Genomic DNA, 262861 nt, shown 5'->3' on the forward strand with positions numbered 1-262861 from the left:
ATGCAGGCCTCCAAGTCCACCAAGCTGGTAATGTGACCAGCCCAAACACTGATCCGCTGCCATACTTGAGTTATAGTCTAATTCTCCATCCTCACAGTCTAAGTCAAACTGGAAATCCTCACTGCCCCACTCATATATTGGAGAAGAGAACTCCCTCTCTGCTATCATCTGCCTAGCCTCAAGACATACTAGCTCAAGTTCACTGGGTTCCTCCTCTCCACTACGAAATTCTCTGCTCATCATCTCACCAATCTCAGCAAGACAGAGACCAGAAGCAGCAGCTTCCTTCAGAAAAATTGTACACAGTACCAAAACCCGAAGACAAGCTTCACGGATCATGGGTAGCTCCATCCTAAGCATTTCACAGTCTTTTATCGGATCAAGATTTTCAATATACTTGAGCTCATCATCTGAAAATGGGATTGACGCTTGAGGCCAATGAATCCACTCAAAGTACGGATCCTCTAAAGTTTCCGGCAAACAAAGACCGTGATCTATAGGAATAAGCTCCACTTGTCCAAAACTTCCTATTCCGTCAAGTTTCCGAACTAAGAGATTCCCAGCATGCCTATCCGTATTAAAAATCCTAATATCTAAAATACCTATACGATGAACAGCCGCGACAGGGAAACTAGAAGTCCCATGATCACTGGCATCAAAATCATGTGGAATGAATTGTTGGAAGGAAGCAATTTTACTAACTGCCTTTTTCTTGTGAGCCTGAGGCTTGTTACCATTCACCCAATCATTTACATTGAAGATTGAGTGAGTGATCTTCACTAAGGCTGTCGGAGGCACGTTTGCAAAATGTTCGTAGTCAAGAAGATAAGCTGCAACTTCTCTGAATCCAGTCTCCCCAACACGCACAGAGCGCTTAAATCCAGGTTGTCCAAGAGCTTTTCCAACAAAACCTTTTGGATTATTTGGTGCAAAAGGTTCTTCATCAGTAGGCTTCACAATTGCGACACTTTCACCTTTCCCGTTCCTAAAATAGTACGCACCACCAAGCCCACCATGAACAGGAATCGGATCAATACCCAACTTTATACCTTTCACAATCTCTTTGACTAACCGTCTCGTGCCAGCAAAATGATCTGGATGCCCTAATATCTCAATAGGTCCACTCTGGTCCCTAAGACGGAGATCCTTCCCAGTGGGCGAGAGACATGGAGTAGATGAACTTCTGTGCAACAGATTTCTCGTGAGGAGAAGAGGAGAATCATTTCGAATGGCACTAAGATCATTCTTCAGTATCACATCCCCAAATGTTAGGGAGCTCTCCTCTGTGGGAATATTGAGGGCAAGCTGCAACCTCCTTTTCACCGTATGAGCATTGTCACTACGATCTAATTCCATTCCCAGGACACATCCCGTATCAGTTTGCACAAAAACTTGTCTCCTTCCAACTGGCTGTTTTTCTTCCATTCCATTTTTTGAGCGGTAAGCCCTGCTGAGTGGGCTCTTGAGTGCTGCAACTGCCATTTGAGTCTGAACTGGACTGTCCAACTTCCGTGACATTAAATAATGAAGGAAAAGGACGTGTTTGCAGCCAAATGACCGAGATGGTCAAGGAAGAGAAATGAATCCCTCCCAAGAAGGCGCCCAACCCAAAACAGAATGATGGTTGAACAAAACCAGAGTCTAGGACCTCGAATAATCATTAATAGATAGGAGAAGCCTCAATCCTTGCCATCGTTCTCAAAGAAACAATACTCCGAGACCGAAAACACACCACAGACAAAAGGATGCAGCCGAACACTGTATCTACAGATTCATCTCGCCAGATTCACAGTACCAGATAGTCTGCAGAAATATAACAAAGAAAACAAAATCAACACTTGACCAGAAGAAGCAAGAATATTGATACAGAATTAACTTCAATTGGAAGAGAGTCCAAAGAAAAGATGAATTTGACTAGACTCGACAATTAAGAATCCCAACCCTCGAGCTGGGAATGAGATTTGATAAAAAGATGCAAGCATCAAGAACCCAAACTGATGCATTATTTACGGTCCTTTTCCATAAGAAACCAAATTCGTTGTAAGATCAAAATATCAATATTTGCAGAAGCCCGCTAGAATTAACTACACATTCTTCGATTAACTCATACGTCGTCCAGAGTTGGCAAAAGAAAGGGCGAACAGTTCTCTATTAAAGTAAAACTACAAGGGCCCGGGAACAAAATTTCAACGATAGGTTCTTCCTGACATAAAGAACGAGGAAGAAGAAGGATCTTTTCTCTAACCACATCATCATGAAATCAAACAAATGATCGGAACGAAATCCTCATTCGCGGACAAGAACAAATCTCAACAGTTAAACGAAATCTGTGAAAGGTGCACCTTCTCCCCCCCTCCCCCCTCTCCTCGGGGCAGGAGAGAATATCCAAAAGAGACCAAAGCTCAATACGACGTTCTGGAGTGGAGACTGATCAGAGAAATGAAATTCAACAATGAGAAGCAAGTAAAAGAGAGAGAAAAAAAGGCATCATTCATTTAACTCATACTAAAAAAAAAAAAAACAAACATTACTCGGTGAGAATAACAAAATCGAAGAAAGAACTCACCAGAACTATATAGATCTTTCAAGATCCGATACAAGAACGAATCAGATTCACCACTAAAATCGTCGCTATCCGTGAATCGATGCGGCAAGAACTTTGCAAAAAACAGAGAATGAGAAGGCTTCAATGAATCAAATCGAATCGAATCAAATCAAATCAAATCCAAGAAAATGGCATCAAACAATCGTCGGAGCTAAGTGATGATAGTTGTCGTCGTAATGAACGAAAAGCTATAAAAAAAACAAAAAATTCAGACAAAAATCCGTTCGCAGTTTCTCCTTCCTTTCCCTCGCTTTTGTTTCTCCTTTTATTCTCCGTTCTCTCTGTTGCGCTTCACAGAAATTCGTCTTCTTGGAATGTTCTTTAACTCGAGTGAGAGAAGCCTGGTTAAAATAGCTAACCCTGGTTAGATGCCGACCCACTCTCTCTCTGCCCTTTACGGTTCGAAGACTCTCGAAGGGGTGGGAGAGCCGTCGGATGAAGAGAGTATTGGAATTAAGGACCGTCGGATGAAGGGGACATTGAGGTGGCGACAAGATATTCGTGAATGCGTGGCAAGGTCACCGTCGAAGGGTGGACACCTGGTGTAATCAGCGACTGGGTAGGGCGGGTTTTCTTTTTTTGAGTTTGGGCCTTCGAATCTCTAGTTCTGCGTACTACCCAGTTTCCTGCCCAATCTGACCGTCCATTTTAATGACCATTGAATTTACCAAATTGTCCTTCTTTTTTTTTTTTCTTTTTTTTTTTTGCCTTTTTTCTTTTTCTTTGGTTATTTTAGTTAAATAAAATAAATTATTACACTTTAAATCAACACCAACCTCTCTACCACTTTTAAAACATCTATTTTTTTTTCCTGAACTTGAATTTAAAAACATAAAAACATTAATTTCTTAATATCTCCACACTCAAGTCTATTTTCGTCATTAATTTTTTATAAACTTTAACCATCCAATACCATCCATTTATATTAGACAGTTAAATATAAAACGACAATGAAATTATTCATTTTCTCGAGCTCAAAATTCAAATTTCTATTTGAATATATTGTAAATTTACTTATATACCCCCATACAACTGAAAATTATGAAGTAGGGCCCATCTTACTTCCATTCCACTAAGAACAATCATTTAAAAATCTTATTAAATTATCAGAACTAAATAAAGTATAAATAAAATAAAAAGATGGAAGGCATAGCAAATCAAATCAAATCAATAAAGAACAAAGAAGACTATTACAAAAATTAAAAAGATATACAATATATATATATATATATATATATGAAGTAATATAATAAAGTATTTTATAATAGATACAATTACCAAAAAGCCCCGGAAGAATAAGCAAAACAGTGAATGAAAAGCGGTTTTTTAAAATTAATTTCGTCAAAAGAATTGGAGAGAATATGATTGCAAAATGGCCTTTTATTATTTTTCAAACCTTCTTTTGCTTTTGCTTTTGCTTTTTTCTTATTATAATAATAATAATTTTGTTGGCTTTTTTATAATTTAGAAACTGTCATTTTATATTTGGCATGCCAGCTGGCTGTTCAAGCCCACCTGTCAATTTCTATTTTTTTTTTAATTAAAAAATGAAATAGCCTTAATTGGGTTATTGAAGTAGAATTTTAATTTGTAATAATTTAATATTTATATATTTTAAAATGATAACAATTTCGTCAAATTATTTTATTTCATAGATTAATTATATAAATGGATAATGAATAAATGTGTGATGGGAACATTTTCTTGAGGATAGAAAGGGATGGAAGGGGCACGTGGAGGTTAAGAGTGTCGGAGAGTTTGACCAATGGAAATGGAGATGCAGCTGAGTCAGCGTCCACGCATGAACGAGTCACGTGCTGTTTCCGGATGGCACGATGCCCAATGCCAATACACGACACTACACGACACGACAATATTACTTGTTTGTAATTCCTTCTAAAATTTTATGTCCTACGTGTTGGTATTATCCTCCCACGTGTCTTTTGATTCTTCCAAACTCCGGCGTGGACAAGACAACCTTAGCTCACGGGTTTCTCCCTTCAAACCTTCATTTCTGAAATTCTTAAATCTAAATTCTTCAATTAAAAAAATATATATACATACATATATACATGTGCATATCTTTGGGTTCTTATTTTAAAAAAATTATAAATAAATAAATAAATCGTTTTCCATCGGTGATCACCATCATGAAAACTATAAATTCAACTTTAGAGAGTAGAACTCACACGAAGACAAATAAACTCTTGAGCTTACCAGTGACACAATATCTAACACTAAAAAATGTAAATAGATCTGAAAATATTATTACTCAACCAAACAATGAGTTAAGAATGAGAAATAAAATTGGGATTGAAGATACCATATTCGTTGATATTCACAAAGTTTAACACAAGATACCAACTAATAAAATAAAATATTTATTCCATAACTAATATATTTTTCAAATATTAATTGATTAGCTTGATTAATTCAAACTATCAATAAGTTGCATTAAATTCTGACAACCAGCAATAACAAATGTGATGAAGATCAAAGTGACGGTGGCGCCCATGATATTTCTGTCGATTTCGATGGTGAAAAGTTTGAGTTAGGCTAAAATGCAAGTGAGAATAAGAAAAAATATGTTAATGGACAAAGTGGCACCAATAGATACCTTTTCAACCCTGTTAACGGTATATGAAAGCAACATCGATACTAGAAAAATAGGGACAAAGATTCAGTCGATTATAAAAGGCGCGTGCCCATTGCAACAAATGGAGGAAAAATTATGCACGAGACCAACAAAAAATAAGAACAAGAAACCAATACTAACTATCGAGTTAGGCATACAAGTACTCTATTAAAGAGAAATATTATGCGAATATATTGATACATTTATTTAAGTTAATAGGGTTAAAATTGATGTAATCAACCAAGTTTATGGTTTAAATTAATAAAATTAAAAATTTATAATTAAAATTGATATAACCAGCAAAGTTTATGATAAAAAAAAAGATTTTTTTTTTCTAATATTAATCTCGAGTTTAAATATAGAATTGAAGAAGGAAACCAAACATTCATTACGAAGGGAAAGAAGCTTTTCCCTAATAGACTCATTTTAAAACTTCAAAAGAAGCTTAAAAAAGAAAGTCCAAAGAGACTAATATCTGCTAGCAGTAAGCTACCGTTGTTACAAATGGTATTAGAGTTAGACATCGGGCTGTATGTCAGGAAGGATGTTGGGCTCCGGTGAAGGTGGATTGTGAGATCCCACAATCGGATAGAGAGGGGAACGAAGAATTTTAAAACCTTAAAGGGAAACCTAAAGAAGACAATCTTTGCTAGCAATGAACTTGAACTGAAAAATGTCCTTTTCTACCTAGAGGTCAATTTACAAGTCCAAAACTGAAAAATTGGCACTTTATGAGGAGGACGGACTACAACATCAACGTGTTCTACACAGAAAAGCGTATCAGAAGTATTTGGATGCCAGAGTTTATATATCTACGGAAGAATCAATGAATAGACAGTAGGGGTTCCTCGTTCCTTACCGTTACGAAAAAGTTGAATCCCGGTCCGAAGTTCCGAGGACTTTGATGAGAAAAGCGTAGTCGTAAGCTGTCTCTTCACATCCACCATAGAGACCACCTTCACCAAAGTGTCCTCCAACCATATTGGTCTTCAAAATTGCAGAAGTCGAACAACGACAGCATGTCGTGTCTCGGATTTTTGCCACCCATTTGGCAGCTTCCCATACTCCAACCCTGAGGATGAAGTTCAACAGTTTCCAGCATATGTTTATCGGAATCGAAGCATGAACAAATAAATATGCAAATGTGATAACAGTGTAAGCAGTTGAAAGGAGAAAAGAATTTACCTTGCATCACGGAATGAGGCTGTGACAAGCATTGGAGGATAACAACTTCCCTTAGAGATATTGTCGTAAGGAGAGTAGCTCAAGATAGACTCAAACTGCATTGCTATCTCTGGGTTTCCGAATTCTTCATAGTCGAGAATGGTGAGTGGTAAACTGGGATCTAGTAGCGTGTTACATATGTCGAGAAACGGAACCTGAAAAATATTACCAAAACTTTATTCGCCATAACTAAATATATGACAATAACAGCAGAACAAGCTCACTGCTAGCAAATATTGTACTTTTGGGTTTCCTCTCAAGGTTTTAAAATGCGTCTACTATGGAGAGGGTCTAGCCCTACTCGGACCAGTGCCTCGCACCGTCCACCGTCCGGTGACTGGCTCTGATATCATTTGTAACAACCCAAGCCCACCATTAACAGATATTGTCCTCTTTGGGTTTTCCTTTTTGGGCTTCCTGTTGTGAGATCCCACCTCGAATGGAGAGGGGAATAAAACATTCCTTACAAGGGTGTGGTAACATCTGTCTAGTAGACGTGTTTTAAAACCTTGAAAGGAAAGCTTAAAGAGGACAATATCTGCTAGCGGTGGACTTGGGCTATTACAAATGGTATCAGAGCCAGACACTGGGCAGTGTGCCAGCGAGAACGTTGGGCCTCTAACAGAGGCGTTTTAAAGCCTCTCCCTAACAGATGTATTTTTAACACCGTGAGACTGACGACGCTACGTAACAGGCCAAAGTGAACAATATCTACTAGCGGTGGGTTTGGGCTATTATGGTAATGTCATTAGAGAGGCCTGATATTGCAGTGTAGTATCAAAGAGAGAAGACATTAGTGATGGTCTTTCAAGATGCATTTCCTATCTACTTTACAAGATGTGAAGACCAATGAGTAAGCAAGTGTATGGCTCAAACTAACCTTCAAAATGGCTGCTCCAAACAGGTCAGGATGCATGTTGATAGCAGCTCCAACAAGCAGGCCTCCTGCACTGTATCCAATGGAACCCAGCCGATCCTTATGAACATAGCCATTATCAATGAGAAAATTCGCACAAAAGATAAAGTCTTGTATTGAGTTTTGTTTCTCAAGCCCACTCCCACATCTATGCCATGAAGAATCACCACCACCACCTCCCCTGCACACCCAATCAAGGTTCTAAACTAAGCTTCAATGCAAGAAAACGAAACAAAAAACCTGTTTATAACGATAAAAACTACCTGATATCTGCAAATGCCAGCACGAAACCACGATCAAGTAAACTCAGGCGAGAAGGACACCAACTTTTATCAAGAACCTCACCATATGCTCCATACCCTTGTAGAACTCCGGGTGACCGTCCTTTCTGAAAAGTCGAAGGGGAATACAATATGGTCAAGGGTACTCTGATTCCATCATGTGATATAACTTCCTTCCTCTCACAACAGTATGAATCAGAAAAGTCCTTCCAAGTTTCGGATTCACGAGTCTCGAAGTTTTCTCTTTTGTTTTGCGAAACTTTCTCGATATCCGACGCATCTGGTTGATATGTTTTAAGTTTAACATCATGCTTAACTTCTACTTCCTCTTGTTGAATGATCGAGAAGACCCTTTTAGACATATCATAATCAACAATCAAATCAGGCATCTGGTAGTTCCAAGAGATGACAGAAACTTCAGTAAGTACATGCTAAGAGATTCTATGAATATGCATGAATGTAAGATTATAAAGTAATACCACTGGAGACGAAAGCACCACACGGTATAACGAGCTCGTGAAGTCATGGTTCGATCCTGGAGCTACGCTGCAGGAGTTTGAGGGAAGAGGGAAAAACCATGGGTCGAGTTTCTCGATCTCCAAACGATGCTACAGAACAAGTAGATATGAGATGATATATAAAATTTGTTATACAGCTTATTTAGCAATAGAACAAGCCAAGAAAGACAAACACAATACCTTATGATTAGCATCTAAAGGCAAATTGATTGAACATAACATTGGAACACCATTCTTATTGACAAAAAGCACAAGATGTCCACTAAAAACGTCCATGTCCTGTATACTGAAATCTTCGCTTTGAAGGACGGTATCCTAAAATATACACACGTGACGAGCAAAACAACGATAAATAAAGGGGTGTGGCGCTGATATCATATGTGGTACAAGTCGAGCATAAAAGTAACCTGCCAATTTGCTGACTTGATATCTTCAACTCGACATTGAGCTACGTAATAATCTTCCTTCGAACAATCCCCTTTCTTTTCAAGAGGAGCATTTGTTAGGATATAAAAGAAACCACGATGATGTTCCAGAAAGTATTGAATACCCGGAATGCGTTTGTGTATTCTTTGCAAACCGCTTAACGAGTTGTTAGCATCTATAATATAAACCTGGGTTGACAAACCAGTAAAGTTTCAGAATAAAAGTCTAAAGCTGGCTTAATTAAGATCTTCTTGAAAAAAGGGAACCTTCCTCAGAAGAAGTCCTCGAGTTCGAATTCACGGTTATGAACTTCCCATCTTTCGTACTCGTTATGTCGACACAATAGTTGGGATCATTTTCAACAAACACCAAGACATCTTCTTCGGTGTCGCTGAATCCAAGTTTTGTGGAGAAAACCCTGTCGAATGTCAGGTAAATGTTAGGTAAATGAAGTTCTTGAAAAGAAGGTTAAGAATGATGAGAGAAATTTGCCTGTAAGGCCTCTGATTCTCATCTGCTTGTGTGTAGAAAAGTGTCCTGCCTTCTTCCGCCCAAGCCAAACTTACAACTCCCTCCTGTAACTTGGGAATCATCAGTCCACTTCTCAGGTCTTTAATCTGAAGCATGAAGTGTTCACTGCCTGTAATATCAACTGTGTATGCTAGAAAGTTGTGGTCTGGTGAAACACGACAAGTTCCCACATGAACATAGCCTGCAAATATGAGCAACTCATCGTAAAATTTAAGGAAATGTCATAATTCTGATAGCTAAGTATGAATGAAAATGAAAATTAACTGGATGAACAAAACTTACCATATTGTTTAGCAATTTCATTCCAATCAAGTAAAACTTCCTCCTGCTTCCCAGAATTTCCTTTAGCAAATTGGGTAAGTTTCTTTAACCAATTGGTTTTCTCGTTCTGTAACCTGCGGCATAGAACTGGGTATTCCTTCCCCTCCGGGATGTATTGGTAGTAAAACCTGATCAGGTGGAACGATACATTTAGGTTCAACCATGGCCGACCATCAAGAGACTTAACGCAATGAAAACGCTAAGAGGCATTGCGAAACCAAATAAAAAGAAACACATTTCGAGGGAGGAGAAAGGGCAGACCAGGGTCCCCAAGGCTCAGGAGGAGTGGAAACCTTGGTGGGTATTCGACTCGTCATCTCGGAGAAGAGCCGCCGCTGCAGAATCTGAGTGTCGGCCATGAAAGCATCGGCATACAAGTTTTCTCGACGGAGGAAGTCGGCGAGATCAGGGTCGGCGGTGTTGGCCATCCAGTGGTAGGGATCTTGTAGCGTAATGCCATGAACTGAGTGAGTGAAAGGAACTTTTTTAGCAGCAGGTGGGGATTCGGAAGGCAGTGAGAAGATACGTTCTTTGCAGAGAGAGGAGAATAACGAAGAAGACGCTATGGAGGAAGAAAGGATGGCTTTTCTAGTGAAGCATTTGGGTTTTAGCAGGGATTTAAGAGCCATGGTGATTGAAAATGGCGGCGCAGCAATAATATTGCATTCATATATAATGTTGTGCAGATACCCAAAAAACAAAAAACCAAAATTTGGAAGATTTGTTTGAAAAATCACTCAACTTTAAAATAGAATTGATCTGTAAATTCTGTATAAACTGCAAGCAAGGGAAAACCAGTCATCCCCATCAACCAATGACAGTGTTGTTTATACAATTGAATAGAATTTAATGATATTTTTAGAAACAACAATCTTCTTCTTCTTCCTTTCTCGTTTTTGGGAATGAAACAACCTGTAATACACTTTCTCGTTTAGTATTTCACCACGAATTTCTTCTCAACAGCCCGTTCTTTTTGTCATGGAAGCCAAGCCATGATCCTATTAAAAACCCCATCTTCCCTGTTGCATCTTCTCCTTGTTGTGCTTTATGTTCTAACTTGTGGCTTTTGCCTTGGAATTTTCTTCTTCGACATCCTGTATGCAGCCATGAAGTTTGCAGATTAGTTTAAAATTGGGAGCTGGCATAGTGTGACTATGTGGGAAGACCAAAAGGGAAGCATAAACTGACCGAGTTTTCAATCTTGTCGAAGTCATCATCGAAGCTTTCGTCACCATCATCTGGAAAAGAAATGACAACCAACATAAATATAAGTTCAGAAGGGGCCGGCTGTTAGAGCGTAGTTTGGCGGCCATTTTAAGAGGACAGGAATTAGTTTTCGCCCATTCTGTATTTTAGCAGTTGACAAGTGCATCCATTTACTTAAGTATGGTAATTTTTAAAAGGTCCCCACCATGAGACTAAACTGGATTCTGGGGTAAGAATTTTGCTGATGGAAGACCCCAAGGAGAGTAGCGTGTAGACCGAAACTAGTTAAATCGTCAAATGAATCGGATTCGGGGGAAGGTAATATAAGGGGCTTCGGCTCAGAGGAGGATCAACCTGAAAGAGGTTGTCAGGTCCTCTTGTGCCACCTTCTCGAGACTGCCTTTCTAAAGAAAGGAGGAGGAGTTTTTTCCTTAATAGACTTTGCTACGATCCATTGAAGAAAAAAGAAAGTCTAGAGTCTGGGGTGCCCCCCTTCTCGAGAGGATTTAAATTTACCTGCACCTCCTGCGTCACTGTCTTCAAGATCTCCCAAAAGAAAAGTATCCAAGTCTTGATCAGCAGACGACGGTTTGGAAGCTGTACCCTTCAGGTTCTTTTCCGCCTCTTCAACTTTTTCAGAGGCTCCAACCGACGGAGTTTGCTTGGCTTCATCATCAGCTTTTCGTTGTTCTTCAGATTTCAGCTTAATCTCTTCCATGTATTTCTTCTCGTATCTGTATATTTTAACCATTGAGGGTGTAAACCAGAATCATTTGATGATAAGTTAAGAAAATGAAATTAGATGCAGCAACCTGACAACAATTTAATTGTCAGTGTGATACTTATTCTATATGGTATATTATGTCAGGCTATACCACCGTAGTACAACTTTCATGATTCCTAAAATTCTTATACCTTCAAATGTATTAATCACGTGTTTTTTCTAAACAAAAAACCTTGTATTATATATGTAAGCCAAATTGGTGCATACAACAACAGGGTTTGGTAGAAACTATCTTCCATAGTGATGAAGTCGACAATTAAATTTCTCAACATGATAGAAACACTGTATTAGATGCTTAGCATGTGGTGGCATATTTCTTCAATAAGAAACAACGAAGCATTCAAGATTGATCTTAAGATTAGGCGGAAGGAGCTTCAATTAAAAGAAATGCAACTTACGGAGCAACATGACTGCTAACAAGTGTAAAATATATCCTCCAGAATATCCTTTCTTTCATAATTCTCGGACATAGTTCATATCTTAATCTTGAAATTTCCTGCAAAAGAAATCAGAAATAAGGGCGTTTTTTTAAATTGTATTTGGATGAAAATACGATTCAATTATGACTATCCAGCTAAAATGAATTCGACGATCTACTGTTGCTGATGAACCTGGACAAAAGCTAACAACTCTAAACTGACAGATGAATCAAGTGCAGCTAAAATTTATGTGTTCATCTGGGTCCGGGGTAACATTTCTGCATCATCTAGGATCAACAGTAACTAAAATTCTTGAAATAATCTCTCAAGCTTTCGGCATTACCACAGGCAAGAATTGGATTTCCAAACACTAACAAATATCTTAAGACAAGGCCACTTGGTACCCGTTAACCGATTGATATGAAAGGAACAAGCATTAAGCAATTGTATCAGTCCAATTCATCATTTCACAAGGGAGAAATGAAGACCACCAAAGTGAAAAGGCAACAAGTTGTGGTGTTTCCATTGTTTAACATAAGAACGGTTCTTTCTCCCATATGCCTCTTCACAATTCTTGCTTGTCGCACAAGTTCTCGTTTAAGAGGATGAGATCCATCTCTACTTAGCATGTGCGAGGCACCACCACAAATTAAATATACAGAAAAGGCTGGACGCCAGACTTTTGATTTTGAAAAGCATATTCAACAATAGCTTTTGAAAGTAGCAAGAGTGAATTTTATTTCGGACGAAGATATTTGCAATGATGCAAATGAGGTTTAGAACCAGAAAAATCAAATATAAATTTAGAAAAGCAATGGACAGAAAATAAAAACCAAGTTTTCAGCCGAATCGTGATTTAGTTGAATTGAAGGACTCGGCTTGGTTCCCACCGTATTCAACCGTATGTTTTTCAATTATCTAAAAAATGTAGTTTTATTTGAAAGGGAACAGCGCAATATCCCCAGAATGATAAACAATTGGAAACCAAAGAAACAAATCACTAGAAACAAGAAATTCTAGCCAGATGCTACATGATTTGATTGAGTTTAACTAATATTACGAGGATATGAAACTTTTTTATTTCACCTTGACATTGGTGAGAACCAACGTTGCATGCTGTTCTTGCCATTCCGTCAGATCCTTGCGCACATTCGAGGCTGTAACCGCAACGTCAGACGCTTCCGGTTCGTCTACATTAATCATAAAAAAACAATCCGCATCAATTACGCATATAGAATAATTACCAATCCAAAAATTGACCATCACATTCACCAAAACTGCTCCTACCTTGGATCGGAAAGTTCTGGAAAGTAGTTGGAGTGAAGCCACTCACAAATTCTCTCAGATCGTCGTTGAGGCAAAACCTTTCAAGCTCGGACTGAGAATGAGGCGAGGGAGCAGATAAATTGGGAATGGAAATGGAAGAAAGCTGAGGAGGAATAATGTCGGCGACGTTGAGTGATTTGAGGTGATCGGCCTGCTTGATGGCGACCGTTTTGATGAGATCAGCAGTCTTGGAGGCCTCAGCGGCGAGCTCCTTGGACTTTTTGGCAGTTTCCGAGACCAATTCGGAGAGTGTGGAGGTCGACGTTAAGGTCTGGGATTTCTTAGCCGCTTCTTCAGCGAACGATCTCGCTCTCTTCCATAAATCCTCCATTGACTCTTCTTCTTCTTCTTCTTCTTGCTTCGTTTCTCTCTGCTCTGCTCCGTCCACTATCGTTACCGGTACACGCTTTATTTACATTTACAACCCTTTATTCCGCTAAATTAATTATTTGGATTCTCCATTTTTGGGCTTTGGCCCATTTACATTCCTGCTAATTTAATGATTTGGACCCTCCATTTATGGGCTTAGGCCCATTTATTTTCCTACTAATTTAATTATTTGGACTCTCCATTTCTGGGCTTCGGCCCATTTATTTTCCCGCTAGATTAATTAATCGGATTGTCCTTTTTGGGCTTCGGCCCATTTATTTTCCCGCTAAATTATTAAACATGTTTTTTTTTTTTTGCTCAAATAAAATATAATTAAATAAAAGAAGCATTAAAATAATGTTTTGAATTAAACTATTGTTTAATAGAGAAATGATAGTTACATACATCCACAGACCTCCAAGTGGGTCCCTCTAATTTAATAATTTTAATTATAGTAAGCCTCTAAACTAGTCTGCCATTTTGTCGGCCATAACATATGGGTAAGAATGCAAATCCTTCATTTTCTTGGGTTAAAATTGGAAAAGGAAAAAAATGAAGGGGTTAGATTAGAAATTGAGATAACTTCAAGGACGTTGGCGAGACATGTTATGTACGGGACGGCGCCGTTTTATGTGAGCGTAGTCCATTGTGAAAAACCGCGACGACATGTCGTCCACATTCCCCCACTTTCTCCCCTTCCCTTTGTTTTCCTCCCTTTTATAAGCCTGACCTGTAAATATGACGATTAAATTAATACCATATCTCAAATGCATTCATTAAAAAATATTACCAAATATTCACTTCCAACACGATGAACGATAATTGACATGTACTCATTTTAGACAGAAATTCAATCTACAAACTCTGACCGCTTATTGATATGACAACATAATGAACGATAATTAAAATGTACTTATTACACCGCTTATTGATGGGACGAACACGATGAACGAATGACTAAAGTAAAAGGCCAACTAATCAAAACAAATGATATTCAGGAAGTGATTTGAGAACAAAAATGGCAGGAAAAATATCTGAAAGTGAAGATATGTATCAAAAATGTGAAAAAGAAAGTACATTTATTTAATGTATTGTTACTCAAAAATGGCAAGCCCACAAATTTTCCATCTTCAAGGAAGCAATGTTGCAGCAGTTTTTAGTCAAAGAACTGGCAAGATTTACAGATATGACAGGAATGAGTTATTTAAGAACCTGCATACTTTTGGGTTTTCTTTGAAATTGCATACCTGAAACATTTTCCTTCAGCTCATCTTCTTGTTTGGAAGCTTGGAATCCGTGAGCTTCAACAACCTGTTTCCAGTAAAATCATCAGTGATGTATATCACAACTTCAACAGCAGAGAAAGAACACAGATAGAACAATGCCCAGATGGTTTAGAACAGTTGGACATTAACAATGAAAAACTTAGTTCAAAAATCGTTTTACGAATTAGAAAAGTCATTCCAAACCGGCTCTATGATTATGTTCGTAATGTTCTTTTATAACTTATTTCAAAAGCATTCTCAAACAAACCTTCGCTTCTTCCAACATTTTGAACTTCCTTGACAAAACGAGACGAGGAGAATGCACTGCTGCTTCAGTTACTGCAAGATCACAAATAACTCCATTATTCTCAGAGAGAAGAACAAAGAACAAAGTGTAGAAGAAGGAGAGAGACATGACTGAGTATACACACCTTGCAAGGGAGAAGACTGGTCAAGAGCATGCGAGGAAGCAAAAGGTACCGAGAGAATCAATAGAGAAACACAGCAAAGCATGGCCATGAGTATCAAACCCATATCTGAAGAGTATAAGACTTCCTGCCTATGTGTGTGGCCAAACAAATATATATAATACACAAAGAGAAACAGAGAGAGAAAGAGGAAAACAATATGTTATTGTTCACTTTTGGGGAGGATGGCTTTACACAATTCAGGTAACTCTTGTCACCACTATACGCAGTCACTTTTTTGTTTATATATTATTCTATAGCAGTGTTGAGCACCACAAGTTTTTCCCACTCCACCAACCAAAGGCTTTTCTTTCTAAGAAATTTATTTTTCTTTCACGTTGTGTTTGGTCTAGCTAAAGCATGAAAACACTCGGGCAAGCCAATAAGGGCGCAACCCAACTGACTGAGACCTTTTACAGTCACCATGCTGGTTAAGAACAAGTAAAACAAAGTTGATCTGCAGCCTTTTCATTTTTATAATCACTCAGTGTTCGAACCAACAAACATGTATTTCAGCTAATCTTGTAAAATGGCCTTACATTATGTAAACATTCTCTGTAAGATAAGCAGAAATGGCCCTTTTTTTGAAAACTGAAATTCTAAGAACTTGTTGATATTGCATATGAAAGAGAGCCAGACAAATGAAGGTAAAGCGGTAAAGATTGACTATATTTATGTGACTCGGCAGGAAAAAACTTGGGTAAAATGCATATTTTAGACACTAAACCTATGGGTATAAATTAGTAGAAGCTTTCAGAATCTACAGCATAGAAGGCCTTGTCTCCAACCCCGAAGCTTCCGTAGATGTTTCTGATCAGCTTTAGCCATTCTAACAGGACTACTGTTCCATTCGGATTGTAATCTGCAGGAAGATAAACATTTTGCTCCCATTAATTCCGGACTATAATGATTAGAAGAAATATGTACACATTAAGAGATATCAAGAGTTTTACATGGGAAAGGCAAAGGAACGGGTGCTGGTCGTGCTGCTATCGGAACGACGAGAGATGCTGCCGGAGTAACCTATATGGCCTGAATTGGACAACAGACTCCCCAAAGATACCATAGAAGAGACACTTGCTTCACCTACGCCATGTTGAACTTGGCTTGAAACTAAATGACTATCAGAATTCCCAACTTCTGCCTTATGTGAGTCTTCATATTCCACTCGTAGCAAGTCTTCATACTCCATACGTTTCGGGTTACTACAATAATCGTAACAATGTGCTTGACATTTGTCAGTTGAAGCTAAGCGGTTGGAGCTGCTAGTCTCTAGGCAATCCACCGAGGCACTGGTCGAAGGAGCTGAAGAGTTCAAGTCACCATTATCACAATGCTCCAGTCCATCACTAGCTGTGGATGCAAAAGAATTGAAATCAAAAGTAATGTTTCCTTTGTCCATTTTACTATTGTATGATATATCCTCCGCAGAATCGTTATTTTTTGACTCTTCAGTTGCTAGATCTGAAGAAGCAACTTCTGATATTGCTTCTCTGGTGTCACTATAAGATTCTTCAGCTACACGTGCCAAAACAGGGACTTCCAAAACCTGCATGAGAACAAACAAAATACAGTCACCTTCTAACACAATTCCCACAAGCATAATTACATCATGACTATAGTTGAAAGAGCCAACAAGAACTCAAATTAAAAGTTTCAGTCATAGCCAACCCCCACCCCAACATTCTTTGGCTACAACTAGAGAGTTTTAAACTAACATACTGATAACAACGTCCAGAGCTCCAAGAGATCCATACAATTAATTGTGCATAACACTCGACGAATGATAATGCGAGCTAGAAACAAGAACAGTAATGAAAGTCTCAACTAAAGACAGTGATACATGTTTTTGACGTAGGTTGAACATCCATTATGCCAAATGAAAAAACATACCTGTTCAGACTGAGGGTTAGGCTCATTCTTATTGTTGGTCATTGGCTTTACGCTCTCTGTAAACAAGTCTGTCATTGGAAGATTTAGTATATCATTGTCAGTAAAATAATCCACATCATATTCTGCCTCGGGTGTTCTAGCCAAATCCTCGAAATCGCTTTGATTGGGTGAATCCTTTTTGCCAAAAGATTCCGAATGCTCTGAATCGTCAGAAGCAAACATATCTCCTTCCTCCAGCGTTCTTGCCAACTCGTCCTTCCAATCTTCCTCAGGAGGGAGAATGACACAGACAGCCTTCTCATCCAAACTACTACTACCACACAAGAGCTTATCCCGAGAAGGTACTCCGTCGTCAATACAAATATCCTTCACAATATTGCAGCTGTTTTCTTTGTAACGAACTATGAGTTCAGGAAGTTGACATTCAACAATACTCTTTTCCATGTATAACTCCGAGTCTTCCTCAAACAAGTCTACTTTAGAAGAATTAGTGAGTGATGGCACAAAGGCTTTAACTTCGTCAAATTCATTAAGATCATCAAGACCTACAACAGTATTCTTGTGATTGGCATCCTCGTTACCTTTGAGAAGACCTGTAAAATCTTTATGATCTTCCAGCTTCATCCCACCAGAATCAAGAGCATCGTTATCGCACTCAAAAGACTTGGGAATAAACTTGGGGCTAGCATCTGAATGGGAAACTACAGGCTCGCCCTCTGTAAAAGAAATAAAATATAAATCCCAAGGAAAACATTATTTTCTTTGACTTTTTATGGGCAGTGGCAAAGGGGAAGAATATGAGATTTACCAACTTTCATGATTCACATGGACTGTTCAAATGGAATTTGTCAAGACATGCATCAAAGTTGGCTTGGTATGGCTATATTTGGAGTCTGTCATTCATGGGCTAGAAAAGTAAAGTGAAAAAACTAAGTCAAAACCTTCCACCATCGTACAATTACACAATAAATTATCAATTTACATAGCAGAAGGTCAGCTCAAGAAGTATAAAAGAGGCCAACTTTTAAGTTCCAAGTCACAATTAGAAAGTTTTCGTAGCAATGGTTCCCAGAAGTCAAAAAAACAAGATTATCATTCCACCGACTATAAGCAGGGAAAGGAAAAAAAAGAAGCCACTCGATCACTTTCACTACTTAGAATCAAGAACTCGTGGTGCTTTTCTAATATATTATCCCACATCGCAAGGGAGATCCAGTTAAGAACTTAATTTCCAAGGGGTAGATTAAATACCCTAAACAATAACCTGTACACATGGAATTTCAGTGTCCTGTTCATACAAAAAGACAGAAATTTTGAATTTATGAAAACTTCTTAAATCTGAAAGGAAAAACAAAACCCAAATCAAAATATTAAATCGAAGTGTATCCGATATCGGCCCCTCTCAAAGTACCCACCACCCTTTTTTGTCTGGTAGTCCCAATTAGATCCGACCATCTTGTAAGTTAATCTTAAAATTAGAAGCAGAAAACTACAAACAAAGCTGAAAGAAAATTCAAAAGAACTGAGAGAAAACCCATATAGGAATTCACCAATTCTGTGCATTGCTGGGTGGAATCAAAAGAGAGAATCCAAATCATGGTATGAATCAGAAATTTAACTAACAAAGCAGATCTAATTAACCCCATTAAAAAAATGCTACATCTGTTGACTTATATAAGAGCTACAAAAGGGAAATCCCAAATGATCATGGAAGAGAGGTTATCCAGTTGGTGCTTCAAACAAAAGGGGTTAAAAATAAATGGAGAAGAAAAGCATAAAGTGGAAAATGATTGAGGAACCATAATCCCTTGCACATCAGTTAATACAGAAACAAGAAAAGAGAAATGAAGATGAAAGAAAGGGAGAGAAAACCTTGAGGCCTAGAGGAACAGAGGAAAATGCACTCCACAATATGTTACAGCAACTGTACAGAACCCCCCAAAGCAACCAGAAACGAAGAGGGGCGCCTGAATAGACATCAAAGATTATTACGACAGGCAGATGAGAGAAGGAATAAATGGGGTATGGACATAGAGAGGGGGAGAAATGAGTTGTTATTATCTGTTTCACTGATTGAAGGTCAACCATGAAAGCCACTGTCTCTCTCTCTCTCTCTCTCTGCAATTAATAAGGGGGAAGTGAACGGCTAGTAAAATGGGTTGTTTTTTAGCACTTCCATGCATTCTCCAACCCTTTTTAAATTCTTTTTTAAAACTAAAACCCAGATTCAAGAACTTCCCACCTCCCCAAACATGGAAATATTTTCCCGGAAAAACGAAAAAGAATGATACCTCACGCTCACACATACACACAACATTCAAATTTCAGAGCGGCTAAAAATTTGTTTTACCTAACACGATTGATTCTGGTTTCCAATCCCGAAGAAGCCGCTGTGATATATCTTTTTTAAAATCGATTGAGCAGCAATCCCGAATACCCTCCTGCAGTCACTCCCGGTAAAATTGGAGAGAGCTTGATTTGATTAGACCATCCTCATCTAAAATTAACCGAGAATCAACTGTTGAGAGACACCTTTTCTGGAGCTGACAATCATGTCAGAAAGTGTACCCTAGAGGGCTTTTTTCTCTTGCTCCAAAGTCAAAACCGGACATGTTTCCATTTCCACCACTCCAAAAGCAACCGCCGGAGAATTTATATTTGTTTTTGTTAATCGGTTCTTCTTTTTTGCCGGCCAAAGTGAGAACAGGGGGAACTAGCTGGACGGAGTTGTTTCCTTGGGAGTGCGATTAGAGTACTCTACCAGGCTGGAGTTAATGTGCTTGATTTCGGCTGCTGCTTCATTCCCTCGTCTCTTTGGATTTTACCCGAAACCTCTGTTCTGCGCAGGTTTCCGGATCAGAAGCGGCCCCCTCTTTTTCTCTATGTTTTTGTGTGTCCGTTTTTCTTTGCTATCATTCTGATTTGGGCATTGGGATTCTCAATAGCTTCCCCATTTTTATATGATCACTCCGATATCATGGTGAACACAACTCTACACAGTGGTGTGATATTGTCCACTTTGAACATAAGCTTTCATGATTTGAATTAGTCCATTAAGGGGAGACATTAGCTGATCAAGGGGAGACCTATTTTGTTTGAGAGGAGGTGTTGGAGGATGAAAATCTCACATCAACTAATTTAGAGAATGATTATGAATTTATAATCAAGAATATTATCTCTGTTACACGATCTTTTGGGAAGTCTAAAGCAAAGACATGAGAGCTTATGATCAAAGTAGACAACATCATTTTGTGGAGAATTATGTTCGTTTAACAAGTATTGTCATATTTTTTTTATGTATCACTAATATTGGTTACAAGCGTTAAATATTTTTCATTTTTTTTACCAAAAAATGTCAATAAATAAATTGAACCTGTTCGAATTATCATATTTTTCATTTTTTTTACCAAAAAATGTCAATAAATAAATTGAACCCGTTCGAATTATCATATTTTTCATTTTTTTTACCAAAAAATGTCAATAAATAAATTGAACCTGTTCGAATTATCATATTTTTCATTTTTTTTACCAAAAAATGTCAATAAATAAATTGAACCCGTTCGAATTATCATATTTTTCATTTTTTTTACCAAAAAATGTCAATAAATAAATTGAACCTGTTCGAATTATCATATTTTTCATTTTTTTTACCAAAAAATGTCAATAAATAAATTGAACCCGTTCGAATTATCATATTTTTCATTTTTTTTACCAAAAAATGTCAATAAATAAATTGAACCTGTTCGAATTATCGGGTGAGAGTAGGATGGAGAAATATAAAGGTTTAAAAAGTAAAATAAGTTCATATTACAAATATGATATGATGAATATCCACGTGGAATTTTTTTTTTATATAAAAAAAGTTATCTCATTACCATTTCCATTGACATATTTGTCTGATTGTCACTTGAAGTTATTATTCGATTACATTTAGGTCTTCGCTAGCTCTAACTTTTATTATTATTATTATTATTATTATTAATTAATTAAACTCTTTGGGAAAATTTTGTTTGATAATTTTTTAAAGCAATTTTGGATTGTTTCACGCAAATCGTTTCTAATGATCCAACCTAGTAATAAAATAGTATTATATGGAAACTATTTGTTTAAGTAAATTTGTAATATAAAATGACACGTATGCATGTGAGAATTGACACATGATGTGGCATGTCCACGCATTCTCATGAGCCATGTGGCTTGTGTTGAGTAGCTTCCTTCTTCCCATCTCAATCAACATTCTTTCACCAATTACCTATCGACATCAGCTTCATTGTTTTAAAACGTGTTTACTAGCGAGAAATTTCCACACCCTTATAAGAATGTTTTGTTCTCCTTTCCAACGAACGTGAGATCTCACAATTCACCCCCTTGAGGACCTATCGTCCTCACTAGCACACCGTCCCATGACAAGCTCTGATACCATTTGTAACAATACAAGTCTACTACTAGATTGTTCGCTTTGGCCCATTATATATCATCATTAGCCTCACGATTTTAAAACGCGTCTACTAAGAAGAGGTTTTCACACCCTTAAAAGGAAGGTTTCGGATCTCACAATGTGACTTAAGTGTTGACCTGATACAACTTAACGACAAAAATATTGGATATGAAACTGAGAACGATCGGAAACAGAGACCGAGCAGTTGTAAAAGAACCTAAAATGAAGTTAGGATTGGAAAGGTAGGCAGGCATGATAAAAGGGAAGCGAAAAAAGGAGCAAGAAATGTAGGCGTAGGGTCCTCAGAGAATCCATGGGAAAGAAGACATCATGAACAACTGACTGTCTGTTTGTCTGTAAGGAAGGGGGAAGGGAAGAAAGAGAGACAAAGATTATGTTGTGTTTGGAGTTTATAGTCAAAACGCAACCTTAATACTGCAAAACGACAGGAACAGAGAATAGAAGTAGAGATGGGTTCAAATGAGTAAGGACAAAAACAAGAACACAAGAGACCATTTTATCAGAGCCGGTCGGCCACCCAATTTTCCACTCCTACTCAAGATCTTCCTTCCCTTACAACATTCAAAGGCAATGTTGATAGATAATAGAATAGAAAGCAAATGTGCCTGCAACTCTATAACCAAGTTCAATACATATGACTAAATGATAATCCAGACCTTAAAGATTCGTTTCATTCGCATTTTCGGGGTCGTTGATACCTCGTAAGTACAAAACATAGTAAAAATACCTCGACTCGGCGTACCTTGAGGCTAACTGTCCCTGTCACAACCTCACGACCTTAACTAGCTCGCACATGGATGTCCGAACCACTTGGCTGTTGAGACTTCTGGGACCGTAAGCAGCGAATTGTATATGCTTGGTAGAATTTTCGGGGAGGAGAACTTTGTATTACTAGAAAGGATGTAGAATTACGTTCTTCATTTTTCATTGAGTGTCGACATATATATATATATATAGATAACTTGGGACATTCCCCAACGTCATTCATGTACTTAATTAAACATTATTATTCATGTATGAACCTAATACATGTAACTAAGAATGCATGTATTATCTACCCATGAATCTTCATGTACATGTATCTACTCATAATGTACCTATGAGGGACTATTCATCGTCAAGATACTTGCATCATAGAAATCATGGGCTATCTATCAACTTGACGTGAAGTCGGCTTTCTTACGTGGAAAGCTTTAAGAAGTGTAAGTGAAGCAATCAAATGATTTGATGTAGAAAGATAAAAGAGGATAAAGTATATAGGTTGAAGAAAGCTCTGAATCAAGCTCCGAAGGCAAAGTACTCTGGCATTGATTCACATTTTGAAAAGATGGGATTCGTTTTAGGTGAAGAATGAAAAGGGAGGTTCATTCAATTGCATGCTGATGATTTAGTACTTACTCGCAATAATGAAAGAATGTTTGAAGTTTTTAAGAAGAATTTTAAATAACAGATCTTGGTCAAATGAGATATTTCTCATTTTTTGGAGTAGAAGTTACTCAAACGGTAGTTGACAACTTTATCTATTAGAAGAAATAGGCTGATATGAACCAAAAGATCAATCTTGCTTGTGGAGTGATTCGAATCTCAATCAAGTGTTTTTGTCTTGAGATATTTGATCAACCAGAATCATTCAAGCTTGACATGATCGATCTTGCTTGTGGAGTGATTCGAATCTCAAACAATATTCTTGTCTTGAGATATTCGATCAACAAGTTAATCCAAATCTTACCCCTCTTGTAGTTGATTTCTTATCCTATCATTGGCTCTCAAAGGGGTGCTTAAATGTTTTAAAGTGGATGAGCGCACATTTGGAACTCCATCAGAATTGGGTTTGAAGCTACACAAAGATGTTTTAGGACGAGAGGTTAATAATAATTACTTTACCTCAACAAGACCAAACATCATAAACGATGTTAGCATGATAAATAGGTACATGGAGCATCCAATGGCTATTACTATGCAGGTGATATGAATATGAATGATCACAAAAGCACTTCAAGAAGTGTTTTCAGGATAAGTTTAGGAGTGATGTTCAAGGAAACAGCCTATTGTGACACTCCCCACTACAAAAACAGATCACTTCCGTTATTATCTACCTAATTTGTCAACTATCAAGTTGTCTAAAAATCTTGTGTTGCACTAGATCTATGTTCGGTTTCATTTCTTGAGTAATTTGTGTAAAGAAGGCATTGTTGAGCTCGATTTTTATCGAAGTGATGAGCAAAACGTATATCTATTCACGAACCCCTTAAAACCACCATTGTTCGAGAAGAGTCACTTATAGGTGAGTGAGTAGATACATGTACATGAAGATTCATTGGTTGACAACAAATTGTTATGTGCATTCTTCTTAGTGACATGTATTAGGTTCGAAGCCAAAGCACCTCTTGCATTGATGCAAACAAGCAATTGACACAGACAAGAAAGTCAATTCATCAGACAGATATTTCTCACTATCCAAAATGCCTAAAAACTTCAATTCATTCTCAAATTGGAACCGGGAAACTTGATATTTCAAAACAAAAGAGTTCTTAGAAGGTCAAGATTGCAAATTACCGACCTGGGTCATCGAGAAATCAACTAGAAATGAAGCTGGACATGCATGTGCCACATGATTCCGAGAGTTTCGACTGAACCCCTCAGCTGCAGAGACCCAACCTCATCGAGGGTATCGTAAGCGACGGCGGTGGCACAAGGCCATGGCATTCGAGGGGGGAAATGGGTGATTCGGGAAACAGAATCCGATTGATTACAGAAGCTGTTGATGTCGGCTTCAGGCCCAAATACTTTGCTTCAGGCCCCACCCCCAGGTGTCAACATGGGTCGGTGTTTAATCACCTGTTTGGGCTTTGGGTAATATCCACCGACGTGGTTTAAAATTGGATTGTATTCACATCATATTCACTCAGTTCAACGTTCAAAAAGAAAAAAAAGCAAGAGAAGAAGAAGCCTTGAATTAATCTTAATAAGCTACTCGAGAAGACAATGGCAGTAGATATTTTGTCATGTGATATCTACACATAACATCTCATCGTCTCTATTTGAAAGTCTCACATCGACTAATTTAGAAAATAATTTTCATCTTTGTTTGAAAGTTTCACATCGACTAATTTAGAAAATGATCGTGAGTTTATAATCAATGCTCAAAGTGAACAACAGTAATTTCTAATAATCCCATATATGATATGTATGGGGCCAAAAAGCGAATTAATTCTGAGAGAGATCAATATCAAGAAAGTTGGGGGTCATAGATCTTGGAAAGCGCTTGCAGAACATGAACTTGAGACCTCAATTGCATAATATAATCCGCCGTTTTTAAGAATAGCCGGTCCGGTTTCAGCCTCCGTCCTCCGGGGATGAGCCGCTGCAGCTTTCTCAACTTCATGTGGACGGAGCTGCCGCCGCCGCCGCCGTGCCGTCCGCCGCGCCTCCCTCTCCTCTGCCACTTCACCTTCGCAATCCCTCTGGTCTCATCACAATTGTAATATTCCATTTCCAAGAATAAAACGAATCGGGAATTTTTGGAATTGGAAGAGAGAGTTTGTTGATGTGTCCCTCATCCCTTCAATATATATATATATATATATATATATATATAATGAAAGCATGTGACACATTAATATATATATATATATTATATTACATCAAATATAAATTCCTTAATGAAACTTGTTTATTTATTAAATATTATTTTCTTAAAACTTATTAATAATTAATATTAGAAAAAGAAAAAAAGCTAATTTTCGACTTATTATCTGAATATAAAGTACTCGAAGAGATTTAAATCTTTATAATAAAAAATGAAATTCAATTGGAAAAAGAAAGAGATTAAGTTGTTTTGTCGTTATGTAAGCATGGTGTGGGGCCCAGGATGGTTGGATTTGAACGACCCACACACGTGTCTGACAGCTAGGTTTGGGTGCCCACGCCAACGCCACCCACTACTCTTTCTTTCACTTACCTTTCTGTCCTCGTAGTCCCCGAATCACCTCTTTACCACACGTGTCCTGATACGATCGCCTACATCCAACGGTCCAAATTCCACATCTTATTCATTTTCTTTATTTATAATATTATTATTATTATCGATCCAGCTAAATTTAGAGGTAGGCCCCATCTTCAGGGGTTAGCTAGCTGTGAAGGAAGTTGGGCGCACATGTCTGGGCCGGAACCAAAATGTTATCTTCCAGCCAGTTTTCTTGGATCAAATCGTTGGGCCATGGCCCACCCCCACTACTTTCCAACCCTCCCGATCCGATCTCACCACTAGTAGATATGATCCTCTTTAGTCTGTTACATATCGTCGTCAGCCTCATCATATTAGACCGATCAGTGCTTGACACCGTCTATTAAAAAGGGGTTTTCTCTCCGATCTCACAATAATAATTATGTTAATTGATTAATAACATTTTAATTGTAATTTAATCATGTTCCCATTTGCTAATTTGGCAATCAAACATTCATAATTTATATTTAAATTATGAATAACTTTAAAAGCTTTCATATCCTATAGTCAATATATGTCACGATTCTACAAGTGGACTGCCAGATGTGTTATCCAATTTTTATTTATATTATATATTTCAAATCAATTCATTTATGTCATTAAAATGTCATTGATTCAATTAATAAATTCTTTATTCCGACAAAAAGTAAAGTTATTTAAGATGGTTTTTTTTCAGCCTATGAAATTAGAGTTATTTTAAATTTTATTTTTCATAAAATTAAGAGTTAAAATTTTCATATTTTTATTGAGGTAATTATTTAAAATTTTGATTTTAACCACACGTATAACACGTGTGATAATTTCACGAGATTTTTAATACTGACATTATATAATTATTTTTGAAATCTCTAACCATCATTTGAGTTTTATTTAATGATAAAAAAGACTTTAATTAGGTTTATGAAATAAAATAATATATCATTGAATATAACGTGTCAGATTGGAAGGTAGCGAGACATGTGAGGGACCACATGAGCACTGAAATTAGTCGTGGTTCCAAGCCCTGAACTTGAGGTTATGCAATGGCTGGTGGGCTGCGGCTGTTCCCTATGCTTCACTCCAACCTCGCATAGGGCATTCACTTAGCCCATCCATTTTCTTCCCTCACGCACTGTTTTTCACGCGTTTAATGGAACTATGTTTAGGCTTGTGTACTTGTTATTTCGAGCTTTCTATTAAGGTTTTTAAAATGAGTATGTTAGAGAGTGGTTTCCACACCCATATAAAGAATGTTTCGTTCCTTTTATTTAACAGGATATGTATGTGTGCGTGTAGGTATTGTGGAACTGCTCAATAACCAATGTGGCAATAACCCTGAAGGGACCAAGATCGTGCTATATGCCAGTGAAGACGTTGGGCCTTAAAGGGGGTGGATTGTGAGATCCCACGTTGGTTGAAGAGGGGAATAAAACATTCTTTATATTCTTTATAAGGATGTGGAAACCTCTCCCTAGTAGACGCGTTTTAAAAACCTTGAGGGGTGCCCAAAAGTGAAAGCACAAACATGACAATATCTGCTAGTGGTATACTTGAGCTGTTACAATAAATGAAATGAGATCATATCGGAATCAGAGTGATGGTGAAGATAGGATAACTAAGAAAGACTTAAAAGGAAATGAAAGTTAATACGAATACCAACAAGGTAACTTAATCGTAGAAACTCTATGGTTAAGTATGTTTTGCCTGAAGTAATTTCATATTAGGTGACCTCCTGTCAAATATGCTGGATGACTCGTATTGGTCTATGGGGATGGTTTTCACTTTTAAGAAGCAAGAAGTATGCACATTCGTTAGGTATTGGGTTAGCCCGCCCGACAATAACCCATTTGAAAGCCGAGTTTCGAGCTAATCATTATTGGGCTCCTTGGTGACAAATTGCCAAAGCCCCAAAACTCACTCACCTGCAAATGTCTTAAATGAAGTATGACATGTTTTATTAATTTATCCGAAATGTCATATGTTTTCTAAATGTTTATTTTTTTAGTTTTTAACATTGAGAAATTGATTGCAACATAAAATGCCGATCATAAAACAAATGGATACAAATTCAAAGGTTTTTGGAAAGACACTATCGCTTAGGTTGCTACTTCATCTACCCGATCTAATAACTACTAAATAGCCGAACACATGAAAATGCGTTTAACAATAGCAAAATAAGAAGACAAACCGTCCACTTTTAAAATGATAATTAGTATTCTATCTATTAAATTATGCTAAAACCCACGAAAATCTGAAGATAATTAGAATATGGCTAAGCGAAGAAATCGAGTAAGAGAGCTATTTCCTCAAGAGAACAACATCGATACTGGTTGTAGCTAAACCAGAAGTCCAACATGATTAGTGTCTCAACGTCTGAACACTACAACTCAGACGAAGCAACGCTTTAGTCAACTATATCCCCTTAATTCTGCTCGATGCTAATTTAGGCGAGAAAAATAATAGGTAGAACCGAGAAAAAAAAAAAAAAACTAAGATTAATTAATATCCTGATATGATGATAAAGGCAGTGTCACATTAAAAGAAGCAAAAAGAAAAAGAACTAAACTCCATGATTATGGGAGGTGGTAGTTATATCACAATCATGATAACGACGGAGGAGTTGTGAATAAACCACCTGATCGTCGTCGTTGTCGTCGTCGTCGTCATGATTCTCTACTTTCGCAACCTTTTCCATTGCCAAAAGCTCCAAAGTTCTCTGCGCCGAGCTCTCCGACTGATGCTGATGGGGACGTACCACCACCTCTTCTCCTGCCGGCGCCACCACTGACGGTAGCTTTGCCAGCAGCGCTTCCAAACTACTCATAGATGGCGTTATTCTTAGCTGCTGGTTGAAATTATTGTACATTAAATTCTCAACCGGACCTCCCAACCCGCTCCCTTGGAACCACCCCATCTCCGGGCTCTCGTACGCCGTTGCGGTGGATGCCCCGACATCAGGAAAAGAAGGAATCGATGAACATAGAGGATGAGGCAATAGAACACCCGGAATGCTTTCGATGTAGCATAATTTCTTTCGTAATTGTACTATGAAACTCAAGTCTTCCGTCACCTATAACACAAATTAAACGTTTATATATTTTAATCTCTAATATTTACAAATGTAACAAACAAGGCCATACCTTTTGAACCGCTCCCAATTGGACAACACCTTCTTTCACCGCAATCAAAGCAATAGTCTGAATAAAAACATTATCATATTAATTTAAGCACAACTCAATATTACTTATTTAAATAACGACGCGGGTTTGGTACCTTTATGCCCGACTGAAATTGAGCTTCCCAGGTACGAGGATGCTGGAAAAAAAAAAAAACAATAAAAATTAGAAATTTTTAAGTGGGTTTCAATTTTGTGCATGGATTATGAATTATGTAATAATTACTTACGGAGTCGGCGGAGTTTTGCCATGTGGGTAAGAATTTAATGTCTTGATTATCATTGGGTTCATTATGAATCCATTTATGGCTTCGATCCGCCGCCACTTTTCCGATCAATCTGCAACACCAAATTAATTAAAGTTTGGATTTTTAAAATTATTGTTTAAAGAAACTAATTACCCTTCTCCATAATTGTAGATCTCGTGTGACATCTTGAAGAACAGCTCCGGTTGTAAACCCCGACATGGTTGTACACCATACACCACCGACGGCGCCGGAAAGTCTCCGGCAGCCTCCGACGCAGCAAAATTACAGAAACCATCTTCCCACACCAAAATCCTACGCAGAAACATCATAATTTGAGGTAAATTGCATAATCCATAAAGAACCCAAATGATAGAACATACCAATTTCTCCAATTTCCTCTTGACCGATCAAAAGCTCCTTGATTTTCCCATCTGTAAAAGAAGAACAAATTAAAAGTGGGAAAAAAAATGTAAAAAATTAGAGAAAAAAGAGTACTTTGGAGGTGGGTAATTGCGAGGGAGGATCCGCCAAAACACTGCATAGACCCATTGCGAGCTATGATGAACACATAGGCTTCTAAGAGTGTGTTGAAGAAGATGAGTAGTGGCTAACAAGCTAAGGCTCTGTTCCATTATAAATGAAGATTACCACAAAATGGGAGGTTGAAAGAGAGGGTAAAGAATATAAAGGAAGGGTTTTTGAGGGTAATAAAAGGGTCCTACGGGGTCTGGATTGGGTCAGTATTGGTTCCCCACTAAAGGGTTTTGCTCAGAATATCTATCAGTGGTTCTCAAATTTGATATTATTGTTGTTGGTTTGGTTGTTTTGTTTTTTCAAAAGATTTAATGATAATGTAGGAGAAGGGTACTTAGAATTGTGGGGGATCAGATGTGTGAGTTCAAACTGGGTGGGCTGCAACCATATCATTGTCACCTAGACTTATACTGTTTATCTTATTTATTCTTCATTGTTTCTCATCATGTTTTTCGGGATTAAATTACTCTTATCGGTTAATAGAAGCAGACATAGCTAGTAGCATAGGAGCTAACTCGATGTTTGTGGCTTTGTGTCACACTCGAGTAATCTAATATGTAGTTCCACACGTTCCAACACTTCATTGCTGATCGTGAAAGCTATGAACAATATGACATTTAGGTTAGGTTGTCACGAAAAAGAAAGACAAAAATGAGAAAGAGCTTGTTTAAGGTTTTGGTGAGCTTGTTAGGTACTAACTAGTAGTAGTAACTGTTGAGGATTGTTGGGAGTGAGTCACGCACCGACTAATTTAGAAAATAATCATGGGTTTATTAGCCTTTTCGTTTGTTTCGAGAAATATATCGATCAATTCCGATTATTTCTTTTTCTATTGATTCTTTTCCGATCGAGATGTATGGATCTATGGGCCTATGTGTCTATATAGATCTTGTTCATGGGTTAACGAAAATGTGTAAAAGCTCTATTTGCCTCTGTCATTCTCTTCCTTCTTACGTATGGCATCACCACCCCCTTTGGCAGTCTCCACTAATTCAGAACTTAATTTTGAAAGCCATAGTTCGACCCGGACGTTTTCGGGATGCCCCTAATAACCATGGCAAGTGTTTTTCCTTGTGTGGAGAAATGATCCTTTGGTATGAGTTTTTTTGGGAAGTCCAAAGCAAAACCACAAGAGCTTATGCTCAAAGCGGACAATATCATACTATTACGGAGAATCGTAATTCCTAGTAATAACTCCTATCGTTGTTGAAGCTTTCTCTTTAAGACTTTTCACTCCGATTATCGTTATTCGAGTGATATCATAGAGAATCTTTCTTTTTGTTCAAGTTGTGAGTGTAATCCCGTCTTTCTTGTAGCTTTGTTCGGTTTGTTTGATGACATCGATTAGTATAAAGGAAAGGTGATTAATTAAACAAGTTAATCTTAAGATGTCACTCCCTCTCCCAGCTTATCCTTGTAAAGAAAAAAGGGAGCTTTCCATGATTGCACTCACAGTCTGACACCAAAGGTCCAAAGAAAGTTTAATGGCAGTCTCTGTTATGCTCCTTTGACCAACTTTTTGGCATTTTAACCTACAATTTTGCTTTAATTACACTTGCACCAATTTAACAACCCCATATCTCTATTGGTATTAAANTATTGTCGAGATATGTAGAGGATGATTATCAACCCACATCGGTCTTGGCCCGTTACGTATTATCGTCAACTTCATAATTTCAAAACTCGTCTATTAGGGAGGGGTTTCTATATCTTATAAATAATGTTTCGTTCCATTCTTCAATCATGGATCTCACAATCCACCCATAGGGGGCTTAGTGTCCTTGCTCGCACGCACCTCAATGTCTAACTGTGATACTATTTGTATCAGCCCAAACCCACCACTATTGGATATTGTTTGTTTTAGCTTATTACGTATCGTCATTAACCTTACGATTTTAAAACGCGTCTGTTAGGAACAGATTTCTTCACCCTTAAGAAGCCTAGCGTTCTCGCTGGCACACAACTCGATGTCTAGCTCTGATACTATTTGTAACAGCCCAAGCCCACCGCTATTAGATATTATTCGTTTTAGCCTATTACTTATCGTCATTAATCTCACTGTTTTAAGACACGTCTGTTAAGGAGAGATTTATACACCCTTATCAGTAATGTTTCATTTCCATCTGCAACACGTGTGAGATCTCACAATCTACCCTTAGGGAGCCTAGCATACTCATTGGCACACCGCCCGGTGTTTGTCTTTGATACAATTTATAACAACTCAAGGCCACCGTTTGCTTTGATTCATTACGTATCGTCATTAGTCTCACAGTTTAAAACACGTCTATTAGGGAAAGGTTTCTACACTCTCAAGAGGTCTAGCATCCTCGTTGGCACACTGTCGGTATCTGGCTCTGATACCATTTATGACAACCCAAGCCCACCGCTAGCAGATATTGTCTACTTTAGCCTATTACTTATCATAATTAACCTCACAGTTTTAAAACGCGTCTGTTAGGGAGAGGATTCTAGACTCTAACAAGTAATGTTTTGTTTCCATCTCCAACCGGTGTTGGATCTCACAATCCACTCTTAGGGGACCTAGCATCCTCGCTGGCACACCGCCCAGTGTTTATCTTTGATACCGCCCACCACTAGCAGATATTGTCTGCTTTGATCCGTTACGTATTGTCATTAGTCTCACAATTTTAAAACGCGTTTATTAGAGAGAGGTTTCCACAAGTTTTATAAAAAAAACATCAATACATTAGCTTAAGATCGTAGATTCAATGATCNAAAAAAAAAAAAAAAAAAAAAAAAAAAAAAAAAAAACAGCTCCCTTCCCATACCTCTGTCCCCATCTCCCATTTATTTATTTCAAAATTATTTGGTGTAAAGACGATGGGCTGAGTGAAGGATACGCTATGTATATAATTGTGGGGTAATTTTGGTTTTACGAGTTTAGGGTAAAAAAGATGTCTTTTTTAGCAACACAAGCTGGCAAAGCAGCAGAATTTTTTTTACAGAGCTGGTAATTTTTTGTTGTTGCAGGTTGCAGTTGTGGGTATTGAGAGAAGTTGATATATTTTGTTGACTCTGCAGATAACCTTTTGTTCCTCTCAGTTAAAAACAACCCAAAGTTGAAGTTTTTATCTTTTCCTGTTTTTACAGTGTTAGTATGAGTATGAATATTAACCCCAAGTGGGTTAATGAAGAAGAGTTCAATAATTTAGTTGTTTGAAGGCATGGCAGCAACCGGGTATTGACTAAGGTTGTGAAAGGTATTAAAGGGTAAAAAGTGGGAAGGGGTTGGAGGCTGGAGGTAGCTATCACTGTTACCATGCAAAGCTATCAGGCTTTGAAAAGAGAGATATTAAAAGAAAGGAAACAATTGAAGTCCTTATGGAAAGAAAAGGTGATGGCGATGGATTGGAGGTTTTGAATGTGTAAGAAAAATCAAATGCCTACAAAAGGGTCTGCCATCTCATTTTGAGTTCAACACAACCTCTCACTTACTCCATAACCCTAATCAATAAAACATACAAACAAAGTAAGGGAAAGGGAGTTCGGTGGGTTGAGAAGATTTGTGTGTGTGTGCGTATGCATAAACCCTACTTATTGTTCTTCAACTTATGAACTTCATGGCTTCTTCACTTGACCTAATTGACCACATGAGGTCACTGTTACGTGAGGTTTCTACACCTTTCTAAGGAATGTTTTGTTTCCCTTTTCAATCGATATGAGATCTTACAATCCACCCCTTTGGGTCCCAGTGTCCTCACTAGTACGTTACTCGGTGTCTGGCTCTAACACCATTTGTAACAGCTCGAGGCCACTGCTAAAAGATATTGTCTGTTTTGGCTCATTATGTATTGTCGTTAGCCTCACGGTTTTAAAATGCGTTTATTATGGAGATGTTTCTACACCCTTATAAGGAATGCTTTGTTTCCCTCTTCAATCGATATGAGATCTTACAATCCACCCCCTTGGGTCCCAGTGTTCTCACTGGTACGTTACTCGATGTCTGGCTCTAATACCATTTGTAACAACTCGAGGCCACTGCTAAAAGATATTGTCTGTTTTGGCTTATTATGTATTGTCGTTAGCCTCATGGTTTTAAAATGCGTCTATTAGGGAGAGCCCTTATAAGGAATGCTTTGTTTCTCTCTTCAATCGATATGAGATCTTACAATTCACCCCCTTTGGGTCCTAGTGTCCTTAATGGTACGTTACCCAGTGTCTGACTCTAATATCATTTGTAACAGTTTGAGGCAGCCGCTAAAAGATATTGTCTGTTTTGGCTCGTTATGTATTGTCGTTAGCCTCACGGTTTTAAAATGTGTTTATTAGGGAGAAGTTTCTACACCCTTATAAACAATGCTTTATTTCCCTCCCCCAGTCGATATGAGATCTTACAATCCACCCCCTTGGGTCCCTGTGTCCCCACTTGTACGTTACCCAGTGTCTGACTCTAATATCATTTGTAACAGTTCGAGACCACCATTAGAAGATATTGTTTGTTTTGGCTCGTTACGTATTAGGGAGAGGTTTCCACACCCTTATAAGGAATCTTACAATCTATCTCCTTGGAACCCAGTGTCCTCGCTCGCACATCGCTCAGTGTCTAGCTCTAGTACCATTTGTAACAACTTGAGGCCATCGTTAGAAGATATTGTCTGTTTTGGCTCGTTACGTATTGTTGTTAGCTCACGGTTTTAAAATGCATCTATTAGGGAAAGGTTTCCACACCCTTATAAGGAATGTTTCGTTACACTCTCCAATCAATGTGTGATCTCACACAAACCCTAAAAGAACCCTAAAAGAAGCAAGTTTTCAATGAATCAACAAGCAACCCTATTCTTACTCGCATGATTTCCAAGCACAAAATACTAGGATATTCTCAAGACCCATTGATACAGATACGATCATAGTTCATTACATATCTCTCATTTACTCGAACATCAGAGTTAAAGAATACGAATGACTCGATAAACAACCCAATCCGAATGTGGTTTATAAAGATAGGAAATGGAGAGGAGTAGGTGTTTTAATTTGATGATATGAATGTGGAGAGAGTTGTTGGGGGGAGAAGTGGGAAGGGATTTATTTGATGATGTTGGGAGCTTTAGTGAACAGTGGTGTGATAGTGACTCCATTATTATAATTATAAGCTAAGGCATACGGAGATGGAATTGGCATCTTCAGCCAGCTCTCTCTGTAGCTTCAGGACAACTTGACTGTGTTTCGTGGGACACCACCCCACAAAGATAGGTACGTTTTATCTCTCATCTTCCACTCTTCAATAAATTTATCCCTCCACTCTCTTTAATGCAAACCATATATATTCATTCACAGTCACAACACCACAACACCACTGTTTCGAACTCGAACTCGAACTCGAACCAAAACCGATCTGAATCGACCCATTTACACCTCTAATTACGAAGACGAGCTTTATTCTGTGTTGTAGGAGAGGGGTTGGACCCAATGAATTGGAGGGGATGTGAATTATACTGAATGTTTTTTGGTGTGTTGTCCACAGGAGAAACATTACAAATTGGAATCCAGTGTTAGGCCACTATCACTTGGAGAGCCCACCACATCAAACAGTAAACATTAATGATTAACACAAAAACCATAAGGGTTTTGAAGGGAGACCCCCCTTTACCCCCCACCTTCAAAATTCCTACTTTATTTGCACTACAAATTATTAAACCTAACTATTACACTTGCTCGAGTGTATATCCCAACATCTTAACTTCTTTGTTCGACACTTAAGAACTCGATTAACCTGTTTAAAAGTTAAGATAGGAGCATGAATTTGATACCACTTATCGACCCACTTTGAGTTGTTCGATATTTGAGGATTCTATTGTCATTGTCATGGCTAAGTTTAGAGCATGACTCTGATACCATGTTAGAAATCATGACTCTCTACAATGGTATGATATATGATATTCCCAGAAGGCCTCATATTGCTTTGGGCTTCCCAAAAGGCCTCATATCAATGGAGATGTATTCCTCTACTTATAAACCAACGATTATTCCCTAAATTAACCAATGTGGGACTCACTCCCAACAATCCTCAACAATATCGTCCTTCTTGGGTTTCTCTTTTCGAGCTTTCTCCCGATGTTTTTAAAATGCGACTGCTAGGGAGAGTTTTTCACATCCTTATAAAGAATGTTTCATTCTCCTCCCCTACCGACGTTAGATCTCACAATAAGCTCGTGACTTTATTTTTGGAAAACTCATGGAGATGATGTCTCTTACTTATATTCAACCGAGACTCTAACACAATTTTCTTAATATTTTGAAAAGTCTATTAAAGTTTTGTTAAAATTCATATTAAATACATGTTTTTAGAAACATGTGACATTTGGATGTTTTAAGAAACATATATGTTTTTTAAGAAACAAGAAAACATAACAAATTTGTTACCTGATTAATAGGGTCTTAATTGACAGAATTTGAGATTAGAAACATATAGTCTCAAGTGGTTGATCATGTTATTGGATAAAGGGATGATTGGCCCAGATTTATAAACAACACAACATTCGGAGGATCTGGGCTAGCTACTCATGTCTGCCCCCAACAAGACCAATATTATTCTATACGTATAAAAAGAAAAAACAACCACAGCTTCAACTAAAACTAAAACTTAAACATGATTTTGAGCATAAGCTCTCATAGCAATGGAGATAATATTCATCACTTATAAACTCATGATCTTCCACTAAATTAACCAATGTGGGACTCGCTCCCAATAATTGTCAACAATCCTCCGCTCGAACAAAGTACACTATAAGTCGGGACTCACTCCCAATAATCCTGAAGAGATTGAAATCATGATGCTCCTGAAAATGAGTGTTATTTTGAAATGATCTGATTGGAGAAACGTAGAAAAAAAAATTAAAATAGACAGACATTTCAAAATGATAAAATACTAATATAGCATTGACATAATAATTATAAAGTATAGTTTGAAATAAAAGTTGGGTAAATCCACATTATAATATAGTTTGGTTTACATTATAGTTTAGAGAAATGTGGATAACCCTAAGAAAGAAATGGGAAGTGAGAAAGATGAGAGGCACGACGGAGACTTGGGTGTGTGTTCGGGGCTGGGCATTTGATGACGCCAGAGTGCACGGCCAGGCCATGGCGGGGCCGACACCCAGTTAGGGTCAACTTCTGATGCCGCCCTTCGAACTCGTCTCTTCCACTAAATAATAATTATAATAATCTTAAATACATTTTATTTTTATAAGTTTAGCACTAAATAATAATAATCTTAATGCCGCCCTCCAAAGTTTTAATGGTATTTTCACACTAGGGCTAAATTAATAAGATTGTAACTGCTTATGCTCGTACTTAATGTCTTTGTTGGTACAATGTTTGGTGTCTGACTCCCGATACGATTTGTAACATCCAAATCCACGGTTAATAGATATTATCTACTTTAATCCGTTATGTATCGTCGTCAGCCTCCAGTAGACACTAGAAAGAAGTTTCCACTCGTTTATAAGAAATGTTTCATTTTCCTCCCTAACCCATCGAATATCAAAAAAAGAAAAAAAAAAAAAAAACTCATGCTCTTGAACTTTGAAAAGACTTATTAATACTGTTTTGAAATTTTAAAAATAGCATTAACACAATCACTTTTCAAAAAAAAAAAATAATTTTTTTTGTGTAGGAAAATATATTGACGAAAACCAAACCATGCATCGACACCTTATATATTATTTGAAGAGCATGAATAATTTAATTATTTGTTCTATCGTACGTCCACGTAAACTTAACAACTCAGATGTAATTACTTAGAAATTGTAGGGATAAATTAAGATCACACGATCATAACCCAAAAACTAAAATTATAGTTTCTAAAACGTTATAGAAAAAAGCATTTGATTGGATAAAATGAACATGATATGGTTGAGATAGACTTAGGGTACGTAGGTTATGTTGTAGAATTATGGTATAAGCATTGGAGTATCTGTGGCTGCACATATCACTTAGCCTTCCAGCATTTGAAAGGGCTAATAATGCACTTATGAAGGCCCTTTGCTTATTTTAGATAATAATATTGCTTCAAATAATTTCATATTTCTCTGCACACAAAAGCCACCGACCTTTTATCATTTCAAGTCCTTCCAAAACTATATAATATATTCCCATTATATTTAATTATATTAACGTTTTAATATTATTTTTGTTTTCCTAAGTAAAACGCGTCAAATGAAAATAAAGTAATACTTAAACTTAGTACCGAACCAAGAATTCTCTTTTCTTATCATCAATATTCGAGACCCAGGATTCTATTTTATCATCAATCCAATCACTGTTTCCATTTTTTATTTTTCTTATCAATGAATATATCTCTTTATTTGTATGACTTAGACGTCTCGTATTTTTTGAAAAAGCGATTCGATTGATGGGATTGAGATTGATATTTCAATTTTTCTTCTTCAAACATATTGATTTGATTTGGAGGACGGGTATTTTTTTTCATAAGGGACGGTCCCCTTCTAGGCCTCATGGAGAATGGTTAAATAAGAGACTTCGGCTCGTAAGAGGATAAACTTGAAAGCGGTTGTCAGGACCCTTTGTGCCACCTTAGATACGAAAGGAGGAGGACCCATTGAAGAAAAAAGAGAGTCTAGAGAATAGAGGATGCCCCTTATGAATTCCCATTTTTAGATAATTTCAAGAGAATAGAGGAAGTCAAGTTGACGAGGGCTCGTGTCTGATTGGTAGCTGGTTTGAGAGGATGATCAACCACACTGAAACTGTGCACGGTTCAAACCCATATGAAAGGCAACAGATGAGAGTTTTTCACAACGGGTGAAAGTCTAATAGTCTAACAAAGCTACGTGGAGTAGAAGACTTATGGGTCGTGAACTTTCTCGTAAGATCGAGCCGTTTAAACATGGTTGGTGACGTAATTTTTGGAGTGGGGCCTTTCTCAATGTCGGCCAAGCAAATTTTGGGCTAAAGAATTCCAGCCTTGTTGTGCGAAGCTGATTTGTCATATTCCTGATTAAAAAAAAAAAAGAGAGCTTGGAATGACTCCTTGACGTCGGGTCTAATGTTTTACACAAAAACCAACCCAATATCTAGTCAGCTTATTCTCACGTCAGCCTTTAAAATAATCACCCAAAATTCGAGCCGCTGCTTCTATTTCTCAAGTAGCTGCACGATGTCATGAAAGGCTACCTTTGTGGAGCATAAATAAGAGCCACCCAGCTGCTCTTTTCACAATTTGAACCTTGCATGCCTGTGAGACATGGAAGTTAAGAAGCAAATATGGGGTGTGGTTCCATTTTTGGCGATGGTGAGCTTGGAAGGCTGCACCATTGCATTAACCATAATGGCCAAAACAGCCATTACTTATGGAATGACCACTTTTGTATTTGTTGTGTACACAAACGCTGTTGCTTCCATTGTTCTTCTTCCTTATTCCTTTATCTTTCATTACAATGAGAGGTTCCAATCCCATTTTAACTCCTTGGTTTACTTGATTAAGCAACGCCACTCTTAAAGTTCTTAACTTTAATTTGTTGGTTGGTTCTTGCAGGACGGAGTTTCAACAATCTTTGTTCTCCTTTCCTCTTTTCCTCCGAGTCTTTCTCTTGGGTTTAATAGGGTTTGTCCTCTCTCTCGCCTATAATTCACCTATGTTTTGATACCATTATGTATTGAACTCATTATATTGTGTGTAGGATATGTGTATCTCAAAACCTAGCATTTTTGGGACTAAGCTACAGCTCTCCTATTGTTGTGTGCGCAATGGGTCTTATGCTTCCGGCCATTTCCTTCGTACTTTCGATCATTCTCGGGTAATCTTTTGAAATATATATGTGAGATTCTATGTTCGTTGGAGAGGGTAATGAAGCATTCTTTATAAGAGTGTAGAAACCTCTCCTTAATGGATGCGTTTTAAAACCTTGGGAGAAAGCCCAAAAAGAACAATATTTACTGAAGGTGAGTTTGAGCTGTTACAAATGGTATCAGAGCTAGACATTGGGGTAGTGTGCCGGCGAGGATGTTACACATCAGTTGGATTGGGGAACGAAACACTTCTTATGAGGGTGTAGAAACCTCTTTGTACTGGGCTTGAACTGTTACAAATGGTATTAGAGACAGACAACATGCAGTGTGCCAGCTAGGACGTTGGTTCACAAGGAGGGTGGATTGTGAGATCCCACATCGATTGAAGAGGAGAACGAAACATTCTTTATAAGGGTGTGGAAACCTTTGGATTGTGAGATCCCACATCGATTAAAGAAGAGAACGAAACATTCTTTCTAAGGGTGTAGAAATCTTTCTCTAACGGATACGTTTTAAAACCTTGAGGGGAAGCCCGAAAAAGAAAGTCTAAAGAGGACAATAAGGCTTGGATTATTACAAATGATATTAGAGCTAGACACTGGGCGGTGTGCCAATGAGGACGCTGGGCCTACAAGGGGGTAGATTGTGAGATCCCACATCGATTGAAGAGTAGAACGAAACATTCTTTATAAGGGTGTGGAAACCTCTCTCTCTCATGTATATGTTTTAAAACCTTGAGGGGAAGCCCGAAAAAGAAAGTCCAAAGAGAACAATAGGGCTTAGACGGTTACAAATGATATTAGAGCTAGACACCGGGCGGTGTGCCAATGAGGACGTTAGGCCTATAAGGGAGGTGGATTGTGAGATCCCACATCGGTTGGAGAACGAAACAAAACATTTCTTGTGTGGAAAGTCTCTCTAACAAACGCGTTTTAAAGTCTTGGATATTGTGATTGTTATTATATGGACTAATATGGTTTGAGATGATTCAGGAGGACAAAAATCAACTGGAAAAGCCCCAGCTTCATTACCAAAGTAGTAGGGACAATGATATCAGTTTTAGGAGCAACATCAGAGGAGCTTTACATAGGCCCAGCAGTGCGTCAACATCCATCCTCCTCTTCACATTTACAATTCAAACACAAGCTTCTAGTCTTCACCTCCACAACAGATCGCTGGATCATGGGTGGCCTCTTACTAGCAGCTGCTTCCTTATGCGTCTCAATATGGAACATCATTCAGGTTCATACGAACAACATTACACAATCCCATGATGTTTTTTTTTGCATTAAACTTGACACCCTTTTGTGTTCTCCTCCTTTTGGTCAGCTGGGAGTAATAAAACAATACCCTCAAGTCATGAAAGTTGCCTCCTTTTATAGTTTGGTGGGCACCTTACTCTCTGCAGCAGTGGGCTTCTTTGTAGTCAACGATTCAAGCGCATGGACAATCAAATCCAGCTTCGACCTCTTTCTCATTATTGCAACAGTAAGAAACACATAATTAACTCAATAGAGATGTTGTTTTAGACTGTTTCTGAATGAAAAAGATGAACTTTGTAGGGAATTTTCAGCAGTTTGATTCGAAACCGAGTGCAAATATGGTGCATGCAAATGAAAGGGCCATATTACGTGCCCATGTTCAAGCCTTTTGGCATTCTTTTTGCTACCTTCTTTGGCGTCACCTTCTTTGGAGACACTTTTCACTATGGAAGGTACTAACTTTTTTCCTCGGCCCAACGCTAGTAAATATTGTAATCTTTTAAACTTTACTTTAAAGCTTTAAAATACGTCTGCTATGGAAAGGTTTCCACATTTTTATAAAGGGTGTTTCATTCTCCTTCCCAACGAATGAATATTATAATTAGATTAACCTTTTAAGCGGGAATGATTGGCAGTGTGATGGCAGCATTTATAGCTGGAATGGGATATTTGACAGTAATGTGGGGGCAAATCATCGAAGATAATGGAGTGGGTGAAGACAAAGATGACAAGAATAATGACCATTTGTCTTCTGCCAAACTTCCACTTCTGGACGAAGAATCAAAAGTGTAACAACGTATATATATATATATATATATATATATATATATATAAAAAGATGATCAGGAACAGTTATTTTGAATGAAATTCTGATCAGAAGAACCCTATCGCTTTCTTAGAATCTCAGGGTTGAAATCAAATGTAGATATATTATTGTTATTGTGCCGTGTTAAATGGGATCCTTATGTTTTGAATGTGATGTTATTACTACAATAATTTTGGATTATGATGTCTCTTTCATAATGTTATTGAATTCATACTAAATCGTTATCTTTCTAAATGTCACGGTAGGGTGGTAGGGTACAATGATGATTGTGCAACGAAGACAATTTAGAATTACTACTAATGTTATTTTATATATTATTATGATGACAACTCTGAACTTATATCGTTTCTAATTCCACGTGTAATAAACTTTATTTTTTAGTTTAGTATTATAGCTGAGTTATGTTCATGTTCAAATTAGAAAACGAGATGTCATCAAAGTTCCATATTAATGTCATGTGAGATCCCTTGTCGATTGAAGAGGGGAAGAACGAAGCATTTCTTATAAGAGTAGAGTGTAAAAATCTCTTTTAGTAGTCTTGTTTTAAAATCATGGGACTGACGATGATACATAACGAGCCAAAGTGGACAATATCTACTGACGGTGGGCTTGAATTGTTACAAATGGTATCAAAGCCAGACACTATGCAGTGTGCTAATGAGAACACTGGACCCTTGTGAGATCCCACATCTGTTGGAGAGGGGAAGAACGAAACATTTCTTACCCCAAAGTGGAATTGACCGATGGTAGTTGGTCGAAGCTCCAGTAGGTAGCCACTCCCTTCTCAGGGAACCGTACGTGAGACTTCCGTATCATATGGCTCCGTCCCGAGCTTCCTCGGCCCTTGTCATTAGACTGTAGAAACCTCTCTCTAGTAGACGCGTATTAAAATCGTGAGACTGATAACGATACATAACGAGCCAAAACGGACAATATCTACTAGCAGTGGGCTTGAGCTCTTACAAATGATATTAGAGCCAGACATCAAGCGGTGTGCCAGCGAGGATACTAGGTCCTCAAGGGGGTGGGGATTGTGAGATCCCACCTCGGTTGGAAATGAGAAGAAACATTTTTTATAAGGGCGTAGAAACCTCTCCCTAATGGACGCGCTTTAAAATCATGAGACTGAGACGATACGTAACGAATTAATAGACAATATCTGCTAGTGGCACCCATAACAACAGCCAGCAACAGCAACAGGTGACAGGCTTCATACGTCACTGGTTCCTTATAAATAACCTTCCATACATCTCACCACAACCATCTCAAAGACATCAACCGCAAGCTACTCCATCAGCCGCTGGCTGTACTCATAAACCAATTCATTTGATTTGATTGTGTGAGACAAGGTTCTGGGGGATTTATAATTGGACGAGGCAGCAGAATGGTTTAGAGCTCAATCGAAAGCGTGCTTGCTGTCGGGTCAACGGTAGACGACAACGAGGATGTCTCAGCCATCAAGAATTTGAGCATTGGAAAGATCCTGCACAAAACAAACAGAAGAGTGAAACTCAAAGAATTTGATCATTGGAAGAATTTTTTCAGAAAAGAACCAATATTAAGAACTTCCAAACCTGCACTTACCCACGTTTGCTGCATAATTTAACACGATTAGAACGGGGGAAGGTTCGTCTTCTTCGTCGCCTCTCCTGCATAAAAGCTTTGCTGCATAGCATATCTCTCCTGAGTAAGCAACATAGCACATATACTTTTTCATGTAAGAACAGATACTGTAGGATCTAATTCAGCTCCCAATCCGGCTCATGATCATCATGAATGATCTTTCCACCGGCTGCTGTAAGTGCATCTACAAGATTCTTTATCTATATAAAATATCATCTAAATCTTCACTGTCGTTACTTCATTTCCCGGATTAACGACTTCCAGCATCTGATAAGAGACTACAGAATCGGATGAACCTTTGTCAGTGGTGGATGAGTCCATGACTTCGTGAACGAATCGCTGATACCATTTTAAGATTACAGCAGAGAGGAATGAAGTTCTTGATCATAAAGTAATATTTTTCTCAGTAATCAGTGATAGCTCAAGCCCAAACCCACCGCTAGCAGATATGTCCACTTTAGCCCGTTACAAATCACCGTCAGTTTCACAATTTTGAAATGCGTCTACTATGGAGAGGGTCTAGCCCTACTCCGACCAATGCCTCACACCGTCAGGTGACTAGCTTTGATACAATTTGTAACAACCCAAGCCTACCTCTAACAAATATTGTTCACTTTGGCCCATTACATATCGCCGTCAGCCTCACGGTCTTGAAATGCGTCTGCTACGGAGAGGTTTCCACACCCTTGTAAGGAATGCTTCGTTCTCCTCTCCAACCAATGTGTGACTTCTCGACAGCTACTTAGAGTTACAGTATCTGATCAGATAGTTTTAACTTTCTTCAGCAACCATCCAATAACATAAAGATCTAAACCAAACATAATGATGGAAAAGATTGAATTCCAACTTGAACAACTATATTTTCTTGACAAAAGATAATCAAGAAAGAAGTTACAGTATCTAATCTACAAATATGTACAGAGTAATTTAGTTGCAAACCTTAGCTTTACGGAGGAAAAAGAAAAATATGTTATTCACCTCAGCAGAACGTGGAACAATTTGTCTATGCAAATAGAAAATTCATTCCTCAACAGAAAATGGTGCATCTGACTCAGGACTGCGCATGGTGATGGCAGGAAGCTCCTTGCACATCAAGTGCTTGCGCCTCTGCAGCATCAACAAGCTTATTATGGTATCCGTCTGCACAACGGTGTAGCCAGCTTTTGTATACATATTGAAAGGAGCTGTGTCAATCATTCTACAATGCAGGAACACCTCCCTTGAGGTACTCATTTGTGAGATCAATTCCTCACCAGCCTTCAAAAGATGCCACCCAATACCCCTCCTGAAAGTTCCACAGTTTCACCTAATATGAGTCTATTATACTTGATGCAATCTCAGGGACAAACCCAGTTCAGAATGGTGAGGATTATAGCAAGCTAAGCCTTAACAATTATAGCCAGTTGAACATGAACAAATGGTTGCAGAACATAATTGTGATGTAAATATACCTCCGAAGCTCCTTTTTAACAGTCATGTTGCATATGTAAGGCGAATCCTTGGGAGGTGTAGGAGTGGGGGGAGATGCATTGGCACCTCGCTTGTCAAAGGACACCTCCACTGTGCCGGCCAGCTCTTCAGCCTCCTCTTCTTCCCCATTTTTGCCTTTATAAAACCCAATAAGTGTAGCGGTATGGGGCATCAAGGCCCTTCGTTCAATCAAATACTGTTTCACCAAAAATCTCAGCAAAGAAATATAGCCAGAAGGCCAGAACATGGACTCCGCAAATGACTCCGCTAGCAACCCAACAGTGGCATCAAGTTCACAATCCCTCATAACCCGAACCCACATCGACCCAGATTCCAATTCCTGGAAATACTCAAAATCCCCAAGCAACTTGAGCCTCTCGTACTCATCGTTGGTCAGAAATCGACCAGTCCGAAGTGGGTCTTCGAGAAGCGAAGAATCCAATGTCGTGGGCGATGAACCAAGCGGAGCTGATGAGGTTTTGAAGAACTGATTCTGAGTTTTGAGCAAAAGGGGAAATGGGTACGAAGAAATGGGCAGAGCGGGAAAAGATCGATGGTGTATGAAGTGGCGCGGAAGAAGACGATGGCGGTGTAGATCCAAAGGGAACGAGAAGGAGGAGGCTATGGCCATAGAATGCAGAGCTCGCTAATTTCAGGGGAATCGATAAGATTCGATTGTATTGTCATCGCTGATTATTAATTAAACATCGATTCGTGGAATAATGCTAATCAAGTCAAAAACACTAAAATTCATGGACCATAAAACACAAAAAAACTTAATATCATAAGGTTTTTCCCGGAAATTTCTGCTGGGTTTCTCTAAATTTTGAACGTTAATTTTTATATCACGCAAGTATTTCTAGGGATCAACTGATGATGTACAAATAAAGTTATTAAATTTTTTAAAATTTTAACAAAAATACAAAATTGTTATTAAAATTTTGAAAATTTAGACAACTTTTATAGCAAATATTACTAAAAATTAGAGTTAAATTTATACATTAGGTAAATAAATAAATAAATAAATAAATATATATATATATATTTTTTAAGAGCAAAACAAATACAATTTTGATTATTAATGATAAATAAATTTAAATTTTGAATTAAAATAAATATAATATTTAATTAAATGGACTTGATTTTAAAAAGAAAAAAATCTAATAAACAAATTTAAATTAGAAAAAAAAAGGGAAAATTTTAAAGATTTTTTTTTTGTTTGGTGTAATTATTGAAAATAAAAATGTATTTATATATTTAAACACGTGATTAATAATTAGATAAGTAGAGTTATTTTATATTAGTGTTTTGAAATAAAATAGTGTAAAGAAAAGCCCTAATTGAGATGAAGATTGGAGAATTCAGTCTTACCCAACTCCTTTAGGAGGAGGAAGAGCTGTTCAATTTTTGTAGAAGAGGAAGGAGAAAATGGCACTGGACAGCGGCAATGGGGATGACTTCTCTGTTGGGTCATTCTTCTCAATCAAGACGACCTTAGGGGATGAATTTCAAGCACAAGTCATTACCTTTGACCGCCCCTCCAACATCCTCGTCCTTCATATCCTTTCTGGGTTTCTAGCTTTTTGTGTTAATCAATCTGGGTTCTTGAATTCCTTAACTTCGTTTCTGTTCTCTTTGTCTTGGATTGACACAGGAAGGTTCGAAACCAGGACCTCGTAGGAACATAAGGCTGCTGAAAGCCAATTATATAAAAGAATTTTCGTTTTTGGGACATGGGGAAGATCCTCTTGATCTCAAAAACTGTTACCTTGATCTCAATACTCTCCGTGCTAGAGAGGAACTCGCCATTAGGTACCTCAATAATCTGTTCTAAATTTTTGTGGGTTTTCGTTGCTTAATCGTGATTTTAGTTGTTTCTGTTCAATTACATGTTCTGTTTCTCCTTTGGTCGTACTGGGTTTTGCAGGCAAGCAGAAATAGAGGCGGAGAGAATAGGAGTGGGTGTGACAAGCGAGGCGCAAAGTATTTTTGACGCCTTGTCTAAAACGTAAGTTTAGTTGTCCTTTGTTGGTAGGAATATTTGGAAAGTGTACTTCGATTTATTTTCTACTATTTTTAGTCCATGTCCACGCATTTATGTAACATGTGGCAATTTTATCAGTTTTCTTTGTCATGCAAAATGTTCCTATTGGTTTCACATTAAGAGAATCCATGAATGCTCTTATATGTTTCTTTATGTGCGTTGGGTTGACAAACTTGTTCACGGGTCATTGCAAGCGGGCATTGGTTACAATGGAACGGAATCACTCCCTGCAGCTCTTCTGTTGAAGTTCTTTTAAAAGCTTATGTTACAATGGAATGGAAATTTTTTTATTATTGTGATGAGTAATTGGATCATGGAACCAATATTTCTAATGAGTTTGTGGTACTTTTATGGACGTTGTTAAGGTATTGATGACAACTAGGAAGTCTGATAATGGTCTGCTTGATGTTTTAATATCTTTGGTTAGTTATCATATTAGATCCCACATGGTTTATAGAGAGGAATGAGTGCCAGCAAGGATGTTGGTCTTGAAGGGGGTGGATTGTGAAATCCTACGTCGGTTGGAGAGAGGAACGAGTGCCAGCGAGGACGCTGAGCTCTTAAGGGGGGTGGATTATGAGTCCCACATCAGTTGGAGAGGAGAATGAAACATTTTTTATAAGGAGGGGAAGCCCGAAAGGGAAAGCCCAAAGAGGACAATACTTGCTAGCGGTGGGCTTGGGGTGTTACATATCACTTATATTCAAAAGACCACGGTGCATTATTGTGCCATATATTTCCTATAGTGTTCACAATGGACGAGATGGAATTGATTTATTCTCTTAGGAGCATTGAAATATGAATATCATTGTCCAAGTCGGTCAGCATAGTACTTTTTTCTCTCTGAACATTTGCCTCAGTGTTTCTGGGGTAATGGAAAACAAAGAAATCATGCTATAACTCTTAAGAAGTCTTTGAATGATATAACATTAAGGCTTTACTTTTTTCCCTAAACTATGTATGGTAGTTCTTACATCTTTTGGTTTCTATGATATTGTTCTTGGTCCGAACTTTTTGAATGCCGTGATAGTTGTATACTAGCACCACTAGAGTAGTTTTACATATAATTGCTTTCCAACATTTTTGGAACTTATTTACTTTTGTCATTCCCAATGCCAAAGTCATAGTTGGTATTATTGTGATGCAAGTTCCTTGATTTGAAGTTGGAATGACTATGTTAGTTTAAGTTCAATTAGGTATTTTAAGAACTTAATTTTTTCAGCCCTGCCTGGTCTTTTTCTCCTGTTATGGAGTAAAAATTAGAGAATGGTTTGGGCACCTGGTGGGGTTGCAAACCCAAGTAAGCTCATCTGATGATCTAATTTTGTGAGGCATGTTCATACAGAATTTCAGATACTACCGAAACGAATCGTGATAGGCTTTAATCTTCTCAAACTTTCTATAGTATTGATCATTTTCTCTTGCTGTTTCAGCTGTATAATTTTTCTACTTCGTAGACTCTGCACTATTGTTTTGATATTCTGACTAAGGCGATCAGTGCAATCCTAGGCTTCCTGTTCGCTGGGACAAGACTGTGATAGTTGTAATGAATGAAGTACGTGTTAGCAGTCCCTATCTACCAGAATCTGTTTCTGGAGGCACCCCTGCTGCCAATGAGCGGGTGAAGAAAGTGGTAAGCATCTATTAGTAATGTTCTTAACCATGGATATTACTAGCTTTTCACTTCTTTCCTTGCAATGCCTTGCACAAACCTCTTTACCTATACATTCTTTTGTTCTCTTAAAGCTTGAACTGGAGAGGAAGCGGTTGCAAGTTCGCGGAGGTGGTGGTCAGTGATGGTTATTGATCCTTATCCTTCTTTTCTGGGTGATAGGCGATTACCGGTACTGTACCGAGCCTTTTGCTAATGAGGGGAAGGTACAATCTCTTTTAGAGGCATCTCCATGTCAGCAATCATGAAGGGATTTAGTGTTTGAGTGGTACCTAATCTGTTGCCGAAGTTTTTATGTTTACTGAACTTCTGGTGGTCGATTTTTTCCTGTTTATGGACTGCACTGGACACACCCTGGCAAAGCTTTTTGGGTGTCCATGTTTAAGGTTTCCAAGATTTGCTCTGTTGCAATCTATCAAAATTGAAATGAGCAAAGTCAGATGTAATAACTGCCCACCTTTTATTCAACCATAATGTCTTACCTCTCAACTTTTTTGTGTTTACTATCAAACATCATGAACACGTGTTTGACGTAATTGATGCGCTGGGCGTCTAATCGTTTGAGGTTTAAGATCATCTCTATATTTGTTATCTGCTCCTCTTTCATTCTCATTAGTTAGAGTAGAGAATATTTTGTGAAATTACATTTTTCAGATGGAAGCTTCAACAGGGTACTTGGTATGGCGCCAAAAGAACGCTGAATTTTCCTTTTTCATACCCTTTCTTTCCCCCTTTGTTATGATGTCCTTTACTTTTACTAATGGCCCCATTATAGGTTGCTTCTTTATTCCTCTTTTGAATTTGGTAAGCTGATTCTTAAGCCTTACGCTGTGATATTTGGAAATGGAAAGAAATGTTTTTGGGCCATCTGGTTCAGGGAATCAAATGATATCATTTTATCTGCCCTTTCTCCCCTCAAGGACGGCCGACTTTGAAGGCATTCAAAGAAAAGACCTCTTAACATTGATTTGTAGGCACTCATTAACATTGATTCTTCTTTAATGGAATCGTATTCTTTTAAGTTGACACCACTGACCAAAATAAGGAATTTGATACGGATCCTTTCGAGTCATTAGCAGAATTTTATGTCTGAATCGAACAAATTACTTACCAAACAATAATAAACCAATCTAAATTAGGATGCAATATGTGAGATTTCACATTGGTTTGGGAGGAAAACGAAGCATTCTTCATGATGCGTTTTAAAAACCTTGAGGGGAAGTCTGAAGGAGAAAACCCAAAAAAGACAGTATCTCGATAGGTTTGGGCCGGTTATACAATCTCACTCAATTCATTTAGTTTCCAGAGAACCTGCTCTTGGAGGGTGTGTTACTGCCAAATTTTACACATGGGTTTGAATTTTTGTTATCTTATGAATTGTTGTAATTGGTGAATGCAAACCAGAATCCTCGCTGGCCTGCTGCAATCTCAGTCGCTGAAACAAGTCTCCAGGCAAGAGGGCCTGTCTGCATTTGACAATACATGGCAAGAGGGTAAAGTCTCAAGAGCCATTTTCATAACGCATGTAAGCTTATTTTCTGGTGAGACTTGAAGCATCAGAAACTTGATACTTGGGGATGTTTTTTTTTTCTGGTATGATAAACAAGAAAAGATCAGAGCTGAATGATCTGAACTCCAAAGAAGTTGTTTTTTCTTTAGCAAGTAGAGGGTAATTGCTTAAACTAAGTGCATAGATTCGCAGAGTAGATGGTGGGGAAAGCTTTCAATACAAGACTTCATCTTTATTAACGAACTAGGATGCTTTTTTGGTTTTAGGCTACAGATAGGCGTGATGGTTTCTTTCTTACTTCAAGAGAGGTATCACTCTTTTTGCTTCTTTTCATATCTCTAATTCACCTTTATGTTTCCATGTCCTACAAACCCAAGTGAGTTTTGAGCTGTAAAAACTCATTTTTCCATGTTCACACTCCCAAGTTTCTTCCAAGTTCTTTCACTCCAATTGCTTGCCTTCTGAAACTTTGGCTCCTGTTTGATTTTGGTGTTCTATTTCTTGGTTTTCGTGTGGGATAAAGACATAACTTTGATCTGGAAGTTTGACTTGTTGGTATTTTGCCTTATGTTCGTACTTCTTGGGTTTTTAAGAATTCAAGAAGTTTGAGTTTTTATTTATAACATTAGAAGACAATACTTGGGATAAGAGCAGTGGATTATTTAGAAGAGGGGAAGGAGAAGAAAAAGAAGCATGGCAGGAGGTGGAACGTCTGCACCACCGCCAAAACAGGAGGAGCTGCAGCCACACCCAGTAAGAGAGCAGCTACCAAATGTTTCATATTGCATAACCAGTCCTCCTCCATGGCGTAAGTTCCTCAAGTTTTCACTTTTTCCTTACCTCATTGTTAAATACATAGCTGTTCTTAAGAAGAATATTTAGCTTTTTAATGAGGTTTTGATCTTCAAACCTCACTTCAAGTTTGTCCTCTAATGTTTTTATATCCATATTTATTTGTTTGCATATTCTAACCTCCATTGTTCTAAATCTGAAATGCAGCCGAAGCAATTCTACTTGGTTTCCAACATTACTTGGTCATGCTGGGAACAACAGTGCTAATTCCAACCTCTCTGGTTCCCCAAATGGGAGGAGGAAATGTAAGCTTACAATTATTTCTTGTTTCTTGATGAATGTTAAATGTAAATCTCAATTATATTACTGCAAAAATTCATTTCAGGAGGAGAAAGCAAAGATGATCCAAACACTGCTTTTTGTTGCTGGTTTAAACACATTGCTCCAAACGTTTTTCGGTACTCGTTTACCTGCAGTAATTGGAGCGTCGTACTCCTATGTGCCGACAACAATTTCAATCATTTTGGCGGGTCGATATAGTGACATTGTGAATCCCCAGGAGGTAACCTCGTTGATTGATATCATCTACTACAATAATCTCACTCTCATGTCCTCATTTAACTCGAGATAACTCTGACTTATCTGATCCGTAATGTATATCAGAAATTCGAGAAAATTATGCGTGGAATTCAGGGTGCCCTCATTGTTGCCTCAACTCTTCAGATTGTCGTCGGTTTTAGCGGCCTTTGGCGAAATGTTGCAAGGTTTGTCTTCAGCCTGTTGTACTTCTATGAAGCTTTTCAGGGGGTGCAAATCCCTGTACAGTGAGTTTCAATCGTAACTCTTTTTGACTCTTGTAATCCAAAAGCATGCTCTTTTGTACTTGTTCAGGTTATTGAGCCCACTCTCTACTGTTCCTTTGGTGGCCTTGTCAGGATTTGGGTTATATGAATTGGGTTTCCCAGTGGTATGTATTTTGTAACTGTTCGAAGGAAACTGAAGAACTCAATTCTCTCTTTGTAGTCTCCTTCTTACAGCATGTTCTTGTTTGTCTTGTAGCTGTCAAAATGTGTGGAGATTGGGCTTCCACAGCTCATCCTTCTGGTGGTATTCTCACAGGTACAAGCAAATCTTTCAAGCACCAATCATGACTGAAGGATCTTCGAGTAATTTCGCTTTTGATCTCGCTCGCTCAAGATAAGATTTGGATCTTATTAAACGTAGAATCTAAATTGTTTTGCAGTATATACCTCATTTGATAAATGGCGAAAGACACGTATTCGACCGTTTTGCTGTTATATTTTCAATTCTGATTGTTTGGATGTATGCTCACCTACTCACTGTGGGTGGTGCATATAAGAATGTGGGTGTAAAGACTCAACTAAGCTGTCGTACTGATCGTGCTGGAATTATAGGCGGTTCTCCATGGTAAGACTAAAATCTAAAATCAACTCTCCTGTTTCCTGTCATGTTCTATTTTCATTCGAAAGTTTGCATATAAAACGTCGGTATGCATGAATACGTCGTTCAACTGATACTCGAACTGATAATAGGATTAGTATCCCATATCCCTTTCAATGGGGTGCACCCACATTTGATGCTGGAGAAGCTTTTGCAATGATGGCTGCTTCATTTGTTGCACTCGTAGAGGTTTTTTTCCATTATTTTCGTGACCTTACGAGCATTTATTTGTCGTAAACTTAGACATCATTGCTTACATTTGGAACAATGTTTTTGGTGTGTGACAGTCTACTGGTGCCTTCTTTGCTGTGTCTAGATATGCTAGTGCAACTCCTCTCCCGCCATCTATTCTTAGCCGTGGTGTCGGTTGGCAGGTACTTAAAGTTACTTCCTACAAGAGAAAATGTGCAAAACAATCATATATTTGAAAATTTTGCTTGTTCTTATTCTGTTTCCTGATGATCTTAGGGAGTGGCCATCTTGTTTTCTGGTATATTTGGCACAGGAAATGGATCGTCAGTAGCCATGTAAGATCTCTGCAACAACTAAGACTAAGAGATTTGATTCATTAACCTGTCTTTCTTTACTAACATCATGAACCATCTCGTAACTTCTCCATACAGTGAAAACGCCGGGTTGTTAGCATTAACGCGTGTCGGTAGCCGTAGAGTGGTTCAAATATCTGCTGGTTTTATGATTTTCTTTTCCATTCTGGGTAAGATAAGAGAAGTCCATGTTCCATTGATCACTGTCATCTTTTTAGCTCTGTACTAACATTATGGATACGGATGCGTATCAGGAAAATTTGGAGCCGTTTTCGCTTCAATCCCTGCGCCGATAATTGCAGCTCTGTACTGCTTTTTCTTTGCCTATGTTGGTATGTTTTTTTGAAGTTGAGAATTCTCTGCTATATTCATATCAGAATGCTTAACTTTGTCTGGTTTAAATCAATGGTGCAAGAGCAGGTTCAGCTGGCCTTAGCTTCCTTCAGTTTTGTAATCTCAACAGTTTTAGGATCAAGTTCATATTAGGCTTCTCTATCTTCATGGGGCTCTCAATTCCTCAGTACTTCAACGAGTACACCGCTGTTAACGGTTACGGTCCGGTCCACACGAAAGCAAGATGGGTATGATTCAGTCTCCTACCACTTTTATATCAGCATCAAAACCATTTGATAATCAGTGATTTAGTCAGTTTTGAACTCCTTGTTTCAGTTCAATGATATGATCAACGTGCCGTTCGCATCCGAGCCATTTGTTGCTGGATTTTTGGCTCTGTTCCTCGACGTTACGTTACACAAAGACAATGCAGCAACAAAGGACAGAGGAATGCAGTGGTGGAATAAATTCCGCTCGTTCAAGACCGATACAAGAAGCGAAGAATTCTATTCTCTTCCTTTCAACCTCAACAAGTTTTTCCCATCTGTTTGACTTCACTCCAGATTAAATGGTTTTGCTGTCTTGACATCGAGTTGAAGGCTATGCCTATATTCACTGTGAGATTTACAACACCACTCCCTTTTCACTCTAATTAAAGCATGATGGACAAACACAGCAATGTGATAGCGTAGAATGCCTCATAGTACCTGCCTTTTTATTCCATTTTTTCCTTGAGAAAAAAAGCCATAAGTTTCAAAGGGCTTGTTGTAACAGTCCAAGCCCACTGCTAATAAATATTATCCATTTTGACTCGTTACGTATCGTTATCTAAGAGATTTCTACGTGCAGATACTTTAGAAGGAACCGAGTAGGAAACAGAGGCACAGAAGTGTGGATGCATTGAAACCTCTCAATCCCATGGGCTTGTGGGTGTGGCAGGGCATTGGGGTTAGGGAGTTGGGTCCCATAGTGGGGATTGTTTTGTAATGGAAAGGAGTATTAAAGAAAAAAGAGCTAAAAAACACAAGAGATTACCACTAAATTAACCTCCAATCTGAAACCAAAAAGTGTGTGTTAAAAGACACGTGATTAGCCTAACATGTTCCTTCCAAATGTCCTCTAAACCAGAGGCAAAAGCTTGTGTGATGTGATCAAATCCATGGCTTAGTTGGGTGACAACCTGACCATTTCTAACTGTAATGTCACTCTCTGATTGCTCAAACAATCGTGGGACGTGGAGGGTGATGTTCTTTGCCCACCCTTAATAATTCAGCCTTCATTCTTCCTTTTTCTTTCTTTCTCTCCTCTAGCATACACTTTTTAAAAACCTTGAAAGGGAAAGCTTAAAGAGGACAAGGGAAAGCTCCTCTAGCATACACTAGCCGGCTGTTACATTAGTTTTAGAGCCAGACACTAGGCGATGTGTCAGCGAGGACATTGAGCCCCAATGGGGTGGACATCGAGAGGTGTGCCAGCAAAGACGCTAGGCCCCCAAGGGAGGTGGATTGTGAGATCTCACATAAATTAGACAGGGGACAAGTACCAGTGAGGACGCTGAGCCCGGTGGATTGTGAGATCCCAATTAGAGAGGGGAACAAGTGCCAGCAAGTACGCTGTGTCCCGAAGGTGGGTGAATTGTGAGATTCCACATCGATTGGAGAGGAGAGGAGAACAAGTGCTAACGAGGACGCTGAGCCCCGAAGGTGGATGGATTATGACATCCCACATTGATTGGAGAAGGGAACGAGTATCAGTGAGAACGCTGAGCCTCAAAGGTGGGTGGATTGTGAGATCTCACATCGGTCAGAGAGGAAAACGAAACATTCTTTATAAGAGAGATAGAAACCTCCTTCTAACAAACGCGTTTTATACACCAACATAAAGGCAAGAATTTCACCTTCAATTCTAATGAGAACACGAACAAAAAAACTCGATTCTTTTATAAGATGCATGAACTTTGGCGACTTAACATCAACTTAAGCTTGTCTTGTAAAAGTGAGCACTTTCAATCACCATGATATGAAAACCCCTTGAGCCTTCTCCAACATCTTTTATATTCTCTTTTCCTCATCACAAGAGCTTAAATACAAAGTGACTCTAAAAAAAATAATAATTTAAAATCCAATATTTAATTTGTAATTTAGAGAAAAAGTTGAGAATCCACTAATCTACAAAATTGATTTAAATTTGGTGGGTAAGGGTATGATTACAAATGTCCTTTGTGGAGCATATAACTCAAGGTTTAATACAATGATTTAATAAGAAATTAAAGCATTTAGATTAAGATGCTACATTAATAATAATAATAATAATAATAATAATAATAATAATAATAATAATAATAATGTTGTTTTGAGAAGCTTCATAGTAAAGCAAAAGGAGAAGAACCCCACATTTGTTTGGTGGGTAATGCCTTTATTTAATTGCCCATTAGAATGTCTAAAGAAAGCTTACAAAAACACATTAATATGACGAAATTATTGTTATTTTAAAAAATTACGCATTTAATTTCTTTTCTAAATGCTTAATGTATTTTATATATATATATTATGAGTCAACATTGGAACAAGAAATGGTCTATTTTATTTAATATGGAGTAACGAGGCATTTCCAACACATCACATGCCTTCACATCATCTCCTATTAATCACATCATTTTACCCGAGTAATTTGTTTTAAAAATATCTATAAATTTTTAATAATATTTTAAAGTAAAGAGTATCTATGGTACTGTATTTATAAAATATCCATGAAACTCTCTACCCTTCTAAAAAAAAGTTCAAAACAAATTTAACGGCTGTCAATACATAGACAAGAACCATCTATCGACGTCTCGTAAATATATTTTTTTGAAGTTTCTAAAAAGTTTAAAGGTGTTTCTCAAGTTTTTTTTTTTTTTTTTTTAATTTGAGGTATTAATTAAACTTTTAAAAAAATTAAAAAGTATTTTTGAAAACTTCGTGAAAATTAAAGGGTATTTTTTAATCTCTGAGTTTGAGAGTGTTTTTGAAATAATATTAACGGGTTTAATCCATAAACATTATATTAAAATTTGAATCACATTTATTTACCTAAGAAGAAGGAGACAAATTAATATTATTATTTATTTGAATATTTAAAAAATGAACCAATTTTAGCCAGATAAAGACTTATCATACATACAATGATATAAAGGTTGTTTGATAATTAAAAAAAAATATCTTTTCCAATAGTATAGATTCTTTAATGATACGTGGATTTGAATGATAGATGCTATTTATAATATTTAAATTTTTAATTGAAAATAAAGATAAAATAAATAAATAAAATTAGTAGAGGGTTTGGTAAATAGTGTAATTAATGTTAGTGATTAGTTTAAAAATGAAAGGCGATCTGTTCCACATCCCTTTCCTCAATAAATACCATAATAAATAAATGGAAAGCTTCACGCATTCAAAACAAAACATTTTGCATTAAGTATTTGATTAAAACCACACCCACTTCTTTTTCCTTTCTCGTTGTCAACAAAATTAATGCCATTCTGCTTTATTATTTCTTCCCAGCTTTCAAATTACAATAATAATTACAAAACAATTCCAGGTGGGTTTGCTTTATTATTAATAAATTAATCCTTAGTTTAGCCAATTTTGAATTCCATAGTCGAATCTGGCATGTACCACGTGAGATCTCATCAATTGAAATAGGGAATGAGTGTTAGCAAGAACATTGGGCTCCAAAAGAGATGGACTATGAGATCCTACCTGAAGAGGGGAATGAAACATTATTTACAAGGGTGTAGGGCGTTTTAAAAGCTTTGAGACCATATCTACTAGAAGTGAATTTGGATTAATACTTTTTGGCCTTCACCACCGACCATATCTACTAGAAGTGAACTTGGATTTACTTTTTGGCCTTCACCACCTTCACTATGCGAACAGTATTTTCTCGTCATCCAAACAGAAAATTTTCCTGGATTGTTCGAAACAGAATGAGAAAAATTTGCAGATTTTAGGCAGGCGGATAAGATGGTGGCGTGTCCTTGTCCTTTTTTTCTTCTTTTTTCATGGAGAATCTTACGAAACCGCACGCTTTGCCGTCTTCAATATCTTTATTCAAGAAACTATTTAATTTTGTTTTAAGTTATTTAATGAGCCCAAAAACATTGACCTCCGGCCACACCGCTGACCACGTCCGTCCAAAGATAACGATTTCCGGCATCCTGGAACTTGCCATCCAGCCGGTGGCAGTGTGGGTTGCCGACATGTCGTTCACACCACAAAGTTTTAACTTTTTTTTTTTTTTTATCACCGAAGGTGATAAAAAGTAAAAGAAGGTGAAGTTGAATACTATATTATCCGTACGTTACAATGTCAATTTTCGATATAAGTTTGACCCGCGTTGCATTAAATTAGTTGGGAAGTGCGAGATATATGAATGGACGGCCTGCAATTCTAAGTAGACCCATTTGGCGAGCAAAGAAGCTGTATAGAAAGGGACTTCTTTTCCTCCTATTTATCATCATCTTCTTCTTCCTTTTCCTCCTCTTCCTCGTCTTCTTTCAATCTACCATCACAGAGTTCGGATGGGGAATTGCCAGGCGGTTGATGCGGCGGCTCTGGTTATACAGCACCCAACTGGCCGGATTGAGAGGCTGTATTGGCCGGTGGTGGCTAGCGAGGTCATGAGAACTAATCCGGGTCACTATGTTTCTCTTATAATTCCCTTACCTCAATCTGAGGATGACAATCCGGAGCCCAAAACGGTGCGTTTTACTCGTGTTAAGCTTCTCCGGCCAAACGACACTCTTGCTCTTGGCCATGCCTATCGGCTCGTCACCACTCAGGGTATGATACAGCTTTTCTGTTCCTTCTCTGTTTGGTAGTAAGTTTAGCCCTTACCGACGTTTTGTTTGGAACCTCCAGAGGTTATGAAGGTGTTGCGGGCTAAAAAGTATGCAAAATCCAAGAAGCCATTGATGGAGTCGGAGGAGAAGCGGACTGCCGGCGGTGAAGTAGAAGAGACGGAGAAGAACCAGCAGGTAAACCCAAATTGTTTCCCTTGGAATCAGAATCGATCACTGCAACAGAAAAGTGAAAAAGTCAAACATGATTGTGATTGGGAATCATTTTCCGAGATAAAATCATACCAATAATCTCTCTGAAAAAACAAAAAACATTGCAGGCAGTCAAACATGAAAGACATCGAATTCGAACACCAGCAGCAAATGCCACTGCGGCGAGGTCAAAGGCTTGGAGACCATCATTGCAGAGCATCTCTGAAGCTGCCGCCTGATTTATGTGTCATACTTTTTTTCATCATAACAAGCACAAGCGTGGTTCATACGGCAGAGAATAGAGGAGTTTGATTTAAGATGCTCGTTGCAATGGCAGAGGATTCAGAGAGAGCTTGAAAATGGGCATCCAAGTTTCCAATTCAGTGTGAAACCAGAGCCCCAGAATGATTCATGTACTGCAAGAAATAAGGCATTTGTATAGCAACAAAGATATCAAATCAATGAAATTGACAATGTATTGGAGTAATTTTGTGTTGATACAACCATTTGTTCCTCCATCTTCAACTCATGAGAAAAAAACATAACAGAATCTAGATTCAAATACCCAATCTTCACAAATGTAACAACAAGAAGCAAATCATTTGAGCCCTCGTTTTGAGATCCAAATGTTCCAATCGTGATCTAGATAGTTTTGAGCCCATAGAAGCGAAGTTCTTGCAGCCAAAGGCGCTCCAGGTAATTTCCTCTCGTTTAGAGCAATAAACATATTAGTGAAAGGCTCCACTAATAATGTCCCAGGACCTCCGTACTCCACATGCAAATATTCACTAAATATCTGCTCAAACTTGCAAAGTACATTCATGTTAAGCTCACATAAATTCGGACATCTGAATTTAAATTGGAATATTCGTTCAGTTTCTGGTTTGAAAAAATCAAAATGCAAGAAGTATATCAATAATGGCAGCATAGGTCAAACATTCAGAACAATTTTGCGCAATTAATGAAGCTGTCTTGGAAATAGTGATCGTTCTGTAGCTCTATAGGCAGGTCTGATGTTTTCTCAGGTCTCAATTATTCATCTCAAGCCATGGAAACACTTGAAGGCAAGAGCACGATTAAACTAAACTAACTCTCTAAGCAAACAATCGCCTCATCTGATTCAGACACATTCTTCAACCGAAATCAGGGATTCAAACTAGAAAATCACAACCTCTTCATTATATAACAATGATTACCTTTGAGCAAACCTCCACAACCGAATCGAGGTCGTTCCCAAACGTCTCGCGATCCTTCGCTAGCTTCTTCGATAACTGCTCCTTAAATTTCTTGGTTTCCTGCGAAAAACAACCAAATGAATTAACCAACGCGATCACATAACACAAAACCGGAATCAATTTAAGCAGACAAAGGAGCTACGTCGCAAAAAACTTACAACTTCTGCAAACTCCGGTATCGGATCATGGTAAACGCAGCTGGCCGTGGCCGGAGTTGCTCTGTATATGATGGAAGAAGTTAAGGTACAATTTACAAAGGGCTTTACAAGGGAAGAAGAAGAAGAAGAAGGGGAAAATGTTGGATAATTAAGTCCGTTGAAGCATGTAGTCTTGGCGGGAGAAACTGCAATGGCCGAAACCAGAACGCAACTGTAGGACGCCATTGGATGGGGTTATCCCGCCCCTAAGCTAATCCCTAATTTTCGCGTGGCGTCAATTTGAAAAGCCCATTAGAGAGTCCATTAATTAAAATTGGGCCTTAAGCCCACTTAACAACCCAAGTCCATGTTCAAAGGCAGATGGGTCAAATTCAGCCCAGATTCCAAATTTAGCCCTCTACTAAGATTTTTGCATAATTTAATTTAATAGAAAATTATTTTTTTAAAAAAAAAACAAAAAGAAATAATTATTAAGAAAACAAGAGAAATAGAGAGGATGATGATGAAAGTAAGGAAGATAAATGTGATGATTATAAACACCCTTTTGTTTTTATGTCCACGACACCTAAAAAAAAAGCTAAATGATACTCGCAGACGCTCCCTTGAAAAAATTAAATGATACCCACTATGTTCTTTTACTTGTCGTGTCGTATCGTTTGATATTGAGAACTTTTTTACTATAATTTTTTAATTTTTGTTAAGAAAATACATTAAAGGAAGTGTTTTTGAAGGGAAAAAGGAAGAAAAAAAGTAAATAATGTGACATTCTCTTTTTGTAAGTGAACATGAAACAGTCGTTTTCGGGACTTACTTTTGCTTTAGCTTTTGTTCGTTTGTTTGTTGTTTAGCAGTGAAGATTGATGTTTGATGGTAACAGTGGAAGTGACAAAGGGGAGCCCAATGGTGTTGAGAGCTGTGCTGTATTGCATTCAGCGCATATATATATATATATATTATATATATGATTATAGTTCAAAGAATAAAGGAAAAAATCTGGAGGCATATCTGAGGAATTTTTGGAATCATTTGAAGCTTTTTAGCCATTTACTTCAAAAAGGCAAAAGGGGCCTATAAGTTTTTCATTTCTGCAGAGAAACCCACATTCCTTGTTCAATTCAAGAACAAAAGCAAAGCTATTTTGCTCCAAGGACTGGACGCTGGACTCTAAAGGGGTTGGATTGTGAGATCTCATGTTGATGAGAGAGGAAAATGAATGCGAGCGAGGACGCTGGCCCCTCAAGGGACGTGGATTGTGAGATCTCACATCGGTTGAAGAGGTAAACAAAACATCATTTATAAGTGTGTGGAAACCTCTCCTTAATTGACACATTTTAAAAACTTTAAGAAAAAACTCGAAAAGAAAGATCAAGAGATGATGATATCTACTACAGATGAGCTTGGACTGTCGAGACCTTTCGTTCTTTGAATCAAGTCTTCTACGACACTACCAAAGAGAATTGGTAACTCTGTTCCTTATCACAAGTCAATAACTTTACTGGTATATATAATGGGGGCAGTCATAGATCTAGCTAGCTGCCACAAAATGATCCATATACATATATTTATAGATTTCCCAAACTTTGCTCTATACTATATTACTACTTGGGATTAATGATGAGGTATGATGGTGTAGAAAGCAACAGGGGTGATAAAATCCAAAACTCATGTATAAACTTTATCCTCTAAATATCTTTATAGTGGTATGATATTATCCACTTTGAATATAAACGATTCTCACATTTAATCAAAATGGGCTAGGCTTCCCTCCCCTGTTCCTCATTCAGGCATTTTATCAAACATGTTGTGACCATCTCTGTTTATGCAGCAGCCTGAGTTAATGGAAATATTCGCTGGATGCTGTCCACTTGGACCAATCAAACACAACAAAAACAAACTCATAATTGCATATACAGATATTTCAAAATCGGTTTTTCATTAATCATCTTTTTTCCGAGTCGTATCTCTCTTTTTTCTTTGTTCTTTTTCCTTTTTCCCCCAATCAATTCAGGACCCAATTAGTGTAGAGGAGATTATTGTATGTACGTACCTTTACAAAGACTCGAGAGGTGGCTTCGGCCGGATAATACTAATTAGTAGATGATCATTTAGCTTCTGGTCTTTGGCCCACATATACTTTAATGCCTGCCTTCTTGGTGGAGAAGACGGGTGGCGTGGCTCTAATTGGCGTTGGGGATACTCCAAATTCTAGTGGAACCCATCTTCTAATAATATTCATTTAATTCATTTGTGAAGTCGTTCTCAAATTAATGGTAATTCAATCGCAACCATCGGATGATTCAAGAGCTTTGTTTACGGGGATCCACAATATTTTTTTAATTAATTAATGTGGATTGGATGCTCATGATGCTCCAAACTTACCAATAGAAATTCAATAATTTAGAATTCCATATCATTTCTGTGTTTCCTAAGATGTCATCCATAATTGGTAGAGCCGAGGATTAACTAAATAAATTAATAAGATATTTTATTATAATTATAAAGAAATTTTCAAAACAAACAAAAATTTTAAAACATAGTAAATATTCGATTAAATATATTATTTTCTAAATGTATATAAAAATGGTGTTCCTCGTTTTTTACCTACAAATGTGTTTAGAATGAGAAGCTCCTAATAGAAGTCAGGGAAAAAATCATAACTCAAATTTTTAATACTCCCCTCTTACCTTATAGTATGTTAATCACACCCAATTTGTCTTTTCCAAAATTAAATTTTGTCTTCAATTTTTAATGAAAAGGTTAGATTTAATATGAAAGGATGGGGAGAAGTCTTTCCAATTAATTAAAATATAAATCAAGACACTAACTAATAAATATAAATATTATCTTGACAAGATTGGCAAAGTAGTTGTAGAAACGTCCAAGTCTATACACGAATGAAACCCATCATGGACTAGAAAAGCTACTCCAAAGTAAGCCTATAAAAAGAAAGGTGGATGATTTTTTGTATTTAAATTGAGACGAAATAAACTATTCAAATACGTAACCAACATGATGGTCCTAGAAGGATGACCATGTAATATGGTGCAATCTAAAAGTACCCATCCAGCAGAAGAAGATTGTTGAGTAATAATTGTCGCTATGTATTCTTACAAATTACAATTAAAAGAAGATAAGGGGTACAAGAAGGGAAGACAGTGCCTAAATTTGGGTGGTGGAATCAACAAGAAAGTGATAAACGCCTGGCTGGATTTTTGCAATCGATAAGTAAAGGGGCCATAGTTATGCACAATAATACCTGTTATGTCGGGAATCTAAGGGCTATATGACAATTTCTACTGTGTTTTTTTTTGGTTGCCCTCCCAATTCTGTTTTTTGAACTACTGAACTTTCCAATCACCACATAAGTTGTTAAGATAATATACACTTTTAGTCCTAAAATTGAGAACAGTTGATCTTAAGGGCCAGCCAGCTGGTTGAGAGAGCTCATTCTCATATAATACATAAACACTATGATGCGGAGAAGAAAAACCCATTCACAAAACTACAAAATATTGATTGTCAATCACATGCGATGAACAGAGTAAGAGAGAGAGGGAAATGAATGAAAATTAATCACATTGATTGAAACAAATACAACAAGCAGTCAAAGGCCCCAAAGACCTTTTTGTATACTTGGGATTTTTTCCCTTCATCTAACGCAGGCTTTGAAAAATAAAGAAGTAGAAAGGAAGAAGATAAACTCACAGAACTCAGAAGGGCCAGGCCGATTGGCTTAAGTCCAATGAAAAAGAAGAGGCACTTCCTCCAGCCGAAGGGGCGGGCAGTCCACTCGTACAGTACACACTGACACCCAAGAGCATGCCACGCACCAAAAAGCATGTGCATAAACAACCACTCAATTTATTTACTGCCCAACCAATGGGGAGCAAAATATAGTTGTTGGAGATGGGAAAATTAATCAAACTTTTGTGTTCCACACTCCATGTGGACTCCTCCACTTATTCAACACTCCGCCATTTCCCTCAAAATCAAACAAACCCCTTTCCTTTAGTTTCCCCCCATTGGGAATCTGCAAAGCCATTAATGAATGGCAATTTCCCACCAACAAGATCATAAATAAATAAATTATTGAAATCTCCCAGCTCACCCGAACTCTGAGATTTCATACACTACATACTATAATTAACACGCACCACTCTAGTTATGTTAACTTATTATCTAAACCCTCCCAAAAAATATTGAGGATTCTACTTTTTTTTTTTTTTTTCTTTTAGACAAAGTTCGGCTACCTCTCATTCTTCGGTGTTACCTTTGTCATCATCTATCCAGACGCTGCTCTGGTTTAATTTTCTCCTTTTGTTTGGTGATGACGAAGATGAGGAAGAGGAGGAGTAGGAGGATAAGTCGCTGGATGTCATCCTAGTGCGGACAGTCACTCTAAACTGGCCGGGTAGGATTTTGGGGGACTTGCTCCGGCTACTAACAAGAACAATCTCTTGCATTAACCGGTAGCAGCCGGTGATATTTTCCTGCTAATATATTCGAATGAGGATATATTTTTTTAGTATAAAACACACATGCCCAACATAATCACAATCTGGCACTTACTTTCCTCAGGCCGCTGCACCATGATTCAGCATGTTCTGGATTGACAACAGACAAACCCGGGACTTCATTTGCTGCACAAAGCAAGGCGGCTGCCGCAATACACGATGGCCAGTTATCCAGAAAGATTACCTCTGTGGACCAGATACACAACTTTGATTTCACTTTCAAGTCCCATATTTATAATCCATGTCTAAAAAAGAGCCCAGTTTAGTTTTCTTTTTTACCTCGGATATTCGATACTATAATTTCTGTTGCTCTTGATATAAGAAACCCGATGAAATCTCCCGATGGGTCGAGCTTGCAAGCAAAGAATGCTATGAAATTGAACGGCGTTATTGAACGCAGCCGCCAATCCAATACCCTCAGCACCAACAACTCCATCCTGCATATTGTTCTGGGTTCAAATATATATTTAGCCCCCTCAACCTGAAAAGGAAAAAGAAAACAATCCATTATAATACACCAAGAAAGAAGAAAAAAAACCCAACATTACCCATTCTCCACAAAGAGAAGGAATAATATATGTCCAATTAAACCAACCTGAAGATCTAGTAAAGCGGGAACAAGAGGTTCCTCCATTTTAGCAGCCAGTGACAGGCAAGCAACAGAGAGGAGTTGCAATGGCCACCCATTTGTTTGCTGAAAACAATACAAAGAATAGAAAATTTAACCAACCATTAGGCGCTAATCATTCCATATCCCAATGAATCAACATCGTCATTAAGTAGAGATAAGCAAACAATAAATGCCACCGCTATTTTAGGTGAGAGTTCATTGGTGATTTTGTCATATCAAATTAGTTCATCCTATCCGTTTCTTTGCCGGCACTGTGCACGCACATTGCATGTGCCGTGACAGAAGAAACAAAAGCTTGTAAAAGGCATAATGAATATCAAATCATACTTTCAGAACTTTAGCAATCCTTTAACAGAGTGAAGTGCACGATGATCTTCACTCATAATTTACTTATTATTCGATTAACTATTTCCCCAATTCCCAAAAAGTTAACTTACACAAACACTCACATATTTTTAGATAGTTAGATATTTTATTTCGAAAACAAATTAATGCAGTCTTAATCTGAATACAGAAAAAATAAATAAATAAGATATTAAATAATACGTTTCATGCTCAGAATTGCTACAGTCTAGTCCTTTTCATGGTTTGAATAAGTCAAATATAATTACTCCCATTAAATGTAACAAAAAAAAATGACGATCACTAGCATCCATCCACGAACATCTTGAATCTTCAAAATAATTCACACAAATAATTATTTTCTCTCTAAAGAATCTCACCGGCAAACGGCGTGAACAAAGGAAGCGATCCAAGTAGTTGACGGAGAGATACGCTGTCAAAGGCTGAAAACCGTAATAGGCTTGAACCTGCAAAAGGTATAATCGCATAAATAACCGCCGTATGCGACGGAGACGGAGGTAAATATAAAAGTTAACTGTACTACATGGTCATAATATATCAAATGGATTCGTCGACGGCCACTGATACGGACTCCGATTTGATCGACTCGGATCTGACTGAGTATCAGTGATCGCCGACGGATTCTGGTGTGATAATTCAACCGCAATATTCGTCACGTGAAGAGTGGCATTTTGGTAATAAATGACTGTGAAACGAATCGGAAAAGCAGAGGAGAAATTCTTACCTTAAGAATCCATGCAACAGAGTCTAGTCTAGCGGCCGCATCCAGCGATGGAGATTGGAAGCGCGAGAAACAGTCGTAATCAGGGACGAAGCGACGCTCATCCTTGATGAAGACGGCGATAGATTCCTCAACGCAGGCCGTCGAATCGAAGTCGGAAGAACACCCCGGCGACTCGCCGGACAAGACGCCGGAGGAATCCTCCGGGCAGATTAAATTAGAGAAGCAGTTGGAAATCGATACGGACATGATGACCTCTTCCGACTCCTCATTCTATTGCCATCTTGCCGATGAGAGAGATTCAAAAGTAGCTGAGAAGAGAGAGGAGAAGTTGGACGGAATACTTAACGCCGGTGTGACGTAAAGAAAAACTGAAAAAGTGGTTTTGGTTGAAGTTGGGGCTTGGAAGCTTGCACCGCTTTGTCTGCATATATATGATGTCAATTTAATAGCGACGCTATTTATTTTCTTTTTCTTTATTTAAATATAATATTTGATATTTAATTTTAATAAAATAAAATAAATTTAAAAAAAGTGCGGGAAACATTTTACCCCGAAAAACGGGTTCCGTTTATTGACAAGAATGTTTGCGCAATGGAGGACAGTTCCAAATTCCAACCAGCCCCCAATAATATCGCGCCACGTCAATTACTAGCTTTCTTTTTCTTTTTATTTTTTTGAATCATGAGCTATAATATTATAGCATAATTAACCTCTTACCAAATATGATTTTAATTGGTTTTATTATTCCAATTAAATACTTAAATTAGAACTCACTCTAGCTTCTTTCAATTGGATTTGATTGTAGCTCAAAATGATACATTAGACGTCTGAATCGCATATTGAGAAGAACTAAACAGTTGTGTTGATAAAATGATTGAAATGATTAGCAATTATTAAAATTAGGTGTTTCGTTATAAATTAGGATAGATCTATTGTGACACGTAAACGTGTTTGTGTTTGTGTTTGGGTGTAAATTTCATCTAACTATGAGGGCATTTTAGAGAATTGACAAATTTTGAGAATGAACAAAAGGGGGGAATTATACGGAAGTCGAAAGGAAATGAGTAATAGTAGTGTAACAGTCCAACGTCCTTGTCAACCAATGTGTGATCTCATAATCTGTCATTCATAGGGACCCAATGTTCTCACTAGCACATAGTTCAGTGCCTAACTCTAATATCATTTATAAGAGTCCACTGCTAAGAGATATTGTCCACTTTAGCCTGTTGCCAATTATCATCAGCTTCATGATTTTAAAACGTGTCTACTAAAATACAGTAATAAAACACCATAACTCTGTATTACCATCTACTCATAATTTAAAAAATAGATTGAGCACCAAATCAAACTTTTAAAATATCCCCTAGCCATAGGATGAAAGGTGATATTGGTGGTGCATAATTTAAAATGGGAAATGAGTTTGATTCAAAACTTGTATTATTTGCTACCCACACACTCTCCTTCAAGATAAGATTGTTCATTTTATGTGGGGCTTCCCAATCTCTTCATTATTTCTCTCTTTCAATTCAACCCATTTTCAACGTCAAATTTATTCCCCACGCATATGTTTATAACCTCAAATTATTAATATTATTATAGCTCCATTTTCTTATGCATTTTGCTATTTTTGTGGGCTTAATTTATCGGCCTACATTTAAACATAACGTTCCTTGGGTCCAATCTGTAAGGAGTATTTGAGAAAGAGGTCCCTAAATTCATCATCTTTCGTGTGTAAGATTGATGTGATAACCAACTTGGAAACACATTGCAAAATTCAGGTAGTTTTTTAGAAATGATTACCTACGAAAAAAAAAATATACAAACAAATAATAAATAATAAAAATAAACTTAACGTCGCCCAAACTTGAACTGAAAACCTTTAATGTGTATCACGACACCTTCATTAACTTCTAAAATACTTTGCTTATTTCACCTAGTTTTTAAAAAATTATATACAAACATATAATGAATAATAAAACTTAATTTTGTGTCTCCGAGACTCAGTACACCACAACACCTTCATTTGCTTGGAAAAATATATACATCTAAATAATGAATAATAAAAATTAATTTGATATTACTCGGACTTGACTTGGAGACCTTTAGTGATAACCAACTACACACGGACATTTATCTTTAATGTGTTGACTGACACCTACCTTCAATGTGTTAGCCACTGATCTCTAGCTTTTGAAAATTGATCATGGATTTAAAATACAATAATGACATACTTCAAAATTACGTCATCTGCTGGAGTAGCTCAGTTGGTTAGAGCGTGTGGCTGTTAACCACAAGGTCGAAGGTTCAACCCCTTCCTCTAGCGTTTTTAAATTTCTATTTTTAACGTTTTGGGCTGTCCACTTCACCGAGGCCCATTGGGTTCATGGGCCTCATGGGCCTCAGGCTGCTTGCGACTGAAGGAAGAGAAGGCAGTTCGGAATCGAAACCTCTCGTTCCATTTCCGAAATGTTCAGGAACGGAGAAAACCGCTGGTGATGATCGATCCAAAATGACGACCAAACTTCTTGCGAATCGGTTTCGGCACCTATTCTTCACATCAACAGGGACAACCAGAGCCACCTCCTTTACTATTACATCTTCTTCTTCCCCATTTCGATGCATATTTTTTTCTAAGTTTTCATCATCGTCACCGTCTTCTTCCGGCATCGATTGCTCTACTGCTGCGCCTCCGGATATTGCCGATGTTCCTGAAGAAGTTGTTGAGGAATTATTCGATGCCGTCTCTCCTGCTGCTGCGAATTCTTCGGCTGTCGAGCTTGTGTTTCCTTCTCTTCTCCAGCCTCGCGTTGTTGTCTATGACGGTGTATGCCATCTCTGCCACCGCGGTTCGATCTCTTTTCTCTCCCTCTTTAAAACGCTCCGTTTACAGTTTCATTCTGGTTCCTCTGTTTCACCAGAATGTGCCATTGCTACCCCTGTAATTTCATTCAAAGAACTAAAGAATGCGCATAATCAGATTTTCATTTTCTTGTATACTTAATATTTAAAGCCACTCCGCCTTCTAGGTTTATTTTTTCCTTAATCTTGTGACATGTTTTCCGTTCTTTTTCCTGTTTTTGTTTATGTTTTTTGGCGGCGGTTTGAATTTTCTTACCTTGTCTTTAACTCTATGAACTGTTCGACATTGGTACCGCCCAACTTTTGGAGGAGTTTGATGTCTCTTAGAACCTGTGAATCTGTGAAAGGAATCCTGACTTTTAGTTCCTCCTTTTTGGTCTGGTATGTATAATTATTTGTAAGAGAAAGAAGGAAACAAATCTTCGCCGCTAGTAATTGAAACCCTCCTGTTCCAACACTGATTTTCGAGCCTTTATCATCTGTATAATTTGGTAACCTGGTAAATTCTATTGTACTCCAAAGTGATAATTGAAAGTTTTATCCAGGTGGGATTACGGGTTCCATGACTTTTAGTCTTACATCGTGTTTCTAGGTCATTTCACTTCCAGACTTCCAGTATATGCTCAAATTCTTAGAGGCTGCATCCTAATATTTCAGTTCCAGAACATTCTGTATCTATCCCTCCATAGTTATGTTTCTATCTTTGTTCTGTTTATCGATAAATTTGCAGGTGTGAAGTGGGTTATAAAGGCGGACAGATATAAGAAGATCAAATTTTGCTGCCTTCAGTCCAAAGCTGCTGAACCATACTTGAGACTGAGTGGTCTAGACAGAGAGGATGTTTACCGTCGCTTTGTGTTCATTGAGGGCCATGGTTCATACTACCAAGCTTCTACCGGTACTTAGCTTTCTTGACCAAGAACAGTTAAAATATCCCTGTGATAACTTCGATCTTTCCCTGTATTCTATAACTGGTGTGCATGTGTAACTCGGTGCTTCATTTACCCTTGTGTATAATTTTTCCCATTAAATGCCTTTCTTATCAAAACTCTAAATTCCCACATAACACTCGAGATTCATTGCTACAGTTAATGTAGCATTTTAGAAAGGAGATTCATTTTCTCTATTTTTGTGTAGATCGACTTATTACTACTAGTGTTACAAAACTTCTGTCAAAATGTATATTGTTCCCTTCTTAATCAGTAGGAATGTAATCCCATTTGAGCAAATTGTGTAATTTTGCAGCTGCTCTGAAGGTCTTGTCCTATTTGCCTCTCCCCTACTCAGCTTTGAGCGCATTCTTGATAATCCCGACTCCTCTTAGAGATGCTATCTATGACATTGTTGCCAAACATCGCTACGACTTGTTTGGAAAAGCCGAAGACTGCTTGGTTTTGCAAGAGGAAGAGCTTCTCGAGCGTTTCATTGATAGGGAGGAACTGCTCGATCAACGCCATCGGTAAGGAAGTATGTGCATTACATTTTATGGACATGGAAATTGTAAATTTTAGTCATTACCCTCCTTTTGGACTAAAGAACCTGATATGAATGTACTTCAGAACTAACTGTTTAGGTAAAAAAAAAAACTTCACCTGTAAGTACTAGTTTGATGGCGAGTATTGTAATGATCAGTTTTAGACAAGAAGCATCAACATCCACAATTCACTTAAAGTAACAGCACTCGTCTTATTACCGTACAGCTAAAACAATTTAGATTGTTCATAAAGACATCAAATGTTTTATATCTCTAAGATTGCTCAAGCCATATAGAAATACACTGATGCAAATTTTGTCCAGCATGACAGCTAAAGGATTCTGTTTGCTTTATCTAAGTTCTATCCTCGTCATTCTAGAGATCTCTGATAGTTCATACAAAAACAAATTCAGCTCATATATCAACAATCCCTTTGATAAAGATCCAGAAGAAAGCAACCAGCTGAACTCGAAAATCAGGTATAACAATAGAACTCTGCCCATCTCAACAAAATATACTCTTGAGGGGGACTTTTGTTAGGTGCCATCGTCACCAGTCCACAGGTTCCAGTCTTTATCAACATGCTCTTGAGCCCATTTGACTGCAGCACGGGCAGCTTGAGGTCCTCCAGGTAATCCTCGTTCGTTGATTGTATCAGACATGTCAATGAAAGGTAGAACCAACAAGGTCCCAGGGCCGCCATACTCAGTATGCATAAAGGTGTTGAATATCTGTTTAGTTGGAAGGCCATAACATAGGTAAAGACATGCAGTTGTTGAGCTATTATGTTCAATCAGAGGATGGCAGTGTTCATACCTCAGTGCATACTCCGACGACCTCTTGAACCGAATCCCCGTAAATATCTTTCTTAGAAAGTTTGGTAAGCAAATGAGCCCTGAACTTCTCGGTCTCCTGAACAGAAAAGAAATTATTTCAAGACATTTCGAAATCATCCATTTACATGAACGCCCAGAAGGGAGGGAGATTACAGCGACGGCGAATTCAGGAATTGGGTCGGGAAATTTGTATTCGGCGGCCCTGCAAATCTGGTTTCCGAAGGAGGAGGAGGGTTGAAATGGAAGCCTGAGAGTGGGCGAGAGGCGTGTGTGTTGCAGAGCACTTGAAGGATTGGAGAAGAAGCACGGCGGAGAGTTAGGTTTATGAAGCGCAAAGAGAGGAGGGAGGAGATGGAAAGCTGGAACTGTAGTCCATGCCATCTTTATCTTCTCACCGGGTTTAGCAAAGGCGTCGAGCAAGGGTTTATCAACGCATCTTCTCTTCGCACCCCCACAAATTTTGGGATACACCCACCGGTCTACGTGGGTGCCACCTCAGAAATTACGTCACTATAAATTTATAATTTTTAAATTAATTTTATAGTCTAGAAACATTTCAAAGGTATAGATGAATTTAGCTACAGACCAGCATACCTCCTATTTGGTGTCGCTCAAACTTGAACTGAAGACCTTCAGTGTGTTAGACCGACATGATAACCAACTACACCACGACACCTTCACTGGTTTGGCAAAGACGTCCCTAGTTACAGCTAGTTCTTAAAACATGACCACCTGCGAGCAAAAAAAAATATACAAACAAATAATATATTATAAAAATTGACTTGGCGTCGCACAGACTTGAGCTGGAGACCTTCAGTGTGTAAGACTGACGTAATAACCAACTACACCACAACACCTTCATTAGTTTCCACAACACCTTCATTAGTTTGGCAAAGACGTACCTAATTACAGCTAGTTTCTAAAACATAACCCACAAGCAAAAAAATATACAAACAAATAATATATAATAATAAAAATTAATTTGGCATCACCCAAACTTGAACCGGAGACCTTTTGTGTGTTAGACTGACATGATAACCAACTACATCATGACACCTTCACTGGTTTGGCAAAGACGTCCCTAGTTACCGCTAGTTTTTAAAACATGACCACCCGCAGGCAAAAAAAATATACAAACAAATAATATATTATAAAAATTGACTTGGCGTCGCCCAAACTTGAACTGGAGACCTTCAGTGTGTAAGACTGACGTGATAACCAACTACACCACAACACCTTCATTGGTTTGGCAAAAACGTACCTAATTACAGCTAGTTTCTAAAACATGACCATTCGCGGGCAAAAAAAATATACAAACAAATAATATATAATAAAAATTGATTTGGCGTTGCCCAAATTTGATGTTAGACTGACATGATAACCAACTACACCACGACACCTTCACTAGTTTTGCAAAGACGTCCCTAATTACAGCTAGTTTTTAAAACATGACCACCCACGAGCCAAAAAAAAAAAAAAATACAAACAAATAATATATAATAAAAATTGATTTGGCATCGCCCAGACTTGAACTGGAGACTTTCAATGTGTAAGACTGACGTGATAACCAACTACACCACGACACCTTCACTGGTTTGGCAAAGACGTCCCTAATTACAGCTAGTTTTTAAAACATGACCACCCACGAGCAAAAAAATAATAATAAAAATTGATTTAGCATCGCTCAAACTTGAACTAAAGACCTTTAGTGTGTTAAACTGACGTGATAACCAACTACACCACAACACCTTCATTGGTTGTTAAAGACGTACCTAATTACAGCTAGTTTCTAAAACATGACCACTCGCAGGCAAAAATAATATATAATAAAAATTGATTTGGCGTCGCCCAGATTTGAACTAGAGTCCTTCAGTGTGTTAGACTGACATGATAACCAACTACACCATAACACCTTCACTGNAAAAAAAAAAAAAAAAAAAAAACAAATAAATATATAATAAAAATTGATTTGGCGTCGCCCAGACTTGAACTGGAGAGACTGACGTGATAACCAACTACACCACGACACCTTCACTGGTTTGGCAAAGACGTCCCTAATTACAGATAGTTTTTAAAACATGACCACTCGCGGGCAAAAAATATATACAAACAAATAATATATAATAAAAATTGATTTGGATCCACTGAGACTTGAACGGGAAACCTTCAATGTGTTAGACTGACGTGATAACCAACTACACCACAACACCTTCACTAGTTTAGCAAAGACGTCCCAAATTAAAGCTAGTTTCTAAAAAATGACACTTGAGCTGGAGACCTTCAATTAGACTGACGTGATAACCAACTACACCATGACACCTTCACTGGTTTGGCAAAGACGTCCCTAATTATAGCTAGTTTTTAAAACATGACCACCCACGAGCAAAAAAAATATTCAAACAAATAATAATAAAAATTGGCTTAGCATCGCCCAGACTTGAACCGAAGACTTTTAGTGTGTTAGACTGACGTGATAACCAACTACACCACGACACCTTCATTGGTTTGGCAAAGACGTACCTAATTACATCTAGTTTCTAAAACATGACAACCCACGAGCAAAAAAATATACAAACAAATAATATATAATAATTAACCACCCCACCTTTAGTGTGTTCGACTACAGCTAGTTTGTCATAGACGTACCTAACTACAGCTAAGAAATTACCACACCACCTTTAGTGTGTTCGACTAACGTGATAACCAACTACTCCACAACACCTTTATTGACTTAGGAAAGACGTTGATTTCAGCTAAGAGAAACAAATGCCGAGAAATCACGATATCACGAAATATCAGAAGAGGACACAACCATGTTAGACACCAAAGAATAAGAATGAACCTAACAATCTTCATTCACTCAGCTCAACTGAAGTTACAGATATATTTTCACAGCAGACATGATTTCCTATTACCGTCCACTTCAGTTCTTAACAGAACATGAATTTGGCTCTATTCTATCTAGCTCAATGTGCCATTCTATTCTACATATGAAGTGGCCAAAGAAAGAACAGATTAATAAAAGGACTATCTTGGTAGAAAACCTCCATGACTGAATATCAGATCCTCCCTTAAAAACTTCATATCCTTGAAATGCTATACATATCTTGGTAGAAAACCTCTATGGCTGGAATCACAGAGAAAATAACTCTCAAGGAACTATAAAGAAAATGGATCAAATCAGAGATGTACAGTCAAATCGCAGGACAGTGGTTCAATCTTACAGTAGCTCATAATGGCCAGTCCTATAAAGTGCTTCAATGGGAAATGATATTATGAGCAACAAAATTGATTGCAGTTCATTTATGAGGCAATATACTATATAAGTACAAAGATTACCTTATTCCACCCAAAATACAGAGCCAACTGGAGTGAACTAAAGTCGTTTCATTCACATGATCCTCCAATCACTTTCCTATGGCTGCCAGGTGTTTGTCCTGATCAATGCTCTCAATTTTAAAAGGTAGCTTCTCAATGACTGGAATTGCCTTGTAAGAGCTAAATGACCTTCCTTAGTAACCCATTGCTTAAAATATAAAGAAGACAAGCTAAAGTGTCAGAAACAGAACAATGAAGTATCTTGAGCTCTCACGTAGGTCGGGAAGAACAAAACATTCTTTCTAAGGGTGTGGAAATCTCTCCCTAATAGATACGTTTTAAAAATCTGGAGGAGAATCATGTCGGTGGGCTTGGTCCATTGCAAATAGTTTGGAGGATGTCATTATTACCTCTGTATATGTTGTTAACTTTTCCAAAAATCTCAGTATGTTCTTATTCATATCTGGGGGATTGTATGAGAGATGTCTGCAAATTTTTCACCTCATTAGAACGTACTAATTCTGATACGAGCGGTCTAAAGAAAACTAGGAGTTACTTTCAAGAAATTCCTCGATCAAGCCCCATGTCTATAATGAAACATGCCTAGCTTATAAACTGGTGAGCAATGTAGGAATTTTTCATTATAGATATAAATCTGAATTGGGGATCCAGTTAAGGAAGAACATGATCACAACTTATACAAGACAAACACATTCCAACATCAAGCTATGAATCGGGTATCAAAGAAACTTACATTGCTATTAATTTGAAGTCCCCAAGAGCTGTAGCAGTCTTCGTTACCAAGTTTGAAGCATTTGAATCTCCAACCCTTTCAGAACTTACTGCTTCCGAATTGTTAGGAGACAATTTCAGTTTCTAGGAAATACACGGTCGGGACTTAGTCTCTTCCATCTTCATCTAAACCTGCTTTTACAGTGTACAAATCCTCTGACGCCTTCTCCCCTGAACTTAAGCCGTCTTCCCAGCCTCTGGTACGAGAGAACCTTCTGAAATAGTGTAGAAATTGCCCTAATTCATTGAAATACAAAGCTGCAGAGGAAGATAAGCCTGCAATATGCGGACCTGTAAGCCGTTTTTGTCTAAGAAGACGATCGTCCCTGAAAACATTCCATGCGATCCTCAGAGAGTTTTTGGCGCCATTGAAGCTTCTTCTGTACGAGAGGAAACTGTGGTCTTGTGTCTAATGAAATATGTATTTGACTATGGTTGACCTTTGATTGGACACGTGTCTAGTAGTGCGATGGTGATTGGTGCGTCGATTTCACAAGTGGGCCCTTTTGCTTAATATAATTGGTGTAGAAAGATTTTACCATAAACCCTAAAACCCTCGGACTAAATTTTCTTTCTTATAGCATTTTACAGAACAGAAAAGATAGGGATAATAGTGACTCCATACAGAGAGCAGCAGGTTAGCGTTTTTCCAGGCTCAATCCATTACAGAGCCAATGCTTCTGTATCGCTCTGCTTCTGCGCTCTATTTAGAGAGATTAGCGTCATCGTCTAAGCTGCTTTTCTCATTCAAAAATTCGAACTTATTGGTTCCTAGTTCATGTTCTATCCGAATTGGGTTGGTTTGTTTGAGACAACCTTGCTCTAAGCAATCAAGGGCTGTTGGAACTGTTGCTGCTTCTGCTGCAACACCTGTTGCTGATGGAATTGGAAGGGATACTTTTTATGCGGCTGAAGGTGTTTCTTGGACATCACTTGGTGTCTCTGATAATGTTTCTCGAGCTCTTGTTAGTGCTGGAATCCAGAGGCCGTCATTGATTCAGGTACACGGACATCTTCCTGTCATGAGAATTAGAATATTACAGAACTTTTCGCGTAGTGGGTTCGCCTTGGTCTTCGGATTGCAAGGACTAGCCAGTAGTTGGGAGCTGACTATGTTTTGGTGCTTAAGAATAGTTAGGGAGTGAAAACCATGTTTGCTTGTATAAGAATTGAACTTGTTTCGATAAGATGGAATATATTCTCCCTCTTGTTCTCCCTTCACGGGTTTCTTTGGTTTTCTTGAAAACATAGAATGAAGCATATAAAATAAAAAAGAAAATGACTTAGGAACCACGGCTCTCCACAATGGTACGATATTGTCCACTTTGAGCATAAGCTCTCATGCCTTTGCTTTTGGTTTTTCCTAAATGTCTCTTACCATGGAGATAATAGTACATACTTGTAGACACATGATCTTTCCCTTAACTAGTCAATGTGGGACTCCCTCCCAACGATCCTCCTCTTGAACAAAGTACATTATAGAGTCTCCTCTAAGGCTTATAGAGCCCTCAAACAGCCTCCCCTTTATTGAGGCTCGATTCCTTTTTCTGGAGCTCTCGAACAAATTACACACTTTGTTTGACACTTGAGTCACTTTTAACTACACCTTTGAGGCTCACTACTTCTTTGATCAACATTTGAGAATTCTATTGACATGACTAAGTTAAGTGTATGATATTGTTCGCTTCGAGCATAAGCTCTCATTACTTTACTTTTGGTTTTCCCAAAGGGCCTCATACCAACGGAGATAGTATTCCTTACTTATAAACTTATGATCTTCCCTTAATTAGCCAATGTGGGACTCCCTCCCAACGTTCCTCAGCATAAAATGTAATATCTTAGATACATATTTTGCTTTTGGTGGTCTTGATAGCGTGTCAATGGAAGTTTCTGCAACCCCTTCTAATCTTTCTTGGTTGATGCCTTTATATTTCTCTACCTTTTTATCACTTCTGATGCATTCTTGTTTGCGTTTAAGGCTGCTTGCGTTCCCTCTATAATGTCGGGAAACGATGTGGTCATTGCAGCCGAAACTGGTAGTGGTAAAACACATGGTTACCTAGTGCCCCTAATTAACAAGATATGCAATGAACAACGTGATGACAAGTTGACTGATGGCGACCAAGACTTGGCTTCAATTAATAAGCTTTCTCTTGTTCTATGTCCAAATGTAATGCTGTGTGAGCAAGTGGTTCAAATGGCCAACACCCTTTGCGATGAACATGGAAAATCGCTTCTCAGAGTTACAACTGTTTGTGGAAGACAGGTAAAAAAAAGTTGTCCAAGATAATATATGACTGTAATTCTTGCTGAATTTAATTTATTTACACGAGCATACTGATTCACTTTCTTATGGAATGTGCATCATACTACGTTAACCATGTCGATATGATTCTGTCTTTGACTAAGAACTCTAACTGCAGGGTTGGCCAGTTTACAAGCCGGATATTATTGTATCAACACCAGCAGCTCTACTTAATTATATTGAACCAAACAGGAGTCGACGAATGAAGTTTCTTTGTGCTGTGAAGCATGTGGTATTTTTCACCCATTTTGTGTTAAAATAATGTTATCTCCATGATGTAATTTTTTATTTTACTTGTTCCATTTGAAACTACTGCAGGTTTTTGATGAAGCAGATATGCTTCTTGTTGGTAGCTTCCAGAATAAGGTCATTCGTCTTATAAATTTGCTCCGGTTTGAAGAAAAGCTATTGTCTCGCTCAAAAGAATCTCCAGAGAGGCTCATGGAATTAGAAGCTGACCCGTCATCCCAGCTTACATTACAGGATGAGAGTGACATAGAAACTGAAACCATCTCTGAAGGGGAAGGAGAAGGGGAAGGGGAAGAAAGTTACGACGAAGATGTTGATTCTAACAACATACAGGAGAAAACTGAATATTCGTCAAGGAGAGTTAAAGACTGGAGAAGAGCACAAAAGAGTTACGAGCGAAGTAAACAATACATTTTTGTTGCTGCAACTCTTCCTGTGAATGGAAAAAAGACTGCTGGTGCAGTGCTGCGGAAAATGTTCCCAGATGCTAGTTGGGTTAGTGGGAAATATCTACACTGCCACAGTCCCAGGTACTGCCCGAGTTGGTCGTATTCACTTGTGAAATTCAATAGGGGCTTCTTTCAAATGGGACAAAACTTTGTGAAAATTGAAATTTCTTGTGCTCCAGCAGATCCTTTTTCTGAGATACACCTTTCCTAAAAAATTTTTTTGACATAATTATAAGACTCAACCTCCTGTGCACTTCGCATACTCATGGAAGGAGGCTAGGCGAGCTAGCGAATAGAGTGAGTTTGAGGAAAAGGGTAGGAATATGTTTGACCAAGACTAAGGATTAGGTCTGTTAGAAGATAGAAGTATAAGCTAACTAGCTGAAAGAATGAGTTAGCTAGAAAGTGTGTAGTATAAAGAAGATAATCGTTAGTAGGGGAAGAGATTAGACCTCTTGAACATTAGGGTAGCTTGTAATGCTTTGATATAGTGTCAGTTTGTTTTTGCCCTATCAGAAGTCTTTTCCAAGCTAGTGTACAGGTTAGCAGAAAGAGACGAATATACTTGTTGCCCACCGCTTGCAGATATTGTCTGTTTTGGTCTAGCCGTTAGTCTCACGGTTTTAAAGTGCTTTTGCTAGAGAGAGGTTTCCGCACCCTTATAAGGAACGCTTCGTTTCTCTCTTCAACCGATGTGAGATCTCACAAATAAACTAGATGCTATCACTTTCTTTCATGAAAACAGGGGAATATACATCAGATAGTTGTTAGCTATCTGAAAATTTAACCTTTATCTCTAGAATGGAACATTGCCTATTGGTTACTGTCTGATTTTCTGCAAATTCTCACCTCTGTACTGTAAAGTTGATTATAAGTTAATATCTTGGTTTCTGCTTACACTATTTTCTTTGAGTTCACACAAACATCAGTTAGATTGTATCCTTTAGTTTCACAATTTGACCTCAGCAAAAGGAAATTGTTCTTGTCTTCTTGCAAACTTCACTCTCAGTTTCCTTTTCGCCATTTGCATTTGGCTGCATATTACTTCTTAAGTTGAATAATGACACTCTGTTTGCTAGTTTAGATTGGAGCAGAGGTGGGTTGAAGTGACAGTTGATAACCAGGTAGATGAACTTATCAAGGCTGTGAATCAATCTAAATCTCAACTGAGGAATATCGATGGCAGTGCAATTCGAACAATGGTGTTTGCGAACACCGTTGAAACTGTTGAAGCAGTGGCCAATATATTGTCGGTGGCAGGTACAGAATGTTTTCGTTACCACAAAGACCGCAGTTTGGAGGAGCGGTCAAAGATCTTGGCTGATTTCAGAGAGAATGGTGGTGTTCTTGTTTGCACCGATGCTGCTGCCAGAGGAGTGGATATTCCAAACGTAGCCCACGTTATTCAGGTGCTTCTCTTTTAATAAAATGCTTTCTGCAGATGGCTCTAGCATCTATGGATCCAATATTAGCATTTGAATGTTGGTTACAATGGCTTTACTTTTAAAATGGGGTGGACTGAAGAATATCTGTTCTTCCTTTTCAGGCAGACTTCGCTACTTCTGCTGTAGATTTTCTACATAGGATTGGTAGAACTGGTAGAGCTGGTCAATGTGGACTTGTCACTAGCATGTACACTAAAGCTAACCGTGATCTCGTAGCAGCAGTTCGACGTGCAGAGAACTTGTCTCAACCTGTGGTAATAGTTCCTCTATCCTCCTTCTCTACCTCTAACACTTCGAGCTGCGACACAATTCGACTTAACTTTAGCCATATAGCGAGAACACTTAATGTCATATTGTCTTCCCTATCAATCTTGAATCAACTTCACTTGCTAACCAGTAGTAGCCCAGGCCGATCGCTAACAAATATTGTCTGCTTTGGGCTTTTCCTTTCAAGTTCTCTCTCAAGGTTTTCACACTCTTATAAAGAATGCTTCGTACCCATCTCCAACCAATGTGGGATCTTACAATCCACCCCCTTCGGGGCCAGCGTCCTTGCTGACACTCGTTCTTCTCCTAACCGATGTGGGATCTCCACATAACCACTCAAAACTAAGGCTATCAATTCCTTTATTGAATCAATGCCTCCAATTGTCTTCGGTGGTTGAGTTTTGACACTTGGCGCTTTCTTTTTTGGTGCAGGAGGCAGCATTCAGCAGGAAACGAAGCTTCCGAAACAAGCTTAAGAAACAAGGTAAATTCGATTTTGAACTTGCCAGAAGCTGAAAAAGTATGACGGTAGAAAGAACCCTTTGGGTGAACGTAGAAGACGATGAATTCCCACAGAGTGGTTATTGAAACTGATATATATCTTATTTCTGCAGGTTCTGCAAAAGAGAGTGTTCTGTCATGAATGGAAGAGATGATTAGTTTGTATAGATGAAGAACGATGAAAACAACGAACATCCCTTCCTATTGCTTCACATTTCAACACCGGAAAGGATAGAACGAACATGACAAGAAAAAGACTTCTAATATTTATAGATTTAGAATGCATTCATTATTAGTGTTTCCTAATAACTATGGGGATGAGAAATGACTGGAGTGTTGTGCGCCGAAAGCGGAACAAATGTACTCACAACACCAAAGTTATTCAAGACATACAATATGACACTCAAAACTTGATGATTTCAACAGCAGAAAGAATGGCATTATATAGCCTTCTGTTAAACCTAAAGATAAACTAACCAGCCAAAAAAAGACCTTGAGAATAGGTCTTGGTCCTAGAGAATAGGGCTTATGACAGTGTTCAACAATCTCCACCTTGTCATAAGATCTCCAAGTTGATAGCTAATTTGGTTGCTACCATGTCAACACACTACTCCCTTCCGACGTTGATGAAATCTAAACAATGCCAGAACTTTTCACGGGTGATAACCTTTGTCAACATATCAGCAGGGTTATCAGCTGTTCCAATTTTTAATAACCGAATATCCCCTTTGCTAATAATTTCTCGAATAAAGTGAAAACGGACATCAATGTGTTTTGTACGAGCATGATGGACTTGATTTTTTGACAAGCAAATAGCGCTCTGGCTATCACAAAATACATCTATATGTTCCTGCAAAATACCCAAGTCATTGATCAAACCATGCATCCAAATAGCTTCTTTAAAAGCTTCTGTTACTGCCATATACTCTGCTTCAGTGGTAGACAATGCAACAGTAGACTGCAATGTTGAACGCCAACAAACAGGTCCACCAGCCATAGTAAATAAATAACCCGTAGTAGATCGTCGCTTATCCAAATCACCAGCATAATCAGAATCCACATAACCAGCTACACGATTGTCAAGATTAAACATTTCTTGTTTTTGAAACTTAATACCAACATCAATAGTGCCAAGAATGTACCTAAGAATCCATTTTACAGCCTGCCAATGCTCTTTACCAGGATTATGCATATAACGACTCACCATGCTTACTGCGTGTGAAAGATCAGGTCGAGTACACACCATAGCATACATCAACGCACCAACAGCATTTGTATAAGGAATGTTCTCCATATACCTTTTGTCATCATCAGAACTTGGACACATGGAAGCACTAAGCTTGAAATGAGGAGCAAGTGGAGTACTAACGGGTTTGGTTGAATTATTCAAACTAAATCTTGACAATACCTTGCGTAGATATTGAGACTGAGTCAACCAGACTGTACCTTTTTTCCGATCTCGCTCTATCTCCATTCCAAGTATTTTCTTTGCATTGCCTAAGTCTTTCATTTCAAATGTTTTAGAAAGCTCATCTTTGAGCTTATCAATCTCCATCTGTCTCTTTGAAGCAATTAACATATCATCAACATATAAGAGCAAATAGATAAACGATCCATCATCGAGACACCGATAATACACACAATGGTCAAATTGACTATGAGTATACATATGCTCTACCATGAAATGATCAAACCTTTTATACCATTGGCGAGGGGATTGCTTCAGCCCATACAAAGATTTCTTCAATCTGCATACTAAATGTTGCTGTCCAACTACTTGGAAACCAACTGGTTGCGCCATATATATTTCTTCTTCCAAATCTCCATGCAAAAAAGCAGTTTTTACATCAAGTTGTGCAAGCTCAAGATTAAATTGAGCAACCAAAGCCAACAAAATTCGAATGGAAGAATGTTTTACCACAGGTGAGAAAATTTCATTGTAATCAATACCTTCCTTTTGTGCGTAACCTTTAGCCACAAGTCGAGCCTTATAACGTATACCAGAAGAGTCTTCCTTTTTTGCAAAAACCCATTTACAACCAATTTCCTTCTTACCTTTTGGAAGTGGTACCAAATCCCAAGTTTGATTTATCTCCAATGATGCTATCTCCTGATTCACAGCCTCTTGCCAGTGTAAGCTATCCGGGCTCTGCATAGCATCTTTGTAGCTGTTAGGAACTCCATCAATCAAAGAGAAAGCATATGCTATCGTATCATCAAACCTTGCAGGTTTTCGAATTACCCTTCGTGGTCTATTCTTGGCGATTGACTCAGGTTCCTCCACTCTTTCATTCACAAGGCTTTGCTCCTCAAGACTTTGCTCTTTTTGTTCTAAGACATCAAAGTTATTATTTACCTGATCAATAGGTTCTTCGGTAGGAGCAACCACATCAGGAGAGAACACCACCTTCTCCACCTGCTTCAATGCCTCGTCATTATTTTCAATTTTCTGCAGAAACATTCCAGACTCATCGAATGTCACATCTCGACTATTAACAATTTTACTTGTTTCTGGACACCATAACCTATAGCCCTTCACACCTTTGCTAAAGCCCATAAACTTGGCTTTTTTTGCTCTAGGATCCAGTTTTGAGTTTGTCACATGATAATAAGCAGGACACCCAAACACATGCAATTTATCATAATCACTAACAGGACTACCTGACCATACCTCAAGCGGAGTTCTCCCACCGTTTCCAGAAACAGGTAAACGATTCACCAAGTGAACTGCATAACTGAGAGCCTCAGCCCAAAATGCCTTACTCAATCCTGCTTGAGACAATATGCATCGAACCTTCTCTATTAATGTCTGGTTCATTCTCTCAGCAACTCCATTTTGTTGTGGCTTACCAGGAACAGTGAAGTGTCGAACGATCCCTTCATCTCGGCATACTTTAAGGAATGGATCATAAGTATATTCTCCCCCGTTGTCTGATCTCAGCTTTTTGATTTTCCTATCCGTCTGATTCTCTACCATTTTCTTCCACTCTAGGAAGATTTGGAGAACCTCGTTTTTGTGCCTCATGGGATACATCCAAACTCTCTTCGAGTAGTCATCAATAAAGGTGACAAACCACCTCTTTCCTCCCAATGAGACATTCTTTGTGGGACCCCATACATCGGTGTGAACATAATCCAAAATACCCTTTGTTTGGTGTATAGCTGTACCAAACTTCACATTTTTTTGTTTACCAAATATACAATGTTCACAGAAATCAATTTTTCCAGTTGTGGCACCCTTAAGGACTCCTTGGTTCACCAATGTCTGAAGCGCCTTCTCACCAGCATGCCCGAGTCGCATGTGCCATAATTTCGATATGTCTTGTTCTTTCGAACTTGCCATAGCAGCATGCCCAATTATTGTGGTTCCGTTGAGGTAGTATATGCTACCTCTTCTAGTTCCTGTAATTGCCACCAAAGCTCCACGAGCTACTTTCAAATTCCCTCCTTCCAAAATGATGCGATAACCACTCGCATCCAAAACGCCAAGTGAAATCAAGTTTTTCTTCAAGTCAGGAACATACCTCACATCTTTGAGTTTTCGTATAACCCCATCAAACATCTTGATTTGTACTGAGCCGATTCCCATTATCTTGCAAGTACTATCATTGCCCATATAGACAACTCCACCATTGAACTTTTTGAAGTCCAAAAACATCTCTTTGTTGGGACACATATGATAGGAGCACCCAGAATCAAGAATCCATTCAATGGTTTGGCTGGCTGATAGGGAGATTGTCAAGGCATCATCTGTATCAGTGTCGTCATCTTTAACCACATTGGACTTCGACCCCTTCTCTTTTAAGATCGAACAATCTTTTTTCCAATGGCCTTTCTGTCGACAATATGCACACTCATTTTTATCAAGTTTTCTCCAATTATCAGATCTACCTCTCGACTTTAATCGAGACTCTCCACATTCGTTCCTTTTCCAGGTAGAAGTTCTTCCATGAGCAGTGAGAACATTTGAGCTAGAGCTTTGATACGTCTCCTTTTCCTTCTTTCGCATCTCATTGTTTATTAAGGCATTTGAAACATCTTCAAAATCAATATTAGTGATTCCATGTAGTAGGGTTGTTACTAAAAACTCGTAGGATTCCGGCAAAGAGTTTAATAACAACAACGCCTTGTCCTCGTCATCAATCTTAACATCAAGATTGAGCAAATCAGTGATGATTTTGTTAAAATCATCCAAATGCTCAGCCATTGAGATACCTTCCTTGTAGTCAAAACGGAAGAGTTTCTTCTTCAAATAGAGTTTATTTTCCACACTCTTCTTCATATATTTCGCTTCAAGCTTGTCCCATAATTCTTTCGCCATGGTAACCTTCATAAATGGATATTTCTGATCCTTGCCAAGACAGGATCGAATAATTCCACAGGCTTGCCGATTTAATTTTGTCCATTCTGCTTCTGTCATGTCTTCAGGCATCTCCTCTTGGAGAGAAACATCGAGGTCTTGCATGACCAGCAAATCGCTAACTTCGCCTCGCCAAACACCAAAATTATTGGTTCCATCAAATTTTTCTACTTCGAGATTGGAACTCCACACTCTCGATCCACGTCGTGATGGTTCGGCCATTTGCAATAATTAATCTGGATGTAACTCAAAAACACAATTCTTGAAAACTGATTTTCAAGAGAATAAACACGATTGTGAGCACGTCTAATGGTCGATGAGGCCCAAACTTTCACAATACCCCCAAATACCACAATAAGGCTCTGATACCACTTGTTGTGCGCCGAAAGCGGAACAAATGTACTCACAACACCAAAGTTATTCAAGACATACAATATGACACTCAAAACTTGATGATTTCAACAGCAGAAAGAATGGCATTATATAGCCTTCTGTTAAACCTAAAGATAAACTAACCAGCCAAAAAAAGACCTTGAGAATAGGTCTTGGTCCTAGAGAATAGGGCTTATGACAGTGTTCAACATGGAGTTGAATGAAATTCATTACGATGTTGAACGAAAGTCGAGTCATGGAAGTTGTGTAGATATAGAATAAAAACTGAGACCCGAATAATGTCACACCGTTTATAATGGCCCAATTTCACTGCTAGCAAATATTATTCTTTTTGGGTTTTCCTTTCGAGTTTCTCTCTGAAGTTTTTAAAATGTGTCTGCTAGGGAGAGGTTTTCACATCCTTATAAAGAATCTCACACCATTCTAGATCAGTGTTGTGCTTTTTTCGATTTTAATTTCCACCATCATTTTTACTCCAATGATAAATTTGAAGCATTCATAAAAGTTGGAAGGTGATACCGAGACATTTTTTAAAACAAATGACGATTTATATGTATGTTTTGTAATTTAGCTTCATAAACAGCTTATTGGGTATTCAAATAAATTTATTTTTTTGCTCATAAATTAATTTTTGAACAATAGACTCTTAAAAATATTCTCACGATCATTTAATAAATTATAGAACTTATATATCATACAAAATTCATAAGATTTCAAAAGAAAAAAAAAAGAAAAAAAAAACAAAACTAAACCGACTCCACTGGGGATCGAACCCAGAATCTCTGGTTTCGTAGACCAGCGCCTTATCCATTGGGCCATGGAGTCCTTGATATTAGAAAGTAATAAAAATTAAATAAGTAATAAAAAGTTACGTATGGCTTCCATCGTTTGCTCTTTTACTCATCTCCTGATGCTTCCATGCGAGGCATGTTCATGTCCCCAAACCCTTCACCTTTCATTTATATTCCTTTCACGATGCGTTTGTGTCGGGTTTGTAAAATTATTATCGATTGAAATAAAAAGAATGATTATAATCTGTATCTTTATCTATTCAATAATATTCGAATTGATATAAAATATTTGGATCAAGACAACAGAATAATACGGTCGACGAAGTTGGACTACTGTGGAGAGTCGTGTTCTTCTAACCTTCTGATTTGGTTTTGGGTGGGTTAGCGTGGGCACGTGAAACTTGTGAGTTTTGAAACGACTGAACTAAAGAGGCCCACAGATTACAGGCCGTGGTCCACTGCTGAAAAGCCCAATAGCCGCAAACAACCTTTTCTGGCCCTTCCTGGAAACTTGAAACGGTCAAACCTCTTCAACCACGTTTTTCTTTTCTTTTCTTTGTCCTTTGAACTTTTTTCTTTTTCCTTTTTTTTTCTTTTACAAAATTTTTAAATATTTATTTTAGTCATTCAATTTTTAAAATTTGGTTTTGATTCTGAACGGGAAGATCACGTATTTATAAATAAAAAATATTATTTTTATTGATACAGAGTTTTTTTAAATTAGAATAACCAAAACGAGAATCACAAGAGTTTATCTTAGAGACAGAGAATATCATATTATTATACATCTTTATAGTTTTCACAATCGCACTCTTGCGACAACCGAATAACAACGTGCGATTGAAATTTTAAAATAAAAAAAAATCTTATAATGAAATTATTCCCACCTAAACTCATCTCACCCACATTTGAAATGTGACGAAAGTATTTTATTTCTTTTTTTAAAAAAACAAATCAACAATACCCAAAATCCAAGAACCGAAAGTTAGATATACGAAAAATCAAATCTATATAATATTATAAAAAAAACGGTTTATTATATTAGATAAATGAAAAGAATAATATATATGAGAAATAATGTATAGTCTTCCACCTAGAAATTTCTGATGTTTATATAAATATGTGGAAGAGTAGATGAAGAATATTATAATATATACTTTTTAGTGCTCTTTCTCTACAAAATATATTCAAGTAAATAAACAATTGGAAGTTGATGAGCAGTCAAATGGGGTTCCATATTTTAAGCGATATTAGTTGATTTGGATTGACTAATTTTAATTAATTAAGCGATATTAGTTGATTTGGATTGACTAATTTTAATTAATTAAGCTCTATAATATTCTATTAACCATTAAACCAAACATCCATCCATCTAGAAATTCCATGAATAATTATAATATAAATTGGTATTTGTATGGATGGGATTAAGATAATGTTTAGATTGCTACAAGATTAAGTAATTAATTAATTAATTAATTAAGACCAAGTTGAAGATCCAAAGATTTACAAGAAGGGGAAGCAACAGGAGGCAAAGAAGAAGAAGAAGATGACTGAAAAACGACAGGTTTGGCGGCGGCGGCGGCGGAGGAGCTGTCGGCAGGTGTCAAAGTGAACAGCCGTCTTTCAGGAGGTAAAAAGGAGTCGAAATGGATGAATTGGGCGTGGTTTTGATTGAAACTAATCTGTGAAGAATCATGGTGATGGGTGTAAGAGGAGGGGAAATGGTAGAGGAAATTATTGGAGGGTGTTTGAAAAGGGTGAAGATAATAATAACTAAGAGTGGCTTTTCTGGCTTGAAGTTGCATCTTCTTCTTCTTCAACCTCTCCTTCTTGTGGGCATTTTGATGGCCTCCCAAAGCTTGGGAATTTGTGAACTCTTTGAAGCAATATTGGCACTCGAATTTGGGCTTGTTGATAGCCATGGCCTGCTCTGAGACCGTGGTTGATGAACTCACGCTCTCATTGGCTTCACCAACAGAGCCTTTCAACCGCCAATTTGTGGCCAATTCCTCCGATGGGTTCACCTCAAAACCAAAAAGTTTAAGTTTTTTCTCCATGCAAGACCCTTCTGAACATAACCCACTTTCGCGATCTTCGAAATTACACCCCAATGAGGCCTTTCCCATCATGGTGAAGAGAGAAAAACAGAGCTTTTTATTGTTCTTTTTTTTTATGGAATTTGGAGGGATTTGTGTGTGTTTTATACTGAGATTTGTAAATGGTTTGTGACATGTCAAAAAGAATAATAGTTTCATTTCATAATAATAATAATAATTATTATTATTATTATTATTTTTCAAAAGAAATGGGGAAAAGAAAAGTCAGAGCAAGAGCAGAGAAGAAGTCTATTATTATTTTTATTTATTTTTGTGTTCAAATAACTTTTGAATATTTATTTGTTTTTTATGAAGAAAAAAGATAGATTAATGGAATTAATTAAGGTAGCACTTATGGGTTTTGTTTTAAATAAAATAAAACAAATATTCGAAGGCTTGAAAGTGAAGATTAGGTTGATTAATAAAATAATTAATATTACAAAAATAAGACACGAAAAGTCAAAGAAAGTGGGGATTGCGATCACCTTCAGGGAAAGACAGCTTCAATGGATAACTAAAACCCTAAACCAATATTAACAGTTCATTGGATTCTTCAAAAAAAAAAAAAATATATATATATATATATATATTTTTTTTTTTTCCTCTTGAAAGTTAAAGTTCTTATTTGGGAGATTGTTTTCTAACCTATTATTCCACTTTTGTCATTTTCTAATATATATATATATATTTATTGGTACTAAACCCTGAACTTTGTACTATACATAGATGCTCGTCAGCTTAATGATTAAGTCCTTAAACTTCAAAAGCGTCGGTTGTAAAGCCTTTAAACATCATATCTAACATGGTAACTTTTTTGTAATAACCCATGATACAGAAGAAAAAAAAATTGTAGACAAACCGTTGTCAACCGAGTAAACTTTGAGGTGTCAGACAATATCTACTAGTAGTGGGCTTGAGTTGTTACAAATGATATCAAAGTTAAACATTAGACGGTATGCTAATGCAGACACTGGGTTCTTAAAGGGTAAACTAAACACTAAGTGGTGTACTAACGAAGACGTTGGAGCGGAAGGAATATGAAGAAGTGGGGGATGATGTAAGCATATATACTTAGAAAAGAAAAGGAAAAGGTCTAAAATGAGATCTGGGCATATCTTCATAGAGCAAGCAAGCCCATGTATTTTATTAATATTTATCATCAATCACCCTTCCAAAAGCATATGTTTTNTTTTTTTTTTTTTTTTTTTTTTTTTTTTTTTTTTTTTTTTTTAAATTAATATTATCCTATGAGAATGAGTCATAATAAAGCTCTAATTTTGGTTGGACACATGTCATTTAGGGACCCCACCTGTAGGGCTTGTTGGAAACTCTTAGATTTTGCAACCAAGATCCTTCCCCACCATTGGAGGGACTTCTTTTTTTTTTCTCTCTCTCTCTGGAAATAATTCCCACTTTTGGATATTATTTATATATATTTCCAAGTAGGCATGCTGTCATACACATGTGGAATATTAAAAATGAAAGAATCATCAAATATTATTAATAATATGGTGGCTTTGGGTTGGGTAGGGCTCTTATGGCTGACTGACTATATGGTGGGTGGGTGGGTTGGTTTGATTGAATGATCAAACGTGTAGATCAGATATGGACCCTACTACTCGATATTCGTCTACCCTTATCCTTTGTTCTTTCCTAGTTTGATTGTTATAAATGTGATACGCATCAATACGTTCAAGTTTAGAAGTAAGTGGGCGTTTAATAAATGGAAGGAAGGAAGCATCCGAGAAGAAAGAAGTAAAGAATTTTGGGTTTGGGGTTTAATTTTTTTCAAAAAGGATGATCCTTAAAGTCATCGGAGTCAGGTGAAAGACAAGACAAGTGAAGGTGATTCGAAGCCGCCGCCGGTCAGGTCGGGTATGGTCTGGTCTGGTCTGTTTTTGTGTACAGAATCCCCACTTATAAATCATTTCTGTTTTCCATGTAATTTCTTGTCTCTGATATTCCATTTCCCAAAACCCAATGTTTCTGACTGTTTGAGAGCTTGAAAAATCAAGCTCTCAGTGGGGAGTTCCCAACAAATAAAGTGGAATATTTGCAAAACGATTTTGATTTGAATTGGAAGCCAATTGTATATTGGCTAAGTTGGAGTTACTGTGACACCAAGTTGTTCATATTTGTTGTGAGGCTCGTGTTCAAATCGTTATTTAAAAAACGAGTTAAAAGGGTCTCGATCTTTGAAAAAGAAAGTAAAAAATCACGGTAATACAGCGTCATCGAAGAAAAATGTGTGAAGATGTCAAAAGGATGCTTCCTTGAGATATTAAAATAATCTGGCAATGCCGTAGAAGCCGATCTAACTTGGTAAGAATGCTAAATATTTAAACTTCCCTGTGATGGGATTCCTTTGATTTTACTTCATCAAGACACAAACACAGCTTGTTGTTGCTCATACCGTGACCGACAGCACATTGTTTGTGCAATTCTGGCTGTCTCAATATGAAAAGGAAACAAAACCGAAACAACGTAACATCGACTCACTGCAGATAAAGATATCAAATCTGATTTGATTAGAAGAATAGGCATTACTTTCTCATCAAGTAGTGTAAACCCAGTTTTTGAAATACCATAACATTAACATTTCTTCTAAATTTATGTACAAATGTGGAATATCACGCGTGGAAAGGTAGCTGCAGATAAACAGGTTTTTGGTGTTTCGACGTACGATCTCAGACCTACTTGCCATGATACATGGTTTACAAGTCATCGTGAAGAATTTAAGAGATCTTTGCCAACAGGTAGACCGAATGCAGGCTTAATTAACATCGAACAGGTAGACCGAATGCAGGCTTAATTAACATCGAATGGGTCGATCGTAGGTTGGGGGTAGGGAGGGGCAATTTTCGTTCATATTGGCATAAGGTTCTAAGGTATTGTACTGAGGCAGTTCCATTTTATACTCACCAAGAATCTGGCAGAAAGGAAGCTTATCACTTTCATTGTTGCACCAAGTGGGCAGGCGTGTATGGTTGTCCTCGAAAATCCTCAGCATATATGCATCCCGAATCTGCAAGACAATCAAATTCATCGTTCAAATAGAAACCTATGGAAAAGGAAAAATCATTGGTTGATGCATGTTCAAAATTTTGAGACATACAGTGAACTCTGTTACTTGAATGGAGCTGGATACAGGACCAAATATTCCAGCCTCCTTGTACATTGCAAGGATAAAGGCAACACATGTTGTCGATTTCCCATCACTGTAGACCCATTCATCTTGTTCTGGAATAGTAAGCAGTACGTCAAAAGGAATTCCTCGCTTTTCAGTCTCGACTAGAATGTCGTGCAAGTCCAAATCCTAAAATGAACGGAAGTTAATAATTTAGTTTTAAGTTATCATATATGAATGACACGTTAAAAAAACAACAAATGCTCTGTACGTTTCAGAAACATAAACAGAAAAACAGACAAAGTTGGATGTTGAATGATTATCTTATAGAAACTTGGATGAAAAATGATGAATTAGAATCATTGTATGGATATGTGAACCTTCAAGCACCTCAATTATTCTCACTTGTTTGATTTATTTAGTTGTCAAGGTAACTTGTAGGATATTAAATCCTAATTAGCGGACTACCACAGCTTGAACTCATTTCCTTTAAGCCCTCTAGTAAACATCGGCCCTCATTAACCACAGTCAATCCATGGGGTCTCAAGTGCTCATATCGATCGTGGTTTCTGAACAATAATTAGATTCTATGAGAGGACAATCAACTATTAACTAGCTTGTCAAAGGTTCGAATCGTGGTCCTAGACAGTTGCTTAATTTTATTTCTATGGTGAAACTTTGTGGGTAAAAAGGTTCGGATTCAATCATATTATGTTTTCTACTTCAAAATTAACTGTGCTGAAAGTTTTCTCTATCTCATGTACATGTGTTCATCAAATAAGTCAAGATTGCTGACATACCTCAGTTCCTAGCCGCTTGTTCAGAGCCTCATTCCACATATTTGCAGCATATGCTGGCTGCAACCTTGTCCACATCGACATGACAGAAATAACCTGTAAATGTGAACTTGTCAGCAAGAAAACTTACACAAAAGGTCCTTTATACGTGCATCATCCATCGATACGTATGTCCATATTCAAGCATATACATGACCAACAACTTCATCCATGTCCACTGCAATATGAATGAATGAGTGCAATACATCTATAGACTATCAAGAAAAGAATCGTGAAAAATATAAGCAAAAGCAGGCCAGCATTGACAGTAAGATGAAAGGTTCACTACAACAGAAACATTACAGGGGGAAAGAAAACCAGAACCTACCAAGTGAGCATCAAGAGGAGGAGGAAAGTTGTCTGTTACAGTATCAATCCAGCTAAAAATCATGTTGTGATAACCATATGGCTTTCCAGACATGCTTCGAGCATATTCCCACGCTGCCGTAGAGTTGAATTTTGCACGTATCTCTGGATGCAAAGGAAGCAAGGCTATTTGTGGATTTGAGTTGTCCTTGAGTGCCAACTCCCACCATTCATCCCATGGAATCACCACAATTATTTCTTCACCCTATTAAACACATGAGAAAATTCCCCTCAAATTAAAAGCTCAAACGCCATTTCTATCCATTTATTTGCTTTGCATAGTCATATGCATTTGAATAATAAGCTACTAAATGACATTTGCATACCTTCTCATTCTCGTGTCCTGATTCACCAACCCAAAGATTACCCTGTTCATCCTTCAAGCAAACTGCTGTATGACCAGCAAAAGAACCCGTTACCCACTTTTCTAATGTCTCAAACCCTCCCCACCGTCCCCGTAACTTGGACACTGCTAAGAAATCACCAGAATGAACATCGTCTGGATTGATAGTTGCTTGCCAAGGCTGGGATCGTTTTTCAAATGTCGCACCCATGTGCTTCTTAAGGAAAGCTAAATTCGCATTTTGGCCCCATATGGTGTTGGAAAACAGAGGTAACACATCAACCAAAGAGAGTAGAGTTCCTAACATCCCAGACGGCATAAGAAAAACTGAAATCCCATGTTGCTTAACCTGCTCAAGTGTCGGCTATTATGATTAGCAATGTGCAACTAGATTTTAGAGCAATCGATAATCAAAAACATAAAAACATACATATTCCAACTCAGCAGGTTCTTCCCATGATTCAAACTTCAATGTGTGCTCCCGTGCAGAGAAATAGTAATCCCAAGTAATCCTGTAGGGTGTTGCAAAAACATATAGATCCATACAGGTCCAGCTGTGTGCTGCAGATGTCTAAAGGTAGGAGAAAGTAAGCAACACAGAATTATATGTCACAATGTAGATTCAAACACCTGCAGGTATTAACTATAAGTCTAAAATCAGTGGCAGATGATCGGTCAAAAACTTGCTCAAGAATGTTTTTTCCTACCCCTGTGAAAGTAGAATTCGATTAAAATGCAACTAAGAACGTCGTCAAAACATCGAAATCATAACAATATTTGGTTTACAAACTAGTCCAAGTTGCTTGGAAATTAACTTTCAGGGGCCCAAGGCTTAGGCGTAGAGTTCAAGCTTATTGATTGAGAGGCAGATTAGACAGGCAAATTGCATTCAACTATTTGAAGTTCTGCCCTGATTCGCAGTAAGTCTATAACAACGTCATGTCAATGCATAAAGGAAGAAAGTAAAAGAACAAAAGGATCAAACCTTGAGACGTAGAAGGCCACCTCCCAAGCCTCTATCGCCTTCAGTAAAATCAATCCGAGCTTCGTTAGTGAAGAAACAAGCTCCTTGCCACTCGATCGTTCCATTACTGGGAGTCACTGACCCAACATAAGACGGCAACAAATCCACAGCGGTGTGGAGATTATTAAGAACCGGCCACGATATCTGTCGTGGAAGAACCGGAAGCACATCGTTGGCCCTGAACGGCAACGTCAAAGCCCGACCCAAATTCGCAGCGAAACCTAACGCTAAAGAGCAAACAACCAATCCCCATATTGTTGGTCGTAAAGAAGACATGGGTTTGGTATATTCCGGAATTTGGACCAAATTCGAACCGAAATTGGGGATTAAGGTTACAAACAAAGGGGAATCAAAACCCTAAGGATAATCGGGCGATTGAGATCAATTAAGACTGGAATTGATTGTGAAAATCCATGTGGAATGAGTTTGGGAAAGGGATTTGGAGACTAATTGATCATCGTCGAGGGATACGAATGATGATGGGGTTGGTCGTGGCGTGGCGTAGACAAGATAAACTCCGGGGCGGACACGGCAGATCTTTTCTAAACTTTTTAATTTCCGAAAAATATCAATTTATATTCATAAATTTAAAACTAAATAAGTTTTGAACTGAAAAAAAAATATATAATCCAGAAAAAACGGTCACCACATGGCTGCTCATATGTCCCTAAGGCGGCAACACCAACATGTTGAGATATATTGACAACGAAGGCACCCACCCACTTGATTCTCCTAATTCTCGACCCACTCCACCTCGTCGGGGTGGCTTGAGTTTCAAATAGTAAGTGTAAGATCTCACATCGTGAGGTTACAACAATATATAACAGGTTAAAACTGACAATATTTACTAGCGATGAGCTTCAACTGTTACAAATGGTATCAGAGTAGAATAAGGCTAGACCCTCTCTACAGTAGTCGTGTTTTCAAGCCAAACATGAGTATGGGCTTGTCATTGGAATATGGGCCTATTTGGGCCTCGTTTGTCCCAGTGGCCCATCATGGTTTCCCTAACTAAATAATTAATAATTATTATTTTTNTTTTTTTAAAAAAAAAAAAAAAAAAAAAAAAACATGGAGCAATATTAGCATAGCTTTTTAGGCATGAGGAATTGTGGTAATTCAAAAAGCTTGGAATTGGATTATTAATGGTGTCCTTAACCATTTTTTTTCCCTTTCTCCTCAAATAATTTGATTTGACTCAATCATCATCTTTACACATAATTCTCATAAAATTAATATTAAATAAATTTGATTTATATATAAAATGGCAATCATTCAGGAATTAATTTGAGAAAAGAATTAAAAAGAAAAAAAAAATTGAAAAACGCTGAAAACAAAAACAAAAATAATAGAGAAGAAAAAGAAGATTCGCATAGATAAACATAAAAATATTCGTATCCCCACCAAATCAACATTATTTAAAAGCAATATTAGATCGACTCCACAAATAATAAATCAATAACCCAGTTGAACAGTGCAATGAAAGTGAAATATCAAGAACAATTATCAAAATTTAAGCCATATAGGTTGCCATGTGTATGAGGAGCCCTCCACCCAATTCAAATTAATTACTTAATTAAATAACAAATTTATTATATTTATGAATAAAGTTACGTGTCTCGTACTAATCGAAAAAACTCTTATACCAATCGAGATGTAAATCTATGATCATCCCTTTAATTTGCCATGTACGACTCCTTCCCAACAATCCTCAAAGACTCACCCTCTAGAGTACTTAAACAAAGTACACTCTTTTAACAACTTTTTTGTTCGACACTTGATGATTCTATTGTAATCGTGGCGTGCCAGCAAGGACTTAGGCTCCTGAGGGGGGTGGATTGTGAGATCTCACATCAGTTAAAGAAGGGAACGACGCATTTTTTTATAAGGGTACGTTGGGCCCCCAAGAGGGGTGAATTGTTTATAAAAGGTGTGAAAATCTCTCCCTAATTGACACGATTAGTAATACCAAAGCAGACAATATCTATTAACAGTGAGCGTGTATTAGTACAAATGGAGATATATTTCTTATAAACTCATTATCATCCCTTTAATTAACCAATGTAAGACCCTTCTATTGGATAATGAAAGTCCCACGTCGGCTAATTTAGGGAATGTTCATGGGTTTATATAATCAAATAATACTTTCTCCATTGGAACGACGCCTCTTAGGGAAGCTCAAAGCAAAGCGACGAGAGTCTATCCTCAAAGTGGTTTTAATTTTATAAATTTTATTTGATTTTAAATACTATCGAGTAGCATTTTACATGAAGCGAGGGTTATTGTATATAATAGATTTTGATGGGGTTGGTATACACATTTGGTAACTAAGAATGATTTTTTTGGACAAACAACAAAGGGTGGGAAGAAAATTATTGTGAATGTCTGGTAAATAGCTAAAAAGAACATAAAATTGTCGGAGGTGGTGTTGTAGTATCACTGTCTATTATTATCGTGCAATAAGGACCACTTTAAAGGCCTTGACTTGGATGGACGGTGAAGATGAAAAGCATCTCCATGAAAATAAATCTTATTCTAAAAACAAAGAATATATTTATATTTGCGCTTTATCCTAAGTTTAAAAAGATTACATTAATTTAATTAATAAATTGATGAAGATATTTGTTTAGAACAACGACCGTACAGAAAGGAAAATAATGAGAAGAGGGGGACATTATTGCCCTAATTTGATGATTAATGAAGTACAGTGGATAAATCCATTGCGCAGTAAACGTGGCAATTGCTGAGGCCAAGTGGGCCCACAAATCTCAAAATCAGATCCAAGATTCCATTTTGACTAAACCCACGATGTTTTTTTTTTTTTTTTGGGGAATTGTAATTGTAATTATTATAATCATCGTGTCGTGTCCAAAGTGAACAAATTTTAAATACTGTTTTTCAGCTTCAAAATTCTAATCCAGGATCTCTCTAATACCTGTATAAAATATGTTACAAAGTTTTGCCACTTTTATTTTAATAATCATATATAGATATAGATTGAGTTGAGTCACGTTTCTCTCAGGTATTGGGTTAAATTCTTATCTGGGTCTATTGGGAGCATAATAATGCTTACGAGTGACCTAATTTTACACCTACAAAAATTCTATCGAGACCCACTAATGCTTTGCGATGACACCATAAATGTCAATATGTCATATGCATTCACAACTTGTTCTAACACGCATATTGAAAAAATCAATTCATGGGTTAACTTCAAATTGGAGACCTGTCGAACATCTATTTAGTCCGACACTATCAAGACGTGGACTCTTTATTTTCGTGCATAATCATTTCTACACATTAGGGCAAAGTTTGATGCTATAGCGCAACTTCTCACTCATGAAAAGGGGCCTAATTTTGACATACTGGTAGGATTAAACATTGTTCCCCATCACACATGCATATATTATGGGGTGGCTTACTTAGACCAATTGTACTTCTTGATATACCAAATTTAGCATGCTCGAATCGGTCATTTATACAAAGTCAACTACTTTTGATGGCATGGTTCAAGGTCTCATCTCAACGTACCACTGAAAGCAATATCACTTCCTTGTCCATTCCCCTTAGTATATCAAATGATGTATTGTACACCTTGGTCACGTCACGACACTTCTCTCTAAACCTTTGACATGTTTCAATTTAGTGGTTACATTGAAATTATAACTAGTTGTGGCATACTCGTAAACCTGACACGTGGCAGGCAAACATGTTAGATTATCTCTGGGAGTACGAGAAACCCGATGACAAGTAAGTGTTCCTGTTGGAGTTGAATTCCCACCAAAAAATTAGAATAGAAGAGAAGAGAAGAAAAAGTGGAAGCATTAACCAACATAAGATGTCGTGGGTCCCACACTAGATTTCCTTGGGACTCTCCCAATATCTCCAAATTCCCTCTCTTTTGTCCTCTTTACTCTATTTACCCTCTCTCTCTTTTACCTTTATTTTTTTCACTTTTTACCCCCACCACCCCCCTCGGTTTCCCAAATCCCACCGCAGTAATTCTTCCTCCGCTTAAACCAGATGCTGTCTGTTTGACGGCGTCGTGTCGTCCTTAGTTGACCTCGGTAAACTCACTAAAACCCAGTCTGTTGACTCCTTTTATGTTGTGTTTTCAAATCTTGATTCGAAGGCGGGTGCACGTAGTCCAACATGTTGACCAACAAAACCCAACCAGCCGCTGAAAATCTCGTAGGAGGAGATATCGGGAAGATTTGCGTTTATTTGAAGATCTGACCCAAGTGGATTTGAGAATCTCATCCTCTGTATCTTAAAAAAACGTTTTGTTTATTATTATTTATTTATTATTATTATTAATAAATCATAAAGAAAGTGAAAAACAAAATATTAAAAAAGACATGATTTGGGATTTCTCTCAGACCCAGAGATTTGATTTCTGATACAGACAGACAGACAGAGCTCTTAACACACACACACACACACAGACACGGTTTTGTGTTTCACCCTTTCATTTAATACCACTTTATATTACGCCCCTTCTCCTTAACCTTGTCCACACAATTCAATTGCTTGCTCTTTCCATTACAATACCCCTTCTCTCCCTCTCTCTCTTTCTCTCCTACTGCCATGGCTAGAACCCCTGTTTTCTCCCGCCGGCGAAGGTCCGATCAAATCGACGGTTTAGATCGCTTCCCCATCTCTGATTCCGAGGTCCATGTTCTTGCCGTTGATGACAGCCTCGTCGACCGTACAGTAATTGAGCGTCTCCTCCGCCTCACCGCTTGCCGAGGTCAGTGTTCATCTTCAATTTCATCGATTTTGTTCAATTTTCCTGGAAATTCAATCTGGGTTTTGTTGGGATTCTCAGTTACTGCAGTGGATAGTGGAATTAGAGCTCTACAATATCTCGGATGGCAAGATGAACCTAATTCCCAAGTTGGTTTTGATGTAAGTACACTTTGAATTTCATGTCTTTTTTTGAAATTTTTTGGTATATGGGTTTATGGGTTTTGATCTGTTTCATGATTTGAATGAACAGGGGTTGAAGGTTGATATGATTATCACCGATTACTGCATGCCCGGAATGTCAGGCTATGAATTGTTGAAGAAAATCAAGGAATCTTCAACTCTGAGAGAGATTCCGGTGGTGATTATGTCGTCGGAAAACGTGGTGGCGAGGATAGACAGGTGTTTGGAGGAAGGGGCAGAGGATTTCATAGTGAAGCCGGTGAAATTATCAGATGTGAAGCGGCTCCGGGAATATATGGTGGGGGACGAAAAGATTGGAAGTGAAACAAGTGGGAACAACAAAAGGAAGCTACGAGAACCGTGTGATGAAGCCTCATCATCACCGTCCATTTTATCACCCGCACCATCTTCTGATTCGTCTCCATCACCGTCAGATTCGGTTCAATCCATCACCCCATCATCGTCAGAGCCATCTTCTCCGACGTCCACTCCTCAATCGGACGACTCTAAATGACTGCCACTGAATCAGGAATACCGTGCGAGAATAGTAGCCTATCATTCCCCCCCACCTTGTTATTACTTCTTTTTCTTCTTTAAAACAATTAAATATCTTCCTCTTTTTTCTTCATTCTGTTAGTTTTAACGGTCATTTGTTTGAAATCCCAGTTTTGTCCGGTAACTGGTAGCCTTTAGGTCTCAGGGTGTTGGGGCATCGCCGTTAATTACCAAAACGCAACGCATTGGGGATGTCCGAACTTTTGGGGGGCAAGGCGTGATGTACAATTCATAGAGTTCAATCATNAAAAAAAAAAAAAAAAAACTCAAAATATTTTGTAATTAATTTTGGGTGGAATTATGAAATTAGCCAATTAATAATGAGATTAGAGGTGATATAATTAAGATGTGGGAGAGACAGGGCAAAATCTTGTCTCCCTAAACTATAATTAATTATGGGTTTGGATAAAATAATGTTGTTTACACCTTATTTTTGCTGGGTTATTTTTCTATTTTAAATTTTATAGGTGTTGGCTGTCGTGTAAACCCTAATTTTTTTTTAATTAACATTAATTAATGTATAAAATTAACACCAACCAATTTTATATTCGAATCAAATTTGTATTGATTTGTAGAGATGATCTTTATTCTTAAAGGTAATTTTGATATTACGTGTTGTGACATCCAAGTAAAATGGTACATGAATTAACCGATACCATATTCAAATGAGCAATCCTGAAGATAGAATGTTTGGGAAAGGTTCAAAGGATTGTGATGTCCCACGTTAGTTGGGGAGGAGAACAAACCACAATTTATAAGGGTGTGGAAACTTTCCTCGAGTAGACGCGTTTTAAAGCCTTGAGGGTAAGCGCGAAAGGGAAAGTCAAAAGAGGACAATATCTGCTAACGGTGAATCTGGGTGGTTACAAACGGTATCAGAGCCAGATACCGGACGATGTGCCAGCCTTCTCGCTGTTTCCTAAAGGGGGTCGACACGAGGCGGTGTGCCAGTAAGGGCGCTGGGTCCTAAAGGGGGGTGAATTTGAGGGCGGTCTCACATCGATTAGAGGAAGGAAAGAGTGCTAACGAGGATGCTGAGGCTCGAGGGGTGGATTGTGATGTCTCACATTGGTTGGGGAGGGAACAAACCACTAGTTATAAGGGTGTGGAAAACTTCCCCTAGCAGACACGTTTTAAAGCCTTGAGGGCAAGCCCGAAAGGGAAAGCCCAAAGAGTACAATATCTAATGGATCTCGGCAGTTACAAGAAAATTACCACCTATACTCACAAGACACACATTCCTTTTTGGTGACTCAATCATAGGAACTTCATAAGCGTACTTTACTTATGATGCATGTGGGTAAGGACAAAACATACTAGAAGAACTTGTATTGTCTGTGTGGATAGTGTTTACTCTTAACGTGATAATATCGCAGGTGTGTGAGACGTTACACGTATTGAAACAAGATAACAAATCCTGAACATGAAAGGTTACAGTAGTATTGTACTATGCGATAACTTAATTGAGGTCGGGAGGGTTGAATTATTAGGAGATGAAATTGAGATGTTGGTGGAGGTGGAAGCAGTTGAGAGCAATGAACATGAAAGATGATGTTGTCTGGTAAAGAGAGTATGGATATGAAGCAGAGATGAAGTGGGTGGGTTTGGAATGTTTGTTGGTAAGTTTATATGATGAATTCACCCATTTTGATTAAATGGGTATTGGAAGGTGTGTTGCCATTTGCATATGTCCTGTTTGTGGAAAAGGCTGTAACAAAGGCAACACAGGGCTGTGCCCATTTCCCAGTGATGGGGCCCTTTTTTGGTTGCTTTTATTCACGTTGCCTCCTTTCAATATCAATCACTCTCTGTTTCTTCAATTCCATCTTCATTCTATTATTGTTTTAGCACTTCATTCGTTCATACCCTCTTATGGGTTTACCGTCAAATTGAACTATGAAACTACATGGAAAATCAATTCCTCCTAACTTTTGAAAAATGTAGGCTTTGATTTGATCTCATTTGATTTCATTTGGGTGGGTATGGGCCATGGGGGGCTTATAAGTCACCACAATAATGCTTGGTCTTAAACCTCAAAAGGGTGTTCATGTAGGTGGATGGGATGGCCCAACTGGGGCTGCTAAGTGACTCATGGTTCGCCCTTGCACAACCAAAAGGGCCTCTTCTTCTTCTTCAGGGTGAGGCCCGATTGTGATGAGGAATGGGTAGGACTATGCAATTGCGTACCATTCACTCTCAATACTAAGTGAGTCAAGTCAATTTGGATTCGTGTAACATATACTCAAGACCCCATTTTGAGAGGAAGGTTTTAGAAAATGAAGGGAAAGAGACTTTTGAAAAAGAGTTTGAAAGCAAGATTGAAAAAAGGTTTTAAAAACAATATTACATGCAATAAGCGAGAAAGATGACACAACGACTTAGATAACATATAACTTTAGGTAGGAAGAATTGACGATTAATTGTATCCCTCTATAGTATATTTTGAGTTGCTTTAGGTCTAGTAAGCCTAGACGTGATTTTGCTTAGCAGTCATACAAAATTTGAGTTGGAGAACTTGACAACTAGTCGTATCCACTGTAGTACATTTGAAGACGATTCAGGTATGACAGACATAGACATGATTTCGCTGAACAATCATATAATAGAAAATACAATAGCAAGACAATATAACATGAAATCAAATATAGGGTTTGACGTGATGAAAGCAAATACAGGGTTTGACGTGACATGAACGTACGGTCACGGGCAACACATATTAAAGGAGCATGACCGTGACACTCGCAAAGAAGGAACCAATTATCCCTTTTCATTACTTTTTCATCCTCTTATTTTTCTTTCCAAATATTGGGTATGCAATTTCCTCCACTTAATAATTAAAAACCATATATTTACAACTCATTCTTGAAGATAATAATTAAAAAAAAATATGGGAAAATTACCAAATAAAGGAATGAAAGCGGGTGAGCTACTTCCCTTCCCCCATTTTATATTTCTTCCACCAACTTTGTATTCATGTAATATTCTTTTATTAAAATTATATTCGAACGAATTATCACGAATATATGAAAGTTAAAACATACTTTAAAAAAAATAAAATTTACTATATATATATACCAATAATATATATTTTCATGATTCAATCTTAGTTGGATGACCGTAATTTTCTTAAAAAGTATATGATATTTACAAAAAGACGGGAAAATGCCAAACAACTTTTTCTACGAATTAAATTTATAGATTATGTAGCCACTCACTCGCAACCACTTGTATTAAATCGAGTGAATTTCAAGCGGTTTTGAAAGGAGGATCATTCATACTTCGTTATCAATTCAATCATTAATGCATTATGATATCAATTTAGCTTTCTTAATTGCTTCAAATTATATTTTAAAAAAAGGGTTTGTTTACATTGAAGAGAAACAACAACAACTAACTGCTCTTTGAAACTGTCAGTCACCAAAATACCAAAAAACACACGACAATGTTCTTCACATCTTTTTACCTTCATTTTCAGAGCTTCCTTCCTCTTCTTCCATATTCCGCCGGATTTGATCTCTCTCTCTTCCACTCTCTCCGCCATGCCTTTCCTGCTTCAGCTTCAGCTATGGCAGCTTCATCTCTTCCTCTTCTTCCTCTCTGTTTCTTCTGTTTGTTATTGCCAACTCACTCCCCCTCAAAATATCCAAACTTTCTACCCTTCCCCATTTATTCCTCAACCACCGTCGCCATTGTCCTCTCTTGTGCAACTGCCGCCATCGTCCTCACTTAAGCATCGGCTGCCATCGTCGTCGTCCACGTTAACGAGGACCATAACGACGGCTGTGGCTGTCACTGCAGTGAGTACGGCTCTGATTTCCACGTTGTTCTTCTTCTTGATCCAGAGATATCTGATCAGAAGAAAACAAAATGTAGAGGTGGCAAATTCGAGTCCGGGTCCGGGACCGATCTTGCAGCCGGTGGTTGCTCGGAGTGAATCTTCGTGTCCTGATGGGAATCTTAAAGGGTATATTGTGGATGAAAATGGATTCGATGTGATTTATTGGAAGAGACTTGAAAGAAGGAAATCCAGTAATAGCTTTGATTGGAGTGATGGACAAGAAAATGTTATGAAAAATCGAAGCAAGAAGAGGAAGCCTGTTCAAGAAGTTCCTCTGCTTCGAGGAAACGCTTCGCCGGAAGATGAAGAACCCAGTTGGATTACATCTCCTTCGCCGCCTCAGATTAACCACCACCCTCCGCCGTTTACTGGGAATTCTGTTCAGGCAGTTGGAAAACCATCAAGTAGTTCAATTCATTCATCAATAGAGCATTCACAATCTCTGAGGGCCGTTTCTCACGACAAAAGCTCTGTTCCAACATCGCCGCCGCCAGTTCCAGTCAAGACCAATACAAGACCACCACCGCCACCACCTCCCATCCCAGTCAAGACCAATTCAAGACTGCCCCCACTGCCTCCTATTCAAGTCCAGACCAATGCAGCACCACCACCGCCGCAGCCGCCCAATGCCGGCGCTTCAAAAGGGGGTAATTTCTCTGGCGTGGCTTCATCAGTCGAGAATGGTCAGGTTAAATTCATACCCCTGCATTGGGATAAAGTGAACACCGCAAATGCCGATCATTCTATGGTTTGGGATAAAATGAACGGCGGTTCTTTCAAGTAATCATCTCTGCAAACACCATTTCTTGTTTCTCGAATAAGTTCTTTTGGGTACTGATAATTTCTTTCTTTTGAGTACAGATTTGATGGGGATCTTATGGAAGCTCTGTTTGGATATGTCGCAACCGACCGGAAATCCCCCCGGGACGAGGCTAGTTCTTCAGCAAACGCCTTTGGCCGGAACTCAGGGCCGTCGCAAACTTTCATTCTTGAACAGAAAAAATCTCAGAACATAGCCATTATAATCAAGTCCTTGACCATTCCTCGCAACGAAATCCTCGATGCGCTGAACGAAGGTCAAGGCCTCGAAACAGACAATCTTGAAAAACTCACAAGAATTGCTCTGACCCAAAAAGAAATTTCCCAAATTCTTGAGTATGAAGAAGACCCCCAGAAGCTTGCTGATGCTGAATCTTTCCTTTACCATCTTCTCACATCGGTTCCAACAGCCTTTACGCGTTTCAACGCCATGCTTTTCCGATTGAATTTCAGCTCCGAGATTCTCCATCTCAAGAAATGTCTACGAACTCTGGAATCTGCCTGCAAGGAGCTTAGAACTCGAGGGTTGTTTTTAAAATTGCTTGAAGCAATTCTCAAAGCTGGGAATCGGCTGAATGCAGGAACTGCAAGAGGAAATGCGAGAGCTTTCAACCTTACAGCTCTCCGGAAGCTCTCTGATGTTCAAAGCACTGATGGGAAAACCACTTTGCTTCACTTTGTGGTGAAGGAAGTCATCAGAACAGAAGGGAAAAAGTGTGTTTTAAACAGGAACAAGAGCATGAGCCGTAACAACAGCAGCAATAGCAGTGAGAACAGCTTTAGCAGCCGTGAAAGTTCGACTTCGAAGGAGGACGCAGTAAAGGAATATATGAAGTTGGGACTGCCAACGGTGGGAGGTCTAAGCGCTGAGTTCTCTAATGTAAGGAAAGCGGCGGCAATCGACTACGAGAGTGTTGCCAAGGCTGCGTCATCTCTGACTAGCCCAACTCTAGAAATCCGGCAGCTTTTGATTCAAATTGGGAACAATGGAGGTGGGTTTACAAAGGAAATGAGAGGGTTTCTTGAGGCAGCAGAGGATGAGCTGAAGGTGGTGAGAGAAGAACAGACGAGAGTGATGGAGCTAGTGATGAAGACAACAGAGTATTATCAGGCTCAAAGTTCAAAAGATAATGAAGCAAATAGGCTTCAATTATTCATCATAGTGAAAGATTTCCTAGAAATGGTAGATCGGGTATGTATTGAAATTGCCCGAGAACTCCAGAGGAGATCGTCGGCCGTCGATGTGGGTTCGTCACAGGTGAGATCAAAGACTCTCTTCCCTAGCTTGCCGGAAAATTTTATGTCGGACAAGTCCAAAGGCAGTTCTAGTGATTCAGATGAGGAATTCTGAGCACATATTTTCCATAAATGTATTCTATCTTCTATTTTCTAGTTAAATAATAAGGTACACAAGATTCGGAATCAGGAATAAAGATGTAACTATAGACCTTGTAAATTACAGAAGCTTTGATTTTACAACGAGAGAATATTATTAATCCAAAAATAAGGATAATATCATGGCTAATCCGAAGTTCTCCATCTAGTCTAAGATTCTAGGATCACCAAACATCATGTAGCAACTGGGGACTACGAAGTATACATTATGTATGGCACTTGCAGCTATCTGGAAAAAGAGAAGAGGCAATTCTAAGACAATTCAACGTCATACACACAGATGCCCATTTTCCAATTATATATATATGGGGGCTGTTTCAGGACACCGTGAGCTTTCTGTATATTACTAATGAAACTCATAGAATGACACCATCTGACTCATTATAGATCCTATGCCACTCCAATCTACAGACTCTGGATGGACAAAGACTTTCAGAGGAAACAATGAATTCATGATATGGGGCTCTTCAGGGAGTAGTAGTAATTTTCACCAACGTCGAACCTGAAAGTCCATGGTTGATGCATTTCCGGGTAGCTGATGATTTGTTTCTACTCATCAAAACTTAAGAGCGAAGCCCATTCTTTGAAGCATCCTGTACAATTACATAGAATGTATGTTACCTACTAACATCTAGAACGTTCAAGAAAGAAGAAAACAGAGAGGAAGTAATTCTGCTACTTCATTTTAGCTTCAAGAAGGCATAGAAAAATCCAATTTTTCGACACGGATAAATGGACGCAAGATATTAAGAATTGATACAGACATGAAAACTAGGAAAACCTAGTGTTTATCAACCAGTTTGAGCGTATATTCATTGCAGGAGCAGATAGAGAAACAACAATAAGAAGAATTAAAGAGATAAAAATAAAATAACACTTCAGCAAACCTTTGATTTTGATAGAAGATTTGTTCTCACTCCCTCTCTGGCATTAAATTTCTCCTCCACTTTCTGAGATGGGGCAACCTTAGATCTTGATTGGAGGCTTGTTCTCCCAGCCACTTTTGCAGTAGATTTTCCTTCCAACTTCTGAGACGGAGCAACCCTGGTAGTTCTGCTATCTGTACCTCTTATTGGACCACTTGCTTTGTGCATCCTATCACATGACATGAAAGTATCGTCAGTTTAATGCAAACTAGCTGAATATGTGTTTGTTAAAAAGGATAAATGAAATGTCCCATGCCTAAATAAGGTATTAACTAATGGTTTTGGGAAGATGATCATGAATTAGGACTAGCTCGCGCAGCTATTAAGCAAAAGGTTAAATGATTGGCGAAAAGCAACCTAATAATGATTGGAATTCCTGAATTAAAAAAATAAAATAAAATAATTGAAGAATACCCTCCATTCTCCTTTTTAGCAGCCACGGAAGTGGGAATTCTTGTTGTTTCTCTCTTTTTCGTCGGAAGCTGTCCATAGCATTGAGAAGTAAGAAGAATTTCAAGCAATGAAAAACTTGATAATAAATAAATCAATCAAGTTGCTCAATCAATACAAATTAGATAGGTGGTTATGGAGTTATTTGCATCTGGAATAGCAAGAAGATCTAACCATCTTAGGAGCAGACGACCTCTCCTCCTGAGGAGACGATTTCATTTGGTTGAAACTGTTTTGAAATGTCTTAAATGCCCGTTTTACAATGTCCTTGTCCCCCATTTTCTCCATGATGAAAGATCTTCGAATCCCGGTGACAGAAGATGGATCAGAGTTGGGAGTTCCCAGACTTAGGGACATATGCAAAGACTTGGGAGCTACTTTCTTGCTTTCAACAGAAGATGGATTTCGGCTTCTTAATAGAGATGAACTAGTTCCCTTGTTTATAGAGGACCGTGGCACAGAAGACCGTGCTGCAGGTGTGCTGGGTCCTGGTGTTGTCTTGGCGGGTTTGGGGGTGGAAATCTTGGGTGTCTTGGCCGTTGATGTCACTGGTTTCTTCTTGGCACTTGCAATGTTTCGTTCCTTGACTACTGGAGTGGTCTGCACAAACAAATGGAGAAAATTGAAGTCAGTGAATCCAAACCTAGTAACTCCAAATAATTCAAAAGTACACAATAGGTTCACCTTCTTAGATTCGATTGGTCGATTTGGTTTTAGAACCTGTCGTTTGACTTTAGACACTGTCGATATTTTATTGACCAACTTTTGTGGAGGTTGCTTGACGGTTTGGGGTTCATTTGGAGGCATTTCTACTTCTTTAATGACAACTTCTTCTTGTTTGCTAATCTGAGAATCAACACAATATGATTTGCTATCCGGTTCTTCCTTTTCAACAGCTGATGAGCTTTCAGATTCTGCAATACTTCCAACATCATCCTTCACCACTTCTTGACAAACACTACTGACCTCACCAATCAATGTCGTATCTTGCTCGACTTCTTCAGCAGAAACTTGGGGGTTCGACTTCTCAGATTCAGAATCAACCCTTTCAGTCAGGTCCATTACATCTCCTCCATCGTCCAGTTCATTTGATATTGTTGTATTGCCTTCCATTTCCCTCTCTTGCTCCAATAACTTCTTTCTATCAGCTATCTTCTTGTAATGGGCTTCAAAGTAAGCCCTCTTCTGAGCAACAGATCCGGGCGTTGCATACTTCTCAACTTCTTCCAAGTATTTATTGGGAGAGAAAGTCGACCATTTCTCCCAAGACAGTATATCATTCTCAAACCTACCAAAAGAAACCGAAACCTCAAGAAATGGTTTCGACGAAGCATTCTCTTCCACCTGCCATCACGAAGCCATAACCAAATCTAACCATAAATTCAAGCAAGTAACGGCACGGTAACCCCAAAACAGCAAAAACAATTCAATGATTCCTCAATTATAAACGGAAATGAATCTCCAAATCCAGAAACAAACAACAATAAATAAAGAAAAAGTAGTAAAGGGGGAAAGAAGAAGTTAAAATTAATGGGAATCTTGGACAAAATTTCGTCCCAAAAATAGTGTACCTTATGTTCGTCGTTTAGAACATCAACCACAAATGATTCCTCCATAGATTCAGAATGTCAGAATTGAAGAAATCAGTGAGCTAGGGCAGTATGATTTCAGTGCAAACAAGAAATGGAGATCAGTAGGCCACTGGATCAGGATAGAAGAAAACGGAAGAATTAAGAGAGAAAAAGAAAACCATAAATGAAGACAAAAAGAATTGCGAATATATCCATAGGTGTAAGCGATTTTACCTTTTACTGGCTTCCTCCTTTTCCCTGTGCATCTCCATTATCACCTAATCAACTCCACCTTTCCAAACAGCCATTGGATAATTTTTGTTTGTTTACGAAAACTGCAAAAGCAATACGCCCAATCATTGTACTTAAAAAAAGAACTAAATCAACAACAAACAGATCCAACCTTACATAAACTCAATCAAACCAGTGTTGGATTTACGAGAAAGAGAAGTTCGGATTGAAAAGGTTGTAATGATTCTCGCAAAAGGTAAAGTATAAAGGAAGATGAAATCGACCAAGAAAAAGGCAAAAGGAACCGAAATCTTTTTGTTGATTTCTTCTTTTCGAGCCTATAATTTCATACTCACTCCCAGTTGCAGAGTGAAGACGAGTTGGATCGGATCAGCCACTATAATANAATAGAAAGATGAGTATTGTGCAAGGCCCACTCCCAAGGAGTGTATTAGAAAGAAAGTCTTGTCTGTACAGCGCAATGGTCTTTTCATTTATTATCTAATCACTGACTCTCCGCGGGTGGGGGGGCGCCCCTTACGCTGTCGTTTTATACATCCCTTTTCCTCTTCTCTCTCTACCGGGCCTGGCCCATATCAAGTTGGGCCCATCTATTATTCGTAGTTTGGGCTGGGCTTTTAGAAGCCCAATTCTTTCTTTTCTCTCTCGAATTAAATAAAAATAAAATAATTATAATGATAATGATAATATATTGTGTGGTATTTGTTAAGCTTCATCCATTACCAACTTTTAGTTGGGATTGAAAATAATATATATATAAAAACTTAGGAAAACAACAATTAAAGTAGACGTTTTTCTTTTTCTTCTTGCTTTTAATACATTTAAACAATACATGTCTACCTAACATATAATATAAATATAAATATTATGATGGGTTGAGCGATACCGACTCATTTAAAATATTTAGTATGAAAAAAAAAACAGGCGTTTATGAAATAAATCTGATAAAATAATACATGTCTACTAGAGTCTTCGTTCGATGTTCAACGAGGTTTACCTTTGTCAACCGAACATAATTTGTGTTGAATCCAAGGTTGTTCGGCCACACACGTCGTTCATAAATGCATGTTCTATTGTGTGTGGTACAACAATGTCGCATCTCATTGTTATCTTGGTTCCCAACAATATGGTTCATGCATCATGATGTCATCCCATGTATCGGGACATATCGAGCATCTTGGCTTACTCGGACATATCTGTTGGGAACTAAACTCATGTGTCGACCAACATCGGGACGTCCTGAACATCCATTCATCTAGATTCTTTTGAGTATCTGACTCTCTCCATGTCCATGCTAAACCATTTATGGCAAACCTTTCGAATAGCAAGTGCATAATCTAATCTTCGATACATGGGTTGGTATGAAATACCAGCACACACATGTCGTCCAATACTGTCTTTGAAATATCATTTTCAAAGAAAGACACCCGAGACACTCATCCATGTTGGGCCTCATACTAAAAATAAAAAAAAATAAGTAAGGTAAAGGATTTGTACTACTAACCTAATGCTCAATTATTTTGTTTTTTTATTTATATATATATATAATAAAAGGACAAAATTATTAAATAAATAAATAAAAAGGAAAAAGCTTGGCTGCTTCATGACTATACAAAAAAAAATAAAAAAATATTTAAGAAATTAATTTAATAGTTGAATATTGAAGTTGAAACGACGTAGTATTATACAAAGATTAAATAAAAAAAGAATAATATAAAAAATCGAAAATATATTTATGGTCAATATTATATTTAAAAATATGTATAAAAATACTCTTCAAGGGGAACAATGGGTGATTCATTTCCTCTCACATGAAGAAGAATCAAAGCAATCGACGATACAAAAAGAATCCAAACCCCACAAACACCAAAATATTGTTCCCAAGAATCGATAATAATCGAATATATTGAATGATGAAATGTTTTGTGTAAATAATAATAATGAAACAAGCTCGATCCATCGTCGTATCCATCTCGAACCCATCTCCCAAATCTGTACAATCTACGCTCCTAATCAATCAAAGAATCGCTGAATCTGTACCAAAGAATTGATCTCCTCCCTTGTTTAATAACTTAAATAACTAATCAATGTCGAAGAATAAGACGATGGTGCCGGTGAACCCCAATCTGCTGCTCTGTACAGATCATACGGCTTCCATAGATGATCAAGAAGGCAAGGTTTATTAGCGTCCAGTCTAACCCATGGCTTCCCCTTCCCGCTCCAATGGAGCAAACTCACCGGACCTGGATGCAGCGTTCTGCAACTATCTTTAACATTGTCGCCGCCGAGACCGTGTTGGTTCCACCGGTGGTCGATCGGTTCAACATTCCCGGCGAATACGAGGAGGAACGGCGGGAGGGAGCCCAGATCGTAAATCCGGGTGCGTTTCTGCAACTCCATCCAGCTTTCGATCTTCTTCTTGTAATTTCCGAGTCTCCATTTAGACAAATCCATGACCATTACTCCGGTGTTGAAATAGCAGGGGGTTCGGGAGGCGAAGATCCGGGTTAGAACCGGGTCGGACCAGAATTTTTCGGTGAAGTAATTGGTGAAATTGGCATGGCAATATTCCGGTGCTCCGATGACGCGAGAGCCGGTTAGGTTAATGTTCCAGAGCTTGTGAATGTCATCGACGACTACCACATCGGAGTCAAGGTAAATGAGACGGTCAACGCAGGAATCGAGAATGTCGCCCAGGTAATTTCTAGCGTAGTTCAAAGGATTTTCTAGGGCTAGACGAATTGAAGAGGAAATTAAATTGATTACAGTGTCCTCTCTGAAGATGTAGACCTTGAAATTAAGAGAGGGGAAAGTGGATCGGACGAGTTTCGTGAGTTGTCGAGGAGAGGCCTGGTCGAACTCGGCGGCAATGAAATGGAAGAAGACGTTTTCAGGGCAGGAAGCATGTTTAAGTACAGAGTGAATGGCGGCCATGGAGCCTCGTACGTATTCAGAATCTAAGGTCATTGCGATGTGGACCAAAGAGGCGTCGCAGGCCCCGGCGGAGGAAGAAGAACATTCCGCCCCATTCCGGTAGTCAGGGGCCTCGGAGAAGCGGATGAAATCAGCGATTCCGGCCGATTGATGACGGAAAGTTCGAATCGCGAAACAGAAAGGAAGAAGAAGCAGAAGAGAAAAGGCAAAAACGGCTGGTGCGAAGGTGAATCGCAAAATCTGAGCTCCCATTTCGTTGCAGAGAATGGTGAATGAACAGTGAAGAGGAGGAGAGGGTTTCACTTGACCAAACGCGGTTCCTGCGTTCTGCTCTCTCTAGGAGAGAGAGAGAGAGAGAGAGACGGCGGCCGGAAGGGGGAGGGGAAGGCGGAGGGGGAAGGGGAAGGGGACGTTTGAGTGAGAAAGAAACGGGAGAGAGCATTATATACTTGGAATTTATTGGCCGTCTGAGTCGCAGTCTGCCTCAGCAAGTAAGGAATACTTTGTTTTTTTGTTTTTTTTTTTTTGGTTTTTTTTAAAAAAATAATAATAACAATAAATTATTATTATTTTACTTTCTTATATCTTATAATATAATCCCAACTTGTTTAAAAAATAATAATAAGTGACAAATTTAGTTTGAAATTTGTATAAAATGGTGAAATAAGTTTGATATCAGAGAATCCCATGTGCCTTTTGTTTATAATGATAATTTTTAATGTTCCTAATTTGATTTAAAGGTAATTTGGGAAATGTTTATTTATTTGTTGTTTTGGTCGGTGGACAGATTTTGTTGTCAGTTCTTTAAATCTAAATTATGAATATCTAAATTTGATTATTCCCTAAGTTTTAAAAATTTTAATGTTAGTTAAAACACATTTTATATATTCTTTATTTAGGTATTTTTTATATATATGTATATATATAGTAAATAATGAGTAGAGTTATGAATATCTTAAATGAAGATTGGGAGTTTAAAATTAATAATTTACTTTATAAGTTATATATTAAAAAAGTATTTTATTTATTTATTTATTTATGTTAATAATAAATAAAATAATGCTGTTAATTAGGACAGTTATTAAGTATGATTAAGTATGGTATTATATTACAATACTTTGGGAAGTAATTATAATAATGAGACTTCAATTTGAAAGTAATTATACTAAACCCAAAGTAATTAAGTATGGTATTATTAAGTATGTATTATATTTTTTAAAAATGGTGGAGAATTCAGAGTGGGTGACAGCTGTCAGTTTATTTTGAAGGCACTGCAACGTGGACAGTTCCTTTGGGTGGGCCTCACATTGAATCAGCATCCGCTAGAGAGGTCTCCAGAATAAAATAGACCAATTCAAACCCTAATTATTTCCAAAATAAAATAAAAAAAAAATCTCTAATTTCATTAGAAAGCTATTTATTTTGTGAACGAATTTTTGAAAAAGAAGTATCCAAGAAGGAACGTGGATGACGCAATAATTAATAAATGAAGAAAATGGAACACATAACATGTAACTACAAAATAAATAAATAAATAAATAAATAAATAAATAAATAAATAAATAAATAAAAATTAATTAATAATTACACTTAATTAAACACATAAACAACTGGCGCACCCATCAAGGAACTTGCACCCACGTGTCCCGCTTATGACTTATAACCCAATGTATTATTACAATTAAAAAAGGTATCAATGAATTAAATGTGTGATTTAGATAATAATTCACGAATGGAGTCAATGTTAATGGTAAGATGTAGAATAAGACAGATATGGACATATAAAGTGAAAAGGCAAGGGAAAGTTGCATAGGATACCAAAAGTGAATGGGGCAATGGGGGAAGGCATGTTGAAAGGATGAAATCAGGGGATTTTGGTCTCTTTATTTATGCGCTCCAACAGTTGAGGGGTCATATAAGTGAATGGGGTTGTTGTTTTAAAGTCATGGAGATGGGCTCGTGAACCCACCGCCCCGCTCAACCATTGTCCCCTCAGCCTTGAGTTGTGGCCTAATTGTGAATGCAGCAGAGCTCTATTTGAATTACAACCCTTTTTCTTAATTGGAAAGGAACACTACTACAATGGCTACAATAAATGAAATAGCTGAAACTTTGGAGATGTTTCCTAGGAAAAATAGAGTGAGAGAGATCGTATGATAGCCAAGTACAGAATATCTTTACATCATAAAAATTTACCCTATATTTACACAAACGTAAACGTGGCTCAGTCAGCCACCAACTCAGTAAATGCAATAAAGATCGAGCAGAGCAGCAGCTATATATATATATCTCCTCCCAATGCCTTATTTTCATGGTGAGGCTGAGATATATATAAATAAGAATACAGTAAAAGGTAAATGCAAAATACCCGCTTCACTATGCTCCCCAAACTTTGCATTTTCAGCTTCTTTCCAGTGCCTCCGTTAAAAGTTACTACTGTACGAACACAAAACACATAATAAGCATAACTTATCTCATTATACACAATAGTTACAACACTGGGAATTGCTAACGGCTTTGGCTTTTACCATATTTACTTCAAACTCAACTTCATGGTTTGGTTTGGTTTGGTTTGGTGTATCATGAGTTCTCAAGTAGCTTGTGGAACTTCTGCACCCTCCTACTACTTGAATCCCCACTGGAAGACTTCGACTGGTCGTCGCATGAGCTATTTCCATGCAGACGTTTCCTTTTGCTATTTCTACGAAATAAAAAGTCCTCTGTATCTAAAACGTACGAAACCTATAACACAATGAAACCAAACTGATCAAGCCAAAATGCAAATGTATGGTCCATGGATAAGGAAACTTCAAAACAACCATTACCTTCGATGAATTGCAAGCAATTTTACACTCCAGACCATTTACAATTTTAAGCTGTTCCAAAGCATGGCATGCGGCAGAATTCTCATCGCCACAGGCATATTTACGTTTGTTTCTGTAAGAACCATGGGATTTGATGACAAGGCAAACTAACTAAGCAAAATTGAATTGCTATGCTTCAACAATCTTAATTAATACCTCTTCAAGAAGATCCCTGACTTCACCTTTTTCTCAGGGAGAACTGAGAAGAAATCATTATGCAGATAAGAGGAAAAAATGGGGTCCATCGTAACAGCAGTTACTTCAGGCTTATCGTAGCCATAGTCCATAAGCTGAATAGAAAGATGCGTTGGTGTGGATGACTGCATAATAGATATAACAATCAGTTTAAACAACTTAATACCAAGTTCAAGTTCGGCTACCATAATAATACAAATAATAAAGCAAATTCATTAAAAAGCATACTCGTTCTATGCGATAGATATTCTCATCATGAAGAAGTACGCGAGCATTTTCATGATAAACTGCATCAATAAATCCTCCCGTTTTTCTTGATTTTTCATACGCATATAGTTGGAGAAGTTTGTTATCCATTTCATCTGAGGCAACTGCTTGAAGCTGATATATTGCATGCATGGATTGATCAGTATGTCGAACAAGAAAGCGTAAAGGTAAATCGAAAAAATATAACATAAGCTAGAGAGAAGAAAGCTATAAGTATGTCACCTGTTTGACAAGTTTATAAATTAGTTTGTCTAATGTGAATAGAACATATGACTGGGTTCCGATAGTGGCTCGGCAATCATCCTCAAACTTTGTGTTATCAGAGGAACCGTCCAGTAGGCTATAAAGTGCATTCATGAACCTAGCCCATAGAAAAAGGTATCTTAATTAATATTGCATTGACCATTATATAGCTACTGGGAAGGAGGCCAAGGGCATGGAAAGTACAAGACCTGGCATATAGATCCGTGGGAGTTGTATCACTTGAGGCCCTCCATTTCCTCTCTGAGGATGAAGAGTTGATCTTTGCAGATTGTATTCTCTCATACAGTGTCTAAGAATGTGAAATAAATAAAATATTAATTTCATTAAAAAAAAAAAATCATGAAAATAGGGGAAAAGATTCTTTTATGGAACTATCTTTATAAGTTTAATGAAACTTACTTGGTGGAGCCTAAAAAGCACATAAAAAGAGTCGTTTCCATAAAATACATGAGACTCCTTTCCTTCTTCATGCAACATGGGAGGAACATGCTTGGCAAGAGGCTTTACAGTCAATAGAAAGCGTTCAGAGAAGGGTATAGATGTTCCATCTCCTTCCACATCATGGGCATCGGCCATCCCTTCTGCCTCACCTTCACTCTCAGCCTTATTATCATCATGTTCTCCATCCTCATGATCTTCACGAGAACAATCCTCCCCATCACCAGAATCACTTGCAGAAACATCACCATTTTCAGAGGCATTTTCACTCTCCTCTGATGACCTTTGAGCACTTTCCTCCCCTTCATCATCAGCATCAGCATCATTTTCCCCACCAGCCTCTCTGTAGCATAATTCTTCTTCACCTCGGGTGCTTGGATATTGCCTGCCAGCAACACCTTCCTTTTCTGGCAGAGCTTTCAATTCTCCGTCATAATTGGCAAAATTATCTTCTTCAAAATCTCCGTTTGGAGATAATTCACCCTCTTCCCTTTCAATTTTTAAGTGTCTAACAGACTCATCAGCATATCTGTGGCCTTTTATGCCATCTGTGACTGTGCCATTCACAGTTAGAATTTGTCTTGTAGGGCCCCCAATCTGCAAGAGGTTCAGATCCATTAGAAGACAGTATCGCCATTATTCAATTTAAACTCATCTACAACAAATAATCTAATCTAGACTCATGCAATGAGCAGTGGCCGAACTATACATTGGTGGAAGATTTACTTTTATTGAATATTTGTTTTGGAAGGTGGCAAGGTGCAAAAGGTGCCAAAAATCAAACTACAAGCCACCTCCACTTCACTGTTCAGTTAAAATCAGGTTGATCACAATTTTACGATCTGCATACCAATGCAGATAGTAAAAGTTAAGATCAATAGAAAACACACAATACTTCACAAAAAGTTTTGGAAGGCTCCTACCCCTAAAGGTATATATTTTTTGTAGACCAGATGTATAGAAGCCTAAATACAGCTGATAAGCTGCGGAGGTGGTTTCCTTCTTCGTTTCTCTCTTCTTCATGTTGTTGTCTCTGCTTTAAAGGGGAAGCAACCATTGATCACTTGTTGCTTCATTGCCCTTTTGTATGCAAGGGTTGGTCCTTTATTTTCGAAGAGTTCGGTCTTTCCATTTGCCAGCCCAAAAAGGCTGATGACTAGCTGTTCAATGGCCTTGAAGAAGGACCATTTCAGTGGAAAAGCAAAGATTCTTTGGGGTGTGCAGTTAAAGCCACTTTAAAGTCAACGTGGAAGGAGCAAAATCTTAGAACCTTTGAAGGTTGAAGAAGTTTGGATAATTCTTTTGTTTTTAGTATACGACACTTGGCTTCTTGGTGGAGTTCATGTCACAAAGATTTATGTTGTACTTATAGCCTTCCCTTGATTATTATAAACTGGAAGGCATATTTGTGAGTTTGTTCTTTTGCTTGGGGAGGAGTTCTCTCTATCCCTCACACTTAAGTTGTCATATTAAATGAACTTTATCGAGCACCATAAGTTGTTTAGATGCTATATTAATTTCAACAATGAAGGAACTGCAATACCTCTGAGGAAGGTAACTCAATTCCACTCTCAACGGCACTATTTCCAAGTCGCGAAGGAGTAGTGCTCAATCCTTGAACAAACAAACAAAAGTGTCGGTCAGAATTTAAAATAATGTAGGAAAGAAAAAAGATCAAACAGTAGAAAGGAGAAGGTGGAAATACAATTGTGATAACAAGTTTAGCAACCTGATGTGTTTTCTATGTTAGTTTTCCCATTGCTTTGCTCTGCTGCAGTTGCAAGGGATGCATTTGAATTGACAAAGCATTCGGTAGAATTGTCTTGTTTACTTACTCCAGACAATTCATCAGTCACGGGTGCATTATCCTGAATTTTAGTGTGTTGGGAACTACTGCAGAAAGGATCACCCTTCCGTACAATACGATCTGCATCATGGAAACTATCTTCTTTGACCCCATTGTCCCCATTCAAGGGCCAAGTCCTGCAAGAACTTGATTGTTCAGGTGGAATACATTCATCTCCATTTCTAGACGAATTCAATGGCTTCGGGTGCATCATAGTGGCACCCCCACCAGGACTGCCATCACTCTCTACTACATTAATAGTAGCACTCTTGGTAGGATGGATCTTTGCCTTAATAACATCTTCGGTGTCCTCAGCACCATGAGGTCGAGAAGGAACACCAAGCATGGGCTCAAGGAAGGTTGTCCATACCTTCATAACCTTATCTAATTGTTCCGTCGAACAAACTTCTCCACAGGAATATTTGATTAGTTGATATAGATCTTCATGAAGCTCTGGATCGGGATACTCAAATTCCAAATTCGGAATTATGGGTCGTCTATTTCCAGCAGCAATAGCAAGCAACACATCATCTTCCTTTCGCTTCTTCTCACTGATCTCTTTGATCTCCGCCAACAAGGCTGTAAAAATAAAAATAAAAGATAAGAAAACAAATTACCAATGAGAAAGCACCATAAAAAATTGACAACTTCAAAGTGCTACTATGATCAGATAACAATCAAATAGTGAGTTACCGAATGCTATCTACGTGGCTTGACTTTAGTTCCCCAAGTGATAGGGAGACAGATAAATCATTTAAGTACCAAGTAAAATGAGGCACATCGAGGTTTTACAAATTCAAAAAAAGATATATCTCACATATAAAAGTACCATATGGTGGCCAATTCATTAGAGGACAGAGAAAGCAAAAGGCAAGTGAAATGATAAGACACATCCTAACCAATCAACAATGCTGTACCATCGAAATAAAATATAAAAGCCAATATAAATTGCACATTATATTTTTACATTCTTACGATCACAAAAGCTAAGGTGCAGTATTCAAGAGATTAATGAGCAGCATAAAACAAAACAAAACAAAAAAAAGATGCAATAACGATGTTATAAGTCACCTTTAGTGCTCAAGCTTTTTGTGTCTTGCTGCTTGAAGTAGAAGCTACGATGATCAAGTGACTTATGATAGTTCTTAGCATATATTTCAGCCCAAACTTTATTGAAGTCATAACGACACCGTGCCCATTCTTCCTGTTTCTGCTTCAATCGGGTCAAAATAACTGGCAGAGCAAGAGACGCATTCTTCCTCAACACATCCATAACATCAAGCCCATGGTCACCATATAATCGTTCGATGCACCTCAGATTTAGAGCTACAGGAAAAACAGGAATGTAAGCCCAGTAAGGAAAATGAAAAAGGAAAAAATGAGATTAAGAACCTTGAATTGTGTAGTTAAATAAAAACTATGACCACTGACCAGTGAGGTGATCCTCAATTGTGATTGGACAGTCTGCTTTGATCAAATTGTTGTTGATCCTTTCAAGTAGTTCTTCAACACGCTTAGTAGTCACATTTACAGACTCCAGCAACATGTCAAGTTCAAACCTGCCAGCATCAGTACAAAGCACAATGATATAAATCATTCCATAGTAAACAGAGTAATTAATCAGTGCAACAGTAAACCACAGTGACTTTTCCAGCTCTCAATGGATAAATAATGTAGAGAGAAGAGGACACTTGATAGAAAGGTAAAAAACATTAAGTACTATGAGGCTCAAAAGTACTGACTAGACTTGAGCAACACCTTAGAAATCAAACAACGAAGGAAAAATAAACAAATTTTTTGTATCAATGGTGATATTTGACCTGTCATCTTCGCATCGGAAAAGGCTTTCTTCATACTGGTTTTTGCGCATATGTTTGAAAGAGTAATCCTCGCTTCCTGAAGTGACAGATACCCAGTGATCATTCAACACTTGATCACCAAGATCTGTTCTTTGGCTGGCCGAAGGTATAGGATACTGAAAGAACAAGAACACCCAACATCAGGAAAAATAAAGTCAACAATATCCTATGAAATGCTCATTGATTCCTTATGAGAAGTGAATACATTTTTTGGCAGAAGGCGGTAACTGGGAGTGCAACGTTCGCAGTTCGATAGATCGAGTTCATTTATTGGCTTCGCCAAATACTTGTCTTTGCTAGAAAACACAGACATCCGATGACCTACTATATCTTTACTTCCAAATGCAGCATTCTTTTCAAGTCTATCTCTTTCTCGATTTTCACGATCTCTATCTTTAGAAATATCCTCTTTCTCACGTTCACGGTCTCTATCTCTGTCCCTATCCTCCACTTGCACTGTTCTAGGCAAACTTCCTTCATTCCATAATGACTCTGTAATGAATTTTAACAAAATTAATAAATAAGAAATACTAAGTACACGTCTCTTAAAGATACTCGACTAGTAAAAGCAGTTCATAAAGTTTGTTGAAGCCTCTACAAATTTACAATCACGATCATTAAGAGTAATGACAGATCCAGCTTTCATATAATATTAAATTATGGAAAGGAGAAAAGAAAAGGCATACGTACTTCTACTCATGACACCAGCAAGAAATCCATCTGCAAAACAATCCTTGATCAGAGTTAATTTTAAACAGTACAAAAACCACCAAAACAAGAACAAACTCTAAACAGTTACCATTCCTCTCGCATCGTGCCAAAAATTCATTGAAACCATCCATAAGATCAGAATATCTTCCAAGCAAATCACCCATCTGACAAGTGAAAGAAAGAAAATGTAATGAGTTTAAAGTTTTTGCCAAGTAAAAAATGTTTTTCGGACAAAGCATGGTTTAGGAATCACTTTACATGCGTTTGCTAGTTTTACAACCCATCTTGGGCTGAGAAGCTACACTCTCTGTGAAACTCTCTCTTTCCAGATATCGTGCCCCTCTCAACCATATTTTTAAGAACTATTTTCCTTCTACAGTTGTGAAATCTTAAAAATGATCAACCTTACAGTAATAACCATGAAAATAGACCTCCCGGAACTTGAATTTCAAGCAACAAAATAAGACTTCAAGGGTTCATCAAGGTAGAAAATGCCAAGACAACTCACTATGAAGATATACTTTAGTTCATGACCGACCACTTGAAGATACAATCAGGGATTGTCCAATCATCCCTCTAAAGATTTTTCTGATTGCTATGGAAGACCAAAGGTTATGAATGAATGGATTGCCTGCCTTTCATAACAAACTAATAGATACTAATAGGAACTACAAACAGCTATCAAAACCAGATCAACTAGATGTTCTATCCTTCAGGACATAGGTCACTTCACCCAATCACCCTAAAATATCTCTACCTACAATTGTTGAATTAGGTCTAATTATAGCTAAGTTTACCAAGGCATTATAGAACCCCAAGACCAAAGAATGTAACTTTTTTCTTCATTATTAACTCATAAACATAAGTGATCCAGAGAATATTCCTTAATTTTTCCTTAATCAAACTTAGTCCATTCTGTACCACCAAAATAGATGGACAGGAAGCACATCTTATTCCACTGCAAGTTTGGTTCTTCATAAGTTCACATTCCTCACGACTTTGGGATAGCATGGGTCTAGCATAACAATGTCAAGGAAGATGTAAAGCATTTAAGACTTTTTGGACAGTTGCAGTTTCAGGAAGCAGCCAAAGGTCATCCGAATGAGTGCAATAAAATCTCAATTATAATAGTGGAGAGAGAGAATATTGAGTTCTTTTAGGAGCTATCCAAAGATTGGAAGGGCATACGGTCTCTCACTTAATCTGTTGCTTCTACATAGTGTACTCTAGCCAAGAATTTTTTTTATTATTTACCCAGCAATTTTATATTTTTTTCATCGTTATCGGTGTCTGCAAAAAACTATAAGACATTATATGGGAGACAGGTGTAAAATAAAGTATCCATACCAAAGATTGAAGTTCTGCTCGGGTAATTATCTCCTTGCTATAGATATGCAGACATTTCAAAAATTCCTGGTAATCTTCAGCATTTCTCAACTTCTCTTTGACTCTTTCACAGAAAGCAAACTCCTGGCTGTATATACCTGCCAATCCAGAATAAATTAACAAACAAATAAGAAAGTAGGTGGAATGAAAGGTAATGGAATGGAAGGGGGACAGAGGAAAATTGTATGGTCATCAAATTATTAAAAAAGCATGTCTTGAACATATTGAATGTATGTAACCAAATTAAGAGTCTGAGATTTTGTTGAGAATGAAACTCAACAACTAGTGAAGTTATAATTAAAGCAATCAACATACTCACTCTTTGCAGAATTTTTATCATCATAAGAAGAGATGGGAAGTACGCCAAAATTTTCATCACCTTCTCCACCTGGATGCAATTGATCGGCAGTAGAGTCGTCAATCCTACGGGCTGTTTTCCTCTTGTGGGGAAACCGATGCGTGCTAAAGTCCCGTCTTCCATCATGCTCATAGTCTCTGTCAACCCTATCCCGATCATGTTCTCTCCTATCTCTATCATCTCTTCTTTCCTTTTCCTTCTCACCACGCCTACGTTGATCTTTGTCCAGTTTCATTAGAGCTCTATCATGGTCTGGTTCCGGACGGTCAACACTAAGGTCACGTTCAGCATGGGACACAATAGTTCGATCTTTCTGGAGTTATGATATGCAAACTTAAGGTTACTACAACAGTTGTCCGGAATTTAATTTAAAGGGCGTGTATTTAATATTATAAAGAGGGAGAGGTATCGAACCCGGTCAACTTGCATTTGCCGCATAGTGGGCATGGCAGAATGCCTATCACGGAGCATTAAACTTCTTCCAGAGCTATAGTGAACAGATCCTGTGGCTGAAGAATCTGGAAGAAAATGAGTAAACTCAACAAGCAAATCTGGGTGCTCTTGGAAAAGTGCAGCAACCTGTGAAAAGTCACCAACAAAAACCATTAACAACCAATCTGCAATTTTGATTTACAAAAAAAGTAACCGAGAAAAATGTACTGTGACAGAACCAAATGCACAAAACAGACAACAATGACATAGCCAACGGTAAAAGCAGCACACAAACCTCCTGGTAGACCTCAGTGATTGACTTGTTTTCCTTTCTGTACATATTTAAAATGTCTAAAAATGATTTATAAACATGATCATCGCCTTGAAATCGTGTCTGCATGTATCCAGAAAAACAACTAATCAGTGTAATTCATAAAAGCAAACATATTTCATAATTGTGAAAAAATTTCAACCTTTATCTTGTTCACAAAATTGATAGCTTCTTCAAACTCAACAGGTTTCTTTTGTGTAGGTTGATCATCATCCAGTGGAAGAGTGATCTCATATCCTTTGGGCAAGAATGTATTGAAGCCCAAAATGAGGTCTCGATGGCCTTTAAACAAATCCTTTACTCTTGCAATGACTCCCGCAGTATCAATTCTACAATCAAGTAAAAAAAAAAATTTAAATCAACAAATAGCTCCCTCTCACAAATGCTCTTACCCCAAGGTGTAAACTGTGCTACTTGGAAAGAAGTCAAAAACCAGAGGGGGGAAATGGGTTAAATGAAGCGTAGACTATGAAATACCTTTGGGCCTTGAAATCTTTCATAACTTCAAGGAAGTCTTCATACTGTTGTCTCTTGTCTTGAAATATGTCCTTCACTCTCTTGAGATATACTAGGGCGTCATTAGTGGTTAATTTCTGGGCACTTCCTCCTCCAGCCATTTGGGGTTGTGTAGATCTTCATTTTCCAACACAGATTACACAAATAAGTGCTTCTATGACTGAAGTGACACAAAATCAAAAACTCTATGGCACAGATTATCAGTACAACATGCAAAAATTTGAGTGTAGTTGGATTCTACTTAGGACACTCCCATTTGAATTCCTCAAAGCATCGAACTTAAGAATTAACAACAAAGCAGAAAACAGGAACAGACGAAAGATGTTTCTCTTCGCGAGCTGAACAAAGAAAGAAGTTTTCTGGAACTTCTCGAAAACCCTAGATACTCAATAGAATTTTGAAAATAAAGGAAATCGTGAAATTTTCTTTTCATAAGAAACTAAATTTCATCCGAAGTTCATGAAAAATTCAAACCATCACAAAATTTACGGACGGAAAGGTAATTCATAAGTTTGATCTCCATGTTTGTAAAAGAAACATCAGTAATTAAGAACGAGGAAGTGTCATATTTAACTAGAATTAATCGAAAATAATAATAATAATACAGGAAAATACAGAAGGTCGATGAGGTTTACGCTTCTGGACGAGTGGAAATCGAAGGACGCTTGAGTTGTGAGCCCATATAAACGTCGTCTCTAGACCTCTTCATCTCCGAAAAGAATTCCTCCGCCTTCAATAGAAACCCATGCTTCGAACTCAGATTAGAATCAAAATTCCTACACAAGAAGTTGCTCATTCAACAAGAGAAACAAGCAAAAGGCAGATCTAAATACTAAAAAAACAGTAAAACTTGGAAAAGAGAAAAACAAGAGCGAAAATTCCCATCCAAACCTGTGCTCAGATCACCACCCAATATCCAGAATCCTGAGAAAAACACAAAACACAAAAAAGAAAAAAGAGTGTGTTACTTATCAAAAAAGCAAGCGCGAGACGAATCGGAAAGAAAACAGAAAAGTATGAACATTAGAGAAGGAAAAGAGATTACACATTAAAGGGTGTGAGGCGAAGATTGTGGAGTAGCGGAATTAGCAGAAAGTGGGAAGCATGAGATGATATACAGAAGGGAAAGGGATAAAATGAAGATGAAGAATGAGGAAAGTATATAGAAGGAACGGAAGGAGCCTCAATCCTCACAGAAAGAATCCGCAAATCAAACCCAAAATTCAACTTCTTCTATGTTCTTCTTCTTCTTCTTCTTCTTCTTCTTCTTCTTCTTCTTCTTCTATTTTAGGTTTTTCTTTCCTTTTCTTCGTCTCTCCGGAAACCCAACACAGGGAAGCTGAGATTGAGAATGCTTCTTCAGAGAACGAAATTGAAACCAAAATCAAGAGAGTTGTAAGAAGGAATGTGATGATATATACAAAAACACTCCCTGAACAGAACAGGAAAGTTGGGTTATGGCCACTATAAGTTTTTTTTTTTTTTTTTTTTTTTTCTTTTTTTCTTTTTCTTTTTCTTGCCTTTCTCCTTACTAATTTTATTTTCAGTAAAATTTAAGGTAAATTAAATACTTATCAACTTTCCACTTTGAGTTATCTTAAATTGTAAAAAAATTTAATAAATTATTATACTTTCCAAAAATAAAAAAATAAAAAATTACATTTATCCGTAATTTTTTTATGAAAATTGTTAATATTTTGTTTCAAAAATACTCGTTTCTTATTAATACTTTAAAATTTTATTCTTAATATCACGTTTCAAAACATATTTATGAACTTTCAAAAGTAATATTAAAAATTTTGAAGATAATCTACGAGAAATCGATAGAGATCGGTAACAAAAAAATTTATATTTTTAAAGTGATATTAAGATATTGTGTTTTTAAAATAAACTACAACTAATATTCAAACTTGGTATTTTTTTTAAAAGAGAAATTACAAAGTTTTTACTAATTTAGTATAAAATTTATTGGTTAATGATATAAAATTAGCATTTTAATTCTCTAATGTACGCCGCTACGCTGCGCTTGGATGGGGTGGGATGATATGGGTCGTCAATTTAGATATTGGGCTCTAGCTTTGAATGGCCCAATTATAGTTCGATGTTGGGCTTGAAAAGACCGTTGGTTTGTGATGGGCCTTCGTACTGAATTCGGCCCAATATATAATTGAAACGAATTAATTAAAGGGTTAAAATGTGAGGTGTTTAATTTATGAGTGTATAAAGGAAAGTGATTTAAAGTTAGGGTTAGGGTTACAGAATATGGCGGAATTTGTTGATAATTGATATCAATTTAATCATTCAAATAAGAAATGATATTATCATCTCTTTCTGTTTCTTCTTTGTCTTGAGCATTATTGGTGTTGGCTGCATCTTTCCAGATTTTATCAACTTTCCCTTTCATGAACAACCATGAATAATATGAACACCCTTTTCTAACTCTTTATTTTCAAAATTATTTTAAATTAATATATATATATATATATATATATATATATATATATATATATATATATATATTAAAAAAAAAAAAAAAATTATATAATTTTTTTAAAATAATTAATTTTCTAAAAAAAACATATTTATAGATTGTGGCATGTATACATGACACGTGGCACCATGAAATTATGGATTTAAAGTTTTTAAAAGACATCAGCAATGACTAATGACAGAATTACACGTGGCACGTTGGCTCGCCAAGAGAACCCTAAAACATTGGAAGAGAGAAATGGCAATTCTGTAAATAAGAGACAATCCAATGGCATTTAGTTATTATTTCACGTCTTAAACCTCTTTTTTCCATTTATGTGGAAACGTTGAAGTTCGTTGTTTTCTTCTTCTTCTTCTTCTATTTTAGGTTTTTCTTTCCTTTTCTTCGTCTCTCCGGAAACCCAACACAGGGAAGCTGAGATTGAGAATGCTTCTTCAGAGAACGAAATTGAAACCAAAATCAAGAGAGTTGTAAGAAGGAATGTGATGATATATACAAAAACACTCCCTGAACAGAACAGGAAAGTTGGGTTATGGCCACNTTAGATATTGGGCTCTAGCTTTGAATGGCCCAATTATAGTTCGATGTTGGGCTTGAAAAGACCGTTGGTTTGTGATGGGCCTTCGTACTGAATTCGGCCCAATATATAATTGAAACGAATTAATTAAAGGGTTAAAATGTGAGGTGTTTAATTTATGAGTGTATAAAGGAAAGTGATTTAAAGTTAGGGTTAGGGTTACAGAATATGGCGGAATTTGTTGATAATTGATATCAATTTAATCATTCAAATAAGAAATGATATTATCATCTCTTTCTGTTTCTTCTTTGTCTTGAGCATTATTGGTGTTGGCTGCATCTTTCCAGATTTTATCAACTTTCCCTTTCATGAACAACCATGAATAATATGAACACCCTTTTCTAACTCTTTATTTTCAAAATTATTTTAAATTAATATATATATATATATATATATATATATATATATATATATATATATATATATGTATATATGTATATATAATTTGGGTTCGGATTAATTTTTTTTTTGTTTTTTGTGGAGAAACACGTCTCAATTTTTATAAAAAATAAGATAAAAGAGTCTTATCCATCTTTGAACGGAGAATATCTCTGTGTAAGATGCCCAAAATTGTGAGATCTCATGTTGGTTGGAAAAGTGAATATTTCTACTGTGTGGACACCTTTTCATAAGGAAAGGGATATTGTCATTTTTGGGTTTTTCCTTTCGGGTTCTCCTCAAGACTTTAAAACGCGCTCGGGAAAGGTTTCTACACCCTTATAAACGGTGTTTTGTTTTTCTCTCTAACCAATGTGAGACATCACAATTAAAATCAGAAGAGAAACCCTAAAAAGAACAATATTTGCTAGTGTTTGAGTTGTTACAAATGATATTAGACTGTGTGATGTGTCAACGAGGATGTTGGCATCCCAAAGGGGTGAATTGTAAGATTTCACATTGGTTGGAGATGAGAACGAAGGTAACATAAGCAGACAACATACGGTGTGTCAGCGAGGACGCTGAGCTTTCAAGGAGGTGAATTATGAGATCCAGCATTGGTTGGAGAGGGGGATGAAGCACGAAACCTCTCTCTAACTCCTCTCAATATCGGTTAGCAAGTAGGCTTTGACTATTACACATATAAACTATTACTAAGAACATAATTAGTAATTATTTAACACTAAACCAATCACAAGTCATTCAACCATGATTAAATAGTAAGTTATTTCGAAATTCAAAAGATAATTTGTATTTTTTTTTTTTTATATTTAAACTTAAAGTTATAATTCAACAAAATTTAGAATGCATCAAATAAATAAAGGATATTCTTTATTTAATTACCAAAATCCTTGAAGGACATTCGGATTCATAAATAATGGGAGCACAACGGAAGCGGTGACTCCGCCAGCCAAATCGGACCGTCCACGTGCATTTTCCTACCCATTCATTTAATGCATTAATTTGAGGTATATCTGGGGATTAAGATTCCTAAAACACCCATTACATTATACCATTGTACCATTATACCTTGTTTAAAACAAATACCCACTAATTTATTCAATAAATTATTATTTTTTTCTATAAATTCGAAGGTTCCGAGAAATGGGTCTGTACAAAAAATGAGTATTTACTCTGTTATGAACAAAAAATGGGGTATTTTTTAAAGCTTTAAAACATAATATTTTGTTTGGAAAAAGTAAAAAGAAAATCGATGGTCTGGGTCTGGTCTGGTGTGGTCGGCCTGGCAAGAGGAGCAGGACAAGAGAGATAGAGTGAGTGACTTTCACGCTTCCTCTTTGTGAATAAAGTTCCACCTCCCGGCAGAGAGCAATCAACAAGCAGTTTCGACATCATCACAGCCCAATTTGAACTAATAAACTCCGTTCCCCAGTAATTACAGGCACAGGCTTTGGCTCTTTGGAGTTTACACTTTCTTCTTGTTACCTCCGGCAAACGGACAGGCGGGTTATCGGAAAGACTCCATCGACGAACACTCTTCTGCTTCCATCTGACCGGATCTGCACTGCTGGTGGTGAGCCTTTTTCTGATTTGGGTTTGGTGTGAATTTTGATTAATGGATTGGGAACAGCAGCAGCGTCGGAAGAGGAAGCGTTTTGGCAGGTCGAGTTCGCATGTTCAGTTTTTGACTCGAAGATCTCTGTTTCTTTGCCTTGCCTTTTTTGCTTTTCTCTTGTTTCTCTCTTCAAGTCGGTGGTTCTCGATTGCGGCGGCGTCTTTCCGGCCAGTTCTCGATGTCTCTTCCACCACTCTCTCCCGCTTGTCCACCTCTGCCAGCAAGTCTACACTTGACAATTCTTTGAGCGGTAAGTATTCGCCTTTGAGAATCGAAAGACGAGTCCTTTTCCCAGACCACTTGCTTTTGATGGTCACTGGCGAATTTAGCCGAGATGAGAAATTGGATTGTTTATACCACAAATCTGTCGCTAGAGGTTTGAAACAAGAGACTCTCAAACAGTCAGTTCTGTCCACGGACAGGTACGATGAGTTCCGATCAATTGCCAGATGTCCACTGCCGCCACGGAATTATTCGGCCTCCGCCGTGGACTTGAGGTGGGTTGGCGTGGAAGCTGATGACCATTGGTTGGTCAGGAATAGGCACCCAGTTGCCTCGTGGGAGAGGGTGGTTTATGAGGCAGCTATTGACGGTGATACGGTTGTGGTGTTTGCCAAGGGACTAAATCTCCGACCACACAAGGAATCAAATCCGACCGAATTCAGCTGCCACTTTAGACTGAGAAATTCCAACAATAACGGAGACTATGTGCTTACCACAAAGGCAGTAACAGCAGCTCAAGAAATTATCAGGTGCTCCTTGCCGGCTGGTGTGTCGAGCACTTTAGACAAGGAAAAGGGAATTCGGGTTACTGTGGGCCGTGGTAGTGTCAATACGAAAGCCCACCTTCAGGTGACTCTGCCCTCAGTGGCCAGACTCTCCAACTCCAAGCTGAATGAGCTGAAAAGAAATCAAGAAAAACATGAGCTTTGTGTGTGCACAATGGTGTGGAATCAAGCAGCAGCACTTCGTGAGTGGATTATGTACCACGCTTGGCTTGGAGTAGGGCGCTGGTTTATCTACGACAACAATAGTGATGATGACATTGAAGAAGTCGTTAGAGAGCTCAACCTGGAAAACTATAATATCAGTAGGCTGACCTGGCCATGGATTAAAACCCAAGAAGCAGGTTTCTCACACTGTGCTTTGAGAGCTAGAGATGAATGCAAGTGGGTCGGTTTCTTTGATGTTGATGAGTTTTTCTACTTTCCTTCAAAGTATCGCCGTCAGCAAGAATACCATACTGCCGGCCGCAATGCCCTTCATTCTCTCATTGCTAACTCATCTGCTTCAACCTCCAATTCAACGACCATTGCAGAGATTAGAACGGCCTGCCATAGCTTCGGACCATCGGGTTTAACATCATATCCACCGCAGGGGGTGACAATGGGGTACACTTGCCGGCTCCAGAGTCCCGAGAGGCACAAATCGTTTATCCGGCCAGACTTGCTTGACCCAACACTTCTCAATGTCGTTCATCACTTTAGGTTGAAACGAGGATCTGGGTTTTTTGACGTACCAAAAAGCAATGCTGTCATAAACCATTACAAGTATCAAGTGTGGGAAACTTTTAGAGCTAAATTTTTCAGAAGAGTAGCTACCTATGTTGTTGACTGGCAGGAGGCACAGAATGAAGGATCGAAGGATAGAGCACCTGGGCTTGGGACAGAGGCAATCGAACCACCCAATTGGAGGTTACAGTTCTGTGAAGTTTGGGACACTGGACTGCGAGACTTTGTCCAGACTTTGTTCTCTGATCCTTTGACAGGATACCTACCGTGGGAAAAAGCTTCTGGTTAACAACTCTTGGCAACCTGCAGCTTAGGGACCTGTACACAGTAATCATACAGCAAGCAATTGAATTTTTTGTTTTTTTGCTACAAAAAGAATGTTCATCGATTAATTTTTTACTCCATGGATATGATACTGGTTTCGTTACAGATTTTTAACTTACAAATTTCAGACGTTGGAATGAAATTCTTTCTGATTCATACTTCAAATTTGAATATAACATTTGCTGTCTGCTATGTCACACATCTTAAGAGAAATGCAGTCAGCATTACCACAGACAGAGAAAATGCATTACAAAAAAAAAAAGGACTGAACCAGGCATTACCACCAATCAGTGAATATATCTAGAGTCAATGGTCGAAAAAGGAGAAGCTTTTGCATTAATGATGTATCGACTATACATATAAATCAACTACTTAGTTGAGTTGCTTTGCCTGCCTTTCCAGGCGTCAATGTTATTTCTCTTCCACCCCAACGGTTTAAAAACATTGGAAATAAATAAAAGGTACAATCTAATAACCATTTTGTGTTGTCCATCAACACTTCAGTCCCCTCTTGAGCTCAATTTTGCCGCTGGTTGCAAATTATTTGAATATTTCAACAGCGTAGCATCCAGCTTCTCTCCAACTAGTGAAATCCATGCCTGTGAACATTTTAATTCTCAAGCTGGATATTGTAATTATACCACAGAAAGAAAGACCATCGCAATCAATATGCAGAAATTATGTACAATGGCCGAGGGGAAGTGTTCTAGGTAGAGAAGCTGGAATTGGAGATCATGGCAAACAGATATGTAGTTCTATTTATTCACACTGATTAACAGGTAGAACAATATCCAGGACCAATTTTTGACAAGTATCCCATTGAGAGAAAAAATCCACGAATATTAACGAGTCTCATTAAGAAAGAGCCAAGAGGCTTAAGAACGAGTACCTGATCAGAGGTTGTGAAACCCCTGATAGTGTTGCCACCAATTATAGCAATACCCTTCTCCCCAAGTGGTTGCAAGATTACAGCCTAGAATAGCAGGTTTGTCTTAGAAAGCAGTGGTTTCAATTTACTTCGAAAACCGGCCTATCTAACACAAGTAAGATATAGAGTGCACAAACACAGTTACAATTTCACGTTGTTCTGCATTCATTTGTATGATATGTACCAGTACAAACTGAGTCAAAATGGATTCTTTTAAATATCCCCCAAACACATGCAGTGATCCTGATGAGATTGAAGGCGGAAATTACCTCATTGAATTACAATAGCAAAGACTACCTAACGATAGGAGAGAGAGATGCTGGCGGCATTGAAAGGTAGTAAAACACAATTTAACTGTTTTCATAAAGCTATTTTTCCATCCTTTGTTTTCATGATTTATTATCTTTAGTTAATCTCTTTCACTTTTTTTATTTAAGAAAAATTAACTACTACTTCACCAATACAGGCTGGTGAGCAAGGGAACTCAAGTACACAATAACAAAATTATTTTTTAGAAACACTACGACAGACCAGCAACAATCTCTTAGATTCTATAACAAATTTCCAAGTTTTCAGGCGTTGAATTGACCACCGCCTTCCAAACAAGGATGCTCTAGTAAACAGGCGAAGAGTAAAATCCTATTTAATTGTAGAACCATAAAAGTTAAAAATCAAATTAAAAGTTTCATCACATTGTTTCCTACTTTGCCAAGTAGCAGAGTCTGGTTTCAGTGAAGAAGAAGAGTCCCTATTTAGACAGTAGGCAGGGAAAAGAATTCCCAAGTTTCTGAAAGAGAATATGTGGGAACGTAATAGCTAATTATATATATAACTAAAAGCCCAATTATTCTTCAGCTTCATTTGCACTCTAAACCATAATCAGTCATGCATAGAGTTTATTAGTTTATGTGTCTACTAGTTATATGGTGACAAATACCAAAGAATGAAACACTGTAGAAAACTATCGACCAGTTATTTATTCCCGAGATAAGAGAAAAACGAACAAATCTAACAACAACCCTTAATATCAAAGTACCTGAGTATTTGAGGGAAGAAATGGCAGCTCCGACTTCCCTGGATAAAGAGAAAGATTGGCCAAGTAGCTCTCTGCAAATATAGGAAAGATGGTTTCTCAAAAACGAATAGTGACAGATATTTACAATTGCACGTCAATCAAGTAGTACATGTGTGATGGTCTCTGTGCACAAGTCGTTTATTACTCACGAGCTTGGGATTTGAGAATTCCCTTATAGAGCGATCCCTGCATCAGTTTACAAGCTTCAACATGTTCGCCATCCCCATCACCCTCAGCTGATTCAGCAGCAAAACCAACTTGAAATATACACATACCATCGTAGACAATAACCAGAGACCTGCAGCATGTCACTTCTGACAGAGACTTCCATACCCTAAGAATAGGCAGCAAAAAGTAGCCATTAATCCCCTAGTCGAGGATTTTTCCTATTTCCTCTAAGAATCCTTAGCTTCAAATACCTAAAGTAGTTTATCAGATACATATTGGCATACGAAGTTAGCTTTCCCTGTCACTAGACATTCCCATGAACATGTGACAATGAGGGTAACCAAAATGACATGGATTATAAAATTCCATAGGATAATAGGAAAACTAATAGATAAGAAGTCATAATTCTCAAGCACGATATCAAGTTTCACTCATCAATATCCATTAACCAAAACAAACAAAGCACCCCTATCGAAAGTGATTTTCAATGATCTTAACCGGCTTCAATACTTAATAATATTCACAGTTTCAAATTACCAAAGAAGAAAATCATATAAAGTATTTACCATAACAACTCGGATGTTACAAGATCAGGGAGACTGGAGCATATCCTCTCACATTCTACTCCTTGTGGATTTACCTGATATGGAAAATGAAAGTGGGGGAAAAAATAAGAATAGAACAGGAATCTCCTGATAGAGAGTAAAGGTTGAGCATGGAAATCTTATCGTAAACCCATACCGGTGTTATAGATTTCGGCCTGATCGACAGCCACACCAGACCAGTCAAGACATTTGTGACGGCTAGACCAAGGGTTAATAGATCAGCTCTTGACTGTGAACTGCCGAAATTGATAATAGTTTATTACTATAAATAGAGCAACTAATTACGTGAAGTATAGTTGCAGAATCATGCCGCTAAAATAGGAAAACGCCATTGTCGACGAAGTTATCGAAGATGGAATTTCCATCCAAGTAAGCAATACAAATTGACTGGTGAAAATAAACAGCATTCGATTGATTAATTGAACTTAACGAACCTGCTGGCATCGGCGACGGGAGCAATGCCTGAAACGGCGCGGTTAAAGAGGACGACCAATAGAGAAATTCCACCGACGTAAATGGGCAAACTCCGAACGGCATCGTTGTTCTTGGATACCCATTCGGCCACCCAATCCGTTGAAGGCTTCGGCCCTCTGTAACTTGCTTGCGAATTCAAGGAAGAAGCCCTTATGATACGCGGGAAAGAGCGACGAACGGGACAGAGAGTGCACTTCAAACTAGAACTCCATAGAATTGGAGTGACGGGGAAGAAAATTCCCGCTTCCATCGAAACCGAGTGAAATGATACTTACTTCAAGAATGAAGTCCGTAAGGATAATTTGCCGGGATTTGGACTCCAACCTGGGGGGAACGATCCGCTGCCTCGAGCACTACGAAAATAATAATAATATTTGTATTTAGTAGGAAAATGTTATTAATTTCTTATGAAAATAAATAATATTAATGTTTGTTTAAATAAAAGTATTTGTCATCCTGATCGCCAATGTCGCCCTGACGTGCCTATCTCACCCTATGCTGAAGCCTGTACGGTTAGGAATTATGTTCCTCCACAATGATATGGTATTGTCCATTTTGAGTCAAAAGGGCTCGTACCAACAAAATTTCCCTTAAAGTAGAGCCCTTGAACAACATCTCCTCGAACAAAAGTATATCATAGAGCCTCCTATGAGGTCTATAAAAGCCCTCGAACACCCTCCCCTTAATTGATGCTCAACTTCTTCTCTAGAGCTCTTGAACAAACTACATCGTTTGTTCGACATTTGAGTCACTTTTGACTACACTCTCGAAGTTCACGACTTCTGTCTTATTGACATTACTAAATTAAGAACATGACTCTGGTGTCATGTTATAAATTACGACCCTCGGTAATATTATGATATTGTCTACTTTGAGTATTAGCTTTCCGGACTTTGTTTTTTTGTCTTTCCACAATGTCTCCTACCAATAAAAATGTTTTTTTGTTTATTTTTTATAAACTGAAGATCAACCTCTTAATTAGCAAATATAGGACTCCTCCCCTAATAATCCTCAACACTCACTTTGATATCCTCTACAAGTTGTTAATGGCCTTAGTGTTCATGAAAATCTGAAGAAGAGCAAAACATTGAACCTTGAAGAAGAACCATGTTCTTGTTGTACAACCCATTAGCTGCATGAGAACGGGTTGGGTTGCACCCCCCATAAGAGGACTATACGGGCTTAGGAGGTACTCAACACACCTCTAGACTGGATACCATGTAGTCTCATATAGCCATGCAGAGGTAGCGCCTCATAGAGAGATACCAGTCATATCAGCTCGGCGTAAGGAACCTTTAGATATCTAATGAAAGGACGATGAACCGCTAAAGTCCAAAGGGCAAGCCCCAAGGAACTAAGATTAGAACCAAATGTCCTAGAACCGAATTAGGAGACTGTGGGAACCTGTTAAGTTAGGATGCTAATAGAGCCTAAAAGTAGGTGGCTTACTGACTATAATTTTTATACTCATCCTCCCTATGTTTTCCTTTTTCAGGGGCGCAAGGCGTCGGTCAAGGGCGGGCGTGATGGAAATAGGGTGTCACAGAGGTATGGGATATTTATTTATAGGAAAATTGTATTTTAAGCAATGATAAGCATAATTATCACGCAAACTAATTAAATTAGTATGGAGATTCGAGATTAGTCTTAGTATTATAACAATCGGGAAGCATGTAGAATATTTTCCCACATTTTCACGTAAAGCAAGAACTATTCATCCTAATAATTACATCTCTCATCATTAATTTTTATATTTGTGACAATTTTATTATTAATGTTTGACTTTCATTAACAAATTAGCTCGAGATTAAGATATGATTGAGACTAATTTTAACAAAAAGAATTTATTTAAGGTTAACTAATAATTTATTCACTTTTTTTTCCTATAACCATTTAAATATTTAATTCTTTAACATAATTTCATACATTAACCATAATTTTAAATGAACAAAATATATTTAAACTAACTTCAAATACAACAAAAAAATAAATAAATAAATAATAATAATAATAATAATAAAAAATATATATATAAAAGGACCACCAAATATGGTACTACCCCACTTAGCTTTTAAGAGGAGCAAGTTTAACTAGCGACTTAATGTTGTCTTTGAAATATTCGTTTCATGTGCTACAAGGTTTGCGAGTGGTGAAGAGCTGACATCATGGCTCCATTTAACGTACATTTTGAGACATTTTCAAATTGACAGGTGTAAAAATGATTTTGGCGAAGGGACGTACATTGTCATGAACCATTCATCCAATATTCAATCACTACTAAATTTAGCAAGCTTTCATATTTCCACAAAGACGGACCAGACCCAGAACTACAGAATCAAGTCATTTAGTAAGCTCGTAACAATCTCTATAAAGTAAGGAATAAAGTTTCTATATTTCCTCTTTTATCGCTTCTTACTAAGTTCTTAATTCATGAGAAAGTAAATGAACGAGCCATGTTCATGCAAAGAGAAATATACTATTTTTTTATTTCATTCGCTTCGAGTTGACTAAGAATTTCTTATAGACAGACAACATCGTAAACAATTTGCGACTGCGGAAACTGTGTCGGTATAAAAGGGTGGCGGAGTTACCGACACGTCGGTTAAGGATCGCTGCAGCATTGAACCGAACAAGGACAAAAATAATAAGGTGCGGCGGAGTAGACGGTAAGCACAACATGGAATTAGAATATTCAATAAAGTTGACCAGACGACGTGTCTTCTCCATTACCTAGCCAAGATGTAAAGTAAAAGCTCAAAATCCAGCACGTGCTCGACAGAGACTCCTCGAAATCCACCACTTGCACAAACAACACCCAGCAGATGACTCAGTCAAACAATCCAATGAGAAGGCGACAGATCTTCCACGTATAAACCTTCAACTTGCCCTCACTTACGTGGCAGCGCCACCTCACCTTACCGTCCATTTACAAATTGAATACTTCCCACAACAAAGACTCTCAGCATTTACTAGTTTACCAATTCAATCCTTCTGTCCAATCACAAAATTTTGCCTTTTTTTTTTTTCAATCCAAATAAATCAGTTCTCTATTTTTTTTTTCTTAAAACGATCGACCACCCGTCTTGCGGGTCGTCTCGTGTCTAACCGATGTTGAGTATTATTGGCGACTTTTCACTCGCATTATAAGGCAGTTTTGAAGAGCTGCTTTCTATTTCTAATATCTCAATATTCTCTTCAAAACAGTCGAAGAAAAAGGGATTATAACACTATACTTATAGACCTAAAACGAAACAACCTTAATTAGGTTATTTGACATTAAAGTTGAAATTAAGATTAAATTAACCACCCACCGAGGAAAAAAGGCATTCCACCAACAACACCACCATAGCCATAAGCCACAAAGAAAGGCGGAGGTTAATTAAAAAGAAATTAGTGTCTGAATAAATGAAATGAGTGGGGTCCACCCTTGTCCTAAATTCAATTCAATGGATCGAATCTGTGTCGTCCAAGCATATGCTAATTCGACGGCCCTCCGTTCTTCTTCCTTCTCCACCGTTCCTTTTTGTGTGAATCATCATGAGAAGATGTACGGGGGGATGGTGATGGACTATGATTCGGGATGCACCTGCGATGCACTGTAGTATTGCTCACCATAGAGAAATGGAATAAAGAAAGGGCCTTGAAAGAATGGTGGCTAACTCGGCTTGTATATGAACCCAAAGAAGTTGGCTTTTTAGCTTTTCCGATCCACTTTTTCGCCTTTTGGTTTCTTCCACTTCCAGATTCCCGTGCTTTCTCTTGTCAGACCCTTTTTATTGTTTTCTTACCCTTCTCCCTGCAGCCTTTACTTTAGACTCGACATGAACGCCCCTCGCACGTGTTCGCTTTGTGGCAACAATGGCCATAACTCCCGCACGTGTCCGGAGGGAGACGGCGGCGGTGCCAGCGGCGCCGGCGGATTCATGTTGTTCGGGGTCAGGCTGACCACGACCGAGGGAAGTAGCTCGTTTAGAAAGAGTGTTAGTATGAATAATCTGTCCCAGTTCGACCAGCCTCTAAGTCAGGACTCCAACAACGCCGATGCCGGATATGCTTCAGACGACGTCGTTCATCCATCCGACCGTTGCCGCAGCCGAAAAAGAGGTTTTTTTTTTTTTTTTTTTAATTTTATTTTACTTATTTAATTTTGATTTTGATTTTTGTAGCTAATTTGGATGTGGGTTTGATTTTTCATAGGGATTCCGTGGACAGAGGAAGAACATCGGCTGTTCTTGTTGGGATTACAGAAGGTTGGGAAGGGAGATTGGAGAGGGATTTCGAGGAATTTTGTGAAGACACGTACGCCGACTCAGGTGGCTAGTCATGCTCAGAAATACTTCCTCCGCCGGAATAATTTCAATCGGAGACGCCGTAGATCCAGCCTTTTCGACATCACCACTGACACTGTAAGTCCCTTGTCTTGTTCAGAATCCTGTTTGTTTGTTAATTTGATTGATTTATTATTATTATTATTATTTCCATTTAATTTGAATTGAAGTTCCCGAGCTCATCCATGGAAGACGATTTGGTATTTTCCGGCCACGAGGCTCTGCCGCCACCGTTACCACCATCGCAGCCGCTAAAAGACAACAAACCCGGAAATTTCCTACTCAAAATTCATCCAGTGAAACCACTTCCTCCCGCCGGCGATGACAACAACGCCGAGAACACAATCAGTTCCAAAATCCTTCGTCCAATACCAATGCTTCCTCTGTCTCCATACCCAAAATTCGCTCAATTAAACATTAACGACAGAACGCCGGAAGACCCTTTGCCTCTGACTTTGAAGCTCTCTACTTCACACCCGGAGGCACAGTCTCCGACAGCGGCTTCACAGTCGTCCAGCAATTTCCAGACAATGTCCGGCGGCGGAGACAGTATCGACATTGTCAGTGTTGCTTGAAGCTGATCCTGAATTGTTGGGGGCTTAGATATAAGAATAACTGGTCGGATTTAATTGGACAGCGTATAAAAAAGGATTCCAGGTTTGTTTTGTACAGGTGAAATTTTAAATTTAATTGGTCCAAAAAAAGTGATATAAATTTCAATAATGGTTGTATTTGGATTTGTTTTTAGAATCGTTGTGTTAATGTTCATATAATTTAATTTTATTGTAGAAATGAATTAATGCGTTAATTTTCAGCATAACTCGAAATATTTAGAGCATATGGTTCAGTAAGTTAGTAGACGACAAGAATATGAGTGTGGGCATCAAGCTATTGCTTTCTCGACTTGTCGTTTTGCTTCCATGTGCCCATGGATGAATCTCAGCCACTTCTACCATTTATATTCAAGGACAAAATTTCCATCATTTTTAATGGATGTCATTTAATCCATTTTTTCTTTTTCTTATTCCTCGTAGATTCCCCGAATAATCTACCCCTCTTAGAGATCAGCATCCTCATTGGCACACCGCTCAATGTATGACTATGATATCATTTATAACCGTTTAAACTCATCACTAGTAGATATTGTTTGTTGAGGTTTCCACGTCCTTATAATAAATGTCTATGTACGACTCTGATATCATTTGTAACAATCTAAACTCATCGCTAGTAGATATTGTCTGTTGAGCTTTCCACATTCTTATAAGGAACGTCTCTCGTTCTACTCTCCAACTGATGTGGGATCTCACAATCCACTCATTCGAGAGCTATCTTCTTCACTGACACACTGCTCGGTGTATGACTCTGATACCATTTTTAATAATCTAAACTCATCGTAAGTAGGTATTGTCTATTGAGGTTTCCACATCCTTATAAGGAATGTCTCTCATTCTACTCTCCAACTGATGTGAGATATCACAATCCACTCCTCCGGGAGCTATCTTCTTCACTGACACACTGCTCGATGTATGATTCTGATACCATTTTTAAAATCTAAACTCATCGTAAGTAGATATTGTCTGTTGAGGTTTCCACATCTTTATAAGGAATGTCTCTCGTTCTACTCTTCAACTGATGTGGGATCTCACAATCCACTCCTCCGAGAGCTATCTTCTTCACTGACACACCGCTTGGTGTATGACTCTGATATCATTTGTAACAGTCCAAATCTTTCGTTAGCGGATATTGTCCACTTTGAGGTTTTCCCATCATTGTAATAAATGTCTCATTCTCCTCTCCAACCGACGTGGGATCTCACAATCCATCCCTTTGGAACCCAATGTTCTTACTGACACACTGCTCGGTGTATGACTCTGATACCATTTGTAACAACTTAAGTTCACCGCTAGCAGATATTATCCATCTTTGTTCCGTTATGTATCGCCATCAGCCTAACAGTTTTAAAATGCGTCAACGAGGGAAAGATTTTTATGTTTTTATAAAGAATGCTTCGTTTATCTCTCCTATTGAGGTAGGATCTCACAAAAATTTCTTTAAAATATATAATTTAAGGAATGTTGGATTTATATATATATATATATATATATATATATAAATAAAAGCTGAGGGTAAAATTTGAAATTTTTGATATTTGTATTATCGAGTTATAAATGAGAAATATTTAAAATTTAAATGTTCAAATATCATTTTCATTATTTGACATATTTGTTTTTATAATAATATTTTATGCTCTAAAATGTTTGTTTAAACTTGATTTTTGATGGTATCTCTGACTTTCAAATGTTTATTCACATACCCTAAACTTTCCATATTTAAAAAAGTCACCTCTGAAAATGGAAGGAAAGGAGATTAACGTGGCAAATATGTAATTAAAGGAACTACAGGGGAAAGGGGGAGAATATAGAAACTGTAAGGCTCTAGTGTGTGAATTCAGTTCGCAGATTTGATTTTGGTGAGAGAGGCGAAAAGAGAGAGGGCGGTAACGTCGGGAGAAAAAATGTGTTGGAATTCTTTGATGCTTCCTGTTCTTCTCCTTCTTTTCAGATTCTCTGCTTCACTTGACGCCCAATTGCAGAATACGTGAGCTTTAATTTGGTTCATTATGTTTTCTTATTGGTTATTGTGTTATTAGATCGAGTTCTTACTGATCTGATCTAATCTGATCTGATCTATTGGAATTCCATGGCTGACTGTTGAATTTGTTCTGATTATCAGAGACAGAGTTGAGAGGAACGAAGTAATTGAGATAGGGTTTGGGCGCAGAGCTCTGTTGAGTTTCAAAGAGACTCCACAGGGAAGTAACGTTACCTTTGAATGCTCTCGTTCTGGCCCCTGTATTGCCTGCCTCTACTCTGAAAAGGTTTCTATTTCATTTGAATGTTTGTTCGAGATAACCTAAATTCTGCTGCTGTTTTGCTCGTTAAGTTGGATTGCGCTTTTTATTAGGATAAATTATCTGGAAATTGTGACCTAGCTTATTGGAGTTAGAACAGTGATTTTCTTTCAATTGATGTAGTTTGGTGAGTTTCTAGTGAGCTATTTGGAGAAGGCATTACGAGCACGTCTTTCATTTATGGCAGCGATAATTTAGTAGTTGTGGAAAAAGAGTGAAGCTTTTCAATATCTCTTCTTTGAGAGAGCTATGTGGTGTAGGATATGTAGCGAATCGAGATATTGCAAATGCATGTGAATTTTTCATCATGAAGCTGCAGCCTTCCAGTTTTCATTAAGTCCCCTCGTGTTCTTGCTGTTTTTGAAACCAAAACTGCACGCTTGTACATTCTCTAAAAATATGATCAGGCTGGGTGTACCTTCTTTACTTTGTAATAGATTCCTTGCCCTGAGCCAGCTGACGAANAAAAAAAAAAAAAAAAAAAAAAAAAAAAAAAAAAAGCGAAGATCAGTCCATTTCAACTAAAGATCCACAGCTTTGCGTCCGCTATCCTTATCACATCCTTATCTTTTTGCTTAGTTGTAGGTGAGAAGGGATTTTAACTTGGACCATGGATTAAGGCTATAGCCATATGGGACAAGCAATGTGGACTTTCTACTAGTTAATATCTGGATAATGCCAACGTACGTTGTTTTATCATGAAGTTATATGTGTTTGAGTTCTTAATGTCTTAGGATTGGGAATGATAGTCCCTTGCATATTCTGTGTTTCTAAATCCACGTTTTGTGTTTACTTGTAGCTTTTGCTTTGTTTTTTGATATGACGTTTTATGCAGAGGTAATTTTTCATCCTTTTTTCTTTTTGATCTCATAGAATGATGAAAAATATCGCTGCAGTGAGACTGGCTACCGTATTCCCCTGAAATGTGTGGAGATCAAAGACACTTCAAGAGTTTCCAATGAGAAAAAATCTCATGATGGTCGCTCAATGCTTGAAATGTCTTATGAGCACAAGCTAGTGATCCCTGTGCTGAATGATGCAAGTGGTCATGCTTCACCAATTGCACACAGAAATTTAAGAGATGGTTCTATCTCAGGAACAGATGGTGCTCAGGCTTACACCACTTATAGAAGCTGTATTCCATCAGTTAATGAAGAAAAGTTGTCTGTACTTGGTTTTGAGGTATGCCATTTTCCTAACTACCCTATTTGAACCGCTTCAATTAATTGCAATTAATGGTTTCGTGGTCATTTTTCTATCTGCTCTCTTTTCCATCTGCATGCTGCCTGATATCTTCTCAAATTTATATTATGTTGCTTCATTCTATGTGATTGATATCAACGTGTTCATTGACTAAACTGCGCTGCAGTCGTGCTATTAGAGACACTACTGTTTTTATTCATTTGTAATTGTGGCCTGTAGCTTTTTTCTGTGATATTTCCAGCCATAAGATGTATGTACTTTCTAAGTAGAGGTTGTTTAATCAAATATACTGAAGAGAGTTGGACGGTTAAGGCATTTTTGAGAAATGTTCATATTTTACCGAACCAAATTTTGATGGCTAATCAATATCTATGGGTTTTCTTTAGCAGTTTTATTGTTAAGATGATAGCTAAAATCATATTTAGTAAGACTACTACAGGGGTTCATTTTTGTTGCCAATTATTTGTTGGTAAATCTTCTAGCTATTTGCTAAGAGCTACAGAACTTGTTGGGGCATGTTCTCAAAATAATAGGAACTGTTTCCCCCTTCTTCCTTAACATTTTTTATTTTGTAAATCTACATGGAAAAGTAATTATTTCGCTTTGTAGACTATTTTTTAAATCAATATATTATTAATTAATTCATAATACAACGTCCATCATTGAACAGACATTAGATAAATGTATCTTTTAAAAGATTGAAATTGTGGTTCGTTGGAGAGAGAGGTAGATGCGTTCATGTTATAAATGACCACTGCGCTGTTGGATACATCAGAACCCTTATTTATTTGATTTGTACGACAATTATTATCTTATTTCTACTTTTATCTAAACCAAGGGGAGAACTACTAAGATCTTTGGTTAGTGCTGTTAATTATAATGATAATATTTACGCTTATTATCTTGCTTTCCTTCAAATTCTAAAAGAAAATCAACTTTAGTTATGTTTTCATTTGCTGTAATGTTTTCTGGACAGGGCATTGTGCTATGTTTACTGCTGGTAAGTGGTTCATTTATTTACATCAGAAGGAAGCGAACTGTTTCAACGGCTGGTTTTGCTTCTGGCAGGCTGCAGTCAAATTCCAGGTTTTAGTTTAGTTTAGTCAGGAGTCTTCTTTTGTTACAATTGTTCATGTGACATAAATGTATTATCCACGAATACAACAAATTGAAATTATAGATGTATCAACACCTAGGAACTGGATGGTTGCACATACTTTTCTCCCTGTTCCATTATTTCGAAACGAAATCAACCGATTCGACTGCTTTCATTGCTTTCTTTTGGTTGTTGTCGAAAAGTTACTCGCACGGAATAGTCTTAACAAAATCAGCTTTTCACTTCAAAGAATATATATGAATAACACAACACAATAATATCAAGTTATTGCTTCTTTAAGATTTACAAGAAAATGGGACCATCGGTCGATACCTTCCGCCAATTTCCCACCTTAGAGTTTTTTTTTTTTAACATCAAAGAAGCAACAGAACAAAACTAAAACTACAATGAAAAGAATGACATTGAAGATAATCTGGTTCTCACCCGTGACAATAAGGCCTTTTGAAAGTAAAATCTACAGCACGACACTTACAATGATCAACCATATGGTAATCACAAAAAATAATCAGGAGTCTTGCGAGTGGCATCTGGCTCAATTTGCCGAGGAGCTGGGTCAAATTGTAGAAAGTTTTGATCCATATTCTCCCCAATTTCCAGAATTGCGGCCATATTTCCACATCGATAACAATAATTTGGAGCGCTAAAGACAGTCACCACATTCTTATCCTACAAAAGAAAGAGAGATTGAAAACATAAGAACATGCAATAGAAGGAAAACAACAAGCGAGGGGGGTATACACCATTTGCAATCAGCTAAACAATTCACCTGACACCAGTTGTATCCTTCCATGACAAGTTGATGCGCTCTGGATATAAGAGTAAGCCCATTTGTATGATTGAACTGAGTAGCTATATCCTGACCAAATGTATACCCAGCCCCACGTGGAGATATTCCCCATCCACACCGGTCGTCTGGATCCGACCATAAGAGATCACACATCGGCCCCTCATGGGGGACCTGACGTGACATATACAGAAAAAACAGCTAATGAGTAATACAGAACACTGAATACCCCGGAAATGGAAATCTTTGTAGCAATAATTAGTTGAGTGATCAATCAACAACCAAATAAAAAAGCCTACAAACCTCCTGTATACGGTCCAATGAGCGAATGTTATCCAAGGTATCCAAGGATGGAGAAAGCCCTCCATGCAAACAGAAAACCTACACATAATAACAGTTGCATTTTAGATAGAAGCTTATCTGGTATCAAGTTACCACGCACAGTTCATTCCGTGTACAACTGAACCTGACTCTCAACTAGAGCTGTAAGAGGGAGGTAATCGAACAGATCGGTGAAGTGTTTCCAGACATTGGCATTTCCATATTTTCGCAAGCATTCATCATAAAAGCCATACCTGAGTGAGAAAAGATGGGTCTATGAATAAAAATCAGTCACAATAACATTAGGGAAAGGACCCTTTAGAGTATGACTAAACACATACAAAAGAAATACTTTTGATGAGCAATAAAGACGGTTTGAAAGGTCATGGCATCTTACACTTGAGTTATTTGTCGGCTCTCGTGATTACCCCTCAAGATAGTAATTCTGTCTCTATAACGAACCTTCAGAGCCACGAGAAGAGTAACCGTCTCGACAGAGTAGTACCCGCGATCTGCATTAGTTCACAGTGTGAGAAAATGCTAGTACCAGACTCTGAACTCCCATAGCTTATAACAAACGATTACATGCTTTTTCAAATTATGAAATCAAGCAATCAATTAACCAAGCCATCAACTGCACCGGGTTTATTTTATTTCCTTCCCTTCCCTCTCTTCCTAGCCACTAACAGACGGTAATTTATCAATAAATGACTTCAGGAGGGCACAATGCTCGTTGTGCTGCCTCTTTATAAAACTAGAGACGATACTAAGTTACCTTCATAAGACAGCATCAGGGTATTGACCCACGTTTCCCTGCCTCTTTCTAACTCATTTGAAGAACTATTTCCTTTCCTTTTTCTTTTTATCAAAAGCTACAGGAAAACTACTTATCACCTCCTGTAAGGCCTATGAGCAAACTACTATAAATTCCTTCAATCCTGTAAGCTTCTATCATGACTATCATGACAAGTAGCTGCTTTCATCAATCGCTTCCAGAGGATGTAAATCCTGAAAGCATCTCCCAGTTTATAATTTACAGCCAAGTTTAAAGAAACCCACCTGATGAATTATAACTTTAACGCAATACAACGACAGAATCAAGCATCAATTTGTACCAACCATACTGCATTATCACCCGTCAACTTTGTTCATTTTTATCCCTTAATCTCACAGATAGGAGCTATCCAGAAACTAGACATATCCATGCCCACATAAGCCACCTGCTAAAAGTTGTCTGATCTGAGAACTTACCAGCACATCTGAAATGTCATGTTTTGAGTTTTCAACTTAAACAATCTTTTACCAAAACCCACACATCAGTGTGTGATTCTAGATGATCTAATGGATAAATTGCCCTTAAAATCAAAGAGGAAGCTAAGACCAACTAGAAATCACAGTCGGATTAATCAGAAAATTTGTATTAACGTATGGGTACAGAAGCCATGTCCCTACGAAATATCAGCCCCTTGATGGATGCGGCTTTTCGTGTTGGGAACAGCCCGAATGAGTCTCTTTTTGAAGATGAGAATTTTCAAACACAACAAAAGAAACAGAAAGTAGACACTAGCTTTAGATGAAGGAATCAAATAAATTTTCAATACCTCCAATATATACATATGTGTGTGTGTGTGTGTGAGGGCATCATAGAAACGAAAACAAGGGGAAGAAATAGGTAAGAACTCACCCACATAATCACCCATGAAAAGGTAATTAGTATCAGGAGTACGGCCTCCTATCCGAAACAGTTCAATGAGATCGTAAAATTGGCCATGAATATCACCGCACACCGTCACCGGACACTTAACCGGCTGCACGTTCCACTCCTCTACCAGAATCGCTCTCGCCTGATCGCACAGTATTTTCACATCCGCTTCCGGCAACGGCTTGCACTCCATCAGATACTCGATCTGACGGTCCAGATCCGCGTGAGACGGCATGATTTCAAATCCTCACAGATCCACAAGCAAATATTAAAGATCGTCTCGAAGAAACCCGGTCACCAACGCAGCGATCTCTCCATTCTCAGAGAACAATAGAATTTGAGCTCATTATGCATCAAATGGACTCCGAACCATCAAAATTAATCCCCGAAATTCGAACTTTTTCAATCGCCATGACATGTAACAAAGAAACATAGATAGATTCTCGACCCGTGAATCATTCTGGCTCTCTCCCCCTCCCCCCCTCTCTCCGTTCTTCGGCAAAATTTGGAAAAAAGTTACTAAAATTGTATTTATGTGAATAAGAGGATGACGAGGGAATTGAGGGGGAGCGGATTGATTGGTCCGAAATGAATCAAAATGCAAATGCAAATTCAAATGAAATGCCATTTCATTTCATGTCTCCCAAATATAACTTCCTCTTTTTTCCTTCACAGATTATATTTATATTATATTATTTTTTAGTATAAAGTCTCAAATCATTATAAATTTTAATTGCCGTATAATGATTATTATATGTTAATTACTGCTCCATATTTCTCCATTTTTTTTAAAATAACAATTAAATTAATGAAGTCAAAAGAAGCAGCCTAAATTACTAAAAATAATTCCATTTTTGAGGTTTGGATTAAGTCAAATAAATGGGGAAATTCTTTTATTCATTAATCCTAAAGAGATTGAGATATAAAATATATTTTCCACTAATTCAGTCTTTGTCAATGACTTTCTTTTTTATATTCTGTAAAAGTATTTTTTTTTTAAATAATAATAATAATAATAAATTATGAAAACAAAAGCTTAATTGATTCGACCTTGTTTGGTTGTTTTAATGTTTGGGCCAAGTTGAATTCGAACCAACGTAGCCCAAGCCCATTTGCTCATCTCGAAGCCACTAATTTCTTTTTTAATTAAAAAAATAAAAAAAGCTACAAACTCAGCTGCTTCATGACAGGGCTTCTTCCCTCAACCTCAGACCCAGCTGCCGGCCAGGGCCAGCTTGTTGTTTTCCCCGGTGGTGGCGAGCCGACGGTTAAAATCCATAGAAACAGCCCCACCGCCACAGCTTCAAGCCTAGTTTCTTATAAGTTTAACCAAAACTTTTATAATTAATGTTCTTAAAATTTCAAAATTACATTATATGAGTTCTTAAAATTTGTCAATGGATATGTTGGGAAAAGAAAAAAAAAGAAAAAAGAAAAAAAGAAAAAAAACTGAATCAGCTGGATTTTAAATAAACCTTGAGAAACGTAGATTAACAGAAATTTATAAGGTCATGATTTTTTGGTCTATAATCAATCTGGGGATTAGAACTTTTGGTAGACTTGTGAAGGTGATGAGGAGGATTATGATGGAGGTGAAGAGGATATAATCCATTGAAATTGAGAATTACAATGTGTACTATCTAGCCCATGAGAAAGGTTCATGGTGACAGGTTCTTCCTATGGATAGCTACAATCCGACCAGTCAAAAAATTACAATTTCATTTGGCATTAAAATTACATCAACATATCAATATATACCCATTTCATCCTAATAACCACTAGTCTCTCAGGAGGAAGAATGACAACTAATGGGACAAAGTGGAACCAAATGATATGCTGCAAAATCAAATGCTAAAATATGGCACAGCAAAGCTAATACTAAGGATTTTTCTGGGGTCTACTATTGATATGAAAATTTTTGTACAAAAATGATCACTACCTCACTTTTTTTCCCTATTCTTTGGCCTCAATTTCACACTGGCTCTCTTAGCAACATCCCATGCTTTCTGTGGGGCATAAATACCAAGCTGTGCAGCAAAAAATGACTCGTAGCCCGGTGAGTCGAAAGCAAAGCCAGTGTGCTTCGATAATTCTCGAGGGAGTTGAGACATGGCATAACTTCTTGCCTCCTCCGGTGTAAGATGGTTCTGAATCTCCAGCAATCCTGCCGTACCTCTGCCTTCAGGTTCATGTCTATGTATTTCTTGTACTATCTGATAATCGTAGGGGAAAAACCATCTCTGAATGCTGTATCCACACAAAAAAATTGTCCATGAAACTATATTAGCAATAGAACAAAAATTGTAATAATAAGTTGACTCACTATCTTCATCTTATCTCATCTAATGATCTGAACACAAAAGAAATTGTTAACAGATTACTATATCTGTGACGGTAGAAAATTCCATAACACTAGCAACTTTGATGTTAACCAAGAGGGAATTTCAGAATGAGAATCAGTCCGTTTGGGAAAAGAAATTCGCTAGACAGGTTATGCCAAATTGTCCAGTCTAGTTTGTCAATCCAAGACAAAACAGGCCAAGGTTGGCCAATCAGCCTACCATCTGATGGCAAATATCCTTCTATGAATATATGCATGCATATTGCTTGGACTTTCCTAAAATTTCTGTTTTGTAGTGGAAGCTTGCTTCGTTGTGTAGATATCAAACTTTATTGTGCTTTCAAGCTGGAGTTCTTGACCTTTTCTTAACACAGATCAAAAGTCAAAAAACAATTACCCTACAAATCTTGACTCTGCAAAAAGCTTACATGGGTTGCACCCCTAAATATAACGTACAAAAAAAGCTTAAGAAACGAGAAAATCACATGATGTATTTCCTAACCATAAGTAGCAAAAGAGTTTAGAGAATCCATACCCTTGGTACGCGAAATCACAGAGAAGTGCAACAATGGGGACAAGAAGAACAGCTACATAAAAGTATAATGTACTCATTAAGACATATATGACGAAATATACATTTTCCTGCAGCAAAAGGGGCAATAATAAAATGAGTATTAAAAGAAAAAAGTAAAGGTAAAAGTATATATATATATATATATATATATATATATATATATATATATATATATATATAAAAGGCAACAAAACTAACCTGCCTATCATGTGGTGTGATAATACCAGAGTATAAGAAAATAAATAGGAACCAAGCTAAAATGCTTCCCCCAACCGTAATGTAATGCCACCGGGTAATTGAATTGCAGATCATAAGCAGACGCAAATTCACAGTCACTACAATGCATGTGAAAGTCATCGTGCTGATATCCCACAGACCAAACACCCTGCCAGATGACGATTGACTGCTGGAACTAGAAACGGTTATAAAAAAATAAAAGACTAAAGATTGGTAGATGGAAAAGAAAGCCCAAGTTGTCACAACTCTCCACTTAAAAAATGCATTTCTTATTCCCTCTCTGTAGAGCTCAGGGTACTTTTTGGATAGGGAAGCACTGACATCCTGACAAAAAAAGACAAAAAGATAAAATAATTTATAGGGAGAGTTCAAGGATAGATTTCATCTTAACGAAACAAAAGACATTCTCCACGAACTATAGGCATCTCTTCAATAGCAGAGCAGTACATGCTATGAGCAAAGTAGTAAAAAAGAATGCAGTACCTTGTCAAATAGTCCAACAATTATTACAGGTAGGGCGGTAAATATGACATTATACAGCGACTGGAACCAATCATCATAGAATCTTTGACCAGAAAATCCAGTTTGGAAGGTGAACCAAAACTGAGTTAAAGTGAATGTAAGATTCTTGTAAAAGAAGTACGTGACGACCTGCCACAGAACAAGTGCGTTCATTATGTAAAAGTCTCATAAAAAAAGACATGTTTGAAAGTGATTTTGAACATGACATAAATGATTTTAACGATACCAAAATCACTTTCAAACATGTCATAAATGTCACAACCAGCCAACTATAGAGAGTACTTAAAACGCAAAAAAAAAAGTTAGAACCTTGCATATTCTAAGATATGACCATCGCCCATGTACAAGAAGTAAATCTGTGAGAAAGCGAAACTGAGCAATAGCAAAATCACTAGCCATCACTGCTTGCATTCCCTCCTGTCCACTTATTCCAACGCCCACGTGAGATGCTTGAATCATGCTAACATCATTAGCACCATCACCAATACTGAGTGTTATTTTCTGTGCACCTTTCTTCACCAGACTTGTCACCTGAAAGAGATGATTACACAGTGACTGAAAGTTTTTTTCCCCTTACAGTAGAAAAGAAAAGAGAGGGGGGTTCTCTAGCTTTTTAGTGCTTTTATGAATGAAAAACCCAGTTTATCTTTTATTTTCTTTCAATAAATGTGGGTTTCTTATTTAAATATTTTAAACTTTTTTGTATAGTTTCATGCTTTCACTAATCCTACAGAAGAATTATGTGACCAGACATCATCTAGCATAAAAAAACTAGTAACCATGATTTAATCATGTTGGAGGAGCATGAGCTTTGACCGTTGGCCAACCCATAATGATTGAGTTACTTAAAAGCTATCATATCATTCATATTATATAAAAGCAAGGCATTCAATATTAGTTGAACTATCAGTCAATAATACCACCAGTATTACACACAAAGGGTAACTCTCTGAAACATACATGCATAATATTTTAATAAAAAAAAAAGAATATATGTCACTCTCTTTCTCAAATCTAAATAAAAGCAATATACTTCTTGGGTAAGCGGAAAAATAATATTAAAAAATTAAAAATGGAGCATGTCGTGGATAACAAGTTAAATTCCTGAAGGATGTCTAACCTGCGCTTTCTGCAAAGGAGAAACCCGGCAGCAAACAACTGAACTACAATTCAAGCTCAAGCTTAGTAAAGTAACTCGCAGACTTGGATCTAATGCATACATCAAACATTTTCCATCTATAACAAGTGCTAATTTTGGTGGAGACACAGATTGTAAACACCGCTGCGCTTCCTCAAGACAATGCTTCAGTTCCCTTTTTACTTCTTCTCTAGTAAAACGTGCAAGTTCTACTTGGTCACCCTAACAAAAAAGCAAGTATTAGTAGTAACATAGCTGATAACAATGACCAACATGTAAGTAAGTCACTAATAAAAAATGCTAGCTGATTACCCTGTTTTCAACTTCTCGGATTGCATCCGTTTCTGAACTGATAATAAATTGCTTCATTTCATTGTTTATTAAATTGCACGCTGAAAAAGATGGGAACTAAAGATAATCAAATAATTATGAATAATATAACTATCAAATTATTGACTTTGTGTGCATTTTTATATTTTATTTTTCCCTTGGTAGGGGGTGATGGGATTGATGAATGGAGTTGTAGCTATTGCCAAAATGTTAACTTACCATAAGCTATATTAATAGCAGTTTCCATCTTGTCTCCTGTTAGCACCCAAATCTTGATACCAGCTCTAGAAAGCGTCTGTATACAGTTTGGTACTCCTTCTTGAAGTTTATCTTCTATAGCAGTACAGCCAATCAAAATAAGGTCTTTCTCTATAAGTTCTGCAACCTGAAATTTTTTTTTAACAATTTCTACGTGAGAATTCCATATCATCATGAGATAAAATCTGGCTCCACAAGTCCATGAAGAAGGAAGTTCTCCTTTTAAGGAAATTTAACAAGAATTCATTCAATGGTCAAAAGACAGATATGAGATTCCAAATTAATTCCATCAACTCTTCAATTAAATGGACAAACACAAAGGAAGAAGTTCTTGCAATTATTACAACTAAAGTTTGAAATAACACTTTATTTCCCCTGCCATTCTTCTTTTTTTCTTATAAGAAACAAAACTACTTCATTCCAAAATAAACCAACCCAACAGCCTAACGGGCAAAGGGACAAGGTGCAAGGTGTAAGGTGTCCCCTCCCCAAACCAAAAGGGATTACAAGAACACCTTTCATTTCATTCTAGGTTAATGGTGAAAGTGGTGTAACTTTCCCATTCCATACATGAACTATAAAGCGCTGTCAACCACCAGGATGGTAGAAATCATAGACATGGACAGATAAACTTTTATGCCATTAAACAATACGAGTAATGCTCACATATTAACTGAGAAAATATTATAAGATTCTGATTAGTAGAGTAATCACACTTCTTCAAGAATAGAGATGATATATCTATATATATTTATAAGAAACAGAAACCGTTTCATTGATTGATGAAATAGATTACAAAATTTCATCTGAGAGTAATTACAAGATATTTCTCCAGTTCGTCATGAGGGTCTATAACCTATAGTTACAAAAGGGCAGAGAATGACAATTTTGTAATTATATAGCCTTTTATGAGTATTAACCATTGGAATGATATTTTTTCTTTGTTGCTCTATGAGTGGGGTTTCACTACCTAGCACCAAGGTTGTTCGTTTTACTTTCCTCTTTTGAACATAAGTCTGAATAATAGGAGATGACACAAACACACAATTTCCCACAAGGAACAAAAACTGGATCAAGGGCATGTCCTAAGATGGTGAATGGCCTCAACATGGATTTTGCAATTAGCCGGGGGGTGGAAGGGAAAAATAAAGACAAAAAGGGCAAAGGCATACTTCACTACGAGAACAGAAAACAGCATAATTACTTAACCCACCTCATCCAATTTCTTTTCACGATCTCTTAATGAAGACTTAGCTTGAATGAACTTCTCATTCCAGCTTTCATACACGTCAGGATGCAAATCTCTGTAAGCAAGGCATAGGGTTCTCAAACCGGAAGATCCAAATTTCTCCAAGTGTTCCCTAGTTACATTCTTCAAATCATCATTTCCACCAGCCAATCTCTCATATACTACGGTATCAGCACCCTGGTCAGTGTAATTAACCACATATCAATAAATCTGATGACCAGAAAGCTAAATTGAAAAATATTAAAAGATTACCTTGCAGTACAAGACAAGCCTACCATCAGAATAACGACACACAACAGACTGACGCTTCCTTACACTGTTATCAACAGCAAATAGAATTGATAAATTTATATAGTTGCAAGTAAAATTATATCGGTTTGAAGTATATTGAAGGAAATACAGTATGCCAACCTATTGAACTCAAGTACATTGAGAATTTCATATGAAACATCTTGGATTTTTCCCATCTTCTCAACATGAGATTCTCGAACATATATTGTAGTAGGTGTGCGCCTGAGAAAATAGAAAGTGGGACAGAAATTACTACCTGATATTACTACACATACAATTGGGAAAATTCATCTATAATTAGTCCCAAAATCAGAATGAAGAATATACATTTCTTAATTGAAGTTAAGCATGTCATACTATGCCAATTGCCAAGGGTGCATTTTTATGGCGACAATCAACATCGAAAATATTTACAAGTAAAATCCTCTTCCAATGAGTGTAGTAATTGAAGAGGAAGGAAATCCTTCAACCCTTTGCCAAAGCTACATGAAGGAAAAGCCTCATGGGACTGGGAGTAGACAAGTATCAAATGCATGAGTTTCAACCACCACACTATAAGACTAACATAATGCCCAAGTAGAGACGAGACAGAATTCACTGGAATCTGTTGTTATTTTAATAAACTCAAGATAAAATTGTCCCTCAATTCATGGAACATATTTGCATTCGATGTGCAAACCTGTAAAAGAAGAAGCCAAAGTTTTTAGCCGCAGTTACTAAGGCAGCCTCATCAGGTGATGCAGCTTGATAAATGATCTTTTCTGGGGATTCGTCTCCCTCAGGGAGTACAGTATGACAAATAGCAAGGCATCTGAAAAATTCCTAATAAATAAACATAACATCATTATTAGTTATTTTTTGCAAGCCATCACACCTGGTAAGCCAATATGGCATGTATCAAGGCTTCAAATACAACAACCACTCTATCAATACAAAGAAAATGCATCAAGCTCCACTGTCCTTATTAAAAGTTTATCCTACGAGATATTTCCCAATTTCTTTAGATATATTAATCATAATCGTAAAACCACAATTCATGAACAATTGCAAGTTCAACGTGAACCATATAAATTCTTTTTATATTAAATATGAATTGTCTTGATAAGATTTCCAATGAAATCATAAAATAAGAAAATGACGGGTCGATCCATGGATTTTCCCTTCCCAACATGATCCTTCTCCCTAGGGTTCCCAGATGAGGGAATTATAAGATAGCCTCTGACTCCAACTACCGTTCATGTATTCCCATGCTAGATGTAACCAACTACTCATCCTGCCTTTTTTACGTTCTTGACAACCCATCTTTGTCTTAATAATCTTTCAGTGGCACGTTTCCTTTTTTTCTTATAAGAATATTTTCGTTGATGTATGAAGTTTACAAAAAGGGGGGAAACGGCACCAATCCAAAGAGTTACATTAAATATCTCCACCCAATTGGACAAAAGTAAAGCAAAACTATAAGAAAGAATGAAAATTCAATTAACATGAAAAAAATAAGATAAAGAGCATTCTCAAGAAAAACCGAGTAGACACTTTCCTTGGAACCAAAGGTCTAATGGTTTTTTTCAAGCCAAACTGAACACAAAAAAAACAAGAACTAAATTCTTCCAAAACATTCCCTTCTTGTCCTTGAAAGGAATGGCTAGCATAGTAATTCAAAGAACATAAATACAACATATAAGAGAGAATGAGAGAGATTATAAAACCAGTCCAATCAATAAGAAGAAAAAGGTAAAAAGAAAAAACCCCAAAATCAAGAACTCGTACATAATTAAAACCTCATAAACTAGATGGTATCCCAAATGTTACGTTGAAGGTGCAAAGCTTAGAATAAAAAAAAATGTGTGGTTGTTGGTTGGTCAACACTCCTGACTGAGCACATTATTTTAGTTTGATTAAGAATAGTTAAAATACCTTACAAAGATCAGAGTTGGGTTCATTTCTCCATGCTCCTCTCATCAGCCTAGCATCATCGAAGTTAAATCCCTTTTCTTGTACAGCATTTGCTGATTTGTGCACCTGCCAAAAAAAATACTCTTTAAGTTGAACTGGTCTTATATCACCATTCATCACTATGTATGTGGTATAGAACACAAACCTCTTCCACTTTCAAGCCATTCTGCTCAGCAATTCCCCTCTCTATTTCAGTGATACCAGTGCCATAAACCTCTCCACCAATTGAACACTTAAAGAACTCCATTAGATTCCTAGTAAGAGTACCAGTTTTATCTGAAAAGATGTACTCTACCTGATCAAAAGCCACAATTTAAAATGAATGAAATACGATCTTTGAGAAAAAGGTTAAAATTTCCATAATGCTTCTAAAATATTTGTTCAAGTAAATATTTACCTGTCCAAGTTCTTCGTTCAGATTAGAAGTTCTAGCCAGTGCAGGGGTATTGCTATCAGCATGGAACATATTCAGATCCTTGTTGATATATTGTGTTGATTGAATAAATTTGATCATCTGAAAATTGCGTAGAGAGGGAAAATAAGTCCTAATAGATGAGTCTGTGCATTACTAATGCAGGATTAATTAAATAAGAGATCATATTACACACCTCAATGGAAACATATAGAGAAATAGGAATAATTGTCGAGTACAGAGTAATCAGAGTAAACATGGTCAAAACGACAACCTGTGGAAGTCATAGTTCAGACTCAACAGAACAAAAATAAGATGAACAAAAGTAAAGAAAAAAATTAACCATATGAAGAAGTTACCAGGAATCGATTGCGAGGGTTGAATTGGTTTTCCCCTCCCTTATCAAGAGCTAGGTAGTAGTACTTTTGGTTTACAAACACGCCACTACAAATTCCAAAGCACCAGAGAAATAGAATAAACCATCAACGACAGAAACTGAAAAAGAATGAGTNTTCAAGCCATTCTGCTCAGCAATTCCCCTCTCTATTTCAGTGATACCAGTGCCATAAACCTCTCCACCAATTGAACACTTAAAGAACTCCATTAGATTCCTAGTAAGAGTACCAGTTTTATCTGAAAAGATGTACTCTACCTGATCAAAAGCCACAATTTAAAATGAATGAAATACGATCTTTGAGAAAAAGGTTAAAATTTCCATAATGCTTCTAAAATATTTGTTCAAGTAAATATTTACCTGTCCAAGTTCTTCGTTCAGATTAGAAGTTCTAGCCAGTGCAGGGGTATTGCTATCAGCATGGAACATATTCAGATCCTTGTTGATATATTGTGTTGATTGAATAAATTTGATCATCTGAAAATTGCGTAGAGAGGGAAAATAAGTCCTAATAGATGAGTCTGTGCATTACTAATGCAGGATTAATTAAATAAGAGATCATATTACACACCTCAATGGAAACATATAGAGAAATAGGAATAATTGTCGAGTACAGAGTAATCAGAGTAAACATGGTCAAAACGACAACCTGTGGAAGTCATAGTTCAGACTCAACAGAACAAAAATAAGATGAACAAAAGTAAAGAAAAAAATTAACCATATGAAGAAGTTACCAGGAATCGATTGCGAGGGTTGAATTGGTTTTCCCCTCCCTTATCAAGAGCTAGGTAGTAGTACTTTTGGTTTACAAACACGCCACTACAAATTCCAAAGCACCAGAGAAATAGAATAAACCATCAACGACAGAAACTGAAAAAGAATGAGTAGAGAACTTATCAACAAAACGAATCAAGTTAATCATACCTGCCAATGGCTCCAATCAAACACATCATAAAGAGAGTAGCAAATAGTGTAAGTATAAGTTTGTCGAGTTTCTTTTCTAGGGTACTCCTTTTGGAGGGAACATTCATAGCATTCATCATAACCTGCATATTTATTTATTCCAAACAGAGTTCTTATATAACCAGCATCATCGAAGTTCAACCAAGAAAAGGAAAAAAAAACAAGAAGTTAAGAGGTAAGGATGTTAAAAAAGAAGTGCACACAAAATGGGATGAAAAGTAACACTGAAAGAGCCCAGGTTGATTATTTTTTTCCACCCTACTTTATCATGGCCCACCCCACTACACTAATCTTGAAGGAGGCTTCGCACGACCCCAAACCAACTCCGAGAGACGATAAGCTTCAAATCATTAAATTTTCCACATAATGGTGGAACACATATCATTAGAGGATATCTCCAAGAGATCCAAGCTTGCCACCAGAGCCACTCTAAATGGGGTACAAACCGGATTAATCATTATAAACCCACTTTTAATATGTTCATCAAAGATTCTATAAGATTTTTATTAACAGGAAAATGGAAGTACATATGAAGGGCAGCTGAGAGGTTCCAAGCTCTCCTGCTCAAGCCACCATCTAGTCTCTATTCCTTCGTCCAGCTTGTGTCATACAACACAATACGTAAGGTTAAGGCTAACCAGATTCCCTTACACCATTTTGACTACCTACTTCCCAAGCTGATACACAGTGCTCCCCTCAACTCAAAGTTGACAAGTAAATCTCATCAAAGTGATTGCAAAGGCAAGGGGAATCAATGTCTGGTCTGAACCTACTGAAGAAGAAAATAAAAATCAAACCACTGTGCAAATATAAAAATATAGAGAAGTTACAAAAGCTCTTTCTGATAAGGTGCTCACATCGTGAAATTTTTTCCATATACATTCCAAATCTTCATGTGTTTCCTCAGTAACTCTTTTATGTTAATGTCCTTCTAGACATCCCATGAGAAAAAAAAATTCCAATAACTTGAGCTCAACCCTTAAATCTTAAACCTCTCAAAATAAACCATGAAATCAAGAAAATAACCTTTGGCACCTAAACCATAATAATGTTATTATACAGATCAAGTAATGTCCACTAATTGATACAGGATAACAGACCTTTGTTTCATGGCCAGTAAAAATAACAGCCCCAACTATATACTCAGTGTTCCTGAGACTGCATCCCTGTAAAACGTCATATTGAGAAAGCATAGAAGTTAGCGGTTTATATAGTTAAGCAAATATGCAAACAAGAAAGCACTTGCCAAGCATAACTAATTAAATCAAGAACGAAGAAATGGTGAAAGCAAAAGTTGCCCTCACAAATAGAATATATATATATATATATATATATATATATATATATTTGGATGGGAAAATAGAAAATAAGTTTTTATCACAACGGTTTCTATGGAGAAAGAAGTCCTATTTGGTTGGACCAAAATCAACTTTTTTAAGATTCATAAAAGCACACATCAACAGCCAAGAAGCCAAGTTGTAGCATTGAAAGGAAAAAAATAATTCGTACTCGCAATAAAAGTTGGTTTGGGCTGAGAGGTAACGTTTGGTTCTGAATAATAACATTGCCTGTGAAAGTGTAGAGTGAATTGTTTGGTTGCTCGCATTGTACTTCACCTGCATTTTGAGAAGGTAAAGAATAACTATTATTTCTCTTGAATCTAAAAGATGCACAAAGAAAACTAAAGAAACGAAATCATACATGGAACCATAGATCATTAGCATTATCAACGACATTGTTTACTCGGAGTATAAGAAAGCAAAGACTCAAAATAACTAAACAACTTAAACTTGAATTGAATAGTCAATGTGTCCAAGAGATCCATCCGTACCTTGAGACAGCAAACCGAACATAAAGGAGATATTTTCCATTTTCTTAATTATCTATTAATTATATTTTTGTCATCAAAAGTCTTAAGAATTGCTTCTTATTCCCACCATTAAACGTTATTAAGTCAACATACAGACATTCAGCCTTCAGCTAGTCCTCGTTGTATTCTTCTATAACCAGGTGTCCTGCCTTGCATTTATTATGTCATATTTATCACATTTAATCAGTTTCTGGACCATAAAGTAATCAAGAAATGCATAATCATTTCATGACGAAAATAGCCGCAAAACCCACAAGATGATAAAAAGTACATATAGATTGTGAACCTTTAAATTCAGATGCCTTCTCTGGAGTCAGGTAATCCCACGTCTTTTCCAGGGCCTTCCTAATCTTCAAATTTGTCTCCCCATCCAGGTTAGCAGTCTATGAGCCCAAAAATTAAATATAAATAAATAAATAAAAATCCTAACATTTTAACTTTCTGGAAGGCTGAATTTATCACCATTATTAGACCAGCGCTTATTTAAAATGAACAGAAGGGAAAAAAAACTAATGTAATCAAAACTAAAAGAACTTAAATAGGAAATGAGACGGAAAAGAGAACCTCAATGTAGCAGACACCATCTGGATTTGTACTAGCAAGGAAAAGAATATCCGCAGGAAAATATCCATCTTGCCGAACCTGCATCAATGACATTATCTCAATGGAAGTTTAAAGGTCACACTATGGGGAGACCCAATCTATAGAGAGCTCAAATACTTTGTCTCCCTTTCTCAACCACTGTCCTCTGGGTAGTCTCCTTTGTGGAACCTCCTTTTGTAGTTGAATTCTATATATTTTTTTCTTAGGAATAAAATCGAAATTTCATTGAGACTGAGAAAAAAAAAGAAAAAAAAAATGCAGAAGAGTATATAAAATTACAACCCAACAAAAGGAGCCAAATAGACCTAAACTAACTATACAAACAAGGACTCCATCCAAAAGAATAAAGCCTATCAAATGATTATGAAAAATCCTTTTGTGACCTTCTATTCAAGCTTTCATCAAAGTCCTTTTTTTTTAATAAGATTTTCATCAAAATCTGTAGAGAGTGCAAAAGCTATTGCCCCCCATTCAACCAATCTTGCATGACAGCAGCTATACCCACCATTCACCTTCATCTTATATATGCTTAGTTCAATGACAACCCAATGCTCTACTAGGCCTACCTGTTCCATCAAACCCAAAGGCCATACAACTTTGAAGGGTAGCAAGTGAATGTGAAAGGTAACAGGGATGAAAGAAGAATCATCGTTAGAAATATTCTAAACTGAGGAAACTCTAGGTTTTAAAACCTAGTTATACTATATATTATTAAAGCATTGATATATGATTAAATTCATCATCATCCATCAGCCTAAGAATTTGGGTTCAATAGTGATTGAACATAGTATGGTGGTCTTGTGATCAAATCTTGTACTGTCCATTACCTTCGTCACTAATTACTTATTGGGTCTTACGCTAATTTCTAAGCTCATAAGTCAAGGGGAGTGATAAAAGCATTGATATAAGATGAAATGTATCATAACACATCTACTTAATTTATGGGTTAATTAGTGATTAAAAACAAAGAAAACACATAAATATAAATTAAAGTATCACTGTCAAATCATAAAGGAGGGGAAACAAACTCCTATCTGATGACAACCTTGTTCTTCAAGGGGTTTTTTTTTTTTTTTTTCAAAAATTCAAAATCGGGATAGAGGATAAAACAAATGAAAGCTGAGGTTAGAAATAAAATAAAAGAGCACTCACCCTAACAATGTCCCCAACCTGCAACCTTTTCCAAGGAACACTCTCCCACTTTTGATCTTGTAGCACATCTATGAGATTATTATTAATTGCCATATNTTTTTTTTTTTTTTTTTTTTTTTTTTTTTTTTTTTTTTTTTTTTTTTTTTTTTTTTTTTTTAACATAGAGATTGGTTGGTAGAAAATTACAGCGTCAGAGTCAAAAGAACTGCAAGGGAACCACATAGTTAGGGCACTCACCCAGTCCTCAAATGCTTCTTTAATGAGAGAGACAAGAAGAACCAGACTTAAAGGGACCACATTTGTAATTGGATGCACAGGACTGCACAATGAATAATAATTAAAAATGTGATTAATACAACAATATTCAATGGCCCCAACCCTTATTTAACACTATGAAACTCCAACAAAATAAATCAATAGATTAAAAGCAAGAATACAATATAAAATTTTTAAAGCAACATTCAGTTTTCTTNTTTTTTTTTTTTTTTTTTTTTTTGAAAAATGCAAAAAAAAAAAAAATGCAAAAAAAAAGACCAAGCCTTGAGAAGAGTACAAAGTAAGCACAATCTTCGTCACAAAGGCAAGATCAGCTATTTCTTGTCTTCTTCTTTTTTCTAAACTCCATTGGAAAAAATAACCATGGACACGGTTAGAAGCCCATACAAACCAAGGGAGTTACAAAACAATTCTCCAACCAGCACAATCAAAAGGGTTCAGTTTTTTTNTTTTTTTTTTTTTTTTTTTTTTTTTTTTTTTGGACCATTGCGACATCTTCAAGAGGAAAAAACGGCAACAGTGAACTCCCAAAGAAAGTTACAATTTCTCTCCATCAATTGGAAACTTCTCCTGTTCTTCCCAACCACGTTTTCCATAAAATAAATTTATAGGTGTTTAACGAAAAGATCTTTGCTTTCATCTTTAGATGATGACTGCAAAGCATTAAGTAAAAGAAGTTTTCTATTGTTCGAATGAAAAATCACCGCCTAGCTTTCAGTAATCAGCTAACAGGACCCTTCTTTCCTCCCAGCCAAATTTGAAATGTCCGTGACTTTCTAATGAATTTTACCACATGCTAGAATATACTGAATCACCTAATCAAGATCTCATGAATGCACATGGTGTGCCACTTAGCAATTACAAATTTTAAACTACAATAAGAATAAGCTAAAACAACCAACATGGCATCTTCTACACATCAAACAATTATTAAGAAACAATGTAAAGTGCAACTGGGGAATGCTACCAAATGTGAATATGCCTATCCAGCTATTAACCAACCTGATGGGTGTGGTGGATAAGATTGAGATGGTAAGAAAGTATAGGTTNAAAAAAAAAAAAAAAAAAAAAAAAAAAAAAAAAAAAAAAAAAAAAAAAAAGTGATTATGGTAGCTGGGCTAAGTTGTAAATGGCAAAAACAAAAATAAAACAATAACGATGAACAGGCAATTTTATAACATTTTTTAAGAATGCCAATTGGAGTGGTTTTTTATTTATTATTATTGTGATTCCTTTGGCCTAAGTTTGGAGAAGACTGATCTTCCCTTCCTTTTTCCTGTGTTCTTTTGGGATATACAATTTAACTTTCCCATATAAAGAAAAGAAAAATAATAATGGCAGATACAACGTTAACGTAAATATAAACAGTAATAGTATGAACTCAAGAACGAAAATAAGTAATAGATAGTAGTGGTACAATGAAGTTGGGGTCAAACCACATCATTTGATCACACAAAAGTACCACTGAACATCGTCATATGAGTCTATCTTCCTAAAATATTCCAATTCCTAAAGTTAATTACATGATAAATCCAGTACAGAGCATGTTATCGCCATTCACTTCAAAAACTGAAATTCCTAATAATAACAAAATAATAACTTATCGTTTCCAATATATCTTGTTCTTGGACCAATAGTATGATTAACACTTCCACTCCAGTTTGCATTAGTAAAATACTTGTTCATTTTTCATCTACAGACCAGCCATAATGACTTTTGTGTAAACTTTTTCTAAGTTCAATCACTCGCATCCTCCCAACCAAAAGAAAAGGCCTAACGAAGTAACAAACGCCACAAACAGTATATAGACCTGGGACGCTTAAAATTACTTACCTGTTCAAACAACCCTTTCGGAAAGAAAGTGAAGAAGTTGTACTTCGTCGTCGAGACCGAATTCCCCTGTAAACAACATCGAATTGACAGCCATTCAAATCCATGCGATGAAGTTAGAAACTAGACAATATTGGCTAAAGATATGCTAATGAGCGCATTGATTGAAGATAAATGGAGAAACATTTGACTCCTTGTTACTCCTTTCTTAAAAAACATTTGAGAGCCAATGCCAAGTTCCGAGAGTTGTAACAAATCAAATCAAGGTCCGCATTGCATCTACATCGTGACCAACGACGCCAAAAGAAAAAAAAAACGAATCAATACAATACTTAGAAATGATCAAACCTTGAATTTGACAAGGAGATTAGCGTCGCGATCATTACAGAAGATGGTACGATGTCCAGGAGCCTGCGGCTGGACTCGGCCAAGTCGAACCGTGTTAGAAGAGGAGGTCCTCTCCGTCATTGCAGAATTACCGCGGCTAAATCTCGAACTCGATTGTCTAACCCTATCCCATCCACTCATTTCCTCGCTCCAATTGCAGCAAGGCCTCCCGATCCGGCGTCACCGAGGCGGTTCTAGAAGATAATCTACAAGAAGAAGATGAAGAAGAAGAAGCTCCCCCAGCGGCGTAATCAAACTCCGGTGGTTCAATCGACGGTGAAACGCGGAGGAGATACAGCGCCCTTCACGATGGAACTATTAGCCCTCTTGTTAGGCGTAGTTTTGCAATATTGACCCTTTCCCTTGCCCAGTCACGACCGCCACGTCATGCCCTTCGACCCATCGTGTGGGGTACCGAACTAGGAAAGCGCGTGGTTGTGCATCCGGAAGTTGGCGGCTTGTCAACGGTTTTTCTATAAACGAAAGACAGACGGCGCGCGTGAGCTTCAGTCCCGCTCCCTCACTTCATACAGATATCGGGAGCAGTTGGCGGTCTTATGAACTCTTTAATTCGTGACTAAGCGGTCCAGTAAGACACCGTACTTTTCAAACTTCGTAATTACCATTGTATTCGCGTTAATTATATTAATAAAAAACATTATATTAATTACTATTGACTAAGCGTAGGACACTAACTCTTGATCTCAAAAATCAGGGTTTCGAAAAGAGTCTCGACATGTAGCTCTGGAGGTACGTCTATCCATATGAAATATGATGCCTCGCCAAATTTTGTGTCCACATCAAATGAACACTCCACAAAATCATATGATCGTTTGTCTAAATCATATATATACCTGTCAAATGAAGAATGCCTTAAAATGTATCTTGGGGGGAGGCATAGTGTCAACCCGCCACCACCCATGGTCTTGTGCCCTAAGCGAGCTACTATGTAGTACATACACGTTTTACAGTGAGGGCAAGCATTGTGAGACGAGTGTCTTGGGACGAGTTCCTTTGAAATGGGTCCTTCAAGAATAGACATAGGAGGCTCCAATGCCTCAATAGAACCCGGATTGATAGATGTTCAAGATATTCCAATGATATGAATGACACATGGGGTCTATTCTAGATGAACTTGTCTTGGCAAGCTTCCATGCCTAATGACATTCTAGGCCTTGGGATGACATCAAAATTTGTTGGTTGTGTTAATTGGGAACCAAGATAATCATATGAGATGTCATGTTGCATGTGAGAGACCTTGGCCTCAAGTAGAAGCAAGGTCGAGTCGAATGACTTGGCATATTGCAGAGGCAAGTTGGATAGAGTCATAAACAATTGAACATGCACACATGGGGGGAGGTGTACCCGAACAAGCTTAGATTTCGCATGAGTTGTGTTCAATTGGTCAAGACAAATCTTGCCTAAGGTTCGAGGAAGCCATAGAGATAAGTGAAAAATGAATATGTGACTTGAATTCCATTGAGACTTATCACGAGCGCATCAAAATCATAACGTCGCAATGTTGAAAATGTACGATCATGACACTATTAATCTTGTTGTCATTGTCAAGATCCACACCACTCGAAGCCAATTTCACAAGCGGAACAATTTGGGGTCCATGGGTGAACAACTGCAACATCCAATCTTTACGATCGGTCATCACCAACTCACCAAGAAATAGATCGTATATAACATCTCATGCTCAAAATTCGACATTAAATGACTCTGACATTCTCCCGCGACACGATCACGTTTCGATCACGTTTCTTCCTCCTCCTCCACAGCCCTCATCGAGGCATGTTAGGAATTACGAATCTCCACAATGGTATGATATTGTCCACTTTGAACCTAAGCTCTCATGGTTTTGCTTTAACTTTCCCAAAAGACCTCATACCAATGAAGATAATATTCTTTGATTATAAACACATATCATTCCCTAGCCGATGTGGGACTTTCATCATCCAACAACATCATCAATCAACAGTCCAACATTAAAGAAGACATGGGCAGTGTTGTTTGTCTATCTATACCGCTTGTGCGAACTTTTTGTTAAACCACACGTGAGATCTGTCTCTACATTCATTACTCCTCGTGAGCGTTATAGAGCCTTCATTTATGGGTAGGTGGGAAAAAAAGGGACAATCTTGGTCAACCTAAATAATACAGAAAAGGGCCTATAAAAGCATTTAAACCTCCCAACTATTTTGGTTGTAATTAAATGAAAGCTTTTAATATTCAAATGTCATTCATTCACTTTAAATAAACAAACAATTTCGTTTGTTGTAGATAATAAAATACAGTATAAGCTCCCAATTATTGATGAAAAATAAAAACGTGGCTGCCTTTAAAGGCAAACAAACTTGCCCCTCCCATGGATGGATGGCTAACCTATTCCTATTCGTTCATTGTATTTCTTGCTACCTGTTACCCTACGTGCACGTCAATCAAGTTTCTTCGCTAATTAAATCACTAAATTAATAAATAAAAAAAATTAAAATACTTATAACCTTTTAAAAGTAACATAATTTTTTTTGTTAGAAATAAGGATGGAGCGGTAGGAATCTAGACTTGTTGAACTATGTTTAAGAAATATTTAATCATGTAGACAATATCTGTTAGTGGTGGACATTGACAATTACAAGTAGTATCATAGTTAGTTATTGGACGTTCCCATGCATTGTTTGGAGTAGGGCTAGACCCTTTTCATGGTAGACACGTTTTAAAATCGTAAGAGTGACGACGATAATGTGATGGGTCAAAGCGGATATATCCGTTAGCGGTGAGTCTGTTACAAATGATATCAGAGCTAGATATCAAGTGATATGTTAGCAATAATGTTTTGTTCTGAATTGTGGATTGTGAGATCCCACGTAAGCCACTTATTATTAGATTTTTTTTTTCATTGGTTAAACTCTTAAAATAATAAATAGAATTGATTTTTTTTTTTTTTTTTAAATTTAAAAAATATGGAAGAAAGCTAGAGAGGAAAGATATTATAATATCATATAATATGTGGTCAGCTGTAGCAGCGGCGTTTAGGGTTCCATAGGTTTTTATGTAAATCAATATATGCCACGTGTAATCTCGTGGGTCCCTTTATTATTAATATCAATATCTATTTATTTCCGGAAACCTTCCCGCGATTGGTCTCCTCCTTCTAATGGCTTCTTAGGCTGTCGTCTTTCCTTCGCCAATGCTAGTTCTCCCCAATTTCCGAATTCACGTTCCTCGTACATACTCATCAAAATAATGATCCAAATTTTCGTTGCTTTGAAGCCAGGGGACTTGGGATTTTAAGAAACAAACGGTAGCTTTAACGAAGAAAATTCTGTGTTATTGCTTCGCCGACATGGGTGCCTGCGTTTCCACGCCGGAGGGCTGTGTCAGAGCCAAATTTAAGAAGTCTTCCAAGAGGAAGAACCGCCGGAGAAGGAGGAAAGCTTCCAAAACGACGGCAATTTCTACCCTCTCTGATGGATCGCGCCGCTCCAATCCGATTGATCACCGCTCCTTTTCCAATCCCACTTTCCAAGGTTCTTTCCTTTTTCTTTCTCCTTCCATGTTTTAGTTTTCCAGGGGAAGTTTGATTTTGCCCTTTCTTGGTTGTTTGGTTGAGATTTATTACCTTTTTTTTATGGGGTTTTCCTTTTAATTCCAGAAATTTTAGCTCATTGGCGAGTCCAACCAATTTCTATCTGATCCAGGTTCAGGAAATGAGCCAATTTAATGAATCATATGCTGAGCTATGTTTTATGAATCATATGATGAGGATTTTGTCTGTCATGATATCATATACATTTTGAAACGATGGAATAATGAGCTCGTCTTGAAATGCTGTTATGACTTCAAGCATCATATAATTCATTTCCTGGCTTTTTTCTTTATATGAATCTGTATCATTTGTGGTGTTTCAGCTGGAAGTTTTGATGAGGCCTGGTTTGATACAATTGCAAAATTTGAATCGGATTGTGATGAAGATTACCAAAGTGTTCCTGAAGGTAAGTTTTCCTTTGAATATGTTGTTCTCATGGGAAGTTTTCTTATTCTTCCATTGTGAACCTTCTGAGTTCCTGCAGACATACAGTCGATTAATAGCTTTGAAGGTGCATCAACGTCAAGCGTTTCGTCTTCTGGAGATGCTAATCATGGAGATCTTAATGTGAATCGACATAGCGTGACCCCGGATCAGATTCATAGACCAGGAAATTCAGGAAGAGTACATTCTGTGAGTCAAGTTGCAAGGGATTCACATTCTCAGGCCATGAATCCAGATGATGCAGAACCCCAGCTTAAGGGTTATGGACACTCGAGCAAGGCGAACGAACCGGTATTCGTTGACGAGATCTCCTCCACTGCTGGTGAAAGCTCTGCCAAAGACGTTGGAGTATTGGATAATTGTGGGATTTTACCAAGCAACTGCTTGCCTTGTCTTGCATCAACAATGAACTCTGTTGAAAAGAGAAAATCACCAAGTTCTAGTCCTCCAAGTGGACTGAAAAAGGCAGCCTTGAAACTATCGTTCAAGTGGAAAGAAGGAAACCCCAATGCTGCTTTATGTGAGTGTTCACGAAGTATATGTTTTATGTTCTGCCTTACTGGTCTTGTTTTTGATAACTGCATCCTTCCTTCTTCCTGTACCTTGCACGTAAACTGTAACTGGCCCACAACTAGTAGATATTGTCATTTTTTTAGCATTCCCTTCTTGACTTCTCCTCAAGGTTTTAAAACACGTTTGCAAGAAATGCTTCGTTCCCCTCTCTGTTAGGAATCACGGATCTCCACAATGGTATGATATTGTCCACTTTGAGTATAAGCTCTCGTGGCTTTACTTTGGGCTTCTCCAAAAGGCCTCATACCAACGTGGGACTCCCTCCCAATAGTCCTCAATACTCTCCAACCAATGTGGGATCTCGCAATCCATCTCCTTGGGGACCCAGCGTCCTCGCTGGCACACCGCCTGGTATCTGGCTCTGATACCATTTGTAATAGTTCAAGCTCACCGCCAGCAAATATGTCCTCTTTGAGCATTCCCTCGAGGTTTTAAAATCCTTATAAAGAATGGTTGGTTGTTCAAATTTTGAGTGATTTAGTCTTTGTTTTCTCCTGTTTCTTTCAGTTTCGTCCAAAGCACTTCTACGAAGACCTATAGCAGGTTCTCAAGTACCCTTTTGTCCAGCTGAAAAGAAAATGCTAGATTGTTGGTCACATATTGAGCCAGATAGCTTTAAAGTTCGGGGAGTAAACTATGCAAAGTAAGGACAAAAAGTCTTTCTATGATTTCATCATTGCATCAATGATCTTGGCTCAATCTCGCAAAACCAAAAGCAATGATCTGATTCTTTCATTCTAACACTGCAAAATAATCCTACAAATTTGCAGGGACAAGAAGAAAGAGTTTGCTCCCAGTCATGCTGCTTACTGTCCATTTGGAGTTGATGTGTTCTTGTCCCATCGGAAAGTGGATCACATCGCTCGATTTGTCGAACTTCCTGTGGCTAATTATTCTGGAAAACTTCCACCTATCCTTGTCGTGAATGTTCAGGTACATCTTTGTGCTGTGATAAATGTATATGGTTTGCCACGTTGGCTGTGATAAATGTATATAGTATGCCACGTTGGTTGGAGAGGGGAACAAAGCATCCCTTATAAGGATGTGGAAACCTCTCCCTATCATACGTGCTTTAAAAACCTTGAGGGAAACCCCAAAAGGGAAAACTCAAAGATGACATATCTACTAGCGGTGAGTTTGGGCTGTTACAAACAGTTTCAGAGACAGCACCGGACGGTGTGTCAATGAGGACGTTGGGTTCTGAAGGGGGTGGATTGTCAGATCCCACATCGATTGGAAAGGGGAACGAATGCCAGTGGGGACGTTAGGCCTTGAAAGGGGTGGATTGTGAGATCCCAGGAACGAATCATTCCTTATAAGGATATGGAAACCTCTTTCTATCCGGCGCGTTTTAAAAACCTTGCTAGTGGTGGGCCTGGACAATTACATGGTTGGTCATAACTGCTTGGTGTTGGACACCCCCACCTTAGCTCCCTCTACTATTATAGATATTTGACTGCGTTTGAGTACTTTTCTTTCTTGTATTGCCTTGGATTCTTGTAGCTTTGATCTTGTAATACTGGATTCTTCAGATTCCATTGTATCCTGCAGCAATTTTTCATGGAGACACCGATGGAGAAGGGATGAGTATCGTCTTGTACTTTAAGCTTTCTGATACATATGCCAAGGAACTTACATCTCATTTTCAAGAAAATATCAGGGTAAGACTCGGTACTTGCAAATTCCCATTCAATCCTTCTTTATCTTCGATAACTTATTTCATGAAATGTAAAACTCTAAAAACAGAAGCTGATTGATGATGAAGTTGAAAAGGTGAAGGGTTTTCCAGTAGACACTGTAGTACCCTTTAGGGAAAGATTGAAAATTTTGGGGCGCGTTGCAAACGTGGAGGATCTTTCAATGAGCACTGCACAGCGGAAGCTTATGCAGGCTTACAATGAAAAGCCCGTCCTCTCCCGTCCCCAACATGAATTTTACTCGGTAGGTTCAGTTTTTTATTGCTTTACAGGCAGATTTGGAATGATTCATATGAAAGAAGTGATGAATTACAGGGAGAAAACTACTTGGAAATCGACTTGGATATGCACAGATTTAGTTACATATCAAGGAAAGGTTTTGAAGCGTTTCTTGATAGACTCAAGTGCTGCATTTTGGATGTTGGCCTCACAATTCAGGCAAGTTTCTTGTAACAATGTTTTTGTTAGATCGCACATGGATGGGAGACGGGACGAAACATTCCTTATATGAGTTTGGAAACCTCTCCCTAGCAGACGTGTTTTAAAATTGTGAGGCTGACGACAATACGTAATTGACGAAAACGGATAATATCTACTAGCGGTGAGCTTGGACCGTTACAAATGGTATCAGAATCAGACACCGAGTGGTGTGCCAATAAGGACGCTGGACCTCAAGAGGGGTGGGGAGTGGATTGTGAGATCCCACATCGGTTGGAGAGGGGAACGAAACATTCCTCATAAGGGTGTGGAAACCTATTCCTAGCAAACGCGTTTTAAGAACCGTAAGGCTGACGACAATACGTAACGAGCCAAAGCGGAGAATATCTATTAGGGGCTTGGACTATTACAAATGGTATCAGAACTAGATACCGAGTGGTGTGCCAGCGAGGATGGTGGACCCCAAGGGAGGTGGATTGTGAAATCCCACGTCGGTTGGAGAAGAGAACGAAGCATTGCTTGTAAGGGTGTGGAAACCTCTCCTTAGCATACACGTTTTAAAAATCGTGAAGCTGACGGCGATATGTTATGAGTCAAAGCAAACAATATTTATAGCGGTGGGCTTGGACTGTTACCGTTTTTATTTATTTTACGGTAAGATCTAAAAACGGTCCTGTTTTTCTTACTTACTGTGTTGGGTTGTGAAACAGGGGAACAAATCTGAAGAACTGCCAGAGGAGATCTTATGTTGTATTAGACTAAACGGAATTGATTATGTAAATTACCAGCAGTTGGGGATGGGTCAAGAGATCCTGTAAACTAAGACGGTTTCTGTGCAGCCAGCTTCAACCAATTTCCATAGAAAATAACACCGTACAGCCTGTTATAATGTTCCAATTGTACGTTTTGGCGTGACATTTGTTCTAATCCAGCGAACAAATCATAATATAAAAGTTTGACTTGTGGACAACCTTGATGCATGCTCAAACTCGATCATGTTTAAAATAAATGTTTCAGAAAATGTAAAATAGGAAATGCACGGTACACAATTTGAAAAAAAAAAATCAATGTTACAAGCTAAAAGTTAATAAGCAATCATCACAATTTTGATAGCATATAAACCGAGTAGAAAGAATCGACAATTAGTAATAATCCTTATAGTATATTTTGACATTTTAGTCATAACGGGTGTAGACATGATGATTTGGTGACCGGTCATATATTCCGTATTGACACAACAAATTAAACTTAATGACTTTATATTAAAATTGGACCTCAAAAATACAAAATTAAAAGTTAGTAAAGCATATTAGAAATGAGATCGGTAATATAACTAAAAATGTTAAAACATTAGTAATGAAATTATAAATGGTATATTCCAAAAAAATAGTTAGAATATTAACGGAAAAATTACAAATAATAAATTCCCCTAAAAAATATAATTAACAAAACAGAAAAACAGAAGAATAAATAAAATAAAATAAAATAAAATAAGAAGTCATACGTCGTCGCTTATGCCATATATCTGCATGGATCTCAGAAAATGGGAGAATGGTTGACCGTCGGATATTTTGACTTTTAGCCAAGCCGACAATTCTCCAGGTTGGCGCAGGACACATTTGCGAAATTAATGTAAGAAACAATTTAATTGATTCAAATTCATGCATGTTCGGGGACACGTGGCATCATTTATTTTTTTTTACTCATTTATGGAAACCTGTATTTTCTGACGTGTCACAAGTTCTTTAACCAGTAAGTTCACACCAAATTAATCAGATTTTAGCTCTAAGTAGAAAATGTTTGGATAATATCTTAATTAAGGATATATATTAAAAGATAATTAAATAAAAAAAAGAATCTAAATAATAATAAAAATATTTAAAACACGTCGTGTAAGAGCTGGGATGAGGTGTGCTTCCCCACCACCACTTGTCTTTTTCTTTTTAATTTTAATTTTTTAATTTAGAATAAAGAGAATTTTAATTAATCGATAATTGGAAGAAATGTAAGAATTATTAAAGAATGGTTGTGACAGGTTGAAAATGGAAAGCGTGCAGAAATGAGGCCACGTGAGCGGTAACACGCTGTCGTTTTCATCGTTTTTCCTTTATTGCAACGGAGATGAATACAAATTTCATGTGAGTTTTTAATTATTTTTGCAATGCGAGGGATATAACGGAGGTGTTGTTGTTCAGCTTAGTTTTCCAGAGCTTCAATTCGTTTCCATTTTACTGGGTATGCCACTAACTAGGGTTAGGGTTGGAGGGGAATTTTGGATTGTAGAAAGGGGGAGTTAAAAGTTTGTTTGCATAGGATAAACTCTTGCGTTTGTTGTTGTTTACGATTGATTTCTTATTATTATTTTTTTTTTCTTTTGGGGGTGGTTGTAAACTGCCTTGAGATGAAACGGGGGAAATTTGATTCCATGGTATCGCGAAATCGAATCAGGTTGCTTCAAATTTTGATGGGTTTGGTGTTTTTATATCTGCTTTTGATGAGTTTTGAAATCCCGCTGGTGTATCGAACCGGATATGAGTCGGTGCCTGGTGATGAAACATTTGGATTCACCAGCGACGCTTTGCCGAGGTCGTTTCTGCTTGAAAGTGAAGAGGAAATGGGGGATAAGGATGCCCCTCGTCGACCCTCTGATGATCCCTTTAAGATTTCTTATGGCGCGCCGCATCGGACACCCGAGAGGCGAATGCGTGAGTTCAGTAAAGTTTCGGGATTAGTGTTTGACGAAGCCACATTTGATCGTAATGCTAGTAAGGGCGAGTTCTCCGAGCTTCAAAAAGCGGCTAAGCATGCTTGGGTAGTGGGGAAAAAGCTCTGGGAGGACTTAGAGTCCGGGAAGATTGAGCTCAAACCTGAAACAAAGACAGAGAATCAGTCGGAGCCATGTCCACATTCGATTACGCTTTCTGGATCCGAATTTGAGACACAGAGTCGGATTATGGTGCTCCCCTGCGGCTTGACGCTCTGGTCGCATATTACTGTGGTGGGGACACCTCGTTGGGCTCACTCGGAACAGGATCCCAAGATTTCAATCTTGAGGGAAGGGGATGATCCAGTGATGGTATCACAGTTTATGATGGAGTTGCAAGGGCTGAAGACGGTGGATGGCGAAGACCCACCAAGAATACTTCATTTCAATCCAAGGTTGAAGGGAGATTGGAGTGGCAAGCCTGTTATCGAACAGAACACTTGTTATAGGATGCAGTGGAGCACAGCGCTGAGATGTGAGGGATGGAAATCCAGGGCGGATGAAGAAACTGGTAAGAAGTGGTCTTTCATGCTGTTTGAAAATGCTTTATTTTCATTTTCCCTTGTGTTTGTTTTGTCTATTGATAAGAATTTCGTACTGAACTGAACCAGTTTTGTTATGCGTTGGAGATTCAAGGTGGTTGATATAATGTATTGAATCTTATACTAGCAAGTTTTATGCAAATCCTGAATTTTCTGTGTTGCTTTCAGTAAAATGACTTGTGATATGAAAAATTACCATACTAATTTATTGTTATCAAGATGTTGAAGATCATATTTGAAGGATGTAGATTTTTCTGTGCACTTTCTTCTGTTTGACCGATTTCTTCAAGTGAGACGTTTCCTAACCTACTATCGGGATTTTATGTAGTTGATGGGCAGGTAAAATGTGAGAAGTGGATTCGTGATGACGACAGCCGTTCTGAAGAATCGAAGGTAATATGGTGGTTAAATAGGTTAATAGGACGCACGAAAAAGGTGGCGATCGATTGGCCATTTCCTTTCGCGGAGGGCAGACTATTTGTTCTAACTGTGAGTGCTGGGCTGGAAGGTTACCATATCAATGTCGATGGAAGGCACATCACGTCTTTTCCATATCGCACTGTAAGTACTCTTTCTATATATGTTCTTCAAATTTTTAACTCCATGGAGGTTTTTAAACTATGATGATGACAGGGGTTTGTTCTGGAGGATGCCACTGGTTTATCTGTAAATGGCGATATAGACGTGCACTCCATATTTGCTGCTTCCTTACCCACTGCACATCCTAGTTTTGCACCAAAGAAGCATATGGAGATGTTGGCACAATGGAAAGCCCCTCCACTTCCCGAAAAAAGCGTGGAGCTTTTCATTGGCATCCTTTCTGCTGGCAATCATTTTGCAGAACGAATGGCGGTTAGGAAGTCTTGGATGCAGCATAAGTTGATCAGATCTTCACTAGTCGTTGCTCGGTTTTTTGTGGCAATGGTAAGCAGTGGTGTGCTTCTCAGAAATATTCCATCATTTATGTTATGGTAGTGATAATAACTTGTGTGTTATATTCTGATAGCACGGAAGAAAGGAAGTAAATATTGAGTTAAAGAAAGAAGCGGAGTACTTCGCGGATATCGTCATGGTTCCTTACATGGATAACTATGATCTTGTTGTACTGAAGACAATTGCAATCTGTGAATATGGGGTGAGTTTTGAGAAAAAGACACAAACCGTGTGAGTTAGGCACTTCGTTGTTGGCAATATCATTCCATGTTTCGATCTTGCAGGTTCGCACGGTGGCTGCAAAATATATCATGAAGTGTGATGATGATACATTTGTTAGAGTAGATGCAGTGATTGATGAAGCTCACAAGGTGCGAGCTGGCAGGAGCCTTTATGTTGGAAATATGAACTATCACCATAAACCTCTTCGATATGGAAAATGGGCGGTGACGTACGAGGTATGACTGTAAGCATGCCTACTAGTGATATCATTTTGCAGTCCTGATGTTCATAGTGCTGCTATGGGTGGGGGATTTGAACTTTGTATAAGATGCATCCTTGTTTAGTTAGCCATATATAAGAGTCGTAGACCGATCTCCCATACGATTCGATTATTGTTTCAATCTATTCAGGAATGGCCAGAAGAAGATTACCCAGCTTACGCCAATGGACCGGGTTACATTTTATCATCCGACATTGCTGAGTATATAGTATCTGAATTTGAGAAGCACAAATTAAGGGTATGTTTGAAACAGTTCCTTTCTTCTCCCCTCCCCACAAATAAATGGCATTTGAAGAGTTGAGCTAATAATAGTGAAAAAAACACACAGTTGTTCAAGATGGAAGATGTGAGCATGGGAATGTGGGTGGAGCAGTTCAACAGTTCAAAACCAGTGGAATTCCTTCACAGTCTAAGGTTTTGCCAGTTTGGGTGTATTGAAGATTATCTAACTGCACATTACCAATCTCCAAGACAGATGATGTGCTTGTGGGAAAAGTTGATGCAACAAACAAAGCCTCAGTGCTGCAACATGAGATGATATGATATGATATTTATCCAAATCCAGATGGGTAATTGGAAATTCAAGAACAGAGGAACACAGAACAACAAACAAGTTTTGCAGCTTTAGTCCTATTCTGTACATACTATATTATAACTTATAAGTGGGTTAAATTTAATCAGGAAGGTTCTTTTACCTGATGAATTCGTTCATTTTTTCCCCTTTTTATTTCCTGTTTATGTTCATCCCATTCATTCTACAATTGGGTTTATCAGGTAAGATTATCTCAAGTTCTGGCATTCAAATATTGAGAAATTCTGGAGATGAGGGATTTAACATGACTGTGTTACAACAGAATTTGATCACAATTTGTTACATCCCCTTTCAAATTGTTTTCCCTCCCTTTCTACCATCGGACCCGAAGTGATCGTGTTTCTAGGGGTTGAAACGAAAGAAATCGAGCTCGATCAATGTTATTATAAGAACACAGATCGAAAGAGCTTTAGAAAGAGGCGCCGGAAACTGATCGGAAAGTGGTGGTTTGAACATTTGATGCCGAAACCCTCAAGAGATCCGGCCGGACGTAGCAGAACGAACGCCGCAGCCCTTCATCCAGTGGATTCGATAGAGGGGAAGAGGTAGATGAAGAGGGAGGGAAGAACGGGAGGAGTCAGGAGAGAGAATATATTTTATTTTTTTTTAAAATTAACTCAACAACTAAAATGGTAATTTAAGGACCAAATATACGGATTAAAAGGATTAATTCTCCAAAAGATTGACCTAATATTGAAAAAGAATTTATATTTGGTTAGAACAGTTTCAGGTGGGAGATGCGTGGAGGAGGCGATGATCGGCACCAGAACGCAGATGCTGAATGTAAGCAATTAGCAAATTCTATATTAATGGAGAACGACAGCCATTGTTGTCCTCGCACGCCCCGTTGCTTCCTTAATCATCGTAATAAATTTATGCGATTTGGACCGACATGGGGTTCGACTTTGGTTGGGCACTCTCAGACACCAACACCACGTCGTAAGTGATAGTGGATATCGAATTAAACAAGAATCCAATTTCTATCCGATTCTGGCTGACAAGTTCTATCGTTTATGGTTCAATTCCAGGGGATTTGGGGATTAATCTTCTGCGCCGAGAAAGCGACTCATTCTTACGGTCGTAGTCAGAACCATGGAAGATGGACTGAAATTGACCAAATGGGGTTACGAAGTTAGAACATCATCCGACGCTTGCATCTCCGCCATTAATGCATTCTATGACCAGGTTCTTCTTCTCCCTGGATCTTCCGCCATTGGCGTTCTTCAATTTTCGATTATCTGAAATGGGGTGTTGGGTTTTTTTCTTTTATAATTGATGTAATGTAATTGACTCAAGGTGCTTAGTTACGGGAGGAGGAGGTCTGTGATTCTGGAGGCGCCTGTTCATGATAAACACTGTGTGCTTGCGAATGTTTTCGCTGCTTATTTCCTTTCATCCTCCGATCCTTCGCGAGTTCATCATCATCTCCAAGCAGCCAAGGCCGGTCTGGTTAGTTTTCACTTTTTTCTTTTTGGTATGAACATGTTCATTTCGTATCTTTGTGGTCATTGGAGATTTCTGTTGACAAATTGCTTGAATTGTCGCTATTTTGATAAGGATCGTGCAACCCCATACGAGAAAGCCGTTTATGACGCTATCAGTTGTTTGATGTCCAACGACAGAGACGATAATGTTGCTGTTGAATTGCTCACTCAGGTACTTGAACACTGATCTCTTTTAAGCTCTTCTCTTTTCACCATTCATCAACATTTCCACTAATTTGATCTAAGAAACTTTCAACATCAAGAAGATCCTAGAGAAAATTTACAATTTTATAGAACATAATGGGATTTGAGTTGCCTTGAAGTCAGAATCCAGGATGAAGAATCTTTCAATTGCTAACTTGCTGTTATGGGATATCTTCCAGAGGCACAGTCTTATTTCTTGATATTTTCTTCTATTTGATTCTGCAGCTGCTTAAAAGTTTTCCAAAGGATCTGCTGTCTTTGAAAAAGGCTCAAGTGCTATGCTTTTACATGGGAAATCCCGATCTGTCTTTGGCTTTGGTTCAACAGGTGCCATTTCTACCTAAGAAAGTATTTTTCCTACTCATCAGTTTATAGGTGGTATTAATAAAGAAATTATTGGAAACCTGCTTTTATTGAGATAAAAATGAAGAGCATAATAGGACATTAAAGGCTGCCTAGCCCAACAAAAGGAAACGCCGAGACCCGATCACTTTACAAGTGGCGAATGCATGAATTTGACTGTTAAGTGTATCGATAGATCTTCCAAATATTCACTTATTGGATACTATGAAGAATACATAAAATTTTAAGCTTTGAAGGATTAATTTTACAGGTTTTACCCCAAAATCAAGAAGAAGGATTCATTTATGGCATGCTAGCTTTTCCTTTGTTGGAGCTTGGTTGCATGGAAGAAGCTGAGAAGGCTGCAAGAAGGGGACTTGATATCAACAAGAAAGATGGTTGGGCACAGCATGCGGTGAGTGTCATTTGAAAGCCACTCTATCTCGTGTATTTGATGAAAGAACTGTAAGAAAACATTCGTTAACAATGATTCAATTTACATCCTGGTTATTGTTGTAACATTTGAATCTTTGCAGTTATGCCATGTTCTTCAATATAGGTGTCGGTTTAAAGAAGCGGTTGAGTTTATGGAAGCTTGCTCGCCTACGTGGAGTGACTGTTTGTCGTTCCTGTATGTACATTAAACTTTGCGAATCAGAGTTTTTATTTGAATGGATTTGTCTGTTTGATATATTGTATGTTTGGAAAATATCAATTTTCAGGGTGACACATAATTGGTGGCATGTGGCTCTCTGTTACCTGGAAGCCAATTCTCCATTGAGTAAAATCCTTGAAATATATGACGACTATATATGGAAAGAGTTGGAAAAACCTGATGCTATGGGACCAGATGTACTTTTCGTTTCAATATAACTGTCTATGGAGCCAATTATTCTTTAATTTCAGGTCTTAAATTTTGTCATTTCAGGTATACTTGAATGCCCTTGGTTTGATGCTGCGGTTGTTTGTTCGTGGTGAATTTGGTCCATGTGAGGGTCGTCTGAAGATCTTGGCCAATGTTTTAACCGATAAGGTGAGTTGCGATCCTTCCCTTCCCTTCAACCAACCAACCAACTAAATCCTAATAATAATGATGGAGGGTGAAAAAGACGAGGTGGGATATGATAACCCGGTTGAAGCGTAATGATCATACGTCATAGGTCCCATTCTTCTACCCTTTTCCGGGAGTTGATGACTATTCATAGCTGACACCACAAGGGAGTTCTCTGTATATTGGTCTAAAAACGATCTGCCTTATCCGACCCTCTTTTCCCCTACCAAAGTACATACGTTTTACGATCTTGGTTTTCTATGCTATACTTGTATGAAACCTGTTTACAGGATTTATGCATGATAATGTTGACAAGCCTATTCTTTCCTCTATACCTATTAAAACGCCTGTCTATGTTGTGAAGTTTAGAGAAAGCACAGTTGATGGCGGAAGCGCAAGGCTTGAATTCAATCAGCTAGCTGATTCATTCTCATTCTTTTCTTGAATAATCTAGAGTTAACCGCTATTTTCAGGCTAACTGGCATCTAGAGTGGCACTTTGACTTGTTGACAACATGGGCTTTGGCTAAAAGTGGAGAGATTTTTCCAGCAGAAGAGTTACTTGGGAGCTTGGAGTCCCGGTTCATACAATCTTCTCTCATTACACTCTTATTTATTTACATGTGTGTGTTTGTGGCTCTTTGTTTACTGTTATTGGTCTTTTTGTGTAGAATGTTGAAAATGACGCCGAAGAAACAAGAAAAGATGCAAAGAGGAATGCTGGTTTGTTTCCTTTTTCTAGTCTCGTGTACCCTTTAAGTGGTCTATTCACAACACAGGTTGGGCTCTTTATTTGTAACCTATGATTTTGACACCTTACCTAAGCCTATCGCTAGCAGATATTCTCTTCTTTGGGCTTTCCGGTCTTCCCCTCAATTTTTAAAACACATATGCTAGAGAGAGGTTTTCAGTCTTATAAAGTATGTTTCATTCTCCTTCACAACCGACATGAGATCTCACAGTTTTGGTTAGAGGTTGACTTCAGTTTTGTTTCAAACAGCCTGTGGACATGTTCATTTTGAATTTTTCAACTGTTTTATGCTGACACAAATCTGTTGAATACATCTTGTCAACTGCTGAATTTTTCAACTGTTTTATGCTGACACAAATCTGTTGAATACATCTTGTCAACTGCTTTAGGGAACAGGAACCTTAAAAGGCAAGTTTACTTTTCCTTTTCAATTTCATGACCTTGTTTGTGTATTTCCAGCTTGCAGAAGCTCTCTACAAGTACGGGAGAGGAGATTACAAAGGCGCATTAGACTTGCTTGGTTTGGATTTTGATGCAAATGATTGCAAGGTATCAATATCAACGCTGATATATATTTCATCATCTCTATCAACTTGGTTTGACTTATGACCAACCTATATTCTTCTAATTATGTTCTAGATGATTGGTGCATCAAACGAACAACTCGATGTATTTAATGAAGTATGGTACGACATTTTGATGAACACAGGACATGCTGCAAAGGGTAAGAAGAAAGTTCCACTTTTTCTATTCCTTCACGTATTACGACTTTCTTCAAAGCATGACTTTCACAGTTACATAATATAGCGATCGAAGTAATCGAGAAACAGATCAAGAAAAGGGAAGAAGCCCCATATCTGTGGCGCCTTCTGGTATAAAAGCTACTCTCACGTTTCGCTATTATCGATCACAGTCGAGTTTTCCAATGAAAATATGGTTCGTTTCGACTCCTGCAGGAGAGAGGGCACAGCAAACTTGGAAGGCCAGAGGAAGCTGCCATTGCCGGAGACAAAGCCAGGAGTTTGGAGAAGGCTCATTTCAAGTAATTACCATGAAGTGTTCATGATGTGTTCTATCAAAGTGTGTTTTTTGGACAAATTTTAACCCACGGATAGATTACTGCCTGTGTAATCTTGAAGTTGACCGCTGCTGCCATGTAAAATATGAGTTGAATAAGACCGAACGACAAGGAAAAGGGATGTGATTCGGACATGTAATTTATCTCTTGAAGAGTGGAATTATGAAATTAGTGGCTTTCTTATTTCTTTACATCTCCGTAGGATTTGACATTTTACAGTCATCTCTCAGCTGTCAGCTGATTCAGATGAGCTGAGTAGATGTAGTAGCCACGTGGATTTTTGACATTTTACAGGCAAGCATCCAGAAAATGTCCCGTCGCTGTTCTTTAGATCCGTCAAATCCCCACATGCGCAAGTGGGCTCTCAACTAATCAACGTATATCCACGTCATCACCCACGTTTGAAATCGACGACCGGTCCCCTCCACGTGTGCGGTTCCGAATTCGCCGGAGCTCTTCAACAATCTCCTTGGCGTCGGGTCGGTCGTCCTTGTCCGCCGCCACGCATCGAAACGCTAGCTCTGCCACCGCCTCAACGCCGTCGATTACCTCGCCGTCAATGCCTAAAACGGAGTCCACCACCTGATGAAGCTGACCCATTTGGATCTTGGACACTACAAGATCCGCCAGCGCCATTTCTCTTCTCTCCCGATTCTGATCCACCGCTTTTAAACCAGAAATTAGCTCCAGTAACACCACTCCGAAGCTGTACACGTCGCTTTTCTCCGTCAACCGGAAGGACCGGTGGTAATCCGGATCCAAGTAACCAGGTGTCCCCTGAGGACCAGTGCAGACATACCCAGATGAAGACGACGACGTCGTATCTGAGAAAACCAGCAGCCTTGAAAGCCCAAAATCCCCAACTTTGATTCTCATATCAATCTCCACGAAAATATTGGAAGAGGTAATGTCTCTGTGAACAATTGGCGGCGCCACAGAGAAATGCAAATACTCCATAGCCATAGCGATTTGCAGAGCAATGTCAATCCTCACTTGCCAAGTCAGAGATCCCTTACGATACGAGCTCTTAGCGCCATGGAGATGGTCGGCGAGTGTCCCATTTGGGACATAATCATAGACAAGAATAAGCCCTCTTGGGTCACTACAATACCCATGTAACCTAACGAGATTCGGGTGATTAATTGAAGAAAGAATCAAGATTTCGTTACAGAACGACTTGGTGAAGAAAGCCCTGCCGGAGGGGGCGGTGGCGACGGCGCCGTGTTGCTTGTGAAGATACTTGACAGCCACTAATCGGCCATCGTTAAGCTGACCCAAATAAACAGACCCAAATCCACCATCGCCCAGTTTCCTCTTTGGGTCGAACCGATTAGTCGAGGACTCAAGCTCTTCGTAGGGAAAAACCGGTGGGAGAAGATTAGGTGAACGATGACGGCTGAGGAACTGGGCTGTGGGGTCTACTTCACTAGCAAGGGATCTCAACCATCTGGACCTTAAAAAAACCGAGGTCACCGCAATAACCAAAAACAAGCAGATCAACGCAAAAACAGAGAACAAAATCGCGATTCTATTAGGAAATGAGTATCGAGTTTGAGTATGATAGCAAATGAAGTGCCTATCTGGGTCAGAGGAATTGAACCCACAATCACCATTTCTAGCTTCACAATCTTTACACTTGACAAAATAAGGGTCCTGATCTGTATCCCACTCGACTTCAATCCCCAATCTAAGAATCCTATCCAAATACTCCAACACCTCGCCCTGACAACCTTGCTTCAAGACAGACCGACGCTCGACGCCGCATCCATGGAGCAAATGAAGAGGTGTCTTGATAAGATTGCAGTCCCAAGGGCAATGGCTGCAATTGGGTAGACGCGGAGGCGAACAGGGGCGAAGAACAGAGAGCCTAGAACAATACCCATCAGAGATTCGAAACGGGGAGGCGGAGAAGTTAATGGAACGGGTGGGAATGAAGGAGAAACGAGGAGAAAAGCAGGTGTGGGAGGATTCGTTGAGAGTGAGCGGAAGAGGGGAAAGGAGGAGAGTGGAGGAGGTGGCATTGAAACTCAAGAGAGAAAAGGAAAGGCCATTAATGGAGAGAAGAGAGTGGGGAGAAGAGCAACGCAGGTGGAAGGAAGGATGGCCGTGACCAGGAACAGAGGAGAAGGGGAAAAGGGGTTTGGAAGAGAAAGGGGGACAAGAAGAGGTCAGAGATTCGACGAGGTGAAAGAAGAAGGAAAGAACAATGGCGAGAAGAGTAAGAGGGGAAGAGGGAGAAGGCATGGGGACATGAAAATGGAGATCCAAATCTGAAACCCAAAGAAGGGAAGAAGGGAGATTCGTTTACCAATGTTGATGGCATTAGAGAAAGGAGTGAAAATGGGGTCACTCAGAGAGTGGAGAAGGACAGAGGAGAAAGGTCACGTGAAGACATAACCCAACAAAAATAATCCAAACTCCAAACTTTGGTGCTTCTTATTTCTTTCTTTCTTTTCAATTTTGATTTTGCTTTCATAACCTTATAATTTGGAACTTTCTTTAAAAAAATACTTTTAAATTAAAAAAAAAAAATATAATGTCGTAACCAACTATATAATACATCCTTTTAATTAATTCCTGTCTAAAACAAAAGCATTAAATATTTTCCCTTCCTCTAAGAACAATCCTAATTAAACTTGATATCATAAATTTTGATAACGTATATGATCAAAATTAAATTTATAAAATTAAAAACATATTTTAAAGTAATTTAAAATATGACGTGTGTTCTCCATTGAAGAATTGACTCAAGTCCTCTGCATTTTGTTCCACAAACTATGATCCCTATCACTCTGCCTCTCATTGTCCAATCAAATTCCCCCAAACCTTCCATTTCTGCGCCTTCTTTTACCTATTTAGCCCTCTCCCCCTTCCGCCCTATTCCGCACCGATTCACCTTCTGATTCTAATCCATGGAGTTTTTCGCCTCTTTTACTTCCATCAAGCTCCGGAGCCACCTCTGTAAGTACTTATTGGCGAACGATGATCGCCAAACCGTTCGCCAGACCACTAAGGCCTCCGCCGAGGGCGCCATTTGGAGCGTCGAATTCGTCGAGGCCAAAATCGGTGCGATTCGTCTCCGGAGTTGCCATGGCGGTTACCTTTCCGCTACCGATCTTAGTTTTTTACTCGGTGCCACTGGGAAGAAGGTGACGCTGCAAAACAAATGCGAAAAAGTCGGTGCGCCGTGGAGTGTGGAGTGGGAGCCTGTACGCGACGGCGATCGGGTGAAGTTGATGAGTTGGTGTGGTACGTATTTGAGAGGGAACGGGGTTACTCCGCCGTGGAGGAACTCTGTGACTCACGATGAGCCGCGATTCTCGTCCACTAAGGGGTGGATTTTGTGGGATGTGGAAGCGGTGGATGAAACTCCGAAGTATTGTTTATTGATGAGTCGAAGGACGTGGTCGATGTCTAATTCTTCCGATGAGTTTTCCGCCTCTGGAAAAAGTTCTCCGGCCACTCCCAAATCTGTGCGGCGATCCTCCACGTTCCAGGTTCGAACAATTCTCTCGACCTGCAATTTTATTTTATTTTATTAATCTGCTTGAATATTTTAATTACCTTTTCTGATTTTAATTCTTTGTTTCACAATCTAACTCCATATAATACAATAATATTATTTTTAAAAAAATTGAAAAAGCCAAATTAAAAGTGAGGAATGAGGAATGAGGAAGATCGCACTGGTTTGGAGAATAAGGGTCACCATTTCTACGGCTACCTACCACGCTCCACTACATAACCACCACGCTTCTCCCTTCATTTTTTCTTTTTCATACCAATATTAGGTATTATATATTATGGAAATACACTCTAACCCACTATACAAATGTCGATTTTACCGAGCTACTATTACTGCGGGGGTATATCTTAAACCGGGGGAGATTCTTCATTTAGACACCGGTGGAGAACATTTTTTACCCATTAGATAAATCAGGTCCGACATGAAAATATATTGTTTGTCAAAATCTTTGAGCCCATTTAATATAAATATATTTTCAATTCATATTAAAAAATATATACATATATGTTAAAAATAAATTAGTTAATTTTAAATCTCTACCTGGATAGATTTTATTTAATCTTTACCAATTATGTTATAATTTTAAAATTTTAAAATATATTATTTAACTATTTTTTAAAAGAATAATAAACAGATTTTTAAATTTTTTTTTGGGAACTCCATCCTTATAAATTCCTTTTGAATTTTGCTAGAATGGGGAAAAAATTAGGTAGTTAGGAGGGAGAATTTTGCAAAGATCGTAGGTGGCTTCTCTGTCCCTGACCCGTGGATATCTCTAACCCACTATCGTCATGTGCAGACTACGTTGGGCCAAGTAATTTAATTACTAATTAAGCTTACATTATAAATTTATGCCTAATTCGGTAATTATTTTTTTCTATATTCATGATTGTTTATAATTCCATTTTAAATCATTTCAATAAAATTATTAATGCATTATATCCTACTTACTATATTTAAAATAATAATAATAAAAAAAAAAAATCCTGTCTTGACAATGTATTTTTAACATCTCCAAGGGGCCACTTGACTTACGCCGTAAGCAGCGCAAAGGGGCTGTCAGACTCATCGCTTTAATGCCGCGTAGTTTCAACTCGCATCGCTATAGCTGACTTTCTTTTACCACTTTTGACAATCGTTCAGTTCCTTAGAAATTTCCCGGTTCTGGATCAAATAGGAATCTAATCACAGCATTTCATATAAATTCACTGCCCTCTTGTTCGGACACAAATCCAAATAAATTTGAGCACTTCCTCTGCTTATTCTACAGCTCAAATCTTGCTCCGCCAACAACCTCCGATCCGCCATGGATTTCTTCCGCAACGCCAAGACCGTCCGCCTCCGCAGCCACCACGACAAGTACCTTGTCGCCGACAACGACGAGGAGTCGGTTAACCAAGACCGTAGTGGATCTTCCAAAACTGCTCGCTGGTCCGTCGAGTTTGCATCTGGCGCTAGCTCTGACTCGATCATCCGTCTCAAAAGCTGCTACGGCAAGTACCTGACCGCCAGCAATCAGCCTTTCTTGCTCGGAATGACCGGCCGGAAAGTGCTTCAAACCCTTCCTCGACGGCTCGATTCGTCTGTCGAATGGGAACCCGTCAGAGAAGGGTCCCAGGTCAAGCTCAAGACCCGATATGGGAACTTTTTGAGAGCCAATGGGGGTCTACCGCCATGGCGGAATTCGGTCACTCATGATATTCCGAGTCGAACCGCCACACAGGATTGGATCCTCTGGGACATCGACGTTGTTGAGATTCAAGTCCAGTCTGCAAATCATAAAGCTGCCACAATTGAGCATATGGATTCTCTGGATTTCAATCCCAGCTCGCCCCCTTCTGCCGCTGGCAAATCGTCCAATTACTCTAAACTTGAGGTTTGAGATCTCTATAAACCTTCTTTCCAAGGCGAATTTGATCAATTTTATTCCTTTCCTTCAAATTCTGATCACCAATTTTTGTGGGTTTTCTTGTAGTCTACTGATTCAACTGTTAGTTTACCTCCCAAATCTGATGGAAGGACGATTTACTACCACGTGGCTGATGAAAGTGGAGATGTAGATGAAGATACAGTGGAGGGTTCTTCTTTTATGTTCAAAGGAAATGGGGTAGAGGAACTGACTCATAAAATGGAGGAAGAAACAGGAATCAAAGGTATCATTGTGTGTACCCGCAATCCATTGAATGGGAATCTCTATCCCCTTCGCCTGCAACTTCCTCCCAACAATGCAACCATGCATGTGGTTGCCGTTCCTGAGTCATCAAAATGTAAGATCTTCCTCCCAACAATACTTCTAAATTCATATTATTCCTTGTTTTGATCTTTTTTCCTCAACATCCATCTGGCCATCTTTGTTTTTCAGTGGGGAAGGACTTCGAAAAACAACGTTTATTATGAAATCCATTGGGAACAAGAGATTGAGGCTATTACATTCCTCAGATGAGTCTCAGATTGGTGCCTGATGGCCTTGGTTCCCAGCTAGTCACTCAGATTCTACATGTTTTTTTCATTTGGCCACACAGAAATAATTAGAACAAAAGCAACTTGAAGCCATATGTGGAAGATCATATAAGTCGATTTAGGGATTCCCAGAAGATGTGTATTGATGTAACTATCCATGTCAGTAATTGCAGCCAAATTTAGGAAGCTTTTTGTATCATTGATGTTCAAAGAAAAAACTGCAGGTTCTTGAATAAATCACCAGAAGTCCATGCAGGAACACATGCCATTCTCAAAATGATGAAACCTATTACGATCTCTCATGATAATCTCTACGTTAAAAATTCGAGAAATCAACTTGGTTACCTGGTGGCAGTCGTTGCATACTCTAAGATTCTTGAATATGCGTATTGGCATCCCAGGTTTCAAGTTTAGTATCCCAAAAGCAATGGCGAATCTCTCACTATGCAACTTAAGCGACTGCCATTTGACGGTATCGGGGTCATCGACCATGGTTGCCTGTGAATAGTCAGGTGAATAACCATGCTTCTGTAGTTTTTCTTCGATCAAATCAATAACAGCATAGATCTCTTTTATCTTGGGGTGAGATGTGTCTCCTGCAAAAAACTCATGGCTAACACCATCTATTTCTATCGAACTGCAGCCAGGCTCTTTTGCCACACCCTTGTCGGCCATCGCCTTCCTAACTAACCCGACATCGTTCCACCGGTGTGCCGAAGCATAGACTCTTGACAACAGCACATAAACACCACTAGAAGCTGTTGTTTCAGATTGAAGAATCTGTAATGCCACTTCTTCACTCAGCTCAACGCCAGCATTCTGCTTGTAACAAGCATCAAGAAGAGTCCTCCAGATCACTGCATCTGGTTTTATATGCATATTTGTCACCAACTCCAAAGCTTCATCAATGAAACCGGAGCGTGATAGGAGATCAACAAGGCATCCATAGTGCTCCAACCGGGGTACAATCTTGTATTCATTAACCATCATATCAAAATATTTCCGGCCTTCAGCAACCATACCTCTGTGGTTACATGCACTAAGAACACCTACAAACGTGACAGAGTTGGGCAGAAACTTCTCCGTTTCAACCAGCCGAGAGAAACATCCCAAGGCAGCTTCCGCCCGTCCATGCATGGCAAACGCTAAAATCATTGAATTCCATGAATTCAGGTCATGTTTGGGCATTGTCTCAAAGACCTGCTGAGCCATACTCAAAGAACCACACTTGCTGTACATATCCACCAGTGAGGAGTTGATCAGGACCTCACCGGCCATAGCGCCACCAGTCTTCCTCAACACATAAGCATGAGACCACATCCCCAGAGATAAAGCTCCAATACCAGCACAAGCGCTAATTATGCTCTGCATTGTATAGCCATCGGGCTCAAAAGTGTCCTGCATTTCAGCGAATAGCTTGAGAGCATTTTCAAAAAGCCCACATTGTACATACGCGTCAATCATCACATTCCACGAAACCAAACTTCTGTGAGGCATTTTCTCGAACACCTTCAATGCTAAACTCAAACACCCACAAGAAGCATATAAATGAATCAAGCTATTGCCAACATAAACATCCGAATCTAACCCACGTTTAACGATATGAGCATGCGCCTGTCTCCCTTCAGATAAAGCGAATACGTAAGCACACGCTTTAAGAAGAAAAGGAAAAGTATGTTTATCTGGTTCAACTGAGCCTTCTTCTAACATTCTGTAGAAGAGTTTATTCGCCTGCTCTTTCCGGTCCAAGCTCCGTGCACAGGCTCCGATTAGAGTGTTCCACATGAACGAATTAGGGCTATCGATTTGATCAAAAACACGCAAGGCATACTCAAAATCAGTTAATGAAGAAACGTGAAGAATTCGGCTAAAGAGGAAGAGAGAAGATTTGTGGGTGGAGAAGGTGCGAAGTGCCTGAGCGTGTATTTGCTTGAGCCTCGACAAATCAGTACAGTCGCTCAGCAAGTGAAGAAGCCGACTTTGAGGGGCATGGAATGTCTCATGCTTGATTTCCACCGGAATAGACTGTCCATTTGGTGGGATTGACAGAATCATTTTCCACCGACAAGCATCAGAATTCGAAATGGCTATGAACTTCACGAAGAGGATAAAGAGGCAGTGGAAGCGCTACACATGGACAAATCCAAAACCAACAAGAAGGAGATGTTTGGAGGGCTTTACTCTATTTCAATTAAGTATGAACAAGAATCTCTTTTTTTCTATTTTTTTTCTTCAATTTTTATAAATTTCTTGAATTGAATTGTGGGTCGTGGAGCTAATTTTGCAGTCACTAACCGATAATTACGAGAATGTCGTGTGCGCTATCGAGGAGTCGAAGGATCTAGAAGATTTAACTGTTGATGATCTTGCTGGATTGCTAGAGGCACACGAGCACCGCCAGAAGAAAAAAAAACGAGTCATTGGAGGAAGCACTACAAGCCAAAGCATCCATCAAAAATGAAAAGATGTTTTACACACAAAACTCCCGTAGCAGTTGATCGGGAGTGAAACCATTTTCGAGCATCGATTGCTGATCATACGTGTTAAAATCATCAAATGTGACCATCGAAAAATATCGATCCTAACTAAGTTTCTTCACATTAGTTACATGATCGATGAACTAGTGCATCTTTTTTCATATGGGTGTGTTCTAGATTATAGATGTAAAACTCCGTACTAAAGTAGAATTGAATTAGATTGGATCTGATCTAATAAGTGGAACATTTCTAACCAGCAAAAAATCTTAACCTTAATATTTTTGTCTTTAAAATTACTTTAAATCTTCATGATGTCCTCCTCCAAGAATTTAATCCAATGAAATAAATTACAATGTTTATTGACTAGTAATTTTAAATGTATAATTATAATTAAATAAGGTATCGATTGAAACCAATAACTTAAGCATAGTTCAATTGATTTAAGTTATCTATTACAATTGATTAGTTGCGACGCCTATCTAATGCAAGTGGTCATGGTGGGTTGGTGGTATATGTTTGGCATTATAGGTTGTGGAGCAACAGACTCCTAATACAACCTCATTAAGCTCGTCTAGACATGAGCCACTTTAAAAACTTCTCCCTAGTAAACGCATTTTAAAAAAGTGAGGCTAACGGCGATACGTAACGTGTCAAAGCGGACAATATCGGCTAGCGGTGGGCTTGAGTTGTTACAAATGGTATCGGAGTTAAGATCGAGTGATGTGCCAGCGAGGACGCTCGATCTTGTTAGGAATCACGACTCTCCACAATGGTATGATATTGTCCACTTTGAGCATAAACTGACGTGGCTTTGCTTTGGGTTTCCCCAAAATGCATCATTACAATAGAGATATATACTTTTACTTATAAACCCAGGATCTGCTAGCAATCCTTGACAGATCTGCTAGTGATCAGCTTAGATTATTACAAATGGTACAAATGATATCAAAGTTAAGACCGAACAATGTACTAGCCAGAAAGTTAGATCCCTAAGAAACATCGATTGTGACATCTCATGTTGGTTAGAGGGTGGAACCAAACATCCCTAAATAACCAAATTTGTCTCAAAATCCAACAAATATATATATTTTATGAAGTAAAAAATGTGTCGGCCAAAAGTAAAATAACTTAGGGGGCCAGCGGGTTGATCGGTGAAAAAGGACATGTTTTTTTGGCTCATTCTGCAGCGCTTCCCACGGCGGCGACGGCCGACTAATATTCCAATTCCATATTAAATGCATAATTTATTTTATAATTATATTAATAAAATATATGTGAAATTACACAAATGTCCCTCTCGCTCTCTCTCTTTCCTACTGCAACCCCATTCGCTACTTGACTGCACGTTCCATAGTTTCGTAGTGCTTGTGATACACTCACATGCCTGTCACTTTAATCAAATCTTTTCTTTTTTTTAATTAAATGCTTTTTTTTTCCCACAATTTGTTAATTTACTGAATTTTTTCGAAATAAATATGAGTGACTAAAATTTATAAATTAATCAAAATTATTTTATATCATACAACATGACTATCAATCACATTAAATATACATATTTATGGCTGTTTTATGAATATTATATTTTTAGATTTATTAAATTAAATAGTAAAATATGCCAACAATTTCATTTTAATATTTTATTAGATTTATAAATGAACCTTTTGCACTATTTGATGATTTTACAAGTATTTAAATACAAAAATATTTATATTAAACTCTTGTATTTAATATTATAATTTTGAATTAATCTCAAAATATATATTGATGAGACCAACTAATAATTGATGGTTTAAATTAATTAAATTAATTAGAAAAACCTAACTTTCAAATAATAGAGATTATATAATAAAAAAATAAATAAATCAATAATTGCATTAAACATTATGTTGCCCGACAATTCAAAAGGAGTGGGGTGACCGGTGAGGGATGACACTCACGTGGATAAGGAAAATCGTCGTCCTCCAGTCACGGTTGTCATTCACGCAAGATTCTGTCACCGAGCTGTTACGGTAGCAGGTGGAGGCAAATTTGACAATAAATATATATTATTAAAAAATGCGCGATTAGAGGCATTAATCAGCCGCTCAATTTTCTGATCAGTACAACGGCCGTTTTCCCCCCGGATTTCTCTGTTTCTTCAAATTTTCCAGTTCTTCTTCAACTTTGCTTCCAGAACTGAAGTCAATTCGAAGAAATTTTGGGCTCTCAGGGATTTCGGAAGAACAATCGTGATTTCGAGGCTGTGAAAGATCGAGGAGTTGCAGAAACGTAGCTGTTTGATGGGGGTGGACTACTACAATGTGTTGAAGGTGAACAGAAATGCCAATGAAGAGGACCTGAAGAGGTCCTACAAGAGCTTGGCTATGAAATGGCATCCTGATAAGAATCCTTCCAACAAGAAAGAGGCGGAGGCAAAGTTCAAGCAGATCTCTGAGGCTTATGATGTTTTAAGCGACGCTAAGAAGCGTCAGATCTACGATCTCTACGGTGAGGAGGCTCTTAATTCCGCCGATTTTGTTCCTCCGCCCGATTCCAATCCCTCTTTTTCTTATTTCCCTCGCGATGCCGATGACATTTTTGCCGAGTTTTTCGGCGGAGCTGGGAGTGCTAAGAGCGGAGGGTTTAAGAGAGAGAGTTTGTTTAGGAATGGGAAGGCGGAGGCTGGGAAGAAATCGAATAGGAAAGCACCGCCAATTGAGAGCAAGTTAATGTGTAGCTTGGAGGAGATTTACAAAGGTTCGCGAAGAAAGATGAGGATTTCCCGCACTGTCCCCGATGAATTTGGGTATGTAAAATTCCTTGTTTACTTTTTCTGTTTTTGTTGAAACAAAACGTTAAATGCTTATAGCTCTAATTTGTTTCGATTGCATCTAATGGTGTCGATGAATGTCCATGGGTTACTAGTACTGATCTTTGATGCTGTAAAACTTAAGAGGTGGAGACGTAGAGGAAAATATTATTCCTTTTTCCTGGCTGAGCTGCCTTGGATTATCAGGATATTGATATCCCTTTACATGCCAAATGATTCCTTCTGTTCTACTTTTACCATTGATAGAAAGGCGACAGGATGAACAATTATGAACCAGTGGTGTGCAACTCTGAATAGAATAGCATATTATTTCGAACTCTTATCTACCTAAGCTGTGAAGCCTACTTGTGTAGCTAATTGGATGGTTGTGCATGTGTTGCAGAAAGACAATGGGTAGATTATGATCTTTTGAATATTATACTCTGACATAAAGTTTATGATCAGGAAAGGACTTGGTGCTTCTACCTTCAATAACCACAAGGCTGCCCTTTTTTATAACTTCCAGCTGACTAAAGCATCTATAAGGATATCTTCTGTTATTTAGGAGTAATAAGTATGCTTTTATTGCTGAATTGGAAAGCAATATGGATTTGGATTAGATGAACTTAAGCTTGTTCTTTCTTTCTTGCATCACATTGCAATGAAGCTCGCATTTGACACCTCATTTCATTGATCTCATTGTATCTTCGATGTTCTTTCATATTTTTCTTCACTTTTTGCTCCTCAGTTTAGGCTTATTCAAGGAACTTGTTTTGTAGGAAGCCAAAAACTGTTGATGAAGTGTTAAAAATAGATATTAAACCTGGTTGGAAGAAGGGGACAAAAGTCACTTTCCCTGAGAAAGGCAATCAAGAACCTGGAGTTTCTCCTGCTGATCTTATATTTATCATCGATGAGAAACCCCATCCTGTGTTTGAGAGGGATGGTAATGATTTGGTAATCAATCAGAAAATATCTCTATTAGAAGCACTCACTGGAAAAACATTGAACGTTACAACTTTGGATGGAAGAAATCTCACTTCTGTAACCGATATTGTCAAACCCGGTTACGAGGTAGTGATCCAGAATGAAGGAATGCCCATCTCTAAAGAACCAAACAAGAAGGGGAACCTAAGGATCAAGTTTGATATCATTTTCCCATCAATGCTTACTTTTGAACAGAAATCTGATCTAAGAAGGGCTTTGGGTGGTTCTGACTAAGAAGTTGCGTTCTGGAGCAGCCACCACGACGAACCTTCTACACCGTGGATCGATAATGAGAGCTCAAAAACATGTAAATACCTGTCTTACTCTCCAGAAAGGAGCATTGTGCATACTAGGATTTTGAAGAACTGCTTGATTGATTCCTGGAATATGATTTAGGAAGAGAAATCTGGCATTCTTCATCCACTACCCTTGTAGCCAAAAGTTGCTTTGATTTTATTATAATAATGTTGCATCATGTGATCACACAATTTTACGGGAAGTTAATGTAAGATTATTTGTATGTTATTAGCTTGGAATTTGTGCATTCTTTGCGTCCACTGGTGTTGAATAAGTTATGCAATTGTCCCTTTTCTTATCTTCTAAAATTTTCTAGCTGCTGGGCTACCGTCACTTTTGTTATGTACTTGTGAGATCTCATATCAGTTGAAGAAGAGAACGAAACATTTTTTATTAGGGTGTGGAAACCTCTCCCTAGCAGACACGTTTTAAAAACCTCGAGGGAAAACCGAAAAGGGAAAGTCCAAAGAGGACAATATCTGCTAGCGATGGGCTTGAACTGTTACAAATGGTATTAGAGCCAGAAATCGGACGATGTGCCAACGAGGAGGTTGAGCTCCGAAGGGGGTAGACATGAGGCGTTGTGCTAGTAAGGACCCTAGGTCCAAGGGGAGCTGGATTGTGAGATCCCACGTCGATTGGGAAAGGGGGAGGGGGGTAGATTATGAGATCCCACATCGGTTGGGGGAGAAGAATGAATCATTTACAAGGGTGTAGAAACCTCTCCCTAGCAGAAGTGTTTGCTTAAAGAGGACAATATCTACTAGAGGTGAGCTTACGTCTCCCTAGCTGACACGTTTGTCCAAAGAGGACAATATCTCCTAGTAGTAGACTTGAAACATTACAATACTTGTGCGTAATTTGGGCAGAGGAAGAGAAAGACAGAGAGATTGGACAAATAGCAGAAGGAAGTATACTTTTTTTTCTTTTTATATCAGAAGTGAGAAGGGCTGGAATAATAAAATAAACACCATTTTAGTTTGTTCTATAGTACTAGTTCTTCCTGGCTTATTGAGAAGCTTCAAGAGGAGCATCCATCAATATTTACTATGATTCTCAATCTTCTTCTGCAGGTCATCCTTCCTGGCGCCGACCACCTTATCAACTACCTTCCCCTTCTTAATCAGTATGAATGTTGGCATTGCGTCCACTCCATATTCCTTTGCAACATCCTGTTGTCATCCATTTTTTCAACACAGTCAAAACAAGATTGAATCAAAACAAGATTGAAAGCTCATACCATCAACTCATCGACGTCGATTTTGACGAACTCAACATCCTTGAACCTCGAAGCAAACTCCTTGATGATCGGCTCCATTCGTCGACAAGGTTCACACCATGCAGCAGTGAAGTCAATCACCATCTATACCAAACCAGCAGCACAAGAAGAAATCACAAACCCAAAGCGTTTGCATCCCTATATGTTGGGATAAAGAGTTGGTATTAAACTTACAAGCTTGTTTGTTTCCCTTGTGGCTTCCAAACGAGCTGTCCACTCTGCTTTGTTGTGGCACTCCACAATGGTGGGAGCCATGGCTTGTAATGTTGCATTGGAAGATCTTGAACGTGGGATTGTAAAGCTTGCTCCCATTTTTTTTGAAACTGAAGCTTCAAGTTTTGAACTCAGATCTTTGTTTGAGCCTCTTCTAAGATAGAAATCTTGTTTGAAGACATGGCTGATGATCAGCTTTATATAATGAGAAGAAAAAATATGATTCCGTCGCCTCCAATCTATGTGAATGCTTTTAAAATTTTATATAAATAAATAATATTTTTACTTGATTCACTTTAAATAATTAATGGTTGGTAGTCATTTTGCTTTTAATCAATTAAGTTTTAATTTATTTTTTAAAATTTTAGGATTTTAAATTTATTTAGCCAACAATCTTAATCATTATTTTTATGTAAATAAATTTAATAAAATTATATAAACTTCTAGTAATTAATTATACATATACTTTTAAAAAAATTAAATATAATAAATTTATCTCACTCATGCCAACATAATCACACATATATTTTAATTTATTATAATTTATTCTCTTTTTACTTTTTCAACTCCTCTATTAGCCATTTGAAATCTCCAAAATTGATACATAAAGGGAAAGGAAAGAAAGAACTTAAAATAAATGGAGGATTTTTTTTTCGTTTAGCTTTTTGCTTTTTTGTATGGACAATCGAAGGTGGAGAATAAATGATGATTGTTCGAATAATGTAAAATTGTTGTTCGTTACCTAAAAAGGTTGATATAATAGAATATTATGATAATAAATTTTAATTTTGTGTTTAATAAATTTATGATAAGTTAAAATATTTTAAAATTAATCCGTATATTAAATATAAACTCGAAAACTTTTGGTTTTCTTTCTAGTAAAGTGAACTAAATAAAATATATGTATAAATTTTTAAGACTAAATTTAATAAAATATATATTAATAAAGTTTACCTTAATTTTTTAAATTCCTAAATTTTATAGAAATTATCAATTTTTAATTTTAATAAATACTTTTAAATAGCATTTTATTCGAGAGGTTTGAATTCACACTTTAGAGGTAATAGGCCCTCCTTAGAGATGGAATTAGGTCTGTTTTGCATTCATGCGCAGCACATCCTTTACTCTCGAACATTCTCATAGTGTAACATTAAAATAAATGACTCCAATTTTTTCTCAAAAGGGCATCACACTTCCTAGTTGCATTACAAATACAAATAATAATGGAACTTAGAATATTTTTGGGACCTTCAAATTTGGAGAATGAACCTGACAAATTGTGGAATGGAATAAACTTGACAAACTGAAAGGCGTTGGTATTTTCAATGTGAACAAAATTTAGGATTTTTTTTTAAAAAAAATCAACAAAAGTTGAATGTTGTTTATGAATCAATTGATGTATTGATAAAACAATCAAATCAAAGTAATAGAAATGCCTAAATGCAATTATGAAAATCTTAACCTAATTGGAGATTCAAGCAACTAGAAAGATGGGAAGAGAAATGAAATGGGTGAATGGAATTATGTGATTTCTCATCGGAGGAATGAACTTAAAAATCCTTGTGGTAAACGAAAACTGAAGTTAGAGAATAAGTTCTGTACCCTAAAAGCATAACAAGTCATCAAACGCTATTCCCCCAAATTGCTTTAACAGCACACTTAAAAATGACGCCTTTTCTTTTGTACTAAACTCAAATGCTCCTTTTGTTTTAAACCAAATCAATTTCAATAATGTGAAAAACAGAGCAGTTGATAACACAAACAAGAGCGAGAAACGAATGCTCCCAGAACCATATAACTCAATTTTTTTTAGAGAAGTTCAGTGCACTCAACACTGAACACACTACTACCAATGGAAATCCCTCTACACAGAATTTCAGTTCGATTAGTACCAAGTTACACTATATCAGATGGAACAAGCTTTCCAACTGATTCAGTGAAGTTATCCAACGATTCTAAATTCGTATGTTATTTAAGGACTAAGAACACTTGATAACAAAGCGAGAAAACCATATCATACCTTAACGTACGCGTCTAAACATCAGCAACTCGTGTCCACAAAATAACTTAGGATCAAACGGTTTGGCAATATCCGCCCTTTTGTACACAGGTTCCATTGGATCCATCAAAACTAGGACTACAAAAACAAGATGTAGGATGGTGAATTCAACGAGGACCAATGTCCAGAGATGGAGAGAGAGAATAATGAAAAGCAACAAACATTCGCATCACCCACCCACTTCTGAGAAACACCCCGAGGACATATCAATACCGTCATCACAAAGCCACGCCAACACTTGCAGAGTTAGAGTTAGAGTTAGGAGCGCCTTGGGCTGAACCATGACTGTTGTAAGATTGGCCACCGCCCCTCCCACCTCTTCCTCGACCATTGTAGTAGTTCCTCTGATAATAGTTTCCTGACTGGTCATAATATCGGCTGCGTCCATTCTGGTAGGATCCTCCTCCCCTTCCGTCGCCTCGACCTCCACGACCATTAGAATATCCTCTTCGGCCACCAACTCCACGGCCACCTCTTTGGTTCATATAGCCCCTTCGAGGAACATACTGCTGCTGATCTTTTGCATCTCCGTCCGCATGTTTCTGCTCAAATTCTTCTTCTGGTCTCACTTCTTGCTGTGTGACGAGTTCAGAAGAATTTCCAGTTTCTTGCACATCCTGCAAAGCAGAAGTCTCCATATTCAAATAAAGACACCCAAAAAGTACAATAAAACAAGGGGTCGGCTATATAGAGAATGAAGTACTACAGAAAGATTAACAAAATTGGGGCATACCCTGGGCAGTTCGTCAACAGAACCAGGTTGACCATCACTGATATCATCTCCTTGCAAGTCTCCCACGTCAATATCCTACAAATTAAGGAGTTATACAATATTATTTTCAAATTTTGTAACAGTAACAGAAATAATCAAAAAAATTGCAGTAAGGTAAAAAAAAACTTCAATAATCATTTCAAACAACTGAACCCTAGGTTTGAGGTACTTCATCAATTGCTCATTGCTATAAAGCAGCAAACTCAACCACTAATAAATCAAATTACTCCATTACTTAAGCAACTTAAGAATTCAGATGAGAAAAGTTGGCAGGAAAGAATGAAAATCCTGAGGAGAGACATTGTGACAATCTTTTTCCCAAGGCTATTGACAAAATAAAGATGCACTTTTGAATCGGTAGCTTTCTGACAATTTTCTTTCCAAGGCCATCGACAACAAAAAAAACATACTCTTCAATCCGTAGTAGATATAAGCTTCAAAGATACATAAAATGATTGTCCGCTAAAAGATTAAATGGTCGTTGACATCTTTGAAAAGAAAACGGAAACCAAACAGTGCACCCAAGCAATTAGACCTTCGGTGGCCAAATTCCCTAAATTTCTTCTACAAAGCTAAGCATGTAATTTTCTATGATCAAACAAGGGATAAAATAACTCAAATCCCAGAGGAAAAAGAGAAGGCTAAACTTCGGTCTCTCTTCTTTCCTATCCAGAAAGAACATTAACCCCCACCCAATGATTTAATGCTGAAGGCATCCTACATGGATTGCGATTAACAAACGGAAACAAAACGTCGAGATGCTAACGTACTATTTCCTTGGGAAAAGTTTCAATAGCATTTATGAAGATGGTTGAACACTCAGCACAATGCAACAAGCTAAGACAGTTGAGTGGGCTAACACAAACAACAAAAAAAGACAGAAGAAAAAAAGATTCCTCAGAACACTTAGTGTATAAGATTTAGGCATCTGATGTCTATATATTTTCATTGATTTGGTAAGAAATTATAATACAAAATCAACATTCCCCTATACTTGAAACATTTTTTAATGAGAAACGTTGATTATTATTTATTTTTTTTTTTTTCATTTCATTGATAGAATCCTGAGATGAAACACGTTGTTATTGCAAAATCTCAAAAGAAGGCAAGCTAGTTACTATATTTAGAGCTTATAAAAATGCAATATATGAAGCACCAACCACAAAAGTAACTTTTCTTATATCCAAAAAAATTAAACAAAAGTCAACAAAAGGGCTGGCTTTTATACCAGCTCCTAACAACCTTCAACGGTCAAAAGAATAGGAAAAACAAGTTACTAAATTACAAATGACAACGAATTGCCAACCAACTAATGGATAACCTAACCTCCTAAAACCTACTTATACAATAATACAACATCAAATCCTTCCACTATTATCCTTTTTTCTTCTTAATGATCCAGTTAATCATCTCAAAACATAGACTCAAGCTACAGCTAACTGCATTCAGCCATAGAATTTCTTACTTTTCTTTGAACTTATGGCCACTGAATAATTGTATAATGTGTCAGCCAAACACCCAATAAATTTGAAATTGTGAACATCCTGTGTAGCATATGTTTATTTTCACCCTGATGTATGAATGTTTTTTCAATTTAGTTTTCAATTAAAACTTTTACATTAGTGCATGCAAAAATCAGTTGATGTAAAGTTTACATGGTATGATATTTGGTAAGTTTAAGCAAACTTAAAGTAAGAATTAGGCCACTTAAGGGAGGAAAGTTTCTATTTTTTTCTCCAAATGTCTAAGTTTGCATAATCATTCTTCTCTTAGTCTTAGGTTGCCTAGTTCTTCCTTAAAATTTCTAACAACTCACTAGATATCATATACAGTAAATTTATTATCAACCAAATTTTAACATCCACCAAAGAGAAGGGTAATGATTGAAAAACATTAAAACATAAGTGACCAAATTTATTAGTTTTTTTTTAATGTGAAAAAAGAACTAATAAATTTTGTCTGCATAATCAATCTTCTCTTAGTCTTAGGTTGCCTAATTCTTCCTTTAAATTTCTAACAACTCGCTAAATATGATATCATGTAAATTTATTAACAACCAAATTATCCACCAAAGAGAAGGGAAATGATTGAAAAACATTAAAACATAAGTGAATTTATTAGTTCCTTTAAATAAAAAAAGCAACAAGAACCCAAACATTAGGGACTAAGACATATATTTAACATTTATTTTAATAAGAAACAATTTGAAATTTTGAAGGATGGGCAGAATACCATAAGCCAAGCTAAAATACAAAGGAGCTGTAAAAGGCTCTTCCAATTGCCTAAAATAGTACTTAAGCTACAAAGTTTTAAAATTGAAGCAAACGAGAGTTTAAGCCAAAAAGGAGCCACAAATGGTAATAAATCTATAACCCAACTAAATAATTTATTCTTGTTGTTGAAGATTCTATTGTACCTCTTTAACGACAAATCTCTTGAACCGAAGGGTCCAAATTCTGCAAAAATCATGTGTTAGCCTATTGTTGTCTTTAGGGAAGGCCATGTGCCAATTGAAGGTGGAGTATAAAGTTAAAGAAACCACCAGTAAATGAGCAAGCAAGGGCCGACTTTGAGTTTCTGATCTTTCTTGCAAAGACTGAACCGCCCTAAGGAAAAAGCACAAAGACAGGGAGCTGTGGCTGACTAAATCTTTAAGGAGGAAGCCTACAGCCAAGCTGCCACGGGGATCTGAATGCTGAGTCCAATGATCAAATGTGGTTGTTTGGCCAGAAATCAAAAAGAAAGCAAGATAGGAAGGCGAATTCAACAAATTCATCTTCCTTAAAGTTTCTTCTTATGCCTAGATTTCTAAGAGTTGATTAGTGGACTACAAATATCTAGGATAAAGAGGCTCTAAAATTGAATATTGAGAAGAATTAAGTAAGATCTCAAAAGGCAAGCATTGGCCTCGCTCAAGCACAAATTTTCCCAAGCATAGGTAGAAGACCTTTAGATCACTACTGATTAAGCTTTACAATGAATGATTTAACTTCAAAATTAATGAGGCCTCTGTGCTTGGAAGACACCTTCAAGGGCCTTGTGATGAGAAAGAAGTGAAAGTTTGAGAATGAACAAAAATGAGAAGTGGCTAATTAGGTCTCAATAGCAATTCTGCATAAAGCTTTCTCCTCTAGTAGTTTCTTCAAACTCATAGACATGGCTCAAATCCCTACCCCTTCAAAGGTTTTCCAACACGTGCATAGCTTAGTCATTAAGGCATTTAACTCATTTCCATGAGGTCAAAAGTTCAAATTCTTACCCTCCACTTGAAGTAAATCCGAGCAATTTCTTATTTTTAAATTACCAAATACCTCCTCCCATGGTTGATGGTGGTTCTGTTTTCTTCAGCTGATGGGTAACAAATCGGCAAGACTTCTTCTAAGCAGGCTTTGGACAAGACAAGGTCAAATAGCCCATGTCTAAACAAGAAGGGAAGGAAGTACAACATAAGGGGGAAAACACGTACAATTCCTCCAAAGTCTTTGTTATGTCAACCTCAGTAAGACAGTTATTTGTTTTTCGAGGCAGGAAGAAACAGTCAAGAAGTTAGGTTGATCACTAATGGTTGTCCTTTGTGTCAAAGAAAGCCTTTACTTCTTACTCAAGCTTGTAAAATTTTCCCACCTTTTGAGAAAAGATACCATGAAAATCAGCTAATTTGCCAAAATGGTATAAACTATAAAGCATTGAAAAAGGGACATATTTAGAAAATGCTGGAAGAGTGCAAGGAGGAAGATTAGGAGACTTCAACTAGGAAGAAGGGAAGCTCCCACAATAATAACCAATGTATGTAAAGGTTTCCAAGCTCCACAAATCAACAGAAAGGTTTCTCATCTTGATCAAACTCCTACAGGAAAAGGCCATTCTCTCTTTTTTAAAAGAATTTTCATTCCTATTCTAACTGCAATTCTAAAAGAGAGTTTGATGAAAGGCATTAAGTTAATGAAAAGCACTGCACGACGGATGAAACAAATTGCATAGAAGAATTACTTGACATTCATTTAAAAGAGATCATGTGACAGATGAATAATATCATATGGTAAGAGAATCCAATAATACCGTATGTTGAAACTTTTCATCTGATTCTTCTTCATGGACAGCCACCGGAACCTGGAAATTGGAATAGTTTCCTGCAGCAACAGCAGCTACCTCAACAGGACCTTTTATCTCAGGTGTGGTAGTGAAGTAATCTGACGCCATGATCTTGTGCAGCCTCTCCCTCAAGTTTGCATCTACAAAGTTGTATTACAAGTCAACAGAACATCCAAAAGGAAAGAACGAAATTAAACGAACAAAACTAGCGATAAATAAATCGAGTAGAAATAAGGAAAAAAAAACAATACAAGTAACGTCCGTGTTGGACTCAATAGGCTGATCAGCCTTGGTGAGCCAGAGTTTAGCGTGCTCGATGCAACGCTCCAATGCATTCTTATGCGGCAAATTCGAATCTACGGGACGAGAGACCAATAGGCCGCTCATCGTCGATATCAAATCCAAATCCCTCTCGGCAAGAAGATCGGTAGCATCGTCGGTGACATAATCATAGGTGATGCAGCAACTTCTTTCGTGCGTTCTCGTAAGCATCGTAGAAGTAAAATCGCTTTGAGATTTGACGTCAAACAAAGAGCCAAAATAAAGGAGGTTTAGAAGGTCCTCGACCACAGCGTGTTCGGACTGGTCTTTCTCGCCACTCGGCTTGTCATCCGTAACCTCCAAAGGCGAATCATCGGTTACAACGGGCTGAGAGGAGACACTCGCCTGCTGGCGTTGAACAGCCAAGTTAATTTCCTCAGAGACAGCCGACGATAGCGGTTGACGAAGCTTTTCAAGCTCATCGATGAGAGCGGTGACAGAAGGCTTAGAGCGAAGGACGTCCTCTTGCTCCTTGTTAATAGGCTTTCCCTGAGAAATGGCCTCTTCCATCTGAAGGATGCGATTGTGCTTCTTGCGAAGGGCGCGGAGACGCTTGTTGATGAGGCTGAGGACTGGTCCATCGGAGACATCAGAGGGAGCTGCAGCCGCCATTGTTTAGTCCGGCGAAGGCGGTGGTAAAGAGGGCAATCGTCGGAGCACCACCAAGAATCAGTGGTGATGGGAGGGACAGTAGACCGAGGGTTTTGAAAGGTTTCTGTAAGCGGAAAGAGAATGCGATTGGGGAAAGAGGAGGAGGCGGGAGGGATGGAGACTCAATTTAAGAGAGAGATGAGAGAGAGGGTTAAGGCCTATCGCTCGGCTCTCTTCGATCCACTACAATTGGGCCGAACTTTTTTTTTGTTTTTTTCTTCCTTTTTTTATTATTATTATTATTATTGTTCTTATTATTCGAAATTCAATATATAATTAAGTAAACCGACCTTTTCTATATAAAATAATAATAATAATAATAATAATAACAACTTACCTATTATCATTTTAATTTTCAATTTTTTTTAATTTTAATTTATATAATATCATCAAAATTTTAAATCTCAATGTCAATAAAATGTCTAATTCCAACACGTTAGTAAATTTCATTATTCATAATAATAATAATTAAAAAAATTACGTGAAATGTCGGCTGAAATAATTATGATTTTGCTTGACCATTTTGAAAAAAAAATGTGTTCATTACTGTTAAACTACGAAAATTAGGAGTCGGACAAAAAACCACTGAAAAAACTATATATTTAATTACTAATATCTTTGTTAACAACCCATTCTGTACTCGACACTGGATGGCTCCTACATCCATGCCATACGACTAAGACTAAAGTCGAGTAGGGTAAGTTGATATCTCTTTCCAACTCAAATTGTTTCAACCACTGAACACACGTGCCACATTTACAATGAGAAGGTAACCGAAAATTGTAACCGAGCTGAAGCCTAACTTTGGTACCACTTTGGTACTCAGCTATAGTTTGACGAAATGTGTCGAGCAAACACGACAATTTTCTATTTTAGAGGCATTGTTCGAATTGGGGCATTAAAGTAACCAACATATTTGATATAAACACCATCCATGCGGCCTTGTCCACATGAACTTAAACCAAATCTAATGGGCTTTGTATCGCAAGGTCCAGACGGTGGGGCTCATTCAATATTCTTCGTGGCCTACTATCGATTCCTTTTCTGAGAAAGCTAAGCTCCCACTCAGTTCATTGCTTCTCAGCCTGCAGCTTTCTCGTACCGACAATGACTACCACATAACACCATCAAGAACAAGTTGAATAAGCAAATATAGCAGTGATTGTCAACTTTCCAACGTGTGTGGGCAAATCAGACGTTCCAAGGCGGACAGTTGATACTGTGTACAATTATGGCCACCAATGTTTTCGCATAGGTAGCAATCGCGAAGGAGATCGAGAGGAAGGCGTTCGCCAATTGTTATCCTCATTAGCAATTTAAGATGCGTGGTCCGTGAAAGAAAATATTATTCAAATTCTTAGACAGGACGCATTAAAAATAATTCATCTTCATTTAGTGGATGATAATTTAGAATTATAGTATTTTATTTATTTACTTAAATTGATTATAAGTCTTTGTATAAAGTCATGATCGATCTTTGAATCACTAAGAAAGCCATGACTTGGAAATGTAGTAAAAAAAACAAACGTTTCTTTGCAATTTTAAATAGTTTAGGCTACATGTTTAGAATCATTTAAATTTGACACGATCAATTTTTCTTGAATCCGAAGTGCTCTTACTTGAGATATCAATAATATATTCTGAATCTTACTTCCGTTACCGTGATTCCTTATCAACTACATTATATTTGTATAATATTATGGAATTTGAGGATAAACTTTAATGACTTTATTTTTAATTTTTTAAAATATTTTAAATCATCCAATAATAATTTTGTATAATAATAAGTGGGGTAACGAATTAATTATTAAGTACGAAATTCAGACATCCAGCTTTTTGTCGGAGGCTATTACAAGTTCCAAATCCTGTTGAGAGTCGGATACTTTACCCTTGTAATGGTAATTCTTGGCGCAGTAAATAAAAAAGAAAAAGTTAAAAAAGGCGGTTGCTGCAACAACGTAGTAAAAGTAATCCAGCCTGCCTTTGTTCAGGTCATTGGCCAACCAATCGGGTTTCCCATGAGCGCCGCCGCTGCCGGTGGTTCGATGCACAATCAGGACCATGGCAGTGTTGACATAGCTCGACAAGGCAATGGAGCAGGAGGAGAAAGCGTTACCCATAGTCCTCATATGCTCTGGAAATTCCTTATTGAAAAACTCGATCTGCCCAATTATATTGAACGCCTCACAAAGCCCCATCAAGAAGAATTGCGGGGTCAGCCAAAACACCGACATTATTGAACCGCCGTTGGGTCCATTCGCCCGGTTTCTTCTCTCATTCTCCACTATTCCGGCGACGATCATGGACAGAACGGCGAAGATTATCCCGACGGCCATTCGTTGGAGCTCTGTTATGCCGTTTGGGTGGTGGGTGAATTTTCTGAAGGCGGGGACGAGGAATTGGTCGTAGAGGGGAATGAAAAACGTGATTGTGAGGAAGGATATGACGATGATTGAAGCGGGTGGCATTTGGAAGTTGGGTCCCATGTGACGGTCCATTTGCAGAGCCTGGGAGATTGAGAAAGTGGCTTGCTGAATAATTGGAGTTAGGCTCAGGATTCCGGTGACCCAGATGGGTCCTACTCTCACCAAGCATTTCAATTCTTCCACTTGCTGTATGCTGCTTAGATTCCACTTGTTTATCCTTGTTCCATCTGGGTTTAGCTCCTTCTCCACAACTATGGCTGCCTTGTTCAGAAAACTGCAAAATTTTCAAACCCACAAGACTTCATTAACAAATTTTAGGATGGTTGGGAGGGAGTTCTAGGTTACTCATTTAAGGAAGGTTCATTAAGGAATACATCTTTTGAGGCTTTTTGCAAATTCCATAACAAAACCTCTAGAGATTATAGTCAAACTCGACAATATTATACAAATGTTGAACAAAGAAGTTGGGACCCTCAGTGTAGTCAGTTGGGACCCTCAAAAGTGTAGTAAAAAATGACTCAAATGTCAAATAAAGGGTGTACGACCCTCGAAGGTGTAGTCAAAAGTGACTCAAATATCGAACAAATGGTGTACGACCCTCGAAGGTGTAGTCAAAAGTGACTCAAATGTCGAATAAAAGGTGTACGACCCTCGAATGTGTAGTCAAAAGCGACTCAAATATCGAACAAATGGTGTACTGACCATTAAAGGTGTAGTCAAAAGTGACTCAAATATCTAACAAAGAGTGTACTTTGTTCGAGGACTACCGTGAAACGAGTTGGGCTTCAATTAAGGGGAGAGAGGGTTCCATAGGTCTCAAGGGAGGCTTTATAGTATAGTTTGTTCGAGGGTAGGATTATTGGGAGAGAATATATCTTTATTGGTACGAACCCTTTTAATAAAATTCAAAACAAAGTGACGAGAGCTATGAAAGTCTTTCATTTACAGGGAAGAGACCTGAACTGGTTGGTGAGAGGCAGCTTGGAGAGGACAACAGAGCCAGAGCCAGGTTCCAAAGGAGGGTCATAGAAAGCCGTCCGGTCATCTAAAGAAGGAAGCTCAAGGTGACGCTTCTTGTAGGCAGCAACAGCGACTTGAGCTAACCCAGTAAAGATGCTACCTTCAGGCTTAATGAACACATAAACATGAGTCCCCATGAAGAACAGAACGATGGAACAAAACATAAGCACTGTGGGTATGCCATACCCCAAAACCCAGCTAACAGAGTCTTGAATATACACAACGATGGTCAAAGTAAACACCAAAACCACCGAGAAAGTGGCATAGTACCAATTATAAAAACTAGCTATTCCCTTCCTTCCTTTATCGGTGGTGGGGTCAAATTGGTCCACCCCGAACGGAATACTACACGGCCTGATCCCAGCGCTACCAATTGACACCAAACATAGACTCATCACTAAGAATCCCAATTGGGACGCCGTCGGCCCTTCACAATTGGCTCCGCTGCACGTCGGCGGATGTAGCTGCGGCAGCCACGCCGTCAAAGTCATGGAAGTCATCCCCTGCTCAATGATTACGAATTGATAGATGAAAGAAATAATAAAATATTCCCAACCGAATCTTCAAAAAGATAAACTCCAAAATTTATTATTACGAAAAATTGAGAAGGATTACGAGGAAAGAAAAGAAGGAAGCGACGGCGATAGTCCAGTAGCGGCCGGCATAAGCGTCGGAGAGAAAGGCGCCGAGAAGGGGCAGGAAATTGGTGACGCCGGTCCATAGACCCATTAAGCTGGTGGCAGAGACCTGATCCATGTGATACACTTTTCTGAGATACACCATAAAGTTAGCCAGAAGCCCCATGGAAGCCAGCCTTTCAAAGGTTTCATTGCCTGCAAGTACACCAAAATATCAGACAATTAGCCCAACAAAACAAAACCCATTTGAGTAAAAGAAAGACAGAGACTCCGACCGAGGATGTAGGGCATGCTCTTCCATCCTCCGGGCTCTCTTTTAGATTTACGAAGCTTGGGATTAGCTTTGATTTGGTGGTGAGCGTCCATTGTGTCGCTCTGGTTTGGGCTGTTTTTAATAATGGGGTGTGGCTAAATTTATAGAGGAATATAATGATGGCGCTGCAGTCGGCAGTATAGTACATACGTTTTAAATCAACATATGAACAAATGCTATAAAAGTAAATTATTAGAATTATGAAAGTGAAATGTATGAGAAATAAAGTTTTAATATGTCTAGGGAAAATAAAATGGGTAATGATAGAAAAAAAATGTGGCGTAGGTTTGAAGCTAGGAGAAGCCAACCGCGTATGCAACAAGAACAAGCCACCTTGCCATATCACATGAACCATCTATCAAAAATATATATATATCGTTCCATAGGATTATCCTCAAAATTCATGAATGTTATAAAAATTTCGAAAAATGTTTAATAAAAATGTCCATATAATTTGAGAATTCTACCAAATAAAATTATTTATCCAAATCATGAATAAAAAATTGTGTTAGGTACGTGAGTTGACATTTTTTTTAAGTCAACTCAACAAGTCAAAAAAATATGGTTACAAGACTACATACTTTTTAGATTATTAGATTATTACTGACATTAATAATATTTGACTTTTGTGATTTGTGAATATTTATATTTAAGTTTTTAATGTAACATGAATTATAGATAAGTATGATTTTTTAAATAATTCAAAAAAAAAAAAAAAAAACAACCTTATCATCTAACCCAACTCGAAAATAGAGGGTTAGGTTGGTTGAGTTGTGAACTTATCCGTGTTACTCGAATTACTAACCTAACTCAATCTAAAATTTCAGGTCGGTCAAAAAAATACTTTTCAACCCGATGTATACTCTTTAATATTTATGAAATTAAATAAGTAAATTTTAAATTAATCAAATTTGAACCTAACAATAAATAAATATATATATATATATAGTGCTAAGTTTAGTTTATGGGATAAATTATCAATTAACATCCTAAAATAAAAATATCTAAAATTTACCAAAAGTTATTAACGCTGATTCACCCTTCGTTATTTCTTTATTATTTAACTCTTTTTTCTTTACTTTTGAAATAAATTAATAAAATTAATTGAGAATTAAAATTTGTAATTTACGTATATTTCCATAACTATTAATACATATATAAAATATTCAATAAATATTTTAATGTATTATTTCAACGTATAAAATATAAGATTCAAATTTTTAATCGACGATTAAGGGTAGAAGGTAGATTAATTAATTTAACAAATAATTAACAAATCCTCCAATTTTTATTAAATAATAAAAGAAAAATCATTAAAAAGGATCTCCATTAATATTTTTTTAATCAACCAAACATCACACCGACATCAATTGGGTGTGTCTACCTAATTCAAGAAATTTTCTAGATCATGGATCCCAAATTTTCCATAATCCTAATGCTACATGAGCCCATGCCACTCATAAATTAACAAACATATAATCCATAATTATTAAAAAAAAATGGGAGTTATCTATAAACACGCATATATTCTACATATATAAACTCGTATTATAAACCGTTTAAATTTTAAATCGAGGTCAAACTATAGAATAATTTATTTAGAACCTAATTGCTCTAGACTATAGTCTACAATCAGCGTCATGATTTCAATCAAACGACTGTCAACATTACACAAATTTAGCTTGAAGACAACCATTCTTTAGCTTCCCTCGCATCTCATTTCCAATTAATTAACATACGTGAACAACAAAACTAAAAAAAAAAATTGTCGCACTAGCAGCCTAGTATATTATGATAAAATTAGATAAAAAATTTAATTAGGATAACCGTCAATATAGACTCTTCGTTTGCTGATTTAATTCAAAAAATAATAATTTTTATGTGCACATCAAACTATCAAATCTAACTCTTAACGTGTCGTATCAATATTATAGAAAATAATATTAAAATTTTTAAAGATTGGAACTTAATTTTTTAAAGTAAAATTTGGAGAAAAAGAGAAATTTAAGCTAATAATGTTATTATTATTTTTTTTTAAAGTTGTGCAAAAGTAAAAAAGATGTGGATGTGACTGCATTAAGTTATTCACGTGGTGGGATGATTCCAAATAAATAAATAAATAAATGTATAAATTTAATTTGTAAAAATAAAAAATAAAAAAATAATTGAAGAGCGGAAATTTGGGTTTTTCAAAATGAACAAATAGGAACCTACGAGAAAAGGTGATGCGAGCAGTGGCAGTGGAGGTGTCAGCTGTTACCAGTATGACAACATTCCACGTGTCTTCCATACATAGGTTCGCCCATTCCACCGCCCCACTATTCACAAAACTTTCCAAATCCTACGTGTCAGAGATTTTATTCCATAAATTTCAACCATAAATTCAATTCCTTGTCGTTTTTTTTAATTCCATTTCAATTTGTTTGGCTTCATAAGTTATAAATATCCAAACCTATATTTTCTTCTCATTTTTTTCTTACCTATTTTAAACATTAACTTTAATTTGAGTCTCGAACAAAACATCATACAAATTATGGCATTAGAACATTACACGATATTAATAATATTTAATTATAAACCTATGATCATTCATTTATTATTTAAATGGTTAAATTTATTAATAATATAATGATAAATTTGGTCGTGTAAATGATTGGGAGTGAAATGTGAAAGCAAAAGTGTTGTTGTCTTGAAGCTAAAAAGTCTTGTTGGGTTTTCACATGTGAAAAGAGTCGTGTACGTTACTTTCATTTGGGCATTTGGGCATTATGCTACCATATATAATAATAATAACAATAATTTTGTTTTAATTCCATTATTATTATCTTAATTATTATAATAAAATTGGTATATGAGTATCAACCAATTGGATTAAAGGTAATTTTATTTAAATTTTTGTATATATTTTATAAATTGTGGATTTGGTTTTGTCCGTTTTGTCCATTTCATTATAAATAAATAAGCAAAGGAAGAAAAAGGTAGAGCACTTCCAAAAGTAGAGCAATTATATATATATATTAAAACTTTTTAAAAAGGAAATCAAGAATTAAATATTTATATATATTTTTAATGGATTTACGTATATTTCACCATCTGCCTAGAGCGATTAGATTTATAATATTTTAAAATAAATAAATTATTATATTTTTATTGTTTTTAGGTGTGGACTTTGCATAGAAGCCTATTTCATCAATATTTGAGATCAACTTTATATAAATGAATGTGACAAATCAGTAGGCCACGTGTAATATTGTTAGGTATAAAATAAAGTTAATAAAAATACATATAATAATTTATTTGTCTAAATTTGTAATATTTTAATTTTTTATATAACGAGTCTCTTATTAATTTCATTATTTTAATCTTTATCCTACTAAATTTCTAAACTTTTTTTAACTACTACGCCATTTAATTGTTAAATAATACGATTAATATGTTTCGTGTATTAAATTAATATTATATATATATTATAAATATATAAAAACAATAATTGAGTAAAAGCTGGAAAGAATAAGACCCCAAAAAAGGGGGCGTGGAAATGCCAGTTGGCTAATTTTGACTTAAAAGCGTTGAAAACTGCTGACTGGATGCTTACTGGCAAGTGGACTTTGTTCCACGGTTGACTTCTGTGTACAACAACGAGTAATAGGGCCCAGATTTGTTAGTCTGAAATGTACTGGACTTTCTCTTACTCTAAGCCCATTAATATACTCTTGTTTATGTGGGCCCGGCCCACTTACCCTTAGAAGCCCGAAAGTTACAAGTCAACTTTTGGATTGGGCCCAGTCCACTTGCTTTCTTTCACTTTCAAATGAACCCCTCCGACAAAAGACAGAATAATAACGAAAATAAAATCAAAACTATAAAATATTGGAAATTACTTTATTTAAGAAAAAAACAAAAACAAAGAGAAAAGAATTCTAATAATGATTTGATAATTAGAAATCTTGATTTAAATATCCAACAATTTTGCATTCAGTCACCAAGGTTCTTGATTCTTCTCCGGTTCTTGCCGATTTAGAAAGAAATGGAGCTGCTAATTAGCTCACCTGCCGGAGATTGTCCGTTCAACGCCAGGTTAGCTCATTGCTGCACATAGTTAATGCGTCTTGCTTTGACGAAATGCCTGAACCATGCTCTACTTCGGACTTTTCACCAGCGCATTACCCGCTTCTTGTTTGTTCCCCAACGAGTTTGGATGTTTGAGCCCATGCGTATTTCCCTCCGTTGTTTTGGTTCGTAACTCGAGATGCGGCGGGAATCCGCTTCATATGGCTGCGACCGAAACACGGTGCGCGTTTTTGTCTTCGAAGGGTATGATTAACGGTTGTTCAGGGTTTGTGAGGAGGTGTAAAGATTTGGATAGAGAAGGGGATTTCGAATTGGAGGCGGAGATATTGGAGTTTATGGAAAGTTCAAGAAATCCAGATGCGTTTCCGAGCAAGAAAGACCTGATTGAGGCTGGGAGGGAGGATTTAGTGGATGCGATTGTCAAGAAAGGTGGTTGGCTTTGTCTTGGATGGGATTTGGACGATCGGGAATTTGCGTTGGCCACTGATTGGGATAGTTTTGGTGAATCCAACTGTTCAAAGTGGGATGATAGACAAAGATTTGCGACGGCTGTTTCTCGCATTGCTTCTGCATCTACATCATCTTCATTCACCGGTAGATCACTGTGAGGATTCCATTATCACATCTTAGTATTAATCGAGTTTTCCTTGTTGTTTCTAGTTTGTCTACTATCAACAATATTTGTAAGGGTGATGAATCTACATGGCTTCATTTTCACAGAGAAACTGTTGTTAAGCATGAGTCTGGGATTGAGGGTATGCTGAGTCGATTGGAAAAAGAAAGAAGTGTGACCTTCGGGGCTCGTAAAAATGATTTGCATCCTGAAACAACAGGAAACGAGGTAATGTTGCTACAGTGATTCAATGATTTATTTTCCCAATCTGGGTAAGATTGTTGTCCATAATTAGAATTTGGTGCAGGATATCTTCCTCACTGGCTTGTCATAATTGGCTATTGTGCTATGATTTCTTTTTCATTGAACTTTGAAATAGTATATATGCATAATTCTCTCGTAAGAATTGGAAGACCCTGAAACTTAACTTGTGATGCTTCTTCCATGGTAGAAGACAGTTGCTGACCTACAAGGAAGCACTACCAGCACTCCACTTAGTGCCAAACGTTGGAGTGATTTGGAGGGTTATCTTTGTCGGAGTTCTTCTCCTGTACAAGTTAACGGTCTTGGAGGCTCGGTCAGTCCCGAGGTGCCGATAACTTGGAACACACTGAAGACAGATCTTCAAGATGGAGGTTTCGAAGGTTTTTCATTTATTCATAGGTTGCTTTGTGATATAAGTGTACACATCGACTCACTTTTCTTTTGTATGTACAGCTTCTGAAATTGCTTTGAGGGGAGGAAGGAGTGGGAAAGTACTGGATGTTTTGAGATATGAAACACCAGGATATAGACAGGATTCGACCAATTCAAACTCTGGCAAGAAAGAAATGAATCACAATCAAATGCGACTTCACCTTCAGAACATGGAGTTGGAGCTCTCCAACGTACTTGGCTCAGTGAGATCTAATGCATTTGCGTCTGAGAAGGTTCATTCTACAATCTACATGCTTTCATTTCCTATTTTGGAACTAGAGAGAGATCTGAATAAAGTATAAGAGCTAACTATTCTAATCGTATTGATAAAAAGGATGAATGTTCTGATGATTATTTCTTTCACGATCATTAGGGCCAAAGTAAATGTTCTGATGATTTGCTAGAGCTTTCGGATGCTTTTGAGTTTCAAGAAAATAGGATCCTAAATGCCAAGGACGAGCTACGGTCTATACGAGCAAAGTTGGCCGTGGTAGAAGGAAAGATGGCACTGACAATTATGTATGGAAAACTTGTGGTTTGCACATTGATTTGTTTTAACCATGGAAGTATCAATAACTTTCAAGTGTTTTCAGTGATGCACAAAAAGTGATAGAGGAGAAACAAAAGAATATCAAGTGTGCCCGCAGAGCTTTGCAAATGCTCCGCACTGCTTGTGTGGTCTGGCCTAATTCTGCATCAGAGGTTCTCTTAGTAGGATCATTTGATGGTTGGTCAAACCAGGTAAAAAATCATTCCTATTTGATTAATTTGCTTGATTTTGACGGTTGAAATAATAACCTAGGGAGGGAGGGCATTAAAACTAAATTTGAAATCTACTAGGGATTATTTCCTCTGTTATGCCTCTAGAATGTACTGCTTGCCTATTGATTGAAATGTGATTGGCCCTTCGTGGTAGTTCAGAAGTTAAGGCTTCTCGACAAGAACATCCATTTTTTCCCTTACAAATGACCAGGACTTTCTATTTTGATAACTTCCACTACTTTGGCTTTGCTTTGTTGGTATGAGATCCCGCTAACGAGAACGAAGCATTTCTTATAAGGGTGTGGAAGCCTCTCCCTATTAGACGTGTTTTAAAACCGTGAGGTTGACTGCGATACGTAATGGGCAAAAACGGACAATATCTACTAACGGTGGGCTTGAACTCTTATGGTTAGTGAATGTCTTGCTTGCAATGGATTTACATTATATGACCTTGGGTCACAGTTGACAGTTTGTTTGTCAGATAACTGTTGCTCAGGCTGATGATGTTTTGAGGTGTGAATTACATGATCATGTAGGTTTCTAGTGGTTGATCTTTACATAACTACGCTGAATGCTCGGTTCCTATAGTGGACGTGTTGTTACGGATGCCTATTTGCAAATCTCATAAACTGAAGCACAACTGCACAGTTTTGTGCAGTTTTATTAATTCATCTCATATAGTCTTACTCGCTTGTTCTCATTCTGCAGAGGAAGATGGAAAGGTCAAGTGTGGGCGTTTTCTCATTGTTCCTAAAGCTGTATCCTGGAAAATACGAGGTTGGTTATTCCTTGGAATTCCTGTTCTCATAGTTTATGGTTTTGAAAAAAACATCCTACCGTTTTTCTTGATATGCAGATTAAATTCATTGTTGATGGCCAATGGAAGATCGACCCTTTACGCCCAATTGTTATTAGCAGTGGATACGAGAATAATCTACTGATTATCACATAGCAGTTTACACCAGGCTTGCCCGTAGAGTCGGGTGCCATAACATTCCCCTTTTGTAGCACATATTAGTACGAATTATACATGCATTTGTCTTAACTTCTAGTCTAGGCTTCCTCCTTCTCCAAGTTCACATTTCTCGCTGATGTAAAAATATAGATAAACATAACAATTATTTCCGGAGACTCAATCAGCTCAATAAGAATCATTGAAGACTCATTTTTCACGATTCTTGTCACGGTCTCTTGTTTTTTTTCATATGTTATGTATCAAAGGAGTAATTCTATTTCACAAATTTTGTCTTTTGAAATAGAACTCATCAAAACATGGAGCAAGAACAAGAACAGCCAAGAGAGCTCACAAAAACCCAAGAAAAAGTTATTACAAAACCCTCAAGAAGAAGCCAAAAACAGTTCCTGCTGAGCCCATGGACGTTCAAGAACAGAATTTAACCATAAATTATACGGTAAATATAATAATCATACATTTGAATACTCCATAAAAGTTCTGCTCAACCACAAACATCTTCCAATCCGTTAGAAGATGCATTCTTCTTAGAGGAGGTTCTGTGCTCTTGCAGAAGCTCATATAGTAAGGAAAGCCGAAGCATAATTAAAAGCAAGCACCCAGCATCTCGATGAACTCAGAACAGTTGGAAAAAAAGAACGCACTGATTATGCAACAAAGCTTTGTTGAGAAGCTCGAGTTTCTTTGTATTAATGGAAGATTTACATTTAACACACATGAATTTAGGACCATAAATAAGCTTGAACTAGTAAGAATTAAGGGGGAATTGGGAGAAATCTAGCATAAACAGTTATGCACTCGAACACTCAATCTATACTACACCATAATATACCCAAAAAAGAGCAAACAAACAGACAAACTATCAAATAATGAAGTGATCTATAACCTTAGAGAATATCATCGTAAGCAACAACTTCCCTGCCCCTGAAAGGCTCATCGGACCTTGATGAGCTGTTGCTTTTTCTGGGGTTGACAACGGTTGAAGCAAGCTTATTGCCTCTTCCATGTCTACTCAGTGGCACTTCTGCCCGCAAGAGCTTCGATGACATTTCCTTGTTCTTGTTAACACCAACGTTAATCCCTTGCCGCCATTGCACTTGAGGATCATTCGCCCATAATACCTGAACCTGTGGAAATGTCCTCAATTTCACCATTCACAATGAAAACTAGTAGAGCAGCAAATCCAATTGAGTCTCAAGCCCTAGCCAGTTTAGAGTTTTGCACGCAAAATCAAGACCTAAATTCAGATGGACGTTGAGAAATTTGCGAAAGTAGATGAAGGAATAGTTCAAAATTTCAATATAGGAATGCGAGAAATGCAGCAAACAGTAAAAGATAAACAAAATCTGGTACATAAATCTCCACCCAACAAGAATGATCAGAAGAGAGCTTCCAATTTACTCTATATTTTCGCCGAGAGCCTTTTCTACTTCAGAAGGGCAGAAAAATAAAAGGGTACCTTTTTGGAATCAATGGTGAAGCCGAATGAGGGATCGAGGGCAGCGGCCATGGCAGCATCAGCGGAGTCTTTGGTACGATACATGATGTAGCCAACACAATCACGATCGATGCGGATGCGGGAGATGGATCCGTAGATCTCAAATCGGGACTTCAAGTCAAGCACCGAGCAGTGTGACGGAAGGTCAACGACGACTAGGGCAAGCGGCGGCGCAGGCTTCGGCAAGGGCTTGTCCACATCATCGTCCTCCGCAGGCAACGATGCCGGCGGCTGATGGCGCCGCCTCTTAGCGAAGGACGTAGAGTGGTGGGGGGAAGGGTAAGGTTTATCTCTCTTTCGACCCATCTCTTCTCGGGGAGCGGCGGCAGAATGGTTGATGTCAGGAAACTGGGCCTTAGCCCCAATTCCACTTTTCAAATTTAGCCCTACATTCCAACAAAGTGTTAGCAAATTTTTCACATATTACATGAAAAAACAATAAATTAACAAAATACTCGTAAACTCTTAAATTTTTTAATAATATCCTTAAATTTTATATATATATATATATATATATATATATATATATATATATATCTTTACATCTTGAAAAAAAAAAAAAAAACATATATATATTTTTATTAACCTAATAAAAAAAACATTTTTTTTTTATCGTTGTACTCTCTCTAAATTATAAAAAATATCCTTAAATTTTATTTTTATTTTAATAGCCCCATTGTTCTTCCAAAATCTATCATATATTTGACTTTCCATAAAGAGTTTCTTAATATAAATGGACGACATTGAATATTGAAAATAAATAAATAACTAAAGTCCCTCCACTTTAGCGACAAACATTTATAGCGATTATGTGACACTTATTCTTAGTACCGAGTGAGTCAGCCCACTCGAAAACATGGACAAAGAGATTGTGTGACACTCATCCTCTAGCCCGTTAAGAAGGTTTTTAGAAAATAAAAACGAACAGAGTTTGAAAGTAAGATTGAAACAATGTTATATACTTTAAGTGAGAAAGACAACACAATGACTTAAATAACATATAACTTCGACTACGAAGAATTGACAAATAGTCGCATCCACCTATAGTAGATTTTGAGTCGTTTTAGGTATACCGGACATATACATGATTATACCGAAACATCATACACTTGGTAAATACAAAAAGAAACCATACATCATGAAATCGATAAAGGAAAGCAGTAAAATGATACAACACAAGGGTTTGACATGAAATGGGTATGCAGTTATAGACACCACGTCTTGGACAAGCATGACCGTGAGACGTCGTACCAAGCTCAATCTTTTACACTAAAATTTGTTCTCCAATTTCTCTCAAAGTCTCCACCCATTGATTTCACCATGTTTTGAGCCGAGGTGGGCTGTCTGAAATATCATGATTCCAGAGGGCTTTGCTTGGAGGGATTAGACATATGCAAATTAGAAGAGTATGTTGATGACGATGAGCAACACAACTGCTAATGGAAAGGGTAGGCGAATGTTGGATGAAGAAACCAAATGTATGAACTCTCCATTGCTTGGCTCTTCAATGCCTGGATTGCTGGTTGTTTCATTTGATGCTTTCTTTGTTCTGCATCCCAATGCATCACTGGTTAGCATAAAACATAATTTACTCCGATTCTTTTAAAACTTTTAGACAAAAACGTCGATTTTTAATGACAATTTTTGAAACGTTTATAAACCCGGATGAATTAAGTCGGTCTAAGGGCATACCCATCGGCGTCGGGGCAGAACACAATCGTATAGTCGTAAGCTTTGCAGGTAAAAGTGCTAGTCCCATCGTCATAGGCATAACTGTATGCCTTTGGACATGCATGCTTGAAAATTGAGGAGTAAATGGAAGGGTGGCATGTCGTGGGGTTTGCAAATTGTCCACTGCAACAGTATTGGTCAAGCCCAAATGCCTCGCATGCGCTTTTGCATGCCACCACTCCCCCTGCTTGTCCCCCATCTCCCCCCACTACTTGCAGCTCTTTTGGGCAACCTGTATACACCAACCATAATTTTAAGCTATCACGACTCTCGATAATGATATGCTCTCAATACAACTTACCTAAATTGAGATCGGAAGCACAGCCTGTGGCATTACAGGGTCCAAAGACACCGCGTGGCACGACGACGAGCGGCAAGTTATAGCCATCGACAATGCTGACATCGTAGAAGTCCTTGTCATCGCCAGTGCCAACAGTGATCTCAAAGAGCGAAGCGGGTGGAGTGGCACCATTGCCATCACATTCTAGCCTCCCCCCACAATCTCCTGTTTGACACTTCCCAATCCCGGATGCATCGAAGTTGCATCCGGTCCTTCCCCATATTCGTCCCGACCATCCCGGAGTCGATGGGATTCTAACACTTTGACCCGAGTTCAAAAGAAATCCTGTCGTGGGAAGCGGCGGTGTGCCAGCGCCAGAGAGCGTGCCTGGCCATATGGGATGCGGGCAATTGTTTGTGATGGTGAATACGCAGCCGTATGCGCCAGAGAAGGAGGAAAGGACACCAAGAAGAAGAAAAATGCTACCAGAATCCATTAATTATGTTGGCTATGGCTTTGGATTGCGAGCATTTGAATATGTTTGATGATTATTATAAAGAACCTCCCAAGGAGGATAAGGTTGTTGATTATTCTGAGCCGCAATGTGAGTTCTTCAGGTTTGGCATTTTGTATTGAATTAAAGTCCTTTCTCATAAGCAATTCCTTTCCTTTGCCAATTACACAAGACACCAACTACAACAAATACTTGAAATTCACAAGAAAAAAACATTAAAAAAGAAAAAACATAATAAAAAACATAAAAACCAGAATTTTTGTTGAGCAAATAGTTTCTGATCCATTATTTTATTGTTTTTTTTGGAATCTTTTCAAACCCTTTTCTATTAATCTCAAAGAAAACTCATTTTCTTGTTTCTTCAATGGCTTCTCTTTATATTCTTTTCTTTCATCTCACTTTCTCTCCTCTGTTTTCACAGTCAAAAACTCATCTTTCCTCTCTAATTTAAGGTTATTGAACATCCGATCCCTCCTTTCTCCCTTTAATCGAGGCTCGAATCCTTCCATGAAGCCCTCAAACAAAGTACACCCTTTATTCGACGCTCGAAGATTCTATTGCAAGACTAAGTTAAAGGATATAGTTCTAATACCATGCTAAGTTAAGGATTCTATTCTACTTTGAAAGCTTTCCGGACTTTGTTTTTGGTTTCTCTAAAAAGCGTGTAACGTTACTTTTTCAAAACGACACATTAAGTTTGATACGCAAACCCCATATGTTTCCAAATACTCGACGATAATTGAATAAACAAAGCCATAAAAAGTTCGACAACATCATTGTAAATTGATTAGGCTTGACAAAACTGTCAAATCCCATGTGCCAAATTCAGCAGCCTCCATTCCAATAGTAAAGATCTTGAAATCCAATTCCCACGTGCACAATTATTAATCTCTTTTACTGCCAAGAAAAGTAAAAACAAAAGCTTTCTCCTTCACGTGAAAATGGAGTTCCACCAACACAGAGACTTTCTGCTGAAGTTCCTGTTTTTTTTATAACAATTTTATGTAAGTGAAGGACGTGAGTGTATATGAACCATAAGAGTTTGAGCTGCCATTGTCCACAAAAACAGATTCTTTCTTTATTATATGATTTTTTTTCTTAACTTTTTCTTTCATGGAGCGTGATGGCTGCTTCAATCAGATTAAGGAACTGTTTAGGAAGTCCATTTCAGAGACCAAGGTGCAAGGTTGATATCAGACTCAAAGAGATGGATATCAATAATGGAAGGTGGCCAGCCGTCGGTGTCCATGAACAAGCAATGGGATGCGCCAAAAGTCATTTAGCCCATTTTCCCTCCTTCTTTTTCAAACTTTGAAAAGATTGCACACTTTGACATTTGCACTAACAATGTCAATCATTAAGGGAGATGTTTCTTAAGATCTTGGCTGTATGATTGCATTTGAAATTTGTAAGAGTTTGCTACCTGATTGACATATGACTTCACATCAAGTATTGACAATAAACTAAACTATTCGGTTCTTGGCGGCATGATTGTAGAGTTGTAGAGGTCTGACGATGGGGAAGAGTACGACAAGTCCGAGTTTAAAACATTTTATACAGTCGAGGGAATTAGGAGAAATGATGAACAGAATATTGAATGAGCCGACAACGTCCATAAAGATTCATTTTAGAGTACCAAAGACATTCTGGCTGCATTGAGTATGTTCACGTTGATCCAGAAAAGATAGACGAGCTTGATGTTAAGGTTTGTGAATTGTTACTTCATAAGTCATAACTCTAACATGTTCGGTTTCCGGTTTTGAGATGACAAAAATAGCGAAATGACTCTTTTATTACTAAGCTTCAATACACTCAAAACATTTTAGTGAGAATTAAACTTCATTTCAAAAAGACCAGAAACAGAAAGATTGATCTTCAGCTGCACTACTCATAACATTAAAGGAATCCATGAGCTCATCAGCAGAAAGTTCATCTTCTAGTATCCCCAAGTACCCTAATTCATCATCTTCTTCTTCATCTCGCAAGAAATTCCCCGACCGTGACTGGTTTTCCCTGGTCGGGCTCTCAGCATAAAAGACATCACTTTTGCTTGAGCTTCGGCTACCCTGTTCCTGTCTGGATGACCCCATTTCCACCTTGTAAAAATCTCCAACTGGTTCATAAGGATTTTTCATCTTCTCAGTAGCAGCCCATTTGTCTCTCAGCTGATCAACCTAGTACAAAACCGTGATTAAACGACAATGAGGATAATATCAATTACAGAACTGGAGGTTTTAATGGCAGAAACAGAGGCCATACCTCTGCTTTCAGTTCATGATTCACTTTTAAAAGACTGTCAAAATCATTCTTGAGCTTATCATATTCAGCATTCAATGATTCATAATCAATTTCGATCTTCTTGGTCTTGGATCGAGCTCTTCGATTCTGGAACCAAACTGCAACTTGGCGAGGCCGTAAACCAATCTCCTCTGCAATTTGAACCTTCCTCTCATGTTCAAGCTTGTTTTCAGCATTAAAAGTTCTCTCAAGCATCCGAACTTGATCCAGTGTGAGCCTTCGTTTCTTGCCGCCTCGGTTTCGATCTGCCTTCACTTGTGGTTGGGAGAATTCACCTTCCATGGAAGAGCAAGAATCGGAGATCCATAGAGAGGGGAGAGATTCAGGCAATGGTAGGAAATGGGTCGTTTTAGAATCCATTTTGGGGAAATGGGTGCAATTTGGATTCTCAAATGAGGCTAAAAAATCCAAGCTTTTAGCTTTCTTGGTTGAAGAAGCGAAGAAAATGGAGGCCTGGAATGAGGGATTGTGTGTGGATTGGTATGATAATGTTGAACGTTTGAGGGATGGGGAGAGATCGCACTCATCAGCTCATGCAAATTATAAGCTATGTGCCGCTGGTACTTCGCGACAAAGATGGAGGAAAAAGTTGCTTGGTGACTTGGCTTGCTCACGGTCAGACAGCTAAAGAGACAAGAACAGAGAGAGGGAGAGTTTTGAATTTTTCTCCCAAAAATTAATGCACATTCCATTCCACTCCTACCTATAGCTTTTCGTGAGATCACACATCGATTTTAGAGCCAATCACTCAGCAATGTATCAGCGAGGAGGTTGGGATTTCAAGGGGAGTGGATCGTGAGATCACACATCGGTTGGAAAGGGAAACGAAGCATTCTCAGTGTGGAAACCTTTCTGATCGTACAGAATATGGTCCTCTAGTTATATACTACGGTCTTTTCTCTTATTTGGTTGAGCTGTAACTATAGCTCGATTGATTACGATATCTTATCATCAATGGAGGCCTTGGTCCCTCACATCATTAATAGATATATGAACTGTTGATGGGCCCAAACGCCATCTCTTGCTTTGTCCCAAGAATAGACTGCGTTACATGATATCTAAAAACTTGATGGATGGAGCCAAACAACACGAGGGCCATGTTTGAATGGCTTTACCACAACCAATCACCTTTACAACACTCTAGAAATTGTGCCAACTTTTTTACACTAAACAACTGAAAAGGAGACTCATTTTTTTTTTCCTTTGATTTTGAAATCACTAAAGATTGTGGAATATTGGCTAACTTTATGTTGACATCAAAAAAAGAAAAGCAAAACCAACCACTTTTCATATCACTTTTGCTTTTGTTCGAGTGGAAACCAACTATCATCAAAACGTATAATCTTGCTTCTTCTTTCTACGACTTCCTTTTATTTTACGCTTCTGTCTCTATCGATCGAGTTGTTTCGTTTCTCTCTCTATTAGTTGAGTTGTATCGTTCTTACCTCTCGTAGGCTATGAATTAAGCCGCTCTGTTCCTCCTCTTTATAAATTATCAGTTCGAATTATATTGCCTAATTCAACTATGGATACAAGAATATTATAAGATTTTTTAATGGTTTGATCGGAAGGATTGCGGTGGGAGAAAAAGAAAATCAAAAGAATATTCCAAAATCCATCAACGACATGAACATCTTTCATCGTTAGGATTATGGATTTATCTTAAATTTGTTTTTTTTATTATTAAAGTTTAATAATGCAGAAGTGGAGATTAAATTTATAAAGTAATATTATAATAATTCTCGAGTAATTTATGAACCAAACATGCGTACACAAATTCAACTTTTGCTAGACCAAGAATTAGAGTCGGGTAAAGTTAGTTAGCTAGAGCATGGTGCCTATGTCTTGTTATCGAACATACACATTGAGACAAAGATTTGGGAATGATATGTAACGACGGAAGAAAGCATGAACAAATTCTTTAATATATTGAAAATTATTAGAATGAATGAAAAATTAAAAAAAAAATTATACTAATTAATATCATATATGAAATATTTTTTAATTTATAAAAAATGGTTTGAGTTTATAACATGAAATACTATATTTATTAATATAATTCTGTATTTAAGATATTTTCCCATATTGAATAATTTATTAGATTTGTTTTTTTAAAATTTTAAATTGGGTTGGGCCCTAAACAAAAGGTTAAACTAGTTTTGGGTTGGGCCTAAAGCCCAAGTTAATTAATCATTCTTATCCTTACCCGGCTAACTTTTATATGTAAATAAATAAAAATGAAGAATATTCTAGATATATATTAAAAATAATCTTTAAAAAAATCTCAAATCAAACCCACCATTTGGCTCGTTACGTATCGTATCGTCTTGAGCCTTATTAGTTTTAAAACGCATATGCTTATAAGGTTGTTTCATTCCCTTCTCCAACTAATGTAGTAGGGTCTCACAATCCACTCCCCTTCGAAGGCCCAATGTTCTCGTTAGCATACTGTCTCAGTAACGGGCTCTGATACTATTAATAACAGCCCAAGCCTCACGATTTTAAAATACATTTGTTAAGGAGATGTTTCTACACGCTTATACCGACGTAGACATTCCAAATTATTTTAAATTGTTTTTTTTTTAAAATAAGGTTTTCATTAAATTCAACAAGTTTGGATAAAAAAAAAAGCTTGGCCATGAGTCGCTTTCAGAAAAGAAAAGAAGGTTGAAGTAATGTTATTACGTAGCTGTGGATAAGAAGGGAGAAAAATACATCAATGCCAAGAAATTTCAGATTCATTATGAATGTAAATTTAATTTTAATTGAAATTAAAATAATATTTTTTGGTACGATATATATTTTTAATTAAAAGGTTTAAAAATATAAAAATTTATACTCTCAAAATTCAAACTAATTAAAAAATCCTAAAGTAATAATAAGATGATTAACCTAAGTTTCAATTGTCAAATATTTTGTAGATATATTAAATAAAAGCATATTATATACATCTCCATAATTTTAATAGACACGTGGAATGAATCACATGCACATTGCCTTATAAGCATGACAACTAAAATTTGACTTTTCTCTTTGGATGCTTTATTTCATTTATGATTATATAGAATATGATAAAATAAACATTTTCCACAACAAAACGACAAGAAGCCTCTTTCACGCACTCCAAAATAATAAATACCAACTTTCGATTTATTTTTATAACAATTTTTTAATTAAAGCTCAACAAGCCTTAAAGAAGAAGAAAATATATATATATATATATATATATATATATATATATATATATATATTTCTAAACCCTAAACACATGAACAATGTGATAGGAATGATGATTTTGTTGGTCCGAGGGGCATTGCAAACATGACGGGTATTTACTGAGTTAGTTAAGGATATAATTTAGGTGGTGTCAATGTGAAAGGAAGCTCCCTGTGAGAAGGGGAATAGCGAAAGCGAGATTGTAGTTCGATTCTATTTGTGAGCTTCCTAACACCTCATGAAATTCTTGAGAAAGATAAGGTGAGAGTGAGGCTTCGCTTTTTCGTTCACATGGTCTCAAACGAAAGTCAAATATATGGTTTACATTTAAGTATAAGCTCTCATGGTTTTACTTTTATTTAAAAATAAAAAAAACATGTTTTTTTTTTCCAATAAAACCAATGATTAAATGTTATAAACTAGATTAATCAAAGTCTTAATTTTGTTTAAGGCCTTTTAATCTCACTTAAAATTTCCAAACGACGGCGTTTTTGTCCGAACTGGAAAATTGTAAGTCCAAATTCAGCTCCCCAAGTTGCCCAAGCCCAAACGTTAGGATAGATCTTAAAATATCTTATTTGAAAGCGATTTTGAAGAGCTTAAAACTAATTCTTTTTTTTTTTTCTCTCCCTATTTTATGTATTTATCGTTGTGATTCAATTTTATTTTTGTCGTTTGTTTGGTCAAAGAAGATTAGTCAACCCTAAGACTAAAGATCATGATCCAATTAAGTTACACAAATAATGCATAATATACTGCTTTTTATAAATAATTGAGTTAATTGATATTTTTAAGAGGAAAGACAATTACACGAGATCCCAAGTCTGTCAAATATTTTAAAATTGTGAGGCTGACGACCATACGTAACAGGCTAAAACAGACGCTGAGCCCCCCAAGTAGATGGATTGTAAGATTCCACATTGGTTGGAGAAGGGCACGAAACATTCTTGTGTGTGGAAACCTCTCTCTAATATACACATTTTAAAACTATGAGGCTGATGACAATACGTAACGGGCTAAAACAGACGTTGAGCCTCAAAGCGGGTAGATTGTATGATTCTACATCGGTTGGAGAGAGAAACGAAGAATTGGACTGTAAGATTCCACATTGGTTGAAGAAGAGCACGAAATATTCTTTATAAGAGTGTGAAAACCTCTCCCTAGTATACACATTTTAAAACTGTGAGGCTGAAGACAATATGTAATGGACCAAAACGAACAATTTTTGCAAGGGATGAGCTTGGGCTTTTACAAATCGAGTCACTTTGAACTCTCTTCATGGACCCAGTTAAGTCCCTAGTACAGCATTTTAGGTGTGCATTCTCGACCAAAACGTATCTGTCCTATTTTATATATGATTAGGAAGAAGAAAACATTAATAAATACAATAGGAGATTAAATTTGATTTTGATTAATGCTTGGTTTTGACTTTTACCTTGTGACAAAATTATTAAATTTGTTGATTGTTAATACGCCTACTCATTAGTTTTACATTAATTAGAAGAGATCTTTCATATGACCCAACCTCGACGTAAAATCTTTTCTTAATTATTGAACTCAATCAAATTTTGTATCACCAACACGTTTCAATTGAATTATTATTGTTATTATTTCTTTTTTTAATCAATGATGTAACATGATTTCTTTCATTTATAATCTTTATTTGTACTTAGAATCATAAATGAATTTAATAATAATAATTGTATGGTGCTATGAGATATTTAGTTTTGGTTAGATTTGGGTTTGAATTGAATCAAACTAAATATAGACCAAATTCTTTGCATTATGTGCATTTTTTTCACTTTTAATATGATTGGACAATGGACATGACTTGATTTTATTGTTTTCGTCGAAAAACGACATTACATTAGCTAGCTAGGCCAACCCAACTTTCTTCTAACTTTTCAAAATTTTAAGTATGTTTTTAAAATGAAAATCGAAGCAAAATTGTTTGAATAAGATTTTTATAAGATCTTGAAAATAAACGTGTTAATGTTCGTGGTGATAACTCAAAGGGATTGTCTTGTGATATCGGTGTGTCTTTTTCCTTTTTTGGATTCTTTTGAGGAGGGGGAATGAAACATTCTCATTTATGAGGGCGTGAAAACCTTTTTCTAGCAAACATAATTTAAAATTATGAGGTTGATGACTATACGTAATGGGCTAAAGTGGACAAGATTTGCTAGTAGTGGGCTTGGATTGTTATGAATGGTATCAAAGCTAGACATCGAGTGGTGTGCTAGCGAGGATGCTAGGCCCCCAAGGGGGTTGGATTGTGAAATCCCACATCCATTGGAGATGGAAACGTAACATTTCTTACAAGGGTGCTGAGTGTCACAGTCATGCATGTCCAAGGCGTGTTATCAATGGCCGCATGACAGATATCTCGGTCTTGCTTGTCCAAGACGTGTTATCTATGGTTGCATGTCTGTTCCAAACCCCTTTTATGTGCTTTCATCCTACATAGGTCTTTACCATTCCATATTGGATCAGGACGAGGGTGTATGGCCGTTCATCAAAATCATGTCTACACCTGCAAGGGCTAAAATGCCCTAAAATGTACTGTAGGGGATATGACTAGTTGTCAACTTCTTCCTACCGGATAGCTATATGTAGTAAGTCATTATTGTTGTCTTTTGCTTACATTCCCATATAACACAATTTCCAATTTCTCAAATCTTACTTTCAAAAACCTCCTTCCGAAATCTCTCTGCTCTCGTTTTCAAAAATTTCTTCTTGAACCAAGGCTAGAGGTTTGAGCATACGTCGCTTGGCCATAGGCGACACAAGAACAAATAGACTTAACTCACTTGTTGCTAGGAAGTGAGTGCCGCACAATCACAAGTCCACTGCCATCAAAGTGCGATTGTGACACTGAGCCCCCAAGGGGGTGGATTATGAGATCCCACATCGGTTAGAGAGGGGAATGAAACATTTCTTACAAGGGTGTGAAAACCTCTCCCTAGTAGACGCATTTTAAAACCGTGAAACTGATAACGATATGTAACGGAGCTATTACAGTCTGTGACCGTGCTTCTCGTAAAACCCGTAATCTATCCATTCAAAATTTTAGATTAAAAGGAAAGAATAAACAAATAATAATGAGGTAGGCATGAAGTTTTAGTGTTTGGTAACAAATAAAAAGTAGATTAGGAAGAAGGACGGTGAATTTGGTGAAAAAGAGATATTGACTTGCTTTTAAACCCATTTATTGACTTCCAAACCAAATCCCCCAATTTTTTAATGGCACTGTTTGTGGTTCTTTGGGGGAGTTGTAATTGGGATTCCAATTTGTGATCCTTCAAGTTGAGCAATTTGATGAATTATGGAACATTACACGCATCTTTTTGCTGCAATTTGTGTTCTTATTCAACTCTTTTGGGATTCAAAGTCATCTCTTTCACACTCTTCAGATCAAATTTTCATAATTTTTCCACAAAAATCCAATCCCATATGGGAATGAAGAATCAATTCCTATCTCAACCTAAGGACCAAAAGTTTGCAACGGGACGAATTTGAATAAGAATCTTCAAAATTATAGCACATAGTTTTTGCTTTTAAACGTTCATCGTGCTACCTTCTAGATTCATTAGGAGCTTCACAAAAGAGTGATTTATTGATGTGGTGTTTGTCAACCGTGCTTCCATGCTTATATCTTCAAAGTTTAGGATTGAGTTTTCGATTTGGTTGGTGATTCTAATTTGCCTTATTTAATTTGAATCATTTGGAAGGGGGTGGGATGCTTTGGAGGTACCATATATTGCACCGTTGATAATGGCACTTTTGAGTGCCCCAAGATCGAGTTGAATCTAAATCAAAGAATAATGTATTTATATGAGGGTTGACCTAGATTTACCGATTTTATCTTGGATAAGGTTAAAACTCGTTGAATCGGCCAAACCGAGGTAGCTTTTATGCTTTTAGCCCCAATTTCTTCTTTTCTTTATATTTATGGGCTCGAGTACTAGTCAAACTAAGGCTTGCAATTGGCCTTGGATTTGTCTCGTTTTGATTTTGTTCTATTGAGAATTATCACGAAGATTTTGTCTTTATAGTACATTACTTACTTCGATTCATATATCAAATGGATTCGTTTGGTTCATCTCCCATATTGGTATATGAATCACCTTGATTCATGTGAGAATATGAAATATACATTAGTAAACATTTTTGTTACAGTGATCGACTATCACCCGTGGATGCAGAAGAATTTCTTTTATCAGAACCACGTAAATCTATGTGTCACTTTGTTTACTTCTGTTCGTGGGTGTATGAGTGCAATCGATCTTACTTCTATTTCCGCTACAACATGTTCTTAGTTTTCCTTTTTCTTTATGGATTTATTCTTTCGATCTTAAATTACCCGTAACAAGTACTATACAAACGAATATCACGCCAACCAATAAACGAATGCTTTCATCTTTAAAATATGAAGAAAAAAAAAATTGAAACTTTCTTCATATAAAATCATTACACAATTAAAATAAGAGATGGGTTATGAAATATGAATCTAATTAAATTAATATGCAATGAAAACCAATAGAGTGTCACCATGAATTGTGGCCTAGAAGGTGTGAAAGTTGCATAACTTTTGGAAAATGCCTATAATAATAATAATAATATAACCCACAAGAGAAGGGAGGAGGCTGAGTGGGCATAATCATAAACAACTTTAGATATATATATATATATATATATAAGTCATAATATTGGAAGAGGGTTTTGTTTTGGTTGATGGGTCAAACAAAGGCAAGAAAATGATACCCAAATCTATGTTTATATATATATGTTATGGGTTTTGTTAGTGGAGGGATTTGATGCTTCAATATCTACCTGATTCTTGCTTTCTTTGTTTCTTCCCTTGTTTGATGCCAAACCAATTAGTAACCCTTTTGTAGCCAAGCAAGAACACATTTCTTGGTCTTGGAATATATATAATCTTGTGGCGAAATGAAGTGCTTGGAGGGAATGGAGGTCATTTTCTGAACCCTCTACACATTTCTCTTCTCTCTCTCTCTCTCTAACTAATTTCTCTCTCCTAGACTCTTTAAATAAGACCACTTACCCCTCACTTTTATTATTCAGTTCTTTGTGTACAAACGAATAGAAACAAACCCATATTGCAAACATTCGAAGCAGAGAGATTCAAATCCCTAAACCAAAAGGGAATATGGTGGGTGCTTTCTTTCTTTCATTCTCTTCAATGCCTTCAATCATGTCTCTCTGATTTGATATCTGTTTCTTTCAGGAAAGTGGTGATCGAGTTAGTAGATGGGAAGGGTATGTGGATTGGAGGAAGAGGCCGGCTTTGAAAGGTCGCCATGGGGGAATCATTGCGGCAGCGTTTGATCTTGGTATGTGTGTGTTATAACATAATTTTGAGGAAAAAGAGTGGATTTTGGAGATCAAATTGAAGATTTTTCATGGGGGTTTTTTTTTTTTTTTTTTTTTTTTGATGGGTTTAGTTGTGGAGATATTGGAGAATTTGGCGTTTTTGGCAAATGCAAGCAACTTGGTGATGTACTTGTCGCATTACATGCACTTTTCTCCATCAAAATCAGCCAACAATGTCACAGATTTCATGGGAACTGCCTTCCTTCTTGCGCTCCTTGGTGGCTTTCTATCTGATGCCTTTTTCACCTCTTATCTCATCTACCTCATTAGTGCTGCCATTCAATTACTCGTACGTATATCATTATACCCTTTTTTTTCGGTAAAAGATTCGAACGTCTGAGTTCTTGATTTTGGTATATGATATGAAAAACAAGACAAAAGGGGTACTTAGGGAGGAGGTGGATCACGAGCTAACTGTTGATGCCCCAATGGTTGTGTGGAAAAAAAGGAACTTTATTAGATTAGAAGAAGTGGGACCCAGTAAGAGTGTGATGATGATCATGCAATGAGTGCGTCGTACTGGAATATTTCTCCCACCATGCATATATAAGGCTAATTATTTTGTGTTTGTGTTTACTCATCATCTTCTTGTAGTCGTCTTGTCCCCATTTGTAAGCCATTGGTCCTCAACCTAATGGCTGTAGCCCTATCAGATGTCGCCACGCACATAACTCTTGTGTTTTTATTACGACACGTGTCTTTAAGTCTCGTCCACATCATACTCGAAATAAGACAATTCTTTTTTTCTGTACAGTTGTCCATTTATGGTCTTTGTCTAAGATTTGTTGATCTTCAAATAGTTAATGTGATAGCTTAAACTCCAAGATCACCCGTCTCTAGCAAATATTGTCCTTTTTGGCCTTTTTTTTTTTTTTTGGTATTGTTCCCCTCTACAACCAAGATCATCGTTTCTAGCAAATATTGTCTTTTTTTACCTTCCTTTTTCCTGGGTCATTGTTCCCCTCTCTAACCAAGATCACAATCTCTAGTGAATATTGTCTTCTTTGGCCTTTCTTTTTTCTGGGTCATTGTTCCCCTCTCCAACCAAGATCACTGTCTCTAGCGAATATTGTCTTCTTTGATCTTTCTTTTTTCTAGGTCATTGTTTCTCTCTCCAACCAATGTAAGATCTCATAATTCACCCTTTTTGAGGCCATTGTTTCTCTTTCCAGGGAATATTGTCTTCATTGGTCTTTCTTTTTTCTCGGTCATTGTTTCTCCCTCAACTCATGTAAGATCTCATAATTCACCATTTTTGAGGTCATTGTTTCTCTTTCCAATCGATGTGATGTGAGATCTCACACTCCACTTATTTTTTCTTCTGGGTCATTGTTCCTCTCTCCAACCAATGTAAGATCTCATAATTCATCCTTCTTGAGGCTATTGTTTCTCTTTTCAACCGATGTGAGATCTCACAATCCACCCTTCTTTTTGGCCATCGTCCTTGCTAACATTTGTTCCCCTCTCCTAGATCTCAGAGTTAAAATCATTTTTTTAGTGTAAATATTTTAAAATATTGATTATTTAAAGGATATGCATGATGACATTGTTGAAATATGATTAAATAATTTAGCTAGATGATTCTTGAAAGAGGAATATTTTAAGGTAAGTGCTTATCTTATTGTATTATGATGAATATTAAATATGTGATGATATATGCATAGATAGAGATTAATTTTTGGTAGTCTTTATCACTTGGGGACTATAGTTTTAATGAGTTATGGTATGGAGATGAACATAAGGAGGCATGACATTATATTACATGGTCAAAACGACATAAAAATTAAAAGATGTCCCTATGAATAGGTAAGCGGCAGCCAATAGGATGAGAGGAAAGAGTAACACGTGGCTTCAAGTGTGTTCACATTGGTGTCAGTGAGGGAATATGATTGCTTAGTACTGACACCTGCCTCCTTGCATTTCCTCTCATTCCAACTACTTATGATCCTATCATTTCAATCTGACAATCAATATCTTCTGACATAAAAACATAGTTAACGTTGTAATCAACTTTGATTTAGGTAATGATTACAGTAATGAAGCTCTAATCCAAGAATTTATGCAGGGATTGGCAGTGTTGCTGATACAAGCCAAGATACCATCGCTGATGCCTCCTCCATGCGATCGCCACGCAAACCATGGCACCATGTGCGAAGAAGCGAGCGGTGGTAAAGAAGCAATGTTGTTTTCTGGGCTATATCTGGTGGCGTTGGGAGTCGGTGGCATAAAAGGGTCGCTGCCGTCGCATGGGGCGGAGCAGTTTGACGACAGTACCCCACATGGCAGGAAAAGGAGATCCAGTTTCTTCAACTACTTTGTGTTTTGTCTGTCATGTGGTGGGCTAATTGCAGTCACCTTGGTGGTGTGGGTTGAAGACAACAAAGGCTGGGAGTGGGGCTTTGGAATTGCAATGCTCAGCATAGTTCTGTCCATGGTTGTGTTCTTTGCAGGCTCCCCTCTTTACCGCAACAAAATACCTAATGGAAGCCCATTCACAACAATTAGCAAGGTAGAAATAAAGTTGAAACTTTTAATATGAGGCAAAATGGAATCAAATGAATGAGCTTTTGTGTTTTTACTGAGAGCAGGTTTTAGTAGCTGCAATGTTTGGTTGCTGCATCGGCATGAACTCACGAAACTCGATATCGAGTATGGAGATGAGCCCGGCTCTTGATGACAAGGAAGCTATACAAAATGAAAAGGAAAGACATTCAACAGATGAGGTGGAAGAGCCATCAGAGAGCCTCAAGTTTCTAAATAATGCAGCTCTGAATAAGCCATTCTATTCAGCATTAGAATGTACAGTGAAAGAAGTTGAAGAAGTGAAGATTGTGTTGAGAATTCTACCAATATTTGCTTGCACCATCATCCTCAACTGCTGTGTAGCTCAGCTATCTACATTTTCGGTGGAACAAGCATCAACAATGGACACCAAAATAGGTTCTTTTAAAGTTCCACCTGCATCTCTCCCTATATTCCCAATACTCTTCATCATGTTCCTTGCACCGATATATGATCACTTAATCATCCCGTTTTCTCGGAGAATAACAAAAACTGAAACGGGGATCACTCATCTTCAGAGGATTGGAGTTGGGTTACTTTTCTCTATTGGAGCCATGGCTGTTGCAGCAGCTGTTGAGACTAAGCGCAAGAGAGTAGCCACCAAACACGGTCTACTCGACTCGGCTCAGCCATTGCCCATCTCGTTCCTTTGGATTGCCATCCAGTACTTGTTTCTGGGATCAGCAGATCTTTTCTCCTTGGCTGGATCATTGGAATTTTTCTTCACAGAAGCACCTGCAAGTATGAGATCCTTAGCTACATCTCTATCCTGGGCTTCTCTGGCTATGGGGTACTATCTTAGCTCAGTGGTTATATCAATAATCAACAACGTCACAGATAGATCAGACCACCAGCCATGGCTGTCGGGAAGAAATCTAAACCATTATCACCTTGAGAGATTCTACTGGTTGATGTGTGTGCTCAGTGGATTAAACTTTGTGCACTACCTATTTTGGGCTATGCAGTACAAGTACAGACCAAAAGCACGACAATAGATAGATATAGATATAGATATGATGCAGTAATACTTACAGGGTTTCACAGATTTATTCAAATAGATTGACATTCCCGCCTTCCATCCAGTGGAGAGAATCTTGACAAGCGCTGCAAATGCTCTTATCTTTCAGCTGGCATGAGACAAACAGAATGGAAGGGTAAATTTTTCAGGTGGGCGGAGAATGAAATGACTTGTATCAGTGAATCTGATATGCGTGGGAGAGAGTTAACTATTCGCCAAAGCATCTTTTTATCAACCTCTTTGTATTTGGTTTGCATTAATTGAATCTTTCTTATTGCACGTTCTTTGCATACTAAATTTGACGGATATATAACAATCAGATATATAACAATCAGAAACTATGGTATGATAATATTTAATTTTAATCAGTCCACGAAACAATCTAAACTTCACCTAGCAGGTTTTAGCAAAGGACTGGTAAACCATTTGGACAACAAAGTAGGCATAAGTATTTGCTTGTCCAGTGAGTTCAATACATTCCCTCATACTAATAAGCCACAAGGTAAACACAGCCGCTAACACATAAATCAAAAGAATGCCCACCGTTTCAACTTAAAATTGAGACGCTTCACATTCCATATTAGAAAAATGAGACCTTTACAATAGCGTTTAAGAACATCTACTGTCTTATCTTTCTTATATACCTCTTCAGGAGATGTAATTACAGTGAAAATTTAATATTACTTTTCAAAACGAGACGAACAGGCTAGCCCCGTGAACATCCCACAGTCATGGACAAGCTCCTCACGGCCACCCTGACTGCACCCACGGTGCTAAGTTGTTTCATCTTAGGGTTCAACCCATGTTCATCCTGCTTTTTATCATCTTCATCCATCTGCACACCCACAAAGTACGCTACCTGCAAACAATACCATTCACTTGGTAAGGAAATAGAAAAGCTTTCTTGGTAAATTCAGCTATAAAATGTCAAAAGGTAAACAATAGTGGGCATTAGTACAATAGTGGGCGTTAGTACACTTCTTGTTATACACATTGATCAAATACTGGGGCAAAGAAACATTAATGAAAGCAAGGTTTCATAACTATTCTTTGAATTGTTCTGCCCGGATTATCTTGTAACAGCCCATGCCTAAGCTCAAGCCCACCGCTAGAAGATATTGTCCTCTTTGAGTTTTTCCTTTCGGACTTCCCCTCAAGGTTTTTAAAAGGCATATGCTAGGGAGAGGTTTCCAATCCAAACCTTTATAAAGGGTGTTTTGCTCCCCTCTCCAACCAATGTGGGATCTCACAATCTACCCCCTTTAGGGCCCAACGTCTTCGCTGGCACTCGTTCCCCTCTCCAATCGATGTGAGATCTCACATATCTATTTTCCAAAACAACTAAAGTTATCGTTCCTTCCCTGAGTCTTTTTGTCTTTTTCTTTTATTTTTTATTTTTTATTTTTTAAGTTTTGTTCCTTCCTTAGTTGCGGTTTGTAAGTCGAGCATTCAAACATAACATAGCAATCTTTAACATTATAATAACGTTAATCTATATGAATCATCCAAATTCAGCACTTAAAAACATTTCTGAAAATAAAAATAGAAAGTTACATTCAACAACAGCTCCGAAACCATCTTTGAATTTGAACTAAATACAGTGCTTGTCTTAGATGGGTGATCGTGCACAATGTACTATGACTAAAGAAGGCAAACAATTTTTTTTAACTCAATTCAGAAAACGTGGACATTATTAGAACTAGAGAATCCCAAAATTTCAATCAATACTAAAGAAAGCAACAATACCTTTCCTGAAGCATTTCGAACAGGTGATATGTGGAGATCATTCCAAAATGAGCTCTTATTTTTCCTGTTGTAAGAGCAGTTAGAAAGTTGTCTTTTATTCTGAAGACTACAAATTACGCATTGTATAAAATGTTGTAGATAATATCAACCTGTAATTTAAAATCCGCACAGTGCAAGCTTGTTCAGATTGAAGACTTTCCTTTATCTGGAAAAGAAAATCAGATTCATAACAATTATTTCTATAGGCTCCTTCAATCCTCCAATTAACTCATCAGAAACTCAGGTGAAAAATGCTTGATGAACAAGAAAGGAGGAAATACACAACCTTAAAAAGGGTTGAAGAATCCGTGTCAATTCCACTTAAGAATCTACAGTTGCGCCCCAGCACTTCACGTCTAGTATAACCTAAGGCATGCAAGGCAAGAAAAATTGTAATGTATTGTTCAATCAGAATCTTTAGGCATCAAAATCTTAAATGCTATATAGTTGCCTCAATGTTTAGTTTAGCACCTGTTAATTTCAAAAACTCGTCGCTCGCATAAACTATAGGCATGTCTGGTAAGTTCGGATCGGTTCTGAAAAATGCAGAGACATGACATGAATCCAAAAGTGAACAGGATAACTTATTCGCTCATAAAGCATAAGATTTAGGCATAAACAGAAGTACTAGTCTGGAATAACTCACAATACAAAGCTCTGTTTAATTCTATTAAGAGATGTATTCAAGGATGAACAAAGAATGCCCACCCTTGGCACGCTGCATCTCCTTTCGCACACCAATCTTCCAGTTACCTCACTGTGATGAGTTAGGACAGATAAGATGTTACTAATAGCAATTGCAGCTCTTTGCTTCTCATCATCACAAGCTTCACATGGTTCTTCAATGTCTACTCCTATGAGATATCCACTCAGGAGAAAATCAATGGCCAATATCATAACCAAAGATGAAAACAAAAATAAAACAAAAACTAGCGGAATGACTAAAACTCTGAATGAATAATGGTAGCAGATCATAAATCTGTGTTGAAAAATATTAAAACATTACTCAATGTTAACAGAACGAGAAAGGTAAGAAGAAAGTGAAGGAGAGAAATAGATGGAAGTTCAAGCAATACTTTCAGGAAACACTGGATCAAGCTCTAGATAGAAACTGGTTACCAGAATGGGAAGAAAATCAAGAAGAAAAATGAATGCAATCAGCTCAAAAATTTCAACAGGAGCAAACAGGAAACGGCTTGATGCATAATTTAGAGACAGACCTCTGATGTCGGAATCCGGTGGTGAATCTCTGTTCAAAAGAAAATCCAATTCCGAGATAGAATCAGACAACAACTCCCGGCGGCAGGACTCTAAAAGACTTTTGCTCGCTCTAAATTCATTCTCATAAGGAACACCTTGAATTCTAGAGAACCCACATATAGATTTCCTTGAATTCTTCCATATCGGCACCTGAACACCCACAAAGTGAATGATCCGCCCATCTTCCTTGCAGAAGACAGGACTCAGTTGAAAAAAGACCCAGAAGGGTGTACCATCTTTACGATAATTTAGCAAATTAATTTGAATCCCCTTCTCTTCCCTAATTGCCTCGCGAATTTGCATTACTGAACTCCTACAAGTTTTTGGGCCCTGAAACATCCTCCCATTTTTTCCAATCACCTCTTCTTTGGTATATCCAGTCATCTTCAAGAATCCACGGCTCACGAACACAATTGGGTGACCCGATATACTGGGATCAGTGATTGTAAAATTATCCGATAAATCATTAAGAGCTTCACGGACCCAGAGAGAATAACGACTGTTAAGTGATTGTTCAATCAAACCCAATTGAAATTCCATCCTCCTGGTTCTTCAACTTGTTGGACTAAAACCCCTTTCTTCCTCGATATTCGGAATAGTCCCAATCCCATGAGGCACTCAAACCTCGGGTTCAGTCTCTCGAAGAAGCTTTGAACTTCAGTATATAAAATCAAGAAGAACAACAAACAAAAACCCTAGAATGAATACGTATCGACTCAGGGATTCGACAAGCTACTCGCTGGGAGAACACACTTAGCAACTACGAGTGTCCATATGACTGTGAATAAGAGAACATCCGAATGAAAAATATCGCGTAAATTGTGATCAACAAAAATTGTTCGCAACTATCCATATTTCGATGCGATGAGAAAATTGAAATGAAAATGATCCAGAAATCAAATCACACATCACGCCGTCGAGATTGGAAAATGAAAAATATCAAACCAGCAATGAAGAAAACGAAAGCAGAACCAACGCCGTTCACAAATTCGCGGCACAATATTTCTGGTTGATATTACCCCCTCCTTCGGCCACAAAATATTTACAAAAAAAAAAACAAGGAAAAATGGTTATCCCATTGTTGTAAGCTTCTGATCATATCAAAAAGATAACAAGAATGTAAATCATGAAGATCAAGGTATAATTTTCTTGCTGAGTTGCCACAGATTTACCGAAAAACGGAGGAATTAGAGAGGGTGTGCCGATGGTAGTCCCAATCATTGTGACAAGGAGTGTCCACGTAGATGAGGAACAAGGTATCGATGGGCTGAGAACAGAAGCAAACCAGGGCACCGACGCTGAGCCGAATACCGTTCTTATCCAAATCCTCGTCATACTGTGGTGTGTGAATATGATTTTTTAATTTTTTAATTTTTTTTTTTTTAATTTTTAATCGCAGACCCAAGTGCGTGGCAGAACGCGCGTCGTGGTATTTTTCTTTTCATTTTATTATAAAAGGCTCTTATCCATATATTCCACGTTTTTTAATTTGAAAAATAAAGTCGAATTTTAAATACCAAAAAAATAATTTTTAAAATTTTTATTTTTGTTTTTAAAATTCAAAACTAATTGAAATTTTAGGAGGAAATAATCACAAAATTTAAAAAAATAGAAAAACAAAACCAACTACTTGTTTTAGAAAAGTTAGTTGATAACCGAACATGAAAATAGTGTTTATAAGCTAATTTTTTCTAAAATACTAAATGATTATTAAATTGAGTATTGGTTTTTTTTTTTTTTTTTTTTTTTTTACATTATTATTATTATGATAATTTTTGTAGCGTATCCAAAATCCAATTTTTTGTTTTTTTGAATCTAAATTCTGGGCTGAATCCAGGACATGGCATTATTACACGTTATATAGAGGAAGACTTCTCCTAGTATGACATAATATGGGAACGAGTCAAGGTAGAAGCTGGAAGATATGTGACGCCATGTTAAAGAAGGAAGTCACAAATTAGGCGATATAATAAAAAATATAATGACTAAAAAAACCTTAAAATAATTTAAATTTATTGGTTATACTATCATAGTGTACCTCTTTTTCGGTAGCTCAATCATACATAACTTCAAATGGAAGAGAAAAATCTCCACAAAAAAAATGGATCACCATTTTCATATAAAATAGTAATCTATATACTAAATAACCGACACAATATAAATTTATAAAACATTAATGAATAAAAGAATAAACATCAAGCCAAGATTTTTCATTCCTACTGAAAGAATAAACATCTAAAAAATACTTTATACAATGTGATGCGAAAATAAGATTGGAATAGAATAAGTCGACTGAAAATTATATTTACATTTCTTTTTTATTAAAATAGAATAAGTCAACATAGTATTTATGTTTCTTTCTTAAATTTTTAAGTCTATATGTTAAGAATGAGATAGAAAATATAATTGGGAAGGTGTTTGATATTGATATCCTTATACAAAAAGTACAAAGAAAATATAAAATAATTAAATACTGATAATAAAATAAAATATACTCTAAATCAAATCATAAATGGAAGAATATTAAGATATAATATCTAAGATATATTCATAAATAATATATCTCAAATAGTATTATTAATTATAGCGATTAGAATTCATCATAGTGGTTAAAATAATTTGTATATAAAATTTTAAATATTTAAAGAAGAAGAGAGGATTTAACCCAAAATCCTTAAAAATTAAATAAAATAATTTGAAAATTTTGGATAAAGGTACAGACGATGGGATTATTAAAAATTTAGGCCCGGGAATAATGTCAAATTTCAAATTTATTGGGCCCAGAGAAGCTCTGTACAAGTAAAGCCCAGCCCACATTAAATGGCCCATTGGTGCCGTAGCGAGAAAGTATGTTCGGCCCGGCCACCGATTTTCTTATGTCCGGTGCTCCGCCACCACTGGATCTATTCTCCACTTCGCTAACAGAGTTTCTCCGGCTCGATCTCTGATCAGGTAGGTAGACCCAAGGACCGCTTGTTTCCCCGAGTTATCTATATTATTCTCAATTTCTTTGCTCTACGTGCTTAGTGATTGACAAATGGCATCATCGATCAATTTCGATTTCCAATTACGAGTTTACCGGACGCATCTTGATTTTGCAGATACTCTGTCGATACGATAATGAATTTTCTACTCAGATCTACACATACCGTCCCTCCAGAGAGGCCATCTGTTCAAGAAACCCCTCCTCCAGCTGCCTATTACGCGCCAAAGCCAGCAGTAACTTTGGAGGGTCTGATTTCTGAAGATCCGTTTCCCCAATATTCTGCTGTTGGTAATAATGACGAGGAGGCTGATGCATCTGGCGGTGATAATGGAAGTATTGCTGGTCATATGGACAGAAGCGGCCGTGCTAGGGTAGTAAAGCATACTGATGTTTCCGAGGAAGAAGGGTGGATTTCCATTCCATGCAGTGGGTTCTTGTTATATCAGTTCACTAATGTCTGAATTTCATAACTGTGTCATAGTGCATGAATGTGTACCGATGCTTTGCATACATTCTGGTTGCATAAGATGATGATCATAATACACCGTATAGCTTGTATATACTGTGATTTTTATTCAAAGAAGATACATCTACATTGTATGTGAATAGTCAACTCGAAACTTTGGCATTCGTTTCAAGTTAAGGCACCTAATATCCACATTTAGTCGGATCAAATGGCTTTGAAAGCTGAATGTGAAGTTTCAAATTTGAAGTTTCAGTTCTCAAATGATGTCCTCCTCCTGTCCTTTTGTTTGAAGTTGGAAGTCTCTCATTAACTAAGATAGAACTAGCTTAGGAACTTCATTGCATAAATCTTGCGGTTCCTTCTCATACGTTTAGAGTGTAAAGACTCTTTAAGTATCACTTTAGTGTTTAAGTCGCGAGATTGATTAGTCTTATTACTAGGACAATTACTTAATAACGCATTCGTTTGATGTGAAGTTCTTACACACAAGAACACACACCTGAAATTATTTTAACTAAATGTATGGTTAGAGGTCCTGATTCCTGAGTAGTAGAATGGTTAACATGGCTATATTCTTTATTTGATAGATACGTTCTCCTCTTTTGGTTCTGTTTCACAAAGGAAATCTAAAACTTGATATTCTTTTCTAGAGGGTCTTCCTAATGATTGGAAAAATGCATCAGATGTGCATGCATTATGCAGTGAGGACCGATCTTTTGTATTCCCAGGTACATATACTTTTTCCATCTTTTGTTTATTTTGTTTTTCATACACGTGCATCTTCAGATGAGAGAAATACTGTGTTACCGGTATGGTTCTTTAACTCTGCCCTCTATACAGGTGAACAAATATGTATCTTGGCATGTTTATCTGCTTATAAACAGGATACAGAAACCATTACTCCTTTTAAAGTCGCAGCAGTTATGAGTAAAAATGGAAAATGGCATAGTCCCAAAAAACAAAATGGGAACATGGATGATGAAACTAATTCCACGAATGGGGAAACACATAGTACAGACCAGAATGGTGAAAATCTTTTATGTGAGAAGTTTGATCCATCAGAGGATGTTTCTGCCAGTGAGTCTCTTCTCAGAATGGAAGACCACAGACGACAAACAGAAACATTGTTACAACGATTTGAGAACTCTCACTTTTTTGTAAGAATTGCCGAGTCTAGTGATCCCCTTTGGTCAAAAAAAGGATCTACTGACAAACAAAGTGACTGTGAGACGGTGGGCCAAAACACTGTTAAGTCTAGCATAAATGCAGTCATTGATCAAGGGGACTTTAATTCCAATGTCTCTGGTGGCGTAGCAAGAGGTACCTTCAAGTGCTGCTCTCTTTCTGACGGAAGCATAGTGGTATGTATTAAAAAGCTTCTGGAATTCTCGTGCAAAGTGTTATGTCCCTCTGTTTTTCTTGAGCCTACACCCTCGGCAGGCTCCAAGAACTTCTGATATCTTGATCTTGCAACACGGTCTTCACCTTAAGTGTGAATCAATTGATACACAAGCTTACTTTACTTGCTTTTTCATGGTAGAATTTTCTATATCCTTTGTGTTGACATTCAGCGTAGTTATTGTGATGCAACTTGTTCAGTAGAAATAGAACTTGGTTGTTCCCTATTTATTTCATGTTAAGCCAACGTAGCAAGTGGTCTTGTCCATCCATATTTATTGCAGCATTTCTTTTACTACATATAACTGTTCCTTCCGTTAGAATAATGGTTTGTGGTTCATTTGATATCATCATACTTCTTTTCAGAGTTCTTTCTTCCTATATAAGTTCCTAATTTCTAATATCAGTATCAATTTCAACCCTCTTTCTAACTACTGATTCTCATTCTGTCTTCTTGTGGGAAGGATGCAGGTGCTTTTACATGTGAACGTTGGTGTTGACATATTGAGAGATCCTGTATTGGAAATTCTTCAATTTGAGAAATACCAAGAGCGGCCAATGTCATTTGAGAATCAGGATGCCTTAGGTTATGCAAATCCGGATCCATGTGGAGAATTGTTGAAATGGTTGCTTCCTCTAGATAACACCATTCCTTCTATTCCCCGCCCTTTATCCCCTCCCCGTTTAACTACCAATGCAGGAATTGGTGGCACATCTCAGAAGTCCAGTGTTTCTGCTTCACCTGGCTCTCAGCTCTTCTCACTTGGCCATTTTAGAAGCTACTCTATGTCCTCTATACCTCACAATACGGCACCACCTCCTGCACCCATTAAAGCTGCAAGTTCAAAGCCAAGCTTTGAAATTGATAATTGGGACCAGTTCTCAACCCAGAAGCCTTCAAAGAGCAAAAGAATTGGGGGCCATGACCTTTTATCATTTCGAGGCGTCTCTTTGGAGCAAGAGAGATTTTCTGTTTGTTGTGGACTGAAAGGAATTCATATTCCAGGAAGACGATGGAGGAGAAAACTTGAAATCATTCATCCTGTCGAAATCCAGTCCTTTGCTGCTGATTGCAATACAGATGACCTTTTATGCGTTCAAATTAAGGTTTGATGCCAGGAAATCCTTTTATTATTATTATTATTATTATTTTTTTTTTATAAAATAAAGTTATAAGCAGTACATGATATGTCAATACAATTATATGTGTCATTGATATTATGTTTCTCTAGTATTCCTTTGGATGTTCTTTGTGCAGTCTTTTTACAGAGTTACATTTGTTGTTTTGCAGAATGTGTCTCCAGCTCATATACCGGATATCATAATATATATTGATGCTATAACGATTGTTTTTGAAGAGGCATCAAAGGATGGACTCCCCTCATCATTACCAATAGCTTGCGTAGAAGGAGGCAATGAACACAGCTTACCAAATTTAGCCCTCAGGTTTTCATCCACTTAAAATACATTGTATTCATTAAAGTTCTCATGCTTCAGTTATTTTTTTAGTTGTTGTGCATCTGCTGTAACCAGCAAGTGGTGGGGTTGCGGTAGTTTGAGAACGAACTTCCTACTTTGTGCGTGTGGTGAACTAATAAAAAAATTGGTTATGGGTTTTTCTTTAAATGCTTGCTTCTTGTGTTTGTGTCTCTGACGGGAGGCACTAACTTAGTACCATTGTCTCTAGTGAGGGGTAAATTTTACAGTGTCATTTCAATTTTGACTAGAATATTATCCAAGATGAGTGTTTTTTAATTTCGTTAAGTGACAATTGTGACCTTCGAATGTATCCAAGTATTACTTGTGAATCATTTTGGTATGAGAATATATTTACATTGGTGCCTCTGTTTTCACTTTTACATGGTAATTGAAAAGTTACATTCATTTGACCGTATGTGGAGCTTCTCTATGGCAGGAGAAACGAAGAGCACTCTTTTATTCTCAAACCAGCAACTTCTATGTGGAGGAATATAAAGGCTTGTGGAGAAAGAAATTCTCAATCATCCCGGTTGCAGGCTGGAAATGCGACATCAAGTTTGTTGCTTACCTCCAAAAATATTGATCAATATGCAATTATGGTAACTTGCCGGTGCAACTATACTGGTATGTTCGCTGATCTATATTTTTATTGTTTATCTTAATTAGTTTAATTGGGGCATTTTGCGATTTTCTGTTTCTCTTAGGATAAACACATTCCTTTCATTGATATTGTGGAAAATTTCCATCGCATAAGTATTACCCATCCATAGAAACTTATAGAAAACAACTTAAGGCAATTTCGGCTGGAGAATAATCACAAAAAGAATTGGATCGGGAGCACCGAAATGAAGGACTAAACATAGAATTTTCAAGTAACCTCTCCCTCTCCCAATTCCTGCACTGGTCATTAAGGATTCTTTGATTTCACAACCACAAGTCTCTCTCGACAACTAATCACAATTCTCATTGGATTGGTTTTACCTTGTTGGACCATAATGTCTTCGCATTTCTTCTAAAGCTATTTTTTTTAAGCATATGCACACTCCACAATTTTTCTTTCTCACCAAGTTTCTAATGCCAACTAAGATTAAACAAAGAAGGTTAACATCCTATGAACCAAGGTTAAAGGGGCATTGGTAGAAGACAAGCATATGGATTCTTCTTACTGCAATCTCATAATTCTGTCAGTTGGCCTCTTATTCAAGTACTTCAATTATTTCTTATATTTTCTGAATTTGTACAGAGTCGAGATTGTTTTTCAAGCAACCAACTAGTTGGCGACCTCGAATTTCAAGGGATCTTATGGTGTCTGTGGCGCTTTCAGGGGACACCCCTAAACCCAATGGGATTGTTTCTCACCTTCCCGTTCAGGTTTAAAGCAACAAATTTCCAGCAACCCAACCCCCCACGATCACCACAATATATATATATGCACTAATTTCTCATGCTGTCCAATCAGAAGTCATCTGAAGTGGTTTAAATTTCAGGTTTTGACACTTCAAGCATCAAATTTAACATCTGAAGATCTGACCATGACGGTTCGTGCTCCAGCTTCATCCACTTCTCCATCTGTGATTTCGTTGAATTCCTCACCATCATCACCCATGAGTCCGTACATGGTTTTAAAAGAAGTTGCTGGAAGAATCGGCAGTGAGAAGTGTAGTACATTGGAAAGACCGAGATCAATTCCTGCTGCATCTGAGAATAAAAAACACAGTGTTGATTTTACAGGCCGGTCGGTTTCTTTTAAAGAACAATCTTCTCCCATGTCAGATATCATCCCGAGTGCTGGTTTAGGTTGCTCGCATTTGTGGCTCCAGAGTAGAGTTCCATTAGGGTAATAAATAATTCCTTTGTCTCTGGACAAATAGTTTTTCCAACACTCATTGCTTGCGTGGTCTCTGCAGATGTATTCCTTCTCAATCCACAGCTACCATCAAACTTGAGCTACTTCCCTTGACTGATGGCATAATTACGCTTGACACATTACAGATTGATGTCAAGGAAAAAGGTAATGATGGTCGTTCTTTCTCTTCTCTGCATTCTTCAAATTCGTACCCATGGTGAGAAAAAGCTAAATAATCCTGCCCAATTAAACATTTTTTGGTTGGGGTGAACCCACTTCGAAAATTTTACAGTATAGGTAATGATAATTATGACGGGCATGGCCTACTATTTATGTTTATGATCACTCATTATTCTTACATTCAAGTTATCCTCGTTTGCATACACTGAAGCATACAATGTATAGCGACAATTGAGGGCAGAGAGTAGCTATTTGGGTTCCTAGCATATGCCCCCATATGACTGTATAACTTATAAGCAGTTCCTTTGTGTTTATTTGCTCACCATCACTAATCATTATCCCGTCTGGAAAATTTATTCTGATATTGCTTGCATCTGAGGTTTCTGAGGAAGCTTTCTGGTTTCTGTTAAAACTTTACCTTCAATGCTCGCGCTTCTAACAAACTCGAATCCTATGTGAGTCCTGTGCTAAAATTGAGAATCGTATCTCTATATTTATCCCTCCTAAAAGGATAGAGATTAATTCTCTCATTTTCCTTTTCGATAACTCTTAATAGATATTTTTATTTGCAATAGGTTTTACACCAATTCAAATTTGATTTATATGCGTAACATTAGGGAATAATATCTTTATTTTTATTATGCTCAAGATCATAGATTTGGTTCTCACTCTACCATTCTTCATGCCCGCTGATTTTTCACTTAGATTTTTTCTCATTCTTATTTTCATTAACTTACGATAATTTTTCTGAAAAAATATCTACTAGAAATTCGTTTAATTATTTTGATGCAACAGGTGCTACGTATATCCCCGAGCACTCACTGAAAATAAATGCAACCTCCAGCGTTTCTACTGGGATTATTTAAGATGGTTCCTAGTGTTTCACATTTTATCTCGAGCTCTGGAGGGTCCATCCAAGGCCCGCCCTTTTGGCCATTCTTGATCAGAATTTTTATGGTTTCTAGGCCAATGAATGACCATTCGCGCGTTTGCCTTCTCTTTGAATGATTGATACACCCGTATCAATTTATCTTGGATTTATAGCTTTTAGTCGTGTGTTGTAAGTTGTGTACCCTCGTCTTGGAAATGGAATCGATGTACATTCTGGAATGTCAAAATATGTACTTATTTTACTTTTATTATTTGATTGTGCTTCCAGGTTACTGCACCTAGAAAATAGTGGAGAAAAACTGTGAATCTGCAACTTTTGCTGTGGCTGGTTTTTGATATATTACTAGATTGTATGTTTCTACTTTTACATCTATTAAGGCTGAAGACCTTGTTCAGATCTGCTGTTCCTGATTCCAAATTTGATGCCTTAATAACGCCTGCCATGCTGTTAGCTAATAATATTGCATCTTTTTCATCCTTTCTACAAGATGTAATGGTGCCTGTGGCCTGTCCAACAGGACGTTTTCAGCGCAGAGAAATCATCCAAGACAGACCACACAAAATTAAGCCAACTTCAATGGACAGGTCTGAGTTTCAATCATTGTTAGTGTTCTTGATATTTCTTGGATATTATTTGACTTTATTGTTCTATGTAGATGGTGGAATAAAATCTCTTTAAAATCAATAGAAGTACTTAGTTCTAAAGTCTTACTCTTTTACTAGAATACTACATTACAATTAAGGAGCTTAGTCTTATCACTTTGTATATGATGGACCAAATTGATAAATGAATGAACATAGTTTGAATAGTCATAATCTGTTTCCTTCTTTGTAAAAAAGTATGTTAGCAAAAAAAGAAAGAATAGTGCATACGCTTTACCCCCTTTGGTCCCCTTGCTATGGTGGTGAAAGTTATTTGTCATTGGGTAGCAAAGCTTTGAAGGGCTTGATGGTCTAGTTTTTCTCCACGCTTTTTGACTTCTATATCTATTACACACACACATGCTATGCGGCTAGTGAAAATAAAGTACACAAAAACAGGCAATTCCCTCCCATATCTAAAAAGAGACGGTGGGAATGGGAAACAACTCAGTTTTGTGGATTGGAAGACCACTGCCAAAACAAAATGGATGGATAGCTCATAGCACCTCCCACCCCTAACCAAAAATGACAAGAAAAAAATTCTCGTGTGCGACAAAAAATGATTTTCGGTTAAAGCACGCCTTCTACTTTATCATACAAGTACGTCGAATTTCTTCATTCGAAGAATACACTTTACAGTCAACAAGCACATTTGAATAGAGTTGTTATTGTTATATTAGATGCATCTTCATTCATAGATTCCTTTCAAAATTCGTGTTTTTTCTTCATATTTCATGTGTTAATATCTTTTGATAATTATCTTTTTTTTTTTTTATATACAAGTTTTAGTATATAAAATTTATATTTAAAAAAGTCAAATTTGAAAGAGAAAGAGAAAAATAATTTTATTGGAGCATGACGGTCTTTCTAGAAAGTTAGAAAATTTATATAAATATTTATTTTTATATTTATTTATCAAACTTATTCAACTAAGTTTCTCTAATTCAAAAAATATTTGTCATCAATACTTGACTTAAGTCTAAAATTAAACTCTAATTAAGAAAATGGGTTTTTTTTCTCAATACAAAAGTATTATATCTTAAGTCTTGCTTTGTAAACATATATTAAATTATTATATTATATCGACATAATGTTGTATTAAATCTAAAAAAACAATTAGTTTTAATCAATATATTAAAACTAGTATGACTAAAGTGAAGCTATGTGGTGCACGTTTATGCAACATCAAGTCAAATAATAATTGTTTTTTTTGTTCTTTTAAATAATGTTTTATATTTTAAAATTCATCCAATTAAAAGATAGTATTTTTTTTTTTGTCAAAAAATAAAATAAATTATTGAAAGCACATAAATAAGTCGGTTGACACATCCTTAAAATGTTTAATCTTCAAGTTCATCATTTTGGACTGTTGCTCGTCCTCTAGTTTCAAGAAAAGAGTTTCGAGGTCTTCTCGGATAAAAAGGATGGTTTTAGATAAAATTAGAAATAATAATTAAAAAAAAAAAAAGATGTATTTAGAAAATATATGAAAATTAGTGTGTGAAATTTGATTTGGTTATCAACAAATTTACTTGAATAAAGAGCTTGAAATGATTGGGGTTGGGGCTCTATTATTATAATTTAGGGCAGAGGGTGGGGTAGGGGTACAATCGGTTTTTCAATTTGGGAAAAAGAAATAAATTATAAACTTCTTTTTAATAATTCGAAAAAATAGAGGGAAAATTGAATAGAGGTGCGTGCAATGCACCGAATAATTTGACGTGCGCATTCAAATCCGCCCACGAAGGCAGACACGTCAACATCCCTGTGGGGTCACGGTCACCTTCTCTCCCATGCCCGAAGTGCCCGATTTTACTACTTTCTATTGCCCGAAATGTTTGGTCCATTCTGATTTGGCGCCACGGGCCACGGTCAGCTGATACGCCCGGCAGTTTGGTCGCTGCCCGCTTCCCCGGGCAGCGACGCAAACTTTTGGCCAGTCTTTGATTCCATTGGAAAATGGGGGTGAGGGGAGGAAAGAAAAAGGAAGAGAGAGAGAGAGAGAGAGAGAGAGAATTGATATTTTGGAAAATAATTTTCCTTTTATTTAATTGTTTTTGTTGCATAAAATTTATAACTCTACCAGCTTAAAACTAATCTGCTTGTTCTTGTTGAAAACCCATCTTGGGGATAATCTATATCTTTAGGCGCACAGATTTGTAAGTTGAACAGCGAGAGGACTGCAAGAATCACTGTCCTTCGATGGAAAGGAGACTTCTGTATGAGCTCATTCTAGTTCATCCATTTTCTGCCTTTTGAAGGGTTTCTCTTGGAATTCATCGATTTTTATACGATCTGCTAATCTTCTTCTTTCTTTGCCCTTAGTGAAACGGGGTAGATTTGAGTGATCTTTTGGTAGGCTTCACTTCCGCTGTTTCGAGGAAAAAATTAACTAGCCGGGGTTGATGTAGCGACTCGGGAAGGTGAGGCACTGGATGGTGTTTCCGATTCGAGGATTTTTTATGATTATCTGTGTTTTTCTTGGTACTTGAGCCATGGAGGTAATCGCTGAAGATGGGAAAGTTGAGTCTCGGGAAGTGAGGGAATCGAAGGGGAAGAAGAAGAAGCAGAAGAACAACAAGGAACAGATTGAAAACTTGGAAGAGGAGACTGGTTGTTGGATTGCTTTGAGGATTTTTGGTAGCTGCATTTCTTCGAGATCCAAAGTTGATAGTTCGATTAGTGGGACTAGTATCAACTATGGTAATGACTTATGCTATCGGAAGATCATTTTCCTCTTGTTGTATTCTCTGTACTCTCTTAATGGCTTAGAACTTGGATTTATTGCTTTCTGGGACCTCCTGAAATTTCTACTTTAGTTTATGTTCTTTAAGGGTTTGATTTTGATTGTTGTGATTTGGAAACATTTTCTGATGTCAGCATTGATTCTTTTCGCAAAAGTGTCCAAGAGTAGGCGTGGTTTTTGTATTGTTGTCACAAGTTGATTAACAACAATCTTTGTGTACTTAAAATCATTGAACAATGCGAGTTCTTAATCTTGCATTTGTGTTATTTAAGATTAGAAAAGTTGTAATGGAAGTCTAGAAAATGGATCTTGAAGCTCTGCTTGACTTATCCCGTCAAGCTTCTGTAGAAAGCGGGAGTGGTTGTCTTGAATGCACAGCTTTTACCTTACGAATCAGGAACGATCTCCTCGACTTATGATAACCCTTGTTGCAAAAATGCAGACTGGTGTCCTTTTTTTGTGGATGATAATCTTTAAAAGGTTATAGATGGTGGGTAAGGAACGGATTGTTTATAGGAATGGGGAATTTAGATTAATGTTTTAAGTTCGAAACAAAACTGCATCCTGCGCCGTTGATATCGATATGCATTTTCTAACTTTTTATTTTTAATTTTCGAGTTTTACTAATTTATGATCCTTTTGTGCCAGCTGAAAGCAAGTCTACGGCTGATTCAAGTAGAGACCAACGAACACCTCGAGAGATATCTTCAACAGCCACAAGTATGAGTAATGCAGAGAGTACTTCATCCACTTCCAAACTAGAAGAGGAACTTAAAATTTCGCCTCATCTACGGAATTTTTCATTTAATGATCTTAAGTTGGCTACAAGGAACTTTAGACCCGAGAGTCTACTTGGTGAGGGTGGTTTTGGTTGTGTTTTCAAGGGTTGGGTTGAAGAAAATGGAACTGCTCCAGTTAAACCTGGTACAGGACTCACTGTTGCTGTTAAAACGCTCAACCACGATGGTCTTCAGGGCCATAAAGAATGGATGGTTTGTAGCTTCTCTGATCGTCTTTTTGATATTTTGATGCATTTTTCATCCTGTATGCATGTGATAAAAAGTTGTTTGGATGGTAGGAATTTCCATATGTTCTACTTTCTAGTTGATGGGTGGGTTGTGTTATGTGGCAGGCTGAAGTGAACTTTCTTAGTGATCTCAAACATCCGAACTTGGTCAGACTTATCGGTTACTGCAACGAAGATGATCAAAGACTGCTTGTATATGAGTTCATGCCTAGAGGAAGCCTGGAGAATCATCTTTTCCGGAGTATGTTGCTTCATTTTTCATTTCCATTCATCCTGTAGTTTTTGGGTAAATGGTGCATTCTTCGAGTCTTCTCTTACGAATATATCAGGAAGTCCGTGACTTACGATCTCATCTGTTAATTAGTTAACTAGCTTAGTCTTTTTAATATTTAAAAACCGATCTCGTATGTATGCTTCTGTTTCTCATTTGTAAAAATCTGTATATGTGCAGGATCTCTACCTCTTCCGTGGTCTATTAGAATGAAAATTGCTCTAGGTGCTGCCAAGGGCCTTGCTTTTCTTCATGAGGAAGCACAAAGACCTGTGATATATCGTGATTTTAAAACGTCCAACATTCTATTAGATGCCGTATGTGACAGAAGCTGTGGATATAATTTGTTTTTCTTCATTATTTATCTTCCTCCTGAAAGTATCACTATTTCAGGAATACAATGCCAAGCTTTCTGATTTTGGACTTGCAAAAGATGGACCTGATGGAGATAAAACTCATGTATCTACTCGTGTGATGGGAACGTATGGCTACGCAGCTCCAGAATACGTAATGACCGGTGAGTTTTAGAATATTCAAATGGAAATTTTCCTTGAACTGAGTAGAACTTATGGTCCTATAGTCTAGGAGCTTGTTCCCATAGCAGGCAACACTAAGATTAAAATTGTAGAATTAGAAACTATGTTATCTTGTTCAGTCTACCTGTGCCTTTTCATTGTTCCTGGCGATTGCTTTTGGTCTGATACATGCTGCTCCGACAGGACATCTTACATCGAGGAGTGATGTTTACAGTTTTGGAGTGGTTCTTCTCGAAATGTTAACTGGAAGAAGATCCATGGATAAAAACCGTCCTAATGGTGAACATAACCTTGTGGAATGGGCACGGCCATACCTAGGAGAGAAAAAGAGATTCTATCGTTTGATAGACCCTAGGCTTGAAGGGCATTTCTCAATAAAAGGTGCCCAAAAGGCAGCACAATTAGCTGCTCAATGCCTTAGCCGAGATCAAAAGATCAGACCTCTAATGAGTGAAGTTGTAGAAGCCTTGAAGCCCCTCCCAAACCTCAAGGACATGGCAAGTTCATCTTATTATTTTCAGACAATGCAAGCTGACCGCATACGATCGAGCCCAATGGCGAGAAATGGCTACCATGCCGGGGCTGGACCAGTTCCGAAGAACGGGCAGCAACTACGCAGCTATTCAGTCGCCAATGGTTCTCATACTTCTCCATATCATCATCAGCAACCCCATCCATCTCCAAAACCCAATGTCAAAGCCTAAGAATTGGGTTGTTTGGTAATTAATTAGTAATTATCTAGTTGTGTTAACCCATCTCATTTTGTCATCGATAGATCTCCCCCTTCTACCTCAGTATAGATAGATGTTTATTTTGCAAAACAGCATTTGCTGGTGGATCATTGAAAATGCTACAGACAGTGATGTCTGCACTATCATCTTGTTAGAATGGGAAACCTGTCAGTAAAGTGTACGATAGCAGATGAATTTTGTTCATCCATTTTCAATCTCATATTGTTTTGGGAAGAACAGACAGAACTCATTAGCTCTTCTCTTCACTCCTTTGCCTCATCATTTTTGTGGCTCAAACCTTTCCATTTTAGGAAAAAAAATGATACTAACAAGCAACTTTGCTGGCTNTCCAAAAAAAAAAAAAAAAAAAGAATCTTGGATTGACAAAGTATTAAGCAACGCGCACCCTTATAAACCTGATTATTGATAACGAATACGTGAATAATCAATGGGTTCGACTGAATTATTGGAACAAGGATGCATTTGAAGCTGGAATTACTGTAAGATGTTGAACGGCTTCTCACACCCACTTTCCCAATATGCTAACCGTTCGAAATCCGCCGCGTGGACGGCGGAGAAAAGAAGCAATCATCACAGACAACTGAAATGACCTGAACTCCGAGTTGCCATTTGCTACCTTAAATTCATTCGGTTTGCTGTCGCAAAGAGCAAATATTTCTAAAAAAGCTGCAGTGCAGGTAAGCTGTTTGTAGAATGTCCTGTTTCTTTCTTCAAGCTAAAGAGCCCACAATTAGTCGTTTGATGACAAAGAAGAATCGAAATTTTCAAATGGGTGAATCTTTTCTTAACGTTTTTTGTGAATTGGATGAATATATTATTTCTAAACCAAATTAGGAAAGCAAAAGGGTCACAAATTACATCATATTTTAGTTAACAAATAGCGTCCACTCCTGTAATTTTTCTCCCATCTCTCTGTTTTGGTTTTTGCTCTGTTCTTCTTTTCTTTGTTCAACTTCTTCCTGAACTTGTTCTGTAGAGGGAGTGGCAACTGTGGGATCATGTCCAATTGGGATTGATCCTCTTCTCTGTCACTGTGGTGAAGGGAAGCACAGATTTTACCACCGTCCTAGATTCCATACGCTCATAACCTGTTCCTTTAGTTACTGTCCAAATAAGATTCTTTATCGTGGCCAAAAGAGCTTTGTCAATTATAATTACACTTCTTATAGAGTTCCTGCTTTTAGAGCTACCAATACTAATGCGTCTCTTCTTCAAACTTTCCAATCTATGGATGTCTTGCTCAAGGATACGTTTCCTCTCAACCGCATCGAAAAGGTTTAAATTTTATCTTAGGGTGTGGGGCTCTTTTTCTTCCTCTTTAATTTGTGGGATCTGTTTTCTTTCTGCTGGGAAGTGCATTTCCTCTTTGCTTCCTTGAGTTGTTCACTCTCGAGATGATAATTTTTTTTGTTTTCCTTTACTCGCTTTTCTTGTTTTCCATAAGATTTTTTTGTTTTCCTTGTTGATTTGAGCTTGTAGTTGAAGGGAATGATATCTGTCAGACTAGCCCAGGTGAAGGACCAGAATCAATTGGAGCTTACTATAGGATGTAACCTCGATGGGAAATGGATCCTTCAATGGGAAGTGTCCTCAATCGACGACAGTGGCAGGTATATCTCGTTTTAATCTATGTTCCTTTGGGTATAAGGAGAAGCCTAAATTACTAAAAAATTTACTGATGCTGAGTTTGTTTCGTTGATACCGTCTTCATCTAAAATGGGTTGAATGAATGAACCTTACAGCGAATGGGATCAACCTCCTGAAGAAATTACACCCCCGGGCTCAATACCCATCAAAGTTTGTAACAGTCTCTTCATTTCAATGCCTAAACTGTTTTTGCATGCTACAAAAGTGTAATAACAATTATATTCTCAGGATTATGCTATTGAGACACCATTGAAGAAATCATCCTCATCTTCTTCGGGAGATTGTGTTCATGAAGTGAAGATTCATCATGTTCTCGATAAGACAATTGCAACTATATATTTTGTTTTGAAGGTTCTTATTTTCAGTAGTTAGCAATTGAGGATGTTTGCTATTCCTCTTTGGTCCTTTGATCATTCTCGTTTTTAATATTGCAAGTTCTTTTGGTGAATCTGACTTCTTATTTTTGGTAGTGCAGGATGAAGAAACTGGAGTTCTGTATCAGCACAAAGGGAGAGATTTTAAGGTGCCTCTTTTAGAATACCATGGTGAAGATGAAAATATAGTTGGAACAAAAAAGGATTTGGATTTATGGCCAGGTTAGAGAAGTTCTTATGAAATATAGTTGTCTTGATTCAAAGCAGTCATTGAGCTGAATAAGACCGATAGAGATAAATGATTTTATGTTCATGGCATATCTATTTAATTGACGGTACAATAAACCACTGATTAAGTATTTTTCTCTTTTTCTCTTTGATCTCTCTTCTGTTATGTCAATCTGATCTGATTTCATGATAGGAGCTGTAGGCTTAGCTGTTGAGCAGCAAGACATCCTAAGTGATTTCTTTCATTGTATACATTCTTAGAGCACTGAACTAGAAAGTAATGCGCCTATGGTCCATTTCTTGCTTCCATTGTGCACTAGAGGGAATTTAATTTCGTTAGTGGGTTATGATTTTTAGATGGCCTCAATTGTAGGGGCTTTGGTTCAGCTATACAACCTCCTTGTCAAAGCAGAATCAAATTCTAAAGATCAAGGAAGCAATGGTGAATCTGGAGATACAAAGGAGAGCAAAAAGGATTTGGAAGGCTTCTATGAAGAGCTGCCTATTGTAAAAGAAGTAGCTGTTGATAATTTGGTCTGTGTTTCGGTTAGAAAGTGTCCAGAAACAACAAAATATCTTTTGTATTTGGAAACTGATCTACCTGGAGATGTTACTGTTCATTGGAGAGCGTGTAGAGATGAGACTAGGAAATGGAAGATTCCAGCTGCTCCTCATCCTCCGGAAACAACAGTGTTCAAGAACAAGGCCTTGCGTACCCTACTGCAGGTCCGGTGCAAAATATTTTTTCCCTGAAATTTGAGCTAATACTTATTGCTAATTCAACTCTTTTCTGGCATTATTGGGACAACGAATAGAAATTCAGAGACATATAATCGGAGGGAACCTTGAGTGTAGCCTCCTTTAAGCTCTTAAACCACGCGGTACCTTGGCTTTTTAGAGAATCCTGCTCCTGTGTTGTGGGCGGGCTCTTTGAGGTCCTCCTAATGAGCCGTGGATGTGAAAAATTATCTTAGAAAAATTAACATGAGTATAAACTCAATTGGTTATTATTAATTATGAAATGTTCTGTTTGCAGCCGAAAGAAGGGGGGAAGGGAAGTTGTGGAACTTTTACCATAGAAGAAGATTTTGGAGGATTTCATTTTGTTCTCAAGCAGAATGAGAACTCTTTGTTAAACTATAAGGGAGATGACTTCTATGTCCCCTTCTCAAGTTCTGGTAACTTGCCTGATCACCCGAGACGGAGCGAATCAGAGGATGCCGGAGTATCTAGAAAACCTGGAGAAGAATCTGAAGGAGTTTCTGTTACTGACATTTCTTCTCAGAAGACTCAAAAGAAAAAAACCAAAGAAGCACAAGAAAGCATTCTTCAGGAAATTGAAAAATTGTCTGCTGAAGCCTATGATCTCTTCAGAAGTTCTTCTTCAACAGAGGAAATAATTGAGACGCCTAAACCCGTAGAACCACCCGTTCGAACATCCTCTGGCACAGGTACAGGTTTTGAAATATTGTGCCAAGGGTTCAATTGGGAATCTCACAAGTCTGGAAGATGGTACATGATACTTGAAGAGAAAGCTGCAGAATTATCCTCCCTTGGTTTCACTATGCTGTGGTTGCCACCTCCAACAGAATCTGTGTCACCAGAAGGGTATATGCCGAAGGACTTGTATAATTTAAATTCCAGGTATATGCAGATCCTTTTCTTTTTTCAATCCACTCCTAGATTAAATCATTATCACTTGTCGAGTAACCGTTAACGTCCAATGATTGTTCAAAACTGTTGTTCTATGGAGTCTACTTTGTTGATTTTAGATATGGTAACATTGATGAGCTGAAGGATGCTGTGAAGACGTTCCATGATGTTGGGATAAAGGTTCTTGGTGATGTTGTCCTAAATCATCGTTGTGCACATTTTAGAAATCAAAATGGTAGCTGGAATATATTTGGTGGTCGCTTAAATTGGGATGAACGTGCTGTAGTCTCAGATGATCCACATTTTCAGGTTTGATGTTTTAGTAATTCGATCATTGATATGAATGATTATCCACTTTTCATTTGCGATCTAAAATTAATTATCTTATACTGAGGATGAAGAATGAGAGAAAATTCTTACAATGCAAATACTTCATAACCCCATTATCTTATACTGAGGATGAAGAATGACAGCACACATGTAAATGTCCCGTTGATTATTCAATTTTTATGCAATGTGAAGGGAAGGGGCAACAAAAGTAGCGGAGATAACTTTCATGCTGCGCCTAACATTGATCATTCACAAGATTTTGTGAGAAATGATATTAAAGAATGGTTATGCTGGTTAAGGTTAATTCCCCAACCAATCCTTTTCTGGCTGAACTATTAATTTCTGTGGAACTTTTATCTGTTTATTTCATAGTTTCTAGTCTTCTATGTGAAGACCTTATTGTATTGTGACATGATAACTCATAAGTTTGACATAGCGGTGAAAAGAGGCTTTGGACTGAACCATGAGGTCCCTAGTTCAATGCCCTCTCATTGCATAGCTGCAATTTGAGACCCTTTTTGCACTAATAGGTGCCTGATCAAATCTTAAATTAACCAAATAAGCGAAGAGTTTGAGTTACGTTGGTACCTGGGCTCCTGAGTCTCTTTAATTCTTAGAAACTATCAGAATAGAATATTTGCTACCGAGAGATCCCACATTGGTTGGAGAGGAGAACGAAAGATTCCTTATAAAGGTGTGGAAACCTCTTCCTAGCAGACACATTTTAAAACCATGAGGCTGACGGTGATATGTAGCAGGTCAAAGTGGACAATATCTGCTAGCGGTGGGCTTAGGCTATTACAAATGGTATCAGAGCCGGGCACCGAGCAGTGTGCCAGCGAGGATGCTGGGCCCCTAAAAGGGGTGGATTGTGAGATCACACATCGGCTGGAGAGGAGAACAAAACATTCCTTATGAGGGTGTGAAAACTTCTCTCTAGCACACACGTTTTAAAACCGTGAGGTTGACGGCAATACGTAACGGGCCAAAGCGGACAATATCTGCTAGCGTGGACTTGGATTGTTACATTACCATGAAAGGTGTGGACATGCATGATTGTCTTATCAATCTTTTTAATGTTCTCTCCTTGAAATGAAACCATGCGGCTATCTTTAAATTATTAATTGGTGGGTTTCATTCTGGCTGTTTTAACGAAGTGCTTGATGTTCTTAACTCTATGATTTGCTGATATGAGTATGCACATACGTTTCGTAATCAATTCAAATGTCTCTTTTTCACTTTGCTTTTAAAGATTAGAGTAGCCATGCTTTATGCATATGTTTCTGCTGTTGACATGCAGAAAGGAGATTGGGTACGATGGGTGGAGGCTTGATTTTGTCAGAGGATTCTGGGGTGGTTATGTGAAGGATTACTTGGATGCAAGTGAACCTTACTTTGCTGTTGGCGAATACTGGGATTCCCTGAGCTATACGTATGGTGTGATGGATTATAATCAAGATGCTCATAGACAGAGAATCATTGACTGGATAAATGCTACTAATGGAACTGCTGCGGCATTTGATGTCACTACCAAAGGGATTCTTCATTCTGTAAGCCTTCATTTAATTAACTGGTTCTCAGTTCTGTGGACGAAAATTTCTCAGCTTATTCTGTGTCTGTTTTAGATGTGTCTGATGGATTCAATTATAAAAATCATATTGGTGTTCATTTTAGACAGTACTTCTGCAGCAATCCCTAAGATTCTTTGATTCTTACTCGTAGAACGTTATATACTTCTGAGATGCTTATTATATTTTTCCATGTTCTTAACTCTATGATTTGCCAGTAGATATTGTCCTTTTTGGATTTTTCTTTTTGGGCTTCCCCTCAAGATTTTTAAAACACGTCTGCTACGGAGAGCTTTCCACACCCTTATAAATAATGCTTTGTTCTCTTCTTCAACTAATGTAGGATCTCACATTTTTTCGGTAACCATTTGGAAAATCTGTTTTATAGGCAGTTGATAGATGTGAATATTGGCGTTTATCAGATCAGAAACGAAAGCCTCCTGGAGTCGTTGGATGGTGGCCTTCTCGTGCTGTTACCTTTATAGAGAATCACGACACTGGATCTACTCAGGTTTGAACATCTTTCCATAACAACCAGTTTATTGCATGAAATCGACTGGATGAAACATTCATTACAGATACACTCTGATGTCTTAGGATTGATAAATTATTTTTGATGTTTGTACTTTGGATGTTCTTCCATTTTAAATCTTAAAATTAATTTGGTGATGGTGTTTTCTGATGTTGTAGGGTCATTGGAGATTTCCCAGTGGAAAAGAAATGCAAGGATATGCTTACATCCTGACTCATCCTGGGACACCATCACTATTCTTTGACCACATTTTCTCCCACTACAAATCTGAGATTGCAACACTTATTTCTCTTAGAAAACGGCAGAAACTTCACTGCCGGAGCGTAGTAAGTATGAATGATCTTTTTAAAAAATTGAAGAAAATTGCTATTATCCTATGCCTCCACAGACGAAGAACAAGTATAAGTAGGGTTTGTTAGACGAACACGACTCTCCACAATGATATGATATCGTCCACTTTGAGCATAAGCTCTCGTGGCTTTACTTTGGGCTTCTCCAAAAGGCCTCATACCAATGAAGAGAGTATTCCTTAATTATAGACCCATGATCATTCCCTAAATTAACCGATGTGGGACTTTCATCATCCAACACCTCCCCTAGAACAAGGAGTATACGTCTCCCCTTAATTGAGGCTCGACTCCTTGTTCTTTTGGAGTCTTAGTCATTTTTTACTATGCCTTCGAGGAGGCTCGACTCCTTTGTTCGACATTTGAGGATTTACCAATCTATTGGCACAACTAAGTTTAGGGCATGGCTCTAATACCATGTTAGATGAACACGACTCTCCACAATGATATGATATTGTCCATTTTGAGCATAAGCTCTCATGACTTTGCTTTGATATGATATCTAACGGACTTTAATTACTCTGTCCGGTAATTTTCAGGTTAAAATTGAGAAGGCAGAAAGGGATGTGTATGCAGCCACCATGGATGAAAAAGTTGGAGTGAAGATTGGACCAGGCTATTTTGAACCTCCTAGAGGATCCAGTGGATGGTCATTGGTTATGGAGGGAAAAGACTACAAGGTCTGGGAAGTATCCAACTAAATCCAAACAGCCAACTTCTATGGGACTTTATTGGATTGTGTATAGTAGATTTATACTGCTATATATGTATCATACATGTTCATCATAAAGTTAGCTTGGTTAGCTTGCCTGTTGCTAGCTTAGTCAACGGTTATACGTATCAAAACTATATATGATAAATAATATAAAATAAATAGTCATAAATAACAAATAACTATGTATCGTAAAAAGCTATATATATGGTAAAGTTGAACTATGTACTTTATGTATTCTCTGTTGTTATACATAATTGAAGTCATCAGTATAAACCTTTATCTCTTATTTTTTCGTGTTCATCTAGTTCGAGTGTGCGTTGTTGCGAGATCTTAATGGTAAAGTGCACCGTAAACTTATGGGCAGGTTAATATTATAGGAGATACATTTACTAACATAATTTTTAAAAATTTAAATTTTAACCATTGAAAAAAATCTACCACATGGCTTTTAGTTTAAATAATATAATTTGAATGTTAAAATTAACTAATTATTTTTTTTAATATAGCCAAAACACACATATATATTAAAAATATTTTATTTTGCAATTTCATCCCTGGTCCCATTTATCTAACGGGGAAAAATGTTCCACACTTTCTTCCTTATTCTCCGTCTAAACGAAAAATTTCCTCTCCGTTTAGGACAGATCTCTACAAAGCTCCGACCCCACAGGTAAAATAGACATCACTAATATATGTATTAAATACTTTTTAAAGTTCAATAATCTATTAGAAATAAATATAAAAGTTGAAAGACTAAACAACTTCACATCTATATAATTACATAAAAAGCCAAATGTATATACACTAACTATATTTATGACAAAATGTTATAAAATTTTAGATTAAATTACAAGATGATCTATTGAACTTTTGTTTTATTAGATCATAAAGTTTAAAAAAAATGTTTCTAATTTCATATCTAATATACTCTAAGTTGTAAAATTGTGTAAAGAATTCCTAAAATAATAGGTATCTAATAATCAACATTTCTAAAAATTTACAAATTGTTTAACAAATCTATGAATTAAAAAAAAAAAAAAAAAAAAAAAAGGTCAAATAAGTAATTATTAAAAAAAAAATGTTAATCTTAAAACAAAGACAAATCTTGAGAGTTGTTTTTTTTTATTAAAAAAAAAAAAAAGAAAAGAAAAGAAAAAAACTCCAATTCTTTAAAAATAAATAAATACAGGAAATTTTTAAAGTGGATAAACCTCCAAGATTTTAATTTTTGGGTGTACAATTTTTTTTATTATTTTTTAGAAGTAAATTCGCATATTTGAGCATTGAATTCTTAGGATGGAGACAAAAAAAAGGAAAAAAAAATAATATTAATATTAATATAAAGTTCGATTTGTTCAATGTCTGTTTAAAAGCAACGGAAACAGAAAAAACAGCCAAAGCTGAGCCACAGAAAATATCTATGTTAGTAAATAACTGTTTTAACCGTCCGAGTAGCTAACGGTTCTCCCTTCTTCCCGCCATGAACGACCTTCGCTACCCCATCATCATCTTCCTCTGTTTTCCCTCATAACTCCTTAAAACCTTCTCCTTCCCATCAACCAATTCACACTTCCTCAAGCGGAATCCTTCGTGTTTCGCTTGAGGATTCAAATCCGGTAATCATAGTCTAAGATCCAAAGGGCTTTCATCATCCCACAGAAATGGTAGCACCCACGAGCAGAGCTATGCTTGGGGTTCTGCTAACATTATCCTTGGTGGCTACTGCATATGCTGACATTGGAAACTTCGATGATTACTGGAAATCACGCGCCGCCAAGGCTGAGAAAGCCGCCGCCAAGGCCTTCGACCCTAATCCAGAGAACGTCACCGACATCCTCAATGCTGAAGTTGAGCAGTAAGTTGTTTTATTTTTTTTTTTTCAATCTTCAGGAGAAATTTTGTAGTAAGAACTCAGGGGAAATGAATTAATGGGATTGGAGTTTGATGCAGGGAATTGAGCGGAAGCAATGATACGAGAAGGAATTTGAAGAGATATAAAGGGCCATGTCTAGCCACTAATCCCATTGACCGGTGCTGGAGATGCGACCCCAATTGGGCAAAAAACAGGAAGAAGCTGGCCGATTGTGTTCTGGGTTTTGGCTGGAAGACCATCGGCGGGAAGTTGGGTCCATTCTACGTGGTGAACGATTCGTCGGACTCGGATATCATGGAACCAAAACCTGGGACCCTCCGACATGCTGTGATCCAAAAGGGGCCGTTGTGGATCACATTCTCAACCAACATGGCCATTAGGCTAACTCAGGAGCTCATCGTGTCAAGCGACAAGACCATAGATGCAAGAGGCGCTAACGTTCAGATTGCTTATGGGGCTGGCATTACTCTTCAGTATGTACAAAATGTGATCATCCATGGGCTTCGTATCCATCACATCGTCATGGGTAGCGGCGGAATGATCAGGGACGCTGTGGACCATGTGGGTTTGAGGACAATGAGTGACGGCGATGGCATTTCAATTTTCGGTTCCTCCAACATTTGGATTGACCATGTTTCCATGTCCAATTGTCAAGATGGTCTAATCGATGCCATCATGGGATCCACTGCCATCACCATATCCAATAGCCATTTCACTCACCACAATGATGTAATGAAGCATGCTGAAACCATGTGACTGATGTTTTCATAAAAGAGTTTAAAAGTTGGGAGTTTTATGCAGGTGATGCTGTTCGGAGCAAGCGATGGGTACTCGAATGATCAGATAATGCAAGTGACAGTGGCATTCAATCACTTTGGTCAAGGGTTGGTGCAGAGGATGCCAAGGTGCCGATGGGGGTTCTTCCATGTCGTCAACAATGACTACACTCATTGGCTTATGTATGCCATAGGTGGTAGCCAGCATCCCATCATTATCAGCCAGGGCAATCGATTCATTGCTCCTCCAAATGTAAATGCTAAAGAGGTAATCAAATCAAATCAAATCAAATCAAATATTTAATTTTCTCAAGAAACTAAAACTGGGTGTGAACCAACTCAGGTGACAAAGAGAGAGTACTCGCCGGAGAGTGTGTGGAAGACGTGGACATGGAGATCAGAGGGAGACTTGATGATGAACGGAGCATTCTTTGTTACCTCCGGCGACCAGAGGAAGAAACGACCTTTCTCAAAGATGGATATGATCTCGTACAGAGAAGGGACATACGTTACCAGAATGACACGTATGTCAGGTGCGCTAGCCTGCTTCATCGGCAGACCATGCTAAACTTCAACTCACACGTCGACTTAAACTCGCCGTCAACGAACAGATTTTTACTCTTTGGGTCACCGCTCAACTCATAGAGTATTAATTTTTTGGTTGGCTCGACTGGATTGGGTCTTTCTGGCATTATCAACCCTCTTTGTTCACTTCCTTATTTACCATAGCATTAATAAATATTTGTTATTATTGGACATTTTTTTTATGGGGAAATTTTGAAAGAATACAAATGTGAAATAAAAGAACGTAAATTTGACGTGCGTTCTAACACATAATGTTACAACTTTTCTTTTTTATTTTTACCTTTGGCAAAGTCTTAAAAATTCCTCCTGTAAATGTTGCAAACTGTAAAAAAAAAAAAAAAAGATGTTAGAACTTTTATTTTACCTTGGCAAGATCATAAAAATTCCTCCTGTAAATGTTGTGCACTGTAAAAAAAAAAAAAAAAAGTGAGCTACAAAAGAATGGATGATGAATGAACAGTGATTCTAAAGAAATAATCAGCCACAAGAAGCGACATAGTAGTGATTTACGGGGCAAAATGGGGCAAAATTTTGTTCCATGACCCTTACGTATCATTGATTCTGTAGAATCTGGAGTGGAATTGAATTTCTCAATACTGTAGTTTATTCGTGTGAAGGAGTAATCACACCTCAAAAAGTCCTAACGTTGCATGGTATTTTACTCATTGCCAACATGAACTATTCATAAATTTTAGGAAAAGGAAGAAATTGCGCCTCCTTGGAATATATGTAAGATAAAAAACTTGAACAAAAGTGTGGATGATGGTGGAATCGACACAGGAGGATGCACAGCAGACAATCTCTCTTCCCATTAACATCTAGTTGATGCGGACCTGCCATAAGTCAAAACAACAGCATAAATGATGAGTAACATAGCACGCCGTCTTTTCTATGCAATTGTTGGGGGCATAGCAAAGAGATTTATATTCTGAAATTGGCAAAAAGGAAAAGAAAAGACGTCATAAAATTTAAACTTTTGAAGTGAGGTCATCTAACCCAGAGAATCTGACAATTCATATCTATTATCTCCTTTATTCTATTAATAACTTAGCCCCAATAGAAAGTATAACCAAGGCAATCTAACACAGGCAAGGTTTATACTTCACATAATCGAACTAGCACGAGATATGGAAACAGAAATAGGGTTATCTCGAGGCAGATAAGGGATGTTGGTCCTTTCAAATTCCAATTTCTCAAAGTATAATGAGAACAACCCAGTTAAACAACACTGTTGCACATTAGTGAACATTAATCACTTCTACATGTATACACTAATAATCTGAAAACAGGGGGAAAATCAAGATGAAACCAAAAGTCCTCAAACCTGAGAAGGGCTCTTGGTTGGCCTTCTGTAAAATCTCGTGAAAGCGTATCAGTAAGTTCTTTAAGACCCTGAAAGAATCATTGGGAAACTTACAAACAAGTAATAAAAATTAAAAGTTATTTAAGACAGGTAAATGAATAACCCATATCTGTTTGATGCGTTCCGTAAAATTGAGAAGCAAATGTTGATCATAGAAAGTTTTGAAAGGGCATTTGGTGCTTCCACAACAAAAATTATGGTTGTGAATGAAGGAATAATTGTTTCATACTTGACAACGGCCCAAGCTTTAGAAAGTTGGCACAACGGATGACATTGAGAATAAAAAACATTGCGCTTAAATTATCACAAATTGCAAAAGTACTTCACGTTATATGCATTCCCCCTTCAAGCTTGGGGGTTGTTGCATAATGCATACCTTCAGATTAGGAGTTTCCAGATGCGTCAGCAGACCCTGAGTCCTGCCTGGAAGTTTAAGCTGCTCCTGCAAGTACCGGGATACAACATGTAACATCAGTTCAAAAATTGAAATAATAAGAAATGGAAATAATTGAGTCAAGTAGTTAACTTGATCAACAGACACGTGACAAATATGAGAAAAATAAAAGAAATGTAACTTAAGGACCCCTCCGACCAATAATGAAATTAATTAGTCAGTCACAGGACCCAATTATTGAGAGAAAGTTGAAACAAAATAATCGCATCTGATAATGGGTATAGTTGAGTTGTTTTTTTTTTCCAGTTCAGGCTAATTTGCACATGTACTGGATCCAACCTTCACAGTTTCAGACATTTTCGCTTGCTTTCCATCAACAAAGTTGCACAAGTACAATACACCAACATTTGCAAGTTCCTGAAAGTAACGGATCATCATAAGCAAAGTTCCCAATATCGTAATAGTAGAAATGACTTTGCAATAATAAAAAAACAAAATCATATCAGGAAATGAGAACGACTTTGGGAAACCTCCCTATCCTAAATACATAGGCGATACGTCACCCAATTTTATTCTATTTGGTTAGAGACCTAGCCTTTTAAGGTATAAAAGAAGACCAGTCAAACTGACAAAGTCAGTACTATATACACCCAAAAAAATAAAAGAGAAAGTTTCTCACCTGCTTATATTCAAGAGAAGATAGTTTCCCATCCTGAAACAAGAGAGAGATGTATGGTAATTAATGCTCAAGTAAAAGTGATACACCATAAGTAATCTCTTTTAATGTCATATCCCTGTCAGTAAACGCGAATTCTAGAGAATCCCTCATCACTTATCAAATTCGAAACCAGAAGCAGTTACTGAAAAAAATGATTTGACATGTCTGTGCAAGTACAACTGTCAAAGCAACGGCATAGTAAATGCAACAGATGGATCAGATTACAAAATCTTATGAGATAGAAACATATATATTAGTTTTACAACTACTTGAATGGAAAACTCACCAAACCAGAAACCATGTTTTGCAACTGAGCCAAGTCAAAGTCGATGCCAGAAAGAGATTTTTGAACTTCTGCTACCTGTTCCACCAATCTTAACCATATCAAAACATGATGTAAACGTTTATAAATATATGACAGAATGCACCTCCTACCCCTTCATGTGAACAAAATTTCAAACGTACTACATCTATATAGAGATAAGAAAGCAGCTTGGCTTTTATTTGCGATCATATTATATGGAAGTTATCAATATTTCTTGGAGACTTGGCACTTAAAATTTTGATAACATTCAGACACCTCAAAGCGTTGGATGCATGCAATTATTTATATATAACTTTTATCTTTTTAGTTTTTTTCTTAAATAAAAAATAATAACGCTCTGGGAAAAAAAGTGTAGTATGATGGATTGCAACAGTTTCAACATAGCAAAGGATTTTTTTTTTTTTTTT

General features: G+C 37.5%; 50 protein-coding genes, 1 long non-coding RNA gene, 6 other non-coding genes and 1 pseudogene across 99 annotated transcripts in view; 23 read left to right on the plus strand and 35 right to left on the minus strand.

The window, feature by feature from the left end:
* The window catches only part of LOC111795586 (phosphatidylinositol 4-kinase gamma 5-like), a 3756-nt gene extending 834 nt beyond the window's left edge, over positions 1–2922 (minus strand). The window contains exons 1-3 of one of the 3 annotated variants that reach the window (XM_023678111.1): positions 2567–2922; positions 2343–2427; positions 1–1803 (exon numbers count right to left, since the gene is read on the minus strand). The exon at positions 1–1803 is cut by the window's left edge and continues 834 nt beyond it. In XM_023678111.1, coding sequence (XP_023533879.1) covers positions 1–1518 — 1518 coding nt within the window. In that variant the 5' untranslated portion in view covers positions 1519–1803; positions 2343–2427; positions 2567–2922. The other 2 variants (XM_023678102.1, XM_023678120.1) reach the window with 2 other exon arrangements.
* Positions 2923–5865: 2943 nt separating this feature from the next.
* Positions 5866–10113, minus strand: LOC111808835 (protease 2; the record flags this gene model as incomplete). Its single annotated transcript, XM_023695037.1, has 11 exons — positions 5866–6312; positions 6426–6619; positions 7345–7561; positions 7644–8050; positions 8141–8269; positions 8360–8494; positions 8587–8793; positions 8876–9023; positions 9098–9317; positions 9419–9585; positions 9719–10113. Coding segments are annotated over 11 exons (2430 nt in total), but the record flags the coding sequence as incomplete, so codon positions are not given.
* Positions 10114–10181: 68 nt separating this feature from the next.
* LOC111790168 lies at positions 10182–13593 on the minus strand. The gene is made up of 6 exons (XM_023671042.1): positions 13154–13593; positions 12953–13056; positions 11846–11943; positions 11180–11397; positions 10646–10695; positions 10182–10551 (listed from the first exon to the last, which is right to left on the minus strand). Exons 1-6 carry the CDS (start codon positions 13521–13523, stop codon positions 10510–10512), a joined length of 882 nt encoding a protein of 293 aa, XP_023526810.1. The 5' UTR covers positions 13524–13593; the 3' UTR covers positions 10182–10509.
* Positions 13594–13943: 350 nt separating this feature from the next.
* LOC111788986 lies at positions 13944–15705 on the minus strand. Of its 2 annotated transcripts, none has more exons than XM_023669598.1 (4): positions 15258–15705; positions 15095–15165; positions 14809–14872; positions 13944–14291 (listed from the first exon to the last, which is right to left on the minus strand). In XM_023669598.1, the coding sequence occupies exons 1-4, from the start codon at positions 15358–15360 to the stop codon at positions 14146–14148; spliced, it is 384 nt and encodes a 127-aa protein (XP_023525366.1). In that variant the 5' UTR covers positions 15361–15705; the 3' UTR covers positions 13944–14145. The 2 variants fall into 2 exon arrangements, with proteins under 2 accessions (XP_023525366.1, XP_023525374.1); XM_023669606.1 differs by lacking the exon at positions 13944–14291 and adding an exon at positions 14300–14729.
* A 78-nt stretch (positions 15706–15783) lies between these two features.
* Positions 15784–20097, minus strand: LOC111788949. 6 transcript variants are annotated; one of them, XM_023669580.1, is made up of 7 exons: positions 19537–20097; positions 19059–19304; positions 17995–18093; positions 17768–17902; positions 17187–17659; positions 16247–16842; positions 15784–16155 (listed from the first exon to the last, which is right to left on the minus strand). In XM_023669580.1, exons 3-7 carry the CDS (start codon positions 18002–18004, stop codon positions 16047–16049), a joined length of 1323 nt encoding a protein of 440 aa, XP_023525348.1. In that variant the 5' UTR covers positions 18005–18093; positions 19059–19304; positions 19537–20097; the 3' UTR covers positions 15784–16046. The 6 variants fall into 6 exon arrangements, with proteins under 6 accessions (XP_023525348.1, XP_023525323.1, XP_023525340.1 ...); XM_023669555.1 differs by having other exon boundaries at positions 17187–17902; positions 19059–19153; XM_023669572.1 differs by having other exon boundaries at positions 17187–17902; positions 17999–18093.
* Positions 20098–22139: 2042 nt separating this feature from the next.
* LOC111792082 lies at positions 22140–24432 on the minus strand. Its single transcript, XR_002814732.1, has 2 exons — positions 24206–24432; positions 22140–22536 (listed from the first exon to the last, which is right to left on the minus strand). It is a non-coding gene; the product is annotated as an uncharacterized LOC111792082 (long non-coding RNA).
* Positions 24433–24755: 323 nt separating this feature from the next.
* Positions 24756–25195, minus strand: LOC111777610 (transcription factor PAR2-like). The gene has a single exon (XM_023657284.1). It carries the CDS (start codon positions 25136–25138, stop codon positions 24875–24877), a length of 264 nt encoding a protein of 87 aa, XP_023513052.1. The 5' UTR covers positions 25139–25195; the 3' UTR covers positions 24756–24874.
* A 2895-nt stretch (positions 25196–28090) lies between these two features.
* Positions 28091–29699, minus strand: LOC111809910 (protein RICE SALT SENSITIVE 3-like). The gene is made up of 7 exons (XM_023696382.1): positions 29549–29699; positions 29434–29484; positions 29207–29365; positions 29036–29144; positions 28904–28945; positions 28771–28827; positions 28091–28700 (listed from the first exon to the last, which is right to left on the minus strand). The coding sequence occupies exons 1-7, from the start codon at positions 29683–29685 to the stop codon at positions 28191–28193; spliced, it is 1065 nt and encodes a 354-aa protein (XP_023552150.1). The 5' UTR covers positions 29686–29699; the 3' UTR covers positions 28091–28190.
* Positions 29700–38813: 9114 nt separating this feature from the next.
* Positions 38814–41412, plus strand: LOC111793158 (WAT1-related protein At1g70260-like). Its single transcript, XM_023675296.1, has 7 exons — positions 38814–39013; positions 39105–39173; positions 39250–39366; positions 40351–40600; positions 40688–40846; positions 40921–41072; positions 41256–41412. The coding sequence occupies exons 1-7, from the start codon at positions 38814–38816 to the stop codon at positions 41410–41412; spliced, it is 1104 nt and encodes a 367-aa protein (XP_023531064.1).
* A 2477-nt stretch (positions 41413–43889) lies between these two features.
* LOC111793978 lies at positions 43890–45329 on the minus strand. The gene is made up of 2 exons (XM_023676321.1): positions 44521–45329; positions 43890–44354 (listed from the first exon to the last, which is right to left on the minus strand). Exons 1-2 carry the CDS (start codon positions 45168–45170, stop codon positions 44090–44092), a joined length of 915 nt encoding a protein of 304 aa, XP_023532089.1. The 5' UTR covers positions 45171–45329; the 3' UTR covers positions 43890–44089.
* A 515-nt stretch (positions 45330–45844) lies between these two features.
* On the plus strand, positions 45845–48831 carry LOC111800874 (protein LSM12 homolog A). Its single transcript, XM_023684780.1, has 5 exons — positions 45845–46097; positions 46192–46351; positions 46467–46547; positions 48093–48216; positions 48330–48831. The coding sequence occupies exons 1-5, from the start codon at positions 45968–45970 to the stop codon at positions 48378–48380; spliced, it is 546 nt and encodes a 181-aa protein (XP_023540548.1). The 5' UTR covers positions 45845–45967; the 3' UTR covers positions 48381–48831.
* A 618-nt stretch (positions 48832–49449) lies between these two features.
* LOC111800881 (nucleobase-ascorbate transporter 7-like) lies at positions 49450–53713 on the plus strand. 11 transcript variants are annotated; one of them, XM_023684810.1, is made up of 16 exons: positions 49450–49780; positions 50032–50073; positions 50359–50573; positions 50765–50862; positions 50943–51119; positions 51221–51321; positions 51449–51524; positions 51617–51676; positions 51801–51985; positions 52111–52207; positions 52306–52392; positions 52487–52545; positions 52642–52733; positions 52818–52895; positions 52984–53144; positions 53233–53713. In XM_023684810.1, exons 3-16 carry the CDS (start codon positions 50459–50461, stop codon positions 53446–53448), a joined length of 1602 nt encoding a protein of 533 aa, XP_023540578.1. In that variant the 5' UTR covers positions 49450–49780; positions 50032–50073; positions 50359–50458; the 3' UTR covers positions 53449–53713. The 11 variants fall into 11 exon arrangements, with proteins under 11 accessions (XP_023540578.1, XP_023540595.1, XP_023540618.1 ...); XM_023684827.1 differs by having other exon boundaries at positions 50395–50573; XM_023684850.1 differs by having other exon boundaries at positions 50398–50573.
* A 3479-nt stretch (positions 53714–57192) lies between these two features.
* LOC111778236 (protein PLASTID REDOX INSENSITIVE 2, chloroplastic-like) lies at positions 57193–59556 on the minus strand. Of its 5 annotated transcripts, XM_023657952.1 has the most exons (4): positions 59322–59556; positions 59125–59223; positions 58494–58733; positions 58218–58344 (listed from the first exon to the last, which is right to left on the minus strand). In XM_023657952.1, exons 1-3 carry the CDS (start codon positions 59544–59546, stop codon positions 58527–58529), a joined length of 531 nt encoding a protein of 176 aa, XP_023513720.1. In that variant the 5' UTR covers positions 59547–59556; the 3' UTR covers positions 58218–58344; positions 58494–58526. The 5 variants fall into 5 exon arrangements, with proteins under 5 accessions (XP_023513744.1, XP_023513720.1, XP_023513735.1 ...); XM_023657976.1 differs by lacking the exons at positions 58218–58344; positions 58494–58733 and adding an exon at positions 57193–57952; XM_023657967.1 differs by lacking the exon at positions 58494–58733 and having other exon boundaries at positions 58224–58344.
* On the plus strand, positions 57448–58415 carry LOC111778266. 2 transcript variants are annotated; one of them, XM_023657996.1, is made up of 3 exons: positions 57448–57719; positions 57798–57913; positions 58057–58415. In XM_023657996.1, exons 1-3 carry the CDS (start codon positions 57458–57460, stop codon positions 58165–58167), a joined length of 489 nt encoding a protein of 162 aa, XP_023513764.1. In that variant the 5' UTR covers positions 57448–57457; the 3' UTR covers positions 58168–58415. The 2 variants fall into 2 exon arrangements, with proteins under 2 accessions (XP_023513764.1, XP_023513756.1); XM_023657988.1 differs by having other exon boundaries at positions 57798–58415.
* A 3242-nt stretch (positions 59557–62798) lies between the features above and the next one.
* LOC111808058 (cyclin-D1-1-like) lies at positions 62799–65979 on the minus strand. 2 transcript variants are annotated; one of them, XM_023693840.1, is made up of 6 exons: positions 65554–65979; positions 65189–65275; positions 64431–64529; positions 64115–64316; positions 63891–64021; positions 62799–63814 (listed from the first exon to the last, which is right to left on the minus strand). In XM_023693840.1, the coding sequence occupies exons 1-6, from the start codon at positions 65797–65799 to the stop codon at positions 63575–63577; spliced, it is 1005 nt and encodes a 334-aa protein (XP_023549608.1). In that variant the 5' UTR covers positions 65800–65979; the 3' UTR covers positions 62799–63574. The 2 variants fall into 2 exon arrangements, with proteins under 2 accessions (XP_023549608.1, XP_023549617.1); XM_023693849.1 differs by having other exon boundaries at positions 62799–63811; positions 65554–65977.
* A 1823-nt stretch (positions 65980–67802) lies between these two features.
* Positions 67803–67876, plus strand: TRNAN-GUU. Its single transcript has one exon. It is a non-coding gene; the product is annotated as a tRNA-Asn (tRNA).
* Positions 67877–68017: 141 nt separating this feature from the next.
* Positions 68018–70051, plus strand: LOC111808071 (uncharacterized protein YuxK). The gene is made up of 3 exons (XM_023693860.1): positions 68018–68399; positions 69143–69310; positions 69658–70051. The coding sequence occupies exons 1-3, from the start codon at positions 68063–68065 to the stop codon at positions 69873–69875; spliced, it is 723 nt and encodes a 240-aa protein (XP_023549628.1). The 5' UTR covers positions 68018–68062; the 3' UTR covers positions 69876–70051.
* Positions 70052–70101: 50 nt separating this feature from the next.
* Positions 70102–75228, minus strand: LOC111808076 (protein PLASTID REDOX INSENSITIVE 2, chloroplastic-like). Of its 4 annotated transcripts, XM_023693898.1 has the most exons (6): positions 75124–75228; positions 74795–75047; positions 71317–71454; positions 70876–71232; positions 70703–70798; positions 70102–70617 (listed from the first exon to the last, which is right to left on the minus strand). In XM_023693898.1, exons 4-6 carry the CDS (start codon positions 71101–71103, stop codon positions 70423–70425), a joined length of 519 nt encoding a protein of 172 aa, XP_023549666.1. In that variant the 5' UTR covers positions 71104–71232; positions 71317–71454; positions 74795–75047; positions 75124–75228; the 3' UTR covers positions 70102–70422. The 4 variants fall into 4 exon arrangements, with proteins under 4 accessions (XP_023549666.1, XP_023549642.1, XP_023549656.1 ...); XM_023693874.1 differs by having other exon boundaries at positions 74795–75227; XM_023693888.1 differs by lacking the exons at positions 74795–75047; positions 75124–75228 and adding an exon at positions 74062–74172.
* Positions 71325–71398, minus strand: TRNAV-AAC. The gene has a single exon. It is a non-coding gene; the product is annotated as a tRNA-Val (tRNA).
* On the minus strand, positions 71886–71959 carry TRNAV-UAC. The gene has a single exon. It is a non-coding gene; the product is annotated as a tRNA-Val (tRNA).
* TRNAV-UAC lies at positions 72235–72308 on the minus strand. Its single transcript has one exon. It is a non-coding gene; the product is annotated as a tRNA-Val (tRNA).
* TRNAV-AAC lies at positions 72562–72635 on the minus strand. Its single transcript has one exon. It is a non-coding gene; the product is annotated as a tRNA-Val (tRNA).
* A 168-nt stretch (positions 75229–75396) lies between the features above and the next one.
* On the plus strand, positions 75397–80706 carry LOC111808099 (DEAD-box ATP-dependent RNA helicase 22). The gene is made up of 8 exons (XM_023693910.1): positions 75397–75833; positions 76811–77098; positions 77256–77369; positions 77456–77916; positions 78920–79244; positions 79382–79534; positions 79980–80031; positions 80162–80706. The coding sequence occupies exons 1-8, from the start codon at positions 75507–75509 to the stop codon at positions 80188–80190; spliced, it is 1749 nt and encodes a 582-aa protein (XP_023549678.1). The 5' UTR covers positions 75397–75506; the 3' UTR covers positions 80191–80706.
* A 4847-nt stretch (positions 80707–85553) lies between these two features.
* On the minus strand, positions 85554–85626 carry TRNAR-ACG. The gene has a single exon. It is a non-coding gene; the product is annotated as a tRNA-Arg (tRNA).
* Positions 85627–87064: 1438 nt separating this feature from the next.
* On the minus strand, positions 87065–87742 carry LOC111808109 (zinc finger protein 10-like). Its single transcript, XM_023693921.1, has one exon. It carries the CDS (start codon positions 87719–87721, stop codon positions 87065–87067), a length of 657 nt encoding a protein of 218 aa, XP_023549689.1. The 5' UTR covers positions 87722–87742.
* A 2502-nt stretch (positions 87743–90244) lies between these two features.
* LOC111808117 lies at positions 90245–93938 on the minus strand. Its single transcript, XM_023693931.1, has 7 exons — positions 93346–93938; positions 92791–92931; positions 92344–92709; positions 91980–92222; positions 91616–91708; positions 90804–91004; positions 90245–90713 (listed from the first exon to the last, which is right to left on the minus strand). Exons 1-7 carry the CDS (start codon positions 93658–93660, stop codon positions 90501–90503), a joined length of 1572 nt encoding a protein of 523 aa, XP_023549699.1. The 5' UTR covers positions 93661–93938; the 3' UTR covers positions 90245–90500.
* A 3823-nt stretch (positions 93939–97761) lies between these two features.
* On the plus strand, positions 97762–98974 carry LOC111794220 (two-component response regulator ARR5). The gene is made up of 3 exons (XM_023676269.1): positions 97762–98134; positions 98213–98292; positions 98384–98974. The coding sequence occupies exons 1-3, from the start codon at positions 97972–97974 to the stop codon at positions 98825–98827; spliced, it is 687 nt and encodes a 228-aa protein (XP_023532037.1). The 5' UTR covers positions 97762–97971; the 3' UTR covers positions 98828–98974.
* Positions 98975–102215: 3241 nt separating this feature from the next.
* On the plus strand, positions 102216–104894 carry LOC111794148 (formin-like protein 4). 2 transcript variants are annotated; one of them, XM_023676264.1, is made up of 3 exons: positions 102216–102549; positions 102613–103486; positions 103568–104894. In XM_023676264.1, exons 1-3 carry the CDS (start codon positions 102408–102410, stop codon positions 104874–104876), a joined length of 2325 nt encoding a protein of 774 aa, XP_023532032.1. In that variant the 5' UTR covers positions 102216–102407; the 3' UTR covers positions 104877–104894. The 2 variants fall into 2 exon arrangements, with proteins under 2 accessions (XP_023532032.1, XP_023532031.1); XM_023676263.1 differs by having other exon boundaries at positions 102216–103486.
* Positions 104895–104996: 102 nt separating this feature from the next.
* Positions 104997–108503, minus strand: LOC111794174 (protein WVD2-like 7). 4 transcript variants are annotated; one of them, XM_023676267.1, is made up of 8 exons: positions 108383–108503; positions 108102–108202; positions 107868–107997; positions 106981–107640; positions 106471–106896; positions 106261–106328; positions 105808–106015; positions 104997–105513 (listed from the first exon to the last, which is right to left on the minus strand). In XM_023676267.1, exons 3-8 carry the CDS (start codon positions 107910–107912, stop codon positions 105484–105486), a joined length of 1437 nt encoding a protein of 478 aa, XP_023532035.1. In that variant the 5' UTR covers positions 107913–107997; positions 108102–108202; positions 108383–108503; the 3' UTR covers positions 104997–105483. The 4 variants fall into 4 exon arrangements, with proteins under 4 accessions (XP_023532035.1, XP_023532033.1, XP_023532034.1 ...); XM_023676265.1 differs by having other exon boundaries at positions 108276–108503; XM_023676266.1 differs by having other exon boundaries at positions 108271–108503.
* Positions 108504–109993: 1490 nt separating this feature from the next.
* Positions 109994–111476, minus strand: LOC111789971 (probable galacturonosyltransferase-like 9). The gene has a single exon (XM_023670718.1). It carries the CDS (start codon positions 111303–111305, stop codon positions 110184–110186), a length of 1122 nt encoding a protein of 373 aa, XP_023526486.1. The 5' UTR covers positions 111306–111476; the 3' UTR covers positions 109994–110183.
* Positions 111477–113154: 1678 nt separating this feature from the next.
* On the minus strand, positions 113155–123955 carry LOC111788746 (paired amphipathic helix protein Sin3-like 4). 5 transcript variants are annotated; one of them, XM_023669248.1, is made up of 25 exons: positions 123568–123955; positions 123412–123444; positions 123156–123296; positions 122482–122637; positions 122147–122333; positions 121969–122067; positions 121656–121820; positions 121203–121554; positions 120845–120981; positions 119586–119661; positions 119477–119506; positions 118992–119278; positions 118748–118902; positions 118359–118486; positions 117999–118253; positions 116811–117506; positions 116625–116695; positions 115043–115678; positions 114832–114932; positions 114602–114740; positions 114341–114493; positions 114074–114237; positions 113879–113990; positions 113582–113795; positions 113155–113489 (listed from the first exon to the last, which is right to left on the minus strand). In XM_023669248.1, exons 3-24 carry the CDS (start codon positions 123227–123229, stop codon positions 113634–113636), a joined length of 4335 nt encoding a protein of 1444 aa, XP_023525016.1. In that variant the 5' UTR covers positions 123230–123296; positions 123412–123444; positions 123568–123955; the 3' UTR covers positions 113155–113489; positions 113582–113633. The 5 variants fall into 5 exon arrangements, with proteins under 5 accessions (XP_023525016.1, XP_023525024.1, XP_023524992.1 ...); XM_023669256.1 differs by having other exon boundaries at positions 123156–123250; positions 123566–123955; XM_023669224.1 differs by having other exon boundaries at positions 123156–123444.
* Positions 123956–127128: 3173 nt separating this feature from the next.
* Positions 127129–129599, plus strand: LOC111778293 (glycosyltransferase family 92 protein RCOM_0530710-like). The gene has a single exon (XM_023658025.1). The coding sequence runs from the start codon at positions 127603–127605 to the stop codon at positions 129400–129402; it is 1800 nt and encodes a 599-aa protein (XP_023513793.1). The 5' UTR covers positions 127129–127602; the 3' UTR covers positions 129403–129599.
* Positions 129600–129747: 148 nt separating this feature from the next.
* LOC111778299 (protein COFACTOR ASSEMBLY OF COMPLEX C SUBUNIT B CCB4, chloroplastic) lies at positions 129748–133043 on the minus strand. Its single transcript, XM_023658036.1, has 7 exons — positions 132648–133043; positions 132350–132449; positions 132175–132248; positions 131590–131774; positions 131402–131472; positions 130327–130410; positions 129748–130036 (listed from the first exon to the last, which is right to left on the minus strand). Exons 1-7 carry the CDS (start codon positions 132935–132937, stop codon positions 129938–129940), a joined length of 903 nt encoding a protein of 300 aa, XP_023513804.1. The 5' UTR covers positions 132938–133043; the 3' UTR covers positions 129748–129937.
* A 3271-nt stretch (positions 133044–136314) lies between these two features.
* On the plus strand, positions 136315–137832 carry LOC111778306 (transcription factor MYB1R1). The gene is made up of 3 exons (XM_023658045.1): positions 136315–136791; positions 136885–137093; positions 137186–137832. Exons 1-3 carry the CDS (start codon positions 136509–136511, stop codon positions 137588–137590), a joined length of 897 nt encoding a protein of 298 aa, XP_023513813.1. The 5' UTR covers positions 136315–136508; the 3' UTR covers positions 137591–137832.
* A 1550-nt stretch (positions 137833–139382) lies between these two features.
* LOC111778321 lies at positions 139383–142408 on the plus strand. The gene is made up of 4 exons (XM_023658069.1): positions 139383–139613; positions 139749–139893; positions 140800–141108; positions 142106–142408. Exons 1-4 carry the CDS (start codon positions 139531–139533, stop codon positions 142220–142222), a joined length of 654 nt encoding a protein of 217 aa, XP_023513837.1. The 5' UTR covers positions 139383–139530; the 3' UTR covers positions 142223–142408.
* A 175-nt stretch (positions 142409–142583) lies between these two features.
* On the minus strand, positions 142584–145562 carry LOC111778314 (serine/threonine-protein phosphatase PP2A catalytic subunit-like). The gene is made up of 6 exons (XM_023658059.1): positions 145036–145562; positions 143749–143863; positions 143497–143605; positions 143334–143411; positions 143013–143204; positions 142584–142912 (listed from the first exon to the last, which is right to left on the minus strand). The coding sequence occupies exons 1-6, from the start codon at positions 145286–145288 to the stop codon at positions 142739–142741; spliced, it is 921 nt and encodes a 306-aa protein (XP_023513827.1). The 5' UTR covers positions 145289–145562; the 3' UTR covers positions 142584–142738.
* A 1108-nt stretch (positions 145563–146670) lies between these two features.
* Positions 146671–162209, minus strand: LOC111798230 (phospholipid-transporting ATPase 3). Its single transcript, XM_023681258.1, has 27 exons — positions 161795–162209; positions 161423–161515; positions 160619–160662; positions 159578–159659; positions 159341–159451; positions 158150–158227; positions 157872–157968; positions 157225–157331; positions 156816–156881; positions 155677–155798; positions 155487–155571; positions 155324–155401; positions 155113–155229; positions 154092–154241; positions 153908–154012; positions 152673–152815; positions 152114–152215; positions 151955–152018; positions 151667–151879; positions 150415–150580; positions 150178–150257; positions 149848–150087; positions 149037–149258; positions 148689–148856; positions 148167–148529; positions 147930–148036; positions 146671–147300 (listed from the first exon to the last, which is right to left on the minus strand). Exons 1-27 carry the CDS (start codon positions 161972–161974, stop codon positions 146994–146996), a joined length of 3690 nt encoding a protein of 1229 aa, XP_023537026.1. The 5' UTR covers positions 161975–162209; the 3' UTR covers positions 146671–146993.
* A 2778-nt stretch (positions 162210–164987) lies between these two features.
* LOC111792749 lies at positions 164988–169547 on the plus strand. 2 transcript variants are annotated; one of them, XM_023674362.1, is made up of 9 exons: positions 164988–165366; positions 165748–165831; positions 165910–166389; positions 166950–167085; positions 167213–167375; positions 167975–168103; positions 168189–168383; positions 168455–168577; positions 169288–169547. In XM_023674362.1, exons 1-9 carry the CDS (start codon positions 165183–165185, stop codon positions 169393–169395), a joined length of 1602 nt encoding a protein of 533 aa, XP_023530130.1. In that variant the 5' UTR covers positions 164988–165182; the 3' UTR covers positions 169396–169547. The 2 variants fall into 2 exon arrangements, with proteins under 2 accessions (XP_023530130.1, XP_023530201.1); XM_023674433.1 differs by lacking the exon at positions 168455–168577.
* Positions 169548–170655: 1108 nt separating this feature from the next.
* LOC111798646 (hydroxyproline O-galactosyltransferase GALT6-like) lies at positions 170656–174021 on the plus strand. The gene is made up of 7 exons (XM_023681925.1): positions 170656–171852; positions 172212–172444; positions 172517–172807; positions 172890–173018; positions 173101–173274; positions 173449–173556; positions 173647–174021. Exons 1-7 carry the CDS (start codon positions 170979–170981, stop codon positions 173854–173856), a joined length of 2019 nt encoding a protein of 672 aa, XP_023537693.1. The 5' UTR covers positions 170656–170978; the 3' UTR covers positions 173857–174021.
* Positions 174022–174597: 576 nt separating this feature from the next.
* LOC111798746 (tetratricopeptide repeat protein 38-like) lies at positions 174598–179000 on the plus strand. 2 transcript variants are annotated; one of them, XM_023682073.1, is made up of 15 exons: positions 174598–174849; positions 174939–175095; positions 175207–175359; positions 175468–175566; positions 175824–175925; positions 176212–176355; positions 176477–176571; positions 176663–176792; positions 176869–176973; positions 177465–177571; positions 177662–177713; positions 178201–178290; positions 178381–178465; positions 178549–178613; positions 178698–179000. In XM_023682073.1, exons 2-15 carry the CDS (start codon positions 175003–175005, stop codon positions 178785–178787), a joined length of 1410 nt encoding a protein of 469 aa, XP_023537841.1. In that variant the 5' UTR covers positions 174598–174849; positions 174939–175002; the 3' UTR covers positions 178788–179000. The 2 variants fall into 2 exon arrangements, with proteins under 2 accessions (XP_023537841.1, XP_023537849.1); XM_023682081.1 differs by lacking the exon at positions 174598–174849 and having other exon boundaries at positions 175013–175095; positions 175215–175359.
* Positions 178979–181228, minus strand: LOC111798653 (LEAF RUST 10 DISEASE-RESISTANCE LOCUS RECEPTOR-LIKE PROTEIN KINASE-like 1.5). Its single transcript, XM_023681939.1, has one exon. The coding sequence runs from the start codon at positions 181061–181063 to the stop codon at positions 179192–179194; it is 1872 nt and encodes a 623-aa protein (XP_023537707.1). The 5' UTR covers positions 181064–181228; the 3' UTR covers positions 178979–179191.
* Positions 181229–181616: 388 nt separating this feature from the next.
* On the plus strand, positions 181617–185060 carry LOC111798725. The gene is made up of 4 exons (XM_023682042.1): positions 181617–182316; positions 183613–184218; positions 184318–184609; positions 184705–185060. Exons 1-4 carry the CDS (start codon positions 181732–181734, stop codon positions 184737–184739), a joined length of 1518 nt encoding a protein of 505 aa, XP_023537810.1. The 5' UTR covers positions 181617–181731; the 3' UTR covers positions 184740–185060.
* Positions 185013–187537, minus strand: LOC111798677 (pentatricopeptide repeat-containing protein At1g59720, chloroplastic/mitochondrial). Its single transcript, XM_023681980.1, has one exon. The coding sequence runs from the start codon at positions 186855–186857 to the stop codon at positions 185040–185042; it is 1818 nt and encodes a 605-aa protein (XP_023537748.1). The 5' UTR covers positions 186858–187537; the 3' UTR covers positions 185013–185039.
* A 1653-nt stretch (positions 187538–189190) lies between these two features.
* On the plus strand, positions 189191–191649 carry LOC111798823 (dnaJ homolog subfamily B member 4-like). The gene is made up of 2 exons (XM_023682161.1): positions 189191–190064; positions 190847–191649. Exons 1-2 carry the CDS (start codon positions 189559–189561, stop codon positions 191286–191288), a joined length of 948 nt encoding a protein of 315 aa, XP_023537929.1. The 5' UTR covers positions 189191–189558; the 3' UTR covers positions 191289–191649.
* A 592-nt stretch (positions 191650–192241) lies between these two features.
* LOC111798855 (thioredoxin H4-like) lies at positions 192242–193036 on the minus strand. Its single transcript, XM_023682209.1, has 3 exons — positions 192805–193036; positions 192592–192714; positions 192242–192523 (listed from the first exon to the last, which is right to left on the minus strand). Exons 1-3 carry the CDS (start codon positions 192940–192942, stop codon positions 192389–192391), a joined length of 396 nt encoding a protein of 131 aa, XP_023537977.1. The 5' UTR covers positions 192943–193036; the 3' UTR covers positions 192242–192388.
* Positions 193037–194632: 1596 nt separating this feature from the next.
* LOC111798762 lies at positions 194633–200854 on the minus strand. Of its 2 annotated transcripts, XM_023682099.1 has the most exons (5): positions 200018–200854; positions 199734–199906; positions 195636–195710; positions 195080–195519; positions 194633–194980 (listed from the first exon to the last, which is right to left on the minus strand). In XM_023682099.1, exons 1-4 carry the CDS (start codon positions 200697–200699, stop codon positions 195121–195123), a joined length of 1329 nt encoding a protein of 442 aa, XP_023537867.1. In that variant the 5' UTR covers positions 200700–200854; the 3' UTR covers positions 194633–194980; positions 195080–195120. The 2 variants fall into 2 exon arrangements, with proteins under 2 accessions (XP_023537867.1, XP_023537859.1); XM_023682091.1 differs by having other exon boundaries at positions 194705–195519.
* Positions 200855–202522: 1668 nt separating this feature from the next.
* On the minus strand, positions 202523–205264 carry LOC111798686 (protein NRT1/ PTR FAMILY 2.13-like). The gene is made up of 4 exons (XM_023681992.1): positions 205098–205264; positions 204800–205017; positions 204122–204687; positions 202523–203438 (listed from the first exon to the last, which is right to left on the minus strand). The coding sequence occupies exons 1-4, from the start codon at positions 205186–205188 to the stop codon at positions 202559–202561; spliced, it is 1755 nt and encodes a 584-aa protein (XP_023537760.1). The 5' UTR covers positions 205189–205264; the 3' UTR covers positions 202523–202558.
* Positions 205265–209109: 3845 nt separating this feature from the next.
* LOC111798706 (protein PTST homolog 2, chloroplastic-like) lies at positions 209110–212452 on the plus strand. 3 transcript variants are annotated; one of them, XM_023682014.1, is made up of 8 exons: positions 209110–209810; positions 209927–210047; positions 210271–210463; positions 210537–210748; positions 210889–211034; positions 211109–211256; positions 211986–212054; positions 212134–212452. In XM_023682014.1, exons 1-8 carry the CDS (start codon positions 209269–209271, stop codon positions 212227–212229), a joined length of 1527 nt encoding a protein of 508 aa, XP_023537782.1. In that variant the 5' UTR covers positions 209110–209268; the 3' UTR covers positions 212230–212452. The 3 variants fall into 3 exon arrangements, with proteins under 3 accessions (XP_023537782.1, XP_023537800.1, XP_023537791.1); XM_023682032.1 differs by having other exon boundaries at positions 210271–210454; XM_023682023.1 differs by having other exon boundaries at positions 210274–210463.
* A 445-nt stretch (positions 212453–212897) lies between these two features.
* Positions 212898–214144, minus strand: LOC111798848 (uncharacterized protein At1g27050). Its single transcript, XM_023682199.1, has 2 exons — positions 213710–214144; positions 212898–213377 (listed from the first exon to the last, which is right to left on the minus strand). Exons 1-2 carry the CDS (start codon positions 214052–214054, stop codon positions 213138–213140), a joined length of 585 nt encoding a protein of 194 aa, XP_023537967.1. The 5' UTR covers positions 214055–214144; the 3' UTR covers positions 212898–213137.
* Positions 214145–214836: 692 nt separating this feature from the next.
* On the minus strand, positions 214837–216297 carry LOC111798829 (thaumatin-like protein 1). Its single transcript, XM_023682171.1, has 3 exons — positions 215781–216297; positions 215441–215711; positions 214837–215297 (listed from the first exon to the last, which is right to left on the minus strand). The coding sequence occupies exons 1-3, from the start codon at positions 216253–216255 to the stop codon at positions 215147–215149; spliced, it is 897 nt and encodes a 298-aa protein (XP_023537939.1). The 5' UTR covers positions 216256–216297; the 3' UTR covers positions 214837–215146.
* A 1752-nt stretch (positions 216298–218049) lies between these two features.
* On the minus strand, positions 218050–219208 carry LOC111798841 (homeobox-leucine zipper protein HOX20-like). The gene is made up of 2 exons (XM_023682190.1): positions 218533–219208; positions 218050–218447 (listed from the first exon to the last, which is right to left on the minus strand). Exons 1-2 carry the CDS (start codon positions 218929–218931, stop codon positions 218118–218120), a joined length of 729 nt encoding a protein of 242 aa, XP_023537958.1. The 5' UTR covers positions 218932–219208; the 3' UTR covers positions 218050–218117.
* Positions 219209–226607: 7399 nt separating this feature from the next.
* On the plus strand, positions 226608–231042 carry LOC111798695 (protein NRT1/ PTR FAMILY 4.6-like). Its single transcript, XM_023682003.1, has 6 exons — positions 226608–226761; positions 226873–226960; positions 227036–227141; positions 227253–227470; positions 229247–229690; positions 229770–231042. The coding sequence occupies exons 2-6, from the start codon at positions 226958–226960 to the stop codon at positions 230736–230738; spliced, it is 1740 nt and encodes a 579-aa protein (XP_023537771.1). The 5' UTR covers positions 226608–226761; positions 226873–226957; the 3' UTR covers positions 230739–231042.
* Positions 231043–231186: 144 nt separating this feature from the next.
* Positions 231187–235109, minus strand: LOC111798809 (protein TWIN LOV 1). 2 transcript variants are annotated; one of them, XM_023682152.1, is made up of 8 exons: positions 234979–235109; positions 233767–234831; positions 233193–233400; positions 233018–233082; positions 232833–232912; positions 232657–232712; positions 232508–232571; positions 231187–231620 (listed from the first exon to the last, which is right to left on the minus strand). In XM_023682152.1, exons 2-8 carry the CDS (start codon positions 234344–234346, stop codon positions 231468–231470), a joined length of 1206 nt encoding a protein of 401 aa, XP_023537920.1. In that variant the 5' UTR covers positions 234347–234831; positions 234979–235109; the 3' UTR covers positions 231187–231467. The 2 variants fall into 2 exon arrangements, with proteins under 2 accessions (XP_023537920.1, XP_023537915.1); XM_023682147.1 differs by having other exon boundaries at positions 233767–235109.
* A 1552-nt stretch (positions 235110–236661) lies between these two features.
* On the plus strand, positions 236662–243447 carry LOC111798634. Its single transcript, XM_023681902.1, has 11 exons — positions 236662–236758; positions 236908–237218; positions 237909–237986; positions 238099–238619; positions 239128–239763; positions 239948–240102; positions 240572–240759; positions 241379–241506; positions 241623–241972; positions 242043–242146; positions 242957–243447. Exons 2-11 carry the CDS (start codon positions 236927–236929, stop codon positions 243025–243027), a joined length of 2523 nt encoding a protein of 840 aa, XP_023537670.1. The 5' UTR covers positions 236662–236758; positions 236908–236926; the 3' UTR covers positions 243028–243447.
* A 2256-nt stretch (positions 243448–245703) lies between these two features.
* LOC111798733 (probable serine/threonine-protein kinase PIX7) lies at positions 245704–249242 on the plus strand. Of its 2 annotated transcripts, XM_023682063.1 has the most exons (7): positions 245704–245913; positions 246020–246397; positions 247089–247432; positions 247573–247708; positions 247919–248055; positions 248132–248255; positions 248458–249242. In XM_023682063.1, exons 2-7 carry the CDS (start codon positions 246190–246192, stop codon positions 248976–248978), a joined length of 1470 nt encoding a protein of 489 aa, XP_023537831.1. In that variant the 5' UTR covers positions 245704–245913; positions 246020–246189; the 3' UTR covers positions 248979–249242. The 2 variants fall into 2 exon arrangements, with proteins under 2 accessions (XP_023537831.1, XP_023537822.1); XM_023682054.1 differs by having other exon boundaries at positions 245704–246397.
* A 747-nt stretch (positions 249243–249989) lies between these two features.
* Positions 249990–256654, plus strand: LOC111798640 (alpha-amylase 3, chloroplastic-like; the record flags this gene model as incomplete). Its single annotated transcript, XM_023681915.1, has 13 exons — positions 249990–250301; positions 250506–250636; positions 250769–250823; positions 250902–251024; positions 251149–251269; positions 251649–252001; positions 252312–252919; positions 253048–253237; positions 253451–253557; positions 254559–254808; positions 255215–255337; positions 255517–255684; positions 256245–256654. Coding segments are annotated over 13 exons (2703 nt in total), but the record flags the coding sequence as incomplete, so codon positions are not given.
* Positions 256655–257770: 1116 nt separating this feature from the next.
* Positions 257771–259974, plus strand: LOC111798800 (probable pectate lyase P59). The gene is made up of 4 exons (XM_023682138.1): positions 257771–258275; positions 258371–259022; positions 259095–259337; positions 259413–259974. Exons 1-4 carry the CDS (start codon positions 258082–258084, stop codon positions 259635–259637), a joined length of 1314 nt encoding a protein of 437 aa, XP_023537906.1. The 5' UTR covers positions 257771–258081; the 3' UTR covers positions 259638–259974.
* Positions 259975–260153: 179 nt separating this feature from the next.
* Positions 260154–262861, minus strand: part of LOC111798835 — a 5505-nt pseudogene continuing 2797 nt past the window's right edge.

Source organism: Cucurbita pepo, chromosome LG01 (genome assembly GCF_002806865.2).
Source record: "Cucurbita pepo subsp. pepo cultivar mu-cu-16 chromosome LG01, ASM280686v2, whole genome shotgun sequence".
NCBI classification, from domain to species: domain Eukaryota; kingdom Viridiplantae; phylum Streptophyta; class Magnoliopsida; order Cucurbitales; family Cucurbitaceae; genus Cucurbita; species Cucurbita pepo.

Bases quoted from the DNA above. Each gene is read 5' to 3' on its own strand.
- LOC111788949 (XM_023669564.1), bottom strand. The intron at 16,843-17,186 runs GTATGTTTTTTC...GTTCTCATGCAG, and splicing joins CTAACCCTCAGTCTGAACAG to GTTTTGGAAGTCCCTGTTTT. The intron at 16,156-16,246 runs GTAAAACTCTTG...ATCTTCCTGCAG, and splicing joins CGTTCCTTTGCCTTTCCCAT to ATTACAATCCGAATGGAACA.
- LOC111777610 (XM_023657284.1), bottom strand. From the start codon at position 25,138: ATGGAATATTACAATTGTGATGAGACCAGAGGGATTGCGAAGGTGAAG.
- LOC111788746 (XM_023669224.1), bottom strand. From the start codon at position 123,316: ATGAGCAACTTCTTGTGTAGGAATTTTGATTCTAATCTGAGTTCGAAG. The intron at 116,696-116,810 runs GTTGCTAAACTT...TGTTTGTTCAAG, and splicing joins TAACATAGAAAACACATCAG to GATTGAGCACTACTCCTTCG. The intron at 114,741-114,831 runs GTCTTGTACTTT...TCTATGGGCTAG, and splicing joins CCCACGGATCTATATGCCAG to GTTCATGAATGCACTTTATA.
- LOC111798800 (XM_023682138.1), top strand. From the start codon at position 258,082: ATGGTAGCACCCACGAGCAGAGCTATGCTTGGGGTTCTGCTAACATTA. The intron at 259,023-259,094 runs GTAATGAAGCAT...AGTTTTATGCAG, and splicing joins ATTTCACTCACCACAATGAT to GTGATGCTGTTCGGAGCAAG. The intron at 259,338-259,412 runs GTAATCAAATCA...GAACCAACTCAG, and splicing joins CAAATGTAAATGCTAAAGAG to GTGACAAAGAGAGAGTACTC.
- LOC111798706 (XM_023682014.1), top strand. From the start codon at position 209,269: ATGCTCTACTTCGGACTTTTCACCAGCGCATTACCCGCTTCTTGTTTG. The intron at 210,464-210,536 runs GTTTTTCATTTA...TTGTATGTACAG, and splicing joins TCAAGATGGAGGTTTCGAAG to CTTCTGAAATTGCTTTGAGG. The intron at 212,055-212,133 runs GTTGGTTATTCC...CTTGATATGCAG, and splicing joins TGTATCCTGGAAAATACGAG to ATTAAATTCATTGTTGATGG.
- LOC111798733 (XM_023682054.1), top strand. From the start codon at position 246,190: ATGGAGGTAATCGCTGAAGATGGGAAAGTTGAGTCTCGGGAAGTGAGG. The intron at 246,398-247,088 runs GTAATGACTTAT...CTTTTGTGCCAG, and splicing joins TGGGACTAGTATCAACTATG to CTGAAAGCAAGTCTACGGCT. The intron at 248,256-248,457 runs GTGAGTTTTAGA...CTGCTCCGACAG, and splicing joins TCCAGAATACGTAATGACCG to GACATCTTACATCGAGGAGT.
- LOC111800874 (XM_023684780.1), top strand. From the start codon at position 45,968: ATGGCACTGGACAGCGGCAATGGGGATGACTTCTCTGTTGGGTCATTC. The intron at 46,352-46,466 runs GTACCTCAATAA...TGGGTTTTGCAG, and splicing joins AGAGAGGAACTCGCCATTAG to GCAAGCAGAAATAGAGGCGG. The intron at 48,217-48,329 runs GTAAGCATCTAT...GTTCTCTTAAAG, and splicing joins ATGAGCGGGTGAAGAAAGTG to CTTGAACTGGAGAGGAAGCG.
- LOC111798653 (XM_023681939.1), bottom strand. From the start codon at position 181,063: ATGCCTTCTCCCTCTTCCCCTCTTACTCTTCTCGCCATTGTTCTTTCC.
- LOC111778306 (XM_023658045.1), top strand. From the start codon at position 136,509: ATGAACGCCCCTCGCACGTGTTCGCTTTGTGGCAACAATGGCCATAAC. The intron at 136,792-136,884 runs GTTTTTTTTTTT...GATTTTTCATAG, and splicing joins TTGCCGCAGCCGAAAAAGAG to GGATTCCGTGGACAGAGGAA. The intron at 137,094-137,185 runs GTAAGTCCCTTG...TTTGAATTGAAG, and splicing joins TCGACATCACCACTGACACT to TTCCCGAGCTCATCCATGGA.
- LOC111798634 (XM_023681902.1), top strand. From the start codon at position 236,927: ATGAATTTTCTACTCAGATCTACACATACCGTCCCTCCAGAGAGGCCA. The intron at 237,219-237,908 runs GTGGGTTCTTGT...ATTCTTTTCTAG, and splicing joins GTGGATTTCCATTCCATGCA to AGGGTCTTCCTAATGATTGG. The intron at 241,973-242,042 runs GTAATAAATAAT...TGGTCTCTGCAG, and splicing joins CAGAGTAGAGTTCCATTAGG to ATGTATTCCTTCTCAATCCA.
- LOC111808099 (XM_023693910.1), top strand. From the start codon at position 75,507: ATGCTTCTGTATCGCTCTGCTTCTGCGCTCTATTTAGAGAGATTAGCG. The intron at 77,917-78,919 runs GTACTGCCCGAG...TTGCTAGTTTAG, and splicing joins CTACACTGCCACAGTCCCAG to ATTGGAGCAGAGGTGGGTTG. The intron at 79,535-79,979 runs GTAATAGTTCCT...TTTTTGGTGCAG, and splicing joins AGAACTTGTCTCAACCTGTG to GAGGCAGCATTCAGCAGGAA.
- LOC111778236 (XM_023657952.1), bottom strand. From the start codon at position 59,546: ATGGCGTCCTACAGTTGCGTTCTGGTTTCGGCCATTGCAGTTTCTCCC. The intron at 59,224-59,321 runs GTAAGTTTTTTG...TGTTTTTCGCAG, and splicing joins TACCGGAGTTTGCAGAAGTT to GAAACCAAGAAATTTAAGGA. The intron at 58,734-59,124 runs GTAATCATTGTT...GTACTTTGCAAG, and splicing joins TTGTGGAGGTTTGCTCAAAG to TTTGAGCAGATATTTAGTGA.
- LOC111793978 (XM_023676321.1), bottom strand. From the start codon at position 45,170: ATGGCCATAGCCTCCTCCTTCTCGTTCCCTTTGGATCTACACCGCCAT. The intron at 44,355-44,520 runs GTATATTTACAT...TGGAACTTTCAG, and splicing joins GTTAAAAAGGAGCTTCGGAG to GAGGGGTATTGGGTGGCATC.
- LOC111778321 (XM_023658069.1), top strand. From the start codon at position 139,531: ATGTGTTGGAATTCTTTGATGCTTCCTGTTCTTCTCCTTCTTTTCAGA. The intron at 139,614-139,748 runs GTGAGCTTTAAT...TCTGATTATCAG, and splicing joins GACGCCCAATTGCAGAATAC to AGACAGAGTTGAGAGGAACG. The intron at 139,894-140,799 runs GTTTCTATTTCA...TTGATCTCATAG, and splicing joins CCTGCCTCTACTCTGAAAAG to AATGATGAAAAATATCGCTG.
- LOC111798746 (XM_023682073.1), top strand. From the start codon at position 175,003: ATGGAAGATGGACTGAAATTGACCAAATGGGGTTACGAAGTTAGAACA. The intron at 175,360-175,467 runs GTTAGTTTTCAC...TATTTTGATAAG, and splicing joins AAGCAGCCAAGGCCGGTCTG to GATCGTGCAACCCCATACGA. The intron at 177,572-177,661 runs GTTCATACAATC...CTTTTTGTGTAG, and splicing joins CTTGGGAGCTTGGAGTCCCG to AATGTTGAAAATGACGCCGA.
- LOC111808076 (XM_023693898.1), bottom strand. From the start codon at position 71,103: ATGGCATGGACTACAGTTCCAGCTTTCCATCTCCTCCCTCCTCTCTTT. The intron at 70,799-70,875 runs GTAATCTCCCTC...TTTTCTGTTCAG, and splicing joins TTCCTGAATTCGCCGTCGCT to GAGACCGAGAAGTTCAGGGC. The intron at 70,618-70,702 runs GTATGAACACTG...CCAACTAAACAG, and splicing joins TCGTCGGAGTATGCACTGAG to ATATTCAACACCTTTATGCA.
- LOC111808109 (XM_023693921.1), bottom strand. From the start codon at position 87,721: ATGATGGGAAAGGCCTCATTGGGGTGTAATTTCGAAGATCGCGAAAGT.
- LOC111778293 (XM_023658025.1), top strand. From the start codon at position 127,603: ATGGATTGGGAACAGCAGCAGCGTCGGAAGAGGAAGCGTTTTGGCAGG.
- LOC111778266 (XM_023657988.1), top strand. From the start codon at position 57,458: ATGGGGAATTGCCAGGCGGTTGATGCGGCGGCTCTGGTTATACAGCAC. The intron at 57,720-57,797 runs GTATGATACAGC...TGGAACCTCCAG, and splicing joins TCGGCTCGTCACCACTCAGG to AGGTTATGAAGGTGTTGCGG.
- LOC111794148 (XM_023676263.1), top strand. From the start codon at position 102,408: ATGCCTTTCCTGCTTCAGCTTCAGCTATGGCAGCTTCATCTCTTCCTC. The intron at 103,487-103,567 runs GTAATCATCTCT...TTTTGAGTACAG, and splicing joins ATGAACGGCGGTTCTTTCAA to ATTTGATGGGGATCTTATGG.
- LOC111793158 (XM_023675296.1), top strand. From the start codon at position 38,814: ATGGAAGTTAAGAAGCAAATATGGGGTGTGGTTCCATTTTTGGCGATG. The intron at 40,847-40,920 runs GTAAGAAACACA...TGAACTTTGTAG, and splicing joins TCTTTCTCATTATTGCAACA to GGAATTTTCAGCAGTTTGAT. The intron at 41,073-41,255 runs GTACTAACTTTT...AATGATTGGCAG, and splicing joins GACACTTTTCACTATGGAAG to TGTGATGGCAGCATTTATAG.
- LOC111809910 (XM_023696382.1), bottom strand. From the start codon at position 29,685: ATGGAACAGAGCCTTAGCTTGTTAGCCACTACTCATCTTCTTCAACAC. The intron at 29,485-29,548 runs GTACTCTTTTTT...CTTCTTTTACAG, and splicing joins CGCAATTACCCACCTCCAAA to ATGGGAAAATCAAGGAGCTT. The intron at 28,828-28,903 runs GTACCAAACCCG...GTTTTTATTCAG, and splicing joins AATTTCAGTCGGGCATAAAG to ACTATTGCTTTGATTGCGGT.
- LOC111798695 (XM_023682003.1), top strand. The intron at 227,471-229,246 runs GTACGTATATCA...GAATTTATGCAG, and splicing joins GTGCTGCCATTCAATTACTC to GGATTGGCAGTGTTGCTGAT. The intron at 229,691-229,769 runs GTAGAAATAAAG...TACTGAGAGCAG, and splicing joins CATTCACAACAATTAGCAAG to GTTTTAGTAGCTGCAATGTT.
- LOC111808117 (XM_023693931.1), bottom strand. From the start codon at position 93,660: ATGTCTTCTTTACGACCAACAATATGGGGATTGGTTGTTTGCTCTTTA. The intron at 92,932-93,345 runs GTTTGATCCTTT...TCCTACCTTTAG, and splicing joins GTGGCCTTCTACGTCTCAAG to ACATCTGCAGCACACAGCTG. The intron at 91,709-91,979 runs GTAGGTTCTGGT...TCACATTTACAG, and splicing joins CTCCTCTTGATGCTCACTTG to GTTATTTCTGTCATGTCGAT.
- LOC111798829 (XM_023682171.1), bottom strand. From the start codon at position 216,255: ATGGATTCTGGTAGCATTTTTCTTCTTCTTGGTGTCCTTTCCTCCTTC. The intron at 215,712-215,780 runs GTAAGTTGTATT...TGGTGTATACAG, and splicing joins TGCTTCCGATCTCAATTTAG to GTTGCCCAAAAGAGCTGCAA. The intron at 215,298-215,440 runs GTATGCCCTTAG...ATTGGGATGCAG, and splicing joins TTCTGCCCCGACGCCGATGG to AACAAAGAAAGCATCAAATG.
- LOC111798855 (XM_023682209.1), bottom strand. From the start codon at position 192,942: ATGGGAGCAAGCTTTACAATCCCACGTTCAAGATCTTCCAATGCAACA. The intron at 192,715-192,804 runs GTAAGTTTAATA...GGTTTGGTATAG, and splicing joins CAAGGGAAACAAACAAGCTT to ATGGTGATTGACTTCACTGC. The intron at 192,524-192,591 runs GTATGAGCTTTC...GGATGACAACAG, and splicing joins TCGACGTCGATGAGTTGATG to GATGTTGCAAAGGAATATGG.
- LOC111808071 (XM_023693860.1), top strand. From the start codon at position 68,063: ATGACGACCAAACTTCTTGCGAATCGGTTTCGGCACCTATTCTTCACA. The intron at 68,400-69,142 runs GTTCGATCTCTT...ATAAATTTGCAG, and splicing joins ATGCCATCTCTGCCACCGCG to GTGTGAAGTGGGTTATAAAG. The intron at 69,311-69,657 runs GTACTTAGCTTT...GTAATTTTGCAG, and splicing joins ATACTACCAAGCTTCTACCG to CTGCTCTGAAGGTCTTGTCC.
- LOC111798686 (XM_023681992.1), bottom strand. From the start codon at position 205,188: ATGGACGCTCACCACCAAATCAAAGCTAATCCCAAGCTTCGTAAATCT. The intron at 205,018-205,097 runs GTCGGAGTCTCT...GTGTACTTGCAG, and splicing joins GAGCATGCCCTACATCCTCG to GCAATGAAACCTTTGAAAGG. The intron at 204,688-204,799 runs GTAATCCTTCTC...ATCATTGAGCAG, and splicing joins CTTCCTTCTTTTCTTTCCTC to GGGATGACTTCCATGACTTT.
- LOC111798677 (XM_023681980.1), bottom strand. From the start codon at position 186,857: ATGATTCTGTCAATCCCACCAAATGGACAGTCTATTCCGGTGGAAATC.
- LOC111808058 (XM_023693840.1), bottom strand. From the start codon at position 65,799: ATGTCCGTATCGATTTCCAACTGCTTCTCTAATTTAATCTGCCCGGAG. The intron at 65,276-65,553 runs GTAAGAATTTCT...TACCTTTTGCAG, and splicing joins CTGTTGCATGGATTCTTAAG to GTTCAAGCCTATTACGGTTT. The intron at 64,530-65,188 runs GTGAGATTCTTT...TATTGTTTTCAG, and splicing joins TTTGTTCACGCCGTTTGCCG to CAAACAAATGGGTGGCCATT.
- LOC111798848 (XM_023682199.1), bottom strand. From the start codon at position 214,054: ATGGGTCGAAAGAGAGATAAACCTTACCCTTCCCCCCACCACTCTACG. The intron at 213,378-213,709 runs GTACCCTTTTAT...ACATTTCCACAG, and splicing joins TCACCATTGATTCCAAAAAG to GTTCAGGTATTATGGGCGAA.
- LOC111794174 (XM_023676267.1), bottom strand. From the start codon at position 107,912: ATGGAGGAATCATTTGTGGTTGATGTTCTAAACGACGAACATAAG. The intron at 106,016-106,260 runs GTATTCTTCAAT...GTCATGTGATAG, and splicing joins GCTAAAAAGGAGAATGGAGG to GATGCACAAAGCAAGTGGTC. The intron at 105,514-105,807 runs GTTTGCTGAAGT...GTAATTGTACAG, and splicing joins ATCTTCTATCAAAATCAAAG to GATGCTTCAAAGAATGGGCT.
- LOC111798809 (XM_023682152.1), bottom strand. From the start codon at position 234,346: ATGGAATTTCAATTGGGTTTGATTGAACAATCACTTAACAGTCGTTAT. The intron at 233,083-233,192 runs GTGAGTTATTCC...TGCATTTTTCAG, and splicing joins ATTAAACAGAGCTTTGTATT to AACCGATCCGAACTTACCAG. The intron at 232,713-232,832 runs GTTGTGTATTTC...TTTCTTTTCCAG, and splicing joins ATTCTTCAACCCTTTTTAAG to ATAAAGGAAAGTCTTCAATC.
- LOC111798823 (XM_023682161.1), top strand. From the start codon at position 189,559: ATGGGGGTGGACTACTACAATGTGTTGAAGGTGAACAGAAATGCCAAT. The intron at 190,065-190,846 runs GTATGTAAAATT...CTTGTTTTGTAG, and splicing joins ACTGTCCCCGATGAATTTGG to GAAGCCAAAAACTGTTGATG.
- LOC111800881 (XM_023684794.1), top strand. From the start codon at position 50,459: ATGGCAGGAGGTGGAACGTCTGCACCACCGCCAAAACAGGAGGAGCTG. The intron at 50,863-50,942 runs GTAAGCTTACAA...AATTCATTTCAG, and splicing joins CCCAAATGGGAGGAGGAAAT to GAGGAGAAAGCAAAGATGAT. The intron at 52,734-52,817 runs GTAAGATAAGAG...GATGCGTATCAG, and splicing joins GATTTTCTTTTCCATTCTGG to GAAAATTTGGAGCCGTTTTC.
- LOC111778314 (XM_023658059.1), bottom strand. From the start codon at position 145,288: ATGCCGTCTCACGCGGATCTGGACCGTCAGATCGAGTATCTGATGGAG. The intron at 143,864-145,035 runs GTGAGTTCTTAC...GAACTAATGCAG, and splicing joins TTTCATGGGTGATTATGTGG to ATCGCGGGTACTACTCTGTC. The intron at 143,606-143,748 runs GTAAGATGCCAT...TTTCTCACTCAG, and splicing joins AGCCGACAAATAACTCAAGT to GTATGGCTTTTATGATGAAT.
- LOC111794220 (XM_023676269.1), top strand. From the start codon at position 97,972: ATGGCTAGAACCCCTGTTTTCTCCCGCCGGCGAAGGTCCGATCAAATC. The intron at 98,135-98,212 runs GTCAGTGTTCAT...TGGGATTCTCAG, and splicing joins CCGCCTCACCGCTTGCCGAG to TTACTGCAGTGGATAGTGGA. The intron at 98,293-98,383 runs GTAAGTACACTT...TTGAATGAACAG, and splicing joins ATTCCCAAGTTGGTTTTGAT to GGGTTGAAGGTTGATATGAT.
- LOC111788986 (XM_023669598.1), bottom strand. From the start codon at position 15,360: ATGGGTTTGATACTCATGGCCATGCTTTGCTGTGTTTCTCTATTGATT. The intron at 14,873-15,094 runs GTTTGTTTGAGA...TACTGGAAACAG, and splicing joins AAATGTTGGAAGAAGCGAAG to GTTGTTGAAGCTCACGGATT. The intron at 14,292-14,808 runs GTATGCAATTTC...TCATATTTACAG, and splicing joins GCTGAAGGAAAATGTTTCAG to GTCAGGCTTATAAAAGGGAG.
- LOC111778299 (XM_023658036.1), bottom strand. From the start codon at position 132,937: ATGGAAGCGGGAATTTTCTTCCCCGTCACTCCAATTCTATGGAGTTCT. The intron at 132,249-132,349 runs GTATGGGTTTAC...TTTCCATATCAG, and splicing joins GGCCGAAATCTATAACACCG to GTAAATCCACAAGGAGTAGA. The intron at 131,473-131,589 runs GTGAGTAATAAA...CTATATTTGCAG, and splicing joins AATTCTCAAATCCCAAGCTC to AGAGCTACTTGGCCAATCTT.
- LOC111789971 (XM_023670718.1), bottom strand. From the start codon at position 111,305: ATGGGAGCTCAGATTTTGCGATTCACCTTCGCACCAGCCGTTTTTGCC.
- LOC111798841 (XM_023682190.1), bottom strand. From the start codon at position 218,931: ATGGATTCTAAAACGACCCATTTCCTACCATTGCCTGAATCTCTCCCC. The intron at 218,448-218,532 runs GTATGGCCTCTG...GTTTTGTACTAG, and splicing joins ATCATGAACTGAAAGCAGAG to GTTGATCAGCTGAGAGACAA.
- LOC111792749 (XM_023674362.1), top strand. From the start codon at position 165,183: ATGGGTGCCTGCGTTTCCACGCCGGAGGGCTGTGTCAGAGCCAAATTT. The intron at 168,384-168,454 runs GTAGGTTCAGTT...GATGAATTACAG, and splicing joins CCCAACATGAATTTTACTCG to GGAGAAAACTACTTGGAAAT. The intron at 168,578-169,287 runs GCAAGTTTCTTG...GTTGTGAAACAG, and splicing joins ATGTTGGCCTCACAATTCAG to GGGAACAAATCTGAAGAACT.
- LOC111790168 (XM_023671042.1), bottom strand. From the start codon at position 13,523: ATGGAGGATTTATGGAAGAGAGCGAGATCGTTCGCTGAAGAAGCGGCT. The intron at 13,057-13,153 runs GTAGGAGCAGTT...TGATTAATGTAG, and splicing joins CCAGAACTTTCCGATCCAAG to ACGAACCGGAAGCGTCTGAC. The intron at 11,944-12,952 runs GTGAAATAAAAA...TTTCTTTTGCAG, and splicing joins TGGTTCTCACCAATGTCAAG to GAAATTTCAAGATTAAGATA.
- LOC111798646 (XM_023681925.1), top strand. From the start codon at position 170,979: ATGAAACGGGGGAAATTTGATTCCATGGTATCGCGAAATCGAATCAGG. The intron at 172,808-172,889 runs GTAAGCAGTGGT...ATATTCTGATAG, and splicing joins CTCGGTTTTTTGTGGCAATG to CACGGAAGAAAGGAAGTAAA. The intron at 173,019-173,100 runs GTGAGTTTTGAG...TCGATCTTGCAG, and splicing joins TTGCAATCTGTGAATATGGG to GTTCGCACGGTGGCTGCAAA.
- LOC111798762 (XM_023682099.1), bottom strand. From the start codon at position 200,699: ATGGCGGCTGCAGCTCCCTCTGATGTCTCCGATGGACCAGTCCTCAGC. The intron at 195,711-199,733 runs GTATTATTGGAT...CTTAATTTGTAG, and splicing joins ATGAAAAGTTTCAACATACG to GATATTGACGTGGGAGACTT. The intron at 195,520-195,635 runs GTATGCCCCAAT...TCTGCTTTGCAG, and splicing joins CTGTTGACGAACTGCCCAGG to GATGTGCAAGAAACTGGAAA.
- LOC111798725 (XM_023682042.1), top strand. From the start codon at position 181,732: ATGGAGTTTTTCGCCTCTTTTACTTCCATCAAGCTCCGGAGCCACCTC. The intron at 184,219-184,317 runs GTTTGAGATCTC...GTTTTCTTGTAG, and splicing joins CCAATTACTCTAAACTTGAG to TCTACTGATTCAACTGTTAG. The intron at 184,610-184,704 runs GTAAGATCTTCC...TTTGTTTTTCAG, and splicing joins CGTTCCTGAGTCATCAAAAT to TGGGGAAGGACTTCGAAAAA.